The following is a 225397-nucleotide window of genomic DNA, read 5'->3' as shown; positions in this document are numbered from 1 at the left end:
CAGTCCCGTGCCCCGCGGTCAGGGGAGGTCAGTAGAGAGCCTATCGGAGCCGAGCTGGGGGCGTGGTCGGGGGCAGGGGGCGGGCGAACTGAGACGGCGGGGCGGAGCGCGCTCGTCGCAGTCGGGTGCGATTGGCCACCCCTGGCAAGAGCCGCACCTCGGACAGCAGCAGCGGCGGCAGCGGGAGGGTCCGTGTGGCGCCCGGCGGCGACGGCGGCGGGGTCCTGCGTGAGAGAGTGGGACGCGATACCGAGACCGCCGGCGGAGGCTCCGCGTGGCCGGACTCGACCCTCAGCGACCCGAACCGGGGACCCTCCTGGGGACAAGCGGCAGAAGAGCGACTCGGGAACAAGTGTGGGAGAGGAAGCGGCGGCGGTGACGCCGGACCCCGGGTGGTGATAGCAGGTCTGAGGTGAGAGCACCGGGGCTCGGGACGGTGACAAAGTGAGCCGAGGCGAGGAGACCCTGGGTGGAGTGAGGTCGGGGAGGACTCGTGACGGGAGTCCGGGAGCGAGTTTGTCCGGACCCGGGAGAGAAGACCCCGAGAGGGGCCGGGATAGCGGGTCTGAGCGGGAACCGAGAGAGGGCTTGGGACAGCGGGTCTAGGGGGAGTCCCTGAGAAGGCTGGGGACAGCGATTCTAGAGGGAGTCCCCGAGAGGGATTGGGACAGCGAGTGTGAAGACTGGAGACCCCGAGAAGGCTTGGGACAACAGGTATGAAGGGAGGGGCCCCCGAGAGGGGCTGGAACAGCGGGTCTGAAGACAGGTAACCCCGAGAGGGCTTGGGACGGCGGGTATGAAGGGAGGGAGCCCTGAGAGGGGCCAGGACAGCAGGTCTGAAGAGGGGACTCCGAGAGGGCTTAGGACAGCGGGTGTGGAGAGAGGGGACTGGAGAGGGCGTGGGACAGCAGGTCTGACTGGAGGGACCCCCCCCCCCGAGAGGGGCCGGGACAGAGGGTTTAGGGGAAGTCCCCGAGAGGGCTTGGGACAGCGGGTGTGAAGGGAAAGGACCCCGAGAGGACTTGGGACACCAAGTCTGCTGGGGGACACCCCCCCCCCCCGAGAGGGGTCGTGACAGCGAGTGTGAAGGGAGACCCGGAACGGGCTTCGGAGCGCGCGAGTGGAAGGAGGAGGGGGGAGCGAGTCTGGGTCGGGGTCGCTGCACCCGGCGAGTCGGGACTGCCGGCAGCGCACGGCGAGGGGAGGCGTGCTGCTCGCAGGGTCTGCAGCCAGTCTCCCCAAAGGTGGTGTGCGAGATACCGGGCAGCCCCAGCCCCGGTGTTATGCTCCCGTAGAGCAGGGATTATGTAATGAATCCTCTCCTAAGTAGAACGCAAGGGCTGGAGGGTCTGGCAGAAGCGCAGAGATCTTGGCAAGAGCGAGAAACCGACCGCCCGACCTCTCTCCGCGCTGGCCCCCTGGCTTCTGATGTGTTTCTCAGAGTTTGGCGTGGATGCCTTGAAAGTGAGGGGCTTCTTGACATTAATACCTGAACGAGAACGTGGAAAGTTGGAGAGAGGGCTTCTCCAAGCCCAAGGCAGTTGAAAGGGAAAGGGATCCTTTGGGAGACCCATGTCTTGGATTAGTTGGGATGTCGTTGGTGATCGTCCCTGTATTTTTCATTTCAGCTCAGGGAGCTAAGAAAGGTTTTTAGATTCAAATCAACTATACACTACGTTTGTTTGGCTTTGATGTGTGGGAGGTAGTTGGGAGGTCAAACTAAATTTTGAAAGGAGGTATCACAGTGGCTAATAGCCACTTTCCAATTAGATTTCTCATCATAAAAGCTACCAGGACTGAGCTTTGCGCTTAATTCTAGGACAAGCTAAGCAGAGAGATAAGCCTGTTTAAACCAGACACTGTGCCCTGGTAGGAGCCAAGTGTGTGTCTATTAAAATGATGAAACAAATAGTGGAAAGACGGAGGTGGTGGGAATTGGGGGGTAGCCTCCCACTTTGATGGATGTGAAAATTAAACTAATGACCAGGCTAGTTGTTCACAGTACTTAGGATATGTGAATACTGCCCTGACTACCTTTCAAATGTTCTCTTAAATGCACACGCTTTGTTAGAGTTGTGCCCAGCACTTTTGCTCTGAATTTTTTAGCCTTTTTCTCTGTGTGTTTTTCCTCCTCACTCCTTCTCTTTGCGACCAATTCCTTTTTTTTTTATAGGAGCAGACTTAGAAGATGATGGTTTGGGGAACATAATAGAGAATGTCATTATCATTTCACAGTTACTTAGATACTTTCTTTGCTTCTGGTTTAGACTAGGTCTTACTAGGAACTTTTGCCCTTGTGTAGTAATGGGCAGCTTCAACGAAGGGGAAGAAAGAAATGCTGCTTTATTTTCCAAAGACATCATGGAGAAAGCTTACTTAGAACTGCCTATTTAAATCCACGACAAATGTTACTGAAGTCATTTTCATCAGGGTGATAGTAAGTAGAGGACATGTGTCATTTGGGGAATTTTATTTGATATTACCTGATACAGAGCTGTTCTTACATGACTTCAGAGAGTGTGGAGCTGGATATGGTTATGAAAATTCCACCAACTAGAAGTCCTCCCCTAAGAAATAACAGGGAGGTAAGAAGAGCAACAACGGCGAAGACCAATTTAAAATATGACGCTATAATTTATTTAAGATGTATTAAGTATGATTTTTATGCTAAATTTATTTTTCCAGAACTCTAGGTCAAATTCAAGTAAAAAATAAAGTCAGTTAAACCAAGAGGTTATTTACAAAGGGCATATATTCATTATATAGTGCCCATAACTTACGAAATGGTCTGTGGAAGGATTGGGAATCTGAGGACCAATAATTCTACAAATAGAAACGTTTGAACAGATAAGCTCTTTGATCATACTTGTTAGCTCATTTCTGACTGGTACAGATGGTAGTTTCTTAGGACAAAACATTAATTTTAATTCCTTATAAGAAAAGAAAGTGTTCTGATACTCCCTGGAGTGATGACTAAAGCAGTCATTTCAACCACATTACGTTATGGTATTGATCCAGAAATGATGAGAGATTCATTGTAATAGAATTTTTAGTGATAGGAAGGGCCTATAGTGACTTTTTACGCCTTGGGGTGATGAGAAGGTGGATTAGGAGGGTAGGAATTATGTGGGAATTTATTTTCATTTATTTCACAAAAGAAAAGTACACCATGAGAAACTACAAATATGTGACGTCATTACGCCTGTGCTCATTAAACTATTTCTTTTCAAATTAAAAAATATACTGAGAAGAGGAAATTAAGAAGGAGCTTTCCATGTCCATGTGAATGGTTATAGCCACAAGTGAATGCAAGTCCTTTTGGTTTGGAGTTCTTTTTTTTTTTAGATTTTATTTCTTCATTTGACAGGGAGAGACACGGTGAGAGGATGAGAGAGGGAACACAAGCAGGGGAAGTAGGAGAGGGAGAAGCAGGCTCCCTGCGGATCATGACCTGAGCCGAAGGCAGATGCTTAACAACTGAGCCACCCAGGCGCCCCTGGTTTGGAGTTCTTAAAACTGTTCTTATTCTTGATTTAGCAGGATACGAGTACTACCCAGTAAATACAATAACCCATTTTGCCCTTTCTTTACCACTTGAGTCATATACAGTCAAACCATTGTCATCTCAGAGTCTACCTTGATATCTAATTTGGTTTAATGGTTAAGCCACCCTGAATAAAAGTTCTCATTGCTTGCCAGTGTGCATATTTTTTGGTTTTCAGTCGTATAGAAGAATGAATGAAAACTATTGGTACTTTTATTTTAGAGCTTCTGTGAAAAGCCTCTTTCTTTCATAATCTTTTCCTCAGTCTTTGTTTCTCCCCTCCCCACAAAAAGAAAATAGACAGAAATCTTCCACCCAAAAGTGTTTTGTGACTCTCCTAAGGGAAGACTTCTTTACAGTCTTCAATGAGATTCAATGAGCTCATCTTCAATGATTCTGTCAATCCGTGAGAACCATTTTGAATTAGCAGTTTTGAGTCGTGAGATATTGTACAGTTGCAGTTCAGCATAGGGAGCTCAGATTCTGATTGTTTAGCTTTATCATCCATTTAATTGGTTGCTTTGTTATATATGAAGATATGTTAAAAGTTTGTTACTGTTTCTTAAACCCAGACTGAGTCAAAACAAAATAGAACAACAACAGCAACAAAAAAGTAAGTGGTATCTCAGTCTAGCTGTCCTTACAGATGAGCTATATTGAGTTTATGGACCAAAATGTGATCAAACTCATTTCTAGACTACAGGCATCAAATTAAAAACAATAACTATTTAGAATTTTTAGGATTACCAGTGGGAATTAAATTGATCATTCAAGCTATATATTATTAAATTTACCTAAATATTTTATTAATCAACTTAATGTGGGGTGTTTTTTTTTTTTTTTCCTTTCTGACCTGAGGTTTGTTAGAGACTTTGAAACTAAATTATTTCCATTTTACAACAGAATGACTTAGGGGTCAGTTTCTTGATTTGTTAACACAGATCAGCCTCCTAATCATTGTCAGGTATCCCACGCATATACATTTTTCATCCCCAGAGTGAAGGAGAAAGAGATTTTGCCTTGGAATAGACACTTTACACCTAGGAAAACCTACTCCCATTAAACAAAGAGGTGCGGCCCACGTGGCTTTAGATATTCACACTGAGAATGTACTTGCTGGAGTCTAGTCTTTGGGGTCCTTCCACTTAACCTCTAGCCTCAGTGAAATGATGGATAGCAAATTCAACCCCACAATATACATTTTGTTACATTTAATATTTCAGTCAATTATCAAAGTGCCAGTTGGAAGACTTCGGTTTTACTTCCACCCATTATTTCTGATGGAAATGGGATAACCCTTTATTTCCAGATCAAACTAGGACTATGGGCAGTATATATTTATTTTTATATGTTTCAGCTCTGTCTAATGACACAGGCTTATGTCCACAACAATCAAGGCTTATGACAATTCAAATAGATTTTATTTACCCATTACAAAAGATGGCACTAATCAAGGCAGAATGCTTTCTTACATAAAATAATAACCAAATTAGTCTCGGCAATAGACATATAGAACAGAATGGTAGATTGTGGCCAATTTTCACAATTCTATTGTGAACATTAGCCTTTACTTTTTGAAGAGTGTGTGCGTGAACACACAAGTATTTCCAGAAGCCACACATTGCTTTTAAATGATCTCGGTCAAGCATTAATAGCAGAGAAACAAAATTATGATATTATGCTTCATGTACCTTTACGTTTCTGTTGTCTCTTATGTAAAATTTCTCTTCTGTCATGGTATACCAGGTCCTTGTTTACATGTGTTTGTTGGTCTTTTACTATTCTGTGAGCTCTTCAAGGCAGAGCTGGGAAGTTTTCATCTTCGCATTCCCCATGCCAAGTTTAGTACCAGGCACAAAATACGAAGATACGCCATAAATGTGAGTTGAATGACTGGATGAATTAATAATGAGCAAATTAGTAGATTGTATTTACATTCACACCTTGTTTCTTATACATCAAAAGAGACGGGGATTCCGTTGGAACCCATGAGCAAATGTTAGCTTTCTTCATCTGTCATGTTAGAAACAGCATGATACGTTGGAAAGAGAAAGGACCTTACACTCAGAGAGACTTAGGCGTCCACTTTGGCTCTGTCATTATGCCAACTGGGTAAATTACTTAAGTCTTAAAGCTCTCAATTCTCTCATCTGTCAAATAAGAATACATACCTCACAGGATTCTTATAAGGAATAAATGAAGCAGTTTATGTAAAATGCCAAACACAGTGACAAGCACATGAAAGTGTTTAATAAATCGTAGCTGCTTATTATTTTAATCACTTGAAACAATTTTTTATTGTTTTTTTTTCTCTATTCCCAGTATCTAGTTAGTGGCTAAATCCCATGGCTCCTGACTCCAAAAAGAATAGTTAAGAGACTCATATATAGGGAAATTGAGACAGTGAGGTTAAGTGACTTCCCAAGGTCAGACAAAGGTACATTTGACCCCTGTGACCTAGATCTGGTTTTTCAGCTCACTACAGTTTCCACTTCATTCCTCTCAATGGTCCAAGAAGGAGCTAACAAGAGCCTTAATGGGTGCTGGGAAGGATTATTGTGCCAGTATTCAGTCTCCTTTTCTTTTTCATGCTTCCTAAATACATTGTTTCTGTCTATTTCTCCCTAAAGTAGAGCTCTGGTTTTGTCACTCACATGTTCAAATTAATAACTTCTCATAGTCTACTGAATTCAATACAGATTTATCCAACTGTTTTTAGGTTCTTAATGCTCCATTATCTGTGTGTGTTTTTGTATCCTGTGCCCCAACCAGACCAGCCTACTTACTGGCTGAATACTTCCTGATTTGCTATCCTCAGATCTTTGTTCCTGCCATTTCTTTTCCTTAGAATGCCTTCTTTTTTCCTTTTTCAGACCTCCTTCTCATGCCATCTTCATGAGGCCTTTTCTGATCATCCTCCTTGCTTTGCTTTTCCTTGAATTCCTTAAGTATTTTGTTTTCTTATTACATTAATATTCTCTCTGATTTTACATTATAGGGTTTGTACTTGTCTTTCCTAAATGTCCACCTTCTTGATTTTTAAAAGGACAGTGTCATACGCATCTAACCAGGTACCCTGTACCTAGTATCTGCTCAATAAATATTGAATTGTATTAAATTTAAATACTTAATTTAGGTTCAAAAATAATATTTAAATATAATTATTGCTGCCAGGGAAGATAACAGAGATAATTCTCTTTTTTTTTTAAGATTTTATTTATTTATTTGACAGACAGAGATCACAAGTAGGCAGAGAAGTAGGCAGAGAGAGAGGAGGAAGCAGGCTCCCTGCTGAGCAGAGAGCCCTGAGGGGCTCCATCCCAGGACCCTGGGATCCTGACCTGAGCCGAAGGCAGAGGCTTTCACCCACTGAGCCACCCAAGCGCCCTGATAACAGAGATAATTCTTAAATGAAAAATTCACTTCTGACCCTGGCCGTTGGTAAATTCAGTGCCAATGCTTCCAAGTATTTGGAAACTTGTATGTTCATATTTGGCTCGATAATATTTCCTAAAGTGAATTTTGACTCTGAGTGTTTGGGATTTGTTATATTATTTTTTTCCTTAAGTGATGTTTTTATCTCTAAAGAATGGGTTCAAACTTCAGGTTTGAAAGTTTCCAAGCTTTCTCATAGTGTTAGCAACAAATAAAATATGATTCCCTTTCATTTGCAATCCAAAGTGGTCGTTCACTTGAGTCAGAGGTAGAGTCTGGGAGAGATCTAACGCTCTGCTCTTCCAGAGCAAATTCCTTACTTCATGATGTAAACAATTTGCAACTGTAAACGGGTAGACTTATTATTATTCCTACCTCCCATATTATATTGTTCTCCACAGTGCTTACTGCCTTCTGACATACCAAATATTTTATTTATCTTATATTCCTATACTAGAATGTAGACTATGAAAGCAGAGATTTTTTTAATTCATTGCTGTTTCCCAACCTGTAGAACAGTGTCTGCCATGTAGTAGGTGCTCAGTAAATGACTGAATGGCTAAGTAGATCAATTTGTCTTGGGAAAGGCTTCCAATTTGTTGGCTAAAAAGAATGTTTTGTTATTTTAAGCACAGGTAGCAAAATCCTAAGGAAGTAAGGTTTAGCTTGAAAGAGTAGAGTTTATCTGTGTATTTCACTCTCTCTGGGCTTTACATTTGTCTTTGACCTATCTTGAATTTACTCTATTTTTACTTTATTGTTTATAAACAAAAGCCATTCCTGCCACCAAACCATACATCAAGATGATTATGTTTCAATCTGGCTAAAATCCTAAGAAAACTGTGTTCATTGTAACAAAATCTAACAGAAGCTTGTTGGCATAGCTCTTAGGCATTAAAGGCTAATAAGACCAAAATTTTAATAAAATTCAGTACAGGGACATTATCCCATTAAAAGTACTTCACTTATTTTTCTTGGGTGGTAATATTAACCCTGAAAATGGGTCAGATCGAGCTTCTGATATTAATTTGGGGTTACCAGTTTTCTGCATGTAAAAGTAATTGGGTTTGAAATGTGTTTTAAGCCTGAATTAAAAGAACTTAGTCACTGGTGACTCATGGTAAGATGTTTTTCCTTTTCCCTGCTGGAGCATATGCCTTTGCCTTCAACCTGGCTTTTTAAAACATTGAAAATATAAAGAATCCTACTTTTATATACTATATTCTGGAAAAGCTCTTTTAAGTTCAGGGTGGTGGCCTTAATTACAATGTTTTTAAGTAATGAGCACTACATTTGACTTTCCAAATTTCCATAAAATTTTTTTAGTCCCTGCCTTTATGGGAGTTTTCTTATCATTATGTGAAATTGTCAAAAGTCTACTAGATAGTGTATGAGGAACCACAAGGACTTTGTCTTGTTCATTACTGTGTTCCTGGTGCCTAAAACAGTGCTTTGTACAGAGAGAACAATTTAGTATTTGTTGAGTGAAGTCACATACATTCTTTTTTTTTTTTTTAAAGATTTTATTTATTTATTTGAGAGAGAGAGAGAGAGAGAGAGAGCATGAGAGGGGAGAAGTTCAGAGGGAGAAGCAGACTCCCCAAGGAGCTGGGAGCCGGATGCAGCACCGGATCCCAGCTCTCCCGAATCATGACCCGAGCTGAAGGCAGTTGCTTAACCAACTGAGCCACCCAGGTGCCCGAAGTCACATACATTCTTAATAACAGCTCATCTTACAAAAATAATGAAAGTCTGTTGAAATAAATTTTCTCCAGCCCTGTTGAATTAGGTAATTGTCAATTCACAATCAAGCGAGTTTGGGAGGCTCTTGAATTAGCCCAAAGTAGTTCTACCCTAATAGTTCTTAGCATTGATTGTACCAACCTAAAATCTCCTTTAGTGGTTCACTTACAAAAGGAAGAGTAAATCGGCAACACCCAAAGGCACTTGCACCTGTGGGAACCAATGGGCGTCCTAACAGGAAATACTTTCAGCTTGCAATACCCATAGTAATGTGCCGCGCCAGGGTCACGCTGTTTTATCTGCAGTTCCTTGTTAGGATTGTACAACATTTCTTCAAGTTTTCTTTTACATATGTGTAAAAGAGAATGAACTTTAAGTTTGAGAATTAAAATGTGGACGGTTATTTCCATTTTCTTCGTTATCAAGGAATTGGTGAGTTGTCCTCCTTTAAGTTCTTTCTTTACTTTCTAATGTCGTATCCCCTGAAACCTCACTCTGGCACACAGGGAAAAGGGGTATGGAGGGCATGTAAGTGTAAAATTAGGTACTTTGTAAGTTGTACTTTACAACTTAAACCGGTATCATTATCAATAGTAATAAGCAGTTGTGATCTTTACGTGATACCATTAACGGTAGGTGTTGATAGAATTTCATAGATTTGTTTAGCTCCACCAAGTTTTCGCCTTTTGTAGGGAGTGGGGGAGAAATTCAGAAAAAGTTTTTAGAATGTTCTTCCAAAATGTCAAACTGTAAAGTTGTATACATTAATGTAATGCTGCTAACGTTAACACTCTGACCAGGAAGTACTCTCTTGAAGCCTCATTTATAAAACTGTGTCTATAATAACTTCCTTTCTCGGAATGAAGGTGCTGTTAGCGTGGTGTTGTTCTTACAACTTAAGCTGAGCTCCGTTTTATCTTTCCTAATGAACAAGAGGGAGTTTTTAAAAGAAAGTCGTCTCTGGGGCAGTCCTACTTATTGCTGAAGATAAAGAATTTTTTTGAAGTCTTAATATGTTGGATTAGAGATGTAGGCATGCATTTGAGACAATCTGCTGTGAGTAAGCTTGGTATTTTGTTTTACACTTAGCATTTTTATTATAAATATGGTTTGTGTCTAAACATTGCTAATATACTCTGTTGAATTTCATGTGAATATTTATGGCCTTAGCTCAAAGTCCAGCTGAGAGTAATCAACCTCGAAAATCACTGGATTCCTATGCTCTATTTATTTTAGTTTGTAGTTTGAGATTACATAAATAAATATTAGTGGGAACTTTTTTCAGAAATTGTTTGATTTTTTTCCCCCCTTTTATTCTGGGTAAGTAAAGTAAATACTGAACCGCAAATAAAACATGATAATCTTGTCAGAAAAGTCTTAAACAAAAATCTTAAATATACTCACGGCTATTCTTACTAAATGGATGCAGTTTGGTCTTGTGATTGATATTCCTGTAAAACAATATTTCAAAATGAAGCTACTCAAAATGGCACACTATTCATCCTAGAGATCTTAAAAAATATCAAGGCCATGTCCTATTTTTTCTTCTTTTCTAGCAAGGGAAAACAGAATATAGAAAGCATTAATTTCTTAAACATAATGCCAAATTTAGAGACAGAAAAGTCAGATGATTTGATCGTGTTTATCTTGTTTTGTAATTTTTTTTGTTTTTATTTTAGTACATAAGGTTAGTAACTTATTAAAGTATAAAAATAAAACATCTTAGCCAGGAGGTAATTTATGACACAACTCTAGTCCATACAATGAAATTAGATGAAGTCGGAAAGTAAATAATTTGTTTAACAGCTCATGGTTTGTATGTTGAAAAATTAATGTGAAGTATTTTATTAGCCAAGAAAGCTGTCTTTAATAGTTTCTTTACCAATTTTGCTAGGCCCTTAGAACAAGGTTGAAATGCAATCTATATTATCCTGACTTCCAAACTCCTAGTACTCTACATGTTAGATGTGTAAAGTCTTATAATCATACATAGGATGCATTTTCATTCAAGAAGCATATTAGTGAGGGGTGCCTGGGTGGCTCAGTGGGTTAAAGCTTCTGCCTTCGGCTCAGGTCATGATCCCAGGGTCCTGGGATCGAGCCCGGCATTGGGCTTTCTGCTCGGCGGGGAGCCTAGGATCGAGCCCCGCATCGGGCTCTCTGCTCATCGGGGAGCCTGCTTCCTCCTCTCTCTCCCTCGCTTTGCCTGCTTGTGATCTCTGTCTGCCAAATAAATAAATAAAAATCTTTAAAAAAAAAAAAAGCATATTAGTGATATAGATACTCTATGCTTCTGATACATAAAAAAGAAAAAAACTTTTTTTTTTTAAGATTTTATTTATTTATTTGACAGAGAGAGATCACAAGTAGACAGAGAGGCAGGCAGAGAGAGAGAGAGAGAGAGAGAGAAGCAGGCTCCCTGCTGAGCAGAGAGCCCGATGCAGGACTCGATCCCAGGACCCTGGGATCATGACCTGAGCGGAAGGCAGCGGCTTAACCCACTGAGCCACCCAGGCGCCCCCAAAAAGAAAAAACTTTTAAGTAATCTTTGAAATATGATGTCATAGTGTGGTTTTTAAGATTTATGAATATTAAACACTTAAAAGTACAAATGATGTTAATTTCCATTTTCACAGATAGGGAGGCCTTTTATGATTGTTATATCAGCACTCCACAAGAATCCCAATCATAGCTTGGATGGGGTGGGGCAGCGGAAGTAGGTGGGGCTTCACAGTAGTGACAGATTATTGCAGATTATGTGGCTGCCTGCCAAAAGGCCACTAGTTGGAGAAGTGGAAGTTACTAACTGCATCCTATTAATTTGTACATATTTATTTGTAACCCCTTATAACTGTTTACTGGTTTCACACGCAGATGACAAGGTTTAAACTTCTGATTCACTTGACATGCCCTTAATGTGCTGTTCTTTAGTTTACCTTGGTCATACTCCTTGCATACTCTGCAGAGATCACACTAACCATTTTGTGGAAGACCGAGTGTTAGCAGAAAAAAAGGGAAGGGTGCACAGAACTTTAAACCATAACTGCTTTGCTTTCTAACCAAAAGTATTGCAGAGTTAACATGTAAAGTGTCCCATCATATTTAGGCAATTCTATAAAATACTAATAAAAATAATCATGTCTTGTGAAGAAAATTGTAGTTCTCAATTGTATTGGTTCAGTTTGAAATTCCTGCTGTTTCAACATACAAGGAAGCTTTGTAGAGGAAATAGGACAGCTCTGCCCAGATGCATAAAGAGGGAATCACACTGGAGAGTTATTTTTAGAGGTGTCTTCTTATGAATATATTTGATTCATATACTGAGAAGCGTCTCTCAAAGTTTAGTTTCTGTTTCATGCTTACTGGTAGCAGTTAAATAGGTTGCACAGGGCACTGGATATTCTATTAAGAAAATACTTTTAAAGCATTTTGATGTCACCAACAACCAACCTAGTTAGTCTTGACGGGGCTGGTGTCAGTGACAGCATTTGTCAAAAATGTAACCAAATTGAGAACATACTGAGATGCTATGGGTACCATCAGATAGTAATACAAGGGAACAGTTAACTTCCATTTCATGCAGGGTCCCACTCTCCTTCAGGAATAGAGTGCACTGTTTTCAGTATAAGGAAAGGTTAGAAGTAAGTCAGGGAATCTCTCCATTTGTATCAAGGACAGTGCTTAGACGTTCTTCCCTAACTCTTGTACACAGTGAGTAACATGTCCAGGTTCCTTATACCTGTTACTTTTGGCTTTGGTCACACATGTTTGAGGTTGGCAGTGTAATCTAATAATTAACAGGAACCTATCATATGAACATGTCTGCTGCTTATAGCTCACCAGCTTTGTGATCTTATACAAATCCTTAACTCTTGAAGCCTTGGTTTCTTCTACTGTAAAATGGACACAATCATAGTACTTGTGGATTATTGTGAGGCTCAAGTGAGATTACATACTAGAGGAACAAGCTTGGTTGTACTTTGTAAAGAAAGAGCTCAGTGAGTGATAGTAGATGGGCTATTTTTGCTGGTTTTGGACATTTCCGTTCTTATTCACAGTTCTACCAGAAAATGATCATGGGAAGAGATAGGGCACAATACATGCAATCATGTACAGATAATAGAATCAGTCTTGCTAGAGTAAATGCATTTAAAAGTACCATGGGAGCACGTGAATGAGATCTATAGGTCTTACTTATTTATGCCACTCCTCTTAGAACGTCATATACTACCTATCCTAAGGAGTGAGGGGAAGCAGGAGAAGAGTAGACTATAGATTTAAGTGATTTTTAGTATAAAAAGTTAATGTGCCAAATTGAGCTTTAGTAACATTTTGTTGCTGTTTTTCACTTCAGAAAATTTCCTCCCCATTTGATACAGCGCAGCCTAGGAAAGCAACATGGCCAAGTGTTAATTTCTTAAGTCATTTTCTCAACATTTTGTTTTCTTCCAACTGGATCACTATCAGATAAAGTTAAGAATATGCTCCAGATTCTAGATGCAGCTCTAAAAAAGTTAGGGTTTTTTAGGGATGTTGTTCTGCTTTGGTTTGGCTTTATTGGGGGTAGAACCACACAGTAAAGAATATACATTTGAATATAAAGAAGAGTGTTTTATGTTTTCACCATCTTAGTGTCAGGGGTTGATGTCCTGTAATGGTTCAGTTGACTTTGTTTATATATTGAAAAACAACTAATTTTTACATAAGCAGATTTTCATGGGGTTGTGTTAACAAAACAAATGTGAAATCTGGGGGTGCCTGTTATGTAAATTCATCAAAGAAAGCAATGAAACTATTTATAGGGTATTTGATAAACATTTAAGCTTAGTGGATATATTTTTACTGTTGGAAATATCCAGGTCTTAATCTGTAGTACAACCCCTTTATGCGGTAGGCAGCCTTTGCATTAGTCTGTGTTTCATTCTCACTTTTGAAACCCCCCGAGTTTTGCAGTCTCAAAGGCCCAGCATGTTGCCACTAGACTACACTGTATCTCTGTGCACCTGTCTTACTCAGACCTTTATGGCCTCATTCCGGGATTACCACAGTTGCTTTCCTTCGTTTTTTTCCAACTCCTCCTGATTAACCTTCTTTAAATGCTATTCCTCCCCGTTTCAGAACACTTCACTGGTTCCATGTTTCCACCACATTAAATCTAACCTCTTCTGCTTGACTTTCAATGTCCTTTCTAATCTGGCCCACACTGCTCATCCAGCTTCATTTCCTATGTTCTTTGGCCTGTTCTTTCTGCTCTATTGAGGTGAATTTGTCTCTGCCACATGCCTTACTTGTTTAAGTCTGCACTTCTGGTACTGTATCTCCTTCATCCAAAAAGCCCTCCTCCCTGGAACAGAGAGGGGAGGGGTGGGGCACCTGGGTAAAGTGCTTTGCTGAGGCTCAATCTGTTAAGTGTCCCACTCTTAATTTCTGCTCAGGTCCTGATCTCAGGCCCCGAGATTGGCCCCAGGCGTGGAGCCTGCTTAAGAGTCTCTTTCTCCGGGCGCCTGGGTGGCTCAGTGGGTTAAAGCCTCTGCCTTCTGCTCAGGTCGTGGTCCCAGGGTCCTGGGATCCAGCCCCACATCGGGCTCTCTGCTCCGCAGGGAGCCTGCTTCCTCTCCTTTCTCTGCCTACTTGTGATCTCTGTCAAATAAATAAATAAAATCTTAAAAAAAAAAAAAGTCTCTTTCTGTGCCACATCCCACCTCCGCCCCCCAAAAAAGCCCTCCTCCCTTCTCTCTGCCTATTCAAATTTAAGTTTTCTTCAAGATCCTGTGTAAAGTTTACTTCCTGTTTGAAGTAAAATCAGTTTTGCTGCAAAAATCCCAGATTTTTATTTTTATTTTTTTAAAAGATTTTGTTTATTTGACAGAGAGAGACACACAGCAAAGAGGAAACACTAGCAGGGGGAGTGGGAGAGGGAGAGGCATGGAGCCTGATGTGGGGCTCTACCCAAGAACCCTAGGATCATGACCCAAGTGAAAGGCAGATGCTCAATGACTAAGCCACCCAGGGGCCCCCAAATCCCAGCTTTTAAAATTAGCAAACCAGTGAACAAAAATGTGCGTAGTATCTTAAATCATCCAGTTTTATCTTCACTAATGATGTAAACAATTTGATTATGAGGACCATATCTTACACTTCAATCTTTCACAGTTCCTGCAGAATGCTGAAGCACCTGACCTTGATTTGAAGGAAAAGAAAAGAAAACAAATCTATTTCATCCTTCCTGTCTAAGGTCAAGTCAACAATCCTAGTAATATTAAAGAGACCTGAATGTTTCTCCAATTTAGGTCAAGTCTGCCACCTCATTTACAGAAAAAATGGGAGGCAAATGGAGACAATTTTGTAACTGATTATAGATTGACATGTTTGCTTTTCTTTAGGAAGACCTATACATGGGTGTACCTATATGGATAATCATACATATGTGTGTGTTTGCTTCCTCTGTTAAGGAATGAGATAGCCAACTGCTCTCAGAGAAGTTTAGTTTTGATATTACAACTTTCCATCCTGTCACTGTAAATTAAATATGATCAATTTTATGTAATCAAGAAGTATTCTTATCCAATTATTTAATGTAAATGAAATGCCTGTTGTGTATAATGTTAGGCTCTATGAAGGGATATTGAAGTTAATTACATATGATCCCTTCCCTCAAAAAACCATTAAGGAATTCTGTTAGGGAGAACAAAATATATACTCAAAAGCTTAAACATAAGAATACTTGTTACTTCTAGTGGATGCCTATTGTTTTAATTTTCAGTCCGTTTCCTGTCCTTTGAAATGATACATGCCTTCTTGTATTGATGCCAAAGAGCATATAGGATGAACAAATGAAAAAAAAAATTTAAGAAAACTCCCCATCATTTTTTCCTAGTTTTATTGAGGTATAATTGAACTATAACATTCGATTAGTCCAATGTGTACAACATAATGATTTCTGTAAATATTGTGAAATGATCACCACAATAAATTTAGTTGACATCAGTCACCTCAAACCTTTTCTATTGTGATGAGAATTTTTAAGATATACTCTCTTAGCATCTTTCAAATACACAGTTCAGTGTTGTTAACTATTATCACCATGCTGTACACTATATCCCCAGAACTTATTTATCTTATAACTGTAAATTTTTACCTTTTGACTACCTTCACTCATTTCCCCCCACTCTCTACCCCTTGTCTCTGGCAACCACCAATCTGTCCTCTGTATCTGTGAGTTCAGTTTTTTTAGATTCCACATATAGGTGAAATCATACCGTATTTTTTTTTCCCTCTGACTTATTTCACTTAGCATATTGCCCTAAAGGTTCCTCCATGTTATCACAAATAGCAGGATTTCCTTCTTTTCTATGGCTTAATAATAATCCATTGTATACAGATACTACATTTTCTTTATCCATTCATTGATGAATACTAGATTATTTCTGTGTCTTGGCTATTATAAATAATGCTGCACTGAACATGGAGGTGCAGATATCTTTTCAAGATAGTGATTTCATTTCCTTTGGATATATATCCAGAAGTGGAATTGCTGGATCATACGGTAGCTCTATCTTTAATCTTTTGAGGATTTCCATAGTGTTTTCCATAGTGGCTGCACCAATTCACATCCCCACCTTTTTTTTTTTTTTTAAATGTATGCCTTCCTTTGTACTGATGCCATAGAGCATAAAGTACACCCAAATGAAAACTTTTAAAATACAAAATGTTTTGCATTCATAAAAGTGGATATTTGGAAATGTCTAGTTAATGCTTTAGATTTTTTTGTTAATGCTTGGTTTTAGAGACTACCTTTCATTAAAGTTAAATAACTCTGTAAAGTGTTGTACTTTTAGTGTCCACAGAATAACTGCTTTAAGTCCAAGATGCCATTCATGAATAACAATAAAAGCTGGTTAGATAACATGCCGGTGATAAAAAGTTGAAATTACGGACTATTCAATGCAGTTTAGGGTTTTTAAGAAATCATTTTCCAAGTGCTCGCTTCGGCAGCACATATAATAAGAAATCATTTTCCAAAATAACAATAAGGTGTTTCCTTTGTAAAGGGCTCTAGAATTTTTGTAATGATTACACATTATTTCATGAATCTCACAACTTTGGGAGGCACTATTGTTCTCACTTGATAGACGAGACTAGTTGAGGACTGAGGCTGAGAGAAGTTAGGTGGTATTCTTAAGATCACACAGCTAGTAAGTAAGTGGAAGAATTTACTTCAACTCAGATTTCCTGATTCAAAGGTTAGACCTCTTCCTTTAGACCACAAATCCGAACTGAGTTATTCAGGGGATAAAATTCATACTTTTTCCTTTTTCCAGTTCAGATAAAATTTACATAATGTGAAATTTGTCATCTTAAAGTGTAAAATTCAAATCTTAAAAAAATATATTTATTTATTTATTTATTTTTAAAAGATTTTATTTATTTATTTATTTATTTATTTATTTATTTATTTGACAGAGATCACAAGTGGGCAGAGAGGCAGGCAGGCAGAGAGAGGAGGAAGCAGGCTCCCCATGGAGCAGAGAGCCGGTGTGGGGCTCGATCCCAGGACTCTAGGATCATGACCTGAGCCAAAGGCAGAGGCTTTAACCCACTGAGCCACCCAGGCGCCCCTAAAATTCAAATTATTTTTTTTTAAGATTTTATTTATTTATTTGTCAGAGAGAGAGAGGGAGAGAGAGCGAGCACAGGCAGACAGAATGGCAGGCAGAGGCAGAGGGAGAAGCAGGCTCCCTGACGAGCAAGGAGCCTGATGTGGACTCGATCCCAGGACGCTGGGATCATGACCTGAGCGGAAAGCAGCTGCTTAACCAACTGAGCCACCCAGGCATCCCAAAATTCAAATTTTTTTTTTAAGATTTTATTTATTTATTTGACAGAGAGAAATCACAAGTAGGCAGAGAGGCAGGCAGAGAGAGAGGAGGAAGCAGGCTCCCTGCTGAGCAGAAAGCCTGATTCGGGGCTCGAACCCAGGACCTGGGATCATGACCTGAGCCGAAGGCAGCGGCTTAACCCACTGAGCCACCCAGGCGCCCCCCAAAATTCAAATTTTTAATGTATCCACAATGTTATGCAACCATGATCACTGTCTAGTTCCAGCACATTTCCATCACTCCAAAAAGAACTCCTGTACCTGTTAGCATCCCATCTCAATTACCCCCATCCCTTGGCAACCACTAACTTTCTGTCTCTATGGATTTGCCCACTCTGGTTACTTAATATAAATGGAATCATAAAATATGTGAATTGTTGTCAGACTTCTCCACTTAGCATAATGTTTTCAAGGGTCATCCGTGCTATGGCATGTGTCAATGCTTAATTTTTATGGATGACTAATACTCCATTAGATCAATAGACCACCGTGTATTCATTCATCAGTTGATGGACATTTGAGTTGTTCCCACTTTTTGTCTATTAAGAATAATGCTACTGTAAACATTCATATGCAGGTTTTTGTGTGAATATATGTTGTCAGTTCTCTTGGATATATACCTAGGAGTTAAATTTCTCATAATTATTTTTGCAAAATAATTCAAATGAAAGTGCTTTGAAATTTTTTCTTTTGAAATAATTCTTTACAACTGTCTCATACACACATACACACAAAATTGTTTATTCAGCTAATTTGTTTCCCACATCTGTTCTTCAGAAGTATGGCAGAGGCAAACTTTAGCTCAGATTCTGAACAAGAAGTCTAAGTGCATGTAATCTGAGTTCAGCACTGCCTGGTACATTCAAGATACTGTGGAGTACAAATAAGTCAATAGTGTCTCTTCTACTGCTGGTTATATTCAATTAATGGAATCAAGAAATGTCCATGTTCTTTCAAAGTAAGACAGAATGGCATCAATGCCACAAGAAGTGAAGTACTTTCTATACATGAGGAAATGGAGTAACTTGGGGTTAGAATTGGAGCAGAGTTTTGAACACTGGGTAGCTTTTCAGCAAGGGTGCTAGACCATAATCTATCTATTTTTTAGCCTAGTTCAGACATTGTGAATAAAATATAGGGACAGTGGCAAACCAGAGGCCCTTGAATCCTGTATGAAGAGGTTTGAACTTTGAACAGTAGGTAGTGGGGAGCCATTTAAGGTGCTTGACTAGAAGAGACTGATGCAGTCAGTCTCTGAAAGATGACTCCATCAATAGTTGGTAAAGCAATTTAAAAAAAGAAAGAGATTGGGGATGAGGACTTGGTTCTGGAACTAGGACAGTGCAAAGAAGAAAAGCAGCTAGTGAGAGATTTATTGAGGACATTGGCAGCTTCAATGAGATAGTTGAAAGCAGAAGAGTGAATCATTTCAGATCAGTAAGAAAGTGCAGAGAGAAGAGACAGACCCAGTACAGACCCTTGTGTTAAGAAGTGAGTGAAAAGGTGCTTGGGTGGCTCAGCGGGTTAAGCCTCTGCCTTTGGCTCAGGTCATGATCTCAGGGTCCTGGAATCAAGGCCGCCATCTGGCTCTCTGCTCAGTGGGGAGCCTGCTCCCCCCCCCCCCGCCTCCTTTCTCTCTGCCTGCCTCTCTGCCTATTTGTGATCTCTATCAAATAAATAAATAAAATCTTTAAAAAAAAAAAAAAAAAGGTGAGCAAAAGAGGACAAGCCCGGAGAGGTGGGTTGGAAAGGAACTCCTAAGAGGAAGGTGCCACACAAGTCAAGAAACAATGTGTTCCATAAAGGTTAGAGAAAGATACAACCTGAGAATGGTCCTGTTGGATTTGGAGATTGGGAGGTTAGAGCTAGTGAGTTTCTAGGATTGTTCCCTCTCCTCCTCTCAGTAAATGATACCTTGAGCATATTGTAGGCTGAAAGGAGAGCAATGGAAGATTTAAGAAAAGGGAGAGGAGAGGTTAGTGATAGGAGAAGGTAGCAAGATACCAAATTAAAAGGTAGTTTCTTTGGTGGTGTTGGGGGAGAGTTGTTTAACCTGTAGAAGAAAGAATAAAGGATGAAGTCAGTTGAGTGTACAGAGAAATTTTAAGATGGAATGGAGAAAAACCAAGGAAGCTTAAACTGAATAGCCTCGAAGTAGAATTTATAGTATTATTGCTTATTAATTAGGCTATAGATAGAATAGTTAAAATTAAATGAGCACCAGCCTGGATGGTTAAGGGTTCATCAGTTAAGGGTCCGCCTTTGGCTTGGGTGCTGTTCCCAAGGTCTTGGGGTGGAACCTTGTGGCTAGGACTCCCTGCCCAGTGGGAAGTGTGCTACTCCCTCTGCCCCTGTCCCTCCCCTCAACTTGTGCTGTCTCTTGCTATCTCTCAAATAAATAAAATCTTAAAAAAAAAAAAAATTGGAAAATATCTTGAATCACCTCAGGCATATGTAGAAGGATTAAATTCTGTCTTTCCATCCTGTATAAATCTCCATTCTTTTAGCTATGTACTGAACATCTTTGCTCATGCCTTTAAATGCATTTTCCTCTCCAAAGCATAGCAGTGTGATGCAATTATGCTTGTTGAGTCCATTTTTCTGCTATTTATTCAAGGTGTGTATTTTGAGTACTAATAATATTGACTGCTCAAGTACAATATTTTCTTTAAAAGTTCATAATCCCATTTGAATTTTTTAAACCTTTTTTTCTCTAAAAGATTCCCCAAACTAATATTATTGTGCTTTCTGTAGAATAGAAATTTTTTAGTGATCTATTATAGTGTAGCAGGCACTATGGAGACATTGTAATCTGTACAATATTTATTTGGTTAAAAATAATAATGAACAATAATGATGAATAGATGTCCCTGTTGTAAGATGTTACAAAATCAGGTCCTTATGAGTCCTGAAGTTTGGAGTTCCCAGCAAGAACACTTGTTGGCAAATGTGTAGAAATGGAAGCAGATATCTCCCTTGTTCCCTTTAAGATTTTCTCCTATTCTGCACAAAATGGTGGAGAGTGGAGAGTCCTTGACCCAGGATAGCTCTTAGGTAATTTTTAACAACTATGTAAATAACATGCTTTTCATTTTAACAAAAAGAAAACATAGATGAGTAATTAGGAAGTAAAAGTTATCTTCTATACTCAAATATATTTTTACATATAACCTCACAGACTTAATTAAAAATATATTTTTTAAAGTAGTGATTAGAGGGGCACCTGGCTGGCTCAGTTGGTAGAGCTTCCGACTCTTGATCTTGGTGTTGTGAATTCAAGTCCCACGTTGGGTGTAGAGATTACTCCAAAATTGAATCTTTTTTTTTTTTTTTAAAGATTTTATTTATTTATTTGACAGAGATCCCAAGTAGGCAGAGAGGCAGACAGATAGAGAGAGAGGTGGAAGCAGGCTCCCTGTAGAGCAGAGAGCCCGATGTGGGGCTTGATACCAGGACACTGGGACCATGACCTGAGCCGAAGGCAGAGGCTTTAACCCACTGAGCCACCCAGGAGCCCCTCCAAAATTAAATCTTAAAAAAAAATGATTAGAGGGTGCCTGGGTGGCTCAGTGGGTTAAGCCTCTGCCTTCAGCTTAGGTCATGATCTCAGGGTCATGGGATGGAGCCCCGCATCAGGCTCTCTGCTCAGCAGGGAACCTGCTTCTCCCTCTCTCTCTGCCTGCCTCTCTGATTACTTGTGATCTCTCTCTCTGTGTCAAATAAATAATACAATCTTAAAAAATAATAATAATGATTAGGAAGATTATATTACATTATTATACTGTCTTATAAGCTGTTTTTTAACTTCAACAGCAGTTTATCAATATACTATATAAACATATACTCATATTTCTATGCCTGAGTGTATTGCTTCCACATCATTTTCGAACCAGCATTGTTTTATGGATATTCAAGGTGGATTTGCGGAGGGGTGGGGGTAGTTTTTATTCTTACAAATTGTCCTGAATAGCTCCTTGGTTAATCATCTCCAGTATAATCTAGTTTTCTTTACAGTCATAATAGATTCTGTAGCAGATGGACCCTAAGAACCTGGTTTCCAAGATCATGTTTTGTTTTGTTTTCAAAAAGGGTGGGGGAATAGCATTATTATAGTGTGTGTCCCAACAAAGTCTCCCGTTGCTTAAGAAATGTCCTCTTTCCCCACCCACTAGGAGCACAAGCTAATAGTGCCTGACAGTTCTGTCACCCAGAAAGGGTTTGAAAGGATGCATACTTATCTCCCTAAACACATGGCTTTTTCCTTGGCCTTCATCTGCTCCAGAGGAACGCCAGCTCCCCTTCTTCCCTTAGACTATCACCAGCCTTCCTTCCTTTTATATTCCTGCCTATTCAGGAATTTTTTGTTTAGTTTTTGCATTCAAACCTCTTGGTTATAAGCCAAAATCATCATTAAGAGGGGGAGACTTTGAATTTGTCCAAGTAACCAATTACTATAGTCATTTAATTAATGAATATTTTGTGTCCATTATTGTAACGGCTATATTTCAGCCTCTTTAATTTATTCTATTTTGTATTTAAAAAAAATTATATCCTGATCTGACCCTAAAAAATAGATATTTTCATTCTCATCCTACTAAAACTTCTACTTTAAATTTATGGCACAACAGTAAATATGAATACAAGTATAGAAGGTTTTCAGTCGGTTTAGTAGGCTTTGTTTTTAACATTTTATTTAATGGCTAGGTGATTGAGTGGACTAAGCTTATAAACTTTGCTAAGTGATTCTTAACTGGCTAGCATCTTAGAAAAACAAATTAAAGTTGTAATTGCCCTTGACAAGGTGAAGGGGTGCCTGAGTATTAATGAGAAGTTAACTGGAAGACTCGAAATTAACTGGGTGATTCAATGAATGGCTGAACAAACAGACAAAAAGGTGGAACTGTAACCCGGGCCTCCAGACTTTCAAAAAGCATGGCAGAAAGCGAAACAGCCTTGTTGGGTAGACTATTGTTACTTATGGGAGAGTAAACTACTATTGTCATTTAAAAAGCTGTACTGAAAAAAAAAAATAAAATAAAATAAAAATAAAAAAATAAAAATAAAAATAAAAATAAAAAGCTGTACTGTTGGGGTGCCTGGGTGGCTCAGTGGGTTAAGCCGCTGCCTTCAGCTCAGGTCATGATCTCAGAGTCCTGGGATCGAGCCCCGCTTCGGGCTCTCTGCTCAGCGGGGAGCCTGCTTCCTCCTCTCTCTCTGCCTGCCTCTCTGCCTGCTTGTGATCTGTCAAATAAATAAAAATAAAATCTTAAAAAAAAAAAAGCTGTACTGTTGTTAATAGTATTATTAGTAGAGCATGAATTCTGTTACAGTTAAGGAGACTTTAGCAGAATTCCACTAGTTTCTAATATGTACTCACAGCAGAGAGATGCATGCAAGTGATAAAAACAGGAGTGAGATCAAAAAGTTCTAATTGCCACACATCTTTCATGTTACTGAACATATTGTAAAGCGATAGTTGCCGATACCACATTTCTTAGATGGATGCTCCATCATTGTCAACAGATGAGTAGGTACTGTTGCTGTGAACACCGCTTCTCCCCTTGTGAGCCAGGTAAGATAGATGGTTGTGTTAGAATGTGGTGTTCCGTCTGCTCTGTATATCAACAGAGATTTACACCTGCACTTCTATATAATAACTGAACAAATCAACTCTATAGTTGCCTTACCTGAATCTAGTGGATGATATTTACCATGACACTTGCTTTCCTTTGTTTTAAAAGAATCAAGAGCTTGAGTTTTTGTATTCCGGCAAGTCAGAAAAAAGAAAATGAGGGATATATATATGATAAAGGGTGATTAGTACATTAGGGACTCTGGGGGAAAATGAGTGAAGTCAGTACAAAAAATAAAAATAAGCAGGATCAGAAGTCAGTCCGTTGTCACTATTCTAAATTTGTAAGTATATACACGGTTTCTTGTGTTGCAGAACTTGGAAAAATTAAGTTGTAGGGCGTTTTTAAAGAATCTGAGTTTAAAAGAAAATGCTAAAACTCCAAAATTGCCATCTCTGAATTGCTGTCATTAAGTACTTCCTTTAAATTAAATGTATTGATGGTTTAATTTGGTATCATTCTGACACCTTATTCTACAGTTTGCTAATGCACCTAAATGCCGCTCCCTGAACATATCAAACGCTCAGTAAGTATTTAAGACGATTTTACTAAGTATTCTAAGTCCTAGGTTTAATGTAAAGTGTCACATATATGGAGTGCACTGAGATTCCTGAATTTCTGTGACAAATTTTTGCTTTTGATTAATGACATCACTTCACACTGAAGTGCTATCTCGATCCTACCAGTATCTGTGGAAGGGACAAGTATGTGTATGTGTGTATGTGAGTATTTAAAACCTAAGGGACGCCTGGGTGGCTCAGTTGGTTAAGTGGCTGCCTTTGGCTCAGGTCATGATCCCAGTGTCCTGGGATCGAGTCCCACATCGGGCTCCTTGCTGGGCAGGGAACCTGCTTCTCCCTCTGCCTCTGCCTGCCTCTCTGTCTGCCTGTGCTCGCTCGCTCTCTCTCCCTCTGTCCCTGACAAATAAATAAATAAAAATCTTAAAAAAAAAAAAATAAAAAAAAAAAAAATAAAACCTGAGAGATATGAATAGAACCTGATATCCACATTTTTGAAGACCTAATAATTTCTTTGACAGAGAGACAGAGAGCACAAGCAGGGGAAGCAGCAGGCAGAGAGGGAGGGAGAAGTAGGCTTCCCATTGAGCAGGGAGCCTGATGCTGGGCTCGCTCGATCCCAGGACCCTGAGATCATGACCTAAGCCCGAGGCAGATGCTTAACTGACTGAGCCAACCAGGCTCCCCAAGACCGAATAATTTCTAACTGAGGTTTTTACAGTGTCTCACAACACCGTATCATCCAATATTTTATATTGTATTACATATTTTATTTACTGATAGCACACAAGTTTATAACTCTGTGTTATATTACCTGAGTGAAGAGTCTGACATTTACTATGTTGATTCTGCAGACTTGTGGGGGTGATAAGTTTCTAACCTTTATTATTTCAAATCTTGAACTAAATGTGCTTCCTTCCTACTTGTATAACAAGATCTTTTTCAACACATTGGAGAAAATATTCTTTACCAAGCTTTAAAAAAATAAAATTCAAAGTTATTTTGTACTAATAAAAACTTATACCAATATATTTACATTAGTATCTGTTAAATTAGAACATTAGTCTGTAACTAACAGCGGATTGATTCCTTAAGCTAGCTTTTCCCTGGAAGCACCAATATTATAATAACATCAAAGCTAACTATTCTCTGAGATGAGGAAGCCACATGGTCCCTCCCAACTCTGAAATCCTATGATTTCAAGCTAATTTCAAATGAAGGAGGCAAGTCCTTGGCTAAAGTAAGACAGTGAAAATGTTAAAACAAGCAAGTGAGGGATTACAAAAGAGTTTCATTAGCAGGCTTTTGTGGACTTGATAAAAATCTTATTAAAGTCATAATAGGCAGTTTTGTAGTTAAAACTGTGAGCAAAGAAGGAAATGTTTTAAAAACAGGCAAAAATGAAATCAACCCTTCCCCTTACTTTTTTTCGAAGTTTGCTTAGTTTGACCATGTGTCAAATACAATACTCACTCCTTTTATATTAGATTTAATTATTTAAATTAATTAAAACTTCTGAGCTAATTATAATCATTTAAGATGTATTATTGCTATTAAAATAAAATTTGAATAGATCAATTAACCAGAATATATTTGTACCTAATTTAGACTTGTATTAAAGATAGTAGAATTTTTTAAAAATGAGGCAATTTGGGAAATTTAAGATTTTGACCTTGTATTTGATGACATTAAAATTGTGAAATTTTAGATATACTGATGGTACAGTTACTATGTTTTAAAAGTAGGGGTTTTTTTTATATGTATAGTCCGAAATGTTTATGGATGAAATGGCATATCTAGGATTTGCTTCAAAATAATGGAGAGTTGGGGCACCTGGGTGGCTCAGTTGGCTAAGCCGCTGCCTTTGGCTCAGGTCATGATCCCAGGGACCTGGGATTGAGCGGGCTCCCTGCTCAGCGGGGAGCCTGCTGCTCCCCCTTCTCGTGCTCTCTCTCTCTCTCTCTCACTCGCTCTCTGTCATATCAATAAATTTTTTAAAAATCCTTAAAAAAATAAATAAATAATGGAGAATAGATAGGGGAAGTGAATGGACCACGAGTTGATAATTTATTATTATTTTTTTAAAGATTTTATTTATTTATTTGACAGACAGAGATCACAGGTAGGCAGAGAGGCAGGCAGAGAGAGGAAGGGAAGCAGGCTCCCTGCTGAGCAGAGAGCCAGACTCGGGGCTCGATCCCAGGACCCTGGGATCATGACCTGAGCCGAAGGCAGAGGCTTCAACCCGCTGAGCCACCCAGGCGCCCCACGAGTTGATAATTTAAAGCTGGGCACGACATAGTTCATTTCTTTATGTTTGACATTTTCTATGATTAAAAAAAGCAAACAGGCAAAGAGCTGTTAAAATTGTCACATGGTAGGAAAAGAGCAGGGAGAAGAAAGTCACTTCATTGTGCCTAGAGGAATCATCTTTAATTTCTTTGCTCTTCTTCTCTCTCCAACCTGGTGGAGAGTTCTCACCTTTTTTGGGAGTGGGGGTGGAGGCAGCCAAATTATCATTAGATAATAATCTTTACATTCCATTCAGTTGTATCTAATTTTATCACAAATATATATATGCACAGAAATGCATGGAAAGTACTTACACTTATCTCCATAATTCAGACTTATAATTTATTCTCTACAAAGGTCAGTATTTTAGTTACTGAAGCTCTAACTTGTTGCTAAAATACTTTGTGTTTTAAGAGGAATAAGTGCCATTTCTCAATAGCATGAGCAGTGTGTGGAAATGATCATTTTTGATGGTCAGAATACTAATAAACTGACCACAACATGCAAGATTTTGTGAAATACGAAGAATAGCTTATTTTTTCAAAATTTTGAAAAGGGGAAAAGGGGAATTTCAAATAAACTAAGTGGCGTGATTGTATTAGAAGAATCTACAGAAAAGAACAACTAAAATTTTCAATAAATGTCTCTACTTCACAGCCCTATGATAGGATTCATTACACAGGTTTGTTTGTTTTTAAGATTTTATTTATTTATTTGACAGAGGTGCCCCTCATTACACAGATTTTAAAGATAACAGTGTTATAGACCATTCAGGCCAGTAGTTATGAAGACTTCACAAAAACCGTACATTTGGGAATTGGGTTTTTTGGTAAATTGAATATTATGAAGAACTGAGAATTTTTATTCACTTCAAGCTCTTGTCTTGGTTTCTCAGCCTTTCTCTCTCTCTCTTTCTCCCCCTCCCTGTATTGCATCCCCCTCACTGACACCAGAGTTAACTTTGTAAAAGACAAATCTGACCATCATTCACTGACTTCAAAAACGCCAGTGTCACCCACTTGTTCATGCCAAATCCAGACTGCCTTCGTGAAGTATCCACAGTCATATGGTTAGTTTCATCCTTTTTTGGCCTGTTCCGGGAGAGAACGCTAAGCTCAAACACAACAAAGTTTTAGCTGATGCCAGGGAATCCCATGCTTTTCTGATTTTCTTGTGCTTTTTTTTTTTTTTTTAATTTTATTTATTTGACAGACAGAGATCACAAGCAGGCAGAGAGGCAGGCAGAGAGAGAGAGGAGGAAGCAGGCTCCGCGTGGAGCAGAGAGCCCGATGTGGGGCTCGATCCCAGGACGCTGGGATCATGACCTGAGCTGAAGGTAGAGGCTTTAACCCACTGAGCCACCCAGGCGCCCCTTGCTTGTGCTTTTGAATACTCTGTTCCCTCCACTTAGAATGGTTTTTCCTTCCCCCATCTCATCTTGTAAGACCCAGTTGAAAGATGCCTTCCTCAGTTCCCTCAGACAACACTTATATTATTTTGTCCTTTGTTTTTGTAAGCCCTTTTCATCATGTCACTATTTTTTTTTTTAAGATTTTATTTATTTATTTGACAGAGAGATCACAAGCAGGCAGAGAGGCAGGCAGAGAGAGAGGAGGAAGCAGGCTCCCTGATGAGCAGAGAGCCCGAAGCGGGGCTCGATCCCAGGACTCTGAGATCATGACCCGAGCTGAAGGCAGCGGCTTAACCCACCGAGCCACCCAGGCGCCCCATCATGTCACTATTTTTGGTACTATATTCTAACCACTTGGTGGTGTTTATCACCCTTTCTGTTGATTATTTCATTCATTCATTCTTTCAGATATTAATTGAAAAGTTACTGTGTCCCAGACACTGTTGTGGCACTGGAGACAGAGTGGTAATTAAAATAGTCACAGTCTCTAGTGGGGGACACATATATTTTTAGAAAAAATCAGCACAAGCTCTTTATATATTTACAGCTGTGCTATCAGTAAAGATGGGGTTTTATATAGATTGCCTACCCTGTCTTCCCACCTCTACCCACCCGCACAAAAGCTAACACCTCACACCAAGAATCAGCTCAACAAATGCTTAAAGAAGTGAGTGATGCATGTGTAACTACACGGATTTATTAGATTAAACTCAATTTTGAGATTTTATAGATTGACACAGTTGTAAGAAATAGAGGTTCTTCACATACCCTCTACCTAGTCTCCTACAAAGATGACGTCTTACAAAACTGTAGTACAGTAGCGCAGCTAGGATATTGATACTTTTAAGATTTTGCTGGACTTCTCTGGTACTTGTCTGTCTGCGTATGTGTATGTGTATGTATTTAGATCCATGCAATTTTTCACATGTGTAGGTTTGTGTATATACCACCACAATCAAGACAGAAAACTGTTCTGTCACCTCAAGGTGATGGCAGTCACCACATTTACTCCCATCCCCATCTCCCCAGCCCCTGTCCTTAACCCCTGGCAACCACTAACCTGTTCTGCCTCATTTCAAGAAAGTTATACAAATGAAATCCTATGGTATGTAACCTTTGTAGATTGGCCTTTTTTCCACTCAGTTTAATTCTCCGGGCATCCTTGAAGTTGCTGGCGTGTCACTGGTTCATCCCCTTTTATTACTAAATAATATTCAGTGGTATGGATGTATTACAGTTCATCATTTATCTATTGAAGGACATCTGGGTTGTTTCCAGTTTGGGGGCTATCACAAATAATGCTGCTGTGAACATTTGTGTATAAATTCCACACAAATTTCCATTTCTCTGGGATAAATGCCCAGGAATGCGATTGCTGGGTCATGTGGTAATGTTTAGATTTATAAAGAAACACTGTTTTTCCAGAGGATTATACCATAGAATATGTAAGAGAGCAACATAAGAGGGATCCAGTTTCTCCATATTCTCACCAGCATTTGGTTATATCACTATTTTTTACTTTACCCATTCTGATAGGTATGTAGTAATTTCTCATTGTGGTTTTTGTTTGCATTTCCCTAATAGCCAATAAAGTAGAACATCTTTTCATGTGCTTGTTTGACACTTGTATATCCTCTTCAGTGGAATATCTATTTTTCTTTTGCCCATTTTCTTTTTTTATTTTAATTTTTTTTTTAGGATTTTATTTATTTGACACAGAGAGAAAGTACAACCAGGGGAAGTGGCAGGCAAGAGGGAGAGAGAGAAACAGTCTCCCCACTGAGTGTGGGGAGCCCAGTGCAGGGCTCAATCCCAGGCCCCCGAGATCATGACCAGAGCCAAAGGCAGATGCTTAACCAACTGAGCCATCCAGGTGCCCCTTGCCCATTTTTGGCTTTTTTTTTTTTTTTTAACTTTTGATTTTTAAGAGTTCTCGATATATTCTACATACTGCTCTTGTTGGATACGTGGTTTGCAAATATTTTTCCTCACTCTGCAGCTTGTCTTTTCATCCTTTTAATGGGATCTTTTGCAGAAAAAAGGTTTTAAATTTTGGTTAGGAATAATTTATCAATTGTTGCATTATGGGTTGTGCTTTTGGTGTCAAATCTAAGAACTCTACTAGACTGTTGTTAAACCCCAAAGATTTTCACCTATGCTTCCTATCTAAACGTTTTTTAGTTTTATCTACATTTAAATCTGCAATCCATTTTGGGTTAACTTTTGTATAAGGTACAGGGCTTAGCCTATGGATATCCATTTGCTTCAGTACCAATTTTCAAAAAGGTATTCTTCCTCCATTGAATTACTTTTGCACCTTTGTCAAAAATCACTTGAGCATATTTGTGTGTGTCTATTTCTGGGTTCTGTATTCTGTTCAGTTGATGTGTCTTTCTCTCCACCAGTACCACATTGTCTTGATTACTGTACTTATATACTAAGCCTTAATATTGGATAAAGTGATATTTATTCTTTTTCAAGATTGTTTAGCTATTCTAGTTCTTTTGCCTTTTCATATAAGTTTTAGAGTAGGTTTGCCTATGCCTACAAAAAACTTTGCTGGGATTCTGATAGAAATTGCATTAAAACTATACATCAATTCGGAAATAATTGATGTCTTTTCTATATTGAGTCTTCTGACCCATGAACATGGTATGTCTCTTTGTTTACTTAGATCTTTGATTTCGCTTATCAGCATTTTGTGATTGCAAACATGCAGATTCTATACATGTTGTGCCAAGTTATACCTAAGTATTTAATTTCCTTTGGAATGATTATACTTGATACTGTTTTTAATGTCTGTTCCCCATGTTTAGTGTTAGTTTATAGAAACTGGTTTTTAAGGACTGATCTCATATCTTTGTGAACTGGCTCAACTCACTTACTAGTTTTGTATAGTTCTTGGGATTTTCCACATTGAAAGTCATGTTTCTGCAAATAATGACATTTTATTTCTTCCTTTCCAATCTGTATGCTTTTCTTTCTTTTTCTTGCCTAGTCACCTTGACTAGAACCTTCAGTACAGTGTTGAATAGAAGTGGCAAGAGCAGACTTCCTTGTCTTGCTCCTGATCCTAGGCAGAAGACATCCTTCCAGTCTTCCACCATTAAGTATAATGATATACATATATATATGTTGTTTTTTTTAAGTCCTAAATAAGTGTTAGATATTGACAGATGCTTTTTCTGCAGCCATTGATATGATCATAAGATTTTTCTTTGACCTGTTCATGAAGTAAATTACATTCAAATGTTACATTAGCCTTGAATATGTTAAATAATAATAATATAAAAATATATAATTCTTACGTATTGTTAGACTTAAGTTACTAATATCCTGTTCAGAATTTTTTTAAAAATTCATAATTCCATTTCATAATTTTATTAAGCTTTTTAAGTAATCTCTGTACCCGGCATGGGCTCAAATTCACAACCCCAAGTTGAAGAATCACATGCTCCACCGACTGAGCCAGTCAGGGCCCCCTGTTTTGTTGAGGATTTTTGTGTCTAAGTTCATAAGACATACTGGTTTGTAGTTTCTTTTTTGCACTGCCTTTGTCTGGTTTTGGTGTCATGGTGATAATAGCCTCATAAATTGAGCTGGGAAGAATTATCTCCTCTTCTATTTTCTGGAAGAGATTATATAAAATTGGTGTTAATTCTTTAGCTATTTGGTAAATTTTTCCAATTAAGCCATCTGGAGCCAGGCATTTCTTTTTCAGGAGCCTTGATATTACATAGTTGATTTTTTTTTTCATGATTATAGAACTATTCAAGTTACAGTTTAAGGTTGGTGGATTTTTAGTGGTTTGTGGTTTTGGAGAAATTGGTCCATTCTGTCTAAGTTGTCAATTTGTGAACATAGAGTCGTTCGTGGTATTCCCTTTTTACACTTTTAATGACTGCAGGATGTTCTATCTCCTATCTCATGTATAGTATGAGTAATTTATCTGTCTTCTCTTTTTTGTTAGTGTTGCTAGAGATTTATCAATCTTACTGATTTTTTTTCCCAGAAATCAGCTTTAAATATCACTGATTTTTTCCATTTTTAATTTCATAGATTTCTCTTATTTCTTTCTTTCTGCCTACTCAAGGTTGATTTTACTAATGTTTTTCTAGGTTCTTAAGGTAGAAACTTGGATCACTACTTTCAGATCTTTCCTGTCTGGTAATATAAGAATTAAATATTATAAGTTTCTGTCAGGGGTGCCTAGGTGTCTCAGTCACTTAAGTGTCTGACTCTCAGTCTCAGCTCAGGTCTTTATCTCAGGGCCCTGACTTCAAGTCCTGCATGGGGCTCCATGCTGGGTATGGAGCCTACTTTAAAAAAAAAAAAAAAGAAAGAAAACCTTTTCCTCAGAGCACTCCTTTAGCTGCATCCCACAAATTTTGATATGCTGTGTTTTCATTTTTGTTCGGGTCTATGTATTTTTTTATTTCCTTTGAGAAATAAAAAGCCATGTGTTGTTTAAAAATGTGGCATTGATTTCCAAATGTTTGAAGATTTCCCTGTTGTCTTTCTATTATTAATTTCTAGTTTGATTTCATTATGGTCAGGAAAACATGCTCTATATGATTTTAGTTATTTTAGATTTGTTGCAGTTTTCTCCCAGATGTGAATGTTCCATGAGCACTTAAAAAGAATGTATATTCTGCTGCTATTGGGTGGAGTGTTCTATAAATGTCGATTAGAGTATGTTGGTGGATGGTATTCTTCAATTCTTTTATATCTTTGCTAATTTTCTGTTTAGTACTTTTATCAACTGCTGAGAGTAGGGTGTTAAAGTCCCCAATTATAACTGTAGGTTTGTCTGTTTCTCCTTGTAGCTGTATCAATTTTTGTTTTGTATATTTTAAAACTGTTGTTTGGTGAAGCCCATTTAGGATTGCTCTCTTTTTGGTGGATTCATCCTTGTATTGCTGTGTAAGTTGTTCTTTGTCCCTGGTGATTTTCTTTTCTCCGAAGTCTGCTTTACTGATGTTAACATAGCTACTCCTGCATGTTTTGATTCAAGATAGCATGATATATCTTTTTCTGTGCTTTTACTTTCATCCTGCCTATGACGTTATATTCGAATTGAGTTTCTTATAATCATCATATTGTTGGGCCATGTCAATCTCTCTGTCATCTGTCGATCTCTTTTGTGGTGGCTACTTTAAAACCTTTTTCAAATAATTCCAACTTCTGATTCATCTTAGTGTTGGCATCACTTGGTTGTTCTTTCCCATTCACGTTGTGATTTTCCTAGCTCGTGGTATGAGAAGTGATTTTTTTTTTTTTTTTTTTACTTGTATGCTGAACATTGTGGATATTATGTTTAGAATTTCGGATCCTATTTAAATCTTCTATTTTACCGGGGAGTTACCCTGTTTAAGTTCAATGTGTAGGTTCTGTCCTACTTTTGTGGGTGGTAGTTTATTTTTTTATTTTAATTCCAGTGTAGGGACACTTGGATGGCTTAGTCGGTTAAGCATCCAACTCTTGATTCTGGCGCAGGTCATGATTTCAGGGTCATGAGATTGAGCCCTTTGTGGGGCTCCATGCTCAGCTTGGAGTTGCTTGAGGTTCTCTCCCTCTGCTCGCTCACATGCACGCACGCACACCCTCTCTTTCTCCCTAAAATAAATAAATAGATAGATTTAATTAGTTAATTAAAATTTAATTCCAGTGTAGTTAACATACATTGTTATATTCATTTCCGGTATACAATATAGAGTTTCAACAAATTTACTCAGTGCTCATTAAGATAAATATACTCTTAGTCTCTTTCACCTGTTTCACCTATTCCCCCCCCACCCCATGGGTGGTAGTTTGAGTGATAATTTACTTGTCCTTTCAACATTATCTTGGTCCACTTCATTCTTCTGGCTTCACATGAGCTGGAGGATCCACTGGATCCCTGCTGGTACCGCTCTCTCTCTGGTGGTGCTTCTGGGGGACAGAAGCACCTACCCTGGACCACATTCTCCTGCTGATGGAAGGCTTTGGGTAGTGATCTGCTACTTGGTAGAGGGTAGGAGACTCCAGGTGACCGATTTGCTTTGGGCTCTTGGGTGAAGTCTGGGAGATGCCGGCCTAAATTGTCTTTTGCCTCTGAGTAGATGGCCAGAAGCCACCAGTGCTGGGTGGTTCTCTGCCAGTGGGTTGAGGCTAAGAGACATCGGGCCTCTTGGGGTCATTAGAGTAGATACAGGTGCACACCTGCTGCCACCAGTTGTGAGACAAGAATGGATTGTCCTGCTTGGGTTCCACTGTTGCCACTAATGTCACAGATTGGTCCTAGTGCTGCCACTGAATGTGGATTTCCCTTTTAAGTCCCTGATATGCTTCCCCTTTCGCAGTCCTTTGGCCAGAGAGAACAGGGTTTTGTTTTGTTTTGTTTTGTTTGTTCTGATTTTGTATTCCTGTCAGTGGTTCAGTGTGCAGACCTTTCCCATGACCAGTCTGGGATATAAGGGAGGTAAAACCCAACCTCAGGGAAACAGTCGGGTTCTCTTTAGTCCTAAAATCCCTAGCCGGTCTGCCTTCCTGTTTCTACTGTTCAGGGTCCTTTGTGATTGTCTACAGAATTATTTCCAGATTGTATAGTTGTATTTAGAGGGAAAGAACAGGGAGAAATGTGCCATCTCTTGTCCCAGAACAAGAAGCTTACATGGATTTTTATTTTTATTTATTTTTTTAAAGATTTTATTTATTTATTTGACAGACAGAGATTACAAGTAGTCAGAGAGGCAGGCGGAGAGATAGGGAGAAGCAGGTTCCCCACTGAGCAGAGAGCCTGATGCGGGGCTCGATCCCAGGACCCTGGGATCATGACCTGAGCCAAAGGCAGAGGCTTTAACCCACTGAGCCACCCAGGTGCCCCTTACATGGATTTTTTTTTTTTAAAGATTTTATTTATTTGACAGAGAGAGATCACAAGTAGACAAAGAGGCAGGTGGAGAGGGAGAGAGGGAAGCAGGCTCCCTGCTGAGCAAAGAGCCCGATGCGGGACTCGATCCCAGGACCCCAAGATCATGACCTGAGCCGAAGGCAGCGGCTTAACCCACTGAGCCACCCAGGCGCCCCCCTTACATGGATTTTTAAAGAGAAATATTGTACGGACAGTACTAAAGCAATACTGAACAGTACTGAATTTCTGATGATGTATCTGTTGCAAAGTATAGTGGGGGTTTTTTAGATTTTTTTTTTTTTTTTTTTAAACACCACAGAAGGGGCACCTGGGTGGCTCAGTGGGTTAAAGCCCCTGCTTTCGGCTCAGGTCATGATCTCAGGGTCCTGGGATCGAGCTCCTCATCGGGCTCTCTGCTCAGCAGGGAGCCTGCTTCCTCTTCTCTCTCTGCCTGCCTCTCTGCCTACTTGTGATCTCTGTCTGTCAAATAAATAAATAAAATCTTTAAAAACAAAACAGTAATTTAAAAAAAAAAAACACCATAGAAGATGCTGAGTTTAATAAACATTTCCTTATCCTAAGATAACCATGATTTTCCAGTTTTAATTATAACAAACATGAGGTTCTTCCGGTCTCTCACTTCTTTCTCTTTAAGCTGAGGTGGAGCAGGCTGGCCAGCATCATGGGTATCACAAAAGTTGGAGATGTTTCCAGGACCTTCACAGGCATGAGCCCCTGAGTATCATTTTTAGTGCATAGTAAAGAACAGGATCTTGGGCTAAATCTGTGATGATTAAGTGACATAATCTGTAAGTCTGTAATAGTACTTAAGTATTTGTCTCCATTTTATAAAAACAGTTCAGTTTTTTAAAAATCTTATTTTGGATTCGGATAAATGAGAATTTAGTCTACGTTTGCATGATTTCAAATATTTAAGTTTAAAAACTGCTTAGTGATTACGTGATCTCATTCTGCCCCCTACCCACACCATTGTGTTAGAGACTGTGCAGTTCTCCTTATGGAAAATGATATCACCAAGCAGTGGAGAGTGACTAACTGATTTGATAACAGGACAACAGCATAGTTTCTTTCTGTGTCTCCTAAGGAAGGAATGCAGTGTAAAAAAAAATTATTTAATGAAGGTACTTTATTCTGACCTAACTATAGACTTATACTGGAAAAGAAGTACAAGATAAGTGCTGCTAAGGTGTTAGTTAGCCTACAAAGAGGAGAAAGAAAAATTTCTATAGTGATATTTTTTAAAAGTAATAAATTTTTAAGAAAACAAAGAAAAGAGAATCCTACAAGATAGATTTATTAATAGAGGGGAAAAGGGGAACAAGAGAAGACTATTTTAGAAAAGATAGCTTTGTGTATAACTCAAATGTGAGAAAATAAAGTCATATTATAGAAACTGAAAGCTGGATAGTGGGGTAGGCAGTAGATGACAAGAAGAAAGCACGTAAGGAAAGACTATCCTTAGTTCCTAAAAAAGAATTAGTATAAACAATAGGTTTTTTCCTATTTTTTTAAATCCTATTCATAGGTATAAGTGTTAAAATAAATTTATTTGTAATGTGATAATAATCATACTTTTATAGATTTCAAAAGGTTTTTACTTACTAGTAGTACATGATATTTTATAGCAGCTTATAATATACCTTTACATGCATTATTTTATTTGATCCCCAAGACTATCGTAAGGTTAGATGATATTATTCTTATTTTGGAGTGAATGACTGGCCCAAAGACACAAAGGTAGCAAATGGTGTGGCCAGGGCAGAACCAAGCTCTTTCTTTCTGATTTAGTGTGGTACAGTCATTTTCTGGGAGCCCATGTTGTCTGCCTCTTATCTTCATTCCCTCTTTACATCAATTCAGAAATCAAAGGTTAAATGTTATTATAGACTCTCTTCTAGAGAAAATGAAATTTAATTCCAAGTTACATTTATATTCTTTTATTAATTTTTTTAAAGATTTTATTTATTTATTTGATAGAGATCACAAGTAGGCAGAGAGGCCTACAGAGAGAGAGGAGGAAGCAGGCTCCCTGCTGAGCAGAGAGCCCGATGCGGGGCTTGATCCCAGGACTCTGGGATCGTGACCCGAGCCAAAGGCAGAGGCTTAACGAACCCACTGAGCCACCCAGGCACCCCTACATTTATATTCTTTAATAATTACTCCCTCTTGAAAAACACTATATGTATGTTTCAAGAAATCCCTCCCCAGTATAAAATGAGACTCTGACCTGTGTGTACCATAGCTAGAGTTTTATATTCCTTATTTGTCTTTTGATTGTTTTGGGTAGGTGGCGGTTAGGCACAGATAAGTTCCATATTCTCGTTCTTCACACCAAAGGAAACAGATGTCTCACATTTTCATAGGGTTTATGGCAGTTTCAGACTTAAGAACCTCGTAAAGACAAATGAGTACTGTCAAACCAAAGGATCATTGTTCACCATGATTACCTTCTGCACCTTTCTACCCATTTCTGTGTCTCTCCTCCTTCCTTTTTCCCTTTGTTTTTCTTTCTTTTCTTTTTCTACCTTCTTTCCTTGTTCCCCCTTTGCTTGTTTTGGCCTCCTTTTTTACCCCCTGCTCTCTTGGTTTCCTTTTCTTTTTCTTTCTTTCTTTTTCTTTTTTTTTTCTTTTTTTGCTTGTTATCAACGAACACATTTAAAGTTTAATTAGCAACTGCCTTCTTTTGTAATCCAAAGGAGCTGCAGTGCAGTATACTTCCTCTTTGTGATAACTTCCTCTTTGCACTACTATCAGCCAGGACCAGATATACACAGACGTGGTATCTCAACTATCTGGAGGGATCCTAGGGCCTAAGTTATGATAATGGTGTTGAGTCAAGAATGTGAACAACTACCTAAATTACACAGAGCTACTTTGGCACAATTTAAAATTCATTCAGCAATGGGACCTTTTTTTTCTACCACCGTTTATACTGGCATTGTAGAAATATATATAGCTATTCTTTGTAGACAAAAGTGGATAAAAGCTTATCAGACCTCACTATTCTAATATAACTTAAGCAAACCACTTTGAAACAATTTCATTCATTGACTTGAATGTAATCTTTACATTTATTTTCTCAACTTTTGTTTTCTGTTTCCCATACCAACATTTCTAGATACAATTTCTCTTAAAAGGAAAACAGACAGGAAATGAGAGCTCAGGTTTTATTTTAGGACTTTTGTCATTTTGTGGAAGGCACACACCATTGTACCCACTAATGAATTTTCCCCCTAAGTATTGAAGATCTCCAAATATTTTTTTGTGTTGTTATTGACAGACAGTTCTAACTTAATGATGAACATTGATAGCACATTGCTATTCTTCTCTCATTGCTTATGAGAATTAAAAAGCAAATAACCTGTTGTTCTGCCTTCCTGGTCAGCCACATACCAGAATTCCATTTTAAAATCATGCCAGAAGTACCTTTATATAGCCACTTTATGCAAATCCTGATTGTCTTTACCAATATCATGACAGAGAAGTCATCTTAGATCCATATGGAAAATCTCAAAATGGAGGAGATACTTGTGTTTACATGTCCTTTGGTTTTTACTTAGTTGTGTAGGGTTTAAATGAACACTACTCCCTTTTAAAATGCGCGGAAACCTGGGTGGCTCAGTTGGTTAAAGCTCTGCATTTGGCTCAGGTCACCATCTCAGGGTCCTGGGATCAAGCCCTACATTGGGCTCACTGCTCAGTGGGGAGTCTGCTTCTCCCTCTACCTCTGCCCCTCCCCATCCCCCCACCTCATGTGCGCAAGCAAACGCGCTCTCTCTCTCTCTAATAAATAAATAAATAAAATCTTTTTAAAAAATAGTAATAAAATAAAGTGGGCAGAGAATGACCTTCTTCCTAGTGTAAACCTAAGTCACAGGATATAGCTAGCTTTTTATCTTGATATAAAAATCATATTCCTCCAACCACTATAGGTATGGAACATATAGAAAAATGACTCATGTTACAGAGTATAGTCTTTTTGTTATTCATGGTTCTGACCAGTGTTTATTCTTAATACATTATCTTCTTTTTCTCCATTTTACTTTTGTATTTTTGGTGTTTTGATGGGTTTTAAAAGGTTGAAATTCAGTTTGAATTGCTTTGGAATTCAAGTCTTTGAGGATACAGAGTCCTGGTGTGTTCCCGTGTTTATTCTGGAGAAAATAATCCAAATCCCCAAATCCAAACCACCTTTCTTCATAGAAGGGGCTACCGCATCACTTTGTTGTGTTTTTTTTTTTTTTTAAGATTTTATTTATTTATTTGACAGAGACAGCAAGACAGGAAATATAAGCAGGGGGAGTGGGAGAGGGAGAAGCAGGCATCCCCCTGAGCAGAGAGCCCGATGTGGGGCTGGATCCCAGGACCCTGGGATCATGACTTGAGCCAAAGGCAGATGCCTAACAACTGAGCCACCCAGGCGCCCCTACCACATCACTTCTTTCAGGAAATACCACATAGTGTTTAAAGGAGGTTTCAAGGCTCAAGAGTCTATATTCTGTTACCCAGTCTGTTGATCCTGTTAATTAGTCGTTAACTCTGCTGTGCTCTCTTGCCCCCAGACCTTTGTGTTAACTGCTCTCACCTCAGACACTTTCTGGTTTCTCTGGGACTCCCTTACCCCTTTTCTCAAGGGACTAGGTCAGTTATCCTTCATATGTACTACACTGTTGTGTTACTGCCTGTTCTTCAGACTTGCTTTCTCACCAGTTATCATCTCCTTGAGGGCAGAGATTTTTAACATGTTCACGATTATATCTTTACTACGTAGCATGAAGCCTGGCACATAATAGATATTAAATAAGTATTTGCGGAATAAACAAGTAAAATTACGGGAAGAAATTATTTAATCTCATATTTCTTTCATATTTAAAAACCATTATAAATCTGTTATACTAAGACGTTTGTTATCTTGGTTAGTACTACACTAACTGGAAAGTTTCAGTTACTTGGTTACATTTTATTTATTTTTTAAAATATTTTATTTTTTCATTTGAGAGACAGAGTGGGGGGAGGTGCAGGGGGAGATGGGGACATGCAGACTCGATGCTGAGCATCGAGCCCAACACAGGGCTCTATCTCACCACCTTGAGATCATGACCTAAGCCAAAATCCAGAGTTGGTTGCTTAACTGACCCAGCCACCCATGTGCCCCATTTGGTTACATTTTAAATTACGGACTCACAAAATGGATTCCTTAGTAAGAGATCTCCAATTTCCCTTGGAGAAAAAATTGTAATCCTCTCTCTGGAGGAATTAATTAGCATCACATGTTAACTCTTAATGTTATTTTTCTGAAATAGCTAGGTTTTTTGTTTTGTTTTGTTTTTTTAATAGTAAGCTGCAGGGTTTGCTGTACTCTAGTACAGAGCTTTGAGCTTGAGTGGGAGTGGAGTTGGACTCCCTATTCCCATACAAGTGGGTAGAGCATTAAATTGTTTCTTCTGTAGGCTGCAACATCCCTGAAAGTAGGATTTTTGTCAATCATATTTATGTCTGGTACGTAGCACAAACTGGTCATTTTAGGAACTCACAGTTTATTGAATAATTTCATGAATGAAGGAACATTAACAGTAGAGATCTTAGTTCTTTGTGTGAGCTTTGTTGTAGAATGTAAATAGCCAGTTTACAAAGTAGAACTTACTGTCTAAATATAATATGCTTTCTGAAAATAAGCAAAATCCATTCAGATTAGGAAAATCACAACTTTCGAGTCAGTTTTATATCATATTGTCACTCTTTCTGGAAAAGTAGGTCTAAAATTAATCTATAAAGAGCAAATGGACTTTGCAAATTTTAATCTAACAATAGAAGTTGAGAACGATGGTAAATGTGGCCTCTAAGTAGATCTTTATTCAGAAAGACATAAAATGGAAACTCTAAATGCCAATAATCCCGAGGTTTATTTGTGAACATTATGTTTTAGGATTTTTATAAAAGTTCGTCTTCTGCCAGAAAGGAAACTTGAGTTTAAGAACCAGTCTCCAAGGACTTGATAATATTGAATGAACTTAACTCTTTGACTGACACAGATTGATTTTATTATTTTTGGCACAAAGTCAAAATAGCTTAGCACAGCATTTATATGAATGTTTTCAACATTTTCTTTTGCTATCGTTTCTCAACATACATGAGTGCTTTTCTTTCCAAAGTGGTATATGCTTACTGCGTATGAGCAAGTGGCTCAAACTTGTTTAGACTTGAGCTTTCCTGCTATGATTAGAAAATTGTCAAATGAACTTTCTCTAGTCCTGGTTCTTAACCTTTCCAGAACCTCAGCTTCCTCGTCTGTGAAATTAGGATAATAGTGCCTACCTCTTAGCATTCTTCTGGGAATTAATTAACGCAATATACATAAAACCTCTCACACTAACTATGCATGTTGTAGATAGATGGTGATAGGGTGAGATCAGTAGGTTGCGTTGGTAAAGCCAATGCAGGGATGGAGTTAGCTGTTTTGCTTGCTTGTTTTTGATCACTGTGTCTTTTAAATATGAAGTACCGGTAAGGAATATTTTACAGTCATCATGTAGTTAATTTAGGCTAATTTGAAGACGTATGTCATGTCAGTAAGTTGCAGATTGGTATTGTAGTATGACTCCATTTGTGTAATAAAAAGGATGTGATCACTATGCATACTTCACAGATAAATTTTTTAAGAATACACAATAGTGGGTGCTTGGGTGTCCCAGTCGGTGAAGTGTATGCCTCTTGGTTTCCGCTCAGGTCATATCTCAAGGTCCTGAGATCCAGCTCTGAATGGAGTTCTGGGCTCAGTGTGGAATCTGCTTGAGATTCTCTCTTCTTCTCCTTGTGCCCCTCCTGCTTGCACTTTCTTTCTCTAAAATAAATAAATCTTTAAAAAAAAGTACACAATGGTTTCTTAGGAGTCATTACCTTTGAGCAGTGAGAAGAGAGAGATGTCCGTCACCTCATCACCCCTTTGTACTGCTGGAATGTTGGAGCTACAATACTCTTATAATAAAGACTGTTGAGTGTTTTAGCAGCAGTTGGTGGAGTGAAGATTGGAAATAGAACTAATAAACTGCCCACTATGAAATCTAAGTAATTTTTTATCATAACTAATAATTTCAGTAGAGTTATGTCCATGATTTTAAAAATGAAGTGATATGGAGAGGTTTCTGTTAAAATTATGGTTAATTAATTCAAACGAACGGACACAGTGCTGGATACATTAAAGATGTATGTTTGAAAGTTTTAATTGAGAGTATTTTCTTTTCAGTTAAAAATGAGCACAACAAAAGTTAAAAGTGAAATCCCTCCCTAGTGACACTACCACTGACCTTTATTTATTGATAGTGGTCTGGTGTATATTTTTCTGAAAATTTTCCTATGGGCATCCATAAGCCTACCCATAATTATATGCATGTATTTCTTAAATAAAAGTGGGATTTTATAATATGCACTCTTATGTAACATGCTTTTCTCGCTTAATATATTTATTTAAGATCAGTACATAGATACTTCTGTTGTGCCTTAATTTATCTGATGTTACTGATGAAACTAAAAGTTGCACTACCTTACTATATTGAACATTCCTGTTTCACTTGTGTATTTCAATAGAGCAAATGCCTAGAAGCAGAATTGCTGGGATGACAAGATATCCTGAGTCTAAAATTTGATAGACCTCACCAGCCACCAGTGAAGTTCTCTTATTACACCAACTTGCACAACCACCCACCCACGGGGTCTGATATGTTGCCTGTTTACGCCTTCTAACACACTAATGTACACAACCCCTTCTAACATCCTGGCCTGGTATGAATAAATTAATATGCTATAATTTAATTTATATTTCTTTGATTATCAGTGTGGTTGAATCTATAATTCTGTAAATTGGCTAGTCACTTCCTTTTGCCCACTCTCACTTTTTCTCATTTGTAGCTCTTTATACATTTTAGAAAAGGTTATCATTGTAGTATATGAAAAAGTATTTTCCCCTTTTATTGTCTTTCTGTTTACTAGTATTTTATGCCAAAGAAACAATAATTTTATGTAATTTTATTATTATCAAGAATTATACATTTATATAGTTTAAAACTAAAATTTTCTTCAAACCTTGTAATAAAAAATTGTCTCCTGCCTCTCACATCTCCACTCCCACTTCTAAATCCTGCTTCTCAGAAGCAACCACTTTAAAGTTTCATAGGGGTTTTCTCTGGTTTTTCTTCTCCATATTTCTGAAGACTGTATATACTTAAGATTTATTTATTTGTTTGAGAGAAAGAGGGAGAGAGTGTGGTGGGGAGAGGGAAAGGGAAAAGCAGGCTCCCCACTGAGCAGGGAGGTGGGGCTCCTGAGGCTGGATCCCAGGACCCCAAGATCATGACCTTGAGATGAAAGCAGATGTTTAACTGACTGAGCCACTCAGGTGCCCCTAAAGAATATATTTATACTGACATCTCAGACTTCTAGTTTTAAGTGAAAAATGAGAATTTAACTATCTTATGCATACACACATTTTACCCTCATCTTCTAGATATAGTTACATCATAATTTTTGGTTAGCTCAATATATAGCTCCATTACCGTGTATAGTCACAGCTACAATTTTTTTTTTTTTAAGATTTTATTTATTCATTTGACAGAGAGAAATCACAAGTAAGCAGAGAGGCAGGCAGAGAGAGAGGAGGAAGCAGGCTCCCTGCTGAGCAGAAAGCCCGATGTGGGGCTCGAACCCAGGACCTGGGATCATGACCCGAGCCAAAGGCAGCGGCTTAACCCACTGAGCCACCCAGGCGCCCCAACTACAATTTTTTTTAAGTAATCTTTCCACCCAAAGTGGGGCTCAAACTCAAGACCCTGAGACCAGAAGTTGCATGCTGTAGTGATTATACGAGCCAGGTACCCCTGCAGCTGTGATTTTTCATGTACTCTGAGTAAATTTACTTCCTCTATGTAACATTTTGTTTTCCCTAGAGTAAATAATTTTTTTCTTTTGTTAATGTATATTAATTAACCCCCCCCTTTTTTTTTAAAGAAATTTTTGTAAAGGTTTTTTCATTTAACAGAGAGGGAGAGAGTACAAGCAGGGAGAGCAGCAGGCAGAGTGGGAGGGAGAAGCAAGCTCTCTGTTGAGCCAGAAGCCAGATGTGGGACTCAGTCCCAGGACCTTGGGATCACGACCTGAGCCGAAGGAAGCCGCTTAACGAACTGAGCCACCCAGGCATCCCTAACTCCCATATTTTATACTAAAATTGTAAATAACACATCAATAGATCTATTGAATATATTTATATATATTGGGTAACTATCAATTTTATCTTTTTATTGAAGACTTCCATACAGGATCCCGGTATCCTTCTATTCCAGTCTGGACTGGTTGTTCGCTAGTATACAGTTATCCTGAGATTTCCCTTCAATAGCATCCTAGAGATTTACATTTTTATTTAGCAAAATTAATAAGTGTTTCTCTGAGTTTCTATATTTTGTGTCACACTTAAAATCTGAGATCATACAAATATTCATCCATAATTTTAGCGGTTTAATGATTTTATTTTTTCCATGTATCTCTAAATTATCTTGGTGTAATGAATAAGGAAGAGGTTTCCTTTTTTTTTTAAACTTTGAATGACAAGTCACTTGTCCTTATATCATTTTATTGAATAACCTAACCATCTTCCCACACTGATTTGAAATGTCACCAGTATCATATGTTATTAAATACCCATATGATTTTGGTTCTGGTTTTGAGACCCTTGTTCAGTTTTATTGAACTTGCTGTCCTAGTCCAGTGCTAGATCTCAATATTTGATTTGTTGTAGTTTTGTCATTTGTTTTAATAGCTGATAGAACAAGTCCTCCTTCATTACTCTTTTTTCTTCCTGAATTTCCCTGGCTATTTATTAGATGTTTATTTTTCTAGATTAGGAATTTGCAAACGATAGCCCACAGAATGAATCTGTCCTGATGCTTGTTTTTGTATAAACCGAGAATCAAGAATGGTTTTTAAATTTTTAATGGTTGGGGAAAAAATGAAAATAAAATTTCTTTTTTTTTTTTTTTAAGATTTTATTTATTTACTTGACAGAGATCACAAGTAGGCAGAGAGGCAGGCAGAGAGAGAGAGGAGGAAGCAGGCTCCCTGCCAAGCAGAGAGGCTGATGCGGGGCTCCATCCCAGGACCCCGGACCATGACCAGTGCCACAGGCAGAGGCTTTAACCCACTGAGCCACCCAGGCGCCCCCAAAATAAAATTTCTTGACATGAAATTCAAAACTTAGTGTCCAGTAAAGTTTTACTGAAACATGTGCTCATTTATTATTTATTATCCATGACTGCTTTCACACTATAATTATAGTGAGTAATTACATCAGAGACTGTATGGCCCACATAGCCTAAAATATTACAGATACTTTCTTTACAAAAAAAGTTGGCTGACCCCTGTTCTAGATCAAAGTTTAAACCATTTAAAAGGGAAATCTGTTGGAATTTCACTTAACATCTAGATTAAGGAGAAATAATCTTTTCAAACTAAATCTTACCATCAAAGAAAAAGATATGTCTTTCATTTATTTAGGTTTTTTATTATATCTCTTAGTAGCATTTAAATTGTAAATGCTACTAAATGGTAAAACAAAATTATTCCTGGAATTTTACATTATCATTTTTTTGAAATATCTTGTGATCTAACTTAGTTTCTTTCCTTTTTTTTAAGATTTATTTATTTATTTCAAAGAGAAAGAGAGGGAGGAACAGAAGAAGGAGAAAAATCCACAAGCATACTCTGTAATGAGCACGGAGCCCCACTCAGGGTTGATCTCAGGATCTTGAGATCACGACCTGAGCTGAAATCAAGAGTCAGACGCTTAACTGCCTAAGCCACCCATGTGCTCCCTGACATAGTACATGTTTTAATTGAGTCAAAGACAAAAATACTTTAAAAATATTATAGTTTATAATTTTAAATAATAATTTAAACTAATTTTAGTTTAAAATCTAGTTTAAAATTATTCTTAATTAAAAATATACTTCTGTTTTAAATACTATAATCACAATATAGAAAATAGATGTCCCCATCAAGTAAAAGTCCCTAGCCTTTCCTCCAACCGATAAAATCACTGTAAACAGTTTGAGGCATATTCTTCTAAATTTCTCCTTTATCCTTCTTAACAATGTTCATATTATTAATATTATTTTTAAATGTAATCATATTATGGATATTACTATTTACTTGATATTTTAGTATATAAATCTGCTTTCCTATGAATCTGCTTTTGGTTGTATTAGCTACATAGTAATGTGTAATTGTACCAATTCCTCTTTGATGGACATTTGGGTTTTTCCAAATGTTTTCTATTACAAACCATACTGTAATTATCATTATAAATAGCAGTGTGATTCATTTTCAGTTCATCTACTCTGACTCTAAAATATTCCAGCCTAGGGACCCTTTTTTTCATGAATTTCCATCAGAGTAAGGGCCCTTTTACTTTAAAGCAGTGTGCTAACCAGAAGTCCTTTCTGTTTTTTGTTCTCGTTTCTTTAATAATAAAACAGCCCTTGTAGCAGTGAGCTTGCAGTCTAGTATGGCTGGCCAGTGAGTACCCAGTTGGTCATAATTATGACTAATTATGTTGTTTATAAAATGTCAGTCATCTTTTTTTTTTTTTTTTAAAGATTTTATTTATTTGACAGAGAGATCACAAGCAGGCAGAGAGGCAGGCAGAGAGAGAGGAGGAAGCAGGCTCCCTGCTGAGCGGAGAGCCCGACGCGGGGCTCGATCCCAGGACTCCGAGATCATGACCCGAGCCGAAGGCAGCGGCCCAACCCACTGAGCCACCCAGGCGCCCCTAAAATGTCAGTCATGACTATGAGCCGATAAACTTAACTTGCCTTGGGCTTCCAACAGATTGTGGGGGAATGGGTTGATTAATCCAGTATATGAAACAAAATGTATTTGAAATGGTAGCAGAATGCTGTTTATTGGTGGGTTTGTGCCAAAACAGATCTCTCATCTACTAGGCTAAAGTACATATTTTAATGAGGGGAACAGAAAAAAAGAATGTAAATCCCTTTGGGTATCTTGGAATTCCAGGATATGCTATCTTGTTTCATTATTCATGTGCTAACAGCATCAGCTTCAAAAATTAACGGTTGAAATACACGTAAACCCATTTTTCAAAATTTAAGTCATAAACCTTTATTAAATCTCAAGATTTCACTAGACCTCTGATCCTACATTTATTACGACATGTGATTGAAAGAACAAATGGTTCGTATTAAGTGAAAAATTATTAAACTTTATTAATAATATAGAAATGTAAATTAGAAGGGTGCTTAGGTGGCTCAGTGAAGTGTCTGCCTTTTGCTCAGGTCATGATCTTGGGGTCCTGGATTTGAGCCCCACATTGGGCTCCCTGCTTGGCAGGGAGTCTACCTCTCCCTCTCTGTCCTTCCCCACTCCTTGTGCTTTCTCGTGTGCTCTCTCTCGAATAAATAAATAATATCTTTTAAAAAAATGTTAGTTAATGTTGTTTTAATTATTACATACCTTTTGACAACTCAGTTGCACTTGTAGAAATTTATCCTAAGGAAATAATTATGGGTACATTACCACATGTATTTCCAGAACTTTCTTGTCATCCCAGACAGAAACTCTGTACCGATTGAGCACTAATCTCCATTTCCCCATCTTTTCCCAGCCCCTAGTAACCTCTCATCTACTTTGTCTCTATGAATTTGCCTCTTCTAGATATTTCATACAAGTGGGACCATGTAATATTTGTCCACTTGTGTCTGGCTTATTTCAATTAGCATAATTTTTTCAAGGTTTATCCATGCTATAGCGTGTACTGGAACTTCATTCCTTTTTATGGCTGAATAATGTTTCATTGTATGTATACTACCATATTTTGTTTATCCATTCATCTGTTGATGGACACTTAGGTTGGTTCTACCTTTGGGCTATTGTGAAAAATACTGTTATGAACATTAGTATACAAGTATCAGTTTGACTCCTGTTTTCAAGTTTTTTGGTTCACCCACCTCTCCCTACAAATGGAGTGGCTAGAACAAATGGTGATCTATGTTTAACTTTTGAGGAACCACCTAATTGTTTTCCATGTGGCTGTACCATTTTACATTCCTACCAGCAATGTAAGGGAGTTCCAAAGTCTTCACAGCCTCACCAACACTTGTTATTTCCCGTTTTTTAAATTACGGCCACCCTAATGGGTATGAAGTAGTATCTCACTGTGGCTTTCATTTACATTTCCCTAATAATTAAGAGTGTGAGACATTTTTTCAAGTTTTTATTGGCCATTTGTATGTCTTCTTTGGACGATTGTCTATTCAAGTCCTTTGCCCATTCTTAAAATAGATTGCTTTTTTTCTGTTGTTGAGTTGTAGGAATTCTTTATATATTCTAAACACTAAGCCTTTATCAGATATATAACTTGCAAATATTTTCTTCCATTCTGTGGGTCATCTTTTCAATATTAATTGTATCCTTTGCACATACATTTTTATTTTTAATGAAGTCCATTTAATCTATTTTTTATTTTTCATTGCTTGTGCTTTGGGTGTTATATTTAAGAAACCTTTACCAAATCCAAGGTAATGTAGATTACCCCTATATTTTCTTTAAGAATATTATAGTTTTAGCTGCTAAATTTAGAGCTTGGGTCTTTTTTGAGTTAATCTTCATATATGGCATAAGGTAAGGGTCCAGCTTCATTGTTCTGCATGTGGATGTATAGTTGTCTCAGCACTACTTTTTTGAAAAAACTGTCTTTCCTCCGTTGTACTGTTTTGACACTCCTGTTGAAAATCAGGTGTATATACATATGGGGGGGGTAATGGTTATTTCTGTGCTCTCAAATATATTCTATTGACTTGTAAATGTCTATTGTTAGGCCAGTACCACACTGGTTTGATGACTGTAGCTTTGTAGTAAGATTTGAAATCAAGAAATATAAGTTTTCCAAGTACTTTCTTTTTCTTCAAGGTTATTTTGTCTATTCTGGGTCCCTTAAAATTCCGTAGAAGTTTTAGGATAGGTTTTCCCATTTCTGCACAAAACACGATTGGGATTCTGCTAGGAATTGAATTGAATTTGTGTATTGCTGTGGGTAGCATTGTCATCTTGACAGCCTTCCAGCTTTTGAACACAGGGTGCTTTTCCATTTATTTAGGTCTTTTTAAATTTCTTTCAGCACTCTTTTTTAGTTTTCAGTGTACAAGTCTTCCTTGGTCAAATTTATTCCTAAGTATTTTTTTTGATGGTACTGTAAATGTAGTTGTTTTCTTAATTTCCTTTTCATATTATTCTCTGCTAGTGCATGGGAACACAGCTCATTTTGTGTGTTGATTTGTATCCTACAGATTTGCTGCATCTGTTTATTAGCAATAATAGGTTTTTTATGTTCTTTGGGGTATTCTAGAGATAAGATCAGGTCATCGAGGCAGAATTTTTTTTTTTTTAAGATTTTATTTATTTATTTGACAGAGAGATCACAAGCAGGCAGAGAGGCAGGCAGAGAGAGAGGAGGAAGCAGGCTCCCTGCTGAGCAGAGAGCCCGATGCGGGGCTCGATCCCAGGACCCTGAGATCATGACCTGAGCCGAAGGCAGCGGCTTAACCCACTGAGCCACCCAGGCGCCCCAGAGGCAGAATTTTTTTTTGAAGATTTATTTACTTATTTTGAGAGAAAGAGAGAGTTTGGGGAGGGGCAGAGGGAGAGAATCTTTCAAGCAGACTCCCTGCTAAGTGAGGAACCCAGTGTGGATCTAGATTGCACAATTGGTGAGACCATTAACTGATCTGAAATGAAGAGTCAGACACATAACAAACTGAGCCACCTAGGCACCCTAAGGTAGATTTTTTTGTTAACATCATGTCTTTTCTGAATAAGATAAAAAAAAACATAATGTCAAATGAATAGAAGCTCTTCAGTTTTATGTTTTGTTTGTTTTTGTTTTTTTTAATTGGGGAACCATTTCTATTTTCTAAAAAGGAGCCCTTGTATAAACATAAAATTTCTGAAGAACAACAAGTAAACTAGTGCATTTATAAGATTTCTTTTTATTTAAAGGTTTATTTATCTGACAGAGAGATCAGGAGTAGGCAGAGAGAGAGAGGAGGGAGCAGGCTCCTCGCTGAGCAGAGAGCCCGATGAGGGGCTCGATCCCAGGACCCTGAGATCATGATCTGAGCTGAAGGCAGAGACTTTAACCCACTGAGCCACCCAGGTGTCACAAACTAGTGCATTTAATCAGATTCTTTTGAGTAGCAGGTATGCCATAGTTAAAGAGAAGATTAAAAGAGGTTAAAATAGGGGTGCCCGGGTGGCTCAGTGGGTTAAGCCTTTGCCTTCGGCCCAGGTCATGGTCTTGGGGTCCTGGGATCAAGTTCCATATTGGCCTCTCTGCTCAGCGGGGAGCCTGCTTCCCTCTCTCTCTTTGCCTGCCTCTCTGCCTACTTGTGATCTCTCTCTCTCTCTTTCTCTCTGTCAAATAAATAAATAAAATCTTAAAAAAAATAAAGTAAAAGAGGTTAAAACAGTAAGATTTGTATGGGCAAATCCATGATCACCCTTTGTTCACCCTTTAATTGAACATTTTAATTTAAAACTGTATCCTGCACAAGTGTATTAGGAAGGCAGAGTCATCTGCACCTGCCATGTAGAATGCCTATTCTACAATAAGCAAGACATGGAAACAACCTAAATGTCTATTGTTAGATGAATGGATAAAGAAAATGTAAAATAGATAGGCAGACAGACACACACAAATACTAGCTGTAAAAAAAGAAGGAAATCCTGCCATTTGCAACAACATGGATGGACCTTGAGGGCATTATGCTTAGTGAAAAGAGAAAGACAAATACTGTATGATCTCACTTACAGTGGAATCTTAAAAAAAAAAAAAAACCACACTTATAGAAACAGTAAAATGGTGCTGAGCAGGGCCTGAGAGATAAGGGAGGTAGGGAGATGCTGGTCAAAAGGTACAAACTTCTAGTTAGAAGATGAATAAATTCTGGGGATCTAATATTCAATATGGTAGCTGTAATCAACAATCCTGTATTATATACATGAAAGTCGTAGGAGTAAATCTTAGATGTTCTCAACACACACAAATTAGGTGAGGTGATCGATCTATAATTAACCTTATTGTAGTCATTATTTCACAACATATTCATGTTTGAAATCATCATGTTGTACACCTTAAACTTACATAATGTTATGTCAATTATATTTCAAGGAGGAAAAAAGGATGGCAGAGTCACCCGTTAGCATTAGGAATAATTTGAGGAGATAATCTACAAAGTGAAATAAAAATCAGTCTCTAAGTCACATATACATGATATCCCATCCCCTCTACAGTCTTTGCAAGTGTACTTGTTAATACCAAAACCTCATAACAACTTACCTTTCAGTGCTCCATCCTAAAAATATCCCAACAGCAACCTAAATATTGTTTATCAATACCACCAGCTCATGGTGAACTTGAAGCATTACCCCATCCAAAATTCACAATCTCTTTATTTGCTTTTTCTTCTATCAGTTTCCCTTGTGATTCACACTTACAATTTCGTTAATTTTAGCCCAAACAAGTTTCTTCTTTCATGTGCATATACATGTTACATAGTCACTCTAGACTATCAAATAAACCATTCAGTCTAGTTTCTTCCATGTTTAGATCTTGAGAGGTAGGGGGAGGGGGAGGAGGGTTATTTTATTTTTTAAAAAGTTAAAATATTTCAGGGATGCCTGGGTGGCTCAGTCGGCTAAGTGTCTGCCTTCAGCTCAGGTCAGGATCTCAGGGTCCTGAGATTGAGTCCCACATTAGGCTCCTTGCTCAGCAGGGAGCTTGCTTCTCCCTCTCCCTCGGCCTGCCGCTCTCCCTGCTTGTGCGCGCGCTCTCTCTCTCTCTCTCTCTCTCTCTCTAACTCTCTGACAAATAAAATCTAAAAAAATATTTTTTTTTCAAACATGCAAAATATAATTAATACCTATGAACCTATCTCGCAGAATTAATTTTTTCAAGAAATACAGCATTATAAAATTGAAGTCTCTTTTGTAGCCCTTCCTAGTCCCATTCCTACCATCCATCCTAGATCTACCTACTCTTCTGAAGTTAGTATGTATTCCTGCCTTTCCCATTTGTACTCATACATGTGCTTCTACAAATAATATGAATGTTTTTGTGTTGAAATTTGAAGTAAATTTCAATATATCCTACATACGATTCTGCAGTTTGGTTTTTCCTCCATTATGTTCTTGACATTTATCTATATTAATCAATTTAGGTTAAGGTCATTGGTTTAAATTATGGTACAGCATTTATATCAGGTGATCATACCACAATTATCCTTTTCCCTATTGGTAGATGTATGTCATTTTTTGCCATTACAAGGCCTTAATGAATATTTATGTGCCAGTGTGGGGGTCATGTAGTATGGACATCCCCAAATTTACTAGATATTGCTAAATTTCATTGATAAAATGCTGATAGTTATGTTTCTTTTTTATTTTGTAAGCAAAAATATGGTCTTGATGGGGCGCCTGGGTGGCTCAGTGGGTTAAGCCGCTGCCTTCGGCTCAGGTCATGATCTCAGGGTCCTGGGATCGAGTCCCACATCGGGCTCTCTGCTCAGCAAGAAGCCTGCTTCCCTCTCTCTCTCTCTGCCTGCCTCTCCATCTACTTGTGATCTCTCTCTGTCAAATAAATAAATAAAATCTTTAAAAAAAAAAAAATATGGTCTTGATCATGACCGGTAAGCACTGTTATAATGGAAAAAACTGGATGAAAGATAGGATGCGGTTTCAGCTCCAGAACTGATTGGTTGTTTTCTATCTATCTGAGTCTCAGTTTTTCCATCTCCAGTTAAGGTCAGATTGAATACAATCTCTGAAGTCTTTTCAACTTGATCTGTGGTTTTGTGCTGATGATATATTTTATGTTGAGAGACAGAAGAGCCAAACATTTTTAAAAAGATTTTATCTATTTATTTATTTATTTGAGGGAGAGAGAGAGAGAATGAGAGAGACCAAGCGTGAGAAGGGGAAGGTCAGAGGAAGAAGCAGACCCCCTGCTGAGTAGGAAGCCTGATGCGGGACTCCATCTTGGGATTCCAGGATCATGACCTGAACTGAAGGCAGTCGTTCAACCAGTTGAGCCACCCAGGCACCCAAGCCATACATTTTTAAATGAAATTAGATCCAATAAAAAACTAATATCAGCAGTCCCTAACGTCTTTAAGTAATCCAAAAGTTCAATTCAGAATATCCTCAAATCTCTATCATTTTTATATACTGGTTCTTAATTCAAGATATAGTTTTAAAATTGCTAGCCAATTAAATGTTTTCTGATTTGCATAATTAGTTGTATTTCAGCAGTACTTTTTAAAGATTTTTTAAGTGCAAGCTGAGGTATTACATATGCATTACACTTAATATACTCTGTGAACTAACCTTAAAAACCTAAATTCTATATGAAACATTGATTTGTGGATAAAAACATAGTTACAGATAGATAACTAACTTGGAAGTGAACATTTGGAACCCAACCATTTACAAGTTAGAGACTTCCTATAATGTTACTCTCAAGAAATCCTAGGCAAATATACAATTATTACTCTAGAAGGTGTATGGATGATGTGTACTGTGATGGAAATTAAAATGTCACAGCTAAAAGAATTGTATTTTGTGTGCTTGGAAGGGCCTTGACTTCCATGTTAGGCTTTGTTTTTTCTGCTAGCAATATCATTCATTTGACTATTCCAGGAAAAAGGCTGGCAGACAGAAAGGCTTGGAAAGGAGAAAGCTTTATCAAATTCTTTGCAAAAGGGCAGAGAGACAACTTCAAGGGCATTGACAGTAAATAGCTTCTTTAGCTAAGCCACCAAAAAGGTAGAGCTGCAATTACTTATTCCAGTTTGAGTTCTGCATAAGAAGTTGTCCTAGGTTTTCTTTAAGGTAAAAGGTTTGGTTTTTATTTCTCTAAATTTTTAGCATCAGATTACTGAGGAGTTTAGATATTGCTGTTGTGTATAAGTTTACTATTGAAATATCTGATCCAACCTTATAATGGGGTTACTATTAACAATAATCTTTCAAGTCTTAGGTGAAGTTCTAAGAGATAGCCTTCTTTCTTTGTAATAGAGCTGAAAACACCTTTTTTCCTTAATGTCTTGCCTGGCACCCAGTATTCCCTCTAGTTGGTTGGCTATCCTTTTATACAGGTTTTAAACTCATTTTTTACAGATTTCATTTTGTTTGCTTTTAATTCTTTTTAAATAGCTGTTCAGACTCTTTTCTGCATTTTTTTCCTCTTTAATGATAGGGATTTTTTTTTGTCAGTTTCATTTTCACTCCAGTTTTTAATATAAGGCTCAGCAGAAAAAGAGCCTCAGCAGATAAGCACTTTTGATTGATGGAATTCACATCTGTTGTGTTTCCCCAAATGTATTTTTTCCTCCACAGCCTTTCAACACTCTCATTATGATTTTGTTTTGTTAGATCATGATACTACTGGTCTCTGGTTAAGATCAGTGTTACTCAGCAGCCAAAAACAATGTGAGAGTGCAAGGTTGTGACAAAAGCTGTTAGAGACAAACAAAACAATCGGGGTAGAAGTGACACTCTTCTTCTGTTGATTCAATATGCAACTTTGGGCAATTCATTTCCTTTAGCTTTGCTTTCATTTCTTCATCTGTAAAATGACGCAGAAGCTGTCTTGTGGATTTCATGAATAATTTGGTTATCAAACATTTGTGTATTGTGATGCCTATTGAATTGGATAATAGTAATCAACTTATAACAACTAAATTATTTTAAGAAGCTAGTCCCTCAGTACTATCCAGTTCTCTATTCCCAAGAAAAATATCTTTATTGAAACTGTCCGAGGCATGACTGGTTGCAGGTTCTAGAAATGTGGGCAACTATAGCAACCATAATCCATAATTATGGTAATATTGTTTATTTTTAAAATCACAATTGTTTATGGGGCACCTGGGTGGCTCAGTGGGTTAAAGCCTCTGCCTTTGGCTCAGGTCATGATCCCAGGGTCCTGGGATTGAGCCCCGCATCAGGCTCTCTGCTCAGCGGGGAGCCTGCTTCCTCCTCTCTCTCTGCCTGCCTCTCTGCCTACTTGTGATCACTGTCTGTAAAATAAATAAATAAAATATATTTTTTAAAATCACAATTGTTTATAATTTAACTATATTTCTTCTATGGGTTTTTAATTATTCCTAATGTTAAATTCTAAATTGAGTTACTAGATTTTCTTAAAATTTTAACCCTTAGCATGGTGGAATCACTTAGCTTTTAGTTTTGTTCAAGTCATCTGTCTTAAATTTCTATAGCTATGATTTTTGTCTTATGTTTCTTATAGGAAATAAGTAATACACATGAAAAACTATTTTGTTGGTTGATTTTAAAGTCACTAACTCAAGCAGAAGAGTATTGGAGTTATGGTAGTCTCCAGGTAGCAAATATTTTCAGATTTGTTCTTGAGCCTTTTTTGCCTGATTGCCTGAAGAATATTTTTAATTTTTGGAATTTAGGAGCTTAATTAGGACTTGTCTCAGTGTTTACTTATTCTGTATCATTTTCTCTGGTATACTGTGTGCCTTTTCTTTTTTTTTATTCCTAGAAATTTTAAAAATTCTAATTTTCAAATTTTATTATATTTCCATTCTCTTCTTCAAGGATGCAGATTATGAATATGTTCATCTTTTGTATGTATAATTTTCCCTAACTTTTTTTTTAACTTATTCAGGGCCCTTTTGTTATTTTTCTCAATTCTGTATTCTATGTCTGTTACCATGTTTTCTTCAACACTACAGGTTCATCTTTGTCCTTCCAGTGGAGGCTTCATTTCAAAAGTGGTTTGATGTTTTTACCCACATCTCTCTTGACTTCTGCCAACTCATGTTTCATTCCCTTTTGTCTTACCATATTTTCCATTAACACTTCTATTCCTGCTGCGAGCTCCTGTTTTGTTTTGTTTTGTTTTGTTTGTTTTGTTTTTAAAGATTTTGCTTATTCATTTGACTCCAGAGATCACACATAGGCAGAAAGGCAGGCAGAGAGAGAGAGAGAAGGAAGCAGGCTCCCCACTGAGCAGAAAGCCCGATTCGGGGCTCGATCCTAGGACCCTGGGATCATAACCTGAGCTGAAGGCAGAGGCTTTAACCCACTGAGCCACCCAGGCGCCCTGCTCCTGTTTTACTGTCAACTACTTCATCAAGTTTTATAATTCATCATCAGTATGTTCTGACATAATTTCCATCGATATATGACTTTTTTTTTCCTAAAGAGAGTTCTTCACCTGCCATTTATTTTCCCTGTTTACATATGGTTTTCTTTGGTTTTGTTTTTACAGTATCTTTAGGTAGACCTGATATTCTTTCCTTTTTGTAATTATTCATCTAAAAATGAGATGAATTCTCTTTGGTTTCCTGTGGGAAAGAGTCCAAGGCTATGTTTTAGGCCAGCAAGAGTTTTCCTTACTTAATGATTATAACGAATTTATTTGTGAGTTCTTCAGTCTTCACTTTAAAAAAATATATATTTTATTTATTTGTTTGACAGAGAGACACAGCGAGAGAGGGAACACAAGCAGGGGGAGTGAAAGAGGGAGAAGCAGGCTTCCCGCTGAGCAGGGAACCCAATGCAAGGCTCGATCCCAGATCCCTGGATCATGGGATCATGACCTGAGCCGAAGGCAGACACTTAACAACTAAGACACCCAGGTGCTGTCTCAGTCTTTACTTTTACTGAGACAATTGATTTGCAGTTTTATTGCATTAATTTGAAGAGAGGGCCAATACATATCTTCTGGACACAGTTCATTAATTGTACTTGAAAAGTTCCTGCATAAATATCCATGAAGCTTTTATAAGAAAAAGTAAGGTTGTAGACAATCTGAGTATCTATACACATTTTGTGGATATAGCCATTAGCTATTAGTTACAGATGGACTAAGAAAATAATGTAGTCATGAAATGTCATATAAATGCAATTAGTCTCCCCACTGCCCTACAACTCTAAATTCAGAACATATTAAGTTATTTTCATTGTAGAGTTTATACATTCTTTACTCCTTTCTGCCTCACATTTCTGTCCCTCCTCCATACTCTCTCCTATACTAGGAGAGTAGAGCTCCCAACTTCTCTAAGCAGATGTGGTAAACCTATTTATAGGACTAGTGACAATACAATAGAAGGGTGATTATAAACATTTAATAGATTATATCGAATAGATAGATATTAAATAGATAATAGAAATCTGAGCTAAACTATGGATAATTTTCGGGGCACCTGAGTGGCTCAGCGGGTTAAAGCCTCTGCCTTCGGCTCAGGTCGTGATCCCAGGGTCCTGGGATCGAGCCCCACATTGGGCTCTCTGCTCAGCAGGGAGCCTGCTTCCCTTCCTCTCTCTCTCTCTGCCTGCCTCTCTGCCTACTTGTGATCTCTGTCTGTCAAATGAATAAATAAAATCTTAAAAAAAAAAAAACTATGGATAATTTTCGTATTGTCATTTTAAAATAATAAAGAAGAAAAAGGAAAAGTTTCAGGAATTAAATTTGAGAGCTCAAGAACATCCAAATATCATAAGGAAGGAGATCATAAACATTTTTTTACAGTGTCCACTTTTTCCAGAGCCATTTTTTGGGTAGCACTCTTGCTATGTAGAAGTATTGGTACACTAGAAAACATGAAAAATCAGATACTAATAAAAAATCAGAATGATAGCAACTGATCTTTCTATCTTACCAGGATATTAACATTATTAAATATGATCAGTTATGTGAAAGCGCTTTATACAAATGTAAGCTTTAATGTTGTTTGTTAAAATGTAAAAGAGACCAAATTTAGTTCCAGCAGCTTCTTTTATGCACGTGTGTAGAACAAGTATCAGCTTCTACCCTACAGTGACACACTCTTTTGTGTTACAACCAGTAAAGATGGTAACAAGTCCTAAACTACTCACTGGAGCAGTATGCAGCCTAACATTTATAGTGTTTGAGTAATAAGGTATCATTTCCTTGAATAGAGAGTTCAGCATTTTGTAAATCATTTGAGGCAAGAACTCCTGAGCTTCATTAACAGTTTAGGGAGGAAAGCATCACCTCTAGCTAGTGGCGGAAGCCTACTACTATCCAGTGCTTGGAAATTTGTCTAACAGGAAGAAGGAAGGAGGAGCTATAGCCTCTCTCCTAGACCCTGTGAAAACACGTATTCATACACATTCTCATCCGTCCCATTGCTACTCCATAACTAAATGCAACAGTTCCTGTTTGCTATTGTGGTTCTTTTTTATTCCTGTTAAAAACAAAGACAGCTGGTCCCGGAGCTAACTGAATGTAAGCAGCCTGAGCAGAAGGTATTAGAGAGAAGAGATGGCATCAGTAGCAGTACCTCCATCCCTCACAGGTTAGGCCACCAAAAACAATCGAATTCTGATCGGAGCCTCCTTAGCGTTAGAGTACTAGTTAGGTTTTTAGATCTTAGCTTTTTGCTCTACGGATGACTTCAAGGAGAGTATGAGGCCCCCAATAATGGCAGGAAGAGGGAGGGAGAGGCTGGTGGAAGGTTGATTCATAAAGTGGTAAAACCGTGCTGAAACCTCAGTACTTCTTGCTCAATTAGTCAACAGATGTGTCAGCAATTCCTGAGGCAATGATCCAACTTTTATGGTTTAGTTATAAGAATCATTATTGCTCATTTTCATCATAATCACCAATGTTTTTTAAAACTATCTAGAATAGTGATGTCCAGCATAGTAGTTGCTAGGCATATAGCTGCTTAAATTAAAATTTAACAAAGTTGGACATTCAGTTCCTTGGTCACACTAGTCACATTTCAAGTGCTTAAGAGCCACATATGGTTAGTGGCTACCCTGTTGGACAATACAAAGATACACTATTTCCATCATGATTAAACATTCTATTTGAAAGCACTGATCTAGAACAAACTGAGAGCAAATGTGTAATGTTAAGTGTATCTAGTTTACAATCAGAAGACTCAAGTCAAAAGTATAGTATATAAATGATTACCTTTTAGAGATGGAGTCTACCATTGTGATGGTTATTCTAGGCATAAATAACAATATTACTAAAATGAATCCTTAGTGTCAACTGAAAAAGGACAAATAGATGTTAATTTTAGACTCATGGACTTGAGGGGAACATGTGTGGATAATGAAAAGTGTCATTCCATTCACAATCCTTCAGGATAAGTTAAGATGAAGAATTTAGAGAAACTGTTGATATAATTAAAGTTATTGGTATAGAATAAAACATGAAGAATTTAGTTCAGTGACACAGGATACTTAAAAAGTATTCATTATTATTTTGTGAAAATATGATGTCCTCTTGAATATATCTTAAAAGTAGTTCCTGTAATAAAACCTAAGCATCAGTAAAGAAAGAAGGCTGATCTAATTCTTAGTTCTTTCACAGTAATGAATGTTATTACTATACCCAGAGCAGTAGAGGGGAATAATCAAATGCCAGTTGATCCCATTTTTTGGACATAAATAGCATAGTAAAAAATTAATAGGTAAGTACGTTCTAATTTCTAGATATGCTTTTTCGATAGGTTTTTAGATTTGTTTTAATGTTTAGATATGTTCTAAATTCTAGACATTTATGTATTTCATTTATTAGTAGTAATAGATGAAGTTTTTTGAATGTGTGTTCTGTACCAGCCATGTTCTTTATCACTCTACGTACACTAAATTATTAAATTCCTCCAGTAAACAATTGTAGAAGTTGAATACATTATGTTCATTTAACACATGAGGAAACTGAACCGTGGAGAGTTTTGATATTTGTGATCATATGGCTACTTAGGAACAGACTGGGACTTGAATGCAGTTCTGCTTTAATTCAAACCCCATAGTCTTTTTTTTTTTTTTTAAAGATTTTGTTTATTCGTTTGACAGACAGAGATCAGAAGCAGGCAGAGAGGCAGGCAGAGAGAGAGGAGGAAGCAGGCTCCCTGCTGAGCAGAGAGCCGATGTGGGGCTCGAACCCAGGACCTGGGATCATGACCTGAGCTGAAGGCAGAGGCTTAAACCACTGAGCCACTCCGGCACCCCCAAACCCCATAGTCTTTTAACTGTGGTTGCCTTTCCAAGTAGCAGGCTGAAGACTATAGTAGTAAGCAGCAGAGTAAGATTTAAACACATGCCTTTCTAGTTTCAAGTATGGTGTTCCTTCTACTTTGCCATATGCCTCTCGTATCAACTGAAAATAAGAAGGAAATGGCCATAATTTTATAATACTTAGTAGAAATTCTTGAAGCCCTTATAAGCACAATTTTCCTAAATTATTTACACATCAAGATTCACTAAACAAATTGCTAAAAATGCTACAAATTAAAACAAGCTGAAATACAGGTTGTAATTATGTGACTTAAAAATCAAAAACCTTAAAGCAACAGCGATATTTATAATAGCCTTATTTTAACATTGTCTTAATTTCAGATTATATTCATTTTTAGAGAACATTACAACCATGCAAACTTCTTGAAAAATATTTAGGGAGTTTCTTACTTGTAACCATAAATTATGATAATTTTCTTAAACTGGATTATGAAGAAATAATCAACTAGGATACCATGAAGTCTAGGAGGAGGCAATTAATAGTTTAAGACCAGGTAGTAAAGGCCTCCTTTTTTGGTTAATACATTTTGTAGTCCAAACAATCCATGTCCGTTCCCCGAGAACTGCAAGGGTTCTAGCATTCAGTATGAGAAATACCATGAAACGTGAAATTTCTGGAGAGTAGAAGTGAGAAGTAAGTTCTCTTTAGTAGAAATTCCCTCAAAGTGAACGAAATGTAATTCAGCCGGTTGAATCACTGAACTATTTTATTGCATTGTAACTCCTCAAAGAATTTCGTTTGAAAAACACTGCTTGCCATTTCAACAACATAAAACAGCAGTCTATTCAATCACCTCGTAACAAAGTAGTATGGAGAATGACTTCACTGAAATGGGGCCAAACTCTCTTTAGCAAAGCAGAATTGACATGAGGTGGCAGAAGACAGGGCAGGACCAGGAACATAAAGAAGAGTTAACTATACTTTTTTTATTAGCTAGCATTTAAAATATGAAAGTAATAAAGAATTCGGAAATACTGTGTAGAGCATCTTCCAGAAAGTTAGTCTAATTGAGAGAAACCAATTCATGTGAAATAATATCTGTAAAGTAATATTAACATAAGAAAATAATACATAGAAGTCAGTGCAGAAAGAAAATCTGTATGTCATTTTATAATGGAATTGAGTGATTCAGTCTTTCAATCACTTTTTCTTTTTCCCCAGAATTAGTGTCTGTCAGACATTGTTTCAGGCATTGAAGTGCAGTAGTGAACAAAACAGGCTAAAAAACCTGCCCTTACAGAGTTTACTTCCAGAGGGAAGACGGAAGATACACAAATTATGCAAAGTACATAGTATTTTAGAAGGTGATAAAAACTGTGGAATAACAAAACAGAGAAGATGGCCAGGGAAGGGGGCGAGGAGGTTGCCCTTTTAAGAAGGGTAGTTAGGGGCTATAGTATATCTTTGATTAAACTTGTACTAGTCTGTAGAAGCTGAAGTTGAAATAGGGCAAAACTCTTCTCCCTGGTGAAGGAAGAAGTGAAAGAAATTTAGTGAAGAAAATGAGACAGTGTCGGGTACTTTGTTTCTCTCTTTCCTGATTCTGGATGTGTTTTTTTATGTTTGGCTAGGTGTTTGAGAAGTACATGTAGCTTTTTGGTGGGTCAGTTGGCCATTTAGATAAAATTGGGTGATGGTCTTAAAGATACTATCCCTGATAGAAGAGCACAGTTCCGCTCATCTTCCCCTGAGATCTCGGCACACACCCTGTGCAGTTCTGAGGAATACTATTATGGAATGATATTTCTGATAATGGGATTTGCACTTGTAAAAAAATTTTGCTCTGTCCTCTTAAAATCTTGAGAAGTAATCATAGTTAAAGAAAAATCTGTCTGCCTCTTGCTAAGTCTCTATAAAACAAAGTTGATCGAGGTATTGACATTGAATTGTTGGCATTGTTCATTCATTGAGTGACTAATGTGCAGATGACATTTCCTTTTTCAAACTTATCTAAATATTTCTTGCTTTGCCATAGTTTAAAAAAAAATGACTAAGTATTAACTGTCCTTGTCTCTTCCTCTCCACTGACCCCTTTCCTCTTACGTGTAAGCATAGATCTCTACTTATCTATAAAAACTTGTTCTTGACCTGTTCTCTATTTTGTTTTACTCTGGTGTGCCTATAAACATTTTCCCCCTGCTTTCATTTCCTTCACTCCCAACACAACCCCATTCCAGCTAACTAAAACAGTTTCCTCAAAGATCATCAGGAGGTCCATTTTGCCAACTCTAATGATCTTTTCTGAATCTTATTTAACTTTATTTAACATTTAATCCTTTTGGAGACTCTCCCACCTCTCATTATATCCCTTAAGTGAGATAAATGAAAGCGTATCATAATGCCTGGTACCAGAAAGTCCTCAACAAATGTTGGTTGAATCTGGACTGGATATGACTTTACACTGTCTTGGTTCTATACCAGCCCGTTTTGTTTTTTTTTTTTTAAAGATTTTATTTATTTATTTGACAGAGAGATCAGAAGCAGGCAGAGAGGCAGGCAGAGAGAGAGGAGGAAGCAGGCTCCCTGCTGAGCAGAGAGCCCGATTCGGGGCTCGATCCCAAGACCCCGAGATCATGACCTGAGCCGAAGGCAGCGGCTTAACCCACTGAGCCACCCAGGCACCCCTATACCAGCCCATTTTATACATTGTAGATAGTGTATTTTGTATTTGTTTGTTTGTTTGTTTTTTAAAGATTTTTATTTATTTATTTGAGAGAGGGACGGTGAGAGAGAGCATGAGAGGGGAGAAGGGCAGAGGGAGAAGCAGACTCCCTGTGGAGCTGGGAGCCTGATGCAGGACTCAATCCGGAAATCCCAGGATCATGACCTGAGCCGAGGGCAGTTGCTTAACCAACTGAGCCACCCAGGCGTCCCTGTATTTGTTTTATGGTTGAATGAATGCATGAACTTATCACTTCTCTGTCTCTTTGCATGGTTCTTCTTCCTCTTTCTGACCCCAAACATGTGTTTAAGAACTTACATATTAGTCATTGTGCTAAAGGCGTTATATTCATTGTGTCATTTATTTCTTTCACCCACTTGATATGGAGGTTACTTCTCCTTTACAGATGAGGAAAATGAGACTTAGCACTCACCCATGACTTATCCGGTCACACAATGAACTAGTACATGGTTAAGCCACCAATTAAACTAACTGGGATTGTTCTAGAGGACTCGAATATTAGCTCTCTGCCCTTTCTTTACAGTCAGCTTTCACTTAATAGAGTCTACCTACTCTCCCAAATTCAGTTAGCAGTTAGTTATATGCTAGTGACATCAGAACACATGCCTTTAAGAATTCATGTTCTAGGGACGCCTGGGTGGCTCAGTTGGTTGGATGACTGCCTTTGGCTCAGGTCATGATCCTGGAGTCCCCGGATCGAGTCCCACATCTGGTTCCCAGCTCCACGGGGAGTCTGCTTCTCTCTCTGACCTTCTCCTCGCTCATGCTCTCTCTCACTGTCTCTCTCTCAAATAAATAAAATCTTTAAATAAAAAAAAAAGAATTCATGTTCTATTCCATTTCTCCCAACTGCTTGCACTGGGCTGACTTGCTATTATGTTGAGCTCAAACTGTTTGAAGCAGAGCTCATCAGTGTGACCTCACATGGTACTCCCTTTTAGTGATTTAGTCAGTGACATTCTCATCACCCTAATCACTCAGACTTGAAACCATCTTTAACTTTTCTTTCCCATTTCCTTATCCTAATTCACATCAGCTGATACCATGTTAATTCCCAAGGGATACCAAATACATGACTAATCCTTACACGTGTCTACTGCCGGTAGCAAAGTCAACCTGAGAAGCATCTTCATTACTTCCCTTTGGTTAACAATTTACTTATTATTCTCTGTTGTTTTACTAAGAGCTGTTGGAAATTTAATATTTATTGGAAACTATTTTTCCAGAATCTTACATAACTAGAAAAATGACACAGGTTACTCTAGATGACTTCCTTGATCTGTACAGAAAACCGTGTTTTCTTTTGGGTTTTTTTTTTTCCCCGTGCTTAGATATGAATGAACAGAAACAGTGACAAAAGACATCTGCTAGAAAAACATCAGAAAACGTACAAAAATTTTAAAAGAAGTATTTTGTCCATATGTAATGTAATTCTAGGAAAGTTAAAGGGAGTTAGTGTGAAAAGAAATAAATATCATCTCCAGCCTTTCTCAGATTTGGTGCACTCATTTTTGTCATGCTTTGATTTCTGACCTATTCTGACCACAGCTTCAGGCTTTAATAACTGCAAATCGAAATGAAAAAGAAAGCATCTCTGCTAAATCATGAAGAATTTCATGAATTCTTCTTGCTTTGGGGAGGAGTCTAGTTACAAAGCACAAGGTTAGTTGTGGTGAGAAAGGTCCTTAAAACTGCTACAAAACACTTAAGCAAATGTATTACTACCAAATTCCTTCTATACCAGGCACTTTGCTAAGTGCTAGAATATTTTTTTTCAGCTTCTATCAGCTATTTTGCTTTTATGTCTCCCCCTCTTTGCCACTTTAATCAAGCCTTCCTGATGATGACATTTGCTTCTACTGATGGCACTATACAGCTAACGTTTATCAAGTGCAGGCAGGTATGAGTACTAGTGAAGAGGAAACAAAAATGTGAAACTGGCTAAAACATCCATACTGGAATGAGAACTAGATTTGGTCATTTCTGGCTGTAGGAAGGAGGTGAAAAAGAGGAAGGAGGCGGTCCTTAAAAAGGAAAAAGATGAGAGAGAATAGGACACATATAATTGTTGAGGAACAGATAGAATAGCAGAAATTTAGGAAGAAAAAAGCACTTGGCAAAATCCCCTTCAGTATACTAAAGATTTTTCAATGTGTGTATTAATGTTGTGAGGTTATTTAGAAAACTAGCTCTGGGCTCACCTTTACTTAGAGTGAATCTTGGGTTTGAGAGCTGGCTTCACTATGATTAATCCTTGCCACTTTGATACTTAGCCACCATCCCTACACACAAACGCAGTCTCTGAGAATTATCTCCTTCATCACTTGAAATTCAGCTCACATTTACTTACTCAGACTTTTGGAAGTTACCACTCAGACAGATGCAAATTCAGTATTATGCCTGCCAAAATGCACAGAAAAGAGACTTTCTTTTACACCTTCCATCTTTTGAGCTTTTGGTTCTGCTCTTTCAATCTTTGCTAAATAGTAAATGGGGAGATTGTTGTTCAGATGAACACGGGTGCATTTGCATTACTGAGCTTGCTGTTTCTAGTTCTAAAGAGATTCTTCACAATTTCCTTATCAGCAAAGGAATGGCCTTGATTTCCTTTGATGATGTTTCCGGGCTGATATTCTAGAAGTAACTAGCACAGAAGCAGTTCATACCCTCATGAAATGGCTCTTGCCCAGCAGTCCTGCCTGATTTGTACATATTAGGCTTTAATTACAGGGTTAAGAGGATGGATGGAGAAGAAAGCAAAAAATGTCCACTGTCCCCAAATCAAGCTCTATCAAATCAGCTTGACTCCCTCAACAGAGACTTGCAGGAGGAATACATTTATATCATAACTGGTTTTAGCCCTAGTTGCCAGTCAGGAAGAATAAACACTTAAAAACAACAACAATAACAACAAACCTTTAGTAATTTAAGCTGAACACAAACAGAACTGTGTTAATAATAGTTCACAAAATTCTGAGAAACCCTAAGTACCTTAGACCTATAAAAAGGATCTCAAAACACATTTTGTGCTTTTTTTTTTTTAATTTGCTATTAAGAGCTATTATCTTCTTTTTTTTTTTTTTAATATTTTATTTATTTATTTGACAGACAGAGATCACAAGTAGGCAGAGAGGCAGGCAGAGATAGAGGAGGAAGCAGGCTCTCCACCGAGCAGAGAGCCCGATGCGGGGCTCGATCCCAGAACCCTGGGACCATGACCTGAGCCGAAGGCAGAGGCTCAAGCCACTGAGCCACCCAGGCGCCCCTATCTTCTTTTTTCTAATGGGTACCATATTCTGATCTCAAGATAGCTGTGAAAGGCAAAAAAGGTCGTATGAGTCTAAGTGTTTATATAAAGTTGAGAGAAGTTTATCTATGTGGAGGAGAAAACCAGTACTGAAATAAATGAATATTCTTCATTTTTGTTAGATTTTAGTAGTTTTGTGAGATTTTAATGTTTTATATATTAGAGGAATTCTATTTTTTTTTGTTTGACTTTTTTAAGCACAATTATGCTTTCAGTTTAATCTTATCTTTTTAACTACTTGGTCTTTAAAAAAAAGCTAGGGCCAGTATAACTAATATATGTAAAAATAGTCATATGGGGGCGCCTGGGTGGCTCAGTGGGTTAAAGCTCTGCCTTCAGCTCAGGTCATGATCCCAGGGTACTGGGATGGAGCCCCAAATCCCAAAATAAATAAAAATCTTTAAATTAAAAAAATAAAATAAAAGTAGTCATATGAGTTAATGACCTACTGAGAGATGGCAAGGTTTTAAAAGAAGAGAAAAACATTTTTGAGTAATAAAATCATCCAAATTAAACTATCAAAATTAGTACTTGCTTTCTAACTTTAACACTTCCATGTATATTGATTAAAATGAAATTTTTTGGCACATTGGAAGGTAGAAAATAATGGAGGTTTTAAATGTGTTTTTCCTTTTTTTTTTTTAAGGTTTTATTTATTTATTTGACAGACAGAGATCACAAGTAGGCAGAGAGGTAGGCAGAGAGAGAGGAGGAAGCAGGCTCCCCGCTGAGCAGAGAGCCCGATGCGGGGCTCCATCCCAGGACCCTGGGATCATGACCTGAGCCGAAGGCAGAGGCTTTAACCCACTGAGCCACCCAGGCAGCCCCGTGTTTTTCCTTTTTTATTTGATTAAATAGTTGATTAGTTGAATAGTTCTGATTAAAGGTGTTGCCTTGAAAAAAAATCTGGTTTTGTAAAAATGGGATTGAATTTATGGGGGCAAAGGGTAGGGGAAGAGAAATTAGTAGGAACAGCTTTATGAAAAGCTCACATCCCCTTTGCAGCTTTCAGCTGCCTACCATGGTCTTTTCCTTTCCTATGAATATAAATACACATTTTTAAATCATAAAAATATAGTGATAGAGGAGCTTTGTTTTTACAACTTTACTTTGTGCCTTGCAATTCAAAGCGTAGTCCACCGACCAGCCATAATGGCCTGGAGGTTTTTTAGAAATACGTATTCTTACGCCTCCATCCTACTGACACTCAGAATCTGCATTTTAACAAGGTACCCAGGTAGCAGATGTCCATCAAAGTCTGAGAAATGCTGACCTAGAACTTGCAGTTTGGAGCTGAAAATCTCAAGAGTAGTAGCTAGATTTCCCTTTTATTTTTAGTGACCTCTGTAAGCAGTGAAAGTAGTGTTAACTGGGTCATTTCAGACTAATGTCATTACCAGCTAATAACTTACTGTTCAAAAGCAATTGTGAGAGTACCTTGGAATTTGAGAGGCTTTGTAAGGAAAGGTTAGAATATGGAGCAACTCACGGTTTCTGAGAAATAGCTTGGGCTAAAATTAAAACCACCTTATATTTGGGCATATACCCTGGCATTACCGACTGTGATATCCACCCTCCCAACTGTCATTACATTTTTATAATACTTTAAACAGAGTGCTTTATCTGAATAGCCACTAGTTCTTTTGGATTCTTAGTGGGATTTAGCAGATCACTTTTTATCATGTGATTGGTTCCAGTATAAGAATATAATTTGAGGGGTGCCTGGGTGGCTCACTTGGTTAAGTGACTGACTCTTGATTTTGGCTCAGGTCATAATTTTGGAGTCATGCGACTGACCCCCATAGGGTGCTTCGCTCAGCATGAGTCTGCTTGAGATTCTCTCTCTCCCTCTCTCCCTCCCCCTCCCAAATAAAGAATGTTTAAATATATATATATATATATATATATATATATATATATATATATATAAAAAATTTGGGTATTTTCTTGTATTCTTCTAACAGATTTGTTGAGTGTCCATTATGTATGAGAGAATGTAGCAGTAAACAGAACAGACAGGGAAGAAACAGTAACAATGTAAACAAAATAATTTTAGATAAGTTCAAATGCTATAATGTAGGGAAAACAGAATGATGACAGTCACTGAGAGGGAGAAAAAATACTTAAATAAGGATGCTTTGGGAGGGCTCTCTGGGGTGGTCACATCTGAGCAGAGATCTTAAAGCCATACCCCTGGCATTCCTGATTCCCATCCTGTTCTACTTTTTTCTTCTTCCAAAGCACTCATAATTCTTTTAATACAGTAATTTACTTTACTGGGTTCATTGTTAATTGTTTATTTCTCACCGCTAAAATTTAAGCTCCACAAGTTAGGGAGTTCTGTTTTGTTTCTCCAAGTGCTTAGAGTGGCACATAGTCAGGCACTAAATAAATATTGTTTAGTAGATTATGAATTACATTGAAACTACAGATCAAGTCAGCCTCTCTAAATGCACATATTTAAAAGTGACATTGTCGGGGCGCCTGGGTGGCTCAGTGGGTTAAAGCCGCTGCCTTCGGCGCAGGTCATGATCCCAAGGTCCTGGGATCGAGCCCCACATCGGGCTCTCTGCTCAGCGGGGAGCCTGCTTCCCTTCCTTTCTCTCTGCCTGCCTCTCTGCCTACTTGTGATCTGTCTGTCAAATAAATAAATAAAATCTTTTAAAAATAAATAAATAAATAAAAATAAAAGTGACATTGTCGGGACGCCTGGGTGGCTCAGTTGGTTGAGCAGCTGCCTTCGGCTCAGGTCATGATCCCAGTGTCCTGGGATCGAGTCCCACATCGGGCTCCTTGCTTGGCGGGGAGCCTGCTTCTCCCTCTGCCTCTGCCTGCCATTCTGTCTGCCTGTGCTCGCTCGCTCTCCTCTCTCTCTGACAAATAAATAAAATCTTTAAAAAAATAAATAAATAAATAAATAAATAAAAGTGACATTGTCCTGCTAAAGAGCAGAAGAGAAGGCTTACTTCTGTATGGAGGAAAAGATCAAGGAGCTTACTTTCCAGTTGAGGAAACAAGTATGTTCACATTAAACCACTCATATAATATCAGCTATAGATGATACATGATATAATAAGAGTACAAATAAATTGCCATGGTACTTTGAAATTTTACCTGTCAGAGGTAAGGAAGAGAGGTGGAATTTAACTGGGTCTTAAAGAAGCAATAGGATTTTTGACTTGTAAAGAAACAAGATAGTCCACTCTAAGTAAAGGGCACAAGCAGTGCTGAGACTGAAAGTATCTGGCACATTTAAGGAGTAACTAGATAGCAAAGTTGCGTTGGAACTGTATCATAGCAGCCTTGAGTATCTTTCTATGGAGTTTGGACGTCTTCATCAAAGATCCTTGAATAGCAGTGTGATACTCTCAGAGCTCTCTGTCTCAGGAAAATGACATTTCAGACCATGTATGGGAGAGGTTGGAAATAAGAAAATTTAGGAGACAATTGAATTTACTGTAGGTGTCATTGTTTGCTCCTATGACTCATCTCTCCTATATCTACAATAGCTAAAGGATCAAACTTTCCTGTGTATTGCTAACATTCTTCTGAATATTAAGTTTGGTTCCTGTAACACTTTCTCTACCCCTCAAAGTTAACTTAAGGACACGGAGATACCCCAAGTCAGATGTTATAGGAATGTTTACTTTTAAAAAGAAGTTTAATGTTGGATTTCAGAGTTTTTCTTGAATAGATAGAGATTTGTACACCATTGGAGGCAGTCCTACGGGAGAGGATTGTTGAAGCGGAATAAGGCAGCTCTTAACAGGAGGAAACTGCTCTAACATGTATTCTGCCAACGTGTATGGGTTCATGCCCTACCTGCCAGTGGCAAAGCAAAATTAAAAGTGACTAAGAATACTGAGTTACCCTTTCAACATTAGAAATTAGGCAAGAGTTTCAAGTTTTAAATGCTAACTTTCTAAGGTATAAATACATCTCTCAAATCCCAGAACAGGCTCACCTTGGAAGATTTTAGATACTCAGGCTTCTCGTGCCTTTAATAGGCACACTGCTTTTTACTGAACAGAAATTTTCAGTGATGACATTGACTTTTTTTTAAAGCACAAGGTAAAAAAGTTTTAGATGGGAGGGTCTTGATCTTCTGGTTTGGCCTTGGGTAAAGCAGATCAAATAATTAAGCTGCTAGCATTCAGGAATATTGTTGGCTATATGGAATCCCTTATATTTATCAAGTCATTAATTTCTAAAATTTCTCATACAGTGATTTAGCTGAAAACTGCTACAGTGATTAAGACAGTGGGCTTGAGGTTAGACAGTCTAGATTGAATCCCAGCTCTATCATATGGTAGCACTGTGTAGTTTGACCTCAGATTTTTATCTGTAGAATGAGATCAATAATAGTAACTGTTAGTGTTGTGTTAAGGCTTACATGAGGTAGTGTGCAGTCCCTGGCACATACTGAGCATTGATAAATGTTAATATGCTGATGGTGTTGTTGGTTATATTAAACCAGGACTGACTAACAAAAGTAACTCCTCTTGCTAGCTTGAATGCCTGTAGTAGTCTAAAATAAATGCTTGTTGATTTTCTCTATTAAAATTGTTCTAAAATTAGTTCATTTATCAAAGGAAACAATGAATGAATGTTCAAAAATCCTAATAAAAGACTGAGTGATGTCCTATAAACCAATATAAATGATATTTTGGACTTGCTGACTGAAGGCAGGCCTAAGTAAGTAATGGATCAAAAACTCTTTAATGGAAGAATATCGTGTATTATATGACCGTGCATGAGAAAAAAATATTGCACAGTAGGATTAAGTTTTTGTTTAATGGTATTTTCACTTTTTTCAAATGAATACCTATAGAGTTGGACTCCAAAGGGTTTTCTAGATTTTAAAATAGGATGGTATCAACTGCCAGTTTTTTTTAAGATACCCATTAAAAATAGATAGGTTCTCACGGGGTGCCTGGGTGGCTCAGTGGGTTAGGCCTCTGCTTTCGGCTCGGGTCATGATCCCAGGGCCTGGGATCGAGCCCCACATCGGGCTCTCTGCTCAGCAGGGAGCCTGCTTCCCCCTCTCTCTGCCTCTCTGCCTACTTGTGATCTCTCTCTCTCTCTCTCAAATAAATAAGTAAAATCTTTAAAAAAAAATAGATAGGTTCTTGAACAAATAAGTGGAGAGTACTGATAATTCTGAAGTTATTAATATTTAGGTGCAATGTATTTCAATAAAACACCAAATTTCCATAATAAAAAACAGGTTCATTTTAGGTAAAGCATCCTACAGAAATACTAATTTAAAAAACATTAAGGAGTGATGGTTACTTGCTTAACAAAAATATTTGCTATAATATTCCTTAAAAAATGTTTTAATGCATTTGATATATGAATTAATGTAATTCAGTAGCATATTTTGGCTACATACAGTGGACACAGTATATTAGACACTGGTGATTTAAATGTGATCCCTGCATGCCATCATTTTATGGTAATGTCTAGGAGACATTTGCCAGAGATAATCTAAATCTTGTGTCTGTACCATGTATATGATAAATGTTTACAGCATCCTTCTGTGGGGGAAAAAAACCACCCCTGATTAGGGGAGAATAAGGAAAGTTTTCCTGAAGTGGTACTATCTGAGCAGATTCTTGAATGAATTCTAGTTATCTCGAAAAAAGGAAAAGAAACAGAGTGCCAACAGGTCCTTCTCGATATCTCAAGGAAATAGTTTGAAATAGCTGGGGCGTTCAGTGTGAAACCCTGGAGTTACGAAGGACAAGGTTCAAAAGCAGACATGAGGCAGATCACAGAGGATTTCATTTGCCATCTATCTACAAGGAGTTTGGATTTTATACCCTGTCCATGATGGGATTAAAGGGTTTTAAGCTAGAGAGTGGCATGGTCAGATTTGACTTTCAGGTTGATAATGCCTGGCAGTAGTGTAGGGGATGGAGTCCATTCATAAATAGCTTTAGAGAGTTTTGGTTTTTTGTTTTTTTTTTTTTTTTTAAGTCAGGTGGTATATACAGAACTGATTGAATTCATTCAGTTTCTAAATTTCAAGTAAATCCCTCAATCATGAAGAAATTGCTTTAACTACCTGGACAAGAAAATACTTGTAATCACTTATATCTTTTGGAACTTACACATTTGACGTTCATATTCAGAGGCAGTATTGTTGAAAGATCAAATAAATGTTGAGTCTTTGGAAAGAGATTTTAGGTCCAGATTTTAGACTTAGTCAAATTTGTGTACTCTACTGCATTTGTGTGTGTTTTTACATTATTATTATAATGAAATCATTGTAAACTTTTTCTTCTAGTTCAAGGATAGTATTTCTCCACAGTTCTTTGAATTATCTAGATGTATTTTTGAAAGGAAAAGGATTATCAAAAGATCAGTTTCTCTAGCTACCTGGAAAAGAATAAATATTCACTGTTAATTTAGTAACCATTTAAATATTGTCCAAATCTTAGTCCAGAAATTCCTTAAGGAGGCTCTCTGAGCCTGCTCATGCAGCTAAAACAAAATACCACAGACTGGGTAGTTTAAACAACAGAAATTAATTTTCTCTCAGTTCTGGAGTCTAGGAAGTCTAAGATCAAGGTGCCAACAGATTAAGTTTCTGGTGAAATCTCTCTTCCTGGCTTCCAGAATGGCCACCTTCTGGAGTTATGTTCAAATGGCCTTTCCTCTTAACCAATGTAAGAGAGGGAGGGAAGGCAGGTAGGAAGGGAGTGAGAGGTGGAAAGAGAGAGAGGAAGGGTGGAGGGGAGAGATAGGGAGAGAAAGATGAGATCGAGATTTTTCTCTTTTCTTATTAAAAAAAAAACCACAAATCCCACTGAATTAGGGTCCCATCCTTATAATTTGGTTTAACAATAGTTACCTCCCAAAAGCCCTATCTCCATATACAATCATTTTAGAGGTTGGAATTTCAAAATACGAATTTGGGGACAGGGGAAACACAATTCAGTTTATAGCAGAGGCCAAGTAGACCTTTTTCCAAAGAAGTAAATAGAAATACATACAATTTAATTTTGAAGTTTTAGGGTCCCTAAATCTGATTGTGCTTAAGGGAAACTTTTATTTTCAGGGCAATGAAGTGGAGACAGGAGAGAAATAGTCCCAAACAAACACAAAACGAACTTGCTAATAGCTGTGACATTTTAGAAAAATTGCATGCCAGATAATCCTTCATTAGCTGTAAGAAGGTTTATTTTCAAAGCCTTTATTTCTGCATGTCCTATTATCTCCAGTGTCTGGCATTGTAATCCTGTAGCAAGGAGTCAGAAGTTATAAATATAGGGCTCTCACAGGTACCTTCATGTATTTGGTGATCAGTGGCAGGTAAAATTTGCAGAGACTAAAGGTGTTTACATGTTGGGTTTTTCTTTTGTTTGACTTTGGAACAATTAAAGTGAAGATTGCTGGGAATTTTAGTTATATCGAACTCAGGGCATTTCTGTGTGTGTGAATCTGAATACAAGATTTTAAATGGAGCCAAATGCCAAAATCATAGAATTCTAGGCAACTAGCCCCAACACCAGGAAACTGAGGCTTAGAGAAATTAAATAACTTTATCGATGCCACAGAGCCATTTAGGGACCAATATGGGAGTAGGAGCTATGATTTCTGACTTCCAGTTCAGGGTTCTTCCACTGTACCGTGATACTGCTCCCCATCAGAACCAGCAAGTATTCTATGATCAGGAATTCAGTCTGGACTATAACGGCACAAGTACCAAAATATTAATATTAAACTACTTAAAAGCGAATTAACCTCTTTGAGCCTATCGTAGATATACTCTCAATCTAAAATTTTGATTACAAAAATGTAAAAAATATATTTTAAAATATATATTAACAATTAAAAGATCAGTTGGTTCACTGTGTTGCTATACTGCACATATTTTCTTTTTTAAAAATACATTTCCAAAGACAGGGAACTTTTTTCTTTTTTTTTTTTCATAATTGATGTGAAGCAAAAGCCAGTCGTATAAAAATCTAAATTTTATTCCTGATAGTATTCTTTTTTTTTTTTTTAAAGATTTTATTTATTTATTTGACAGATAGAAATCACAAGTAGGCAGAGAGGCAGGCAGAGAGAGAGGAGGAAGCAGGCTCCCCGCGGAGCAGAGAGCCCCATATGGGGCTCGATCCCAGAACCCTGGGATCATGACCTGAGCTGAAGGCAGAGGCTTTAACCCACTGAGCCACCCAGGCGCCCCTGATAGTATTCTTTTGACTATTCATCTCAATTTGTCGACTTAGGGAAGTCATTTTATTTATTTATTTATTTTTAAATTAACATATAATGTATTATTTGTTTCAGGGCTATAGGTCTCTGATTCATCAGTCTTACACAATTCACAGCACTTACCATAGCAGATATCCTCCCCAATGTCCATCACCCAGCCACCCCATAACTCCCACCCCCCTCCCCTCAGCAACCCTCAGTTTGCTAGGGAAGTCATTTTAAACCTTTTGATTGAATGGAGGGAAATGGACAGAATGCCTAATTACAGAAATACAATGTTGACTTAGCATTTATCTAGCATTGACGAAGAATTCAACTTCAAAATATTTCCCCAAGACTTTATTCTCAGTCCTTTTTTTTTCTCTCCCTCCTTTACCTGAGTTACCGTAGTTCCTTCTTGAGTTTCTTATCTACCTTATATAAATAATTCCAGATCTGAATGTCTAGCTGTCATTTCCCCTGAATTGCAACCTTCATTTCTTACTACTTGCTGTATATCTCTCCCTGGATGCCTATCTAGCACTTAAAAGTCAGTTTGGCTAGAAAACACTCATCATTTTTCTACCATTGAACTAGTCCCTTCTACTAAATTCCCTGTATTTGTCACAGAACAATTATCTCCTCTGTCACTTGTTCTTAGAGCCTCAGAGCTAACTTTGACTCCCATGTCTTTTCCAGTCTATTCAGCCAGTCAATTCCTGACTCTGAGCTATGTTATTATTGTGTTATTCTTGTATCCAGAGTCGTGGTATCTGCCTTTTGCTTTCAACTTTATTGCCAACATTCTAGGATGAGACTGTTATTCTTTCTGCTTTAGTAACCCTAACCTGACCTCCCTGATCTAGTCTCCTTCTATTCCAATTCAATCTTTTAAAAATATTTTTTACTTACTTTTTTCATTACAAAGTAATGTATGTTCAATGGAGAAAATATAGAAAATACAGAAAGGTAAAAAGAAAATAGAAAATGCTTATATTCCCAATACCCAAAGATACAACTATTAACATTTGGGTCTATATTCCATCAATTTTTTTTATGATGTGTGCATAGTATTTTTAAACAAAAGCTTCCCAGTTCAGCCTATATATTACTAGAGTACTATTCTTGAAACCTGAATCTAATTTAAAAGTTTTTTCATCATTTCCCAGAAAAAAGCATAAAATCCTTTGCATGATATTCAAGATCCTTGAAAATCTAGACCCAATAGACTCTTCTACCTTTGTTTCCAAAGGATTCTTGTCCCAAATCTGCAGAACTGAGGTTACTTGCCATTTCCCAAAATGCTGCAGCCTCCCATCATATGCTCATAGCATTTCCTGAAAATTTTACCTGTCCTTCGTCGAGCAGTCCAAATGTCATCTCTTCCATGAACCCATCAATCACTGGCTCATCCCCATCCCCTATTCCTTAGAGAACTGGAAATTCTCTTTCCCTCATTTGAACTTGCACACTACCTGCAACATTCACTGGTTCTAGATAATTAGTTTCTGCATTACGTATTTTTCAACACCTAGATTGATGTCTTAAGCATAATGGATATCTAGTAAGTGTTGAATAAATAAATGAATGAATGAATAGTTGAGCATTACTTCAGGGTCACGACACCTCTTAACTCATGAGAATAAGATTTTATAGATACAGAAGAAACTTAAATAAATGAAAACTTAGGTTAGAAGGAATTGATTAAAGAGACAGAATTAGATACTGGAATGCTACAAATCAAAGTTTATCTCTTAGCTTCTGAGTTGTGATATGGTTTGGGATCATTAATGAGTAGATACAATGTGAGTTGCCCATTGCTTGATTATCCTGTTTTGAATAGAAAGGGGGCCATGGTACTCCTTCTGCTTTGGGTACGGAAGAAGTACAGGTAGATATTTCTTTCTCAGTTGCCTGGCAGCTGGCATGTGGACATATGACCTTGGTCAATCAGATGCCCCCACCCAGGACTATGAATCTTGATAGCTCAGGGCACAGCAGAGACAGTTTGTGGCACCTGTGAAAGGGTGAAGAGTCTACTATAAAAGCAGGTGGCAGTGGCATCTCAGACATTTACTGTGGCGTGATCTAGAATGTGCATTTGCCCTTTTAAGGGCCTGCCCATTTTCAGAGCTTTCTGATTCATTCTGTGAGATAGCCTATTCTGATGTGTGTTTTCCAAAACCACCAAACAATTAATTCTGACACTATGTGGAGGTAGCTTCAGACCCACAAGTTAAAGGCTCAGTCCCACAAGACTTCCCCCCAAACCCTCCACTTAAGAAGCCTGCTGCAAGTCCAACTTGCCCGTGTTTTTGACTGACCAACTACATATTAGAGGTTCCCATAACCCCCTCCTCAGATTCAGTTAACTTGTTAGAGTGTCTCACAGAAGTCACAGAAACATTTACTTGTTTACCAGTTTATTGTAAATAATGTTACAAAGGATACAGATGAACAGCCAGATGAAGAGGTACGTAAGGTGAGATCTAGAAGGGTCCCCTGCACAGGAACTTCCGTCCCCATGGAACCTGGGGTATGCCACTCTCACAGATGTGGACGCATTCACCAACCTGGAAGTTCTCCAGACGCCATCCTTTTGGGGTTTTTTGGAGGCTTCATTATATAAGCATGACTGATTAAATCATATGCCATTGATGATTGAATTCTTTATCTCCAGCCCCACACTCCTCCCACGGGTCAGGAGGTGTGCCTGAACACTCCCACCCTCTTTCTAATCAGGGTTGATTCCCCTGATAACCAGTCCCCATTCCCAAAGCTACTTCATTAACAGAAACTCAGGTGTGGTTGAAAAGGGCTTCTTAGGAATAAGAAAAAAGACTCTTTACCTTTATTGCTCTTATCACTTAGGAAATTCTAAGGTTTTTAGGGTTTCTATACCAGATGAAGACCAAATATCTATTTCTTACTACAAATCACAATATAACAGCTATAGACAAATGTCTGGCCTGAGTTAGCCAGAGTTGACTTCTATTATTTGCAACCAAAACCCCTAATAATGGCTGTTATCTTTGGTACTTACACTGGAGCAGCAGCATCAATGCATTTCAACTAGCTTCCAGAACAAAAGATGAAATTCTATTGAAATGGGACTGCCCGTGCCAAAAGGTATAGGAGTGAGAGCTGTTCAATGAAACCACAGTGGGAAATGCCAAGTAATTCCCTACAACTTTTCAAATAACAATGCATGCTATAGGAATGTGATGAAGTAAGAATTACATTCATATCTGGCACATCTTCCTGCATCTACTCTAAGCTTGACATGTGTTATCTCACTTAATCCACACAGCATGCTATTAATTTCTATTCATAGAACTTAGAGAAGCTTGATAGGAAACAGAATGGAACCCTTTAGAATTCCTCAGCAGTACCCATTTATACTGGTTATCTTGAAGAGACAATGGTTTCAGTGCTCAAATTTCTGTACATCAAGGAATGTGTTAGAAAACATTTGGTTTTGTTTTTACTAACCTCTAATTTATTAATGTTGGCAACAAACCACACAAGTACGAGCAATATGAGACTTTGTCATCAGTCTCCAGTAGATTGACATTTTATAACACATTACAGTTATAGAAATCTTAAAATATTATTTATGTTCATTGCTCTTTGAAATTGTTGTAGTTATTAGACTCCCTACTAGCTCTCATTGCTAAATGAATTAATAAGGAAACATACCTATTACTGTGTCACAAATTTTTAAAAAATATTTTTATAACTTTTATGGCTCAGTGGGTTAATTATCTGCCTTTAGCTCAGGTCCTGATATCAGGGTCCTGGGCTGGAGTCCCACATCAGGTTCCCTGCTCAGTGGGGAGTCTTCTTTTCCCTCTCCCTCTGTTCCTCTCCTCTGTTTGTTCTCTCTCTTTCTCAAATAAATAAATAAATCTTAAAAAAATATTTTGATAACTTTATTTCAGTATAACTGCTTTCCTTTGTAATTCCAAGTGGTTAATTTCTTTCAGTTAAAACATTATCTGAGAAGGTGTCCGTAGGCTTCACTAGCCTGCCAAAGAGGTCAATGTCATGGAAAAGGTTAAGAATTAATTTTAGGGGCACCTGGGTGGCTCAGTTGTTAAGTGTCTGCCTTCGGCTCAAGTCATGATCCAGGGGTCTTGGGATCGAGCCCCGCATCAGGCTCCTTGCTTGGCGGAAAGTCTGCTTCTACCGCTCCCACTCCCCCTTCTTGTTTTCCCTCTCTCGCTGTGTCTCTCTCTGTCAAAGAAATAAATAAAATCTTAAAAAAAAAAAAAGAATTATTTTTTTACTGAAACGAATGTAACACCATATGTTAACTATACTGGAATTAAAATAATTAAAAAATTAAAAAAATTTTAGTTAAAAAATTTAAGAATTATTTTTATAGATAGATTTTTCTTTTTCTCCTTTAAATTAGCTCAGTGATTCCCACATTTAGCTGTCCATGAGAATTAATGTAAAGAGTTTAAAAACAAAACCATGTACAGTTGACCCTTGAACAACATGAGCTTGAACTGCATGGGTCCACTTATATGGATATTTTTTTGAGTCAATACAGCAGAGTATTATAAATGTATTTTCTGCTCCTTATGATTTTCTTAATATTTTTTTCTTTAACTTACTGTATTATAAGAATATAGTATATGGTACATATACATTCAATTTTGTATGTTATCAGTATCATGTTATCAGTAAAGCTTCTACTCAACGGTAGGCTATTAGTAGCTAAGTTTTGGGGGAGTCAAAAGTTATACACAGATTTTTTTACTACGCTGGAGGTCAGTGTCCCTAACTCCTGCGTTATTCAAGGGTCAACTGTAGACTGAATTTCTTTTTTTTTTTTTTTTTTTATGTGACAGAGAGAGAGATCACAAGCAGGCAGAGAGGCAGGCAGAGAGAGAGGGGAAAGCAGGCTCCCGGCTGAGCCGAGAGCCCGATGCGGGGCTCGATCCCAGGACCCTGAGATCATGACCTGAGCCGAAGGCAGTGGCTTAACCCACTGAGCCACCCAGGCGCCCTGTAGACTGAATTTCTAAGGATAATTTGCAGTATATGAAGTTTTGGCCTTAAATGCCCACCTTTGTACCTAACCACCCTGGGTAAGATACAACTCCATTCTAAAGTGTTTTCAAATAGATCCACAGATTCCTGGGAATTTAAAGACCTAAAAAATAGTTCTAAAAGTTTTCCGTGAGATTTTTTTTAATGTTATGTTTATTTTAATGATTATCTCCTTAAAAAATGCATAGTGGATCATGTGGATAACCTTATTAGTAAACCTCTGTGATTTACTCTTATTTTGGGAGATGAGTTTGTGTTTGCCATAGCCCCACTACCAAGTGGTACTGCTCTGTTTCAGAGTAATAAGAAAAGTATAGAAGTGGAATTAATACATAGATGTTGGGTTCTTGCCTTCTGAAGACCAGATAATGTCAAATCAGGCTGTATAAATGATTTTTCCCCAGGAGTACAGATAGAGAAAAGTGGTGGGAGAATTAAGGCATCACATGGTGAGTAAGCATGGGGCCATATTTGTTTTGGGGGTTACTGTAGAAATAAAATAATAATATCTGTTACATTAAATCAGTTTTTGTTAACTTTGATTTGGAAGGGTTGTAAATTTGGTAAGTTGTATAAAAGCTGTAAGAAGTTATTATAGTTCTATAAATGGGTAGTTTTGGTAGCTCAGGCCACAAACTTTTGAGTCCTCTCTTCCATTCTTTCTCCTCTCTTTCTTACTTAGTTAAAGCAGCAACGCCCATTGTCTCTTCCTTCTCAGTTATTCCAGAATTAAGCCACTTCTCACTAGCTCCACTGACACCTCCACCTTGGTAGAGGCTACTATCATTTCTGGCCTGGACTTTTATAATGGCTTTTTACAAGTCTCCCTGGTGTTTTTGTTTTTTGTTTCTATTTTTGTTTTTTAAGATTTATTTATTTATTTTTGGAGAGAGATCAAGACAGCACTCTCGGGGGGAAGGCAGAAGGAGACTTCATGCTCAGCATCAGCCTGAGGTGGGCCTCAGTCCCATGACCCTGAGCTCACAACCTCAGCCAAAACCAAGAGTCCAACGCTTAGCTGACTGTGCCACCCAGGCGTCCCAGGTCTCTCTGCTTTTAACTGTGCTCCCATGGAATTTGTTTTCCACACAGTTGTCAGAGTGGTCCTTTGAAATACATAAGTCACTTCTAAAATGCTCCATTGGCCTGACTTTTCTTGAAATACACCAGGCAGTGTTGCTAGGCCCTCTGCCTTGATTATTCTTCCTTGCTGGGTATCTTTAGAGCTTTTACTTTACTTCCTTTAGCCTGTAGGCCTCTGCTACCTTTTAATTTATCAGAAAGAGCTGTCCTGACCACTAACCTTCTTTTTTTCTTTTTAATTTTTCTTTATAATACTCATTATTACTTGACTTACCAATATTCACATGTCTCTCTTTACTAAAATATAAGCCTGTGAGAAAAGGGAAGAACCTAAAGCCTTGTTCAGTACTGGACATATGTTAGGCCCTTAGTAAATATTTGCTGAATGAATGAATAAATAAGTAAATGAAGTGAATAACTAAAAATAAGAAAATGTTAAGATCTGTAAGAATTTTTTTTAAAGATTTTATTTATTTGACAGAGATCACAAGTAGGCAGAGAGGTAGGCAGAGAGAAAGAGGGGGAAGCAGGCTCCCCGCCGAGCAGAGAGCCCGATGTGGGGCTCGATCCCAGAACCCTGAGATCATGCCCCAAGCCAAACACAGAGGCCTTAACCCACTGAGCCACCCAGGTGCCCCTCTTTTTTTTTTTTTTTTAAGATTTTATTTATTTATTTGACAGAGAGACCACAAGCAGGCAGAGAGGCAGGCAGAGAGAGGAAGGTAAACAGGCTCCCTGCCAAGCAGAGAGCCCGACGCGGGGCCCTATCCCAGGACCCTGGGATCATGACCTGAGCTGAAGGCAGAGGCTTTAACCCACTGAGCCACCCAGGTGTCCCTAGTTTGGGATTTGTGTAGGCATATCAGCACCATTTTTGTACTGGTCTTAACTTATGTTCAGTACCATTTTTTCCCCAAATTGATGCATCATTGATTTTGAGTTACTAGCCTCATATCACAGTATCAGAGCAAAAATTTCAGTGTTAAACTTATGAAATCCAAAGGAGCTTCTGCTTTCCCATCTGTTTCTCAACCTAACCATATTTTTTTTAATGGAGGGGGAAAATAATATCCATAAGGAACAAAAATAATAGGCATATAGATTCTGTTTATTTTGAGAGAGAGAGAGAGCATGCACATGAATTGGGGGAGAGGCACCGAGAGAGGGAGAGAATCTCAAGCAGACTCCACGCTAAGCAAGGAGCCCGATGCGGGGCTTGATTTCACAACACTGACATCATGACCTGAGTGGAAATCAAGATCCAATGCTTAATCGACTAAGCCACCCAGGTGCTCCACATGTAAAGTCCTTTTTTTTTTTTTTTAAGATTTTATTTATTTGACAGAGAGAGACAGCAAGAGAGGGAACACAAGCAGGGGAAGTGGGGAGGGAGAAGGAGGCTTCCTGCAGGAAGCTGGTTGCGGGCCTTGATCCCTGGGATCATGACCTGAGCCGAAGGCAGACACTTAAGGACTGAGCCACCCAGGCGCCCCCACATGTAAAGTCTTAAAGGGTGACTCAGAATAGTCTTCTTCATAATATTTAACATCAGTTGACCCAGGAGTAGACTAAAAGTTATCATTGTTGTGATCATCAGTAAACCCCAGCCCCTTTTGCATTATTTGCTGAGTAGAAATTAGATGACTTTAAGGGTCCCTTTCCAGTTCTCCAGTGCTGTGATATGTGATTACAATGAGCTACATGATCATAGTGACATAAAAAGCAACTCGCATCTAGTTTTATTTTCAAAATGAAAGTACTATACAAATGGTTTCTTACTTCAGAATAACAGTTGAATATTAATGCCAGACAGTGGCAGCAACTAATCAAAACAGTTTTCTGTTTCTTTCTTTAAAAACAATTCTCTTGGGGCGCCTGGGTGGCTCTGTGGGTTAAAGCCGCTGCCTTCGGCTCAGGTCATGATCTCAGAGTCCTGGGATCGAGCCCCGCATCGGGCTCTCTGCTCAGCTGGGAGCCTGCTTCCTCCTCTCTCTCTGCTTGCCTCTCTGCCTACTTGTGATCTCTGTCTGTCAAATAAATAAATAAAATCTTTAAAAAAAAAAAAATTATCTTGGGCGCCTGGGTGGCTCAGTGGTTTAAGCCGCTGCCTTCGGCTCAGGTCATGATCTCAAGGTCCTGGGATCGAGTCCCGCATCGGGCTCTCTGCTTAGCAGGGAGCCTGCTTCCCTCCCTTTCTCTGCCTGCCTCTCTGTCTACTTGTGATCTCTCTCTGTCAAATAAATAAATAAAATCTTAAAAAAACAAAACAAAACAAAAAAATTCTCTTCGGGGTGCCTGGGTGGCTCAGTGGTTAAAGCCTCTGCCTTCGGCTCAGGTCATGATCCCAGGATCCTGGGATCAAGCCCCGCATCGGGCTCTCTGCTCAGCAAGAAGCCTGCCTCCTCCTCTCTCTCTCTCTCTCTGCCTGCCTCTCTGCCTCCTTGTGATCTGTCAAATAAAAAATAAAAATCTTTTTAAAAAAAAGTTCTCTTCAAGTCTGTATGGGTAGTTGTGTTGCAGTAGGGAGAAAAACTGGACTAGTTCTGACTTTGAAAAAGTTCTATCACCTATTCGTACTTCATTTTTCATTGCCGTAAAATAAAGATTTTACCTGCCTCTACCCTTGGGAGCAAGATGATGAGTGAAATAATAGGAATTTACATGGGCTAATTTACAGTGAGGTTGAAGCTTCAGAGCCCCTTGTTTGCACCAGCCCTTTCTGAGGCCCTAATATTTATTTCTGTGTGGGAATTTTATTAAAAAATTTTTCTTAAATAGACTCCCAGATTTGTTTATGCTTCAGTGTACATAAGAACTTAATCTACCACTACATACGCAAGTGTTACAAAATATTTTGGAGTAATAATAACACAGAAGTCCAATTTTATGTTTGATTAAGTTTTTCTTGCTCACCCTCCGATATATAGCGAAATAGAAAAACTTCTTGGTGTTTTGAAGTCTGACTTAGGTGGCTTGATTCAGAAGGGAAGTTTTCTGAAGTAGGAAATCAGAAGACCTGGATTTAATTTGGGATAATGCTACTTATGTAGGTGTGATTAGACACTTAACTTTTCTGAGATTCAGTTTAAAAAAAAAAAAGTTGAAATGTCTCAGCTTTAAAATCTTTCCAATATGAAATATTGTGATTCTTACTCCGTAATGCTGAAATATTGGGGTCTTTCAAACCAGTTGTCTTCAGGTTTATTGTTGAAGTAGTGTGACTACAACACCGAAAGTCACCTAAAATCTTCTGTGACTCATCTTTCTTGAAAGTTTCTGGGAAAAGAGAAATCATGAAAAATATTTATATTTCTACTTTCTATCAAGCGTTCTTCCTTATATTACGTTAGGAGGTCTGTGAAAACTAATTTGATTATCATTGTTGAAAGATTGCCATTTCTTGGAGTAAAGAGTGAAGAAAATTATTCCAGTTGCACATCTCTGATGAAATCTTCTCTAAGCTGGCTGGATAGTTCAGTTGGCCCAAGGGCCCAAGACCAGAAATACTGCATTCTTGGCACAGTTCTCAGTTCTTACTATAAATGCAGTACCTAAGGTTGCAGGAGGTCAAGGAAGAGGGAAAAATAATTCCATGCGTATCATTTCATCTTTAGTTAATTCTTAAAATGCAATCCTCTTGAAGGAAAAATGTCCTCGTTCGTGTTTTGGGGGAAGGATGAATTTAGAGATTGCTTTGAGAGTAAGACTGAGATGGAAAAGGGATTTCAGCAGATTTTTATAGAGTACCTTCTATATAAAGATGTCAGAGGGCCCAGCCATTTGACTCTTAGGTATATAAGACAACGTAGGTCCACACAAAAAACTGTAAAACAAGCAGTTATAATAGCATTATTCATAGTAGCCAAAAGGTAGAAACAACCTCAGATGTCCATCAGCTTATAAGTAGATAAACAGCACATGGTATATTATATAATGTGGGGTATTATTCAGCAGTTAAAGAAATTAAATACTGATTCATGCTACCGCATGTATAAACCTTCAAAACAGCATGCCAAGTGAAGGAAGCCAGTCACAAAGACCATTCAAAGGAAATGTCCAGAAGAGGGAAATCTATAGAGACAGGAAGTAGACTAGTGGTTGCTTAGGAATGGTGGCGTGGTAGGATAATAGCTAAAGGGTATAGGACGTCTTTTTGTGGTGATGAAAATATTCTAACATTGACCATGGTGATGAGTGCATTTACAGGTGAATATACGAAAAACCATTGAAATATAGAGGTGCCTGGATGGTAGTTAAGTGTCCACCTTCAGCTCAGGTCAAGACCCCAGGGTCCTCGGATCACCCCCTGTAGAGCTCCCCGCTCAGTGGAAGGCCTGCTTCCCCCTCTGCCTGCCGCTCCCCCATGCTCTTGCTTTCCCTCTCTCTGTCAAATAAATAAAATCTTTTAAAAAACAAAAAAATACCCCATTGACTTATACCCTTTATACAGGTGAATTGTATGATATGTGAATTATATCTAACAAAACAAAAACCAAGCCAACATGCTTTTTGGAAAAAGATGTCATGGGATAGAATGATTAATCAAAACATAGGTTTAGGGCGCCTGGGTGGCTCAGTGAATTAAAGCCTCTGCCTTCGGCTCAGGTCATGATCCTAGGCTCCTTGGATCGAGCCCCACATCAGGCTCTCTACTCAGTGGGGAACCTGCTTCCCCCTCTCTCTCTGCCTACTTGTGATCTGTCTGTCAAATAAATAAAATCTTTTTTAAAAATTAGGTTTAGACAATGTATCTTCCTCTAAGGAAGCCCTTGTCATATAGTTAAAGTACTAATATATATATGTATTTAAAACTGAAGCAAAGGGGGAAAATGTAGGTCTTCTACCAGAGGTGGTGTTCTCCTGGACTGTAAGAATAATTGGAGGTTGGATATTCCAGTCAGAGGGAACAGCAAAAGCAAAGATAAAGATATGAAAATGGAACTGTATAGTAGTTCATTTTTCCTGATTATGAAGTTGAAGAATTTTGGTTAGAGTAGTGGTTTGAGGCCAGTTTTGAATATTAGGTAAAGTTACTCTTTATACTGTAGGCCAGGATTTTGAGCACAGATGTGCTCTCTCACCTTTGCTTCAGGAAGATGATTATGGTAATAGTGTTTTTAAGATGAATTGCAGGGGCGCCTGGGTGGCTCAGTCAGTGAAGTGGCTGCCTTAAGCTCAGGTCATCATCCTAGAGGCTTGGGATCGAGCCCCGCATTGGGCTCCCTGCTCAGCAGGGAGTCTGCTTCTCCCTCTCCCTCTGCATTCCCCCACGCACTTGTTCTCTCTCTTTCTGCTCTCAAATAAATAAATAAAATCTCCAGAAAGAAAAAAGGATGAATTCCAGAAAAGATAGCCTAGACTCTGACCAAGTAGAAGCAGAGAAAAGAGATGATAAAGTGGAAAAAGCAAAGAACCAGAAAGATTTTAAACAGAATTGTGAATTAATTGAGACAAGGGGTGGGGAAATGTCAAAGTTAATGTAAGGTATAAGTGAGGGGAGATGCCAAAAAGATACTTGAAAATATGGGGCTGGAGCTTGGAAAGGATGTCAGTACAGTTTAATGCCTTAGCATTCCTGGAAACCATTGAATGGGCAGAAGTTAGGAGAGCAGCTTGCACTCACACACAGGGCTTCCAGGCAAATACTTGGAGGAACTTTCATTTAGAAATCAGAGAGAAGTGAAACTATAAGAGGCATAATTTGGAAAAGGAAGAAAAGACAGTTTTATGGAATGAAATATACATTTATAAAGAAACAAAGGAGCTTGTGGAATGGAAGAAAGCTGAGAACATCCCTTAGGTGCAACAGTTAAACGTCAGAGGATACTTTTCAGCCTCAGTAGCAGGTGCAATCTTCCAGCAGAGGGGGGAAAAAGGTAAAACTAAGAAAATTCAATTCCTAGAAGTCATACAGTTTATTTTTGAATGTTTATAGAACTATACAACCATAGAGAACAAGTTTTAAGAAAACTGTGTAAAAATGAAGTATTTAGGGAAAGAAAGTACTGAGCATGCATGTCCATAGCATGTCCAAATCAGTGCATCATTCCTCTTGCATTTGAAATTAAGACGTGAGGATGTTAGTAAATGCCTTATTTTAAATTACTTTCTTAGAAATCTTGAAACTAGCGTTCGAAGAATTTTTTAGTTTATTAAAGCTATAGTCAGGCTAGATTAGCAAGATATGCGGACATGGGAGTTATTGATTGGTGTGATGTTTGATGGTTGGGTAAAATGTAGTATAAAATTCAGGTAATAATAGCTACCACTAAATGTAACATTTCACAGCCCTAGAATCAGAGGGAATAATAAAAATAATGAGAAAGATTAGTTTATAAGTATAGACATTAGAGGAGATGGGGATTCCTCAACAGGAAAAATGTGAAAGTGGAGGTCAATACCTTTTTGCTAGTTTTTAACCCCCTCTATAAGGCCTTCATCTCCAAAGCAGTCAGGTGACCTAAAAATTATTTCAGTATCCATATTATATGTTTAAAATTGTTATGTTCTTTAACTGAATAACTCTAGTTCTAGAAATCATTACAAAGAAAGCCCTAAAATGTAGATGAATAATATGCACAAAGATCTTCCAAACACAGTAATATTTAATAGTTCAACAAAGAGTTGAATTCAGCCTTGGCTTCTAATTGTGGAAAAGGAGTTGTGATTGAATAGGAAGATATATGCTGGGAGATACACACTGAGCAATCATTAGAATGATCTTTGTGAACAGTGATAATATGGCAAAAATGCTTGTAATCTAAAATTAGATAAAAGAGGTAGACTATGGAATTATATGTATATATGATCTCAACTATGCATAACAAAATAAATATGAGCATGAATAAATAAATACGAACGTGAAGAGTATGTCAAATTGTTAAAGAACCTTGTCCTGGGTAGGATTATAAATTTTTCTTCATAATAGTAATTTAGTTCCCAGATTTTCTACATTGGTCATATATTTCTTTAATAGATGATAAAGAATAATCATCACCCCCCAAATGCAGAAGACTGGTTATAGGAGAGCCTAGGGATGGGCAGATAGATGAGCCAATGTAAGTCATCATGCTGACTGGAAAAGCAATTCTAATGTAAGCCTTACTGACAATGAGTAGCATCACTACATATTGTCAGATGAGTCCTGTCTGCTGGTAGACTCTGTTGAGTTTCCCTGGACTCAAACCAGTGGATGTCTCAATATAGATTCTGAAATCCAAGGACACTTTTTTAAAAAATTTTTGTTATTAACATACATTATTTGTTTCAGTCTGTGATTCATCAGTCTTGCACAGTTCACAGCACTCACCGTAGCACATACCCTCTCCAATGTCCATCACCCAGCACTCCATCCCTCCAACGCCCCTCCCCTCCAGCAAACCCTCAGTTTCCTGAAATTAAGTCTCTCATAAGGGTTTGTCTCCCACTCAGGTTTCATCTCGCTTCATTTTTCTCTCCCTTAAGGACAGTTTTGTTTTCCTGGTATTGCTTGTGAGGGTGTAGCCAGAGTCTTTGATGTACAGATCTTACCTTTTACATTTGTCATTCACAAACAGATGAAGATAAGATTTTAACTTTGTAGTATTACATATGTGTAAAATCTTAAAGCTACCGTATGATCAATTGTGGTTTCTTTAATTTTGCTTTTATAGTTAAATATTTTATTCTTCTTTTTCCATAGGTGCACCATAAATGCAGAAGACTGAAGTTTTAAAAGAGGACAAAGAGTTTGCAGCTAAGATGAATCTGAGCAATACAGTATATTTTGTGCCTTTCACAAAAAGGTATTGTTCATAGATCTGTGACAAAGCTTTCTCCTACAAAATGGGAAGAGATTGTGTCTTCTGGTCTTTCTATAATTTTATTATATTTGTAAGAAAAAAGGGGAAGTGAAAATATTAATAAAATTGGGATAAAAACTTATAAAAACTTTTTAGTTTCAAGTTCTTTCCTTATAGATTTTCATTACTTTCAGTCACAACTTACAATTTGGAAAAATACCTGGTTAAAAGAAAGGCGCTTACCTAAAGTTTCTTGATTCCTGTTCTCAAATTATTTTCCGAAAATACATACTGCCTTTTTTTGTTGTAGTGCTTTGTAATTAGACTATGAAGGAACATAAAATTTTTCACACCACTTTTCCTCTAATTACAGAAGTAATAGGCTTTGCAGAAAATTTAGAAAATACATATAAGCAAAAAGAAGGAAATCTAAGTTACCTGAAATCACAACACCTACTTCAGATAAAACAAGCCTGTAAAGAAATCCAAACTTAGAGATGAAAGAAGCCGTGTTTCCCATCTTCATGGTCTCATCCCTCTTTATGTTCTACCTACTTACGTCCTGCCTCTTTTGCTAAAACAAAACAAAAAAGACATCGCCTTATATAAATTCCTAGAAGGCTATTACCTGGTCGAAGAATGTACCCATTCTGTTCTTCTGGCAATGTATAAAAATGACTTGTTTCCTTATGGCCTTACCGAAAACTGTATCTTTTCTCTATTACTTTGTCAGTTTGGTAGGTGAAATGAGGTGTCTCATTATTTTAGTTTTTACTTCTTTGATTACTAATGAAACTGTTTATGTTTCATATTCTTAAAAGCCACTGCTATATTCTTTTTCTATATGTGTCCTTTGTGTGAGCAGATGTATGTATATGTATGTGTTCACTTGTCTGATATATATGTTTTCATTTAAGTATAATCAGCATACAATGTTACATTAGTTTCAGATGTACAGTATAATGATTCAGCAATTCTATACGTTACTCAGTGTTCATCAAGATAAGTGTACTCTTAACCCCTTCCATTTATCTATTTCACCCCTGCCCCCACCCTCTCCCCTATGGCAACAACTACCAGTTTGTTCTTTGTATTTAAGAATGTTTTTGGGGGGGGCACCTGTGTGGTTCACTTAGTTAAATGTCTGCCTTCGGCTCAGGTCATGATCTCATAGTCTTGAGATCGAGCCCCGCGTTGGGCTCCCTGTTCCTCAGAGAGTCCGCTTCTCTCCTCCTCCCTCTGTGCGCCACCCCCCGCCACGTTGTATTCTGTCTCTTTCTTTCTCTGTCTCAAATAAATAAAGTCTTTTTTTTTTTAAAGATTTTATTTATTTATTTGACAGAGAGAAATCACAAGTAGGCAGAGAGGCAGGCAGAGAGAGAGGAGGAAGCAGGCTCCCTGCTGAGCAGAGAGCCCGATGTGGGGCTTGAACCCAGGACCTGGGATCATGACCTGAGCCGAAGGCAGTGGCTTAATCCACTGAGCCACCCAGGCGCCCCAAATAAAGTCTTTTTAAAAAACAATGTTTTTTGTCTTTTTTTTCCCTTCTTCATTTGTTTTTTAAATTCCACATAGTGAAATCATATGGGTTTTTTTGTCTTTCTCTAACTTACTGCATTTAGCGTCATATTCTCTAGGTCCATCCATGTTGTTGTGAATGGCAAGATCTCATTCTTTTTCGTGGCTGAGTAACATTCCATTGTGCCTCTGTGTGTGTGTGTGTGTGTGTGTGTGTGTGTGTGTGTGTGTGTGTACACCACATTTTCTTTATCCATTCATCCATAGATGGACACTTCGGTTGCTCCCATATCTTGGCTATTGTAAATAACATTACAGTAAACATAAGGGTGCATATATCTTTTCAAATTAGTGTTTTCATTTTGTCTGGATAAATACCCAGTAATGGAATTACTGATTCTATTTTTAGTTTCTTGAGGAAACGCTATACTGTTTTCCACAGAGGCTGCACCAATTTGCATTCCTACCAACAATGCATGAGGGTTCCTTTTTATCCACATTCTCGCCAATACTTGTTATTTCTTGTGTTTGTGATTTAAGCCATTCTGACAAGTGTAAAGTGATATCTTATTGTGGTTTTGATTGGCATTTCCCTGATGATGAGTGATATTGAGCATTTTTTCCTATATGTTGGCAGTCTGTCTTCTTCGGAAAAATGTTGATTCAGGTTCTCTGTCCATTTTTAATCAGATTAATCGGGTTTTAGGGGTGTTGAATCCTGTAAGTTCTTTATATATTTGGATATTAACCCCTTATTAGATATATCATTTGCAAATATCCTCTCCCATTCAATAGGCTGTGTTGTCATTTTGTTGCTGGTTTCCTTCTCTGTTGAAAAGCTTTTTATTTTGGTGTAGTCCTAGTAGTTTAATTTTGCTTTTGTTTTTCTTATCCAAGGAGGCATATTGAGAAAAATGTTTTTATGGGTAATGTCAAAGGAAGTAGCGCCTATGTTTTCTTCTAGGAGCTTTATGATTTGGGGTCTCACATTTAGGTCTTTAATCCATTTTGAGTTTATTTCTGTGTATGGTGTGAAAGTCCACCAGTTTCATTCTTTTGCATTTAGCTGACCAGTATTCCCAACAGCATTTGTTGAAGAGACTGTCTTTTCCCCCATTGTGTATTCTTGGCTCTTTCATTCTGGATTAATTGGCCATATTCCTGGGCTCTCTGTCCTGTTTTATTGATCTCTGTGTCGATTTTCATGGCAGTACCATTCAGTTTTTTTTATGACAGCTTTGTGTAATACATCTTGAAATCTGAGATTGTGATCCCTCTAACTTTGTTCTTCTTTCTCAAGATTATTTTGGCTATTCAGGGTCTTCCGTGATTCCATACAAATTTTAGTATTATTCTAGTTCTGTGAAACATGTTGTTGGTATTTTTTTTAAAGATTTTTATTTATTTATTTGAGTGAGAGAGAGCACAAGCAGGGGGAGAGCAGAGGAAAAGGGAGAAGCAGGGAGTGCCGCATGGGGCTTGATCCCAGAACCCTGGGATCATGACCTGAGCCTAAAGCAGACGCTTAACTGACTGAGCCACCCGGGTGCCCCTGCTTTTGGTATTTTGATAGGAATTGCATTAAATCTGCAGATTGTTTTGGGTAGTATGGACATCTTCCAACCCATGAGCATAGAATATCTTTCCATTTTTTTGTGTCATCTTCAGTCTGTTTCATCAGTGTTTTATAGTCACCTGTCTGATAAGAACAACTTTTAACCAGCACATATTTTGCTTCATTCCTACTTTATTTGCCTTTCAGTTTTGTTTACTGCATCGTTGCAAACCAAACCTACTGATCTATAACTGACATACAATAATCTGGACATATTTAATGAAAATATGTTTTGCTGTAATGTATATCTGTGAAGATAGTAAACATATCCAGTACTGCCAAATGCTTCTTGATACCCCTTTTGAATCCCTCCAGTCTCTTCTCACTGAGCCCAATCCCCAGGCAACCACTGATGTTTCTTTCTGTTACTTCATTTTCTAGAATCTTATAGAAATGAAGTCATAAAGTATGCATTCTTTTTCTTGGCAGGGTCTGTCTTCTTTTCACTCAACGCAATTATTTTGAGATTCATCCATGTTGTGGCATGTGTCGGTAGTTCATTTTATTGCTGAAATGCATTCCATTGTCTGCATGTACCACAGATTGTTTTTCTGTTCCTTTCTTGATGGGCATTTGGGTTGTTTCCAATGTGGGCTATTAAAAATAAAGCTGCCATGAACATTTGTGTACAGGGCTTTGAATGGACATATGCTTTCATTTTTCTCGGGTAAATACTGAAGAGTGGAATGGCTCTGTTTTCAACTTTTTGAGGAAGCTCCATACTGTTTTCCAGCGTGCTTGCAGCAGCTCGCATTCCCACCAGCAGTGAAAGAGGGTTCCCCTTTCTGCACATCCTTGCCAACATCTGTCATTTCCTGACTTGTTAATTTTAGCCATTCTGACTGGTGTGAGGTGGTATCTCACTGTAGTTTTGATTTCTGTTTCCCTGGTGCCAAGTGATGTTGAGCATTTTTCCATGTCTCTGTTGGCCATTTGTATGTCTTTTTTTGAGAGGTATCTGTTCATATCTTCTGTCCATTTCTTTATTGGATTATTCTTGGAGTATTGAGTTTGATAAGTTCTTTATAGATTTTTGGATACTAGCCCTTTATCTGATATGTCATTTCCAAATATCTTCTCCCATTCTGTTGGTTCTCTTTTGGTTTTGTCGACTATTTCCTTTGCTGTGCAAAGGCTTTTTATCTTGATGAAGTCCCTACAGTTCATTTTTGCCTTTATTTCCCTACTTTTGGAGACCCGTCTAACAAGAAGTTGCTGTTGCCAAGGTCAAAGAGGTTGCTGCCTGTGTTCTCCTCTAGGATTTTGATGGATTCCTGTCTCACATATAGGTCTTTCACTCACTTTGAGATTATCTTTGTGTATAGTGTAAGGAAATGTTACAGTTTCATTCTTCTGCATGTGGCTGTCCAGTTTTCCCAACACCATTTATTGAAGAGACTTTTTCCCCATTGCATATTCTTTTCAGCTTTGTCAAGATTTAGTTGACCATAGAGCTAAAAGGTCTATTTCTAGCTTCTCTAATATGTTCCATTGATCAATGTGTGTGTTTTTGTGCCAATACCATATCGTCTTAATGATTACAGCTTTTTAGTAGAGTTTGAGGTCCATAATTGTGATGCCACCAGTTTTGGTTTTCTTTTTCAACATTCCTCTGGTTATTTGGGGCCTTTTCTGGTTCCATACAAATCTTAGAATTTATTTGTTCCAGCTCTGTGAAAAAAGTGGATGGTATTTTGACAGGGATTGCCATGAATGTGTAGATTGCTCTAGGTAGCATAGACATTTTAACAATATTTGTTCTTCCAATCCATAAGCATGGAACATTTTTTCCATTACTTTGTGTTAATTTCTTTCATGAGTGTTCTGTAGTGTTCTGAGTACAGATCCTTTACCTCTTTGGTTAGGTTTATTCCTGGATATCTTATGGCTTTAGGTGCAGTTGTAAATGGGATTGAGCCAATTTATCTTTCTTCTGTATCATGTGACTATAATCAGTATTCTGAATTCTAATTCTAACATCTTATTTTGTCCATGCTGATTCAGTCCCTGGCAGTCAGTACTGCCTCTTGTTCTCTTTTTTTATGTGTTTCTCTGTCTTGTCATTCTGACCAGAGTAGAAAAGATGACAAGAGAACAAAATACTAAAATGGCAACAACAACCACAGAGAAATATAAACTAAACAAATCAGAAGAGACCTGAAACTGAGGAGAAAAAAAAAATAAAATGAAAAATTTTTTAAATTTAAAAAAAAAAGAATATAATCAGGTGAATGGAATAGAGCAATACATTGGATCTAGTGTGTGTGTTGGTCAGTTTGTTAAAAAACTAGATCCCAAAATTGTAAAGAAAGTAAAAATTATATATGTACAAAAATAAAATTAAATATAATGAAAGGATAGAATTTAATGAAAATAAAAGACAAAAAAAGAGCAGAGATAAACAACAACAATGAATGAAGGGATATATACAGATAGATGCACAATACACTATCTCTTGAGTATATTTTGGTGAGTTTGTTAGGGGAAACTACATCTCAAATTATAGAGAAAAACTTTCATATGTACAAAAATAGAAATAAATGCATTGAAAGGATAGAATGTAACTGTAAAGATGAAAATTTTCAAAGATCGTAACAAATAACAAAACCAAAAGAAAAAAAAGAAAGAGAGAGAGCATATGATTAGGCAGGTGAATAGAACAGATCCATACACTAGATTTTTGGGTGTATTTTGGTATGTTAAAAGAAACTCCCTCTCAAATGTTTAAAGAAAAACTTATATATATACAAAAATAAAATTAAATACAAGGAAGGGATAGAATGTAACTGTAAAAATGAAAGTTAAAACATTTTTAAAAAGGAGTTGCTAAAATAGGAAATTGGTTGAAAAAGGAGAGGAAAATTTTTAAAAATAAAATTGAAAGACTAAAGAATCATGGGGGGAAAGTCGTGAATTCTATGTGCTATATTCCCCTAGTGCTGTAGTTTTGCAGTTCTCTTTGATCAGTAAACTTTGGTCTTGGCTGGATGCTCTTGCTGGTCTTCTGCGGGAGGGGCCTGTTGCATTGATTCTCAAGTGTCTTTGCCCCAGGCAGAATTGCACTGCCCTTGCCATTGGGGCAGGCTAAATAATCTGTTCTGGTTTGCTCTGTGTGGCTTTTGTTCCCTGAAGGCTTTCTGTGCAGCTTTAGAGGATGGGAATGAAAATGGCAGCCTCCCAGTCTCTGGGCCCAGAGCCTAAAACTCGGGGCCCCACTCCTCAGTGCACCCTCAGAGAAAAGCAGTCAATCACTGCTGTCTCCCTGGTCTCTGGCCACACTCTGTGCTCTCCCGGACTGTAACCAAGGTTTTCTGTCTTAGGCACACGACCCCATTTCGAGTCTCCAAACCCTGTAGACTCTTGCAGGGTGTTCCTGCACCACTCCTACCCCGGGGAAGAAGAGGGGGTGGTCTCAGCAGTTCTGCCACTTGCTGGGCCCCGGCTTGGAGAGCAGTTGCCCAATTGTGCTGTGGTTCATGGTTTATGACAACCCCGAACTGAGAGCCCATTCCTGGGCTCCCTGATTGCAGCTGGCTTCCCTGATCTGATGTCTGGGAGCTCTGCCTCACTCAGGCACCCTGGTCTTCCTTTGACCCCCAGATCCTGAGACCACAGCAAGGGTTCTGCCCCTTGCTTAGCTTCCTAGCAACATTCCTCATTGGAGCAGACTTCTAAAAGATTTTGTTCTCGCTGCTCTAACACTTTCCAGTAGCTTATGGAGGCTCCTTCCCTGCCTCGGTTGATCTTCCCATATATTGCCTTAGATTCACTTCTCCATACCTCCTACTTTGGAGAAAGTGGTTGCTTTTGTATTTGTGGAGTTGCAGCTCTTCTTTTCTTAGCTCTCTGGTTGAGTTCGCAGGTGTTCAGAATTATTTAGTAGCTATCTAGCTGAATTCCTGGGACCAGATGAAACTAAGGTCTCCTACTCCTCTGCCATTTTGGACTCCTCTCTCCTCTTCTATGCATTTTAGAATCAGCTTCTCAATTTCTTTTTGTAAAGAAAAATCAGTATTGATTCTTCCGACCTATAACCATAGTTATCTCTCTTCATTCTGTCTTTAATTCCTTTTACCATTATTTTGTAATTCTCAGTGTATAGGTCTTACACATTCTTTGTCAGATTTATCCCTAAGTATTTCATATTTTTATGCTATTGTAATGTTTCAGAGTTTTGATTTCCATTGTTCATATATAAAAATACATTGAGTTTTATACATTGATCTTGATCTTGTGTTCTGCCACTTTGATTAACTCAGTTATTAATTCTAGTAGCTTATTGTAGATTGCATTGAATTTTCTGCATAGGTGGTTATATTCTTTGTCAGTAAAAATCTAACTTCTTCCTTTCTGATATTGATGTCTCTAATTTATTTTTTTCTTGCCTTATTGCACTTATAGACCATCCAGCACAATGTTGAAGGGAAGAGCTGAGAGCAGACTTTCTTGCCACATTCTGGATCTTAGGAGGAAATCATTTCGTCTTTGACCATTATTTTTGATATTAGCTGTAAATGTTTCATAGATTTCCTTTATCAGGTTAGGGATATTATCTTCTGTTCTGATTTGGCTTAGAATTTTTATCAGGTTTGAATTTTGGATTTTGTTAAGTGATTTTTCTGCATCTTTAGAGATGATGATTTGGCTTTTTTTTTTTTTTTTTTTTTTACCCCCAGATTGTTGATTTGGTGAATTATATTGCTTGATTTTTGAGTGTTAAACCAACCTTGCATTCCTAAGACAAATCCCATCTACTCATGATGTATTACCCATTTTATATATTATTGGATTTATTTGCTATAAATTTGTTATCAGTTTTTGCATCTATGTTTATGAAGAATTTTGGTCTATTTTCTTTCTTGTGATGTTAGTTGTTTCTGGTGGCAGATAATAAACCCATCCCTATTACTCCATCTTGGCTGAAAGCAGAAGTACATTCATTATGTATTATTTGTATATAGTCAGACTTACTGATTTTAGTTTACGACTTTTGCCTTTTGTGTCTTGCTTAGTAACTAAAGATCCACCTGAAATTATTTTAGAAGTTTTTATGGTGTCATTTTTTTATATTTAAATAATCATTTCTTTTGAGATCATTTTAGTCTAGAGCATGACATAGTGATCTAAGTGTTTCTTCCAAATGACCATCCATAGTACTTAGCTTTCTTTACATGGAAACCAAAACATTTACATGTTTTGAATAAATTTTAATGATTGAAAAGATTTTAGCTCTTGGGGGCGCTTGGGTGGCTCAGTGGGTTAAGCCTCTGCCTTCGGCTCAGGTCATGATCTCGGGGTCCTGGGATCGAGTCCCACATCGGGCTCTCTGCTCAGCAGGGAGCATGTTTCTCTCTCTCTCTCTCTCTCTCTCTCTCTGCCCGCCTCTCTGCCTACTTTGGCCTACGTGTGATTTCTCTCTCTGTCAAATAAAAATAAAATTTAAAAAAAGAAAAGATTTTTAGCTCTCAAAATTTAGTTCACAGGTCTTTTTGTTTTTCCTAAAGACAGTCTCAGATTCTGCTTTTTTGGGGGCGGGGAGGCATAGTCTTGAAAAGGCATATTTTTGATGCATCGTTTCTCTTTTCTGTTCTTAAACGTAAGCAATGAAGGCAATAACACTTTTTGAATGTTAGTTGTGTGATTTTAGTCACTTGACTGACAACTAAATTTGAGTTACTTTTTCAGGAGTATTGATACATTGACTTTATACTTGGTTATCAGTATTCATGGATTGTCAGGATGAATGCCGAGGATTATAAGTATGGTGTTGCAGGGGAATCCCTTTTTCTCGTTTGAAACCTTTGATGGCTCCCCACTACCCTCAAGATGAAGTCCATATTTCTTAATATGGTCTAAAAGGCCTGTTGTGATTTCCCTTGGCTTAACACCAGCTTTATATTTTTGCCTTCCAACCCTTCCATACATCCATATTGAATGAACAACTTTTATTTTTCCTAAAAGGCATGCTTTTTCATATCTAAGAAAAAATAGACTGGACCACCCTATTGTATCTTCTATTAAATTTTTTGCTTTTTCATCATAACAGTCATTTATAACCATTTTGTTATTTGTATCATTATGGTGTAATGCTTATTCCCCCATTAGACTCTAAGCCCTTTAAAAACAGGGATCAGGGGCGCCTGGGTGGCTCAGTGGGTTAAAGCCTCTGCCTTTGGCTCGGGTCATGATCCCAGGGTCCTGGGATCGAGCCCCGCATCGGGCTCTCTGCTCCGTGGAGAGCCTGCTTCCTCCTCTCTCTCTGCCTGCCTCTCTGCCTACTTGTGATCTCTGTCAAATAAATAAATAAAATGTTTTTTAAAAATAAAAATAAATAAATAAATAAAAACAGGGATCACATCCCATTGTACCTGGAACCAACCAAAACCCAGTACATGCCTAGCAAATAGTAGACATTCAATAAATACTTGTTGAGTCAAGCAAAGAATTGCCTGGATAGATGGATAGGTAGGCTACTGACCTGCTAATGATTTAACTAGACTAACCATGTGAAGTAATGTACATAGTCCCCTAATGCTATCATGTCACAGGAGAAAAATGCTTCTTAGAACTGACTGCTTGTACTTCTTTATTAACAGTCCTCTTTTTCTCTTCTCCTTGAATGAGGACTGTTGGCTCACATTTTTATTTATTATTTTTTTTAAAGATTTTATTTATTTATTTGAGGGAGAGAGATCACAAGTAGACAGAAAGGCAGGCAGAGAGAGAGAGATAGAGAGAGAGAGGGAAGCAGGCTCCCTGCTGAGCAGAGAGCCCGATGAGGGGCTCGATATGGGGCTCGATTCCAGGACCCTGAGATCATGACCTGAGCCAAAGGCAGCGGCTTAACCCACTGAGCCACCCAGGCGCCCTATTTATTATTTTTTTTAAGATTTTATTTATTTATTTGGCAGAGAGAGAGAGACAGCAAAAGCAGGAACACAAGCAGGGGGAGTGGGAGAGGGAGAGGGAGAAGCAGGCTTCCCGATGAGCAGGGAGCCCGATGTGGGACTCGATCCCAGGATCCTGGGATCATGACCTGAGCCAAAGGCAGAGGCTTAACGACTGAGCCACCCAGGTCCCCCTGTCTCACATTTTTAAAAAGACAATTTTATTGGCCAATAACTACATTTCTAGCATACGTATCTGATTGGTCAAGGAGGAAACACAAACTATCTTATGATATTTTCACTTTGAAATGATTGATTCTCACGGTAGGGGTGTATTTACAATAAAAAAAAATATGGATGAAAGTTAATTATTATTTCAGTATAATTCAAAAAATAAAAAGGGATCTATATCAATTAAATATAACTATTAAAAACCAATATGTAAGCATGTCAAAATAATGTCCATTTATTTATTTATTTATTTGGCAGAGAGAGAGAGATCACAAGTAGGCAGAGCAGCAGGCAGAGAGAGAGGGGGAAAACAGGCCCCCGCCAAGCAAGGAGCCCAGTGCGGGACTGGATCCCAAGACCCTGAAATCATGACCTGAACCGAAGGCAGAGGCTTAACCCACTGACCCACCCAGGCACCCCCCCCCCCCGTAATCTCCTTTTTTAACAGAAACTTCAAACTCAGAATATTTTGTCTGGCAGCGGAATTATCTGCCTCTTAAGTGAATGTTAGCATAATCTCCAAATTATAGCAGTTTGTTACCTAATTATCTATTCTGTATGTATATGTTGTGTATTAAGAGCATGGGCTGTACGGTCAGATCTGGGTTTGGGTCTCAGTTCTCACAAATACTAGCTGCCTGATTATGGGGGAGTAGTTTTGCCTCTTGGTTCTAGTTTTTTATAAAAATCAAAATAATAAAGTCTACATTATGTAGCTGCTGTAGGGATTAAAGAAAATAATATATACATATACGGAACTTAGTGTTTCCTGACACATAATAGTGCTTAATAAATCTTAGCTGTTATTACTTAAATATTAATTAGACCAAAATGCTTTTAAAAGCAGATTTATTGAGATATAACTCATTTAAATGTACAGTTCAGTGGTTTTTGGTATATTAACCATTGTGGGGCCATCACGACAATCCGTTTTAGAACATTTTCATGACTCTAAAAAGAAAGCCCATCCTTTTTACCTATCACTGCCAAACTCTCCTTCCCGCAGCTGTAGTCAACCGATAATTTGCTTTCTATCTCTGTAGATTTAGTTATTCTGGGTGTGTTATATAAATGGAATTATTCAATATGGCTTCTTTTGTGACTTCTTTAACTTCACATCGTGTTTACAAGTTTCACCCATGTTGTAGCGTGTATTGGCACTTTATTCCTTCTTATGCCAAAATAATATTCCATTGTACAGATGTACCACATTTTGTTTATTCATTTACCAAATGGACCTTTGGATTGTTCCCACCTCTGGCTCCTGTGAATCATGCTGCTGTCAATATAGATCTGTACAAGTATTTGTGTGGACATAGATTTTTATTCCTCTTGGATTTATACCAAGGAGTAGAATTTCTGGGTCAAATGGTATCTTGATTTTTAAGTTTTTGATGAACTGCCAGTCTCTTTCCCAAAATGGTGCACCACTTTATATTCCCACCAGCAGTTTGGAGGGTTCCACTTTCTCCTCATCCTTGCCATAGCTATTTAACTTTTTGATAGTAGTCATCCTAGTAGATATAAAATGGTATATTACTGTGGTGTTAATGTCTATTTCTCTAATGACTTAATAATGTGGAGCATCCGGGCGCCTGGGTCGCTCAGTCGGTTAAAGCCTCTGCCTTCAGCTCACGTCATGATCTCAGGGTCCTGGGATCGAGCCCCACATTGGGCTTTCTGCTCAGCAGGGAGCCTGCTTTTCCCCTCTCTCTCTCTGCCTGCCTCTCTGCCTGCTTGTGATCTCTCTGTCAAATAAATAAATAAAATCTTAAAAAAAAAAAGACCATAAATATTATAGCCAAAATTTAAAAAATAATAATAATAATAATGTGGAGCATCTTTTCATGTGTTAATGGCCACTTGTATATCTTTGGAGAAATGTCTATTCAGATCCTTTGCCCATTTTTCTTTTGGGTTGTCTTTTTATTATGAAATTGTAAGTCTGGAGTGCTTTTTAATATTAATTTATATTACCATCAACCACGATGATGTTTTAGAAATAAGTTAATGTCAAACCTTATTTTTTTACAGGTACTAAAAACTTACCCCCAAAATATTTGTAAATGAGAGAGAAAGCTGACTGGGATATCAAAAGCAAAACGTTTGCAGACACTGGTCATCATGCGTAAAGGGGTGCCAAAGGACTCAGAGATTGCTGATCTCTTCTACAAAGATGATCCTGAAGAACTTTTTATTGATTTGCATGAAATTGGACATGGAAGTTTTGGAGCAGTTTATTTTGTAAGTAATTTTCGAGTGGTTTAGAGAGATTAAATTAGGGGAGTTTGAATTCTACACATTCTATTACTTGTAAAATACGTTTGCTTTTAGTGTTTTTTCTACAAGTTAAATGTCTACACTAGAAGCAAATACTCATTGCTGAAAAGCCAGTCCTAGAAATCTAGGCATTATTAAAGTCAGTGGAATCGCTGTCACCTGTACACAAACTATCACGTAGTCCAAAAAATATAAGCTTAAAATTTGGCCCTATGCATTTCCTCTATAAGCCAAGTTCTTTTCTGCCTCAGGGCCTTTATATGCTATTCCTCCCACCTAGAAAATTCTGCACATTGCGTCCGTATCCCTGCCTAACTCCTGCTTACCGTACAGATTTCAGCTTAAGTGTTACATCCACAAGATTGCCTTTCCTGTTCAACTGTCCCGAACTAAATTAAATCATTTTTTATTATCTCATAGCACCCTCATAGGGATCTCCTAAGAATCTCATAGTCCTTGCATGTTGTTGCATTTATCGTGGTTGTAATTAAATACTTATGTGTGAGATTTTTTTGACTCATATATGTCCCTCCCCCTACATAAATGCCATGAGGTCAGAGGTTATGCCTATCTTATCCCTTGCTATACCCCATAACCTGTATAATGTCTGATAATAATAGGAACTCAATAAATGATAGACAGATGGATGGATGAACGGATGGCTACTCAGGTGGACCATCAAAGATTTTTAGTAACATTCATATCAAGTCAGTATTTTAGGTTAAAGGGTATAACGCTTAGCCCCCTAGACTCAGTTTGAATTCTAAGACTGTGACTTATCTTCTAATAAGAAGAATGAGAAGTAACTGAAATGTTACCATCGCTCATTCACCTGAAATTCATTACAGAAAATGTAGTTCTAATTCACTTATATAACCTTAGAAGTTTGCCTCATCAAAGTCTCAAATACTTAAGAAAGCGAGTGATATTTAAGTACTGCTTATTACTCACTTCTCTAAACCTGTTATCGAACTATTTTTTTTCCTTGATCAAAAATTATTTGACTTTTAAGTGATCCTTTATGTTTTGGCATCTGGGCAGGGCTTCAGTTGTCCTTCCAAATAAGATTTTATTAATTGCATTTTTAGCTCATCTTTTTGTCTCTAGGCAAATCTTCAGCCTGGGTTTCCCCTGAACTCTTTGTCATGTCTTTGCATCTGTGCTCAGCACTCCCACTTCTCCTTTGCCCCAATTTAATATTTGGCTTCCACTCAAGTACATTTGATCATTAAGTAACCTTCCATGGCTGGAAAGTGCTAATTTTCTAGTCAACCCTGCTATGTTAGTCTTTGGGCTTAGAATAGTATTTAAAGTCCAATCAAAGCTCTGTCTTCTTCATTCACAGGGATAGTTTGGGGGGTTTTTTCCCCGTTAAGTTTATTTATTTATTTATTTATTTATTTAGTGACCTCTGCCCCCAACTTGAGGCTCAAATGCACAACCCTGAGATCAAGAATCTCATGCTCTACCAACTGAACCAGCCAGGCACCCCAGGGATGCTTTTTTTTTTTTTTTTTAAAGAGGATTTTAAAATTATAAATGTACATACAGAAGTGTGCATAAATACATATCCATATATTTTGATATGTAATTTAAAGAAAAATTAAGAGGTAAAATCCCTTTCTAAACACCAGCCAGGCCAAGAAATAGGATATGCCAGCCTCCCAAAAGCCCCTCTTATGTTGTCTATTTTGAATTTTATGGTAATTATTTTCTAGTTTTTCTTTACATGTAACTCCTTCTTCTTCACCCCTAACAATGTAATTTGGTTTTGTCTGTTTTGAACTTTTTAAAAATTGAAACATTCTGTACATACTTGTTTGTGACCTATTTATTTTGCTCCAAGATGCTTTCCTCGGTTATCTTTTCTTTTTTCTGTTTATAACTCATTCATCCCCTCACAATCTCTCTTAGCCAGAGTCAGAGGGTAGTTCCAATCTCTATCTGACTTGTGTATTTCAAAAAGCAGCAACTGCAATGGGCACTAGGTGTTATATGCAACCCATGAATCACTAAATTCTACCCCTGGAACTAAAAATACACTATATGCTAACTAAATTGAATTTAAACTTTAAAAAAGTGAATAAATAAAATAAAAAGCAGCTAGACCCCCTCTCAAAATTCTCCTTTTGACTACAGTAAACCAAGCATGTATCAAAACTCACAAGCCTTTGGACTAAAGGCAAAATGAGACCTACTTTATAGTAGGCTGCAGAAGACCTAGCGATTTGTTTGCTGTTTGGGCTAAGTCCTCTCTATTTAGCTAGAATAAATGCCTTTTGAAAATGAGAACTATTTCTAATATCTCTTTGCAACTCTAAACATTAGCCCAGTGCCGTGTTTACAGTAGGTACTAAATACATGTTATTTGTTGATAATGATAGACTAGAAAAATCATAAGGATATCTCGGTGGCTTTGAAAATGTAATCATTAACTATACAGAATTGCCTGTATACAAAACGAGTAGTACAGCCCATATAAACCCTTAAGCCACTAAAAAATAGATTAAAGGGGAATTAACTTACTCTTTACTGTAAAGCCTAGAAGAGCTTTAACCTTTTATCTATAATGGTCACATAGGTAATACCTTAAAAATGGATTTCTCATTGGCCACAGTAATATCTATATGTAGTTCCTCCCTATTGATAGATTCTTCCTCTTGTTACTCATACCATGATAACCAAGAGGACTGTCATCTCTTCCTTGGACAATTGCTGTAGCCTCCTAAGCCATCTTTGTGTGTCCACTGTGGTCTCTCTTTAGTCTATTGTCAGCACCACAGTCACCTTGAGGGAGAGAGAAGTAAATCTGATCAAAACCCTTACTGTAGGGGCGCCTGGGTGGCTCCGTGGGTTAAAGCCTCTGCCTTCGGCTCAGATCATGATCTCAGGGTCCTGGGATCGAGCCCCTCATCGGGCTCTCTGCTCAGCAGGGAGCCTGCTTGCCCCTCTCTCTTTGCCTACTTGTGATCTCTGTCTGTCAAATAAATAAATAAAATCTTAAAAAAAAAAAAAACCGGGGCGCCTGGGTGGCTCAGTGGGTTAAGCCGCTGCCTTCGGCTCAGGTCATGATCCCAGGTCCTGGGTTCAAGCCCCACATCGGGCTTTCCGCTCGGCGGGGAGCCTGCTTCCTCCTCTCTCTCTGCTTGCCTCTCTGCCTACTTGTGATTTCTCTCTGTCAAATAAATAAATAAAATCTTTAAAAAAAAAAAAAAAACCTTACTGTAGCCAGCCTACAGGGTCTTCCACAATGTGTCCCTGTTTGTACTGAAGCTATATTCCCTCTCATTCTCATTGCCCTAGGTATAATAGAATAGCTTTCTTTGACCATCACATGGGATTTTTACATAAACTGTTTTCTCTGGAATGTTTCCCCTTTTACCTTCATCTTCTTAACTCCTGTTCTTCTTTGATCTCTCAGCTGAATTCTCATTTCTTCAAGGAAGCCTTTCCTGACCTGCCATCCCCCCGTTTTTGTTTCTCAGAGTAACACACACTTCTTCACAGCACCTGTCACAATTGCAATTTTACATTTGTTGGTTACGAGATTTTTGTACTGTCTGTGCTGCTAGACAAAAGATAGGTACTGGGCATATTTACTCACAGCTCTTAACCCAATACCTGGTACTTATTGACTACCTAATAAGTATTTGTTGAATGAAGGAATGAATTATAAAGAACTCAGAGAACTTGGGGTACTGCTAATTAGTAGTTTTCATGAATCCCAGTCGTGCTAGCAAGCCACTAAGACCAGATTCTAGCAACCAACATTTTTATACCTAAACACTATAATTCTGTTAGGCTTTTGTAGTTTACAGCTTTTACACTAATAATGTCAGGAAGTATGTTTAAAGTGAACTATTAGCTGGCTCAGCTCTCAGGGAATCAATCAGCTGAGAGTATATTTAGAAAAAAATGGAAGCTATTGATGAAATCCCTCTGTGTGTTTGGATTTACATAAGTAATTCAGAAATTAGCAGCATTAACAAATGAATAGTAAGAAACCCTGTATTAAAGGAAGATAGAAAAGGGCCGAGCATGTTCATTTTTGTGTTCACCTAAACACAACTATGAAGTTTCTGCGTTTTTAGTGTTGCCTTGTTGAATTTTGCATACTTCCTATAATCCACCTAAAGCTAATAATTTAGTTCTGTTCTTCTCAGTATAATTATTACCTTTTAGTTGAGACTTAACAACTAAAGCAAAAAGAAAAGCTTATTTTTAATTTTTATATTTCTATGTATTTCTTCTTTTTTTTTTTTAAGATTTTATTTATTTATTTGACAGAGAGAGATCACAAGTAGATGGAGAGGCAGGCAGAGAGAGAGAGAGGGAAGCAGGATCTCTGCCGAGCACACAGAACCCGATGCGGGATTAGATCCCAGGACTCTGAGATCATGACCTGAGCCGAAGGCAGAGGCTTAACCCACTGAGCCACCCAGGCGCCCGATATTTCTATGTATTTCTATTTCTGTAGTAGCCACAGTTTAGATTTAAGTTAATTAAAATACAAGTTAGCAACAAGTGGACTGTAATCTAAATGTAGCTGGAAATGGTTGAGAAACTTTCAGAAACACATAGTATTTCTAAAATATTTTTTGAATCAATGATCTTGGTTAAAGTTACTGAGGTCATTAAGACTATTGGAAGTGTTAAGTATGAATGTAAGTTTCTAGAATAACACTTGAAATGTGTATTCAATAATGATAAACAATAATCATAATATAAAAGTACTGGAAAGCTGAGACCCCACTGATAGTTTTCTTTCTCTGTATTAAAAGATTAATTTTTTTTTTAAGTTTCAGTTCTGGATTTTAACAAGTATAAAATTGCATTAAAAATTTCACATCTAAACCAACTCTTAACTTTAGAAAACAAACTGATGCTTAACCAGAGGGGAGGAGGGAAGGTTGGGATGGGTGAAACAGGTGATAAGGATTAAGGAGCGCACTTGTAATGAGCACTGGGTGGTGTATGGAGTTGTTGAATCACTAAATTGTATACCTGAGGGGCGCCTGGGTGGCTCAGTGGGTTAAGCCACTGCCTTCGGCTCAGGTCATGATCTCGAATCCTGGGATCGAGTCCCGCATCGGGCTCTCTGCTCAGCAGGGAGCCTGCTTCCTCCTGTCTCTCTGCCTGCTTGTGATCTCTCTCTGTCAAATAAATAAATAAAATCTTTAAAAAAAATAAATAAAAAATTGTATACCTGAAACTAATATTACACTGTATGTTAACTAGAATTTAAATAAAAACTTAAAAAATAAATTTCACATCTAAGAAAAATCAACATGAAATAATAATGAGTCTGTGCTCCAGTAGGCAGGTTTTGTAAGCAAGTATACATACCAAGTCCTAAGTAATGCTTACTCTGTAAATGTAAAGGAATATATATTAAAGATTTATTTATTTTTATTTTTTTTAAATTTATTTTATTTTTTATTTGAGAGAGAGAGAGAGAATAAGAGAGGAGCATGAGAAAGGGGAGGGTCAGAGGGAGAAGCAGACTCCCTGCTGAGCAGGGAGCCTGTTGCGGGACTCAATCCTGGAACTCCAGGATCATGACCTGAGCCGAAGGCAGTTGCCCAACCAACTAAGCCACCCAGGCGCCCTAAAGATTTATTTTTAGAGAACATGCACAGGGGGAGGGGCAGAGGGAGAGAGAGGATCTCAAGCAGACTCCCCACTGAGCACAGAGCAAGACACAGCCTGGATCTCACCAGTCACTCTGAGATCATGATCTGAATGGAAGTCAAGTATCGGTCGCTTAACTGACTAAACCACCCACGTGTCCCAAGAAATATATTTTTATTCTGGGGTAACTTTTTTCAAGTTTCTGGTCCCAAATAAGGACTAATTATAAATAACCTTAATAAGCAATTAGAGAATACCATCTGATTCCATTTGTGTGGGCCTTTTCTTTTCTTTTTATAAAGGTTAAGGATTTGTTTTTAAAAAATCCCTGTTGCAAGTTAAAATTCCTCATTGCTTGAGCATTTCCTAAACCTTTCCCAGGCTGCTTAACCTGCACAGTGCATAGATTCATCTCCAAAATATCCGCTTTTCTGATCCAATCACTCTAACCTTTACTGTAGTACTGAATTCACATCAACTTGTCTTTGTTGTTGTCATATAAGCAGTCTTAGCATTAAATTTAAATAGTGTTTAATTTAAATTTAAATAGTGTTAAATAAAAGCCAGCAAAATGTGAGAGTTTTGTTTTTTAACAATTCCATCTGTACCTTCTAAACGAACAAAATACCTAAAAAATGCCTTCGGAGAGCCCTGCTTGCTGATTGGAAAACTCTAACTAGTAGATACCTTATTTTTATAATAGGTACTTTTGCCTTTCTTTAGTACTTGTAAAAAAAATTTTTTTCAGGGACACCCGGTGATTCAGTCAGTTAAGTGACTGCCTTGCGCTCAGGTCATGATTCCAGGATCCTGGGTTGGAGTCCCACATCGGGCTCCTTGCTTTGTAGGGAGCCTGCTTCTGCCTCTGCCTGCTGTTCTCCCTGCTTGTGCTTCCTCTCTTGTTCTCTCTCTGACAAATAAATAAAATCTTAAAAAAAAATTTTTTTTTCAGTAAGTGTTCATTTGCTTAGCATTTTGTCAATCAGTAAGACTCTGTTGAATTTTTTATATCAATAAGTTATTGTTCATTTTTAATTCAAAAAATTTTTATTAGAAATAAATAATTTCTTTTTTTTTTACTAAGAAAGAAATTCATTGTTTTATCTGAGGAGCTTCTTTAAGTATACTGAAGAAAATGATTATACATTTTTCTCTAAAATTGGTGACCTGATTTTATCAGTTACTGAATTCCAATCTTTTACCTCAGAATCACTGCTATAGCTTCACTGGTTTACAATAATAATATCATAGAATAAAAATAGCTTACTGACATCAGGAATATGGCACTGATGCAGAGCTCTGTTATTAGAAGAAAGCCAGAATTAGATAATCTTTTAAAGTCTTATATTTATTTTTCTGAAAATTTTTAGAAAATTACCTAGTTTTAAATCTCTTAAGAAAATTTGGAGGAAGACTATTACTTGAGTTATTATTTTCATGTGTGTTTTCACTGAATTGTATTTGGGGTATGGAAAAGCTATATAGAGATAATTATGAGACAAAGCAGTCTTTGTAGATGAATACACTGTACACATATGTATATAAGTATATATGTAATATGTTCTTACATATTCTATAAAATATAAGTACCTTTGGAAGTGAAAGTCCCTCTTAAAATTAATCTTACCTTCTGTTGCATTGTTCAGTGTAGTAGCCACAATTTAGATTTAAATTAATTAAAATATAAACTCCATTTCTTCAATCACTATAGCCACATTTCTCATGCATCATACATGATGTAGGTATAAAGCATTTCCTTCAAGACAAAAAGTTCTATTGGGGAAAAAAAAAAGGTTCTGTTGGACAGCGCTGCTCCAGGATTCTCACTGATATGTATTCTGGTATAAATTCTCTCATATTCTTTCCACACATACACTCACGTTAGTATTATTTTGCAAAAGTAATATAATAGGCAGCTTGTTTTCGTCATTGTATTTTTTACATCTTTCCATATAACTGTATATTCATATATATTACCTCATTGTTTTACTGGGTTTATTTCATCATATGATTGTATCACATTATCTAACTGGTTCTCTACTGATGGATATTTTACATGGTGAAGCCAGTAGGGTTATTTTGGAAATTTGACTTGTTTTCGTTTGATTGTATATGTATGTTTTTAAACCCTAATCCTTTTTAATATTATGGTCGTTGCATGTATATGAATATAGATCTAAAGAAATTGTACTTTACAGTGGGGTGGAAATATCTGTCTAGCCTATCAGAAGTTGCAACATCTTTAAACTGTGTTAATGAGTGTGAGAATGTTTGTGTTTTTTTTAAAGATTTTATTTATTTATTTATTTATGTGACAGACAGAGATCACATAATAGGCAGAGAAGTAGGCAGAGTGGGGGGGGGGAAGCACCCTCCCTGCTGAGCAGAGAGCCTGATGCGGGGCTCGATCCCAGGACCCTGAGATCATGACCTGAGCTGAAGGCAGAGGCTTAACCCACTGAGCCACCCAGGTGCCCCAGTGTGAGAATGTTTTTTAAAGTGTCCAGTCAAATATTTAAGTTAAAGTAGCTGAAACATTCTTTTTTTATTTTATTTTTCTTCTGCTGTCTCAACACAGGCCACGAATGCTCACACCAATGAGGTGGTGGCAGTTAAGAAAATGTCCTACAGTGGGAAACAGACACAAGAGGTATGTTAAAGACCTTTTATACCTAAACTGACATAAACCAGTTGGTATGAAATTGATGGTAGAAACAAAGTTCTTTAAACATGTATCATAGTTCTTTTTATATTCCTTTTTGTGGAGTATATAATAAATATTCTTAATATTCTGCCTCGATCAGCTAATTTGTGGAATAGAACGTAAGTCAGTATCATAGAGTCATATATTTGGTAATACGTTTACATTTACATGTACTAAAATTAAAGAAATAACACAAGTTTAAACAGCTTCTTCATTTATTAAACTTTTACTTTGTCCATTTAAACTAATGAAAAGAATATTATATATGTATACTTGATAATAAAATACTATGTGCAGCCTAAAAATGATACCATTTTCTTTATTACTTCAATAGAAATGGCAAGATATTCTCAAGGAAGTCAAATTTTTAAGACAATTGAAGCATCCTAACACCATTGAGTATAAAGGTTGTTACTTGAAAGAGCACACTGCTTGGGTAAGTCCAAGGACCTGTATTATAATTTATTTCCAATTAAAATTTTTTCTTTTTTTACTGTTATCTCTTTGATCTGTAAAATTATCAGTCCCATTTCTGTCCTATTTGACTTTTGTTATCAGTACTTAATGTTTGTTAATACCTCAGAGTGTGCCATATGGCATACATTCTGTAAGATTAAATATGATATCTAGCCTATGGGAAATTTTATTCTATAAACAATCAACAGATAGTGAAAAGTTAATACCATTTTATGATTTACTTGCAAAACTAAAAGTCAGATCCTTTTATTCTCATCCTAGAATTTTTATTGTTGTCATTTCTCATCCCCCACTCCAATTCCCCCAAAATTTGGGATTATGCTTAACTTAATATCACCATCATGGTCTAAGTTTTATCAGATAGGGCCTAGCACATGATTAAAATGAAACAGTCTTGAGTGCCTAGGTGGCTCAGTTGGGTAAGTGTCTGACTCTTGTTTTTGTCTCAGGTCATGATCTCAGTGTTGTGAGATCGAGCCCTGTGTCTTACTCTGCTCTGGGTATGGAGCCTACTTGGGATTCTCTCTCTACCTCTTCCTCTCCCCTCAGTCCCCCCTCAAAAAAGTCTTTTTTTTTTTTTTTAAATTTTTTTTTTTAATTTATTTGACAGACAGAGATCACAAGTAGGCAGAGAGGCAGGCAGAGAGGGAGGAAGAGAAACAGGTTTCCTGCTGAGCAGAGAGCCCGATGTGGCTCCCATTTCAGGCACCCCTCAAAAAAGTCTTTTATTCCACTCTATCCTTTGAGTATATTTTTACATGATTGTGCTTCTGTGTTTAGGTTAGCTACTGTTTAGTACATGAAAATGCTGTACTTTGTACTTCATCGGACCTTACACTTTAATTTAATGTCCAATCTAACCATATTTATCAAGATTCATCTATTGAGAATTTACCATATAGAAATGATCGCCAGTTAGGGAATGGAATTTTTGTTCCCAGATAGACAGATATATCAAACAATATACTTAAACCTTTTTTTTTTCAAGCAGCTTTTAAGGTATCTAGAGCCATCACTTCTGTTCTGAGTAGAAGAAATTAATCAGAGGAGTATCTCATTATCTGGAAATCAGTTCTCCGGCAATCTCAGCCATCTTAAAGGAGTCAAGAAAGGGATTTTAAGCACACAGGATAAATGTTACAAAATCAAGTGCTGAATATTATGTGTTTCGAGTCTTCAGAAAATCTGAGCTCTTATTTAAAGCCTATTTACTCTTAAGTTACACAGAGTGCTAATAAGCTTGATTAATGGGTCTCTGTCCACAACAGATTTGATAGACTCAATAGAAGGAGTTCATAGGAACTAAACTGCTAGAGACATGCATACAAACAGCCATATGACTAATTTGACTTGGGGTGCCTCGGTGGCTCAGTGGGTTAAGCCTCGGCCTTCTTCGGCTCAGGTCATGATCTCAGGGTCCTGGGATCAAGCCCCGCATCAGGCTCTCTGCTTAGTGCGGAGCCTGCTTCCTCCTCTCTCTGCCTGCTGCTCTGCCTACGAGTGATCTCTGTCTGTCAAATAAATAAAATCTTAAAAAAAAAAAAAGATAAAAAAAGTGTTGGCAAAGATGTGGAGAAAAAGGAATTCTTGTGCATTGTTGGTGGGAATGTAAATTGGTGCAGCCACTGTATGGAGTTTCCTCAAAAAATTAAGAATAGAAATACCATACGATCTTAGTAATTCCACTGCTTGGTATTTTCCCAAAGAAAACAAAAATGCACATTTGAAAAGATATATGTAGCCCTGTGTTTATTGCAGCATATTTGTAATAGTCAAGGAATGGAAGCAACCTCAGTGATATTGATAGACGAATGGATAAAGATGTGATGTACATATACAATCTAATACTACTTAGCCATAGAAAAGAATGAACTCTTGTCATTCATGACAACATGAATTGACCTAAAGGGTATTATGCTAAGTGAAATAAATTGGACATAGAAAATAAATACCATATGATTTCACTTACATGTGGAATCCAAAAAAAAACAAAGAAACAAACAAAAAAACAAGAACAGACTCATGAACACAGAGAACAAACTGTTAGTTGCCAGATGGCACAGGGGTGGGGGAATGGGTGAAATAGGTAAAGGGGATTAAGAGGTGCAAACTTCTAGTTATAAAATAATGAAGATGAAAAGTACAGCATAGGGATATAGTCAGTAATATTGTAATAACTTCATATGGTGACAGATGGTAACTACATTTAGAGTAGTGAGCATTTCATAATGGGTAATTGTTGAATCATCATGAAGTGTACCTGAAGACAACATAATGTTATATGTCAATTATACTTCTATTAATAAGAAAATAAATTAATGTTTTTGAATCTGCTTATTTTAATGTCAAGCAGAAAACTATAATAAAATTTCAAAACTTTAAAGTTATGTTTCTTAAGTTTTAAATTATTCTGATAATGGAAGAATTTTAACATATATAGTTATATATTTAATTACATATATAAATATATAACAAATTTAACAGTTTAGATGTAAACATATAACTCTGTCATACACAATAATATATGGTATATGAGACGCCTGGGTGGCTCAGTTGGTTAAGAGGCTGCCTTTGGCTCAGGTCATGATCGCAGGGTCCTGGGATTGAGTTCTGTGCTTCTCCTTCTGCCTGTCGCTCCCCTTGCTTGTGCATGCTCTCTCTCTGACAAATAAATAAAAATCTTTTAAAAATAATAACGGCGGGGGTGCGCCTGGGTGGCTCAGTGGGTTAAAGCCTCTGCCTTCGGCTCAGGTCATGATCCCAGGGTCCTGGGATGGAGCCCCACATCAGGCTCTCTGCTCAGCAGGGAGCCTGCTTCCTCCTCTCTCTCTCTCTGCCTGCCTCTCTGCCTACTTGTGATCTCTGTCTGTCAAATAAATAACTAAATAAAATCTTTAAAAAAAAAATAATAATAATAAAAGGGGCTGCCTGGGTGGCTCAGTGGGTTAAGCCTCTGCCTTCAGCTCAGGTCATGATCTCAGGGTCCTGGGATCAAGTCCCGCATCGGGCTGTCTGCTGGGTGGGGAGTCTGCTTCCTCCTCCGCCCCTCCTCTATTTGTGATCTCTCTCTGTCAAGTAAATAAAATCTTAAAAAATAATAATAATAACAATATATATTATAAAATCTATATTTTGCAATATCTAGCAATCCTAGAATGATATAAAAGAATATATACTATGTATTAATCTTATATAATGTATGATTATTATATGCTATAATATATGATTATAATATATATCACATGTCTGTATTATATAATTTTATATCTCATATTCTTCTAAATTATTCCAGTAATAGAGTACATAATTCATAAACACGTGTTTCTCTATCAATTATTTTAAATGAGAAGAGCTAATATATTAATTGTGGTTATGTGTAGGTGACATTGGGAAATTTGTATTTTAAAAGGAACATATGGTTTTAGAATATGTTTTTTAGAATAAGAAAATAGTATGGAGAGATTGAGAGAGTGAGAGTGTGTGTGTGTGTGTGTGTGTGTGTGTGTGTGTAGAGATTGGTCACTGAGCACTCATGGTTCTGACCTTGTCTATAAATCAGTAGTCTGGGACACCTAAAAAAAAAAATCTAAGATATATAGTTATAGAGTAAAGGAGTTTTTTCCTTTTTTTTTTTGAAAAGAGTCCCAAGATTGCAAACTCAGTAAATACCAATAGTATTTTAATAATATCGTTCTAGAAATTTTTTAAGATAAAAATTTATCTTAGTTTATTCTTAGTTCCTTGGTTACTTGGTTGGTTTTAGCAGTTTCTTATTAACTGTAATTATTCTGGTTATTGGGGCTCCTGGGTGGCTCAGTGCATTAAGCCTCTGCCTTCAGCTCCGGTCACGATCCCAGGGTCCTGGGATTGAGCCCCACATCGAGCTCTCTGCTCAGCAGGGAGCCTGCTTTCTCCACCTCTCTCCCTGCCTGCCTCTCTGCCTACTTGTGATCTCTCTCTCTCTCTCTCTCTCTGTTACATAAATAAGTGGAATCTTTAAAAAAAAATTATTCTGGTTATTATTTATTCTATTACAGTTGGTGATGGAATATTGCTTAGGCTCAGCCTCTGATTTGTTAGAAGGTAAGAATAAAACCACTATCCCCTCCTTTCTGTTCTGCCTTGACCAGAATAGTATTTCCTCCTAAATGCCCTATATTTGCCATTGGGCAAAGCAAATGGATGCTGACTCAGACCTAAGGATTGTGTGGATGGGCTGTGCAAACTTTATCTCTGTGGTGGCTGAAGTGTCTCGGGGATGACTGACAGCCCTCTTGCTGTTCAGCGCATGGCCCATCCAGGGCAGGTACTTGCTAAAATGTTTGGCTCATGTGATGTAATGTATGTAGCCAAAAAACGTCAAATTCATACGTATGTAGGAAAAGTAGATGGTATCAAATTATATTTATATTTAACTCTTTCAGATATCTTGACTGACCCAGTTCTCTTCTGCAAATGCTATTATAATCCGAGACTGGGTTAAAAATTTACATTAAAAAAAACTTTCTTATATCATCCTTGATCTCTGAATAGAAATTGCTTATTAGCTGCTTTCACAAATAATGAAAACCTGTAGTTAGAAGAGGTAATTATAGATGCTCTGTGGAGAGGAGAATAATGCAACCTAAAACATTCTAGGCATTTAAAATGTCAGAAAGGACTGGTAAATTTGGGCCTGGCCCGTTGGAATCAGTGGTGGCTTTGACGTGCAACTGACAAGCCAATTAACAATTCATTACAGTGAATATCAGGCTTTGTTTTATTTTGTTTTAAGGAGTTTGTTTGTTTTTGTACTTGAGTTTCCTGTTGTCTGATCATTTATTGCAATTCTATAGGAAATATGGTGAATGTGCTCCCAAAGTGTCATATGAGAGTATATAATTCAGTTTGGTGTAACTGTATAAGATATTAAGAAGAATGCAACTGATTATTACTTCTGAATTTTTCTTTTCCTTCTTCAGTTCACAAAAAACCACTTCAGGAAGTGGAAATTGCTGCCATTACTCACGGTGCCTTGCAGGGGCTGGCCTACCTGCATTCTCATGCAATGATTCATAGGTAAGGTTGGAGACCAGTCACATGTCAGTTACAGGACTCTCCAAGGAATCTCAAAAATGAGTGCATGCTCCACTTTTTAGGGTGCCTGTGGATTTATAGGAAGCAAAGAGACTGCTGCTGCTGCTGGATGTAAGAAGTAAAGTTGTCAGAATTTAGCTTCTGTCTCTTGGTCTGTCCCAGGTGTACACAAAGACTTGCATCGCCTCTGTCCTCTAGGTAACTGTTCTCTAAGCAAGATGTTGCAGGAGAATTTGAGGAAGGGCCCAGCAGCCTTTTGATACAATGCCAAGAAGAAAAGAAAATTAGCCTTCCTTGCATGTATTTCTTTCCTAGCTGAGTTTCTTCTCCTTTTCCCGTTGTAAATAACAACTCAATCTTCTATAAATTTGTGCTGTTTCATCACGTTAAAATATTGTGCATTTCAATAGTCCACATAGATACTTAGGAAGATATTCTTGTATTTATCTTGGCAGATGAAGAAACTGGGACTCTGAAAGATTTAAATAATTGCCCATAATTTCATAGGCTTTACATAATAAAGATTGAAGCTCAGATTTCCTAACTCCTAATCCAGGCCTTTCCTCTGCCTTTTATTTTCTTTACCACAACAGCACTGTCCTCCCTCCAATCTACTTCCTACCACTAACTTCTTTTAAATAAAAATGTTGTTCCTAATCTTTCCTTCTCTCAATAAAGAACTTCTAGTACGATAACTTTAATGAATGATGGCAGTAGTGGAATATGGGGTAGATATAAAAGATCTCAGATGACTCAAAAACAGAAGAAAAAACTTTGACATTTACTAGGAAGAAATGAAACTATTACATCATAGGTTCCCCTTTTGCTTATGTTTTAATCACCCTGGAGTAGCCATTATCAGTTACTGGTACAAGAAAAGCAGAACTTCCTCAAAATAGGCAGACCAAAATTCCTGCCATGAATTTGGCCTATTTGTAAAGACAAAGAATGAGCCTAACCATATCTAATAAATGCTTATAAAATGGATTTAACCATAATGTCTATGGGTTTAACAAAAAAAAAATTTTATAGTGCAGTTTTTGGGTACCAAAATGTCATTACCGAATGCCAGCTTGTTTATATACGATTTTGCTGGTTCCTGTTTAAAGACATGGTTCATTTTTGTGCGCCTTTGGTAACAAATCTGCAACATTAATTTAATGTTTCATATTCTGTATTATGCTTTATCTTCCTTAGTGTATAAAAGTTGAAAAACAAAGCTTTTAAATTGTGCTCGCTATTTAAAAATAAATACCACATCTCAGATTTATTATTTTGATTTGACAAGCCAGTGTTCTAATTGAAGGTAATAGAGGAGAGATATTTTTCTGTTGTTAGATAAATAAATGTTTTTTTAGTCCTCTCTGCCAATGCCTAATGTCATCTTGAGTAAAGAAACTGAATTTTGAAGAGAAGGTTTTTGGAGACATTGCTTTGGAAACATTTGAACCTTCTCATTTTCAGCTCAAGTTTTCCTCATTCTCTCTGCTTTGTCTTTCCACGGCCCATCATTTTATAAGTCTTGGTTCCTGGTGCTCATTCCACCTCATGCTTTTTTTGAAGAGAATCAAGAATACATCCACATCTTCTCATTCTGAATTATCATCCTCAACAATGAATATTTTAAAATAATATTTTGAAAACTTCCTGCTGCATAAAATATCTAATAGCTTTAGTAGTAACCACTTGCGATTCTTTGTAGTAATACAATAGAAATGCAATTTCCTAATCCCTAATCCTTGTTTGTTTTGATCTTTCAGGGTCTTCTTTTTACTGTACAGTGTTATTTTTAAAATAACACCTTCTATATAACATGTACCCTCAAATGCCTTAGAGTTGCAGTTACAATTAAGGCAGAGAGAAAGGGTCACAGGCAAGAAAGAAAAGGTATGTGTGTAGTTGAGGTTTGCTGGGTAGGGTAGACAATACAGTTATTGAAGGTTTGTTTAGTATCCAAAAATGTTATGTAATTTGGAAAAGAAAAAAAAAAGGCAGTGATAAATGGCACCAGTTTTCCCAACATAAGAGATACTGTTGATGACTGGATTTGGCATCTGAGAATATGCTTTTTTAAGTGTAGCAACTGAATAGGTTTCCTTGTCCCGTGTCTGTCTGCCTTTTTTTCTCATTGCATTCCTTCCCTCTAAAGAAAGTTCTACCTTTTAGTAATTACTTTGACCTACCTGTAAGTACACCCAGGAATCTGGGCCCCCCTTATAACATTCGGTAATTACTAAATCCCCCTCTGGCTATCTGGGCAAGGTTTTTTTGTTTTGTTTTGTTTTGTTTTTAATAAACTTTTTGTCTTATTAATTGCATGCTCTGACCTATTCCATAATCAAAGTTGAAAAGTAATTTTCTAACCCTCTTATTTTTTTCTATAGGGATATTAAAGCAGGAAATATTCTTCTAACAGAGCCAGGTCAGGTGAAACTAGCTGATTTTGGATCTGCCTCGATGGCTTCTCCTGCCAACTCCTTTGTGGGCACTCCTTACTGGTATGTAGAACTTAAAAATTAGAATTTTAAAATATGCATACATGAACAAGATGGCCTCAAAGCATTGCTTTTGTTTTGTTTTGTTTTGTTTGACAGTGTCTCACCATGTGCCTCAAATGAGGTTTCCATTAAAGGATAGAAAACTCACTGGCAAAAAAAGAAACACTCTGACTTAGTATAAAATTTCCAGTAACTTTAAATTGTTCAAATAAGGTTGATGTCACTGTGTGTAAACTGAGCAGGATTATCAACTCACTGACCAAGCTCAGGTTTTAGATTTCATTTGAAGTTTCTTTTGAAACTTTCTCTTGAGGCCTAATCTCTACGCAAAGACAAGGTAGTTTCTTTAACCTTCTCTAGTCAACAAACAAAAATACTACCTTTCAATGAAAGAAGTCCGGTTTCTTTTTTGTTGTTGTTGAGTTCTTTTCTGAGACTTTTCTTAGTTTGTCACTCTGACTGAAAATTTCACCCCATCTATTCAAGATGTTGTTCCTCCTTTTCATAGATAAACTGGAATTACATTATACCTTGGATAATGACTTATATCCCTGGATAATTACTTATCTACTAAAAAAATCAGCTACTATTTGAATTTCCTTTCTGTCCATGATCATCAAATAGCATTTACTAAGTAGTCACTTACATATAGTAATAGGAAAAAAAAAAAAAAAAATGAAACTGATAAAGGCCCTGACCTCCTTTGGAAATCCATTCTGGACAAACAATATCCATCACCATAGCACGTTTGTTTATTTTTTAAGTTGTAATATCTTTGAAATATCTGATTATGTTGTTTTAAATAGTTCATAAGTATTTTTCATGTTGTCTATAGTTAGTTAAATATTTCATACGTATGAATTCTTTACAAATCTCTGAGGTAGGTACTAGAATTCTCTCCACATTGCAGATGGAAAAACTGATATACAGAGAGGTTAAGTAATTTAGCCACGGTAAAACTATTAGATAATGGTGGAACCAGGATTTATTGAGAATAATGTATTATTTCATATAAATCCTTGAGTGTAATGTTTATATTTTGAACAGTGTTTTTCCAAATGACTTATGTTAAGGAAATAACATTTTTATCAGACAAAATTTTAGACTGTGTTCAAACAACTATTTCACCAAATCACTTCATTAAATGAATTTTGTTTTTAATTTGCAACTCAAGTTTTGTACATTACGTTTGGCAGGATGGCTCCAGAGGTGATCTTGGCTATGGACGAAGGACAGTATGATGGGAAAGTTGATATTTGGTCACTTGGAATCACCTGTATTGAATTGGGTGAGTGAAAGAGTCGTTTTATTGTACTTTTGAGAATCACTTCTATGATTGTTAATTCGTTCATCCTGCTTTCATTTAATGGGTCACTGCTACATGTGGGCCAGGCAGTATGAATTTATTCGATTTTTTTCTATGCTTTTGTATAACATCAGAAGATTACTTTCTCTTTACTACATTTTCATATTATTAATTTAAAGAGCTGCTTTAAAAGAGCAGATACAGCAAATGACAAATGTGGGAATATATAATAATAAGCATTAATATTTGAAAAATATCCATTCTCCGTATCATGAGTGATAACTTCCCAGTAGTAATTTAATTTCGACGTGTGTAAGGGAAATCTGAAAAATAGCCGGCTTATCCCAAAATCTGACTGTAAAAACTGTATTTGACCCATTTACAGAGCAACCTCACATGAAACTTCTTGTTAGAAGATACCCGCTGCTTTAAAGTTGTTCCCCAAACATTGTTGCATTCACATAAAATTGTCTAACATACCACAGATTCTTGATTCTCTGGTTGTATATTTTGAACTTTAATGTATCCTAAAGTCACTTTTATCCAGAGCTATATTGGCAGATTTAATCAGTGATTCTTAGGTAGTGGGGTGGATAGGATTACTGTGGAGCTGGAGAAAAGGATGGACAGTTGACCTTCCAGAGCCACTGAGAGCTGGCTCCAACACTGCCTTTATCTAGATTTTTATTTACAATTTATATAAATACATTTAATTTTTTAATTGGTTTTTTAAAGTTTCTTCATCTGGTTTTTTGGGTTAATTTCCTCTACTCTGGAATCCAAACTGATCCTGTAAGAATTTCTGAGCCCCAGCTTGTTTCTCAGACTGTAGTTTTCTTTTTCCTAAAATGCTTGGCTTGTAAAGACAACTTGCGATACTTTGTATTACATTTCCAGTTGCTTCACTGACCCCTTTCTTGAACAAAGAAACATATGATGAAGATAAAGATTTGTCTTCTCTTTTTTTTTTAACCTTAAAGAGATAATACTTTTTCAAAAATTGAGTTTAGGGAGAAGCTTTAAAATATTTAATTTTTAATTTTTAAAAATCGGTAATACTCATGGTTTGTAAATCAAAAAATAGAAAAAGACATGCAGCAAAATAACTCAGACCTCTGGCCCTATTTACCCATTTCCTTTCCCACCCCTGCTAGTACATACAGGGTACCACTGTAACTAATTTCCTATATGTCCTTCCAGAGCTTCTTTACAAATACACAAACAAATACGAATATACATGTATTACATTCCTTTTCCCGCCCAAGTTAACATATACAAGTGATTCTGTATATTGCTCTTTCACTTAACAACATCTTGGAGATCTGTTTTATATTAGTAACTTAGGCCTCTTTTTCATTTTTTTTTTTTTTTTAAACTGGCATCATTTACTCCTCTAGTACTATGGATATACTGAAATTTATTTGACTGGTCCTCTGTTAAAGGATATTGAGGTAGTAGATTTCTTTTCTAGTCTTTTTTTTTTTTTTAAGATTTTATTTATTTATGTGAGTGAAAGAGAGAGCACACGCATGATCAGGGAGAGGGGCAGAGGGAGGACCAGCTTCCCTGCAGAGTAGGGAGACTGATTTGGGGCTCCATCCCAGGACCCCAGGATCATGACCTGAGCCAAAAGCAGATGCTTAACCAATTGAGCCACCCAAGCACCCCTCTTTTTTTTTACTTTTTTTTTAAGATTTTATTTATTTGACAGAGATCACAAGTAGGCAGAGAGGCAGGCAGAGACAAAGGGGGAACCAGGCTCCCTGCTGAGCTGAGAGCCCGATGTGGGGCTCCATCCCAGGACCCTGGAATCATGACCTGAGCTGAAGGTAGAGGCTTTAACCCACTGAGCCACCCAGGTGCCCCTTTTTTAACATTTTAATATTGTGTTATTCTCTCTTTCACTGCAAAGGAAATTAATCTAACTTATTCACACTGATTATGGTGGGGGAGACTCAGAAGAAATATTTGCATACTTTAAAAAGGACATATGATGCACTTCCAACAATACTATATACAACTTTACAAGATAGTCTTAAAAGTCAGAGAGGGAAAACTAATCCAGATAATTTTGAAAAAGTAGAATTTAGATAGAAAAATCACCGAACCAAAATCCATACCATCATAATTAATACAGTACTGATGTAGGGAAAGACTAATATCCAATAGAATAGACTATAAAACCTAGAAATAGACTCATGTATAAGTCAGATTGTGGTATAAGACAGGAAAAGCATTATAAATCAGTGGGCAAAGATGGCCCATTTGATAAATAATATGAGACAATTTGTTAATTGTATGAGAAAAACTATAATTAGATCCTAGTTTATGCCATACACAAAAATAAAATCCCAGGGGCACCTAGGTGGCTCAGTAGGTTAAAGCCTCTGCCTTTGGCTTAGGTCATGATCCCAGGGTCCTGGTATCGAGCCCCACATCAGGCTCTCCGCACAGCAGGGAGCCTGCTTCCTCCTCTTTCTCTGCCTGCTTCTCTGCCTACTTGTGATCTCTGTCTGTCAAATAAATAAATAAAATCTTAAAAAAAAAAGTCCCAGATTAGTTAAATACCCAAAAGTAAAAAATAAAACTTTAAAACTTTTAAGAGAAGCCATCTTCTGACTCAGTTTCCTCATCTACAAAATAGAGATAACAATGCTACAAAGTAGATACTATTATTATGAAGATTAATGAATAATATATAGATATAAAATATTTATCAATAGATACTTGGGCTGCTTCCATATCTTTGCTATTATAAATAATACTGCAGTAAACATGGGAGTACATGCATCTTCTTGAATTAATGTTTTCATTTTCTTTGGGTAAATACCTGAGAGTGGAATTATTGGATCATATGGTCTTTTTCTATTTTTAACTTTTTGAGGAATCTCCATACTGTTTTTCACAGTGGCTGTACCAATTTACATTCCCACCAAAAGTGAATGGATAAAAAAGATGTGGTACACACACACACACACACACACACACACACACACACACACAGAAATATTACTCAGCCAAAAAAAATGAAATCTTGCCATTTGTAACAACATGGATGGACCTAGAGCATATTATGCTACCTGAAATTAGTGAGACAGAGAAAAAAAAATATGGTATGATTTCACTTATATGTGGAATCTAAAAAACAAATAAATGAATAAACAAATAGTAGAATCAGACCCATAAACACAGTGAACATACAGATGATTGTTAGGGGGATGGACAAAATGGGTCAAAGGGTGTGGGAGATAGAGGCTTTCAGTTTTGGAATGACTAAGTCGCAGGAATAAAAGTCACAGGCATAGGGAATATAGTCAGTGGTATTATAATAGCATTGCATGGTGAGAGATAGTAGTTACCCTTGCAGTGAGCATAGCATAATGTTTAGGGTTGTTGAATCACTGTGTTGTACTCCTGAAACTAATGTAAGATCCTATGTCAACTATACTCATATAGATAGACATTAATATAGAGATATGAAATACTTAAAATATGGCATGCCATGTAATAAGCACTATATAAATATAATTATTATTACTATAGGAGTATATACCTTTATGGGTATGGGAAGCATTTTTCTAAAAATATTTTGAAAATGTTGACAAATATGATAACTTTTAGTACTTTAAAATATAAAGCTGTGGGGGCGCCTGGGTGGCTCAGTGGGTTAAGCCGCTGCCTTCGGCTCAGGTCATGATCCCAGGTCTTGGGTTCGAGCCCCACATCGGGCTTTCTGCTCAGCGGGGAGCCTGCTTCCTCCTCTCTCTCTGCCTGCCTCTCTGCCTACTTGTGATTTCTCTCTGTCAAATAAATAAATAAAATCTTTAAAAATATATATATATATATAAAGCTGTGTAAAATACAATAATTGAAATATAAGCCAGAGACTCATAGAAAGTAATTTCAACATATCTAACCAACAGAGTATTGGCCCAGAATATTTTTTGTAATTTTTAAATTTTTTATTAACATATAATATATTATTAGCCCCTGGGGTAAAGCTCTGTGAATTGCCAGGTTTGTACACTTCACAGCACTCACCATATAGCACGTACCCTCCCCAACGTCCATAACCCAACCCACCCTCTCCACACCCTCCCTTCCCCCAGCAACCCTCAGTTTGTTTTGTGAGATTAAGAGTCTCTTATAGTTTGTCTCCCTCCCGATCCCATCTTGTTTCATTTGGCTCAGAATTTTTAAAGATTCCTTATGATTTACCACATTTCTTTATCAAAAATAAAAAGACAAACAGCCAGTAGAAAAATGGGCAAATAATATAATCAGCAAGTTCATTGAAAAAGAAACCTAAATGGACACCAAACATTCAAAGATACTCAGTCTTGTTAGCAATAAGGGAAATGCAAATTCAAACCTCATCACAACGGGGCACGTTGGGTGGCTCAGTGGGTTAACCACACAACTCTTGATCTCAGCTCAGGTCTTGATCTCGGTGTCATGAGTTCAAGCCCTGTTTTGGGTTCCATGCTGGGCATGGAGCCACTTTAAAAAACAGAACAAACAAAAATCCTTTTCACATTTATCAGACTGGCAAAAGTTCTTAAGTCTGAGAATAATAAATAGATGTTGGGAAACTACGAAGGAAACATGAACTCATTCACTACTGGTAGAAATGTAAATTGGTGTTAACAACTTCAGATTGTAAATCGACAACATCTAGTAAAGTGGCTGAGTAGTTTCAGTGACCCACAACTTCACTTCTCAGTGTGTTCCTTAAATAAATATTTATGGATGTACACCGGATGTGTGTACAAGAATGCAACCTTGTGTCGAAGCTAGAGAAGGTTGAAACAACCAGAATTCTTATCCAAGGAGGAATGGATAAATGAATTACAGAATACTGTATCACAGTTAAGGATGAACCGAATCTACATGTACCATCATGGACATATCTCAAAAATCATCACATTGATGCAGAAAAAGCATTTGACAAAATACAGCATTCTTTCTTAATAAAAACCTTCAACAAATTAGGGGGTGGATGGAACATACCTCAACATCATAAAGACCATATATGGAAGACCCATAGCTAATTTCACTCTCCGTGGGGAAAAAACAGAGGCTTTCCCCTGTAGCAGGAATAAGACAGGGATGTCCACTCTCACCACTCTCACTCCTAGTACTAGAAGTCTTCGCCTCCGCAGTCAGACAACAAAAAGAAATAAAAGGCATCCAAATCAGCAAGGAAGAAGTCAAACTTTCACTATTTGCAAATGACATGGTAGTCTTTGTAGAAAACCTGAAAGACTCCACCAAAAAATTGCTAGAACTAATTCATGAATTAAGCAAAGTTTCAATATATAAAATCAATGTGCAAAAATCTGTTGCATTTCTATACACCAGTAATGAAGCGCCAGAGAAAGAAATCAAGGCATTAATCCCATTTGCAGTTTTACCAAACAGTAAGATACCTAGGAAAAAACCTCACTAAAGAGGTAAAAGATCTGTACTCTGAAAATTAGAAAACACTTGTGAAAGAAATTGAAGAGGACACAAAGAAATGTAAAAGCATTCCATGCTCATGGATTCGAACAAACATTGTTAAAATGTCTGTATTACCCAGGGGCACCCGGGTGGCTCAGTCTGTTAAGCGTCTGCCTTCAGCTTCAGGTCCCAGAGTCCTGGGATCGAGCCCCACATCCAGCTCCCTGCTCAACAGGAAGCCTGCTTCTCCCTCTCCCACTCCCCCTGCTTGTGTTCTCTCTCTTGCTGTGTCTCTCTCTCTCTGTTAAATAAATAAAATATTTTTTTTAAAAAAATGACTGTATTACCTAAAGCTATCTACACATTTAATGCAATCCCTATCAAAAGAATACCAGCATTCTTCAAAGAGCTAGAACAAACAATCCTAAGATGTGTATGGGACCACAAAAGACCCCAAATAACCATAGTCCTGAAAAAGAAAAAACTGGAGGCATTACAATTCCAGATTTCAAGCTCTATTACAAAGCTGTAGTCATCAAGACAGTACGGTACTAGCACAAGAATAGACACACAGATCTATGGAACAGAATAGAGAATCCAGAAGTGGACCCACAACTATATGGTCAGCTATTTTTCAAGAAGGCAGGCAAGACTCTCCAGTGGAAAAGAAGACAGTCTCTTCAACAAATGGTGTTGTGAAAACTGGACAACATGCCAAAGAAACTGGACCACTGTCTTCCACCACACACAAAACTAATTTCAAAATGGATGAAAGACCTAACTGTAAGACCAGAAACCATCAAAATCCTAGAGGAGAATACAGACAGAAACCTCTTTGACCTCGGCTATAGCAACTTCTTACTAGACATGTTGCCAGAGGCAAGGGAAACAAAAACAAAAGTGAACTGTTGGGCTCCATCAGGATAAAAACTTCTGCAAAGTGAAGGAAACAATCAACAAAACTAAAAGGGAGCCTACAGAATGGGAGAAGATATTTGCAAATGACATCAGATAAGGGGCTAGTATCTAAAATCTATAAAGAGCTTGGGGGTATAGCTCAGGGGTAGAGCATTTGACTGCAAAATCTATAAAGAGCTTATCAAACTCAACACCCAAAGAATAAATAATCCAATCAAGAAATGGGCAGAAGACATGAATAGACATTTTTCCAAAAAGGACATCCAGATGGCCAACAGACCCATAAGGAGATGCTCGACATCACTCATCATCAGGGAAATACAAATCAAAACCACAATAAGACACCACCTTACACCTGTCAGAATGACTAAAATTAACACAAGAAACAACAGGTATTGGTGAGGCCGTGGATAAGGGGACCGCTCTTGCATTGTTTGTGGGAATACACACTGGTACAGGCACTCTGGAGTACAGTATGGAGATGCCTCAAAAAGTTAAAAATAGAACTAACTACCCTATGAATAACATGAATAATAGAACTAACTACACAGCAATCACAGTAGTGATCAAAGGATATGAACATACAGATTTGAAGGGGTACATGCACCTCAGTGTTTATAGCAGCATTATCAACAGTAACCAAATTATGGAGAGAGCCGAACAACCCATTGACTAAATGAATGGATAAAGAAGATGTGCTATAGATACAATAGAATGTCACTCAGCCATCAAAAAGAAGGAAATCTTGCCATTTGCAACGATGAGGTTGGAGCTAGAGTATATTATGCTAAATGAAATAAGTCAGAGAAAGACAAATACCATATGATCTCAATCATGTGGAATTTGGGGCGCCTGGGTGGCTCAGTGGGTGAAAGCCTCTGCCTTCGGCTCGGGTCGTGGTCTCAAGGTCCTGGGATCAAGCCCCGCAGCGGGCTCTCTGCTCCGCGGGGGGCTTGCTTCCTCCTCTCTCTCTGCCTGCCTCCCTGCCTACTTGTGATCTCTCTCTCTCTCAAGTAAAATCTTTTTTTTTTTAATTTTTAAAAGATTTTATTTATTTATTTGAGAGAGAGACAGTGAGAGAGAGCATGAGCTAGGAGAAGGTCAGAGGGAGAAGCAGACTCCCCATGGAGCTGGGAGCCTGATGTGGGACTCGATCCCGGGATTCCGGGATCATGACCTGAGCCGAAGGCAGTCGTCCAACCAACTGAGCCACCCAGGCGTCCCCAAATAAGTAAAATCTTTAAAAAAAAAAAAAAAATCATGTGGAATTTAAGAAAGAAAACAGATGAACATATGGGAAGGGGGGTGTGCAGAAAAAAAGGAGGGAGGGAAATAAACCATAAGAGACTCTTTTTAAACAATTATTTTTATTAACATATAATGTATTATTTGCCCCAGAGGTGCAGGTCTGTGATTCATCAGGCTTGCACAATTCAAGCACTCACCATAGCACATACCCTCCCCGATGCTCATCACCCAGCCACCCTATCCCTACCCGCAACCCCCCAGAAGTTTGTTTTGTGAGAGAAGAGTCTCTTGTGGTTTACATAAGGGTTGATGGTTGGAGGTGCAGCGGGGGATGGGATAGATGGATGAAGAGGTTAAAGGAGGGCCCTTTTTGTGATGAGCACTGGGTGTTGTATGTAAGTGATGAGTCACTGAGTTCTACTTCAGAAACTAATATTGCACTGTATGTTAACTAATTTAGCAATAAATTTAAACTTAAATTTTAAAAATCTAACATTGAATGTTTAATGAACAAAGAAATTTGCAAAAGTTATAGGTACAGTATGATACTAATTATGAAAGTTTTATAAACACTTCTTTATATTGTTTGTGTATGTGTTAGTATATATATTAGTATATACATAAATATTTTTTAAAACATAAGAACATAGATGTAAAAGATGTAATTTCAAAACAACATTCTCTGGAGAGAGGAAGAAGAAAGTTATATCTACTATATTACTTTTTTGAAAGAAAAAAGTTCTGAAAAAAAGACAAAATACTGATTAAATGAAAGGTATCATAATCTACAAATTTTTATGTATGAAATATTTAAGAATTTTAATTTTTTTATTTATTTACTTTGAGGGGGGAACGGGGCAAAGGGAAAGGGAGAGACAGAGGATTTCAAACAGACACCACACCCAGCATGGAGCCCATTTGGGGCTCGATCCCACAACCCTGAGATCATGACCCCAGCTGAAACCAAGAGTCGGATGCTTAACCAACTGAGCCACCCAGGCACCCTGAAGAATTTAACTTAAGTTTGAAAAAAAAAAAAAGACTTTTTAAAACAAATAAATAAATATACATTCCTGCAGTAAAAACAAAAAACCTGCCCTCTGCCTAGCATAGAGTTAGTGATTTGGAATAAATTTTAAAATTAGACACCCTGGATTTGAATTTTGGCTTTACCAACATTAGCTGGCATTTGTTGGTGTACTCCAAATGGCTGCACTTATACCAGCAGGGCATCCAAGTATTCTAGCCTGTGAATGACACCTTTTGAAGTTGCATAACATGTTCATCCTGAATGTGAGTTTGGACAACTTTCTCAACTTCCTTGAGCCTTAGTTTTCTCACCTAAGTAAAAATAACAATACATATACTCTAAATATTGTCACTTCAATAAGATAACGTATGTAAAGTGTTTAACATACGCCTAGCGCAGAACAAAGGCTCAGTAACAGCTAATTGCATTTGTCTATAGGATTATTCCTATTTTTGTCATTTATATTCTAAAATCAACCAAAATTATAAACTGATGCCATAGCAGCAACTCCTCTGTTGTAAAGATCTAAGAGGATTTACTACCTAAGTTGAATTTTACAGCTCATCAGTGTCCACCCATTGTTTTAACAAGTTTTTGCTTACCATAATCTTTCTAACGTGGATTCTGCCCTTTCCAACCTTCTTAAATAGAGCAGACAAGTATCTTTTTATGATGATTCAAGATCACCATCACATCACTTTTTGTACTGTATAGATGTAGTAATCACTGAAGTTTCAAACAGCATTTCACACTGGGTGAAAGAGGTACTTATCCCAGGAAATACTTTTAGAACTTCCTCTCTTGAGAGAGGCCCTGGTATATGCTTGATTTCTAATTTTATTTTTTATAAAAATGAATTAAAGTATGTATGAAAATATGGTCTCTGTATCAGCCTTGGATTGCCTTCAATGATTTACTGAATTAAAAAACAAAGTATCCATCTCCTGAATTGTCTTACCCTCCACAATGGCTGTTCCTGCAAATTGACAGATGATACTATTGAATTATGCTTACAAACAGACTGTGTGGTCAGACAGACTGAAGTTCTAATTCTAGCTCTGCCATTTCTTAGTTGTGTGACTTCCATCAAATTATTTGAACCCTCTGTGAAATTTACATAATAGGAACCCCTACCCTAGGGGTGTCTGGGTGGCTCAGTCAACTAAGCCTCTGCCTTTGGCTCAGGTCATGATCCCGGGATCCTGGGATCCATCCAGCTCCCTGCTCAGCTGGGGGCCTGCTTCTCCCTCTCCCTCTGTCCATGCCCCCACCCCCACCCCTGGCTTGTGCTCTCTCTCTCTTTCTCTCACTCTCGCTATCTCTGTCTTTATCGCAGGTAACTAAGTAAAATCTTTAAAAAAAAGAGAGAGAGAAGAACCTCTACCCTACCTTACTGGATTGTCTGGATTATATGAAAATATAGATTTAAAGTTCTTATTATTATATTCCCCACATAGTATACTCAATAAATGTACTCAGTAAACAAACATTAACAACATAGTCCTGATATGTATCATATTTCATCCAAAATTTTAATTTACATTTTAACATCTCTTTCAACGGGGAGGTTGAATAATGCAACATTTTATTTTTGTATATTATATTATATTTTATATATTTTATATATATGAAATATATAATATATATTATATTTTGCATTTTATAATTGTAATTATAATCGGCAGCATTTTCTCCAAGTTACACATAAAATTGTGGTGCATCTTAATAGTAGTACATTTTATAGTCACTGGCATCTTAGATTCACAGAAAGATGGAAGTACATGCTCAGTTAATATTCATTAAGTAAAATTGTTACCAAAGAATTATTCAAAATGCATTGTATTGCTAATGCAACAGACCATACAAGTATCTTTTTGACAGCTTTTCTCTTTATCTCTATCTCTGTAGCATTAATCTTGTAAATGAACGTATTAAAGAAGGGCAGTTTTTCACAGGAAAAAAGAGTAACTGGCTGCATATAAAACCCTACGCAATGATTTCTCTAAGTTTTCTATATATTTGATATACTTTAAATTCTACTTTTAATGTTGAAATTACCTTGAAAGTTGTGGATAGTGTTGTCCCCTTTCCTTACGACATTTCTTCTACAATACTGTGTACTTTTTTAAAGGCTCCCTAACCTGTAATTTAAATTGCTAAGGTAACATCGCAAAGGAAGAAGATGATAATGTTACTGGCGCTGTCGTTCTTTCCTGGATCAAGCTCTATAGTTCCTAAGTGGTAAAGCCTGTTCCACAAATTATCTTTTGCTAAATTAAATTTCCACTGAAAGAACTAGATAAATGCATCAACCCTCTGAAATCTTTGGATGCTGAAATTGTCCAATCAGCAAATATTTTACTTTTCAAGATTATTTCAAGAGAAGTTAATATGGTGTTCATTTGTTTAACCTATAGACACTTGGTTCACCTGCAAAGGTCATGATAGAAGCTGGCAAATGGTCCATTGGCGTTGTCAGGGAATTTATTGTGCTCAGAAATAAATTCTCCAATGGGGAAAAATATCACAAACACATAAAAACATAAATGTTGTCATGTAGGTTTTTTTGCCTGGGGTTTTCATCTCCCACATTAGCCACTCATGGTTGATAATAAATGAATGTGTGATGGTTGTTGGGGACAGGCAGGCATATTTACTCTTCTTAAAGCTGCTGATGGTTTGTTTTTTTTTTTTTAAGTTTATTTATCGATTTAAGTTTATTTATTTTTTTAGTAATCTCCACACCCAACGTGGGGCTTGAACTCACCACCCCCAAGATCAAGAGTCACGTGCTCTACAGACCAAGCCAGCCAGTCACCGCCCCCTCCTCTCTTTTTTCAAAAATAGCAGTACAATCTATCATAAAATGCAAAGGATTGTTGAAAAGGCACTGAGACCTAGTGAAAAGAACCCATTTCTTGGATTCTTACAAGATGGGTTGAAATCCCAATTTAGCCACTTACCATGTGACTTAGTTTCATTATTTAGGCTAACTGAATCTCAGTTTCTTTAGCTGGGAAATAATGCTTAGAATAATAGGACTCTCCTTGCTGAGCTAGTCTCAGAATCCTGAATGACAGGTAGCACATGGTGAGTGCCTGACCTGCAGTAGGAATTCAGTACATGGTACTAATTACTGTTATCGATAATTATTATGGTTTTCAACCGCATTCGTTCATAAGAAATCGTTTGCCACAAAAACTTGGTCATTGTCTTTAAATAGAAATCATTATTTTTTTCCTTTAGTTAATTCAGTTTTTTATGCTTCCACCCTTTTCATTTCTTTTGAGAAAATCTGAATTACGTATTGCAAGGTGGCCTCAAAAGAACTCCTCGTTCCTATTTTGCTGCTCCTGTGGAAGACTGTATGCAGACCACTGTATTCTACAGTAAGGGTTGACAAACTTTCTGTGAAGGACCAGATAATAAGTGTTTTGGCCTTTGCAGGCCATATATTCTCTGTCATAACTACTCAGTTCTGCTGTTATAGCATGAAAACCACCATAGATAGTGTTAATAAATAAACGTGGCTGTAATTCAATAAAACCTTACAAAAATGGACTTCTAGGTGAATTTGGCCCGCAGACCATAGTTTCCCAGTCCTTGCTCTATGGTATGCTGGCTTAGCAAGGAGTGCCGCCACCATAGCTCAGAGGATTTATGTGGCTGAGGCCATCTGAAACTAATATTTAGCAAATGCTCCTCAGACCATAGAGCCGTGTGCCGTTTAGAACACCTTCAGTCACCTGCTTCTCTACTGCAGCTGTTCTACCATCGTGTGGCTGGTTGTCATCGTCTTCACAGCAGCATTGGCTCCTTAGAGCCTCACCATTCCTGCTTCAAATCCGAGCTACTGCCCTTCTTGTCACTACTGAATGGGGTCTTGTTGTTGCTTTTTTGTTCCTTCATCCTTTTTCCAAATTTCTATTCTCTTTTTTTCTTTAGTCCCCCTTCCTGGCTGTTTCTCTAGTAGAATTCAGTGTTCTTCTGAGCAGCTTGAATTTTATACATTTTTCCTGTAAGTGAGAGGGTTCTTATCCTTCTGGCAGGAAATGAAGCCATCACATAGAATCTGATGAGAGCCCCAAGACTTAGTCACTCCCTAGTCATTTTTGTGACTTCTTGCTGCACTAGATGGTTTGTTGACAGAGTTTCTTCTTTGCCTTAGTCTGCCTTGCCTTTATTTATTTTATTGTTATTTTGGGACCACCAAACATATATACCAGGCGCTATGCTCAGCAGTGGGAATGCAAAGATGAACAAAATAGGCATTGTCCTTGCCCTCATGAAGTTTAGCAAAGAGGACACCCATTAAAGAATTACACAAATAATTAACTAAGGGAATCACCGTATGTATAGGTAGTAGAAAGGAAAAACATAATTTGCAGTGACAAAATCTAATAGGACCTAGTCTGAGAAGTCAGAGAAGGCTTCCCTAAGGAAGTGCTTGTAAGCATATAATAAACATTAAATAAGTATTTATGAAATGAATGTAAAAATGCAATTTATTTAAGATGAAACCTGAAAGGTTGGCAAAAATTAACCAGATAAAGTTTAGGGAATGAACGTGGAAGGGGAGTCCAGACAGTGGAAGCAGTTATGTGTGAAAGGCTCTGAAGTTGCTTCTCTCAGTGAAGCAAAAGATGACTTGAGAAGAGTGGGGAAGCATTGCTTCTCAGAATGAAATAACAGAGGTCTCCAGGGTCATGTTAATAAAGGCAGATAGGCTATGTGTTTAAGGATCTGGACTCTGTTCTAAGAATGATGGGAAACCATCGATGGTGACATGGTGACATGGTGAGTTCCTACTTCCATGTGGCTTCAAATACTTGGAGTTGTCAGAAGGCCAAGCTCTAGAAACTCTCCAGTGTGTATCTCCTGAAAAAGGTAAATAAATAAATAAACCTGAACCTAAACCTGAACTCCTCTACATTTGAAACAGATATAAATCCATTTGTCCACACTACAACTCTAAAATTTCCACTTGTGAACAGTCCGTAGTCCATGCCCCTGTAATACTGGTAACTATGTCATGAGTATATAGTATTCTTTTGAGAGGCTAATAAAAAATATTTATAGAATGGTATACTGTGCATTTTAAAAGTATCAGAGAACATTTAGACAAGACTGTAAGAGGCCCCTAGAGCATCATGCATGAATAACCATAGTCGTCTTCTGCCGGGGTACTTAAAGTGACTTAAAGTTCACTACTCTTAAAATTGTTCATTCCAAGTTTTGGACAGTTTTTGTTTTGTTTTCTCACCTAGCTTTTCATAAGTTCATCCTTCTGAGAGTCAAAATGTCTTTTGTGTTACTTCATGGAGTAAGCCAAATTCACCATTGTAAAAGTGCTTGAAAACCAAGATGTTTGATAAAGCCTGAGAATTAGATTATGAATTACAAGGTGGGACTATGTAAAGAATCCATTAAGATAAGCATGGTAGGATGAGATAGTGATTTTTCTTCTAGGGCATAATAATTAGTAAATAATCTAAAACTAACTGCACTCAGAACTAGAGCCTTGATTTTTTTTCCTTTGGTCAACAAATCAAGCACTAAATATGTGAATAACACCTTATTATATATTGCTTGAGGAATAAAAGCATAAGAAGTACTAGGGTTGTAAGATCTTACAGAGCTAATGATTTTTTTTTGAGAGAGAAGATTTTATGTTTATGTAAGTGCAATAGGAGAGTACATGCCAAATAAGCAGTATACTAAAATAGAGCTACAGAAATTCCAAAAAACAGATCAGGATGGGCTGAGATAGAATAAATCTATTAAGAAATACCTAATTTCACTGAGTTTCTCTTTAGGCTGGACCAAGCTTGATTGTGATTTACCACCTCCCCCTCCTCCCCTTTTCCTTCTGCCACCACCTGTACCATTTATTTGGCCTGGATGAGACTTCAGACAGTGTTTATTGAATTGAATTATTTTATCTTCCTTGCTATGTTAGTCATGTTGAAGATGTTCCATTCTATAATAATTTTTCTCATTCTATTTTTCTGTGCCTTATGGATTTTTCCAATGAATACATATGTTTACATTAAAACACATACACACAAAGATGTTCATACCTATTATAGGAACACAAGCAAAGTCCAGCATTTGAAGATAGGTGAGAGAAAAATAAATTTTTGTTTTGAATCTTCTGAAATGGGTCTGTTAGGAGCTTTGCCAGTATACATTAGGATGATGAGCAGCTTCTTCTGAAAGGCTATCCTGGGCTGACCTCAGAGTTTAAAATAAGTGGAGTATGTGGCATGATGACAGTAATGAGCCATTGATTTAGTGGTGAAGCTTTGCTCACAGAGCCTTATTTCTCTCTCTGCCTGATTTCTTTAAAGAACTGCTTTATTGTGTTTCTTGTCCTTCAGCGGAACGGAAGCCCCCCCTTTTCAACATGAACGCAATGAGTGCCTTATACCACATTGCCCAGAACGACTCCCCAACGCTACAGTCTAATGAATGGTAAGACTCTGCTCTCATTTTAAATCTCTAAGGGAATCACCACATGTATTCGGCACTTTCACTGAATCACATTTTAAATATCTGACCTAGAAACCATACATTCCTTCACCGTATGTGATAGTAACTGACAGTGGTGCTTTATAGATGTGAATTGGCTATGCACACACACACATTTTTACTTATTTCTACCCTCACTGTCACTTGTACTATGTTCTTAATGTGTGTGTAGGAACTGAAATTCTACAAGGAACATCCCTTGCTGTCTTCCTAATAAGTCTCATCTCTTAAATCCTGACAGTCTTGTATTGACCATCTCCGCTCTTACCACTTCTTGGCAGAGATGAAGTACCTTCTCTGATGTCATTATTTTTCCAGTTGTCATATCTTTTATTATATTATATTTAAGTATGTTGACACAGAATATACACTGTCTATTCAGAATTGTATCATTCCTTACAGAAAATTATAACATTTTGATAGCTGTTTGGGCCACAAGAGTTATAGAATAAGGGAAGTTTTAAACAAGAGTGGACAACTTCCTTCCACCTCCCAAGAGAAGGAAGTTTTTTCATCTAGAAACCATATGCCTAAGTCCCTTCCCTTATGCTTCAAATTTTACTACCTGGTTGTAGGTGGTGGGTGATGGAGAAGTTACCAACCAGCCGTGAAGAATATAGGCTTGAGACTTACCAGAGTTGTCATCTTTGGAAAGAAAAATATGTGTAAAACTATTATATATATAAATATAATACTTTTCATTTTTTGAACATAAATTATGATTTGACCTTGCTTATATGTTAAGGTATGTTTATGTGTTGACTAACTTGAAACTCTCCACATTCGTTATCCAGATAATTAATTTTTAGATACTATAAACTTGAAAATGGTCCACTTCTCCTAACATTTTGTATATTTTATTAAAGATCTCTTAAAATGTAAATCTTTCCCTTGAATGAGAGTGTTTTAAGTACTCAGTGTATTCCACAGACCCTGATTTTACTTTCTTTCCATGTATTTGCACATACAGGACAGACTCCTTTCGGAGATTTGTTGATTACTGCTTGCAGAAAATACCTCAGGAAAGGCCAACGTCAGCGGAGCTATTAAGGGTAATTTTTCAAATTTATATTTGAGGAGGGGGATTTAAAGGCATGTTGTAGTGGAGTAGAGGAAATCATTCCTGTGGCAGCTCATCATGACAAACTGGATTAGAACGTGCTGCCTTGTCATTTACCCAGAGATAATAGCTAGGCATAGAAATAGCAAGATTATCACAGTGGATGGTGCTATATATTCCATGTGGACAGTTTTTTCCTCCATATTTTCCATCTTCTCTTTTTTCCCCCTCCCTCTTTCTGCCTATGACAACAACTATTTCTCTTTGCTCTGGTCATCATTGTGATGTTCCTATGACTAATATCTGCACGAACTTCAATACAGTGCTTCCAGGACAGTCTGCCAGTGGTTCACATTCCAACTTGGGAATTTTCAGTTAGGTTGTTGCCAAACCATCAAGCAGTGAAGATGTACAATAAGTATACAAAGCGTACACTTACATCACATTACATCATACATGTTGGTACAGGAGTATCACATTAACTCCATTCGTTTGACTTAAACATCGCATTTGGGGGCATCTCTTCATGTAACATTTTACTATAAACTTCATATGTAGGTTCCATTAATATCAGTCAAGTGTGTGGAGACTTTTACAATATAAATGTCTTTTATTTGGCATAAACTACTCCAGATTTATTTTAACCTCTTTCTGTATACATGTATATATTTTTTAACTCTTTTTGTTGGTTGGTTTTAAGAAAAGCTCAGAAAGATTATATTGACTAAATTTGAAAGCTTAAGACTGTCAGCTGCCTTTATAATTGAAGAGTACCTTGTCTAGGTCACAAATTCTTGGTTTACATTTTCTTTTTTCTGAGGACTTTATAAACATTATTCTGTTCTCTGGCTTTAAGTATTCCTGAAGAGGTAGGTCTGAAGCCAGAGAGTTTTTCCACAGAAAATTAAGTTTTTTCTTCTTGTAAATAGCAGCTCACAGGAATATGGTGGCTGAAGCAACAAGGCAAAGGACTCTGTATAGTTCCCTTTGGTGTAGGGCCATCATGTGTTCTAGACATGAACTCTACTCTGTATGCCTCCGTGACAGCTCCAGATTTCTGTAAGGAAAAATGACAACCAGAACAAAGCACCAGATAACCCAAGATAAAGTAATATTTTATTACTTTGAAGTAGGTGAAAAAGTTTTTTAATTGGGGGATGGGGTAGAAAGCACTACCATAAAGGGGAAGAGATAATTTGGGGCTATATTAAAATTAAGGGGGAAAAGCACCTCAAAGAAGATAATACAAGATCCAAAGATGAGTTTTAGGACCCAGACACCAAAAGGGTATAAAAAAACAAGCCGGCAGAGATAAGAAAAGAAATTGAAGAGAAAAATTAAAACACAAAATCATAAACAACAAACTGAATATAATGAACCAACCCACGTAGTGTGTGTCCAGTGACAGAAAGTTGTAAGGAAATAAAGCAAAGTTAAATGCAAGAGGAAAAATTGTAAAGGTGATCATAATTAAGATGACACATGTGGAAGATAGGAAATCTAATATACAGCAGCCTGTTACTTCCAAAGAAGAAAGTGAAACACATATAGCATAAGATATTTAAGGATATACTTGAAGAAAACTTCATTGGAAATAAATGTTTGGACCTTTATTTGACTTGATTTAGTCTTAATTTGATTTGGGGGGCCAAATGACATGAGCCCACCATTTATTTACTCAACAATTATTACTGATAATTACTGCGTGCCAAGCACTGTTCCAAGCACTAACACACAAGTAAATATATGATATCAGTTCATAGTAAATTCTTTTTTTTTTTTAAGATTTTATTTATTTATTTGACAGAGAGCGAGAGATCACAAGCAGGGGAAGCGACAGAAGGAGAGGGAGAAGCAGGCTCCCTGCTGAGCAGAGAGCCTGATTCGGGGGCTCGATCCCAGGACCCTGGGATCATGCCCTGAGCCGAAGGCAGATGCTTCACCTACTGAGCCACCCAGGTGCCTCCGTAATAGATAATTTTCTCTGCAGAAAAATAAAGCAGTGACAGGGATGAACAGTGATAGGACCTATCATTCCTTTTTTTCTCTTTTTCTTTTTAACTAAACTCTACCCACAGTGTGGGGCTCAAACTCACAATCCTGAGATCAAGAGTTGCACATTCTCCCAACAAAGCCATCCAGGTGCCCCAGGAGCTGGTGTTTTAGATGAGGAGTTAGGGAAGGCCTTTCTAGGAAGATGATTTTTTAAGCAGAGCCCTGAAGACAGACACCATGGAACTGATCTTCTGTAACCTGATGAAGTTGCTGAACTCCAGGGAAAAAGAAAGATTCATACAAATAGGCTGGGGGAAAAAAAGTATTTTGGGGTGGATCTTTGACCTAGCTAAGGTGCTCTTTAGCTATAAAGGCAGCTGACATTTTCAAGCCTCACAGATTTAGTCGATTTTTTTTTTTCCTAACAGCTTTTTAAGAAATTGCTCAATAGCAGAATCCAGTCAATCTAGTGATAAAACAAGAAAGAAAAAGAGAGAGGGGGAAGGAAGAAAGAATGAATTAGGAACTGAAGAAACTGTTAAAAGGACTGGCATCAAACACCAAATTTAAATTGACACCCCAAATTTTTATATATTTCTTTTGCTTGGTTAAAGAGACTACATTCTTCATGTTGAATAGGTAGTACAAATTTCAAAAGAACAGTATGTAAAGTAAATCTCCTTCCTATTCTAGGACCCTCTCTAGAGTTAGCAACCACTGTTACCAATTTTGTGCATGTTTTTCTAGAGAAGTTCTGTGTATATGGAAGTAAATATTGTGATTTATTTGTGCACCAATAGAAGCAATCTGTAAACACTATTCTTTTTTTTTTTTTAAGATTTTATTTATTTGACAGAGAGAGATCACAAGGAGAGAGAGAGAGAGAGAGTGGAGGAAGCAGGCTCCCTGCCCAGCAGAGAGCCCGATGTGGGACTCGATCTCAGGACCCTGAGATCATGACCTGAGCTGAAGGCAGAGGCTTAACCCACTGAGCCACCCAGGCAGCCCTAACCACTATTCTACCTTGATTATTTGTTTGCTTGTTTTCCTTAATAGTATGTTAGGCATATTGTTTTATGTTTCTGCATGTAGAGCTACCTCATTCTTATAAATGGATCCATAACATTTTCAGAATGACCGTACTTGTTTTAACCAACTTCTTTATGGTGTTTGCAGTCTTTTGCTGTTAGAAATGACTGCAGTGAGTTTCTGTATATGTGTCATTTTATACCTGTATATGGATATCTACAGATTAAAATCCTGCAAGTGAAATTGCTAATCACAGGGAATATAGATTTTAAATTTAAACACATACTGACAAAATCAACCTCCAAAAACATTGCACCAATTTATAGTCCCACTAACAAAGTATGAGGACCAATACTTTTTGAACTTGGCTCTCAGATTGGTGAAGAACTTACAGTTTTAATCCATATTTCTTGTTATAAGTTAAGTTGAGTGTCTTTCATAGGTTGAAAAGCTTATTGGTTTCCTTTTTTTAAACTCTTTGTGATCTTCGCCCATTTGTCTGGTTGTTAGGGGTTTTTTTCCTTATTACTTTGTAGTAGATCTTGCAAATATTTTTTCCCTATTTCTCTTTTTATGTTCTTTATGCTGGGCTTCTTTTGAGAGGTCATGCAAAAATTTGTTACAAAGAAGTCAACTTTTTTCCTCCCGGTTGGCTATCTTGTTCCCAAATATTTTTAGGTAATTCATCTTTTTTTCACATTTTCTTCCTGACATTTTAAAATGTCACCTTCACTTCGAATCCATTTAAATATAGAGCCAAGGTAAAATCATTTATATGGTTAAAGAGCAGAATGTAAGTGCTATAAACATTGACAATGTAAAAATACTAATGTAACTAGAACAATCTAGGAGTAGGAAAGAAGATAAGTATACTAATTTTCCTATTTTTCAGAGTAGATAGTCAATAATAATCCTTAAGTCGAAAGGCATAGCTTTAAAAAAAAGTAACTCCAATCTCTGTCATCTTTTTTCTTTTTCTCTTTGGTTAACTTTAGAGGATATTTTAAGATCTGGTAACTCTTGGCAAAGAAATTATAACTAAAGTTAAGGTTTACCTCTTTGTCATCTAATTTTGCTACATTTAAGTATACCTTAATTTAATAGACTTTCTTAAAATTAGCATATGTAATATTTCCATTAAAATTATTTCTAGATATCCATTATCCTGAGAGAGAATGTCTGAAATGATGTTCTTTTATTTAATAATATTTATTTCTGGATGGTGGAAGTTGGGATGATTTACTTTTATGTATTTTCTTTATCATTTAAATGTTTCAAGGAAATATACCTCAAGAACAATAAAACCGTTATTTGCAAAGGATATGGGAACGTATTAGTTGTAGGGGTTTTGAGAAAAATGGGCTTTGGAGAACAGGGAAGAGATGGGATTGCAGGCAGAAAGAACATAAGCAAAGGCATGTAGGTGTGAAACACATGGCATGAGTTAAGAACTATCTAGAATGTACTATATGCATTGGATGGGAAAGCGGACTAGGAGTGACTAGATTTGAACCTAGAAATACAACCATGAGCCTGGCTATAAAAGGCCAGACTTCATCATGCAGGTATGTGTTTACGATGTTGAGTTTATCAGTTTTAAAAGGCTTAAACAGGTAAAGGTTTAATTATCTTGTGCAATAAGAAACCCGGGGCACTGAGAAAGGAGATATTAATATAAGCAGTGCAGAACAATAAACAGCTCAACAATATCACCATGGATCCAAGCTCCTTCTGTCTGCCTACTTTATTATCTTCACTATGTGGCTTTTATCTTCTTGGTCACAAAATGGCATCTCCAGGACTCAAGTCTTTATCCCAAGAGGGAAAAAGGAGGAAGGGCAGAGTGGAAAATACTTTCTCGTCAGGTGCTTTGCCTTTTTACTTTAGAAAACAAAACTTTCCTCAGGGACTTCTCCCTTTGTATCTTGTTCACCAAAACTCAGTCATACTGTTATCTGTAACTCCAAAAGAGGCTGGAGTTCAACTCTTTTTACTTTCTAGTACTTAAAATAGAAGGCGGCAAGGAAAAGAGGTTGGAATGGGGGATAAATGGGACACCAGTGTCTGTCACAATGAGTGACACAGTCAAATCTTTGTCTTAGACAACAGTGGTGGTAGACCACCAAAAACAAACACCAAATGAGGCAATGTGGGTTACAGGTAGCTCTTCCACTATTTGGCTGTGTAAATCACTTAATCTCTCTGTGCCTGAATTTCCACACCTTGAAAATAAAAGAATTTCTAAGAGCTGTTCCTGCTCTAAAATTCACTGATCCTAAGTTATAGCTTGAAGTTCACTGAAAACCAGTTTGCTCTTATATAATCACAAGTACCAGAGGAGCAAAATAATTTACTTTCTCCCTTTCTGGCTCATCTGGAAATATGCAGGCTGCACTCACTTCCGGGAATAGTGTTTCATTTTCAGAAAGGACTCTGCAGAGGAAGAGATATTTTATAAAAGCAGGAACAAAAGCCACAATTCCCCTGACAGCAAAGTCAGGGTGAAGAACCACAAGACAAGTACATGTCCTCACAGTGGCCCTACTCCTCTTTTATAGCTGTCTAACTTAGGAAGAAATGAAATCCATTCCATCATCCAAGGCCCTACCACATCATATCCCATTTTCCCAATATCTTCAAATTATAATTTCACGTAAGTGAATTTTCCACATAACAAACTTCTTTAAAAAACAAAACTTCCGGGGCGCCTGGGTGGCTCAGTGGGTTAAGCCGCTGCCTTCGGCTCAGGTCATGATCTCAGGGTCCTGGGATCGAGCCCTGCATCGGGCTCTCTGCTCAGCAGGGAGCCTGCTTCCTCCTCTCTCTCTCTGCCTGCCTCTCTGCCTGCTTGTGATCTCTCTGTCAAATAAATAAATAAATCTTTAAAAAAAAAAAAAAAAACTTCCTCCTCTCACTTTTGATCATTCTGTGCATAATCTTGTCAAAATACATGATCTACTTCTCTGCCTTCTTAAAGAAAGCATAATAAACATAATTTCGTTTCTTGATGGCTCAGAAGCAAATAGTGTTTCATCAACTCTTGGCCTATAAAAGGACTACATGAGAAGCATTTTCCTCTTTACAAAATAGCCCACAAACCTTTGTTCATTTTTATGTGGTTGGTTGGTAGGTGTGTTAGTCATGGATTTTCTGTCTTTTTCTTGAGTGTCATGCTGCCTAAGAAGTTTCAAAGGACAGTTCTTTTTACAACAAGTAACTCTAGTTCTATAGTTCTCCATCCTCTCTATTCTCCCACTTTTATTCCCTCTTTCTAAACTGATACAGGCTAAGAAACTAGGAAACCAGAATATGTGTAAAGATCACTGATAATATTGAAAGTGAAGGCCTTAGAGTGCCTGGGTGGCTCAGTGGGTTAAAGCCTCTGCCTTTGGCTCGGGTCATGATCCCAGGGTCCTGGGATCAAGCCCCGCATCGGGCTTTCTGCTTAGCAGGGAGCCTGCTTCCTCCTCTCTCTCTCTCTCTCTCTCTCTCTGCCTGCCTCTCTACCTACTTGTCATCTCTGTCAAATAAATAAATAAAATCTTTAAAAAAAAAAGTGAAGGCCTTTTATATGAGGAAAAGTTTATGGACTTTGGGGCAGTTACTTTCACTCTTCAAAGGCCCTTTTCCCTTATTTCTGGTTGTACAGCTCTGTAGAGGCAAAATGAAATTGCCAGAATTAGAACCTGTGAATAAATTGAATGGCTGCCATATTTTCAAGCATACACTGGGTATGACCACAAGAAAATAAAATATACACAAGTCTATTTCAACAAGGTGGATGGGAAGATTGAGGCAGATTATAACAACAATAACTATATATATATATTGTTTTATATATAAAACAATAATATAAACCTATAAAACAATAATATCTATAACTCTGCATTGCTTCTACTTATTATATATCTATGTATTATATATATTCAAATCCTTGATATTTGAAAGTTACAAGCCTCTAAGCTACTAGTCATTATTAACTTATACGTTAAAGTAAATCTCAAGAGTTCTCAGGTAAACTCTAGGATGAAGTCCACAAAATGGGGCTTGAGGAAGAAGAGAAGAGCATAGTTACCTCTTTATAAGATTTATACAAAATGAGAGGCTATACGAAATGAGTCACAGCTTATTATTTCTGCAAAATCAGTAGGCCTATTTTATGTGTTTGCTTTTATAATGTAAATCTTGCCCCTCAAAATCTGCTCTCTCATTTTCAGTTTTTGTTTTTTTCTCCTCCCTCAATCAGCATGATTTTGTTCGACGAGACCGGCCACTCCGTGTCCTAATTGACCTCATACAGAGGACAAAAGATGCTGTCCGTGAATTAGATAACCTACAGTACCGAAAAATGAAAAAAATCCTTTTCCAAGAGACACGAAACGGACCCTTGAATGAGTCACAGGAGGATGAAGAAGTAGGTTCGGTTTATTTGGTAGGCACTGATGGAGTGCCTACTACATGGGAAAGTTCTGGACTAGGCACAATGAAAGCCATTTTTGGCGATAAAAATGTAATTGATGCTTTGGGCCTCAAGAAACATGCAGAGTTGCAAAAGAAACATATATAAAATAACTATTATATAAGACAAAATATGAAAAATGCTTTTGAGGTGTGTCACCAGGCAGGGCTCCATAGAGGGGAGAAAATAAGCCTGCTGGGGGGATTAGTGAAGTTTGTGTGCAGGACATGATGTGGTGGTTTCTGAGAGACAGGCATAGGACATTTTAGGCCTAGGAAGATGCTGTGCTTTCAGAAGATTATCCTGGCAACAGAATGAATTACGACAGACTGGAATGTGTCACATTCTATGTAACAGTCCATGCAAGAGGTAATAAGGACAGTGTCATTGGGGATGGGGGGAAAGGAACACTTTTGAGAAACACTGTAGAGGTAGATTTGATAATACAGTGTTTCTCACTGAAAGTCACAGTGACAGGTGAGGAGGAGTTTAAAGTGACTCTGAACATTTTAGCTCAGGTGACTAGGGTATGTCAATACCAAGAATGGAGAAAAAGAATCAAGGAGAAATAGTAGGTTTAGAATGATTTCAGTTTGATGCCTGTTGAGTTTAATGGCATCATATGCTGCTGACATAGTATACTGAAGGAGTTTTCAAAGGAGAAGTGACTTTCTGTCTCCTCATTCAAATAACTTAAGAAGGATTGGTTGAAGCAAGGGTAATGATAATTGGGACACCTGAATGGTAATGTCTGTCAGTTGGTTGGAAAATTCAAACCCAGAACATAAGAAAGAGGTCTGGGTAAAGAGTAGTTGGCTGGGGGTCAAGAGAATTAAAATGGTAATGAATCCGGAGTTGAATGCATAATGGGAAGAGGGCCACGCCATATGAGGGACCCTAAGAAACATCACAGATATGCAACTTCAAGGACAGAGCAGCCAGTATTAGCAGATACCACAGAGAGGTCAAGTTAGACAAGGACTAAAAAAAAAAAAAAAAGTTAACTGAGTTTTACAAGCAGGGCGTTCTTGATGACCTTCGTAAAAGTAGCTTTACAGGAGTAGTTAGGATGAATAATAGATAACTGTAGGTTTGTCGAATAAATGGGAAGTGAGAAAGTAGAGACAGTGAAAGCTGGTTATTTTAAGATTCATAAATTTGGCTGAGAAGGAAAAAGGGACAAAGGGCAGTATGAAGAGAGGTCTGTAAGTTTGGGTCAGGTCTCTTCATATTTATAGATAAAGTGGAAGAAGCCGGGCCAGAAGCATTGAAATTAGATGAGACAGATGTAGTTAAGTAGGATCTCAGGAAGTGCATGGGATAGAAGCAGGAGTATAGAGCCTTGAACAAAAGAAAGGACTCCTCTTCCTCTAAAACTAGATAGAAAAGAGGAAAGGAATGAACAATGCATTTTATTTTACCTTTTTATATAAAAGAAAAAATTATCAATAATTATAAAAATGAAATTCAGAAAACTGAATTGGACTATAAATCTCTTGATTGCACATATACAAATGATCCCTTTTAATTGGGAAAATAAATCTGTTAAAAATATAATGTATTATGTACCATTTTAAATTACCCATATTACCTATGCCAGTGATTCCTTAGAGTGCCATGGCTAAGTAACAATTCATTAAAGTTATATACATACAGTATGGTTCTTTGAAAATGGAATTTTTTTAACTAAGTTACCTTAATTATATTATTTAATCTTAAATCAAAAGATATCCCACTGTGATGGGTAAATGACATATTCTGATTATTTTACCACTTCTTAAATAGTAGTCTTTGGACTAGCAGTGATGAATACCAGTATTATTTAACAGATATATTTAATAAGATTACAGAGGTAAGCATGATAGAATTGCTTGAGGGAGGCAGAATTTAATTACCTGTCCAGGACAGTAGAATTAATATCCCTGCTTAGACATGAAGTTACTCAATAATGATTTGCAAAGGACCATATTCCTTGTCAAATCTCTGAAAACTCTTTTTACTCTATTTCAGTTTCAAACACCGCTGCCCTATCTGTAAATATCCCAGATGTTACCCGTTCAGTCGCCTACAATCTTTCTCTAGCACCTTGATGTTCCGGAAAGTCTCTTACAAACCTGGCCCGATTTCTGCTTACGAATAGCAATACAATAATATAATAGTTGCATATGATGGGGGAAAGCCCTAGGATAGCGGCATTTGGAGCCTTATGACCCATGTCCAGAATGGCCCCTGAGGAAGGCAGGGAAGTGAATTTGAGATATCTGAAAATGGTGGGGGAGTAGTAGAGTCACTACATAAAAAGTTTATCTTTGCAGATTTGGCAGTAAAGCAACTTGGCACTGCAGAATTGAGTGTGCTTAATAGCTCAGTCAATGGATCGGCACTTTACCTCCAGTCATCTTTTTTAACCCCCATGCCCCATTTTTATAGGACAGCGAACATGGAACCAGCCTGATCAGGGAAATGGACAGCCTGGGCAGCAACCATTCCATCCCAAGCATGTCTGTGAGCACAGGCAGCCAGAGCAGCAGTGTGAACAGCATGCAGGAGGTCATGGACGAGAACAGCTCTGAACCTGTTATGATGCACGATGACGAAAGCACCCTAAATTCCACTTCCTCTGTTGTGCCCAAGAAGGTAGGTTCCCCGGTACCCTTCGCAGCTCTAGGCTTTGTCATTGTAATGAAGCCAGATCAGGCCACTTGGCATCCAGACTTTTCAGGGATGACTTTCTACAACTGCAGTATGGGACTAAACCTAGCACTTGATAGTTCTCTTATGTAAAAAGATAACAAAAGACTACGGAAAGCTGTAGCTAGGCCTGTTTCTTCATCTTCCTTTCCTGGTGCTCTGTCTACCATTATCAGTAAATAAAAATAAAAATAAATAAATCTGTAAATCTCCAAGTCAAAGAAATTGATAAAATCCTCTCTAAACCATAACTTTAATACTGTACTCTTAACAGCTTCGTGAATATAACCCATTTAGAAGCATGCTCTCAGAGGTGTGTTTCTTAATGTATAAGCTACCATTTGTTTAAGAAGCAGTTTCTACTCTTTTCTGTTGCTCTTAGATTTATTTCTAATTCTAAAACTAGTTCTGTCAGCTTAAATATTCTGACTTTTGAAGGAACGGTTCTGTTTTTTATTTTTACTTTGGTTTTCCAATTAAAGATCCTTCAGAGGCGCTTGGGTGGCACAGTCGGTTAAGAGTCAAACAACGGTTTTGGCTCAGGTCGTGATCTCAGAGACATGGGATCAAGCCCTGCCTCCAGCTCTGTGCTCAGTGCAGAGTCTGCTTAAGACTCTCTCCTTCTCCCTGCTCCCGCCACCCCCCATCTCTCAAATAAGTACATCTTACCAAAAAAAAAAAAATCCTTTCATACAGGCCTATCATGGTTCATAAGTTGAAGTACTTCATGAAAAAATGAAAAAAAAAAAGTCTTACAGTTTCTTGCAGAGCACTATCTATAAGATGAGTATTATATCTTTAAAAAAAATTTTTTTTTAAAAAAGGGGTGCCTGGGTGGCTCAGTGGGTTAAGCCTCTGCCTTTGGCTCAGGTCATGATCCCAGGACCCTGGGATCGAGCTCCGCATCAGGCTCTCTGCACAGTGGGGAGCCTGCTTCCCCTCTCTCTCTGCCTGCCTCTCTGTCTACTTGTGATCTCTCTCTCTGTCAAATAAATAAATAAAATCTTTTTTAAAAAATAAAAAAATTTTAAAAAGATGAGTATTCTACAGAATTACCAATAATTCTTTGGAAGAAGACCCAAAAATGTTTTGAGTGACTTTAGGTAAGTGGTCCATAGTGTAGAATTATATGAAAGAATCTGTTTTTCATTTTCCTTTTATGGAGTATATATATACTTATTTTAATAAATGCCAGTGATTACATTCTAATTTCAATGATAGAGCATATTTAAGAATTTTTTTTCACTTAGACGTCAATTGGTGCATTTTCCTTGGGACGAAAAGGAAATTGAACAGGTAAGGATGAAGGGCAGGAGAAAATATATTGGTCCCTGGTCATAAGTAGAGGAAGGATACACATTTATTTTCTGAACAGATTAACTTACTCATTTATTTAGCAAAAATTGGTGAGGACTTCTACCATGTGCCAGGAACTATAGTAGGCCCTGTGGATATCTAGGAAATAAAACACACGTAGCGCTTTCATGAAACTTATTATCTTTGGGGGAGATTAGGAAAATAATTGTACAAGTAACTATACCATTTGATTATGAAACTTCTGCTCTGGGTAAAAGGAGGATTTAATCTATCAGGGAGTAGTGGAAAGCCTACCCAGTGATGTAACATGTAAGCTAAAACTTCACAGATAAGTAGAAGTTAACTAACCTGGGGTGAGGGATGGGGATGAGTCAGAAAACAAGTGCAAAGGCCCAGACAAAGAACTTTGTATGTTCAAGGAAGAGGGAAAAGGTCAGAGAAGTTAGAGCTTGGTGTGAGCAGTGTGAAGAGTGAATGGAGTACAGAAAAACAACAAGGACCAAATTATCAGAAAGTCATGGAAGCCTTCTGAGGAAAGGAGTTATATTCTACAGATGCAGAAATCTGCCAGGAGTTCAGCATTGGCAACCAGCTTCTTTAAACATGAGCAGGTGTTCCTGTATTTGAAAGGTAGAAAAGAAAGTTTTGCTGGACTCTCTTTTTGGAAGGAGCTATTGTGGATGCTGACCAATCTGGCTCTTTCCTTTACCTCTGGAGTTCCGTGGGTATAGGGATCAAAAGAAAAGGATTTCCACTGGATCTTTTTACTCTAGGAACCCTCAAATGAGAACAGAATTAGAAGAAAGATACTACTGGCACAGTCAACAAAAAGGAAAACTCTGGTCTTGAATTTTAATTCTGATTTTGGTGTGTGATGGTACAGACCTGTCTTGTAGTAATACAGGTTTTTCAATACTTTTTTCTCTTGCGTGGTATCATCTTTTAAGAATAGATGTTAATTTATGGGGCACCTGGGTCACACAGTTGGTCAAGCGGCTGACTCTTGGTTTTACCTCAGCTCATGATCTCAAGGTTGTGAGATCCAACCCTGCATCTAACCCCCCATCAGGTTCCCCACTCAGCGCTTAAGTTTCTCTCTCTCTCTCTGCCCCTCCCCACCCACGTTCTCTCTCTCTCTCTAAAATAAAATAAATCCTTTTTTTTTTAAATAATAGATATTAATTTATATTCTAAAATAGATGGTTGTATTTGATCCATACAAAATGTTTGTCAGGAAGAATTTAAGTTACATAATGTATTTCTATTTTATTATGAAATAAATATATGGAGGAAATGTGATGAAAGAAAATTGAAAAACACTTGTGAATAAAACTGAATGAATTAAGTGAACTGAAAATATAAGCAGGCTAACCAAAAGCAACCCACAGAATGGGACAAAATATTTGCAGATCATATTTGCATATCTAATAAGGGATTGATATCCAGAATAGAAAGAGAACTCCTAAAACTCAAGAACCAAAAAACAACCAACCCAAATTGAAAATGAGCAAAGGACTTGAATAGACATTTCTCCAAAGAAGATAAGCTTCAATAAGCTCATGAGGAGATGCTCAATAGCATTAATAATTAAGGAAATGCAAATGAGAACTATAATAAGATACCACCTCATGCCCATTAGGATGGCTAGACAAGAGTTGGCAAGGATGTGGAAAAATTGGAACCTTGTGCACTGTCGATAGGAATGTAAAATGGTATAGCTGCTGTGGCAAACAATAGGTAGTTCCTCAAAGAATTAAAAATAGAATTACCAGTGGCGCCTGGGTGGCTCAGTGGGTTAGGCCGCTGCCTTCGGCTCGGGTCATGATCTCAGGGTCCTGGGATCGAGCCCCGCATCGGGCTCTCTGCTCAGCAGGGAGCCTGCTTCCTCCTCTCTCTCTGTCTGCCTCTCTGCCTGCTTGTGATCTCTCTCTGTCAAATAAATAAATAAAATCTTTAAAAAAAAAAAATAGAATTACCACATGACCTGCAGTTCCACTTCTGGGTATTTCCCCCCAAAACTGAAAGTAGGGTCTCAAGGAAATATTTGTACAACTGTGTTCATAACAGCATTATTTATAATAGCTAAATTTTGGGAGCAACCCAAATGTCCATTGATGGATGAATGGATAAACAAAATACGGTATACATAAAATGGAATATTATTCAGCCTTAAAAAGGTAAAGAAATTCTGACGTACACTACAACATGGATGAACCATGACATTATACTAAGTGAAATATACCAGTAACAAAAAGATAAATGCTGTATGATTCCACTTTTATGAGGTATTTAGAGTAGCTAAAATCATAGAGACAAAAAAGTAGCATGGTGGCTGCCAGAGGCTGGGGTGTGGGATGAAATGGAGTGTTGTTTAATGGGGACAAGTTTCAGTTTTACAAGATGAAAGAATTACAGGGAGGATGGGGGCGATGGTTGCACAACATTAGAAGACTATTTAATAGGCCTGAACTATATACTTAAAAATAATTAAGATGATTAATTTAGATATATTTCACCACAATAAAAAAGGGGGAAAGTATAAGGAGGCAATAAAAGTAGAATATGTTAGATGTGAAAACTTAATATTAATTATATCTCTTCATGAAACCCATTTAAATCCTATACCTGGGCTTATAAATCTATCATTTTAAACACAACAGAAATATAAAAATTATTCAGAGACTTTATATTTGTTGGTATGCTTGACTTCCTAAAAGTTTTCCACTTGGGAACATAAATGAAATAGGATCTTGAGCTCTCAGTAGAAAATTTTACATAATGGATCATAGGAATGAGGAAACTAGTTTATAGTTCTGTCTGCCACTGTTAGTGTTATTTTACTTTAGGCAAGTCACAAAAAGCTCTCTGGGCCTTGGTTTCTTCATCTGTAAAATTAGGAGTTCTGTATAGCTTCAGAGATCCCTTCCAGCTCCTAAATTCTGTGTTTCTGTTCCTGTAATCTTTAAATTTTTTTTTAAAGATTTTATTTATTTATTTGACAGACAGAGATCACAAGTAGGCAGAGAGGCAGGCAGAGAGAGAGGAAGGGAAGCAGGCTCCCTGCTGAGCAGAGAGCCCGATGCGGGACTCGATCCCAGGACCCTGAGATCATGACCTGAGCCGAAGGCAGCAGCTTAACCCACTGAGCCACCCAGGCGCCCTTGTTCCTATAATCTTTAGAGAAGCAGATCTCTGCTGTGACTTTCAAGGTGTTTTGTAGCGAGGTGCCTCAGGAACAAACCTCATCCATACCTCCTCCAGGATAAGGCAGGCTTTTATCTCGTACATTTTGTGTTTGGGTTTCACTTAAGATTTCACTTAAAAAGACGGGGGGGGGTGTTCTAAAAGCCACTGTTCTGATCGGTCCCTCCTTCTTCATGCAGATGGCATAGTGTGATACTGTATTACATGTAGGTACAGGTAACATTTAAGTCACATGTTGGATTCTCTGGGAAGCAGAGCTGAAACCGTTTCAAGCAGCAGTCTGTTTTTTAGGAGTTTCTTTTGGGGTCAACACCTGTGGAAGAGCGAAGGAAGCAGCATCGGGTGGAGGGCAAAGTTGAAGTGAGATAGCAGACCTAACATCAGCTTCAGCCAACTCCTAAGGGAGCTGTGGAGCTAAAATGACCCTTTAGAGTTGTCCAAACTGAGTAAGAAGGGCTGGGACTTGTTACCCTCAGCCAGACCAGTCATTGAATATGAGCAACCTGGGAAGGGTATGAGTTGATCCAGGCCGCTCTCTCCAGCCAAGGCCACTCCAAAATGGACTGCCGGCCATTCTGACTGCCAGGATTCTAGTAGCAAGTCTTCTTAGAGGCAAAGATTTAGGTGGTGCATTTCTGAGTCTATTATAATTTGTGACCACAAAGTTTATATTTGAAAGAAAGCAATCAATATTGTTTTATTAAACATTTTCCAGTTTTGCATGGGTCTGTGACCAGAATCTTAGAAAAGCCTATATATCACTAAATTATCATACTACAACCAACGTTCTACCCATTATCTCATTATCCTATTTATTTTCTTTTTAATACTTATCACCATCTAATATTATATTATATATTAATTTGTTTATCTATTATTTCATTTGTAGAATGTAAATTTCATTAAGGCAAAGACTATGCCTGCCTTGTTCCACACTACATCTTTTTTTTTTTTTTTTTTTAAGATTTTATTTATTTATTTGACAGAGAGAAATCACAAGTAGGCAGAGAGGCAGGCAGAGAGAGAGAGGAGGAAGCAGGCTTCCCGCTGAACAGAAAGCCCGATGTGGGGCTCGAACCCAGGACCTGGGATCATGACCTGAGCCGAAGGCAGCGGCTTAACCCACTGAGCCACCCAGGCGCCCCTCCACACTACATCTTAACACCTAGAATAGTCAGAGGCATTCAGTAAAAAACTATGGAATGAATGAATGGACGCACGAATAAAAAAACACAAGGAATGAATTAATTGCCAGAGGCTGAACATCATGCTCTTTTGGTTCATTGAACATATGGATTAAAAGGGTTAAATAATCTTTAGTATTTATAGTTTAAAAGACTTAAATAGCATTTCTTCAATAATTATACCCCAGACAGTAAGAACATGCTTAATAAATACCAAAATAGGGGCACCTGGGTGGCTCAGTGGGTTAAGCCGCTGCCTTCGACTCAGGTCATGATCTCAGAGTCCTGGGATCGAGCCCCGCATCGGGCTCCCTGCTCAGCAGGGAGCCTGCTTCCTCCTCTCTCTCTGCCTGCCTCTCTGCCTGCTTGTGATCTCTCTGTCAAATAAATAAATAAAATCTTTAAAAAAAAAAAATAAAAAAAATAAATACCAAAATATAAGAATAAAAGTGGGGCATTTTTTTGGTCCTCCCATCTTGATTGGTACAATCAAGCAGACATTATCCTAAATTAGTGAAACCATAGATATGAAACAGATTACCGTCTTATATAGGAAGTGAACTTATTTTTAAAGTCCATATACAACTGGTAAGAGTGTGACTTGCAGTTAACTGCTCCACATCCAGAATAAAGAAGCCCTGATTTTAGCAGGACATTTCTATCACAGATCAAGCCCCAAAACTGTGAAGTGGGACTCTGAAAATTTTCCTTTGGCATCAGAATTTCAGATTACTTCTTTTTCTCCTGTCCTCTCCTCTATTCTGTTCTTTCCCAGGCCCTGAAGGGACCCTAATCTAATCTCCCTTTTGAGTAAAAATGACTTGGTAAGTCTAAAAGTATTTTTGGACAAAATAATCTTCAAGCACTTTTCCCCTTGCTAATGTTGCCATCTTGCTTTTTCCAATATCATATGTCTAGACTGTTAGCTCCTCAAGAACATCTCTTTTCCTACCACCCAGCACAGTGCCTGCCACATAGTAAGCACTCAATAAATGTTTTGTGAACTAAAATGAAGGTGAACTTATATAGGACACAACTCTACATATGCCTCAATTCTCATTTTTTTCCCAAATGACTCCAGAGCAAACTCCTAATCCAGATTAGGTTTTTTGCCGCTACTTAGCTTGCTTCTGAGCCTCCGCCCTACTCCTTAAAATCGCTGTGGGTATAGTAGCAGCAAACAGATTCTAATAGCGATCTAACCACCAAAGTCTGATCTTTTAATCTGCCAGTGGAAATGTACACTTTCAGTTATTTTTGCTTGCTGCTGCCTTCTATTAATATAGATCATAAGACTTTAATATATGAAAGTGTTTGTTAATCAATTTGTTATTTTAGGTATGCCTAATGAACTCTAGTCATCATGGCCCCTTTTTAGAGATTATTTTAAAAAACCATTCTATCCTAACTTTTAAAGCTTTATTTGGCCTTTTTCCTATGAGTCAATGTTCTCCACCCCACCCCCTTACCCCCACAGCCCCTTCTTTAAGAAAAAAACGGCTTTCACCATTTTTGTGGGAGGGAAAAAAAAGAAAAGATGTCCTTGAGGGGATAGGATGTTCTAGTTTAATTTTCACTTGCTTCAGTGGCCTTTTTTATTATTTTTGTTGAAGAGAGGGGCGGGTTCTTTGACTCTTCAACTCAAATTTGGCAAACTAAAAGTAAATTAACATACGAAGACAATGTTTCTCAGAGCAGTCATAAAAACCACCTGTTTATAGTAGTGTCTTTATCCCCTGCGTTCTAGTCATTTTTTTCTCCCTAGTAGCTACCCTCCCCAGTAAAGATAGCCTTGTCCATCTTCTTCCCTTCCTCTAGCCCCAGCTTTCAATAGCAACAACTGCTTATGCAGTAATTAGTAATTTTGAAATGAACAAAAACAAAAGAGAGGTGGTGGGTTTGTTGATCCCTTCTCCACAGCATAAAAAGTTTGGGAATCTATGAAAAGGCTTCTTATCATCTGACAAAAGCCATTTTTAGATCTTCTTCCTGCCCCCTAAAATAAAGGTGTACCTGTGTGTTACAATTTTATGACTTTCTCAGAGTACAGAGTAGCAGGTTTTTATGAAATAGAAATTTGAACTCTCTTAAATAATAAAAGAGAAAATGTCATTTTCCCAGAATCTTCTCAGACCTATATTCTTGAATTTATTCAGCAAACATTTACTGAATGCCTACTAAGTATCAAGCACTAAGGTGGGTGCCAGGGAGACAGATTTTCCAAACCATATTTACTGTTTTCAGAAAGCTCACAGTCTCTTGCACAGACACACAAGTAAGTATGTGATAGTATAATAAAGATATTCCAAAAGTATAACAGTGTCCAGACAAGTGGTTTCCGGGGATAATTTCAAGTGAATCTGGAAACTCTAAACAAGCAGCTACACCATGAATCTTAATTTCACAATCTTAATAAATAGCTACTTAGAGAAAAACTTTTAAATAGAAGTAAAGCTTCCTGTTCAGTGTGTAATAGTAAAGTTTGTGCTTCAAGCTTTATGTACTTAAGCATATTGTATAAAAGCTCAGCTCTTCTTGCTAAAGATTTGACCAAAATTATGACAGTTTCTTTTCTTTTTAATCTGAAAAAATTTTTTTACAGTGAAAGAACATTATAAATTTACCGGTTAACATAGATTTACTTAAAACTGGTTCTCAACAATATGGGTATTTGAAAGAGCTACTTGGTTTATTCCCAGATGAAAATGTTTTAAAGATAAATTATAGACAAGACCTACATTCTGTCTTGGTAAGGTAAACATGGTATTTGTTCTTAAACAAAAAAAAAAAAAAAAAAAAAAAAGATTTAATTTTTAAGTAATCTCTACCCCCAGTGTGGGATTCAAACTTACAACCCCAAGATCAAGAATCGCATGCTCTGTCAAGTCAGCCAGGCACCCCAATACTTGATCTTAATCTTCTAAAATCATTCTTCAACATCAAAGATGTTGGCCCTCACCTTATTTGCAGATAATCTGCTTCAGTACCTAACTGCATAAAATAGCAAATTGTCCCTTTCCATTATTAGTCTTAAAATGTGTGCAGTTCAAGAAGTGTGGGAGCCAGGTGTGGTGCTCGTTTTCAAAGGGACTGCTATTTGAAGGGGCAGTATAGCCAACAGACAACATACCCAGTAAAGTTGATAGTTTAATTTGTTTGTACTTCTCAAGTCACATTTCCCTCATTTTAAAATTGCATCTTCAGAATTTTAAACTCGTTTTGATGCAATGGAATTGAATATTTTAAAAATCATTTTCCTGTGCATTTGAAATGGGTGTCTACTGTTAGACTAAAATTTTACCTCATTTTGTGGTCTCTCACATAATAGTTGAAGACCTTTAGTGTGGGGATAGGTTATGAAGTTGCTGTGGAAAACTAAGAATTCTTTCATGAAATGAAAAGAATTTTAAGCTGGAGTAAAGAATGATACGGTTAACATTATGTACTATACCTGAAGTAGATTTAAATTTGGGACCTATTGTTCAGATTAGCTTTTAAAGTAGTATTATTTTTGTCCAAGGGGATGGGGAAAAAATAATAAAATAGCATTATTTTTAAAATGTACCTTAGTGAGGTATTAAATGAGCTGCGTGTTAACTAAAATCACTATGATTTTGAATATTAACTGTTCCAGTGTATTCCAATATTCTTGGTTTAAAAATTTAGCAAATATAATGTGACTTTTAATTTGCTAAGCAAGACCTAGCCTATAGGTGCTAATTTATATCTGAGAGAAAACACACTAATAATATTAAAATTATATGTATTTGCACATGAATGTGTTTCACTTTATTCTGTTGAGTGAACCATAAAGATTCTAGTGTTACTAGTTATTTTTGTAAATCAAGTTCTTACAGTGTGAAACTGAGCTGCTACCTCTCAGTGTACTTAATGTTAGCTAATTAATAATCACCAAACTTTGAATTCTTTTTTTTTTTTTAAAGATTTTATTTATTTATTTGGAGAGAAACAGTGAGAGAGAGCATGAGCAAGGAGAAGGTCAGAGGGAGAAGCAGACTCCCCATGGAGCTGGGAGCCCGATGTGGGAATCGATCCTGGAACCCCGGGATCATGACCTGAGCCGAAGACAGTCGTCCAACCAACTGAGCCACCCAGGCGTCCCCAAACTTTGAATTCTTAAGGCCTCCTGTAAAACCACAGGACCCTACCTAGTCTATCTCATCTGATTGCTGCCATTTAGAAGCTTCTTGTTTTTCTGGTACTGTAATATTAGAAGTGATCAGTTTCTGAGCACCTGGTTGGCTCAGTGAGTTAATTAAGCATCTGCCTTCTGCTCAGGTCATGATATCAGGGTCCTGGGATTGAGCCCTGCATCAGGTTCCCTGCTTAGTGGGGAGTCTGCTTCTCCCTCTCCCTCTGCCCTCCCCACTCATGTTCTCACTCACCCTGCTCTCTCTTACTCTCTCAAATAAATAAAAAAATTAAAATTAAAAATATTTTTAAAAAATCAATTTTGGAGATAAATGTAACTGATTAATAAATATCCAGTAATGTCAATGGCAGTAGATCCCATCGCCTTGCTCTCAAGAACCTTAAACCTAGCGCATAAATCCTAGTCCCATACTTGATCTCTCTTTGTCCTATAAAATAAAAGGTTAGGGGGCGCCTGGGTGGCTCAGTGGGTTGAGCTGCTGCCTTCGGCTCGGGTCATGATCTCGGGGTCCCGGATCGAGCCCCGCATCGGGCTCTCTGCTCAGCGGGGAGCCTGCTTCCCCCTCTCTCTCTGCCTGCCTCTCTGCCTGCTTCTGGTCTCTCTCTCTCTCTGTCAAATAAATAAATAAATAAAATCTTTAAAATAAAATAAAATAAAATAAAAGGTTAGATTTCCTGGGAAATAATATAGAAGTTTCTTTGGGCCATCAAGGTTGTTGTTGGTTTGTTTGTTTGTTTGTTTCTTAATAATCTCAAAAATACAGGTTGAGGAACATTTTTAACCTGTGGTACTGTCTAATAGAACTGATTGTTGCAGTGATGGAAACAATCTATACCTGCACTGTTCAGTATGGTAGCCATAGCTAATGACTACCTTAAAACAACAGGTACGACATGGGAACTGAATTTTACATTTTATTTAATTTAAATATCCATGTGGCTACTGACTATCATATAAGACAGTACAGCAATAGAATATCCTTGAATTTGACATATATGTCCTCAATGGCATTAAAGGTCCCTTCATTATTTAAAAACAAAATAGACCTCAATACAGTAAATTTAAAAAGATCTCTAAATATAGATGTAATGTTTGATACCTGCCTAACATTCTGGAGCATTCTAAATTTATAAGTTGAAAAAGAAAATCAGCCCAATGGTAAATTTAATCTTGGCTCTTGACTTTTACCTAAAAACCTGGATATAAAATTTAATTTCCCTCAAGAATATCTGTGTCTTGACTTTAAAAAATTTTAGATGATATAATTAAATTTTGTGTTTGTAAACCTCTTCAATTTTTGTTTTCTGTTGAAAGAGCAAGGAATTATTTTTAAAAAATTTTTTTCAGATAGTCATAGACAAAATGCAAAACTGACTTCTCACAAATGGTTTCTCCTAAAACCCTAGGGCAATACAGGAATTAATTTCTCCTTCCCCATCCTGAACATGTACTATTTAAAAATCCCCCATGGTTGTACATGTTTTTGAGCTATTATTATGGTATCTTTTTTTCTGAAGGGTTAAGAGCTACTTACTGACTGACCACTCCATCTTTTATAGAGAAAAGCATCACCCTTTGAAAGCATTTTCCCCTTTAAAACTCATTTAAATTGCATTTAAGAAACATCCATTATTACCCTTCCAGGGAATGTTATTTTTCACTGGGCGTTACAACAAGATTAATCATCTCTGCCTATCAAGAAGCACAGATTTGATTAAATCATCCAAGGACATTAAATCCCAGCCTTACTCACTCTAGTGACCATAGCGAGACTGAGTTGAGGAAGAATTTGTGAAAGTATCATTTGGTTAAAATTGCATGCCTGTCTCTTTAAATCTAAAAAAAAATCCTTTCAGAAGCTGTAGAGAGAAGGTGCTAGAACTGTGTACGATCATGACTGGAAAGCAGGATCCCTCAGTGACTGCCGAATCTTCCCAGCACAAGATAGAGAGGCAGTTCAGCACAAGCCTACACTGGTTCTAGGCAGAACAATGATCCTACCGAACAGATCTCAAATAAAATTAAATTGAGAAAGCAGATCTTTCAAGGGAATGAGGCGGAGGCTCGCTTTTATGTTAAAAGCAACCAGCATCCTCCTTGCTAGACATGGACATGACATTTTTAAAGGAATTATTTGGTTACAGCGTTTTAAGCAAACTGTTCTAAGGAGTCTGTACATTGCATTGTTTTTTCTATTCTTTTTTTCTTTTGCATATATGTAATTCTGGAGGTAAAGAAAAAGCCTGCCAGGGATTCAGAAGGCATCCCACTAGCGATCAGCTGACATTCCTAACTGAAGGCTGCAATGTGTTGCTTATTCATTTTGTACCGTGGGAGCTGCGGGGACTAGCAGAGAGCTAAACTATGCATTTCAAACAGCAGTGCTTGTGCAGAAAGAGGGGTGAGAGAGAGGCAGCCGGCGAGGAAAGAGCACAGCTGGACTTTCTCCTTGTTTTTATCCATTTCTGCAGGATCATGTATTCATAAGGGATGAGGCGGGCCACGGCGATCCCAGGCCTGAGCCGCGGCCTACCCAGTCAGTTCAGAGCCAGGCCCTCCACTACCGGAACAGAGAGCGCTTTGCCACGATCAAATCAGCATCTTTGGTAAGCAAACACCCCTCTACCCACCTTCCCTTCCTTCCCCTCCTCCCCATCTGGCAGCCTCTCGCCCTCCCTGAGCCTCTCTCGGCTTCATGGATGGGAGGAAAGGAGTCAAGAATGTTTTCTCCCTCCTAATAATTTTATTCATTTTAGAAAAAAATCTGTTGGCATGGCAACCTGATCTCAGATATTTTAGCATTGTCTACGGCATGGGAAAAAAAAAAAAACCTTTGTGTGTGTGTGTGTGTGTGTGTATGTGTGTGTGTATTTATATATGCTGTATGTGCAAAATAAAAGGCCTTTAAGATGAAGTTGCTAACCTATCCAATTTTTTTAAAGCTATTTGTCTTTTCATTGAAATAACAATGCTAAAAAAATTTTTAAAGGTATTTGATGTATGTGTGTGCAGGGCACTATGCTTTTTGTATAGATGCTTGTGTGTTTGTAATGTATACACACATATCAAAAGATAAAACACAATTTTTAAAAATATATCACTGCTAGCTAATGTATGTAATTGTAGAAAATAAGATACTAGCTTCCTAGGGATGAATTGCTGGTTCGTTCTGGTTCATTCATTTATTTATTGCAACAATGGTAGTGGCTGCACTTCCCCATTTAACCCCTGAAGAATTTCCTGGCACCAATAAAGCAAGAGGGGCTTTGTAGGAGAGGATATGGATGATTGTGGAAGAAAAGATACTGTAGGATCCTTCAGCATTTTTACTATTGCAAATGTGATTGCTGGATGCCCTTGTAGTAGCAAAAGGGGTGTGTGCTGGAAGAGTTAGTTTTCATGCCTCCTCCCCTTGGCCCCCCACGCGTGCGCCTGCGCGCTCACATACTCACACACACACACTCACATCGTTTCATCTTTGGCACTCTAAACTCTCTTTAATCTTTTGCTTCTGAATCTCACTTCTCAGCCGAAAAATTATTGAAATATTCATTTTTTTGCCCAGATTGATGTTAGAGGTCACATGGGCAGGAAGAGTTAGTGTACACTGCCTGGCTATTACATTTAGAACCTATGATGACATCATCCAAGGCCGACCCAGAAATTATTTTTCTTGTCCTATTTTTTAAACCTGATTTCCACTTTCATCTCTCAAGTCTTTCAAAGGCTTCAGTTATCTTTGAAATCGATAATGGACTATAATCTTTAAAAACCCAAATATGAGGAAAATGGAAGTTAAAGCACCTACCTATTGCTATGCCTGCTGCTGTCTAAAAGCAAGCATTTTAATTGAGACTGCTTATCAATAAGCCTGCCTTTAAGTTCCTTTGTATAGAAGTTTCTTGTCATCTCGTAATGGGCAGTTTTTCATTTTAAATGAATGTTACACCGTGTAATGGAGATATAAAAATGTCCACTCTGTATTTGCTAATGATTGCTAAGCACCTAAAAAATAACATGCTTTTGAGTCTAAATAAAGAACCATGAATTTATTAATAAATATCTTCATGTCACAATACCTGACCAAAAAATATGGTATTTATGTAATATTCTTGCTTACCACCGACTCTTGTGAGACTTGTATCTTTATCCAGACATGTTCATGTAGAAATGAGAGGAGAAAGGCTGAGCAGCCACTGAGACTCAGAGCACCAGAAGCAGGTTTTTGAATGTGAACAAGCATTATACCAAGTGGATCTTCCCCCCTCTGGGAAAAGTGTCTTTTGTCACTTGCCACACCCTCATTCCCACATCATATATTCATGACCTCTCCTACCTCCTAGTAAGATGTTACTACTGCCATACCACAATGATCTCACGCTTGCATTTGTAGACTCACCCAGGGCTACTCTGTGCCTGTCAGCCATCCCAGTCTTCTCTGTGCTTTATGAAAGCTGCTTCCCTGCTAGGCCACCTGAGGGCTAGAGGCAAAGTCCTAAGGAACCCCTCTGAATCCTACAGGCTTCCCAGTGCCCACCCAGAGAGTAGCTGAGATCAGTCTCTAATGGACTTTGGATTGGCTAAAAGGCTCCCTGCCCCTATATTAAGTTAAAAGCTGAGTAGCTAATAGACTGTTGCGGTAGCCACTGTAAAATAAGTTGTTCCATGTGGAAAACCTTCTCCAGATGTCATGCTTTGGGGGTCATGGTGGGACTGATGGAAGTTTATCAGAGGTCAGTGGTATTTGCATCTAGTGCTCGTTCAGAAAAAAGAATTAATGTAAAGGAAAGGTGGTATGATGTTATATGGTTCCATGTCTCACTTTGGACAATCTAATTATTGGTCTGGGTATTTTAATGTATCTTATCAAGTACTATAGTTCTACCAATTTTATGTTAAAGGCTAATTCCCAGTAGTCCAGTAGGAATAAATAAATCAGGACACTGGAATATCAAAAAGAAGTATCTAAATTTTAAAATTATGTCATGAATCTTTTTGCTTTTCGTGGATCTCAGCTCAAAGGAAAAGAACTAAAGTTATTTAATGACATAAAAGTAGGAGCAAGATCATGGGAAAATGGAAGTCCAGGGCAATGAATAATCAAGTCATTTTTGAAACCCTTTTCACTTCCCATAGTTGGTAACAATACTATATTGATTTATTTATTTTGGTTTTACTCTTTATAGTCTTCTACATAGAAGTGCTAACGAACCACAGAGGGATTAAAAGCGAACAGCAAAAAGAAAAAAGAATTCAGAAATTATTTATTTCTAACTATTAGATAAATGAATATATATTTTTAAAAGAGTGTGTATTTTAAATAGACTTACAAACTGACAAAAAATTTTATAGTTCCTTAAATTTGTTTAATCAGCCTACCTCTTATACATAAACCTAAAGGAGACCTAAATCTGTGGGGTTTGCCCTTTGCATTTTTTCTACACTGTGCTTTTGAATGGAGCCATTGACAAGTGTATGCAGCCCATGGGTTGCAGGCTTTTTACTTCTTGATGTTTTTACCATTTTGGCACCTTAAAACAGATTTTTTTATGTTAATTTGCACTGCTGCACAATTACATTTGTAACAAAGGAAAAGCAAGGACTGTGAACCTTAATATCAGAGGTAACTCTGAGGAAACTTCAGAATTATGTAGGATTATGTATTTTTTATTATAATCATAGAAGGGCAGCAATTATTGACCTTATTTTGAAAAACTAGGAAAAGGAAGGGCATTTCATAGAACCTTTTTTATTTATCCTTTCTTTTTCTTCTGTAAGAAAGTTCATAATGAACTGATTCATGATCTGGAGAAAGGAATTGTTTATATAGTTCTTCAGAATTACTCATCTGCCTTATTGGGCCCTTGAGATGTGGCTCCCTTAAGTTTTTATTGTTGGTAAATGGAGATCCTAATATTTTAATTGGATTGGTAACCCATGAGAGTGTTTTCAGCTGTTGTCATATCTGATGTCATTTCTTAGAATTTCATAATGTCCTGGATAGTAGTTCCCATAGTAGATGTTAATAGAAAGAGCACAAGCCCATATCTGTCAGGCAGTTCAGCTTTTGGTCTTATGAAGGAATTCTCACAGGAATGAGTGGTCTTACTACACAGGGGAATTTATGTTAGAGTACATATTGTCCCGAGGAGGATGGGAGAGCACCTGGACGGCTCATTCAGTAGAGCATACAACTCTTGATCTCAGAGTCAAGCTCCATGTTGGGTGTAGAGCCTACTTTAAAAAAAAAAAAAATACATATTAGGGACAGGGGCATAAAACTCTTAGTTTCTAATCTCTAGGAAAGCATGTAGACAAAAATGATTATTGTCCTATCCATGCAAATGTGAATTTTTTTTTTTTACTTTGCCATTACCAGATTCAGCAGGAAAGCTCATATAAAAATGGAGTCTTCATTTCGATTTTAAAAATGCAACCTAATTTCCAGCTAATTGTGAAAGTGGATACCTGAATAAGTTTGATAGATAAGCATAAAAATATTAGAGCCTCTGAAGTTGGTGCTGTTTCACCCCTCATGAGCCCCACTGTTCTATATCTGAGGGCTGGAAGATGTGTTCTCTTCCAGGATAGTGTACGAGAGGATGCTCATCAGAATGTTTTGTAGCTCCTTTTTCCTTTTTCTTAGCTTCTTAATCTCACTAGGATCATTACTGAGACCATTTTTCACTTATGCTGCCCAGTCTCTATGCCCAACCCACGTGACCAAACTCTCTCAGTAAACATGCTGAATTAAGGAAAGAGCAAAGTCTTTTCCAGTCCTGCTCTCACATGAGAATTTGGATTTGCAAGTGTACATTTCTAAGTGCTTCCTGCCAGTATTTCTGTATAAGGCAGAATTGCCCATTTTCCATCATTACTTTTGGTACAAACTTAAAATGTTTTTCCCTAGGTGTTCTAAAGAGTGGAATGTGAAATTTCTATTGTCAAAATGTGACCCATGGTATTCGTTTTAAGAACTTGGTATAAATTTCATTTCTTCTAAGAGTTGAGGTAGCCAGTTTTATATGCATTATTTTGATTCTTACACATAATTAATCTTGTAAGTTGGCTTTGATCTCTTACAAGGGTAACATTATCAGCCACTATGCTCCTCTTTTATGTTCAGTAAGTTGCTTATTAGCCCTCTAGTGCGGTGTTCTGCGCTTGGTAGACAGATAGTACACTTTGGATGTAGTTATCTGTTGTAGGTGCCAATTTTTGCCAGATTTAGATAAGGTTGAATGGAATGGCTGTAGAAACTTTCTGGGAAAAGTTCAGTCTTCCTTTATGGCTGTTAACTTTTATTTATTACTCCAGGTATGTGAAATGGTTAATAATTCAGGTTTAGAAATTATCCATACTTATTTTATAAGCCACAACCTGCATATAAGTACAGTTTCATTGTTAAACTTGCCCTTTCTCTTGGATCCACTCCTTCTGATCTATGTCCATATCACTAGAAATGCTTGGTGGAGGGAAAGACATACTGCTTAGATGCTTAGATTTCCTTAGAAGGAAATCAGCATAAATCGAACATCTTCTGTGTGTCAGACACCTTGCTGGACACAAGAATTATCCCATCAGTGACCTCATTGGAGCAGTGGCTCCTCTTGAGAGCCTTCAGGCAGGTTAAGTAATTTGCCCAAGGTCAGTAATACAGTAAGGAACAGAATGGGGTTTGTGTCTAAGCAACCTACTGGGTGTGGCAAGATGCTACTGCCCACTTTCAGTGGATCACATTCTTGAGACTACCATTGTGAAAACTACAGTCACTACATTTCCATAACTTTCTTTCATTTTTAGACTTACTCAGTTTGTAGCTTATACTTTCTCCAGCTTTGATGTTTTGGGGGTGTTGATTCCCTCCATTGCTTAACAGAATGTTTCATTCTGCCTTAGTGGGGTGAATTTCCTCAGGCAATTCAAGAACCGTAGAACTTCAATTCAAATCCCAGGGTTTAGGAAAATTAGAGTGCATTGCATGTGAAAATACATTGTAAATCATAAAGCATGATAAAATATAAAATTATGAGCTATTTTTAATTATCTTGACCAAATAGTGTATTTACAAGACACACAGTATAAACTTAAAACATGCAAGTGTACATAACTGTAGATAACAATATTTTTATGTCTTTCTAGTTAGACTTCATACATGAGTCATTGGGCCAGACTTCTACTTAAATATGTTTACTTTGCTTGCATATGGAATTATAAAACTCAGTATCTCTGTATGTGCCTAAGAAGGCAGTTAACATTGAAACGTAGAAAATTTCATTGCAACAAATTGAAGGTGATATTAGGAGTTTACAAAGGTGATTATCCAAATTATGGGAAGCATTAGAAGCAAAGTGTTTCTCCTGGAATTCAGTAATATACAATGATAGCATGTTGAACTCTGTAATTTGTCTTTGCCACATGCTTGTGTGGTCTGGTATGCAATAGGACCACCATTTTCAGAGGGACTCACCCACCAGTTAGGACAGAAAATGTTCTTGACACAACTCATTTCCACTTTATATTTAGGTGCCTGATTTGGGAAATGGCCATCCTGAGACTATTTGACACAAGCTAGTCAGACCTTCTGTTTGCAAGCTTTGAATGTGTCATGATAGCTTTAGGGTGTGCCATTTCTCAACTTTGGGAATCTGATTAAAGAAGGAATACTAACAAATAAAATCTTTTTTAAAAAAAAAGGGAGGGGCACCTGGGTGGCTCAGTGGGTTAAGCCTCTGCCTTCAGCTCAGGTCATGATCTCAGGGTCCTGGGATCTGGCCCCGCATCGGCCTCTGTGCTCAGCGGGGAGCCTGCTTCCCTTCCCCTTCTCTCTGCCTGCCTCTTTGCCTACTTGTGATCTCTGTCTGTCAAATAAATAAATAAAATCTAAAAAAAAAAAAAAAGAAGAAGAAGAAGGAATACTAACATAAGAAAAAATAAGTTTAGAGGTAAAACATATCTCAAATACCTTACCCTGGAACGGACACTTTATTGCCATATTTGTAGGAAAAAACCTGAATTCAGAAAGGGCTAAATGGTATCCCTTCTATTGATTGGAATTGTTTTCCCCTGTAGTTGAACTTCAGGAAAGCACAAGCATGAGGAAGTGAAATATATATACATATTTCAAATGACTTCTTTCTTTCCTTTTATCATGAAATAAGCCCATTAAAAAGAAACATGATATTGTCATGACAAAATAGATTTCCTTTAGAGTGTTAAGTGCCCCTTTGGTGATACTGTCCTTTTTTTTTTTCTTCTTTTTTTTTTTTTTTTTTTTTGGTCTTGAAATATCTTCTACTCTTATTCTTCATACTTTAAAGAGTATTGTCCTTTAGAAAAGAGAAATGAATATGAAACCTAGTGTTAGTTTCAGCTGGAAAGGTTTCAAAGTTCGGCTAATGTTTAATGGTGTACTTTGATAATACTATCCAGTTACAGAATAGCACTCTCTTGATAGTAAGGACTCAGTCTGGTATGCAGGGATACCTTCTAAAAGGAGCAAAGAAACAAACTGTTCTTTGTACAAAATGCACTTTGACCCATAAACTGAAAATAGTAAAGAGCATTAATAGCAGCATGAAAATTTCTAGTAAAACTTGTTTGAGGGTGACGTTGGGGAGAATTGGCTTATAGTAGATAGGAGTGACTAAATTACTTAGTGAAAAACAAAGCTGAAGTTAGAATTTTGTAATTAACTTTTTTTCTAAAATAGGAGAGATGAGAGTGAAATGAGCAGAGAATCTAACAGGAAGATAAAGAGGGATGAAAAACTGAAGGAAGGAGTGGAAAATCAGATAAGGTTTAATAGAAAGAAACAAGAGATGCCAAAATTCATATTTACAGTCTTGAGTTTGTTGGATAGTCACCTGAGAGTGGGTTAAGAAAAAATTACTAAGTAGCCATCTAAAAATCACAGAAATACTTTCTCTTCTTGAGGAGAGCATGTAAATGTATTATAATTTGCTAATTATAATATAATTATTATTAATATATAATATTATATATATTATATATAATAATATATAATATAATTATTATAATTTGCTTCTGTGGGGAAGGGGAGGTGGGAGAGAGAGGAGTGGAGAGAAGAGAGTTCTCTCTCTCTCTCTCTCTCTCTCTCCCTTCCTCCCTCCCTCCTTTCACTCCTCACTGCCCCCACCCCACTTCATATTAAGAATCAGAAATAAATCTTGTTCAAACAACTTTGGGAAGATACTCAGAATCCCTATGACTGTTAGAGACAAGATCTTTAAAAACAAACAAGCACTATGATATAATGCAGTGGTTCTCAACCAGAGGGAATTTGCCCCCTAAGGGACATTTGCCACTGTCTACAGACATTTTTTATTGTCTTGACTTGGGAGGTGTGCTGGCATCTAGTGGGTAGGCCGGTGACGCTGCTAAATGTCCTGCACTGAAGGACGGCCCTCCAAAACAAAGAATCTTCTGGCTCATTTTCAACAGTGTTGATGTTGAGAAATCCTGGTGTAGGGGAGACAGCATGGCTCCGGAACCAGACAGAAATGGGTCTGAATCCCAGCTCTACCCCTTATTAACTATGTGACCTTGATCATAGATACAATGATATGTCAAAAATAAGTGAATATAATTTGGCTGATTGAATAAATTAATTCCCTCAAGTCTCAGTTGCTTCATCTATAAAATGGGGGTGGTAACACATACCTCATTAAGGAGTAAAATGAATGAGTGAATGGGTCCAAACAAGTTTAGGACTAGAGCTAAAGAATAAATATAAAGAGCACCCAGCACAGTGCCTGGTACAGGCGAGCATTCAGCAAATAGTAGGTAGATTGATGGTGGCCGTGATAGATAGAATTATGCCAGAGGGCATCTCTACTTTCCCTGGAAGTTTGTCTTCTATGAATCTGGTTACCTGAGTTCTATTCCCCCACCCCAATCAGGTTACACGACAGATCCATGAGCATGAGCAGGAGAACGAGTTGCGGGAACAGATGTCAGGTTATAAGCGGATGCGGCGCCAGCACCAGAAGCAGCTGATCGCCCTGGAGAACAAGCTGAAGGCTGAGATGGACGAGCACCGCCTCAAGCTACAGAAGGAGGTGGAGACGCATGCCAACAACTCGTCCATCGAGCTGGAGAAGCTGGCCAAGAAGCAAGTGGCTATCATAGAGAAGGAGGTCAGTGTGCACATACACATCTTTGTGCTGTAACCAAGCCAGGCCTATTTCAGTCAGTGGCATCACGTGAGCAGAAGACAGGAGCAGGGTGCTTTTTGGTGACAGAGGAACGATGTTGCACTGGTGGTAGTTGAGAGGGGTTAGGTTTTGTGGGGCTACTCAAAATTGCGATTGAAAGTTAAAATAGTTACTGCAGGTGTATATTCTTGTCTATTCAAATATATTCTGAGAGCCAGTCCCTTGAGAGGGGGTCTGGGTGCAAATAAAGAGAAACAAGATGCTTCTGTCCTGTGGAAACTTGCACAGTTCAGACCTGTTACCATGCCTGCCACACCCACAGTCCTCTTCAAAAGAAAACTGCTCTACAAATAGTCCCTTTCAGTGGTGATAGTGCCTGCCTACACTGATTGGACTAGGAATGGGCACCTGATCAGTGGCAGTGAGTAATTAATCTGGCTGTTGCTTGAGTCTTCTAGGAGACATCTCTCTTCCCCATCTAGGTTCCAAACAGAGGAGAGACTAAGGCAGACAGTGAGTCAAAATATTAACCTTTATTACTGATAAGTATTAGATGGGAGAAGTAATTCAAGTCTGAAGGGAAATGCGCTAATAATACTGTACAAAACTGAACAGACTTGCCTATCTAGGCTCTGGCAGTGCTAAACCAGTTGCCTTCCTTGCCACACCCCCGTCAGATTTACATAGTGTGGGAAAGCAGGGGTGAACATGTGCTCCCTAAGGATGGGGTGACTGGGGACAGAGTGCCAGGGGTGTTTCGGTAATTAAGCTCTCTCTCCACGTGGAAAGGAACATCAGAACTGCAGAGGAAGCATTCCCCCAACAGCCATCAAGCTGTGAGGCAGCCTGGCATGAAAACCTCTGCCCAAACGGGGATGATCCTGATTAAATAAACCAGTCAGATTCTTTCTTGGGGATTCGATTTGGTAAATATGTAGAGAGAATTGTTCATAATGGAAAAAGTATTGACAATGGAAGCTAAAGGTGTAAAGATACATAAAGAGAACCATGATGCATAATTCCCTCCCTATCTCCAAAGCACCTCATCTTACATACGTGCTGCATCTAGTGGTCCCCAGTAACTTCAATTTGGTCACTTTCAGGAGCCAGTGCTTATTGGGTTATCTTTTATTTGGTCTATGTTCTATCCATTTGGGAGCCCCCAAAATGTCCCAGTGTATGACTGTTGTCAATTGTAGCAGGTGCCTAGGAAAACAAAATGTTATTAATCAATTAGAGTGAGATTCTGGGATTAAAAGTCGCCAGCTCGAGGATGCGGAGAAAGGGGAACCCTCCTACACTGTTGGTGGGAATGCAAGCTGGTGCAACCACTCTGGAAAACAGCATGGAGGTTCCTCAAAATGTTGAAAATAGAACTACCCTATGACCCAGCAATTGCACTGCTGGGTATTTACCCTAAAGATACAAACGTAGTGATCCGAAGGGGCACGTGCACCCGAATGTTTATAGCAGCAATGTCTACAATAGCCAAACTATGGAAAGAACCTAGATGTCCATCTACAGACGAATGGATAAAGAAGATGTGGTGTATATACACAATGGAATACTATGCAGCCATCAAAAGAAATGAAATCTTGCCATTGGCGACGACGTGGATGGAACTAGAGGGTATCATGCTTAGCGAAATAAGTCAGTCGGAGAAAGACAACTATCATATGATCTCCCTGATATGAGGGAGAGGAGATGCAACATGGGGGGTTGAGGGGGTAGGAGAAGAGTAAATGAAACAAGATAGGATTGGGAGGGAGACAAACCATAAGTGACTCTTAATCTCACAAAACAAACTGAGGGTTGATGGGGGGAGGGGGTTGGGAGAGGGGGGTGGGGAAAAAAAAAAAGTCGCCAGCTCTGGTTACTTTGGTTACTTAATCATTTTTTATAATTTAATCTGTGAGCCACCAACAATATGAAAAAAATCTTTTATTTTGATCCTTAGTTCACTTTCCATTCCTTATATTTTTTGTGTGCTCAATAAAACATGTTGAGGTTTGCCTTCATGTTTTTCCCATGATTGGAAATGTATTTTTCAATGGTAAGAATTTCAGATTTGTTTTAAGATACAAGAGAATCAGAACAGGTATTTGCTTATTTTGTTTTTTATTAATTATTTGCTCAAAAAACACTACATTATTCAGCACTTATGGACTCTTTTCATGCATTGGAGGATATAGACAGCTGAATTCTGTGTGGAGAACAATTTATCCTAGATTTTATGTCATTTTATTAGGCAAAGGTAGCTGCAGCAGATGAAAAGAAGTTCCAGCAACAGATCTTGGCCCAGCAGAAGAAAGATTTGACAACTTTCTTAGAAAGTCAGAAGAAACAGTATAAGATTTGTAAGGAAAAAATAAAAGAGGTAAGAGTACCAATATTTGTCATCACTAAGTTGCCGTTCGAATGGTTAAAACTGAAGGGGTGCCTGGCAAGCTCAGTTGGTGGAGCATGTGATTTTTTGATCTTGGGTTATAAGTTTGAGCCCCATGTTGGGTGTAGAGATTACTTAAAAATAAAATCTTAAAAAAGGTTGGAACTTAAAATTGATTAATCTTACATTGTAATCAGTAGTCTAAACCATGGATCCCCAAACTTTATATCACCTGAAGTGCTTATTAAAATGGATTCCTAGGGGCGCCTGGGTGGCTCAGTGGGTTAAGCCACTGCCTTCGGCTCAGGTCATGATCCCAGGTCCTGGGTTCGAGCCCCGCATCGGGCTTTCTGCTCAGCAGGGAGCCTGCTTCCTCCTCTCTCTCTGCCTGCCTCTCTGCTTACTTGTGATTTCTCTCTGTCAAATAAATAAATAAAATCTTTAAAAAATAATAATAATAATAATAAAATAAAATGGATTCCTAACTCACCAGAGTTAGATTTTCTGATTTTCTGATTCAGTGGGTCTGGGTGGAATTTGAAATGTGCATTTCTAACAAGTTCCCAAGTGATGCTGAGGCTGTTGACTCGGGCATCAGATTTTAAGAACCATTGATTTAACTCTAAACCATTCTTGCCTACTTCCAGTTTATTCTCCAGCCACTTCAGCCAGAGTGATCTTTTCAAACCAGAAGTCTCAGGGCATCTGGGTGGCTCAGTCAGTTGGGCATCCAGCTCTTGGTTTCAGCTTGGGTCATGATCTCAGGGTCCTGGGATAGAGCCCCGTGTCAGGCTCCATGCTCAACAAGGAGTCTGCATGAGGAGTCTCTCTCACTCTCCCACTGACCCTCTCCCTGAGCTTGCGCTCTCTCAAAAATAAATCTTTAAAAACAAACAGACATGGGGCTCCTGGGTGGCTCAGTGGGTTAAGCCTCTGCCTTCGGCTCAGGTCATGGTCCCAGAGTCCTGGGAACGAGCCCCACCTCGGGCTCTCTGCTCGACAGGGAGCCTGCTTCCCTTCCTCTCTCTCTGCCTGCCTCTCTGCCTACTGGTGATCTCTCTCTCTGTCAAATAAATAAATAAAATCTTAAAAAAAAAAAAAAAAGACATGAATCTCATCATATCACCTCATGATTTTAGCATTCATTGACTTCCCATTGCTCTTAGGAGAGATCAAAATACTAGTAGTCTACTCTCAGCCTCTCCTTCCATCTCACCTCACACCACTGTTACCTCACCTGCTTACAGCCCTGACTGTTTGCTGCTCCTGCCACAGTGGTCACCTTTTGGTTCCTCAAATGTATCAAATTCCACTTTTCTCCAAAGTCTTTGGAGAAGACTGTTTCTTCATACTGTTTTTTTCCACCAGGATGCTCTCCCCACCCTCACCCCCCCCCCCGACCCCCAGTCTCTCCCTCTGCTGTTAATTGTTACTCCTTCTCCTTCTAAGACTTACAAATTTTTACTAAAACTTTAACTTGGGCCGCCTGGCTGGCTCAATCTGTAGAGCATGAGACTCTTGATCTCAGGGTCATGAGTTCAAGCCTTACATTGGGCATGGAGCCTACTTTAAAAAAAAAAAAAAAAAAAAAAAAAAACCCTTAACTTAAATATCATTTCCCGGGGCACCTGGGTGGCTCAGTGGGTTAAAGCCTCTGCCTTTGGCTCCGGTCGTGATCCCAGGGTCCTGGGGTTGAGCCCCGCATCGGGCTCTCTGCTCCATGGGGAGCCTGCTTCCCCCGCTCTTTCTGCCTGCCTCTCTGCCTACTTGTGATCTCTGTCTGTCAAATAAATAAATAAGATCTTAAAAAAAAAAAAAATCGGCGGGGTGTGGGGTGCGCCTGGGTGGCTCAGTGGGTTAATAAAGCCTCTGCCTTCAGCTCAGGTCATGATCCCAGGGTGCTGGGATCGAGCCCCGGATCAGGTTCTCTGCTCAGCAGGGAGCCTGCTTCCCCCCATTCTCTCTGCCTGCTTGTGATCTCTCTCTCTGTGTCAAATAAATAAATAAAGTCTTAAAAAAAAAAATCATTTCCCAAGGGAGACCTCTCCTGACTTCCTTAACTAAGACAGGTGCCTCTGGTTTCATAACACTACTTTTCAATTATCCCCCCACCCTTTTTTTTTTTTAGTTATTTTGAGTTACTTACCCTGCTGGCCAGTAAGTGATTAAGAGCAGAGAACATGTCTTTTTTTTTTTTTTTCCTGCCTATAACTGTATCCCTGTGCCTGGTACATGTAAATCTCTGATAAGTGAATGTTCGATTCTTAAAAGTTTTGTTGAAGGCCAATAGTAGACTTGGAGAGTCCTAATGAACTGCGGTTTGATCTGAAAGCTCCAATTTCTTCACTTCTCCCACCAGTGCTTATAGGTGAATTGCCTGCAATTCCCTAGACTTTCCTCCTTATAAGACTTAGGATTTCTTATTTCTAGACTACTGGTGTATTAAAGTTTAATAAAATTCAATATGGGGCATGGTTTCAGTATGTGAAATCATTTATTTCAGCTCATATTCTAAGTTAACAATATGGAACTTATCAAGGTTCCTCTCCAATTCTTTTGTAATTAGGAAGTGAAAGCAAGTGGGTTAGGGTGGGCCTCAGGACTTTTAGTCCTGCCCAGATGAGCCACTGGTGATTGCGGGGACTGAGAGAAATTTGTATTTAATCCACACTGCCTACACGGGAAAAATCTCTGACACTGTAAGATCGAGAAAACCAGGCTGTAGGGAGAAATGGCCCAAATAAGAAGGTTCATGATCTATCCATTTTCTCCGAGTTATTGCTGGGGCCTAATTATTATGTCATGATAGAAAGATACTGCTGGATCACAGATAACATTGATTTTTTTTCAGTGAGAAATTTTGAAATGTTCTCAATTGCACTTATATTTTTATTTCTAACTCCTTGTGTGTATTCATGCTCTATAGGCCACACTTTCTGCAGCCATCATTCTGACCTAACGCCCAGGTTATTTGGAGATTGCATGAACTCAACCTGTAGAAGATTCTCTCACAGGACAGCATTAGAGAATCCCTACTCAGTCCTCAGGCATTTTGGGTACTCAGATTTATGAGTGCAGGAACCCACAGGCCTAAACTTACAAGTCTTTCAACATGCTTATGAGGAAAAACAAGCCTAAACTCAGTTCGAGATAGCCTCAGTAAGCCTTTCTGTGCCAAGCTAATACTACTTCTTACAAAGAAAAGCTTATTTCTGACTATCTAAGGTGGTGTATACATTTAGATACTGATATATTAAAGATATTGCCCTTGGAGTAACAAAACAGTCTCCATTATCCCCACTGTTTGATAGACAACAGAGATGTGGGCAATACAGGATGACGGATCGTCCGGAAATAATTTATTCTTGATTTTGGGTGAGTTTATACGGTCACATTTGAACTTGGGTGTGCAGTGTAGTGGTTAATGCCAAGCCTAGTAGTGAAGTCATGGCATTAAGAGATGAGTCACCCAGCCTTCCTGTTGTGATCCCAGCTTACTCCGTGCTCGAAACAGCTTTCTCTCTTGTTGATTCTGATGTTTCACTGAAGACTTCACTAGAACAGGAAGGTTGAAAGTTGATGCACAAGGACTTGCTAGCCAAGTGCCGAAATAATCTGAATAGTGCGTGATGTCCACATCACAAAACATCAAGTAAAATAGGTATTAGCATTTAAAGGAGATTTTCACTGAGTAGTTAACCGAATATTATAGGTCAAGCTTGTCAGTATGAACAAAAAAGAGTGCACCGTGCTTTCTCTAAAAACGGTCTTCTTACTTTCTCCATAGAGTAAAGTAACACCCTCTTAAGTGTTCTGAGTCTCTGCCTTTTTCTCTTTACCTATATAACCTGGAATAATTATGAATTTTGTCCTCTAGGAAATAAAGGTAATTCATTTACCCTCTAATAGCAAATAAAGTATAACTAGTGACGTTTGCAGTTATCTCCTGTCTGTGAAATCTGCCCACTTCTCCCAGTTTTGTCTCCTTCACTCTGTTTTCCATGAGGCAACGAGAGTCATGAGGCAAGTCAAAAGGCAAAAAGATGACTCTTTTTGAGATGCATCTCATTGTGCGTCCCCCACATATATAAAATCCTTATCTCCTGTGCTACAGGTCAATGTCCTTAACTGGGCCTGTAAAGCCTCGGATGGTCCCGCCTCATCTCATGTCACATGGCACCACCACCCTGGCCTGCTCTCCGATCCTCGCTCACACCACGTTTCAGTTAACCCGCCCGAAGTGTTTAGCATACACTGTGTCCTCTACCAGAGTATTCTCCCCTCCCCTTTCTCACTGGTTAGCTTTTTCCAATTTCAGTTCAGTTGTTACCAAGATCGAATATGTTCTTTTAAACATCCTTGTAGAACCATGTACTTCACCTTCACAGCAGCTATCACAGTAATTTTCAGTTCATTTCTGAGGTTCTTTGATTAATTACTGCTTCTAAACTGTGAAGCCCCATGATGGTTACTTTTGCTCACCATTGTATCCTTGTGCCTTGCACAGTGCCTGTCCCATGATAAGAACTCTGTATGTGTGTGTTGATTGAATGAGTGAACCAATTATTTCCTAGAAGGAGAAGCCAGAGAGTGGAAACTAACAAGCCTCCCTATCCCTTACGACTCAGTTAATCAACAAAAAAAGTTGAGTGGAAGGGATATGCAGCACAAGTCTTTGTCTTCACGTTCTCAGTTGCTCTCCAGATAATTTAATCTACCATTTTAATAAACAGTTAGTTCCTTTTACTTGATGAGACCAGCATGTTGTTTTTGTTTTGTTTTGTTTTGTTTTTGTGAAGGAGATGAACGAGGACCATAGCACACCCAAGAAAGAAAAGCAAGAGCGGATATCCAAGCATAAAGAGAACTTGCAGCACACACAGGCTGAAGAGGAAGCCCACCTTCTCACCCAGCAGAGACTGTACTACGACAAAAACTGTCGTTTCTTCAAGCGGAAAATAATGATCAAGCGGCATGAGGTGGAGCAGCAGAACATCCGGGAGGTATTTATTATGGTCATGACTATCACCACTGACTCATGGGACAAGCAGCTTTGTGAGGATCATGGCTGTTCTGTTCATTCTTACAGCCTTAACCCTCATGGTCTCTAGTGCAGTGCCTGACACAAAGTAGGTATACGAAAATAGCTAGGAAACGAATTTACCACTGAGAAGAAGGAGAAAGCCCATTTACAGAATAAGGAATCAACATTTTCCAAATAAATGTAATGGACTTTTATTGAGCACCTATTATAAGCTTTGTATACAGTGGAGGATCAAAAGATGTAGAACAGAGAATTTCTGTTTTCAGCCTGCTTGTCAGACACTTGGGTTTTTGTGGCTCCATGTGAAATACTAAGTAATAGAATGATGCCCCCTTAGTGCCAGGCACTATGCTGGAGATGCCAGGGTTAAGGAGGAGCTATAGTTCCCCGCCTTCAAGCAGCCCTAAGTCTAAGAGGAGAAACAGACATGTAACAGACTAGTTACAGTATAACATCTCAGGTACCATAAACATATAAATAAACTGTCTTGGGCATACAGTCATGAAAGAGCTGGGAGGACTCTGACTCATGAGAAGTTGAGTGTTTGGGGTTTGTGTACAAAGTGGAATGTCAAAAAAAGGGTAATTAGAAGCAGAACGTGGACCTTTTTTGTTAAGCCATGTTATTTCAATTTTAGCCGGAAGGCAGTTACAATGGCCATTGGAGGATTTTAAGCAGGGGGTCGAAGAGAGTTTTCTTTGAAAGAAGTAGTGCAACGGTGCGAAGGTAGGCTACAGCAGCAAGAAGCAAAATACAGTGAGGTCAGCGAGGACATTCTTTCTCTAGTTCGACCTGGAAGAGGCAATGGGGAGAGATTAGATCTGAAGCAGAACTGACAGTAATTGCAACCAAATGGCATCAGAATTTCAGAAGAGAGAGGAGTCCAAAATGACTTCAAAGTTTCTAATTTGGGAAATTGGATGAATAAGACATTATTCACGGAGATGAGGAGCACAGAATGTGACTCAGTTGCAGATACAGAGTTCAGGAGGAAAACATTGTGACCTGGAATAATCAGAGAAACCCTCATAAATGAACTAGCACGTTGGTAAAAATATCAAAGTTTGCAAAAAACCAGTGTTAGCCTGCACGAGGGAAACAAGCACTCAAGACACATTTAATGGGAATGTGCATTGGTACAGTATAAGCTCTTGGGGAGCAATTTTCAACTGTGAAGGAGAAGGAATGGAGCAAACTAAAATTTATCAAACACATGTAATAAGCCAGGCTCAGACCCTTTATCTGTGTTGTCTCATCTCATTGGAAGAGAGATAAACTGCTGAACATTTTATTTTTGAGGCAGGCAATGAGTGATACGGCTAAAATTTTACTTTAGAGAGATTAGCCCAGTTTGGTTGGTAGTGATGCACAGACTGATTTAAGCATGCATCCTTAGTGGGGACAGTACTGCCCCCAGGGGAATCAAAATGGGTTCTTGCAAGGGAGGGGTGTTATATATTACAGAGGCTCAGGCCCCCTCAAGGTCCAGAGTACTTAAATGGATATACAGTGTGTCTGTGGTATTCATATTTCATGGGTGGGGTTGATCAGGGGAGAGGGAAATCTAGAAAGGCTCCTGAGGATAATGAATGAATTAATTAATGACATAAATAAATAAATAAATAAATAAATATATAAATAAATAAATAAATTGGCGGGGGAGGTTGCGAAACATTGGGTTGGGGGAAGAAACTAGAAGCAAAGTAATCAGGTGGTAGGAAATAGGATATAGGCAAAGATGGTGGTGGCAGCTGTCAGAGGCAAATTGGCAACATATTTTGAATACAAAATAAACAGGACTTGGCATACCATCAACTGTGAGAGAAAAGACGAGGGTAGAATCAAAGTTATTTCTGGTGTTCGAGACTTGGTTACATGTAGATTTAGTCAGAAACAGAGAAGCTTAGAGAGAGGTGTCGGTAAGAAACTGATTAATTCTGTACTAGACATGTTGTCATTTGTTAGAAGGCAAAAAAAAAAAAAAAAAAAAAAAAGTCCAAATGAAAAAGTCCAAAGCCATTCAGAAATAAGATACTTGGGATTCTTTTCATCTGACAATTATTATTGTTATTCTGATAGCACATATTTGGAAGAAGACTAAGGCTAAGGAAACAATTAATGCCAATAAAAGCTGTAGAAGACAATTATTCCCCCAAAGTGATAGAAACTATATTTTTTACTTCATCAGTGTCAGGTTCTAACCAACTGAATGAAGAATAACTCTTATATGGGTATTTTCCTGAAGAATCTTAAGGTTTTCTTCTTCTTTATGAGAACATTAAATGAAGAAAAACACAGAAAAATATATAGTTGACTAGTGGAAGTTCTTCATAATCCCATTCCACCCAGTCTCTATCCTGACTACCATTAATCTGGTGTCCAGATTTCCAGATTTCTTTTTCCTCCTATATATGTATACATATATTTGGCTTCTATAGAACTTTAACTTTACAAAAATAAGATTACATAGTATCAGTGGGTTTATTTGATCTATAAGCCATAGCAACAAACACTGGCTGCCCAAGAGCGGAAGGGAATTTATTGGAAGGATATGGGTAGATAACAGAGCTGCAGAACCAAGCTGGAGAAGATGAAGACCCAAGCTGGAAAAGCAAATTCTGTGACCTAGAGAGCAAGAGCTAATGGGTATTCCTCACAGCATTGCCATTCGGGTGTATTTCCTCCAACCATGTTTAAATCTTTGTATCATTTCTGCTAAAGATTCAAATTCCTAGGGGACTGAGACCTTGATTGGGCAACGTGCTTGCTCCCTTCCTCAGTACTCTCTGATTACAGATAGGATGGAGGAGTTTCTCAAGCAGAAAGAGGAGCCTGTTAACAAAAGAAGGGGAAATGGATACCGAACCTACAAAAATGTCCACTGTACTGTTTTGTAACTCGTCTTTTTTTCTCATTCACCATCCAGGACACACAGCTCTGTCTGGTTCTTTTTAACCATTAACAGTGAATTTGGGAGTATGACTATAAAATTATTTATTTACTGAAGTACTTCTCAGTGGCTATTTTGTTGATGTTTTACAGTATCACTAACAGTGCCACAGAGAGCATCTTTGTATGCAGATCTTTTTACACAGATGCAGATATTTTAAGGATATATGCTCAGAAGTGGAAATTTTGGGGTCACAGTGTATACATGTAAATTTTTAACAGATATTGCCAAATTGCCCTCTAGGGGGTTATACTCCCACCAACAAAGAGCACCTATTTTTCCGTGCCTTTGCCAAAACAGTATGAGCAATCCTTTTAGTTACTGAAAATGTTGAAAAGGCTCACCATAGACTGGGTTGAGCCTCTTCCTCTACCATCACTGCCCGTGGACGCTGGCTATTTTCTAACCAGTTACGAAACCAAGAACTGAAACTAAAAAAGCGTTAAATGTCATAGGCTAACAACATCTCCATTTGAAAGTTTGGTTCTGGTTCTTACTCAACCTCATTGGGCATGAGGTCAGAATTTTTTACTTGACGAGATCAACTGCTTTTAAAGTCAGTAGCACTTGGGTCCTGGTTGGGAAGGGTTTATCATGGGACACACCCTGGATTCACATCTTACGTGGGAGGTAGGGTCCTATAAAGTATGGTCATACGTTCATGAAAAGTATGTAGGTTTCATTTTTTTTTTTTTAAAGATTTTATTTATTTATTTGACAGAGAGAGATCACAAGAAGGCAGAGAGGCAGGCAGAGAGAGAGGAAGGGAAGCAGGCTCCCTGCTGAGCAGAGAGCCCGACGTGGGACTCGATCCCAGGACCCTGAGATCATGACCCGAGCCGAAGGCAGCGGCTCAACCCACTGAGCCACCCAGGTGCCCCAGTATGTAGGTTTCAACACTGAGCTCCCTCTTAGCTTTGGGGAGGTGTGCACAGCATGTGATGTGAGCTGAGGGAAGGGGAGCCCACATGGCCCTCATCTTCTGCTGCCTCCACGGTGTATGGACAAGGAGAAGCTGATGAGCAAAATCACGTAGTCTATTACATGTGCTTTTGTGTTAGCTCAGCTCATTTCATGAATTGAAGGTGCACTGCACACTGTGCCATTTGTGTGGACGGAGCAACCATGCCCCGTGTCTCACCCAAGCAGAGGGATTCTTCCGAATATTGTGTCATAGGCCAAAAACATAAAACAGGAAACTATAAACCATTTGTTGGGACCTCTTTTAATAGAAACTATTGAAACAGCCCCCCCAAAACCTGAGTTTTAGATGCAGTTCTCCTTTATAGAAGTTGTATGATCTTAGATTAGTCTCTCAATTCTCAAACATGTTACAGTCCTATGGAAAAGGGGTAAGTCCTTAACAATGAGACCACCTCATCACTTTTAAAAACTGAAAGCACAGGGGCGCCTGGGTGGCTCAGTGGGTTAAGCCGCTGCCTTCGGCTCAGGTCATGATCCCAGGTCCTGGGTTCGAGCCCCACATCGGGCTTTCTGCTCAGCAGGGAGCCTGCTTCCTCCTCTCTCTCTGCCTGCCTCTCTGCCTACTTGTGATTTCTCTCTGTCAAATAAATAAATAAAATCTTTAAAAAAAAAAAAAACTGAAAGCACATTACACATTTTTATGTAGGCACAGTCATAGGCTCATAGGGAGTCTAATAATAATAATAATAATAATAATATAGGCAGCTTATCAACTTATACCACAGCAACTCAGATGTGTGAATTAAAGGCAAAGGGAGCAACTTACAATTTTAACAGAAAAATGTTTCTCTCACTTTTTTAATCATTTATAAAGAATAGGTTTAAGATATAATATGACAGATTTTCACTTCTGAATACAGAAAAATAATATATGTTGATATGTTCAGAAGCGTTGTCTCCTGGCCTTTCACTTCATCTTCACAAGAATGGTAGTCCACAGTGTAGCTACTGTTACCCTCTCTTTACACCTGAGAAAACTAAAATGTATAAGATCTGTCCCGTGCTCGCTTCGGCAGCACATACACTAAAAGATTTGTCTAACATCAAACACGATTGACTCACACCCTGAGTATTTTTCTATTGAATCTTGCACTTTAGTATGTATCAGAATTAGCTGGGTGACCTACTACAACCAATCACTTGCAGCCCAGGTAATTCTGATGCCACTATTCTGTAGACGACATCTGGAAGCATCCCATTAGACGTAAAGGGAAGTCTTTGATTTCTTCTGAAACTGTTATTTGCTTTGTGTCTTTTATTTTTTTCCCCCTAAGTTTCAGAGCTCTGGGCAGCCCAGACTCATTTTGGACTTCTCAGTTTAGGAAAATGGGTAATGAATAAATGCCCAATATTGGGAGACCTGGTACTCAAAGGTTAAAAATGACATAGTGATCTAGGAACAGGACCTTTACCTATTTAAAGGCTTTCCTTGGCTTTTTCTCTTGGTCATTGGTGTAGAATAGCTTTAGGCTCTGAGAAGGCCTCGCCATCCTTTGGTGCCACCTAGGGGCCAGTTAGTGACTTTTAAAGGAAGACATTAGATGGTCAAGGTAGAGGAAAAATAAAATAAGGGAAAGCAAAATGCAAAAGAGGGGGAGGTCCTCTAGGAGATGATCTTTTCTCCTTAAAACAAATGTAAGTTGCATTTATACTTTGGATGTTTCCCCACTAGAACATAAGCTCCATGAAGGGATGTACTTGTTCATGGCTCTATCCTTAGTGCCTGCAACAGTGCCTGACACACAGGAAGTATGCAACAAGTATTTGTTGAATAAATGAATGAATGGTTAGGACTTTGCTCCAGGATTAGATGTTGTGCTGTTTAAAGGGCTTCTCTTCAAATGGATAGAAGGTTTAAGTATGCAAGGTATTTTCAGCAATACCAATATACAGATGTTACTGATATTTCTCTGAAAATAAATGACTTGCACTTTCTCCCATAGTGGATGTCATCAGAGAAGAGAGGCACTCTTATACTCACTGAAAATCCAGCTCACAAGCTTTCTTCTTTTCTTGACCCTCTGTTGTTGTTGTTGTTGTTGTTGTTTTTAAGATTTTATTAACTTATTAACTTATTAGAGAGAGAGAGAGAACATGAGCTGGGGGGAGAGGAAGAGGGAAAGGAAGAAGCAGACTCCCCACTGATCAGGCAGTCCAACGTGGGGCTCAATCCCAGGACCCCGAGATCATGACCTGAACTAAAGACACACAGTTAATGGACTGAGCCACCCAGGCACCCCTTTCCTTGACCTTAACTAGTAGTAATACCACCCTTTTCAGAAATCTAACAGCATAAATGTTTACCTCTTTGATGGCACTGACCACTTTCAGCCTTGTTCTTTCTTTTTTTAAATTTACATCTATAACTTATTTGCTTGGGTTAATTAAGGTTCTTTTGTTTATACATTACTGAAATTTATCTGAGCTAGTTTAAGCCAAAACCAGGGAATTTACTACAGACATAGAGGAATATTTCACAAAACCCAATAGCAATAATACCGCTGGACCTACAGGAGAGCTTAGAACCGGTTATGAACGTGGGCATCAACATACTCCCTGCATGTCTGTCTTCTCCCTTTTTCATCCTTGTTCTGAAGCGCAGCCTTCTCTAACCCTCAGCCTACTCATTTAGCAGTGGATGACTGTCACATTTGTAGTTTTTATATGCCCCTCAGTTCCAGCCTCACATGGAGATTAACTGTCTCTGAATCCCAATTCCAAATTCCCAGGAGAGAAAATAAATTGATTGAGTCAGCTGTGAGCTGAGCATATAGTACTTCAATAAATATGTAGTATAGTCCCCTAGTAGAGCGTTAGCAAGTTGAGAACAGAATCACGGCTGAGTAAACATTTTTATGTATCCAGAGCACATGGTTCAGATCTTGGATATGGTGCAATTTAGGAAATATTCTTCAACTGGTTAGTGAAAAAATTTCACTCAACTACCTTTATTTTTTTTTCTATTTTTTTTTCTTTCCTCCCTTAAAGAAAGACAGACCAGACAAGACAGAAAGCGAAAGAAAGGAAAGACATGAGTAGAACTGGAAAGAACAGAATGATTTGATCTAGAATGATCAGACTAATGGAAAAAATGAAAGGGGAGAGAGTATATCTGCTTTTTCCCAGTCTTCCCTTACTCTGAGATTTTAAAAAGCAGTTAGTTATCCTACTTCTCAATCATGCAAAAACAGGGTTTTTTCCAGAAAACCACAAACATTGCAGACATTGCCAGTTTAAGTCAATGATTTTCAATTCTGACTGTATGTGTTACATTCACCTGAAGAACTCTTAAAAATAGTGATGTCAGTGCATCCCCCCTTCCCCGACCACCCCCCACCCCCCACCCCATCCCCCCACCCCGGCCCCGCTGACTGTTATCAGAACCTCAGGTTGTAGGATTCGGGTACCTTGTGTTTGAAATTCTCCTCACATGATTTTAATGGGCAGCCCATATTGAGGACCCCTGGCTTAACTGAAAAAACATTTATTTACACCTGTGCATAAGACCTCACCTAAACAGGGGTCACAGCAGCTCTAAGAGGTAAGAAGGGGTTGGTTAAGGACGCTCAGGTCGTGATCCCAGGGTCCTGGGATCAAATCCCACATCCAGTCCTGGCTCAGCAGAGAGTTTGCTTCTCCCTCCCACTCTGCCTGCTGCTCTCCCTGCTTGTATGCTCCCTCTCTGTTAAATGAATAAATAAAACCTTTAAAAGAATTATTTAAGAAAAAAAAAAAAGAAGAAGGGGTCAGTTAGAATTAATCCCATTCTGTAGATAGTGTAGTTGTGATGGCTACAAAATCCCATTATACAGATGGTATACTTGCCCACCTGCTAAGTGATGGGCCCAGAAACAGAACCGTAACCTCCAAGGATTGCTAATCTGATCTCATTAAGTCACTTAGCTGCCAAGCACTAACGGGTTTAATTAAGAGACAGTCAGTAGTGCCCTTCCTTGCCAACCCTCACTCTGTCGGTCATTCCTTCCAGTTCACCTCCAGTCACCTCTCTCCATTTGTGTCTTGTTCCTGAATGCAGGAACTAAATAAAAAGAGGACCCAGAAGGAGATGGAGCACGCCATGCTGATCCGACACGATGAGTCCACCCGAGAGCTCGAGTACAGGCAGCTGCACACGTTACAGAAGCTACGCATGGACCTGATCCGTCTACAGCACCAGACCGAACTGGAAAACCAGCTGGAGTACAATAAGAGGCGGGAAAGGGAACTGCACAGGAAGCATGTCATGGAACTTCGGCAACAGCCAAAAAACTTAAAGGTAAGAGGAAATCAAAGTATTCCCTTATTTGTGCTCCAGGATGCAGTTAGACTGACTTAGTAGTTCCTGCCTCTGGATGACTGTCAGATTCTCCGGGGCAGCTCTTCAAAATTACAAGTTTTGGGGGCCCACACCTATTGAATCAGAGTCTCCAGATTGAAGCCCAAGAGTCCGTATGTAACAAACTCCTGAACAGATGCTACTTTGGAAACCATCATGCAGTTTCTCTGACCCCTTCATAACCTGACCTCTTTAGAGCTGTAATTGATGGACAAACCGCAGCCCTAAGTTCCAGTCCCAAGAAATGAGAAAGTTACCTAGCAGGTATACAGCAGATAAATTTCATCTGTCGTGCTAGAGTATTGGTAGTAACTACTTTGAGTGCCGCTATTTTGAGAAAGACTAAAGCCACGTGCAAGCTTAGTAGGAAAAAGTATGGTTTATTAGTGACATCTGTCATGGGCATGGGAATCAGGAGTGAATCTACATGTGCCAGACATTTATTATCCTTGCCCTAGAAATTTGGAATCCCTTTGGCCCTCACTGCCTCCAGATAATTTTAGCTGACTGCTAATTCACAAGCTCTATGGACTAAGCCATTGCTGTATGTCAAGGGGGTTGTTGTCATTGTTAACACAGATTTGAGGCCAACCTCAAATGCACTGGCCATGTTCCTGTCTGGCCAAATCCTAACCTGTCTGATTAGTGATCTCTGTCATCACAACTCCAAGCATTTATGAAATCCACGTGTGACTCTGAGGCAACCTGATGAGTGCCTTCTAGACTTAAATAATATAGCCCACCTCCTCCTTGCCAAAATGTGTATTTGGTATTGGTACATGAAAGTATAATGCCTTCATGGGAGAAGAAATCTAAAATCACTTTTCCCTGTCCCCTTATGCTGAAATCCAGGGGAAATAGGTTATGATATGAGGTATTATCCAGATGCTCTCCTTTGTTGATTTGTCAAGGAAACGCAGAGCTGTGGGAGCCAGCTTATGTGTCACCATCCCCTTTCTCATTTGGAAACATGGGTGGGGAAGGAGACAAACAAAACAAAATGCGGGGAAATAAATAACCAATGGAAGACACTGAAGATTTTGACTAAGAAGCCATTAAAATAATGAACGACCTTTAACAAACGAAGCTTCATAGTATTCTACAATACTATGTGATCCCCTTGTAATAATTCATTTTTAAAAATCCATTGGTAAAGTCAAAATTACTTCCATTCATTTAATATAAGACCAACAGTGTTGGTAGTTAACTCTTGTCTGTATTATTTTCATGATTGCTGACTAGCAATGTGGGTTACTGCACCAAAAGACAACTGGTCTCAGCACCTGTATTGTGCTGTTAGAATGGAAGGCTTTCTGCATTTACTAACGTGTTTTTATTCTCCTTTTGTCCCTTTTTCTACACAGGCCATGGAAATGCAAATTAAAAAACAGTTTCAGGACACTTGCAAAGTACAGACCAAACAGTATAAAGCACTCAAGAATCACCAGTTGGAAGTTACTCCAAAGAATGAGCACAAAACAATCTTAAAGACACTGAAAGATGAGCAGACAAGAAAACTTGCCATTTTGGCAGAGCAGTATGAACAGAGTATAAATGAAATGATGGCCTCTCAAGCGGTAAGTGGTTAGGTTCAGTGCCACAGCTTCAAGAGCTTTGGGAATCAAGAAAATTCAAGATCCAGCCTGTTGTTCCCAAGATGATTCTTGCACAAATTTAGGATACTGGTGTTTTTCTGCCCAAAGAACTGAGGAAGTGACGACGCTGAATAAAGCCAAGCCAATGTGGATACTTGCTGGAGTGTGTCTTATAAGATGGAACTCAAGGAGTCACATGCTCAATCAGACCTGTGGCACATAGGGACTTTGAGGGCGAGATACGATAGATACCGCATATAATACCGTGTTTTCGTGCATCAAAGATGGCGCAACTAATATCAGGCACAAATGAATAAGACACACAGACCCATTCATTCAATAAACTTTTACTAAGCATCTGCACTCAGCACTCTGCTGGGCTCAGAGCTAGAGTAATAAGCTAGGGAGACAACAGTTGATCCCTGTCCTCACACTTTTCGTTAGTCAAGCAAGGAAGTCAGAGAATTAAGCAATTTAAAAAGGCATAATAAATGCTTTGAAGTGGGGGGTGCAGGTTGGGGGGCGCTGTGGGAGGATAAGTAAGAACATCTAATCTGCTGTAGGGAAAGCTTCCCAGCAAGAGCCCAGAAGCTTGAAGGAATGTACTGAAGTAAACAGCCTCCATGGAAAGTGACCTACATGGGCCAAGGTCCAAAAGATGGAAGTGTGCATTTAGGGCCCAAAAGAACTTTGGTGTGAGTCCAAAGTTCAAGGAGGATTTATGGGAGCCCCAAATGGAGAGGTCATAAAGGTCTTGGTAACCCAGAGATGGGAGCTTACCTGTGATTCAGTGAAGCTTTCACAAGGAGATGAGTCTTAAAGAGTAATAGTTTGTCAAACAGGCAGAAGAAGAAAAAGTTATTCCCAGCAGAGAGGACACAGTAAATGCAAAGATACAAGGCCTGAAAGAGGACAGTACATTTAAGGAATGAGTGGTTCATATGACAGGAGTATAAAGGGAAACAGGTGGATAGTTGGGGATCAGACCCTCAAAAGTCAGGAGTTTGCACATCTTTCTGTAAACAAACGGGGATCTGCTGAAGCCCATTTTAAAAAGGAAAGTGACAAGATCAGATTTGTGATCTAGAAAGATACCAGTAATTTAACAACTGTAGGTGAAGAGACCTGTTAGGAAACTACCATAGGCCAGGAAAAAAGTAAGAAAACCCTGAACTGAGAACATCCTCCTGGAGATGGTGAGGAGGAAGAAGGATTTGAGAAATATTTAGGAGTTAGAAGAGGTTGAGCTCCATGACCAATTTGAGAGGTAGGCTTGATAACAGTGGAATAGTCATCATTTTACCAAGGTTAAAAAAAAAAAAACCAAAAACTGAAGGAAGTGTAAGCTTGGATGCCTGGCAGATAATTGACTAAGTTTTAGGCATGTTACCTGAGTTTTGTGGGTATCCAGGTAGAGAGGTACAGAGATGGAAATCTATAGTTCAAGAGACAGGACACAAGACAAGTAGCTAGACATCCATGTTAGATGGAGGAAGTTGTAGCTGTTGGGAATCCCTGAGACCTTCTAGGGACAAGAGATTTTATTAAGAAGAGGACTAAGAACAGGAGCTGTGGACACCACCATATGAGGGTGCAAGAGAAACAGTCCAAAGGAAATGAATTATTAATGCGGGTGGGGAATTGGAGAGAGTATGTCAGTGACACCAGAGCAGAAGCTTCTAGGTGATCATTTCAAGTGCAGCAGAGAGACCAACTGGACCCCACAGGAGATTTGTGCAGTGACTGTCACAGACAAGCAGTGGACTGGTCGGAGTGAAAGACATTGTAGTGCATGTTACAATACACTATAAAGTGAGGTAGAAACATAACAAGATTCCTTTTCCCAACTGCTCATCAGCGAAGGAAGGGAGAAGAACTGTAGCTAGAGGAAGAGACAGTTGAAGGAAGACTTCTGTTTTTTGGGAAAGGCTTTAAAGGTGTTCTTAAACCTGAGGTCATGGGTAGGAATCTATATATTCATTCATTCATTCATTCATTCATCCATCCATCCATCCATCCATCCATCCAGTAAGCATTGAGTGCCCTACTGTGCCCCAGGCATCCTGGGATACTGTGGTGAATAAGATAGTCATTGATCATGTCTTCATGGAATTTACGGAAAAATGAGGAAATGGCATTGAGAAAGTCTACTCCGTGTAATGGCCGAGCAAGTAGAGCGTGCCAACAGAGTGTGACCAGGAGAGTAGGCTGGTGTGGAGAGTCAGGAAAGGCCTCTCAGAGACAAGGAGTATTTAAGCTGAGGAGTAGAGCGCACATTCAAGGCAAAAGAACTGCATTGATAAAGCTAGGGGAAGTAGTGGCACTTCTAATGAACTCAGCGTGCATTATGTTCGGAGTATAGAGAACGACGCAGAGACCAAATGAGAATAAGACTGGAGGGTAAACAGGGACCAGATCATGGAGGGGCTTGTAAGCTTTCTTACAAGGATTTCTTTCTTAAGGATTTTGCTCTTGATCCTAAAAGCAATGGGAAGCCATTGAAGAGCATTGAAGGGGATTGACATCAGATTTGCGTTTTTGAATGATCACTCAGGTGACAGGTGGAGAATGGCCTGGGAGATGGTCGGATGGATCTCAGGAGATCATGTATAAAGTCACTGCTTTTACCTGAGCAGGAGCAAGGGGTGGCTAGACCAGAAGGGGGTGGATGGGATGAAGGAGAAAGTGATGAAATTTGATAGGCAGGAGGTGGAAGTGAAAGCATTTAGTTATAGAATAAATGTGGAGCATGAGGGATTAAGGTAGACTCCCAGTCTCTAGTCTGAACAAAACAGTGGATAATGGTGTCACTTACCTGCATGGTAAAGAAAGAAGTGGAGCAGCTTGGGGGGAAAGGAAGGGAATGATGATGAGCTAATAGTCATGCTGAGCTTGAGGGGCCTGGGAACCATCCAGGCAAAGATGTCCCTAGCAGACTGGGTAAGCTAGCCTGGGCCTCGGAAGAGAAGGCTGAAATAGAGGTGAAGAAGTGGGAATCATCCATATATAGATGGTAGTTGTAGCCTTGGGAATAGACAAGATTCCTTAGGAAGAGAAGTTAGAAGAAAAAGGAAGTAGCTGGAAAGGAGAGGAGGGAGGGGGAAAATCCCAAGAGGGTATGGTATCTCAGAAGACTAGAGAAAGATTTCAAGAAGGAAAGGGCAATCCATGGTATTAAATGCTGCTGGAAGTCCGGTAAGATAAAGACCCCTTCCCACATCAGTAAGGGCTAGGATGGGAATGAGGAGTACAAGGAGAGGTTAAGGGTAAGGAGAGGGGAGAGAATTGGTAGGGACACCAAGGCTGATAGTGTTTTTGTCTTGTTCATCTTTGTGTCATGAGCATCTGCAACAATTCTTGGTACACAGCAAGTGCTCAGTGAATGTCTGTTATATAAGATGGACAGAATGGGATCGGGAATATAGGTTCAGGATTGGCCTTGAATAAAAGGAAAGACATATTTCTTTCTCCTGAGGCAGTGAGAAGATAAAAGTAGTTATGATTAATGCCACTATCCTTTAGTGACTCCTTATCATGAGCCAGCCACTGTTTTGGGTATGTTATTTCAATCTTGTGTAACCCCTTTGACCTTTGAAGTAGTTACCGTTTTAACCCTAATTTACCTGCGTGGAAATTGAGGTTTATTGAAGTAAAGCCACTTGCTTAGAGCAGGAGTTGGCCAAGTGTTTCTTTAGAGGCGCAGGCTTTGTGGACCACTGGGTTGCTGTCACAACTACTCAACTCTGCTGTTGTCATGCAAAAGCAGCCCTAGGTGGCCTGTAAATGAATGAGCGTGTCTGTGTTCCAATAAGACCTTATTGACAAAAATGGGCAGCAAGCCAGATTTGGGCCATAATGTGCCAACTCCTGGCTTAGGGGCTCACATAGTGGTAATTAACTAAGTAGTGATGAAGCTGGGATTTGACCCCATTTCGGGGAGAGCCCATAAGCCTGGCCATACTACATTATGCGGCTGCCATCACATCCTTTCATGTTAATCCACTTTGGGAAACAGATGTGATATTTACCTACACTTCTGTAAAACATTTTAATGGATTTGATACGCGCAACTTTGGGGCAATGAATACCGGATACTGGAATATCCTCTCTGATTTCTAGACCACACTTTTATAGAGTCAGAGCTGGTACAAAATCCCATAGTTATAGACATTAATAATAGAGCGCCAGAAGTAAGAGAAGATAGAGATGTTTCAGTGGACTAAGCTGCCTATAAAATGAGCCTCTCACCCATTTGACCAGGGCTCATAACAATTAACAAAGACAAGTAGAAAAGAACAGGCTTTCATTCCCTTTATTGGTAAGGAAGCTCCCACATCAAGAGGGAATGAATAAGTCTTATTGGGAGCCAGTAAACCCTGTGGCATTTATCAGTAAGGCTGTTCCTGCCGTGGAGTGACTTTTTTATCTTGTGTCTCTTCTCCCTTCATTTCTCATTGGGAAAATAAGAAAAGAGGTATCCTTTTCAGTGGATTTTAGTGAAAGCTGGGTAGGATTGATTACTAGGAAATGCTTTGGAAATATGATTATGGTATTTATTTCATGTTCATGTAATATATTCCTCCAAAAGTACTAAAGAATATACTGTGCAGATAACTTTCTTAAAATATCTAGTAACAGTTCCAAAAGTTTCTTAAGATATTGAGATACATTGTTAATTGTCACAAATTGTACGGATTAGGAGGGAAAAAGCATAAAATGGAGAAAAAGTGTCCGCATGGAAACGTGTGGATAAATTCAGGGTTGACAGAACTGTCTGTCTAATTCAAGGATTCTAATCTCCTAGTTCCCAGCTGAACTGAGGGCCTGATAAAAGTTTTTAGACAAAACCAAGCCTGGGGCAGGAGGATCATCAACCATAAAATATAGTCCCACTAATGGCCCCAAACCTTCAGTTATGCTCATTGAAAGATGGGCTGTCTTGGCCCATTCCTCAGACAGAACCAACAGCGTGGCATGTAATACAAAGTCCAGGAGCTATAGAGAGCAAGGGGAACTCTATTGGCCTGCTTTATAATTTGGACTTCACTACTTCGAACCAGAATATGCCGCTTAAGATCATCCAGGCTATCTCTGTGAGGAAGAGATTTTGAACCACTTGAGTTTAGGTGGGTTAGCCAGCAGGATAACTTGTATAGTCAATTGTAGGGACCAGCATTACTTGCGAGGAGCATAACTATACTGTGGGATAGTCCCCAATGTCATGGAGATTGGACTCATATTTTTAGAGCTAAGGATACCTAATTGTGTGGTAGTTTGAGGGTTAAGGATACATAAATATGGAAATGGTTAATCAAAGCCAAAATAATGTTAACAGCTACTATTTACTGAACACTTGGTGTGCATCTAGAACTATGCCTAGGATTTCATATGAATTCTTCCATTTAATCCTCATACCAGTCTTAGACAGTAGGAACTACTACTGTTATTTTCTTGAGAGGAAAAAAAATGAGACTTAGAGGGGGTAACTTCTCAAGGCGACATACCTGAGTGAATCATGGAGCTAGATTTCAAGGTCAGGAGTCTGCCTCCAAAACCCACAGGCTTAGTCACCGGAGCATGTAGCCTTCCTGACTCCTGTGTGTGTGGTTTTCGGAAAACCAGTTTTTCTTAAGAATGTTTTCGTTTTCTTAAGAAGAAATGTTTAAGAATGTGTTTGTAGAACCTCGCAGCCCATGGGGCAGACTGTGCTAATTTTGATTCCTAACTCTGAATGTACCCAAGGCACCTGTTTTTCTGAGGGGACCTGTTTCAGTCCAAACAAGGAAACCTCTTCCAGTGGTCACCAGGTGTTGTAAGCTAGGAATGAATTACAGTGTGTGTCTTTTGTGCCCACAGTTACGGCTAGATGAGGCTCAAGAAGCAGAATGCCAGGCCTTGCGGCTACAGCTCCAGCAGGAAATGGAGCTGCTCAATGCCTACCAGAGCAAAATCAAGATGCAAACAGAGGCACAGCATGAACGTGAGCTCCAGAAGCTAGAGCAGAGGGTGTCTCTACGTAGAGCACATCTTGAGCAGAAGGTATGAGAGTGTTACTCTGGGTCCCATACAGTTGCGTGGAGGATGGACCATGGCCTAGGGAACCGCCATTTATGGAGCCCTGCCTGTGTACTTAAACTGCGCACTGTTCACTTATTTCATGCTTTTATCTTCCCAGTACCCCTGAGAAGTAGGTATGATCTCCATTCCACAGGCACAACATTAAGGCTCCAAATGGTTAAGTTACTCACGTAAATCTGACCCCACAGCCTAAATTCTATTACTCTGCTAGAGTACCCCTTCACACCTTCAGAGCCAGAGGAATGGCATGGGGTGACGGGGCAGTTGACAAGACATTTGTGAAAGGTGCTATGAATGGATACCATGGCTGCGAAATGGTTTGAAGAAGCCAGATTTGGTTTTTATTTTCAGTTATTTCTCCACCAAAAGAAATCACCAGCAGGGCTCTTTTAAAAAAATTAGCATGAAAAGAGGCTGATATTGCCATAATAATAAATGTTATAAAATAAAAGCATAATAAATGTTACCAGAATTGAAATATTCATTGCTTTAAATATTGCTGAAGGGGGCACCTGGGTGGCTCAGTGGGTTAAGCCTCTGCCTCTGGCTCAGGTCATGATCTCAGGGTCCTGGGATCGAGACCCACATCAGGCTCCCCCCTCTCGCTCTGCCTGCCTCTCTGGCTACTTGTGAGCTCTCTGCCAAATAAATTATAAATAAAATCTTTTAAAAAAAATATTGCTGAAGAATATGAAGTAGAAAAGATTTCATAAAGCGTCTCAAAGCCGTTAAGCATTTATTTGCTTAACCAGTTATTTGTACTTTCTTCTGGTACTTCCCTGAGACCAACGTGAGAGACTATTTTCACAACTCCTGTTCTAGAACTAAATTGCTAATGACCCAGGGGGCATCCGGCTCTCTATGGGAAAGCAGCACAATCTAATTGTGCTTGAGTGTCTTTTAGCTTCTCCTGAGCCATCTCCTGCTGAGACAGGACACTGACCTAGATCAGCCCAGCTGCTTGGTTTGCTAGAATGGTAGTGCTAGCCCCCAGGTGGGCCCCAAACATTTTTATTCTTGTGAGCAAATTTTAAATATGGATGAGATACAAGACATTGATCCCGGGATTCTCCCAGCCTTTCCCAGTCTAGATTACTCTGAGTTCCCATGTGTTTGTGTGTCATATATGTACGTGTCCATGTGTGTTTGCGGGCGGCTGCAGGGAGACCTCGTCCGTTAAGAACTGTTCATTGTGCTTATTTCAGATTGAAGAAGAGCTGGCTGCCCTTCAGAAGGAACGCAGCGAGAGAATAAAGTACCTATTGGAAAGGCAAGAGCGAGAGATTGAAACTTTTGACATGGAGAGCCTCAGAATGGGATTTGGGAATTTGGTTACATTAGATTTTCCTAAGGAGGACTACAGATGAGATTAAATTTTTTTGCCATTTACAAAAAAAAAAAAAAAAAAGAAAGAAAACAAAAAAATTCAGACCCTGCAAAACCACATTCCCCATTTTAACGGGCGTTGCTCTCACTCTCTCTCTCTCTTACTCTTACTGACATCGTGTCGGACTAGTGCCTGTTTATTCTTACTCCATCAGGGGCCCCTTCCTCCCCCCGTGTCAACTTTCAGTGCTGGCCAAAACCTGGCCATCTCTTCTATTCATAGTACACGTCACAGTATTGATGTGATTCAAAATGTTTCAGTGAAAACTTTGGAGACCGTTTTAACAAAACAATAAACCAACGACAACAACAAAAGTGGATGTATATTGCTTTAAGCAATCACTCATTACCACCAATCTGTGAAAGTGAAGCAAAAAAAAAAAAAAAAACCACAAATAAATAATAATAATAAATGCCAAGGGGGAGAGAGACACAATATCCGCAGCCTTACACCTTAACTAGCTGCTGCATTATTTTATTTTATTTTATTTTTTTGGTATTTATTCATCAGGAATAAAAAAAAAACAAAGTTTTATTAAAGATTGAAAATTTGATACATTTTACAGAAACTAATTGTGATGTACATATCAGTGGTGACATATTATTACTTTTTTGGGGATGGGGGGGTGGGTGGGGTGAAGAGATCTTGTGATTTTTAAGAACCTGCTGGCAAGAGTTTAACTTGTCTTCAGCATATTCTGATTGTATCATAATCATTTTCTGCTGTTGCAGAGGATGTGAATACACTTAAGGAGCTCACGGAATCCCAGTAGCACAAATTGGGCTTTGGCAAATCGTGTATTTTGTGTATAGAAGGAATTTAAGGAGAGGTATTACTTATTTTCATATTGTATTTTAACTGTTTCTCTGATCAAATTTTTTTACTTCCTCCTCCTCTTCCTCCCCACCCCCCCCCCCCCTTTTCCAATTCAGTATTTGGAGTTCGACACTGTCTCTCGATCAGATCATCTTGATCTTTTTCTTTATTCCCCTTCCCCTCCCTGAGTCCCATATCTTGGTCATAAATATTGCATTATTCACACTTTCAAACTGTGTATTTTCTTACAATAAAAAATGATGAAAAAAAAAAGGCTTTACTTCTTTTGCATGCACTTTAAAAAACAAAACAAAACAAAACATTTTTCAGGTTCCAAGGAAGAGCATGATAACTGTCAGAGCTTTTAATTATATTTGTAAATAAAAGTGTTCATCACATTGCCTTGCTGTGTTATTGTAGCAGGAAGTTTCCCTTCTAGGTTCACCAGCTCATAACTCAGAAAGAGACCTGCCCTCCAAAAACCATCCTCCACAGCCCTGGGTGCTCCCAGAAGAGCCGTCCGAGATTTTCAGGTAAATCTGTGTCTTGCAAGTTCTTCTACAGGGCTGAAGATAATGTCCCATTGTTTGAAGTGGTCAGTTGCATCTGTTTGCCCTTTAGAAAATGGCACATGTGCATGTGTGCGCACGCACACACACACACACACACATACACCCCAGTGTGCCAGTCATATAGGCACATGCAGTGCTAAGAAGTTACACGCTCTTACAGAAAAGCAAGCTATTAAAGAGAGATTATGGCCAAGTATTTGAAATGGTCCCACTGTATGGCAGATCCCCTCATATTCTGCTTTTATTAGAATAATTGTATGTGCATAACAGTGAGGTAGTAAAATATGTAACTTTTTTTTTCTTAAAGATTTTATTTATTTATTTGAGAGAGAGAGAGCATGAGAGGAGAGAGGTCAGCGGGAGAAGCAGACTCTCTGCCAAGCAGGGAGCCCGATGTGGGACTCAATCCCGGGACTCCAGGATCATGACCTGAGCCAAAGGCAGCCGCTTAACCAACTGAGCCACCCAGGTGCCCCAAATATGTAACTTCTAAGATAGGTTTGGGGGCCAAGACAATTTCAGTAAGATCTCCTATTTTTAGGGTTCTAAGTCCTGGACATTGAAAATTTATCTTTAGCATGATGACCTAAAAATCATTCCTGTATCTTACAGGATGTTCAGTCATCATAGATAAATAGGACCAGTCACGTTCACTGTGATAGACTAAAGCAGGAAGATACACTCAAAAGATTATAAAATACAAACAGAATAATTATCAAAATAATTATCAAGTTTCCTAAGCAGCTTAGTTCACTGAAGTTTCTATATTAGGCGCATCTGAAAATAACACTGGAAAGGGCTGGAAAGAATACTAGTTGTCCACGAGAAACAGATCACAAAAACAGATACTGCGTGGTTATGCTTACCATTTGATGGGACACTACATTAAGCATTTTACAGATAAGGAAATAAGCTCAGACCAGGGTAGGTGGTGGCAGTGAAGTCTGAATCAAGATCGGTCTGATTTCAGAACCCACACTCCTAAGCATAGGTCACACAGTCACTCAGAAGGACATTAAATCATCAATAAGGTAGAAAACGTTCCTATAGTTTGTTTCATTTCTGTCTGCAGTGGAAAACATCTAGCTGGCTTGTGAAAAGGCTTTATTTCTGTGAGGTTATAGGTAGTGATCTTTAGGAAAGTGCCCCATCCACAAGTTTGTTAGTGATGTACCCCAAGGTAGAGTTACCAGAAAGGAGGAACGTGTGTCCCTGCTCCTAACACCTGCCACAGACGGGCTTCCAACTCCTAGCACCTGCATGAGGAGGCAGTGAGAGTAGACAGGAACCAGAATGGCAGCAAAAGAACGGGTTCAAAGGAGGTACTAGGAGGGGCACCTGGGTGGCTCAGTGGGTTAAGCCTCTGCCTTCAGGTCTAGGTCATGATCTCAGGGTCCTGGGATCGAGCCCCGCATCAGGCTCTCTGCTCGGCAGGGAGCCTGCTTCCTCCTCTCTCTCTCTCTGCCTGCCTCTCTGCCTACTGTGATCTCTGTCTGTCAAATAAATAAATAAAGTCTTAAAAAAAAAAAGAGGTACTAGGACAGCAGCCGAGAGCCTGTGTCCTTTATTCCTCTGGCACATACTAATCTCCCCTGAGTTTAAAAAGGAAAGAGTTGTTGCAGGTTTGTCATATGTGTTGGTAAGGGCTGCTTATGTTTGATTGGTAACTAACTATTCACTCAGTGGGTACCTTCTAAATCTGGTGCAATGCCAGGTGCTTACGATGCATCCGTATATCTTAAGTAAAAACCCTTGCCCTACTGGAGCTTACCTTAGGGGTAGGAGGAAGATGACGACACAATAATTATAAACAATAAATGATCTTACATGGTTCTAAGTGCTATAAGGAAAGAGGGAAGGGTGAGGAGGTATCTGAAGTGCCAAGATCAGCATATTTTTGCTCATTCATTCCAGAAATACTTATTGAGCAGCTACTGTGCGCCAGGGAGGTGCAGGAGTAAATAGGATGGATGGGGCCACTACTCTGCTGGAGCTCACGGTTTAAATCTCCACTGGAACAAGTAAATCGAGGGACTGAGTTAACCAACAGTAGACAAGCCATGACAATGCAAGTGGTGGGCACTACCAGGAGTTCACAGGAACTGAGACAATTGCAGTCATAGGAAATATCAGAGAACAACTTACCAGTCGTATCTAATTGTGTAAAAAATTTTATTTCTTGAATTTATCACCATCTGCAATTATTATCTGTTGAAAAAGCTTATTCTGGGGCATCTGGAAACATGCCCATGTAAGAACTCCATATCCCCGTATGATTTTAATTTAGTATTTTGCCATGGAAATGATGACATAAAAAATACATTTTTTTTCCCTAGCTTGGCCTGGCAGCATATAAGTCTTTCCCACTGATTACAGCTAAAAACTAGACCAAATGCAAAAGCAACTACTTGAGGACACCGAAAAACATAAGAGCAGGTGGATTATGGAAAAGCCATGTATGCAGAGGAGTGAGGTGAAATAAAGCATCCTCAGATAAAGAAAATTTAAGAGAAGTTACTGTCAGAGAACTATTCTACAAGAAATGCTAAAGGAAGTTCCTCATATTGAAGGGAAATGATACCAGAAGGAAACTTGGATCTCTGGGAATAAAGGAAGAGCAACAAATGGTATATATCTAGATAAATATTTTTTTAAAAAACAACCCGTTTCCTCTCCTATATTCTTTAAAATATATTGAGATATATTTTTCATTGAAAGCAAAAATTATACCATTGGGGAGGGTTTTGATGTATCTAAATGCAACCCAGATGACAACTATAACAAAGGTTGGGGGCTAAAGGACCCCATATGGTTACCATGTTTCTACATTTTACATGAAGAATTTACCATTCTTCTTCTAAGCAGACTCTGAGAAATTAGTATGTATATTGTAACTCCTAGAGTAATTACCAAAAAGAAAACCGAAAGAGGTGTGATAGCCAAAAATTCAATAGATATATTGGATATTCAAATAATCCAAAAGGTAAGAAAAAGAGGAGCAAATAGAAAACATAAAATGGTGGAACTAGGGGCGCCTGGGTGGCTCAGTGGGTTAAGCCTTGCCTTTGGCTCAGGTCATGATCTCAGGGTCCTGGAATCAAGCCTTACATTGGGCTCTCTACTCAGCCGGGAGCCTGCTTCCCCCCGCCCCGCCTACTTGTGATCTCTGTCAAATAAATAGAATCTTTAAAAAAAAAAAAAAAAAAAGTAGACCTAATTCACAATAGGGATAATTACAGAAATATTTAGAGTGAGTTTTTAATTTTTTTTTAAGATTTTATTTATTTGACAGAGATTACAAGTAGGCAGAGAGGCAGGCAGAGAGAGGAGGAAGCAGGCTCCCTGATGAGCAGAGAGCCCGATGCGGGGCTCAATCCCAGGACTCTGAGATCATGACCAGAGCCAAAGGCAGAGGCTTTAACCCACTGAGCCACCCAGGCGCCCCCAGAGTGAGTTTTTAAAAAGGACTATTTGCTGCCTGTAAGAGACCAACTAACTAAAGACAGATAAATTCAAAGTAAATGAATGGGGGAGAAAAGCACCGTGCAAATAGGCATAAGAGTTCTATCAACTAAAATAGACTTCAAAACTAAGAGCATTATCAAAGATAAAAGACATTCATGAATAAAGGGATGTCAAGAAGATATAATTTTAAACATTTTAAAAAATTAATTACAGGGGTGCCTGGATGGCTCAGTCCCAACTCTTGGTTTTAGCTCAGGTAATGACCTCAGGGTCGTGAGATCGCAGGGCTCTGCACTCAGCATAGAGTCTGCTTGAGATTCTTTCCCTCTCCTTTTGCCCTCCTTGCCAGCCAGCTCCGCTCTAAAATAACAAAACCTTTAAAAATAATAATAATCTGAAAGATACAGATTCCTGAGTGGAGGGGACACCAGACTAACACCAGCTTTCTGATGTTCATGGCCATCAGAATTAGGAAGCTGATGAATGGGCTTTAGAGAGCTCTGTAAAAACTTAGTAGTGTGTGAGAAGTATACATTTGGGGAAAGGGAGAAGGACCTTTATGATATGGTCTATGGATATAAAGACGTCCATACCCCCTAAACTTAAGAACCTCTTTACAACGATTCATTCAATAGACGGTCATTAGATTTCTTATGTCCAGTGCTACAGATACTGAGCAGGACACTGCTTGTCCTTGCCTTCAAGAAGGATCCAGTCTAAGGGAGAAGATAAACATTTAAACAAAAAAATGACACAAGTTTACAGATTTTAAAATTACAGTGGTTAATATTACAATGGAATGGTGGAGAACCCAGCCTCGTCAGGATGCCCTGAAGGTCAGTTAAGGGAGAAAGGGTCAGAGAACGTGGAAGAGGAAGGTTCCAGGCAGGATTTGTAAAGGACCAATCTGGCTTGTCAGGTAACTGAGAGGCAGCCGGCACGTTTGGGGCCTAATGAGCAGACAACCGCAGGGAGCTGGAGGCAAATGGGGGTCACATCATACAGAACCTATCCATAGGCCATTTAAGGATCTGGTCTACAGCCCCGAGCAACTCAAACAGCTCACAGGTTTTAAGTGGATGCTGAGGCCGTTGACTTAGCACCAATTTAAGAACAGAAGTCCTTTGCTCCCAGACCCAGGAGAGGATGTAGGCCATGGGCCGCCATGTATAAGCTTGGGAATCCGGATCACCCACTTCCCAACTAGATGCCCTGGGGCAAATTCCCCTCACCTTCCAAGTTTTGTTGTTGTTGTTGTTGTTTTAAGATTTTATTTATTTATTTGACAGACAGAGATCACAAGTAGGCAGAGAGGCAGGTAGAGACAGAGAGAGGGGGAAGCAGGCTCCCTGCTGAGCAAAAAGCCCGCTGTGGGGCTCGATCCCAAGACCTTGAGATCATGACCTGAGCAGAAGGCAGAGGCTTTAACCCACTGAGCCACCCAGGCACCCCACCTTCCAAGTTTAATAGGTGAGACAGGCTATCCCCTTGCTTCTATGCCTCCTAATATAGCTCCTCCTATGTATTCTTTTCCTGTGAACTTCTTACATATACACTTCACCTTTTTTGGTTGGGTTGTTGACCTTTTTTCTGAATCATTTTTGAGTCTATGCCTATTTTAGACCAGAAAACTAACATACCATCATAATTCCTCATTGATTTTCCAGTCTCTATGACTGACAAAGTGCTGTGGTCAGCAGACAAGTCTCAAAGAAAACAGTTCAGAGAAAAAAGAGTGAAAGATTTTAAGTACACATAAATTTCAAATTATCAGAATGTTTAGAGTTTGAGAAAACTGCTTAAGGGTATGGGGAGATAAATACTTTCATAACCATGGACTTGAATATGACCATGAGATCTTTTTAGAGGGTGGTTTGTCAGTATCAGGATTGAAAATGTATATACCCTTTGACCTAATTATTTCAATGCTAGAATTTTACTCCAGGAAATTACTTTGCAGAAGCATGTATACATATAATCTAATCACAGTAGGGGATTAGACTGGTTAATTATGAAACATCCGGAAAATAGAGTATTTGTTCAAAATGACAATAGGAATTGTAGGGCCCTGTTAACTTAAGATACGCTGTGCAAACCTGGTGTGTATAGCAAGACCGTAATTTTTAAGGAAGAAATATGTAGATCTATGTCAGATATATGCTTATGTGGATATTCATGTTTGTGTCTTTTTTTTTTTTTTTTAAGATTTTATTTATTTGACAGAGAGACAGATGAACACAGGCAGGGGGAGTGGTAGAGGGAGAAGCAGGCTTCCTGCCAAGCAGGGAGCCCGATGTGGGGCTCAGTCCCAGGACCCTGGGATTAGGGCTTGGGTTGAAGGCAGCTGCTTAACGGCTGAGCAACCCATCAAACCGCTGCTGAAGAGCAGGAAAGTGAAAGTGGAAGGCACTGGTTCCTGGGCTGTGTACCTTGTCTAACCACAGGCATGCATTGCTTCTTCATTTAAAGTCAACAGGGTAAGGACGCCTGGTCGCTTCAGTCACTTAAGTGTCTGCCTTTAACCCAGGTCCTGATCTCAAGGTTCCGAGATCGAGTCCCACATCAGGCTCCTTGCTCAGGGAAGAGCCTGCTTCTCCCTCTGCCTGCGGCTCCCTCTGCTTGTGCTCTCTCTCTCTAATAAAACCTTTAAAAAAAAAAAAAAAAAAGGCAACAGGGTAAGGGGCATCTGGCTGGCTCAGAAGGCAGAATATGCGACTCGAGTTCAAGTTGGGCGTGGAACCTACTTTAAAAAAAAATTATAAAAATAAAATAATAGTTGGTGGGGTAATTGTTTTCTTTATATAAATTTGTTTTGCAAATTATTTAAAAATTGAATTCTAAAACCCTGAAGTTAGAAAATAATTGCTCTCTACCACTCCCCGCCCCCCCCCCCATAGAGATTACACAAAGCAACATTTCCAGCAACGTCTCTGAGAAGCAACTACAATGAAAGGTGGGGAGAAGCCCAGCCTTGCTTAATTAGCACCCGCCAGGCTCCACCATGATCCCTTCTCTGACACAAACCAGGTCAGTGATGGGATCCTTCAAACACCTCCTTTCTTTTTTGGTACATCAAAGGGTGTGAAAGTACAGCTGATCCTTGAACAATAGGGATTTCCACTGCGTGGGTCCACTTACGTGTGGACTTTTTTTCAGTACAGGGCTATAAATGTCTTTTCTCTTCCTTATCATTTCCTTAATGACATTTCCTTTTCTCTAGCTTACTTCATTGTAAGAATACAGCATATAATACGTGGAACACACAACATGGGTTAACTATGTGTTACTGGGAAGGCTTCCAAGTCAACAGTAGGCTATTAGCAATTAAGTTTTCGGAGAATGAAAAGTTACACAGATTTTCAACTGCACAGGGCAGCACCCCTATCCCCCATATGGTTGAAGGGTCAACTATAATCTCCCCCACCTACCCTTGCGCCTTTTGGGTGTGGATTCTATATGGGCTGTATGTCAGGGCAGGGAGAGGTGTAGCCCAAGTCATGTTCCAAGTCATTGTTCCTCCACGCAACACCACCCAGTGGGGAGGTTTCCCACTGGTTTCATGCTCAGATGGAAAAGGACCACTAGTGAAAAGCAAAGGTACCTTTTCTGCAAAGGAGCTGGCCTAAAACTTTATGGGTTTTGTTGTTTGTTTGTTTGTTTGTTTTTCCCCAAACCCTCCAGTTGGAATGGTTATTCCTGCTGTAGTTTGATGGCATGTGTACAGGCGTGGATCCTCTCTATGGTCCCTGAATCAAGTCCCAGACAGGGAAAGGGCTACTCAACCTTTGAGGTTGTCTCTTGACTTCCCACATTTATGGGGCCCCATTCCCAAAAAGGGCAAAATATCTGGAGACCTTGTTCATCCACACAATGTTTTTATTTTTATTCAACTATAAGCAAACAGAAGAATTAACACAATATTCCGCAACTCCAGATCGGCTTTTCCACAAAGAGTGACCAGTTCAACAGACAGAGACCTCGGGGTTTCTGACAATCCCTCACCCAACCCTGCAGCGCATCTAGATGGCTGTGCTTTAACCGCAAAGCCACTCTTCCTATTGCTTGTTCCAGTACTGCTCTTCCAAGGAGCCAGAGCAGAACACTGACCCCTAGTAAACAGTCTGAGATGTACCACGTTGGGGATTCGTGGACACACCAGCCTCCGGCTGTCTTGGTGAGAAACACGGTCATGAAAACATGACCCAGAAGTGCCATCATGCACAATTCTGGACTCAGGCTCACAAAGGCAGAGGCAATCAATCTTTTTATTTATCTTTTTTACCTTAAAGATTCTTTGACACTCTGCTCTACTACCAAAGACCTGGTCTTTTTACCTCAATTTTTATTTCTTAAAATTCTGGATTGCTATTCTTATAGTAACAATTTGATGACCCCAACACAGTACCAAAATATCCCCCAAAATGGAGTTCAAATTTGATCAAAACATAAATGGGCAGTGTGACCCTCTAGAATTATAAAGGACAGGCAGAAGGAAAGGTCACTCTAAACCACTACCTGATTGCTCAGGCCTCACCTGTGAGAATGGGAACGGGGAAGCAGAGAAATCTACATGCATCACTGAACTTGAGAACACTGCTTGCGGTTTCCAGGATGGTTTCTATCTCCTGGCATTCCCCTACTTCCCAGAGAGCTGCTCATAGAGTTTGGGCACATAGTCATCCCATTCCGCCTGGTAACACGTGCCGGCCACTGGGGGCCCAAGCTCGTACTTTTTGCGGAAAGATGCCACTTTGAATTTGCCACGGTGGTCTCCGGATCGGTTGCTGAGGATGGGCTCGTCACACTTCAGTGGCCCCTTCTGCTCGTAAACCAGCCAGACATAGCGGTGAAGGCCTGGAGGGAGAAGCAGGAAGGAAGATGTAACACAGCTAGGCCATGGGAATGGAGACGTCCCCCATGTTCACGGAAGTGCCAACTTGGAGGGCCCCAGCAACCCCGTTTACAAGAGGGGCACTGAGGACCCGCAGATGTGGAAGGAGTCAGATCACTCTCCTGCTGACAATCCCCCAGTGGCTTCCCTCTGCAACTGGGGTCAAGTTCATACCCACTTCACAGCCTCGAAGGCCCTCACTCACCCCATCACCTTTGCCCTTCACTCATCTTCTCCGGGCTCCCAGCCCATCTCCCCTGGGCCCCAACCGCTAGTCTTTTTCCACCACCCGCATCTCCATACCCCTTTCACTTGGGACAGTAACACTTCCCTAAAAGTTTGCCTTTTCAGTTTAGTCTCCTCATTAGAAAGAGAACTCCAAAAAGCAAGAGTGTTTGCTCGTTGACCCAGAAGCTACCCTACCTAGTGCCTGGTAAAATTCACTGACCGACTAAGTAGCAAAGATGCTGAAAACATCTTCTTTTCTAAGTTGCTTATGTGGTCACCTTCCTCTGTCAGTCAGTTTCCATGGACTAAAACAATGATGATTTAGGCATTTTATTATAGACAAATTATACTAAAAGAATATTTTTTAAAAGCAAAAGGGGGGGGGAAACGTCAGTCACGGAGGCTTTTTTTGTTAAGGAGAACACAGGTCCTACTTGAGAGACCTGCTTTATTCTCATGTGTGTACTTCCCATAATTAAAATGCCTAATTGTGTAACTGCCCTAGAGAACTTAATAGATCCCTGGGAAGGACGTACCTTCACCTTCTTCTTATGAACTCATGAGAGGGCTTGAGGCCATCTGAAGCTTTGGGATCTACAGATAAATCATGACTCTATGGACAACTGTTCTTGTCAGGGACCTTCCTGTACCTGCTCAGACTAACAGGGCCTGACAACGTGTCCACCCACGACTACTACTTTGTTCCAGCATATGAAAGCATCCTGTAATGCACAACAAGCATTAACAGTGCATCTCCCACTGTTAGCTCATCCCACTCAGACTTTCAATACAGTATTCTCCCCCTCTGTATGCAGAACATGTGTATCTTCGCTGTACTTCTTAAAGCCTTCCAAATCTTTTCGAGATGATACCACCCTAGATTTTCGAAAGGAGCTAGAAAGAAATGAAGAAGCCAATTTTTTATATTTATTTAGGAATCTATGATCATTTCTGAGATCTTTCATGGGAACTGGAAACCCAAAGATCCCACGGGGCAAAGACTGAATATGGAACTGATCATGTTAATGTGTCCAATCACCACCCCCACCACCTCCCAGGAAGTTGTTCCAAGCTTTCTGCCACACTGCTTCCTTGGAATCCTCTCACCAACTGCCCTGCATAGAAAGGCCTAGCAGCTGAGAGGCAAAAAAGCTAACGGAGGGTCCCCCTGACCAGAACCCAAGGTTCTGGCCACCTGATGCTACTGCTACTCCAAGTCTCAATGTCTCTGGCAGGCAACTACCTCGGAGGTGAACTGCACTGCCAGGAAGCTCCACTAGGCTAAGGGATCTTGGGGAACCCAGACTAAAATTTGCAGCCCTTTGGGCCAATCCTAATGTGCACCCAATGCCTGCCCCCCAACTCCCTGACAAAGCAGCCTTTACTGACCTGTGCCCTTGGGAGGCCCAGAGCCGACATAATCGGAGAGGACTGTGCCACTGCTGATGTCATTGCCCTTCATGTTGACCACCAGAAAATGGTGCCATTCCCTGAGACGAGGAACACAGAACAGTCAGCGGTGCAGAAGTTAAGCACACACTCACGGCACAGCCAGCAAATGTGCATGAAGCACGTGCTCCAGACCAGGCTGTGGCGATGAAGGAGACACACAGTCCTGCTTCCTTGGCCAGCACAAACCCCACTGGTCTGCAGAAGAGAGCGCCTGGTGCCTCCCTCCCACCCTCTGAGTCTCTCGGGAGTTATCTGCAAACTTTTCTGCAAAGGGCCAGGCAGTAAAACGTTTTAGGCTTTGTAGTTCACATGGTCTCCGCCACTATTCACTCTGCGGCTACAGCGTGAAAGGAGCCACAGACAAGATGTAAGGAAGTTCTCATGCTGTGTCCCGACAAAACTTCATTTATGAACACTGAAATCTGAATGTCATATGATTTTCACACGTTACAAAGTATGATTCTTTCAATTTCAGTCATTTAAAAATGTAAAAACCATTCTTACTCGTGGGGCCATCCAGGTGTCGGGCAGATGGGGCTCTCAGTTTCTAGACTCCTGCTTTAGGGACTGAAGGGGTAGGAAATGCACACTCTGGCTGAAGCGTGTATGTGAGCATCCCAAACTGGGTGTCCGTCCTCCTGGCACAGCATGTCCAGCAAGGGACGTACGTACACAGGGCCAGAAGCATCAGGTCCTGTCTGGATGACCTGGTGTTGCCAATCTTTCCCTAACTTGCCTGTATTTGGGGTCCTTCCTGCTGGGAGCGTCTGGATCTGTCATGGCCAAGGTGTAGAGTTTACCAGGATCAAGGCCATCCCACGCAATACTGGTGGGCCGGTTCTTAACCTGTAGGAAGCAACCACTTCGTTGTTAAAAAAGTCAGAAATGGGAAAAAAAAAAGTCAGAAATGGAAAAAAAAAAGTCAGAAATGCTGAAGAAGCCAACACTCTTTGATTTCAGGTTCCTCAAAGGTAAAACACAGTAATTAATAAAAGCTAAAGTGTATGGACTCTGCTAAGAGCCAGGAGCTTACGTTTAATACACATTATTTACTTTACTCCAAAGGACACTGTAGGACTGGTGACCTAGCATGTGATTAACAGAAAGACGTGGGGTCAGGATTTCCACCCTGGAGCTGGCGGAGTCCTCTGAACTACAACCTCATATGGTGTGCAGTGTCTAGATCTGGTGACCAGCAGCTTAGCTGGGGCCTGCTAAAGTGAAATCTGAATTAACTGGATACTTTGTTCACAGAAAATGGCCGGACTGGACAGTGAGTCTGGGATAACACAGGCTTCTAGAGGGTCACTCCACATCTAAACATCCACAACAATAAACTGTCGGAGCAATTTATTCACACCACTGCCCCGGAGCTTCACGACCAACAACTGCCAACTGTGGGGCACTCCAGTTCCGCCAGTTCCGCCACGTCCGGTGTCCAGGCCCCGATCTGCTCCCAGGGCAAACGGTAGAACAAGGCCACGGCCGTTGCCCTCGAGCTTTCCAGCTGCAGAACGCACTTACCTTTTGCACAGCTTCAGGCTCTTGCGCGCTAAGACAAAAGGAGGAATCGCTGGGCGATGCCGGTCACCGGTTACATAATGCGTCACATGCCCTCGGGTGGGGCTTTTGCACCCCAAACTGGGGCCTAAAGTCCCGAGACCCTAGAGAGATCTGGGGCCCAAGGGGTGGGCAGGGCCCACTACATCTCAGGCACCGCCCCCGCCCCCGTGCCCGCGGCCCAGGCTGTTTCTGGGCCTAGGCCCCAGCCTACGCCTTGAAGCCGCTAGAAAGTAGATCGCTTTCTCCTGCAGGCCGAGCCCCGCCCGCCACGTGCAGGGTTCCCGGTGCCCGCAAGTGTCCGCAGGCCTGCGGCGTGGGCCCCGCGACGCCCTTCCCTCCGAGCACCCGGCGCACAGAGGCCGGATCACCCTCCCCCTCTCCGCCGGCCTCCAAGCCTGGAGCGGCTGCACCCCCAACGCCCTCGGGTACCTGGGTGGGCGTCAGCACTTTGCCCAGCTCGTCGATCTCTGTCCCGGTGTATTTAACCTGCAGCGGATGCTGCGGCCGCTCGTCCACTTCCTGCAGGCTCAAAGGCCCGGACCACTTGCTGAGGTCCACCGGCATTGCGGAGCCGAGCAGGGCACACAACCGGGAAGAGTCTCTGCAGCCTGGGAACAGTCGAGCCGAGCGAACTCCCAGCAGTCTGCAAACCGCCCAGAGGAGGCACGGGACCAGCGGCTGGGGAGGCGCACGCGTCGGAGCCGCAGCCCCGCCTCGCCCCGATCCTCCAATCATAGTCCAGGCCAGGCCAGGCGCACGCGTCGGAGCCGCAGCCCCGCCTCACCCCGATCCTCCAATCATAGGCCAGGCCAGGCCCACCCTGCCCTCGAATTGGTCAAAACCGGTAGCGCGGGGCGTCTCGCGCTCCCAGATCAATGCAGTAGTTGTTGCCTGTCTTTTTGCGCTGAGTGTGCTTGCTACGTGGGGCTGCATTGTTCCGGGGAACTGTGGCCCGGTTTGCAAGACCATTGTTTCAAGAACTGCAATTAAGCTAGCTTTGCATTTCTTATTCTTTCTTTTTTAAAACATTTTGCATGATTCTTTACTTTCTAAATGCAGAAATGGTAAGGCCTTGCCTTTCCCCCCACTTCTTACAGCAAGCCTGATAGCCCTCCCCTCCCTGTACTTTTGCGCATGCTCACTATTTTGGTTAACTGCCGCTTGAGAGGACGTGCGGGGGAAATTTTGAGCATTTTTCTCAGCGGACAACTGTATTTGCACATATATCTGATCTCTCTGTCCCCAGTTAGTGCAAACAAGATTCCGGGGAAGTGATTTTTTTTAATTAAATTTTTAAGCGATAATTATTATTCCTGTTTTGCTGACAAGGGGCTCTGCCTCTGCCAAAACTGCTCCCAAGGGGGGCGCTAATGCTTTCTTTTTACTAAATATAATGGATACTATTTAATAGTCCTTGCCCTGTTTGACCTTAGAACAGCCATCGACAATGATAACCGCCCCTGCCCAGGGAATTAAAAATCCTTTTGTTTTCTTAGTGGTAATACAAGTTCATTGTAGATAATTCGGAGGGAAAAAACCTCAAAGAGGTAAACAATCATCTCTATTCCACTACTTGGACATCAATAAACAATTTCTTTCTGTTTATTCACTTAAACAATTGCATTAAACTCTACCATCATAGGGGAGCCTGGGTGGCTCAATTGGTTAAGCTTTGGACTCTTGGTTTCAGCTGAGGATATGATCTCAGGGTCCTGAGATCAAGCCAGTCGTCAGGCTGGTGCTGGATGTGGAGCCTGCTTAAGATTCTTTCTTTTAGGGGTGTCTGGGTGGTTCAGTGGGTTAAGCCTCTGCCTTTGGCTTAGGTCATGATCTCAGGGTCCTGCAGGGAGCCTGCTTCCCCCCCTCTCTCTGCCTGCCTCCCTACCTACTTGTGATCTCTGTCTCTCTGTCAAATAAATAAAATCTTAAAAAAAAAAAAAACCTCTCTCTCTCCCCCTGCTCCCCCACCTTTCTCCCTCTCTGGAAAAAACAACAACTAAACTCTACCATTACAGAATGTCTATATCAAAAATAGATCATTTTTTTAAGGGCTGCTGTTGCAGATGCACCACAGTTTATTCAACAATGCTATTGATGTTGGACATTTACGCTCTTTGTTGGTTTTTCCCTTTTTCAAATATTGAGGAAATGAACATCTTCCTACACGTATATTAAAAACTTGATAGATAGCTTCAGGAATATATTATTAGGGACCTGCTAGGCCAAAGAGTACTCCAGGGAGGATGCCTACCATTTACTAACCATCATCACTGCCTTGTGCCAGGCCCTGACCCAAGGAAGGCCTTGAAACTCCACATCTCGTTTCATCCTCACACCAACCCAATGTGGGAGGCGCTGCTGTTACCCCATTCCATAGATAAATAAACTGAGGCTTGGGAAGGTGTAAGTGACAAAACCCAGTGAAAGCGTGCCTGGCTGAAAACAAAAGCCAGACACAACGCCCTTAGGCACACTCTAGCTGGGAGTGCAGGGAGGGCATAGAGGTGACACAGTCACCACCTCGAGTCCAGAAAGCCTCCTCTAGGAAAGGTGTCACCAAGACCCCACTTGGCAGACATGAGAATGTGCCTGTCAGCTCCGAGTGCTGGGAGAGAATTTGGCCAGGGTCCCCCCTGCTGTGCTCTGGCAGGCTTCCCCCCAGGGAATGACTGAGCTCTGCAGAGGTACTAAAGCAGAGCCAGGAGACCAGGGCCCCTCTGTAGTCAGGACGGGCTTGCCTGCTTTCCTTGAAACTGGACCTTGGGTAGACGCTTCCTTCCCTGTCACCTGCTCTGAGGGTCAGATGGCTCTCCCAGCCTTTCTTGACTCCCTCTCGCTTATTTGCACAGCCGTTTCCCCTGATAAATTCTTTTATTTTTTTATTTTTTTTATTTTTTTAAAGATTTTATTTATTTATTTGACAGAGAGAAATCACAAGTAGGCAGAGAGGCAGGCAGAGAGAGAGGAGGAAGCAGGCTCCCTGCTGAGCAGAGAGCCCGATGTGGGGCTCGAACCCAGGACCTGGGATCATGACCTGAGCCGAAGGCAGCGGCTTAACCCACTGAGCCACCCAGGCGCCCCTCCCCTGATAAATTCTTTGCACAACTTCTCAGATGACCAAGAGTGAGGCTCCCAGGTTTAATAGACAGCATGAGGACAAGCTGAAGCGGAAGCGCGTTTGGGGTTTTGGAACAGTGGGCAGATGGGTTATGCTGGAGTGGGGCATGTAGGTAGGAGCAGATGGATGGCATAACAATAAGTCTGAATAAGGCTAAAGAGACAGGAAAGGGAATACCCTTCTATGTTTTTAACCAAACACAGTTTAAAATTTTTTTCAATATACAACATAGCATAATCTAAGGGATAGATATGGGAAACAGAATAAGTTCGTATTCCAAATCCCTCACCCAGTACCTGTGAAACCTTCTGGGTGAGAGGCAGAATGACCTCTCAAAGCTGCCCACATCCTAACCCCAGAGTCTGTGAATATTGCATGGCAAAGGGAAATCATGGTTGCAGATAGAATTAAGGTTGCTAATCAGATGCCCTTAAAATTGGGAGATTATCCCGGATTATCTGGGGGAGGAGGAGGCCAAGATATTTTCAAAGGTCCCTCCGTGGGAGCAGGAAGGCAGGATTGTCAAAAGCAGAGTGATGTCATGTGAGAAAACTACCAGCCACTGCTGGCTCTGAAGATGGAGGAAGGGGCCATGAGTCAAGGAGTCCGGGTGGCCTCTAGAAGCTAGAGAAGGCAAGGAAACAGATTCTCCCCTAGAGCCTCCAGAATGAACGTAGCCGTGCTGACACCTTGATTTTAGCTCAGTGAGACCTCAGACTTCTACTATATAGAACAGTAAGATAATAAGTCTGTATTATCAGGGGCACCTAGGTGGCTCAGTCGGTTAAGTGTCCACCTTCGGATCAGGTAGCGATCCCGGGGTCCTGGGATCGAACCCTGAGTCGGTCTCCCTGCTCAATGGGGAGTTTGTTTCTCCCTCTCCCTCTGCCCCTCCCCCAGGTCCATGCTCTCCCTCCTTCTCTCTCTCTCTCTCTCTCTCAAACAAATAAATAAAATCTTTTTTTTTTTTAAAGATTTTATTTATTCATTTGACAGAGAGAAATCACAAGTAAGCAGAGAGGCAGGCAGAGAGAGAGGAGGAAGCAGGCTCCCTGCTGAGCAGAGAGCCCGATGTGGGGCTCGAACCCAGGACCTGGGATCATGACCTGAGCCGAAGGCAGTGGCTTAACCCACTGAGCCACCCAGGCGCCCCCAAATAAATAAAATCTTAAAAAATAATAATAAACAAATCTGTGTTGTTGTAAGCTACTGAGTTTGTGGTCCCTTATTACAGTAGCCACAGGAAACTCATTAGCTTATGACTTATACTCACCAAGCCTCAGTTTCTCCCTCTCTAAACTGGGTTTACCAGCATCCCTGAAATGATCATTGTGAGGATCAAATGAAACTCCTATAATGTGCTTCACATACAGCCTGGCATGTCCAAGGAGGAAGCTATTACTTTATTAAGGTTCATTATATAAAATTCATAAATAGAGGCACCTGGGTGGCTCAGTGGGTTAAAGCCTCTGCCTTAGGCTCAGGTCATGATCTCAGGGTCCTGGGATTGAGCTCCCCATCGGGCTCTCTGCTCAGCAGGGAGCCTGCTTCTCCCTCTGCCTACTGCTCTGCCTACTTGTGGTCTCTCTCTCTCTGTCAAATAAAGAAATAAAATCTTTTAAAATTTTTTAAATAAATAAAATTCATAAATAAACAAACAAGATTAATTAAATAAAGTCCATTAGTAATCCTACCACCCAAGGCAATGGACATTTGCTGTATTTCCTTCCAGACTTCTTTTTCTTTTCTTTTTTTTCCTTTTCTTTTTTCTTTTCTTTTCTTTTCTTTTTTTTTCTTTTTAATTTATTTGACAGACAGATCACAAGTAGGCAGAGAGGCAGGCAGAGAGAGACAGGAGGAGGAGGCAGGCTCCCTGTTGAGCAGAGAGCCCGATGCGGGACTCGATCCCAGGACCCTGAGATCATGACCTGAGCCAAAAGCAGAGGCTTTAACCACTGAGCCACCCAGGTACCCCTTCTTTTCTTTTTTTAAGAGAGGGAGAGCAGGGGAGAGAATCTCAAGTAGGCCCCATGCCCAGTGCAGAGCCTGATGATACAGACCTTGATCCCACAACCCTGAGATCACCACCTGAGCTAAAATCACCTAACCCACTGAGCCACCCAGGCGCCCCTGTCCAGGCTTCTTTCTTTGTATACAAATATCAGTATTCAATATGACAAACATACTGTTATATAATTTGCCTCTGTTCACTTTCTCCAGTCATGTCTATAAATAAATACAGCAACTTTTTTTAAAGATTTTATTTATTTATTTGACAGAGATCACAAGTAGGCAGAGAGTCAGGCAGAGAGAGGGGGAAGCAGTCTCCCCACTGAGCAGAGAGCCCAATGCGGGGCTCGATCCCAGAACCCTGAGATCATGACCCGAGCCGAAGGCAGAGGCCTAACCCACTGAGTCACCCAGGCGTCCCTACCTACAGCAACATTTTAAAAGATTTTATTTATTTATTTATTTTAAGAGAGAGAAAGCATGAGCAAGGGGAGGAGCAAAGGAAGAGCGAGAGGGAGAGAACCCCCCCCCCAGATTCCAAACTGAGTGTTGAGCACAGAACCCAACGGGGGCTCAATCTCAGGACCCTGAGATCGTGGCCTGAGCCAAAACCAAGAGCTGGACTCTTAACCGAATGAGCCACCCAGGCATCCCAATACAGTAAAATTTTAATAGCTGCACAGAATTCTATTGTATGGATTATCCCTTGTTTGTGAACACAAACCCCTCTTTGGGAACATGTAAGGCGTTCTCACTACGATGCTCTAGAAAGATCTCTGTGATTCGGATCCTTTTGCATATACCTTCAAGGTACCTATTTGGCTGATTGTTTTCTCTCGAGGATAAAATCCTAAAAGTGGGTCATAGAACATTGACACTTTAAGTTTGAGATACCACGTCCCAAACTGGGTAGGGCCCCCGTGACTGGCTGATTTTTAAGTGGAAAGGGAACGTAGTGATCAACCAGGTTTACCCTGTCATTTATTTCAAATGTTTCCATCTCCACGACGTTTTATTTTCGTGGTTTTGACAATATATGTAGAGCATATGACCTACCTAAGAATGCATACATAATTCTGCATTACCTCTCATTCAATATTTTATTTTGAACATTTTCTGATAGTAAATACATTTCAAAAACTGTTTGTTTTTTTAATATGGCTGTCCAATACCACAGAGTTGTGGATTATTTAATCAGGTGTTTGTTGGTAGACGTTGACGTTGTTTCTCATTTTCCCCCCTCACTTGACAGCTGAGGAAAGTGAAGCACAAGAAATTCAGAAATTTCGGGGACTTGCCAAAAAGGCTGACAGAACCATCTGGTTCTGTGGGGAATGGCCTGCAGATTCAGGAGCAGGTCTGGGCAGAGAGGCAGGCACCCGAGAGAGATCATCCCTCAGTCAGAATGGGGGGCGCCGAGTGCTCCTGAAAATGCCTGCAGAAAGCCTTGTTTTCACCCAGAAACCAAGAAGTGCCCTAGAAATTCAGGTTAAAAACCCAGCCCTGGGGGAGTGGGGAGGCTCCTGGCATACAGCACATGCCAAGGGCTGATTACTCAAGCACTGTCATGGATTAAAGGAGGTGGAGAAAGCAATTTTTTAAGAAGAAAGAACAGAATGAGAAATATTCTATTTATTGACTACATACTTGCCTTTCTGGATTCTAACTTGTCTGTGTGTGTGTCTAGACAGGGATCTCCTGTATGTGCTGCCCTTGGGTCGACTCAAATGAATGAGTCTGAAAAACCACAGGTTGTTTTTGTTTGTTGAGTGAGGGGAGGAAATTCCCTGATGTGGTTATTTGGTGGAATGGCTCCGTTCCAGCGTTGCTACTCATGCTTCTACTAGAGAAAGCATTTCACTAGAGAGGCCTAGACAAAAAAAAAAAAAAAAAAAAAAAAAGCTCTGTCCTGTGGCCACGGTTTAGAAACCATTGTTGAGGCCATGCTTGATTTGGAATTGTGACTCTAGGGGATCCAGGAACTGGCCGTTGGCCATGGAACCTGGACCAAGACACTGTTCTGGAAGTTGACCAGGAAATTGGTCTCCAGGATTCCCCTCGTTAGGTTTGGTTTTTTTTTTTTTCATATTGAGATGTTTGTTTTTCTGCAATGAGAATTTCAAAGCATTTTATTATATTTTTAAAAGATTGTAATATTTTTTAAAAGATTTTATTTATTTATTTGTCAGAGAGACAGGCACAGCGAGAGAGGGAACACAAGCAGGGAGAGTGAGAGAGGGAGAAGCAGGCTTCCCGTGTAGCAAGCAGCCAGATGTGGGGCTCAGTCCCAGGATGCTGGGACCATGACCTGAGATGAAGGCAGACGCTTAATGACTGAGCCACCCAGGCACCCCTAAAAGATTGTGTTTTTATGTAATCTCTATATGCAACGTAGGACACGAACTTACAACCCTGAGATCAAGACTCACACCCTCTACCGACTGAGCCACCCAGGCGCCCTCCACGCATTTTAAAACACCCTTTCTGTTCTCACTGGCATCTTCTGCATAAAATATCTTTAGGAAAAGATGCAAAAATTAATTTTAAAAGCAAGCAAATTCTCTTTCCTCAAAAAACTTAGGATAGAATTATCAAAATCTAGCAATCTGACTTTTGATATATACCCAAAAGAATTGAAAGCAAAATCTCAAAGAGATTATTTGCACAACATATTCAAAGCAGTGTTATTCACCATAACCGAGAGGTAGAAGCACCCCTAATGTCCACTGATGGACGAACGAATAAACAAAATGTGGTCTGTCCGTACACAGAATTCAGCCTTTTAACAGAAGGAAGCCCCAGGGCTGCCTGGGTAGTACAGTCAGTTAACCCCTGACTCTCGGTTTTTGGCTCAGGTAGTGTTATGAGATCGAGACCCGAGTCAGGCTCCACGATCATCCTGGAATCTGCTAGCGTTTCTCTCTCCCTCTCCCTCTGCTCCTGCCTGCTATGTTCTCTCTCTCTCTCTGTCTCTCAAGTAAATAAATAAATCTTAAAAAAGAAAAAAAAAAAAAAAAGGAAACCCTGTCACACACTACAACACGGATGAAACTTGGGGACATTAACCTAAGTGAAATGAGTCCATCACAAAAGGACAAATACTATAAGATTCCACTTACATGAAACAGCGAAAGTAGTCAAATTCCTGGAAACAGAAGGTAGAGTGTTGCTGCCCAGGGGTGGAGGAGGGGGAAGGAGAGGGAATGAGGAATTGTTTAATCATATAGTTTCAGTTTTGCCTGATGAAAAGGTCTGGAGACGGACGGTGCCCGTAGTTGTGGAACAATACGAGTGTATTTAATGACACAGAGCTGTGCTTAAAAACGGTCAGGACGGGGGTGCCTGGGTGGCTCAGTGGGTTAAGCCTCTGCCTTCAGCTCAGGTCATGATCTCAGGGTCCTGGGATCGAACCCCGCATTGGGCTCTCTGCTCAGCAGGGAGCCTGCTTCCTCCTCTCTCTCTCTGCCTGCCTCTCTGCCTACTTGTGATCTCTCTCTCTCTCTGTCAAATAAATAAATAAAATCTTCAAAAAAAAAGAATTATAGTTAAGATGGTAAATTTGTGTTACGTATATTAAATTAGAATCAAACAAATCCTGGTATATATACACAATGGAATATTACTCAGCCCATAAAAAGGAATGAAGCCCCCATACTTGCCACAATGTGGATGAACCTTGAAAAGTTGATGCTAAGACAAAGAAGCCAGACACCAAAGGCCGTGTATGTGATGAGTCCATTTATAGGAAATATCCCGCATATTTAAATCCACGGACACAGAATCCAGAAGGGTGGTCACCAGGAGTACAAGGAGGAAGGACTGAGAAGCAACTGTTTAATGGGCACGGGGCTTTATTTTGAGGGAACACAAATGTTCTGGAATGAGACAGAGGTGGTAGTTCCACACTATTGTGACCTTACTGAGTTCCACTGCCTTGTTCACTTTAAAGTGGTTAAGTTTGGGCGCCCAGGTGGCTCAGTGGGTTAAGCCTCTGCCTTCGGCTCAGATCGTGATCCCAGCATCCTGAGATCGAGCCCCGCATCGGGCTCTCTGCTCAGCAGGGAGCTTGCGTCCCCCTCTTCTCTCTGCCTGCCTCTCTGCCTACTTGTGATCTCTCTGTCAAATAAATAAAATCTTAAAAAAAATAATAAAGTGGTTAAGTTTATGTTACAGGAAGTCACCTGCAAATGTGTCGGTAGGCTCAGAGGTTGTTTGCAGGATTACCCCCTAAATAGCACATGCTTTGAGAGACTGGGAAACAGAAATGAGCAGATTAACAGGTATAGACTCTAGTGGTGTTTTGCCAGCATCCGTTTCTCTTTCAAGGAGTAGCTCCCCACTTTTCTTTTGGGGAACCACTCCTCTGTTACTCTCAGTGTGTGGTTTAGGTGGGGCTCCAGGGATGGTCACGTGACTGGAGACTGGTCAGTCAAAGCATTGCATCCCTCTGGCCTGGCCATGGGCTCAGGGAGGGATGCATAGGTGACCAAGCCAGGCCAATGAGACTCTGTTTGGGGACCTTGGGTTGGACCACTGGGAAGAGGGAATCTTTCTTCCAGCCCGTGCTGCAGAAGAGACGGCATGTCAGCCTGGCTGCCCGAGATCACCTGTCCCCAAGACAGAAGAGGCTGCTTGAAAATGAGCCAACACAGTGGAAGGTGGCTCTGAGAGAGAGAGAGAGTCATCATGACATGATGACATTGACCATGTTTGACCTCTGGATGCAGCCAAGCATGAAGCAAGAGCTACCCTTGGACTTTGCAGATACATGAGCCAGCGAATTCCATATTGGACCTGTGCCTGTTTAAATTGGGGTTTGTTCACTTGCAACAGAAAGAGTCCTTAGTTAATGCAGATGATCTCCTCATCAAAAAGGAGATAGAAAGAGCGCCTGGGTGGCTCAGCGGGTTAAAGCCTCTGCCTTTGGCTCAGGTCATGATCTCAGGGTCCTGGGATTGAGACCCGCATCGGGCTCTCTGCTCAGCAGGGAGCCTGCTTCCCCCCCCACCCCTGCCTGCCTCTCTGCCTACTTGTGATCTCTGTCTGTCAAAAAAATAAATAAATAAATAAATAATTTTTTTAAAGGGAGCTAGAAATAGAAACCAGTTCTCCCAAATCATGCTGAAACTCGTGAAGCCTCATTCATTCAGACTTTAGCGCTATCAAATTAGCGATTATTCCAACTGGAATCTTTACAACCTTCGTGAAAAATGGCTTGCTTTGTGTCTTTGTGCCTGCCAAGCCCACAGCTCCCGAGGAAGCCCTCAGGAGTCCACCCCAATCCATCTGACAACCAATCCACAGACTTGTCAAACCACCTATGAAACGGACCCAGCAAGTGCTCCCCCGATGGCCGGGACCAATCAGATCCAGCGTCTAGAATCTGCCCTGGTCTATCAGGAGAAACAGGCAGGTGTACATGTCAAGACCTGATACAAAAAGGAGAAGATGCAGAGAGAGTGCATAGGGAGCACCGAGAGTCTTGCCCAGGCTGAAAATCAGAGACACTGGGGAGTTTGCGTCAACATTTATATAGGATAGAGGAGAAAAAGCCCATCAGCAGTGTGGAAACAACAGGGTCACAGAGAGAAACAGGCACCTGGAGAGACAGAGACCTCTGACCAGCAGAACTGACCTCCTCCACATCAGGGCTCCAGGTGGGGGCCACGCCACCAGCATCCTTTCACCAAACACCTTGTCCTTGACGTGACCGTGGCACCTCTCTGTACCATGAAACCCCAAGAATCTGGCCAATTTATTTTTATGTTAATTAGGATTCTTTAGATTTCAAGTGACTAAAACCCAATGTAAACCAGAATCTTAAAAAAAAAAAAAAAAGTAGTTAGTTTGGGTCCTGGGACGCCCGTGGGTGGTTGGCTTCAGAAGGGTCTGGATCCAGGGGCATAAGTGGTGCGGTAAGTATCTGTCTCCCTCCTGCTTCTCAGCTTTGTCTGCCTCTGAGCTGGTTTCAATCTCAAGTAGACCTTCCCTTTATGTTGCCAGAAAGCCACTGTGGCAGCAGCTTCTAAGAAAGCCCTGGTGATCCCACCTCCTGGTATTCATGGCCTTGTATAATCCCTTCCCCTTGAGTAACCCAACTTTAGCGAATAGCATACAGCAAGGCCCATGGAATGTCACTTCTGTGATTAGGTTACAGGAGATTGTGGCTTACGGCTTGCTAGCGCACACACTCTACAACCTTCTCAGCTTGCAGCCTTTCATGCAATAAACTACCACGTGGAAAGGCATATGGCAAGGAACTGAAGGCAGCCTCTGGCCAACGGCCAGTGAGACTCTGAAGTCCTCCATCCAATAGCCCCCCAAGGAACTGAATCCTACCAACGTCCACCAAGAGAGGTTGGAAGCTGCTGATTCCCCAGTCAAGGCTTCTGATGAATGGGGTGTCCAGTTCCTGGTTCAAAACCTATGTGGGACATACCAGGCCTGCCAGAGGCAATGAGTGACAACGGCTTTGGACCTGGAAGAGCTCAGAGGAGAAAGCTGTCCTCCCCACACCAGCCCTGGGGCACAGCAGGCACACGGCAGGCTCTGAAGGGAGACTCATCAAGGACTCATACCCCTCTGACCACTCATGCTCTTGTATGCATTTGTATTCTGAGCCCTGGCACCTTTACTCCCAGGTCTCTTTATCTGAGGTCTTGGGCAGAGATCCTTCTCCAGCTGCCTGAACCAAAGAGGCCTTCTGGAGGGAGGACAGGACCTTGAAGACACTTCCCCCACTCTGCCTCAGTACCAGTGATTTTCCACTCCACTCCTGCTCCCTCATCCTCTGCATCCCCCCCACCCCCGCCAAACTCTAGGATCCAAAAAACCACTAGAGCCTTGTCTTCGGGGTTCTTTCAACAGCAAGATGACCCCCCACATCTGTGCTGATCGCTCTGTGCCATTCCATGGTGGAAAATGCAATGCGGAGACAAGGTGCATTCATTGGGTTCAGCCTCTTGTTTCTTAGATCACCCTTAGATGAGAGGTTGGACGCTTTCTTTGCCAGAACTCTCTCTCAGCCTGACCGGGCTCCTGACAATGAGACCCAGCCACATCTGACAGCTTGAGAGACCCTGACTCACAGCCCTCAGCTCGGGCATGCCCAGCCCCTCCCTGATCCACAGAAACTGTAAGATAAGAAATGTGCATTGTTTTACACCACAAAGTTTGTGGTCATTTGTGGCACAGCGATAGATAACTGGTAACCGCCGATGGCTTCAGGCTCACATTCGTTTAGGCTGGCAACCCCAGCAGGAAGAAGGCTCCCATTGCTCGACACCTCCAGCAGCATCCAGGGACGACTCCTCGCGAATCTGGACTGGGTAGTGTGCCCAGCCCTCATCAGCTCACCTCTGCCACGCCTGGGTCCTCACCCACCCTCATAGCTCCATCCCAATCATGTTTTCTTAGGGTTGGGGGCAGCTCTCCAAATGATACCCGAAAGAAGAGAAATTGGGACAAGAAAATCAAGAGATGTCCTCTGCAGGGAGCGAATGAGTAACGTACACTCTCATGGAGATTAACCAGCTCGGGATGGACCAATGTGTAAGCTCTGTTTCGGCAAGTGCCTCGAGTGAGTCCACATCTCATGCTAATTACATATGCTATCAGTCACCTTATTAGACTCCTTCTCTACTTATCAAAATTTTATGAGCTTACTAGAATGTCCCGCATGCTCCAGAAATTAAGAAACTATATTTATGGGGCGCCTGGGTGGTTCAGTTGTTATGCTTCTGCCTTTGGCTTGGGTCATGATCCCAGGGTCCTGGGATCGAGCCCCGCATCGGGCTCCCTGCTTGGGGAAGCCTCCTTCTCCCTCTCCCTCCGCTTGCGTTCGCTTTCTCGCTGTGTCTCTGTCAAATAAAACAATAAAATCTTAAAAAAAAAAAAAAAAGAAACTATATTTATTAAAACACACGGGCCTAGGGGCACCTGGGTGGCTCAGTGGGTTAAGCCTCTGCCTTCAGCTCAGGTCATAATCTCAGGATCCTGGGATCCAGCCCCACATCGGGCTCTCTGCTCAGTGGGGAGCCTGCTTCCCCCTCTCTCTCTGCCTGCCTCTCTGCCTGCTTGTGATCTCTCTTTCTGTGTCAAATAAATAAATAAAATCTTTTAAAAAAATTAAAATAAAAACATAAAACACATGGGCCTAGAGTTTATTTTTACTTCCCCGACTCATTTGAATTAGTTTTCGCTTTTCAGGAGTCCAAGGAAAGGGAACAGAGAGAATAGGGAACAAAAGGGGCCCAAATAATTTCTCTTTGGTTGAGTCACAGTCCCAGAAGGGCAAATGTCACATTTACAGAAATATGTATATTCATCTTCATCTGTTTTGCCATCAGATGAACCCAGTGAAGGTTACTAGTTGCTTTGAACTCAAAGATATTGATGACTTGGGGGTTCATTTGCACTTTTCCGGTGGGAGGGGTTGAGCTCGACAGATGGAAGATACTTCAGGGAAATACAGCATCTTATTTGCTTTTATAGTGAGTTGAGATATAAAATCACAGTCAAGGAGGGTGCCTGGGTGGCTCAGTCGTTAAGCATCTGCCTTCGGCTCAGGTCATGATCTCAGGGTCCTGGGATGGAGCCCGGAATGGGCTCCCTGCTCAGCAGGGAGCCTGCTTCTCCCTCTCCCCCTCCCCCTGCTTGGGTTCCTTCTCTCACTGTGCCTCTCTCTGTCAAATAAATAAATAAAATCTTGAAAAAAAAATCACAGTCAAGGAATGTCATGGGACATGAGAACAGTGCAGATCTCACATATCTTATATAGAAGTTAGGATCTAATGTCAGTGTGGAAATCCAAAAACAGGGGCAAGCCCCCAGGCTGACTTTCTTTCTTCCCTTCTCCCTCCCTCCCTCCATCCCTCCCTCCCTTCCTTCCTTTCTATTTTATTTATTTATGAAGGAGAGAGATAGCAAGGGAGGGAACACAAGCAGGGGGAGCTGCAGAGGAAGAAGCAGGCTCCCCGCTGAGCAGGGAGCCTCATGTGGGGCTCGATCCCAGGAGCGTGGGATCGTGAGTTGAGCCAAAGGCAGACAGACACTTAACCAACTGAGCCATTCAGGCACCCATAACTGGCATATTGGCTAACTGCTTAACTGACTTTCCCGTGTTGTAGTGTACGATAGAATTCCCTTCCTTTCTGAGTCTGAGTAATATTCCGCTGTCTGTATATACTGCATTTTGTTTTCCACTCATCTGTCAGCAGACCGATGTGAACAATGTTTCTATGAACATGAGTGTGCAAATCTTTTTTTGAGACCCTGCTTTCAATTCTTTGGGATATATATACCTAGAGGTAGGATTACTGGATCATGTGGGAGTGCTACGATTTGTAACTGCTTGAGGAACGGTCATACTGTTTTTCATAGCGATTGCATCCTTTTACAGGTCCCAGCAAAAGTGCATGAGGGCTCCAGTTTCTCCACATCATCTCTAATACTTGCTATTTTCTGGGGGAGGGGGGAGGGTTGGAATAGGCTCCTATTGGGCGAGGTGCTATCTCATCTCATTGTAGTTTTGATTTGCATTTTTTTTAAGATTTTATTTATTTATTTGACAGAGAGAAATCACAAGTAGGCAGAGAGGCAGGCAGAGAGAGAGGAGGAAGCAGGCTCCCTGCTGAGCAGAAAGCCCGATGTGGGGCTCGAACCCAGGACCTGGGATCATGACCTGAGCCGAAGGCAGCGGCTTAACCCACTGAGCCACCCAGGCGCCCTGATTTGCATTTTTCTAATGATTTGTGATGATGACCATCTTTCGATGTGCACAACAAGGTGAATGTGCTTAACGTTACTGAAGTATACATATAAAAATAGTTAAGATGGTCAGTTTTATGTTATATGTTTTATAATACACTTAAAAAACATTTTTTTAAGATTTTATTCATTTATTTGACAGTCAGAGATCACAAGTAGGCAGAGAGGCAGGCAGAGAGAGAGGAAGGGAAGCAGGCTCCCTGCTAGACAAGGAGCCCGACTTTGGACTCGATCCCAGAACCCTGGGATCATGACCTGAGCCGAAGGCAGCAGCCCGACCCACAGAGCAACCCAGGTGCCCCAGAAACTATCTTCTTGATAATCAGTTTAGTTTTTTCCAGGCAACATCTGGTCTCCTTTCAGTTGCCTTTTTTTTTTTTAAGATTTATTATTTATTTATTTATTTAAAGATTTTATTTATTTATTTGTCAGAGAGAGAGCACAAGCAGGCAGAGCGGCAGGCAGACAGAGAGAGAGAGAGAAACAGGCTCCCCGCTGGACAAGGAACCCGACTTGGGACTTGATCCCAGAACCCTGGGATCATGACCTGAGCCAAAGGCAGCAGCCCAACCCACTGAGCCACCCAGGTGTCCCTATTTATTTATTTTAGAGAGAGGGAGAGAGCATGAGGAGGGGAGGGCCAGAGGGAGAGGGAGAGAGAATCTCAAGCAGACTCCACACTGAGCAGGGAGCCCAACTCGGGACTCAGTTTCACCACCATGAGATCAGGACATGAGCTGTGACCAAGAGTCAGAGGCTTAACTGGCTGTGCCACCCAGGCTCCCCTCCCTTCCGTTGCTTATCTTCTCCGCCTCAAGGTGCAGCCCACCTTTTGGGGGCATCTTCACCTAAGTACATGTCAGATCATAGGGTCCACGGCTCTTGTCTTCAACATCTACCTCCTTAGTGACTTCATTTTCTCGTGTGCTCTTTCCCAGCCTGCATTCCGGCCTTTTCTAACCAACTACAGGATAAGGCCTGGGTTCTGGGTCAGACACACTTGGATTGAACTGCTTCTAAGCTACAAGATCTCTCTGAGCCTCAGTTCCCTCCACTGTAAAATGGGAATGGTATATAGTGATGGCCCTTACCTGTTAGCATGGAACCTGATAAAGAGGAGAGCTGAATAAATATCACCATGCCCCCTGGGACATGCAGAATATGCATGCATATTATTTTATTTTATACTTCATTATATTTTAATCACATGAAGCTATATTAATAAAATATAATGTAATAAATGTATTATATTAATTATACTATGGCTCATTATAATTTATGGTCCTTGATCATTAGAATTATAAAAATTATGGTTTCTCTACATTTTATATGTCAAATAATCAGTGTCATCAGACTAATTTGGCTTAGTTTAGTTTCCTAGCTTTGAAACCTTTTTTTGCTAGTCAAGTAAGAAGAAGTATGTTCATTGTTTTAAAAGGGAAATTTGCAAAAATACAATTTAAAACAATTGAGTCCATTTTGTGGGAAGTGAAAGTTCCTGTAACAAATTTTAAATTCTGTATTCCTCTCTGAAGAAAACCACATTTAACCATTTGTTATTTATCCTTCCAATTATGCATTTACATGCATATGCATTATAGACAACATATAAAGATACAGCTTTTTTTAAAACCATAGATAAGATCACACAGTCTATATTCTTAAGACACTTGCTTTTTTTAAAAAAAGATTTTATTTATTTATGCATTTGTCAGAGAGAGAGAGAGAGAGAGAGCAGAAGCAGAGAGAGAAGCACGTTCTCCGCTGAGCGAGGAGCCTGATGTGGGACTTGATCCCAGGACCCTGAGATCATGACCTGAGTCGACGGGAGTGTCTTAACCAACTGAGCCAGTCAGGCATCCCAAGATACTTGCTTTTTAAAAAACCCTTTACAGGGGCGCCTGGGTGGCTCAGTGGTTTAAGCCTCTGCCTTGGGCTCAGGTTATGATCTCAGGGTCCTGGGATGGAGCCCTGCATCAGGTGCTCTGCTCAGCAGGGAGCCTGCTTCCTCCCCGCTCTCTGCCTGCCTCTCTGCCTACTTGCGATCTCTGTCTGTCAAATAAATAAATAAAATCTTAAAAAAAAAAAAAAAAGAAAGACCCATTACATAAAGTGTACAATTCAGTGGGTCTTTGTATATTCACAAGTTGTGCAACCATCACCATAGTCCGATTCCAGATCATTTTTATCCCCTTGAAACGAACTCCATGCCCAGGGATAGTCCTCCCCTCATCCACCCAGCCCCTGGCAACCACTAACCTAGTTTCTGTCTCAATGGATCTGTCTCTTCTGGAATATTCATGTAAGTGGAATCAAACAACATTGGCCTTTCGTGTCTGGTTTCTTTCACTTAACATTTCTAATATTCATCCACATTGTAGCATATATCAAGACCTCATTCCTTTTTTGTTGTTCATTTAGAAATGTTTTTTAAGGGCTCGTGGGTGGCTCAGTTGGTTAATCGTTAGACTCTTGATTTCAGCTCAGGTCATGATCTCAGGGTCCTGGGATCGAGCCCCACATCGGGCTCTCTGCTCAGCGGGGAGCCTGCTTCGCCCCTCCCCCGCGCCTGCCTCTCTGCCTACTTGTGATCTCTCTCTGTCAAATAAATAAATAAAATCTTACGGGGGAAAAAAAAAAGAAGAAGAAGAAGATAGTTTCTGTCAAAGAAGAACCATCTGCCAGATTCTAGAGTTTTGTGAGAAGAGTTTCCAGAATAAATCCTCTCCTGAGGATTCCGTTCAATGTCCACTTCGGTTGGGGTCAACACTCTATTTGTTCACTTGCCATTTACTGGGAACCTCTATTATTCAGCAAGCCTCATGCTAGACCCTGGGGACACAGAAATAGATGAGACACTCTCTATACCTTCAAGGAGGCTCCAGGCTGGAGTGGGAAAGGCAGTCATGGAAAGCGATGATTACAACTCAGCATGTCAAGGGCTAGGATATCAATTTCTGCAGGGCGCTAGGGGAATGCAGAGGAAGGGCACCTGTGCCTCCTGAATATATCACGGAAGACTTCCTGGAAGAGGTGGACACTTGAGCTTGAAGCATTGCTGGCAATCATCCAGATGAAGGAGGGAACAAAGGGCAGCCCTTGTAGTGGGAAGAGCAAGAACATGGTTGAGGGATAGAGAGGTGTAGTGAGAACATGGTTTGGTTGGAACAGCTGTTGTCTGATGTGGCTGGAGCTTTGGGGATACGGGTGAGCTCCTCGAGGCGGGGTCAAGGCTGTGTTTGTTCCCTGGTGGGGCTGGCCTCCAGCACTGAAGTGTGTGAGCCCCTGAAGGGTGTGCATCCTTCAAAAAATGAACAAATCTGCTGAAAGGTGAAATTTCACATTCCTTGGGGTTTTGCCTTGTGGAGGTCTCATATTTGAAAAAATACAATTTCACTGCTATTTTACCAGTGGAACAATCAGAAATACGTGTTGAAAGAAAAGAGGAGATCTAGGGATAGTGAACCTCAGGGCATTTGTTTCTACAACCATGTATTTCTAGGAGTCTAATCTCCCATCTCTCTTCTGTTTCCACCAATGTCTTCTATCCTGTGAAAGCACCCAGCTGACGCTCTATAAGTAGCAGTTCAAGTAGCAAATTAAAGTAGCATATCGACAGTAGCAAGAAACATGATTATGTTAACAGTTACCAATTATTGGGTCTCTACTACCTGCTGGGCACTTGACTGACACGAGCCTCATGAAATCCACTCATCAGCCCTGGAAACCTAGGCTCAGAAAGGGGAGGATAACTTTCCTAAGGATACATAGAAACATAAGCAAACCTGACGCACATAGAAACATAAGCAAACCTGACGCATGAGAAGACCAACACCTGTGTCACCCACAAGTGAAATTAACAAAGAAATGGCAGGCTAGGGCCGTAAGCCCCTCTCGTTTTTACAGATAACGCAGCGCAGGAGCCAATGCTCACAATGTTCACACACACAAAACCTCATTGCTTGAATCGTCATGAGAAAATACTGCATTGTGTCCACTGTGCTCCGTTCAGAGTAGGGGAAATATGTGATAATTTCAGAAATGTGTGAACTTGCATGAGTGAGTGAGTCCTGGCTTTGTCCATGAGCTGTGACCTTGAGCAAGCTCCTTAACAACTCTGCGCCTCCTCTCCTCCTCTAGATGGTGAGGGTTATTGTTTGAACCAATAATCTCTGAAATTCTTTGAGTTCCAGGCAGCTTGGCGCAGCTCTTATCTCTCAGAAGACCTTGGCTGTGGGACCCTGAGTCCATTCAGGGCCGAGAGCGCCACCTGGTGCTTCAAGCTTGGAAGTGAGGTTTTTCCCTTCTTCCTGGGCCCAGCCAACAATTCCGCTTCAGAGTTCCACGCTTATTCGGTTTTGCAGTTTTCCTAACTCCTTGAAATTGCTTTTAAAATGTTGGGAATATGTGCATTTTTCTAGGAAGAGGGTACAAAGTTTTGATCACAAGGTTCCCTTTTTTCTTTTTTTTTTTTTAAGATTTTATTTTTAAGTCATCTCTACACCCAAGGTGAGACTTGAACTCACAACCCAGAGATCAAGAGTTGCATGCTCTGGGGTGCCTGCGTGGCTCAGCTGGGTAAGTGTCTGCCTTCAGCTCAGGTCATGGTCCCAGGTTCCAGGATCGGGCTTTTGCTTTGGGTTTTCTGTTGAGCAGGAAATCTGCTTCCTCCTCTCCCTTTCTCCTTTACCCCCCTCTCCCCCTGTCTCGGCTTGTGCTCGCTCTCTCTCCTTCACTCTCTCTCTCAAATAAATAAATAAGTAAAATCTTAAAAAAAAAAAAAAAAAAAAGAGTTGCATGCTCCACTGACTGAGTCAGCCAGATGCCCCTCATCACAAGGTTCTTAATCCTTGAAGTGTCCCCCCAATCCAAGCTTTTACTTCCCCAAGAAAATGTGAGGCCCAGAGCAGAAGTGAGTTACTTACTAAACATGGGCTTGAGGCTGTGCCCTCATTAAGAAAGTTATTTCACCTTGCCAAGCCTCAGCATCCTTATTAGTAAAATGTAGGTAAGAAAGAGTACCTACTTCAGAAGTTTACTCAGAAGACGGAAGGAGACGCTCCAAGGACAGTGGGCCTGGCAAGCGCAAACAGTATATATTCTGAAGGAACTTTCTGGAAATCTTACAGGAAGTCGGCCATCCCCTGGAAAAAGACGGGATGCCAGTGGCACAATGTCTCTACCGGTTCAGCAAGACTAAGTTCTCCTCGTTAGGGAATGCAAAACTCTTAAAGTTGAATTAAGCTTAATACATTCGGCTTTGAGAAGTGGGAGGGAACTTTTGCAGTTTCGGGAGAAAGAGCTAAGCAAGCAGTGATCAGATGCTGGAACCCTAGAAAGTTGGGAATTCTTGGCAATAGATCCCCCAAGGAATTTGATTGAAATCTTGGGAAGGAGGAAAAATAATGGCATAAAATGCTACTTGATTGATTGAATGTCCATTCGGGGCCTTTGGCAAACACAGAGCCCAAAGGTAGTAAAGAAGGGCATGCCGCTCTATGGAGAGCCAGCCTGCTCTCCATAGAGCAGCAAGGAAGCAAGAACAATTTCTTTCCAGAAGACATTCATGGAGTGATGGGTAAATAAGGCAGAGAAGAAACAAGCAAAGAGGTGCCCTGAGTTCTCAGGGTCACTCCGTGGCCTGAATGTTTGTTGAATGTCCATTACCTAATGAATGGATGAGTACAAATATGGTATCTCCATACCATGGAATTTAATTTGGCCACAACAAGGAATGGGGTGCAGATAGATCCCACAACACCGGTGAACCCTGAGAGCATTATGCTGAGTGAAAGCAGCCAGAGTCCACACATGTCGTTTGATTCCGTTTATACGAAATGCCGAGAACAGCCAAATCCACAGAGATGGGAAGTGGATTCGTGGTTGCCAGGGGCTGGGGGTGGGGAGAATTGAGGGTGGTAACTAAGGAGTGAGGTGTTTCTTTTCGGGGTGGCAAATGTAAGAAATTGTGAGGACAACTGGACAACTCTGACAACCAAAACCCACTGAACCGTACACTTTAGTTATTTTAAAAGATTTATTTATTTATTTTGGAGAGAGAGAGAGAGCATGCAGGAGGAAGGGACAGAGGGGGAGAGAGAGATCAATCCTAAGCTGCTGAGCATGGAACCTGACATAGAGCTTGACCCCATGACCCTGAGATCACGCTCTAAACAGAAGTCAAGAGTTGGAAGCCCAACCAACTGAGCCACCCAGGCACCCCTGAACCATACACTTTAAATGAGTGAATTCAGGGGCGCCTGGGTGGCTCAGTAGCTTAAGCATCTGACTCTTGATCTCTACTTGAGTCTTTTTTTTTAAAATATTTTATTTATTCATTTGACAGACAGAGATCATAAGTAGGCAGAGAGGCAGGCAAAGAGAGAGGAAGGGAAGCAGGCTCCCTGCTGAGCAGAGAGCTCGAAGCGGGGCTCGATCCCAGGACCCTGGGATCATGACCTGAGCCGAAGGCAGAGGCTTTAACCCACTGAGCCACCCAGGCACCCCTCTGCTCAAGTCTTGATCTCAGAATCTGAGATCAAGCCTCATGTAGAGCCTACTTAAAAAAAATAATAAATGAATGAATTCATAGTATATAAAGCTATTGGGGCAAAAAAATCCTCATTGAATTTCACACATCTGGGTAATCATAATAGCCAAATCTTCTATCATTACATAAACTTTGAAAATACAACTGTCGATGGCTTTATAATATTCCAACATGTGCATATTAGATAACCAGCAAAAACTGTAATATCCAGAAGGTGGTGAGACTGCTTATTACTGAGAAGAGGACTGAGACAAGGAGAAGATGAACAGAAGACTTACTTTTCAGATAGAATTTCACTGTAAGGGGCGCCTGGGTGGCTCAGTGGGTTAAGGCTCTGCCTTCGGCTCAGGTCATGATCCCAGGGTCCTGGGATCGAGCCCTGTGTCAGGCTCTCTGCTCCTCAGGGAGCCGGCTTCCCTTCCTCTCTCTTCCTGACTCTCTGCCTACTTGTGATCTCTGTTGTCAAATAAATAAATAAAATCTTAAAAAAAAAAAAAGAATTTCACTGTAAAATTGCTTGGATTTTTTCGGTATGACTCAGTTCACAAATACCAGTGAAGTGTCTCTGTTCTCTGTCCCATGTGTGTATTATTGTTTTCTCATTGTTCTCCTACTTCCCCATTTTCTTCTGCATTTAAAAAATTTTTTAGGGCGCCTGGGTGGCTCAGTGGATTAAGCCGCTGCCTTCGGCTCAGGTCATGATCTCAGAGTCCTGGGATTGAGCCCCACATCAGGCTCTCTGCTCAGCGGGGAGCCTGCTTCCTCCTCTCTCTCTCTGCCTGCCTCTCTGCCTACTTGTGATCTCTCTCTCTGTCAAATAAATAAATAAAATCTTAAAAAAAATTTTTTTAAATAGTGGTAAAATATGTATAACGTAAAATTTACCATCTTTAC

At 39.3% G+C, this 225397-nt stretch overlaps 2 protein-coding genes across 4 annotated transcripts; one reads left to right on the top strand and one right to left on the bottom strand.

Moving 5' to 3' along the window:
• Positions 1 to 278: 278 nt before the first annotated feature.
• Positions 279 to 191159, top strand: TAOK3 (TAO kinase 3). 3 transcript variants are annotated; one of them, XM_047698308.1, is made up of 21 exons: positions 279 to 412; positions 87529 to 87631; positions 99914 to 100123; positions 108369 to 108440; positions 108829 to 108930; positions 113009 to 113054; positions 113933 to 114029; positions 116432 to 116545; positions 117742 to 117833; positions 132870 to 132963; positions 133991 to 134072; positions 141351 to 141518; positions 143994 to 144200; positions 156605 to 156739; positions 165056 to 165292; positions 167559 to 167687; positions 172496 to 172699; positions 180711 to 180950; positions 182375 to 182587; positions 188462 to 188644; positions 189889 to 191159. In XM_047698308.1, exons 3-21 carry the CDS (start codon positions 100004 to 100006, stop codon positions 190048 to 190050), a joined length of 2697 nt encoding a protein of 898 aa, XP_047554264.1. In that variant the 5' UTR covers positions 279 to 412; positions 87529 to 87631; positions 99914 to 100003; the 3' UTR covers positions 190051 to 191159. The 3 variants fall into 3 exon arrangements, with proteins under 3 accessions (XP_047554264.1, XP_047554267.1, XP_047554266.1); XM_047698311.1 differs by lacking the exon at positions 279 to 412 and adding an exon at positions 5315 to 5424; XM_047698310.1 differs by lacking the exon at positions 279 to 412 and adding an exon at positions 9019 to 9154.
• Positions 191160 to 198781: 7622 nt separating this feature from the next.
• PEBP1 (phosphatidylethanolamine binding protein 1) lies at positions 198782 to 203731 on the bottom strand. Its single transcript, XM_047697966.1, has 4 exons — positions 203487 to 203731; positions 202231 to 202340; positions 201432 to 201532; positions 198782 to 199777 (listed from the first exon to the last, which is right to left on the bottom strand). Exons 1-4 carry the CDS (start codon positions 203619 to 203621, stop codon positions 199560 to 199562), a joined length of 564 nt encoding a protein of 187 aa, XP_047553922.1. The 5' UTR covers positions 203622 to 203731; the 3' UTR covers positions 198782 to 199559.
• Between the last annotated feature and the right edge of the window lie 21666 nt (positions 203732 to 225397).

The sequence above is a fragment of the Lutra lutra genome, chromosome 12 (genome assembly GCF_902655055.1).
Source record: "Lutra lutra chromosome 12, mLutLut1.2, whole genome shotgun sequence".
Lineage (NCBI taxonomy): Eukaryota > Metazoa > Chordata > Mammalia > Carnivora > Mustelidae > Lutra > Lutra lutra.
The sequence above is the reverse complement of the archived record's forward strand: the minus strand, read 5'-3'. Positions and strand labels throughout refer to the sequence as shown.

Coding starts and splice junctions, on each gene's coding strand:
- TAOK3 (XM_047698308.1), top strand. CDS start 100,004: ATGCGTAAAGGGGTGCCAAAGGACTCAGAGATTGCTGATCTCTTCTAC. Junction 113,055..113,932: donor AGCCTCTGATTTGTTAGAAG/GTAAGAATAAAA, acceptor TTCCTTCTTCAG/TTCACAAAAAACCACTTCAG. Junction 182,588..188,461: donor AAATGATGGCCTCTCAAGCG/GTAAGTGGTTAG, acceptor TTGTGCCCACAG/TTACGGCTAGATGAGGCTCA.
- PEBP1 (XM_047697966.1), bottom strand. CDS start 203,621: ATGCCGGTGGACCTCAGCAAGTGGTCCGGGCCTTTGAGCCTGCAGGAA. Junction 202,341..203,486: donor AAGTGCTGACGCCCACCCAG/GTACCCGAGGGC, acceptor TGCTTCCTACAG/GTTAAGAACCGGCCCACCAG. Junction 201,533..202,230: donor AGGAAGGACCCCAAATACAG/GCAAGTTAGGGA, acceptor TCCTCGTCTCAG/GGAATGGCACCATTTTCTGG.